This window comes from Cololabis saira, chromosome 10, assembly GCF_033807715.1.
Source record: "Cololabis saira isolate AMF1-May2022 chromosome 10, fColSai1.1, whole genome shotgun sequence".
Lineage (NCBI taxonomy): Eukaryota > Metazoa > Chordata > Actinopteri > Beloniformes > Belonidae > Cololabis > Cololabis saira.
Genome location: NC_084596.1, coordinates 35,700,428 through 35,931,750, shown reverse-complemented (window position 1 = coordinate 35,931,750; position 231,323 = coordinate 35,700,428). Strand labels below are relative to the sequence as shown.

The 231,323-nt window shown below is 40.5% G+C and overlaps 3 protein-coding genes across 4 annotated transcripts; 1 reads left to right on the top strand and 2 right to left on the bottom strand.

Annotated features, from left to right (window-relative positions):
- The first annotated feature begins 13,156 nt into the window (after window positions 1-13,156).
- On the top strand, window positions 13,157-23,099 carry LOC133452050 (nucleolar protein 9). Its single transcript, XM_061731245.1, has 12 exons — window positions 13,157-13,201; window positions 13,724-14,003; window positions 15,703-15,927; window positions 16,034-16,222; window positions 17,961-18,068; window positions 19,467-19,608; window positions 19,720-19,912; window positions 19,991-20,131; window positions 21,253-21,372; window positions 21,457-21,669; window positions 22,485-22,590; window positions 22,671-23,099. The coding sequence occupies exons 2-12, from the start codon at window positions 13,796-13,798 to the stop codon at window positions 22,823-22,825; spliced, it is 1,800 nt and encodes a 599-aa protein (XP_061587229.1). The 5' UTR covers window positions 13,157-13,201; window positions 13,724-13,795; the 3' UTR covers window positions 22,826-23,099.
- Window positions 23,100-31,544: 8,445 nt separating this feature from the next.
- rem2 (RAS (RAD and GEM)-like GTP binding 2) lies at window positions 31,545-81,701 on the bottom strand. Its single transcript, XM_061732792.1, has 5 exons — window positions 81,271-81,701; window positions 77,144-77,480; window positions 69,867-69,940; window positions 52,423-52,600; window positions 31,545-33,427 (listed from the first exon to the last, which is right to left on the bottom strand). Exons 1-5 carry the CDS (start codon window positions 81,280-81,282, stop codon window positions 33,105-33,107), a joined length of 924 nt encoding a protein of 307 aa, XP_061588776.1. The 5' UTR covers window positions 81,283-81,701; the 3' UTR covers window positions 31,545-33,104.
- Window positions 81,702-106,264: 24,563 nt separating this feature from the next.
- carmil3 (capping protein regulator and myosin 1 linker 3) lies at window positions 106,265-230,783 on the bottom strand. 2 transcript variants are annotated; one of them, XM_061732790.1, is made up of 40 exons: window positions 230,513-230,783; window positions 227,849-227,943; window positions 205,087-205,137; window positions 203,441-203,500; window positions 203,241-203,362; window positions 198,991-199,085; window positions 198,538-198,608; window positions 197,589-197,662; window positions 188,553-188,628; window positions 186,345-186,433; window positions 179,653-179,747; window positions 178,395-178,481; window positions 175,104-175,213; window positions 171,341-171,418; window positions 163,713-163,789; window positions 159,598-159,702; window positions 150,590-150,659; window positions 150,416-150,497; window positions 147,467-147,563; window positions 147,324-147,378; window positions 146,067-146,239; window positions 145,467-145,535; window positions 145,090-145,183; window positions 133,750-133,848; window positions 133,475-133,594; window positions 127,055-127,168; window positions 126,094-126,269; window positions 125,914-126,001; window positions 122,663-122,788; window positions 121,179-121,245; window positions 120,631-120,818; window positions 119,845-119,924; window positions 117,788-117,907; window positions 116,781-116,949; window positions 115,122-115,488; window positions 114,150-114,253; window positions 113,817-114,039; window positions 113,399-113,470; window positions 112,968-113,087; window positions 106,265-106,991 (listed from the first exon to the last, which is right to left on the bottom strand). In XM_061732790.1, exons 1-40 carry the CDS (start codon window positions 230,568-230,570, stop codon window positions 106,951-106,953), a joined length of 4,257 nt encoding a protein of 1,418 aa, XP_061588774.1. In that variant the 5' UTR covers window positions 230,571-230,783; the 3' UTR covers window positions 106,265-106,950. The 2 variants fall into 2 exon arrangements, with proteins under 2 accessions (XP_061588774.1, XP_061588775.1); XM_061732791.1 differs by lacking the exon at window positions 112,968-113,087.
- Window positions 230,784-231,323: the final 540 nt, after the last annotated feature.

Sequence of the window (231,323 nt, the reverse complement as noted above, 5' to 3'; positions counted from 1 at the left end):
TCAGATTCTGGCAGGCAATATTTTTTTTTTTTTTTTTTGGGGGGGGGGGGGTGCAGTAAGTAAAAGAAAACCGAAACAGTAGTTTTTGGGAGCTAAGAGCAACTGCTGAATGGATACAGGAGGTGTTGATGTTCTAGTTTGTGTATCTGCATTGAAGCACGTATGCAATCAGGAAAACCCCCCCTTCCAAACATCCACTGTGTTTTATATGTTTCAAAATATGTATCTGCCCTTTCAGTGAAAGGCTTTCACTTCTCCTATTGTGGTTAGTCAAGAGCAAAAAAACCCAACAAAAGTCAAAAGTATCCCTGGCCAAAGGTCACGGTTGCAGACCTAAAGTGAGGAGATTATGAAATGTTAGCCTACTGTTTCAATGCCAAGTGTCTGTGAAGATACCAACAACTCTGTGAAAACCAAAATGAAGTCATCTGAGTGTCAGTGACCAGAAAAAAATTCTTATGAAAACCATGCCCTCCTCTGACACAATACACTAAAATGTTGGCTTGCGTAATAAACAGTGACAGAGGGACCAGGAGCTGCAATACCTCCTCCCCGGAGCATAGGCTGCTTGAATACCATCGTCTCTTAACACTGTCATTGCTTATTGGCTTGACAAGACAAAAGCTCAGGTTGATGGTCATTTGAGTGGTTTTGCAAGTAATCATCCACAAATCTACAAATCTAATGAGGCTCCATCACATTGCTGCCAACATATTCTCCCAAAACTGAAAAAGAAAGTCTATAACTTCATAAATGTGACCACATGTCACTGCTACAATCCCACAAGTGTCTGTTTAAATGAAAAATCACAAAAAGCGAAACGTTGCACAAGAGGAACAAAACATCAAGTGACTATTCTTAGTCAAGGACAGGAGGCCTGTTTCCTGACCAAGTACCTTATTTGAACATCTTCTCTGAACCAGAAAGGGGAGTTGACTTTTTCATCTATCAAGCCACTTGTTATTGTCTCCTGTGGCTAAATATTGTGCTGCTTATAATTCACTAGAATAAACGCGGCGGTGAGCGCTGAGTTTATAGGTCAAAGTGTGCTTAGAATGCTGGATGGCAGAAAATCAGCAATCTGTCAACCAGAGAAAATGTGGCACGGACCATATTTTTCAGTCTGCACATGAAAATTAGTTTTGCAATTTGTCTTAGGTTCTGTGTGATGAAATGATTAATTAAAATATCCAATCACCCTCAATAAATCACTGTCAGGCGCTTAAATGACATTTAGATATATGTCAGAGGGGGGCATGTGCACCTGTGCTTTCTCTGAGATTTGATGTTGGAAGCCTACTGGCAGAAGAGCCGGCTTCGAAACACAACTCATAAATTAACATAATGACCTTGTGTAGCTGACTCAAACATTTTTTGATTGGAATGGTTTTTAAAAAGTATATGCTATAATTTTGTCATGGCAATTTGTATTTTGAGAAATGCTGACCGTTTAGCAGTCTTAATGTTGATGCTGCTGGCTCGGCGCTGGCTCTATAAGTGGTGAGGACAATAGTTGCAGATTGTGCAGGGCGGTGGGCGTGAGAGGAAACATGCAGGCGACCCCGGAGCGCCGAGGGTCTGACTGTAACAGATGGGACCGGGTCCTGGATCCCACACCAGGGAACCCACACCCACGTGGGAAATCCAACAGCTAGCACCAGGTAAACATTAAAGAAGAAAAGGAAAATGCCATTAATATTAAAAAAAAATGTATTAGTACTATTATGATTTATCTTTATGAATACAGTGATTGGGTCTGAGTTAAAGGGGACCTATTATGGCATCTAATACCTATTTTAAACAGGCCTTGAATGTCTTAAAAACAAGCTTTTGATTGTTTTTGCTAAATAAATTAGAAATTCAGCCTCTGAGCCATGTCTTTAGCATCCCATTCTCTAACCTCATTATCTATGCGGGATTCTGAGTGGGCGGGGCTATGATAATGAAGCACTGTGCTGATTGGCTGCCTGAATGACGCCATACACAGAGCAGTGGATAAAACAGAGTGGCGACAACTTTTGTTCTCGCCGCCAGAGCGGTCACGTGGTTCATGTCAGCCCTGCAAGTTCCAAAACAAAGCCGCGCTGTCATGTTAGTCTATGGGACAGACAGTAGTGAGCTCGCTTTTGAACGGTAAATATTAAAATAATCCGTACACAGATACATTTACAGCTGATATTGAATCACTGTGAATACATCAATGTCAGTTACGTGTATTGAATGGCTGGATGACAAATAAAAGCGTAATTTGACAAGCTTTTGTGTTATTTTGGGGGGAGACAAACTTTGCTTCATGGATTGCAGATAAATTAGCAACTGAACTGTAATCTGGTGCAATGCATCTCTTGTGTAGCTACATGAGATTAATGTAAGCGGACTCCCTTACATTGGACAATGATAAATTATGGTTTTCAGTTATATTTTATGATCCAGATCTATTGATATCTGTAGTATGATGCTGCAGATGTTTATCAGTCTGTGGTCAGTGTGTTTTATGCTGCAGTCTGCTGGGGAGGCAGCATCAGACACAAATACAATCTGATGTATCTAAATGATGAATGTGACAATAAGAGCAAGTGTCTGTCTGTGAGAACAAGTAAAATAATTAAAAGACAATGTACGAAGGCTCTTACATCACAGAAAAATATGTTTGGCATACGATTTTATTAGAATACTCTGAAAGGTGCCTGACGCCACGTCCTGCTAAGGGGCAGGACAGACCCTTAAACCTTTAATATTTCATCACTGTAGTGTTTGACCTACTATGACTTCTCCAAAGAGGAACAATTAAAAAAAAAGAGGCGTATCTGGTGTAAACGTTGGCTTTATTACAATACGCTCTAGAAATATCATCTGTGCACATCAACCAAACCTGTGGGAAACAGAAAGAAGAGTGAGGAAAAAGTAATCTAGCATCCGAGCATCCACTATCTTAATGTCTATATATTCATCAAAGGCAACAAAATAAAAGTGTCAATTAAATATACACACCACAAAGTATTATTCTACACTGTGTGCACAATTTATTAGGCTAGTTGTATTTTTGAAGTTTAATTTTATTATTTAACAACTGCAGTGCTCTCAGTCAATCTGAAATGTTAATAATAATCAAGGTGAGGTCTGATAAACGGTATGATGATGACTAGTTGTGTTAGTGGAGCAGGAAAATAAATTATAATTCTATCTGCAGATCAAGGCTGAGAGGGAGCAGGATCCTCGTCTTTCCAAGGAATATCTGCGGAAACTGACATTTAAATAATCTGTTGTTTTTTTTTTTTACTGTTCAAATAAATTGAATTGAATTGAAATGACTAGAAATCTTGGACTGGAGAACCTGGGACCTGTGAGGGAGAAACACACATTCAAATACATCCACTGTACTCTGATAAAAGAAAAGCAAGACAAGCAGATGATGACATATGCTTTTAAATCAAAAAGTGACTCAGAAAAGGTTGGTCACTTTGTTCCCATTCCTGGACGTGGAGAAGGCATTGCTTTAGGAACAGCAAACCCTGTAGTGTGTACAAATAAGTAAATATGAAGCAAATAAATGAGTATAACAAAGTCCATATATATATTCATTTTCTCTGCTTTTTAAATCTATTTAAAGGGTTAGATTTAATTTGCTGAAAAGCTTTTTGTTGGCTATTAAATAGTTAAAAAAGTTGCATAAAGACTAGCACTGGTAGAAAATCTTAAAATAGCCAAGTGAGCAATATATTTACAAATATGAATAAATCCCAAATATATGAAGAAAGTTCATATCTGATCTCCTGAACTTAAGAGTTCAGCAGTTCCTGGATGATTCACGCTGACGTTTGGCCTCTGACATCAGGAGGAGTGTGTGACTGCAACAGTGTGATGAAATGCGCGTCTGTGACTCCTCAGGTTTTTTTCAGCGAGCCATTTGCAGGGCAGGAGCTGATTCATGCGCCGCTGCAGTTGCTCTGGAGATGAACGCAAACACACAAAGCCAACGAACGGGAGCTCTGCTGGTGGACAAATGATTTATCTGTTTCAGTGCCTCTCTGCTCCCAACACCCTGTTCTTGCTGTTACAAAACAGTGTGAGCGCGGAAGATTCTCCACTGCTTTCTGACAGGATCACTTTTCTTATGGAAGCTAAAGTCATTTCCTTGGGAACAGACCTGAATACATTTTTTTTTTTATTCCCAGCAGCATATCATCAAATATATTTTTCATAACTTCAGAACATTTGTTAACGTTTTGGAGATATGTTTTATTTATTTTTTTAATCAAGAGTCTGGGGATACTCTGAAGCAGAAAAAGGGAGACTTGTCTGCAAAGATAAATGTGACTTGACATCGCACTATGCAAAGCATTTTAACTGTCTCATGCTGCAGTGTTTTTCTTTCCTCCCCCAATCATACACACAATCACACTCTGATTAAAACCTCAGGGGCGTGGTGCTGGGGTTCAGTGTCTTGGCAGATGATGCGTTGACGTCACTGCAGAGCCTAGACTTAAAGATTGGCAAATAACTGCGCTGCCTCTTGAATCACGACGTAGAACAACAATGTGGTGTTTATACATCATTTCAAAATGACGAAATAAAAAAAAGAACAAAGCTGTTACTTGGAATCCGCAAGCTTGGTGTAGACATGTACAGACACGATGACGTTACAGTTTCCATGATGAAATGATATCCGACATGGAAAATGTGTATGTAGTTATGGGAAGCAAACATTTCTCATTTAGCAGTTTTGGCACCTCAACAGCTTCCTGCTTCTTCACATCTTGTCTTGCACGTCTTGCATAATCAATTCTCCAATTGTAGAACTGCAATAAATCACAATTGGAAATCATCGTTTGATAGCCACAAGAGACATTCGGGAGTTCTTTATTACTAATGTATGATTTCTGGCTATTTGTTGCAAATCCCTACTACAAGAGTCCACTGGAGCTGTGTCAAGATTGTGATGATAGGATGATGTGAAGTTTGACTTGTGCGCTGTCATTGGAAAGTACATTTCAGAGTTACCTAGATATGTGCACAATACTCCAGCTTAAGGGAGATATATGTGCTTTTGTTTTTTGATTTTTTTTTTTCTTTTAAGTTGGCACAGTTATCTGGATTAATGATGTCTGGTCGATGATCATCCAATCATCTGGTCAACACAGAGATTTGTTACACTGCAAAAACTAATTTCTAAGAAAGAAAAAAATTATTGTTTCAAGAGAATTAGAAGACTATTTTACCAGTATTAAGAAATGTAGTCAATTAAGCTTTTTCCCTCCTTTGGCAAAGATATTTTTTCTTCAAATAAGTCATTTTGTCTAGATTTATTGATTATTCAACTTTCTTTTACAGGGGCTGGATTTGCAGATTAACAAAAACCCTCTTTGGAATCGTGTCTTCCAGTCTACACATTAGCTGGTTTTAGGGGGCGGGGTCATCTTGTGATTTATTTGCATTCAAAACTCACTTTGGGATTTTTTTTGTTTCTCCAAAGGTGAAAATTCCCAAATGTCACAAGTCCAACGCATCAACTCTAACAAACTCAGAGGGAGGAGTTCAGCGAACATGGTGGATGCTCAGAGGATCGACTCAGTGGTTGATGCTGTAGCTACATTTTTGTGTGTATGTGAGGTCTTTCTTCCCACCTGTGTCTTTTTTGTATCAGATTTTGTGAGCCACATACACAGTACTTTCTCAGTGCCGTGCTGTTACGTTGCTGTAATGTGTGAAAATAAGTTTCTTAAGTTTTTAACAAAAGTTGATGCTGCCCTGAATCCCAAGTTCTGACTGTTAACTAGATGCAGCATTCGTCACTTTACTCAGCTCATCGTCCTTCTTCCAGAAGGTGTCCCTCTTGTGAAATTGGACTTTTCGAGTTTTGCATTCTGAAGAAGAGCAAATGCACAACGACAGAACAAATTCATGTCATGGCTTCCTCTACCCTCATCTGAGTCTGTGACATCACAGCTCTTGGCTAGTCTGAATCAAAAGTGTGATTATCAAATCTGGTCTTGGTGTTCCTCCACTTGCCCCCTGTGTGACTCTGAATGGATTTTGAGATTTCTTATTTATCAGATCTCGACACAATCACACCCTCATACGAGCACTGTGGTCAACCAGCAGTTGCTCTGAGATGTTCAAAATTAAATCACAGATCCAGCAGACTTCCGGCATGGATTGGATATATGGCGGCGCCTTTGTCGGCCATCTTGCCTGCAGTCAGGTACTCTTGACCTCTCTTCCCCCTCCTCCATTATTGTTTGTGTCGCCGGGCTGTCGCAACCTGACTTGTCGCAACCTGACTTGTCGAATAGTTATGAACTTTAAGGCGTGGCTGTGTTTGTGTGTGTGTGTCTGTGTGTGTGTGACGTAGTGGGTGCAGAGGAGGTGAGAGAGAGACGAGATGGCGGTGTGAGCGTGTGGAAGACCGTTACAAGTTTTCAGTTACTTTCAGTGTCCACCGTTAGTATTAAGTTGTCGGCCCTCAAGTATTTTGTTCTGCTCTTTGCTGAGATTTAATAAATGTGCCGTGTTGCATGGACAGTATTTTTCCTTCGTCCCTTTTCCTTCACTTTTCCCGGAGCTCTCCCAACTACGGTTCAGAGATAGAGACGCAAGAAGAAAGCAAATATATATTTTTTACTATTGATGACTATTAATGTTGTTGGTTGATGTTCCGGTTGTGCTTCTGGTGCCACTCTGTACGGGACTGCTTTCCTCCACCGGCCCTTCTGCCTCCTACATCCCGTCAGCTGTGTTGGATCCTTCTGCTCTGTGGTTTAGACCTGGCTTTTGGTTCCTAGTGTCTGACCTGCGGTTGCAGTGCACTGTTGCTGCTGACCCCTTGCTGTACACCTCATCTTCCCTTGGTGGATTCGCAGACCCCTGTGAGTTGTCACCTTCTCCCACCCACACCTGCATTTCCTTATTATTCTTAACTCTTTGTTCGTTTCCGTTCCAGTCGTTGCCGTGGGGTCTGTCCGTTTTGGCCTTTCTTCCACCCCGCCTCTCGGAGGGCTGCCGGGTTGTCTTTCTTTATTTCACTTCATAGTAGGGTAGGGTGTCCTTTGCAGAACTAGTGGGTAGGGTAACTAGCCCCCCGCTCCCGGTGCAGACTTTCCTGTGGTCATCCAGTCTTTCCTGGTTGTCTTTCAGTCTTTCCTGAACGCCAACTGCTCTTTCACAGTAGTCACTGGACCCTGTCCAGGAAAATCTGATTAGGAATACAAGAGATATACCCAGCAAGCCATCTACTGAAGGGTTACGAGGTTCTTGAGAAGTAAAATTTCCTCATACAGAAGAATCTTGATTTGGTGTTTCCAAATTTGACAGTAGCCCTCAGAATATTCCTGACCGGCCTCTGACGGTTGTATCTGCTGAGAGATCCTTCAGTAAGCTGAAACTTATCAAAACATACCTTCGTTCGAGTATAAGCAATGATCGCTTGACCCAGTTAGCAGTGATCTCTATTGAAAACAGTGTGGAACAGTCTATTTCATTTGATGACATTCTTGACAAATGGCCGAGTGCCAAGGCACGACATGTTACAATTTAGTGGTAACATTGTTACATAGGGTACAAACTGTTGTTTAGGTGTCTTAGTTTCTTTTTAGTTTGTGATTGAGCTGATCATTCTGCTGTTGTATGTAACTTGAAATAAAAGACTGGAATGCAAATCCATGAATGAATAAGATTTATACACAGAAACATAAACAAGAAATCAGGCTGGCAGGCTGGCGAGGAGGGGGCGCGCTTGTAACGTCTTTGCATACCCCTCAAAAAGTAGGTAGTTGCACCCCTGTGTGTATGTATGTGTGGTGATTAGTGGATTAACTTGTCATGTAGAGTGAACAATGAGCACTGTTGAATCACAAAGCCCTCCCACCCTTTGGCACTGCTGAGCGTGAGCTGAGTGGGTCCAAAGGCTGGATTATGGTTCTGCGTTAAATCGACGCCGAGCGTGCGCCGCAGGTTGTGCCCCCAATGAGCACCCCACAGCGCACGCCACGCCGTGCCTGACGTGCACCTCCCAAAAATTGTAACTACGCATCGAGGCCACGCAGACCCAACGCAGACCCAACGCAGACCCAACGCAGACCCAACGCAGACGAGAGGGCTGTGATTGGTTTGCTTGGTAGCAATGCATTTCCGGTTCCGGTTCGTGAAGCAGTCGTGAACTTTCAGCGCTCTTTTCTTGTGTGTGTGATTTTTTTTTTTGTTTTGGTTTTTTGCACAATAGTTGTCCTTATCTCTTTAATTCACTGTGACCGGAAAAGTCGGATAAACCATTCAGGAAAAGATTGCACCCCCCTAGCGCTCTGGGGGGTATTGCACCGCGACAAAATGGAGTGACAGAGAAGTCCGAAGGGTTCACGGGTTCGCGTTGGTGTACACAGAACCATAATCCAGACTTTAGTAGTAGTGTTGTCAGCTCTGCGTTTTTGTCGCTATATTTAGCGACTTTTCAGACCCCCCTAGCGACTCTTTTTCAAAAAAGCGACTAGCGACAATTCAAGCGACTTTATCTGGTGTCATTGGAAACTTTTGGAGACTCTGACATGAAAGCACATATCATTCTTACTCTTCTCAATAAACAGCGGACACTCCCGTGGCCTCTCCCCGTCCTAAAGCACACACAGTCAGCTCAGTCCCCGGGCAGCAGTCCCTCCCAGCGGGAACACGTTAACCCCTCGGCGCCAGGGTGCAAATGAACTGCGCATGTGCCAAAGCGCTGCTCGCAGATAAGGGCGGGATGTTAATGTAAAATTGTCTTTGTCTAAAGTAAATAAATCACTGCATTCGAATAAATAACTACCGTACATTTGACTCACAGAACCTCAGTGGTTCAGACAGTGCTTAGTCCTGCTGTTCATTCATTGCTCGCTTGCCTCGCCTTCGGAGTTTCAGTCACGTCAGCGATCTCTATTTGCCTTAGCTCTAACGACCTTCACCTACCTTTCCCACCTGCGGACTATTCATCATTCATCTCAGTCTAATTTCTACTTTTTGTCTACATCTGTGTGTCCTCCGTTGTGTGTTGTGCTACGTGTTAGCAAGACAGCTAGCTAGCGTCTACCTGCTGTTGGCCAGCCCATTGGGGTTATATCGTATTTCCTGGACTATAAGCCGCACCTGCATATAAGCTGCATCCGCTCCATTTTTAAGAAAATAATAAAAAAAAAGATATAGCCTACAAGCCGCACCTGCATACAAGCCGCATCCGCTCTATTTAAAAAGATATGCAAGCCGCAGATATTTATGTTGTTAGATTAGATATTTACTACATGTACAGAACAATTTTGAACTGTAAATGATGTACATGTTTGTACCTAAATAGATCCTTTCCTAACAGTGTCTTTTAACACGGCAGCAACTTTGCTGATTAAAACAGGACAGAACCAAGAGAAAATAACCGGTATATATTTATCTGTTTGAAATCTGCTTCTACCTACTTCTAAGTAGCGTATTCTTCTTTGCATTTATTTTGTCTTAGTTTTGATTCTAATTCCGGTTAGAACGCACCGAGCGGTGGAAAAAAAATCCACAGAATAACCGCACCTTTGTATAAGCCGCATGGTTCAAAACCTATGAAAAAAGTAGCGGCTTATAGTCCAGAAAATACGGTAATTATATAAACCTAGTCACATAAGCACTATATAGTGAGAGAGAGATGCATAGGTGGCTCATAAAGAAGCTGATAATAAGATTGCAGAGAAGAACATAAGATAATAAGCATATACCCTGAAACCTAACCTGTTGCTTTATTACCTGCACATCTCATTGTGTTCTAAGTTCTACCTTTGTGTCGTTACCTTCTCTATCACCTTAAAAAAAAAAAAAAAAATGTTATTGCCTGCATGTTCATATGTTCAGTTATGGATTTAATTGAGAGAGGAGAAAACAAAACATGTTTTAAGGTGCAGTAGGCCTACGCTGGATTTTGCGCTAATTGAGCATTTTTTTTGCCCCCCCGGGTAAGACTAATGCCCACCCACACCTGGGATCCTGGTAACACCGCTGTTTAGATGAAAAAGCTGGGCCACAAAAGCAAAGAATGACTCTCCAGCTGAGCATTTAAAGTGTCACTGTAGACCATTGTAAAGTTGTTGAGATACTCTTCTTGGATATGGTGGACATGGGGCAGTGGGTGCAGTCGGTCTCCCGACAACCAGAAGGTTGTCAGATTCAAGCCCTGTCATATCATGTGCCAAAGTGCCCATGGGCACCGACCCCCCCCTCGACCCATCCAGTCACAGGGCCGCTGCCAAGCAGAGCAGAGGTGTTTCAGGAAGGCCATCTGATGTAAAACCTAAACCAATAAGCCTGATCAACGTGGGGAACACACCTGATACACTGTGGCCAATCCTAGAAAGGAAAATACCAGGGAGAAGTGGCTTTTTTAGCAGCTGTCAGTAAGTTTACAGACTACTGCTTTCACCCCTAAATCCTTTTCACTGGCATGATTAAAACATCAAACGTTCTATGATCTTCGTCTCGTGTCTTCTCTTCTCTGCATATTTTAATGGTAACTCTGTCAATCTAACAGATTTACACTCCTCCCTGTGATATAGAGAGATAACTCTTTTTTTGTAAATTTTGACATTCAGAGTTTTTCATCTTCCTGTCTGCCCCCTGTTACTGTGGAAAGTAGGCGACGCCTGACTCTAATTAGAAATTACGACATCTCATTTGCCTCACCCTTGATTCATTCATGTTCACACCCAAACATTTACAGCACAAAAGGATGCGTGTCTTTATAGAGGAAGCATGCTGATGCTGACTTAGTCATTGTTTTAGCATGTCGCTCAAGTCCCGACAGAGAACCTCAGAATGAATAGGAATGCTTTTTTTCCTGCTAAATGCCTATTTACTTTGTGCGTGGCGACTTTGAAATTGTTGGTTTGCAGGCCTTTTTTACCTCTTCCTCTTGAGTGAATCACCGGTCCACGCCTTTAATGGCCCTGTGATGTTGCTACACTCATTTATATACTTGTGTGGGCTTCAGTCATGAATCATTGTGCAGGAGAGGGTCAGTATGCTGCCCTCTGCTGGTTCCTGCTAACAACCACAGGACATCATAGTGGAAGGCTGCAAGTTTTTCCCACTTCATTCATTCATACAGAAAGCTGCAGATTAGGCTGAGTAAGCTGAGGAAGTTGTCTCCTGTTATAGCAACATAACAATCATATCTTTATCCAGTTAGTCTTGAGATAATTTAGCAAAAAAGCTGATGCCTTTATAAAAGCGAGTATATCCAAGCCAAGATTACACGTTGTGTCAGAATTATAAGAATATCTTTCTCAAACAATGAGAGTCTTCCATTTTAACATCAGAATAAATACAATGAACGGGAAAATAACTTTACAGTATCTTATTAATGTGTCAAATTTTAGTTCCTTAACAGTTGAGCTGAAACTGAATCAAAGGTTTACAGTTGCAGCATATATGTTATCAGCACCAATTTATGGCAAACAGTTTACGCTTCCTGTGAAAAATGTTTTTAGTCTTGATTTTCGGTTTGTACAAATAGGTCATTATAAGTCAAAAGATCTGGAAATTACTTGTGGAGTGCCACAGGGGTCGGTATTGGGTCCAAAATTGTTTATATACATCAACGACATATGCAGGGTATCAAAAACACTGAGATTTGTTTTATTTGCAGACAATACAAATATTTTCTGTTCTGGGGAGAGTCTGCAGCAGATTTTGAACATAATTATAACAGAAATACACAAACTAAAATTATGGTTTGATAGAAACAAACTGTTAGTAAATCTGAGCAAAACTAAGATTATGTTGTTTGGAAAACATAAAACAGAATCTCATATAGATCTAATAATAGATAATACACAAATAGAAAAAGTAAATGAAATTACATTTCTTGGTGTAATCCTGGACCACAAAATCTGCTGGAGACCACACGTAAGCCACGTGAGAGCAAAGCTGGCAAAGTGCACTGCAATTCTTGGGAAAATAAGACACATTCTGGATCATAAATCATTACATACTCTATACTGTTCACTGTTCTTACCATATCTATGTTACTGCGTAGAGGTCTGGGGAAACACCTACAGAAGCATCTACAGCCGATATGCACACTTCAGAAAAGAGCCATAAGGACAATAAACAATGCAGGATACAGAGAACACACAAACCCACTGTTTATAAAATCACACACACTGAAATTTATGGATCTGGTTAAATACAAAACAGCGCAAATAATGTTCAAAGCAAGGAATAATCTACTTCCAAAAAATATCAGAGGAATGTTCACAGAGAGAGAAAGGGGCTATAATCTAAGGGGAGAACTAAATTTAAGAAAACATAAAGTACGAACAACAATGAAAAGCATGAGCATATCGAACTGTGGAGTGACTCTGTGGAACAGTTTGGAGCAGGAAATGAAACAAAGTAATAACATAAATCTGTTTAAAAAGAAATACAAAAAAATATTTATAAACAGGTATATGGAAGAGGAAATGGGTTGACGGGGAGTGTGAGAAACAAATAAGGTGGGGAAAAATGGTATATTATACTTGCTTAAGATATGTTTAGATATTTATGTAGTATATATTATCTGTTGAGAGGGATAGTTGAAATTATGTAATGTATTTTATATATTTATTGGGTATGTAGCACATATACATTTATAGGGATATTTATGTAGTTTATATAGTGTATATTCATATTTATATAGATGTATATAATAGTTGTATTTTCTAGATATTGATATAATATTTATGTAATATTTATATTGTCTATATACTTATATGGATAATTATGTAATAATAGGCATGTTTACGGAGTATTTATATAGATTATATTTATATGGATATTGTGTAGATATAATAATAGCAATAATGTAAATCCATGGTGTTATAAAGGGGTAGGAACTAGGAAAAAGTGTACACTTCTTCCTACTCCTTTTTTTCGAACATATGTTAATATGAAGATGTAAATGTTTATCTTTTTATTATTATTTTTTACTTTCATTTTATATACATGTTCGAAATAAAAATTCATTCATTCATTCATTCATTCATTCATTCATTTCATGTTTTTTTAAAGCCAGCCAGACATGTTACCTTGAATTCTTAAAAAGTTAAAAATGAGATAAAATGAATAAAATGTCATATAAAAAAAAAGCTGACGTTTGTGCTACGTCATCACAGCGCGACAATAACAGCTCCGCCTCCGCCAGCACCGCGATCTCACACGTGAGGTAAACTATTGCTTTTAAACTCTCCGTTTATCAGTGTATGCTTTTTAACACAAGAACAAATAACATCCCTGTCTATTTTAAAAGTGTTTCGTTTACTTTCACAAGAAAAAAAATCTATTTCTTCCCGTTATGGTTTTAATGCGAGCTGCTCGCGCCGAAGAGATCAGAATTATTCTTATTGATAACGATATTGACCTCCTAAGTCAACATTTATGGGTTTATATGAAAAACTGGCATCTAGCTGTACATTTGGCTTAAACTGATCTCACATATGACAAATAATTAATCATTTTTTAATCTGTCTTCTACTGTTCAGTTAAATCATAAGGCAGCATGTGTTGTCTTTTAGTTTATATGTGTATTGCATAAACAAGATAATCTGTTAATAACTCTTTCCATCAGTGATGCTCATGTTTATTAGAAACATATCTGCCCTGACATTAAAGAACGTAGTTGAATAAAAAACCTGTTGAATGATATACTGTAGATCACTTCATATTATTTCCGTTTTATTTCTGTTAGTTTTAAACCCAGTGTCATATTCAAGACCAAGACATCTTGCTTGTAAACCTAGCGTGTGTTCAAGTTAAAAACATGCCTGCAAAAGAAGAGGGAAAGAAGCTGCAGAAAGGAGGAATAAAGAAGAGGAAGCAACCTGATGAAGACCGAGGAGGAGAGACAAAGAAACAGAGAGGACAGAATGGAGACGGAGGCAAGAAGCACCTGGATGCTCAGAGTGTGGGATACTTCCGCCGAGTCGGGGAGAGACTCGCTGAAGGATTCCAAGATGAAGAGGAAAGAGGTGAGATTGATTTCCTGGGCTAAAGGACCCACTGCAAACACTTGTGGCTGAAGGCTGCGGCGCACTGGAACTGTAATGTAGTGAAAACCACGAGTTGATTGGTTTCCACTGAATCTGCTTTGTTACTCATCAGGATCAATACTCGGGCTGCAACTCCTCCGAGACAGATTAGTCAATTAATTATTTTCTCAGGAGATTGAACAGTCCAGAAAATGTTAAAACAGCAATTTACACGTGTCCAGAATATAAGTGATCTTTCTTTGAGTGTCTTCACCAAATAAAGAGGGACAGTCCTCTGAATATTAATGGGTCAATGACGTGACGCCTATATTTTCTGAAAAACAGACTTTTTTTCAATTCAAAAAATGTTTAAATGGATAAAAAAAAAACCCAGATATATGAACTACCTGTCCCACATATGGACTCACTTGCACCACATGACTTTTTTTAAGGCAATTCACCTTGACAAAAAACTCTGAAATCACTTAATTTAAAATTTTTATATGAATTTATGTGTACACAACATTCTTAATGTTTGAACTACTGCAATAGATATTCTTTTTTTTATTATTTTAAAATTGACCTGTTGAAAATCCTTATTCGTCATTGACCCTAATGCTGTTAGTCTGATCCTGACAGTATCGTCGCTGCAGGTTTCCTGAACCAAACTTTACTTTTACACAGTCACATGATTCACAAGAACCCACAAGTGAGTTTGATTATGTAGGTAACAAAGTGGCAATAAATTCCTGTTGGTTCAAAAATGCTGTACCTGATCACTGGTCTGTGTAACGGTCTGACTGGCTGACTGTGTTATTTTTAACTGAAAAACTTCATACACACAGACGCCCTCCGTCTGTCAGGGGGGGGAAACTGAGCGTGACGGATTCTCGTTCCTTTTCTTTTGCTGTCAGTGTGAACGGCTCCGCTCTGCCAGTGCTTTAATGGGGGCCGTTCTCGTGAGCACAGCACATAAATTAATCTGCTGCTGGATTCACCTCTGGCTTTCAAAGTGCGTATTTTATTTATGATTCTTTTATATAGCTGTGTATGTGATGAAAAAAATACAGACACTACTCAAAGAGAACATACTGTATTTATTATGGAGAGAAAAAAACAACCCCCTTTTCTGTTCTTGAGATTATTTATTTGGGTTTTTGGAAGAGTTCTCAGTCTGAAAGCAAGTCATTCAGTGAGCAGTGAGTATTGTAACATCAGAGTAGAGTTATCCACATTCCTCATGTTTAACTCCATCTAACTTCCCATCTTTAGGCTTTTGCTCCGCCTTGGAAGCGACACAAAACTAACAGCAAATGTCAAAAGAGATGCACAGAGGAAGGTTGAGTGAGGTCAAGTGGCTAAATCTCTCAGTGCTGGAGATTTGTGGTATTGTGAGCAAATCATGACACCAACATTTCATCAATACCTCAGGAAGTTGTGAACCTTCTTTCTTTTTGAAAAAATAAAATCTCGTTTAAATGAAATGAGGTGATTTATACATTTTCTATGACTTCCTCACAAATTCTGCTACTCCATCCTCTATGGCCCAATTATTTTTTTAATGATCTTGCACAGACATTTATCATTATTCTGCAGTCTGTTTCCAGCATTTTACCTTGAATACCACACACAAGTCTTGCTGGCCTTGTCTGCTCAACTGCCCCGTCATCTCTGCTGTCACTGTCAACATTTCCTCCAGAGATGTTTGTGGAGAACGTCCTGGCAGAAGTGAAAGGTAAAGCGATGGTGGTGGCGATGGACTGCACAGGAAGCGTCACCCTGCAGCGGCTGCTCCCGCTCTGCAGGCTGGAGCAGGTGGGGGAGGTGATGGCCGAGCTGAGCGGGGACTTTAAGGCGGTTTCCTGTGACCGCTGCGGGGGCCACGTCGTGGAGAGCGCACTCAGACAGATGTCCAGGTGGACGGGTAGGACGCCTAGTTTGTTTTATGGGTGTACTCCCTGCTTCTCACTCTGAAAGAACACCTTTTTCCAGTTTTAGTTAGATAAACTCTGTGTGTTTCTGCGCTGTAGAGTCTTCCACAGAAGAAGAAGAAGAGGAGGTCACGGGCGTGTTGGAGGCCCAGGTGTTGTCTTTCGGTCAGGTGGTGAGAGACAACAGCGGCGAGTTCATCAAGGACGCTCACGGCTCACATGTGGTCCGCACACTTCTGCACGTGCTGGCAGGTTGTGTCGGACCTCCTCGCAGCGACGCCCGTCCAGGTACACACACACACACACACACACACACACACACACACACACACACACACACACACACACACACACACACACACACACACACACACACACACACACACACACACACTAGGGCTGGGCGATATGGACCAAAGTCATATCTCGATATTTTCTAGCTGAATGGCGATACTCGATATATATCAATATTTTTTCTGTGACATAATTGGGGTTTCCCCCAAAGCATTATAGCATAGCATCTCTGTTAGCTTCATTTTTTTCTGAGGCGAACCCTTAAAAAAACAGTCAGTTTTAATACAAAGCCTCGTGCCAAATGTCACACAGGTGCCTTTATTAACAGAGGTCTGCACAATATCAAAATGTATAAAACAAATGAAATAAAAATAAACTGCCTGCATATATAGAATAAAAAAACGCTTCTTGAATAAAATAAAACAAATATCCCTTTCCTGCATAACAATTAAATTAAAATACACTTTTCAATTAATACAATGTACACAGTAACAGGCAGACTTTTCCACTGAGGTTGACAGTTGTGCAAATAACAAAACATTTGTGCAAATCTCAAATAAAACATTCAAGTCAATTTGTCACAAAATAAGCTATATCAAAATCATACTTTTTTTTTTTTTTAAATCGATATAAACGATATTGTCTCGTACCATATCGCGTTTGAAAATATATCGATATATATTACAATCTCGATATATCGCCCAGCCCTAACACACACACACACAGAGACACTCGGGCTTTTCCTAACTCATGAGTCTTTAATCATTGTGGTTGTGACTAAACCTGCCTCAGTCCAGTTTGGAGAAATCAGTAGAAAGTTGTTTCCTCCAAAAAGCGTCAAAATGTTCGGCAGCTTCATTCGGTCAAATTGAAGAAAGGATACGGGCTGGTGTGAAGGTGTGGACACTCGTGGTGGTCATGTGGAGCCGGCAGGTTGAATCAGTCGGGCCGAACACGTCTCAGCCAACATTAGAGCAGCAGTTAAAGAGTTTAACAGCGAGTTGAAGCAGAAGTAACACAGAAACACAGCAGGAATAAGCAGAAAATCATCAATACAGGAATCATTTAATGCACCTCCATCAGTATTCCTTCATGCTTGTTCCTGCTGGTAAATCTGTCACGTGTGTTATGATGAGTATTCATGACAAAAGACAAGTTGTTTAAACGTGGGAGCAGAACGCAGCTTTCTGAGGGCTGGAATAAGCCCCACATTCAGGCAGCTGGAAGAGGAACAGGAGCAAAACGAAGCTGACGAAGCGCTCAGTCATCAGCAGGAATGTGACATCATTGGCAAATTAAATGGATGAGCTTGGAGCACTGATGAGGGAGATGTTGGGATGCAGTTTCACCAAGAAGTAGCTGCAGGGATATTTTCCCAGACGACACAAGTGACCGAAGCCTCAGACGGAGTGGTGAGAGTAAAGGATAAGGGAATGCAGTTTGATTGGAAAAACAACAGAGGGTGAAATCCTGGACATGTTACTGTAAAGAAACATCTCCACATCCCGGATATTGAACTCCTGGGCTGTGAGTTTGTGTCTATGTTGCCTGCCAACGGAGTCCACTTACCTGTGGATGTGACATCAGCTCGGCCATAAACACAACAATCCAAAGAATCACAGTGATCTCCTCTGATTTCAGAGGAAAGATTACAAATAAGAGGAAGGGTTGTCAGTTTAGGTTTCACGTCTGCGTCTTTGTCTCACTTTTGATTCTCTTTGTTTTTAACAAGGTGCTAAAGAACGAAACGTTGCTCCCCAGCTGACAGATTTCGAGATCCCCACCTCGTTCTGGTACGAGATGAAGAGCCTCACGGAGACCTTGATGGAAAACATTAAGCGTGAGTCTTCTGCCGTCACCATCCATCGCTGTCTGTACTTTACCTGAGGGAACATGAGCTTTTACGTCAGCTGGCAGTCTATCTGTACACTCAGATAGACCATTCTTGTTTATATCGATCATTAAGGATTTGAATTATTATCCATTAACTCAGGATGTAGATAAAGTGTAAAACTGTGTCCAGGATTTTCTACCACGTGTTGTCAGCTGTTTGCAGACATTTTTCCTGCAATCTGAAAACCATTAAAGTCGGCTGTAGGGAAGCCTCGCAGCAGAGGGGAGTGCTTCTGAAAATTGCATTTAAATTGTTTTAACATTTATATGTTAGATCCAACCTTTCTGTTTTATTAGCAAAATCCAATTAAGATTGTGGATGAATAACCTCAGGGCAGGTACAAACCCCGGAGAGGATTGTAAATGATTTTAGCCGAGCTCTTTGACAGAAAGAACCCATGTTCTCTTTGTTTCTGTCCGTTTACGACATTTAAAGTGTCGGATTTTAACTGCACAAGTCTGGTGGGGAGGCACAGGAATCTGTTACAGCAGCAGCTGCCAAATCTAATCCTGGCAGGCATCCTTAAAGGGAATTTGATTAAAACGATGAAGGACTCGGATGTTGAAAAAAAAAAAAAATATCAGAGAATATTCTAATTCTGACTTTTAGAGGCGTGTGAACATAACAAATCAAGGATTCAGTCATTTTTCATTCAAACATAAACAACATAAAACAAACATTTGGTTGTAAGGCAGCTTTAAACAAATCATTTACACTTTCAAATCTAGATAATTTAAAATAGCCGTATAATAGTTTGAGAAGTTGAAAGACTATTTCACCGAGTGACAACATCAAACTTCATAATGAAAGAGTGAAGAGAATCTCTCCACATCCATCCCTCACACAAAATAACAGCACCTCACATTAAGAGTTTAAGAGAATTACTTTGGACATTAAACCAGGACTGAGTCCCTGAACTTGAGTTAAAGATCACTAGTTTTTCCCTCCGTGTCTGCTACTGATGTGATGTTGATGATTTACCCAGAATTCAAAGCAAACCCTCAAGTGTGCAAATGAATCATAACCTCTGTCTGCTCCCTTTTTCTCTATTACAATGGAACAATGTCAATCTAGTTATTTATTGACCTTTTTTATGACGCATCATTGACTTTTAGCAGGTTTCCTGCTCTTCCACTTGTGCACAGTAGGTGGCAGTAATGCACCAGAGAACAAGAAGGTTATTATCAGGGGCTTAAAACAAAGAATTCTTTGCAGAATAAAGAGAACGGATTCATTTAAGTTTGTTAAATTGCAAGTAAGGATGTATGAATTTGAGCAGGTTTAGTTTTTCTTTGCACACGACCCTTTTAAGTTGTCAGAAATGATGAACTGCTCTCTCTGCAGTGAGTGTTGCCGACGCTGTTGCCAGCGCAGTCTTCCAGACCATGCTGACCGTGTGTCACAGAAAACGGCCCAAACTCTGCAAGCAGCTCCTGACACGCACCATGCAGTACCTGACGAGTCGCAGCGCCGCCCCGGGAGTGAGGTGCGAGACCAAGCATTTGCTTTGCTTTTCATCTGAAAGTGTCTGAATTTGATTTGGAAGAATGTCAACATGTCTATCAAGTTCTTTCATTGCTCGTACTTTTCCCGGCAGTCCGCTCCTGGTGTTTCTGAAGGACCAGGCCTCCAGCCGTCTCATAGAGACGGTCATACTGCTGTCCCACAAGTCTCTCCTTGGTGACTTGTACAAGAACCACCTGAAGGGCCACGTGGTGGACCTCGCCCTCCACCCCATCGCCAACTTCCCCGTACAGCGGCTCACTGCAGCCTCGGCCAAGTGTAAACTGGTAGGTAACATTGTGAGACGGAGCAGAGGGGAAAAGAGTTGATCAGTTCTTAGAAGTTCTTCTTCTTTGTTTGTGCAGTTCCCGCGGTTGTTTGACGAGCTGGTCCAGGGCGTAGAGGCAATCTTGGCGACGGGGCACATGGGTGTGATAGTCCAGCTGGCACAAAGCTGTGCTGAGAGCGGAGAGAAGCAGGACGAGATGATGCAGTGCCTCCTGCGCGTAAGCTCGGAAAAGATTTTTCCCACTTAAATTCTGAAGTTTTAATGGCAGTTCTTATTTTGGATAGAAAAGAAAAGAAATATAAAGACATAGTTTATTTGAGGTATAAAAATGAAGACTGTATTTAAAGATCATCAGCTGTGTGTGGTTTGCTATTTCGTCATGTTGTCTTTGTATGTTTGTATAGATATACGTATTATATTTATATCATAGTTATATTTATGTCATAGTCATATTATATTTACCGTATTTTCTGGACTATAAGCCGCTACTTTTTTCATAGGTTTTGAACCATGCAGTTTATACAAAGGTGCAGCTATTCTGTGGATTTTTCTTCCACCGCTCGGGCGCTCTAACCAGAATTAGAATAAAAACTAAGACAAAATAAATGCAAAGAAGAATACGCTACTTCTTCTTTAGCAGATAGAAGTAGGTAGAAGCAGATTTCAAACAGATAAATAGATAAATAAATACTGGTTATTTTCTCTTGGTTCTGTCCCGTTTTAATCAGCGAAGTTGCTGCCGTGTTAAAAGACACTGTTAGGAAAGGATCTATTTAGGTACAAACATGTACATCATTTACAGTTCAAAATGGTTCTGTACATGTGGTAAATATCTAATAACATAAATATCTGCGGCTTGTATATCTTTTTTTTATAGTTTTTTTTACAAATAGAGCGGAATGCGGCTTATATACAGGTGCGGCTTATAGTCCAGAAAATACGGTATATCATAGTTATATTTATGATAGAGCTTACATTTGGTTTTAAACAGGTTATTTTTGTAAAAATGATATATATTTATTTATTTATACAACTTAGTGTATAGTATAAAACGTAAATACAGGCATATCATTTATGTTTAGTTGTGGAAAGGGGGGGGGATTAAATACATTTATACTTCCTCCCACTCCTTTTCGAACACGTAACTGAAATGTTTTTTTATGTGTTTTTTTTTTCTTTATGTGGTGGAATGCCCACCTGTATTTGTTTCTCTTATCTTTTTTCTTTTTTTTTTTATATACATATATATACGAACGATAATTGAGCAGCTTTGTTCTGATTTTTATGCAATTGCTTGATCGATCTGTTTAACAAAAGCCTCCTTCGTGCTGCCCTTAGGCTTTCCACTGCTTTGAACCTGGTTCACGACATGCCAGCTGCCTCCCTCTCTTCATGTCTCTGCTCACCTACGAGGTGTATTACCACTCTGAAACAGCAGAGGGCAGCATACAGACAGAGGTAAATATCATCTGAGACTGGTTCCTAACTGGATCTCAAGCATTTCTCCTGATTTCACAGCCCAGTGCTGATTTATGTCTCCAGGTACCACTGACCTCCATCTGTTATCACGGCTCCCGGTTGGTCCAGGCGTTGGCTAAGTTTAAGGAGCGCTCACACCTGCTCAGCAGCCTGCGATCTCTGAGCCCTGCTGACCTCCTCACTCTGGCTTCAGACCCTGCTGGCAGCCACGTCCTCCAAGCTCTCATCACCACATCCAGCGACAAAGGCAGGGGCAAAATCCTCAAGAGACTGGAGGTACATGATGTTTACATTTTTCATTTCATTTCATTTCAATTTTATTTATTCCGTATCATGGAAATGGTAGTTCACATACATTCCATTCCATGATCGAAAAGGGGGGCAAGAAGAATAAAGCCTTATATTACAAGCCCCTTTCTCAAAAAAATAAACTGTCCGTCTGTTCAACAGTCACTGCATATATAGTAGCAAAAAAAAAAAAAAATGAACAAAACAAAACAAAAAATAAGAAAACATACACAATAACTCACCAACAACACCAAAAACAAAAAAACAACAAAATATATTTTACCCGTTAACTTCATATTGTCTGATTATGTTGTCTTTATACAATTTCTTGAACTGGTGAATATTTTTACAATCCTTTAAATCAATTGTTAAGGAGTTCCATAATTTTACACCACATACTGAAATACACATTTGTTTTAAAGTAGTTCGTGCAAACGGATGTTTAAAATCAAATTTCCTCCTATGGTCCTTATTTTCTGAACTAAACACAAAAAAACGTTGTATATTTTCAGGCAATATTCTGCCTTTTGCCTTGAACATAACTAATAAAGTCTGTAACTCAACAATATCTTAAAGTTTAATTAATCCTGCATTGATAAAGAGTCCATTGGTGTGTTCTCTTGCCTCCTTTTTATGTCTGATCCGTACTGCTCTCTTCTGTAAAATAAACAAAGGCATGATATTTGTTGTGTATGTATTCCCCCAAACTTCGACACAATAACTAAAATAATTCTTTAAATCCCAAAAATTCACAATTCACAAAAAAAGTAACAGACCATTTGATTTTTTTTTTTCCCCTCCAGGGCCAATTTATTAAAATGGCCTGTTCAAGGTTGGGCAGTCGTGTGCTTGAAGCCGTGTGGAACAGCGCTTCAGTCAACCAGAGGCAAAGCATCGCACAGGAATTAGGTAAGATACTCCCAGCTGCCAGTCATCTCTGCACGTTTCCATCGCTTCTCCACTCATACCTCCCCCTCTTCCTCTTCCAGTGCCGAGTGAAAGCCAGCTGAGGTCCGATCAGTTTGCTCGTCACGTGTGGGCCAAGTTTGCACTCTCCCACTTTGTACACAGGAGAGCACACTGGCAGGAAATACAGACTGGCGAGTCCAAGAAGCGGAAGCTTTTCAGCGACATGTTTGACTGATAACTTTATGTTTGTATAATTATGTTACTTTGCTTCAATTTAATAAAAACAAATAAAATAACAAAACACGCAAGTAAATTACTTCAAAATCATTTGCTGTTGAAAAATGAATTCAATAACCGTGGTGGCCTGTAGGGGGCAGTAATGTAACATTTATGATCCGAGGCTTGTCCAGCAGGGGTCTGACTGCTGACCTATAAACATAAATAATACTACTCCCATTCATTTTTATATTATATTTCTTACTCTAACCCTGTTTATTGCACTGCTCCTGTGAAATATAAATTCATGTGTTGGGCATTTTTAACACGAGTGGAGTTTTTTTTTCTTTCTAAAGTCCATGTTTAGAGTCTACACAGGTAAAAGCACATATTTGTGGAAGTATACAGCAGTGAGGTGTTAATCTTAGATTATAAATAGAGTTTAATCACAGGAGACCTTTGCTTTCCCTTCAGAGGGGACCATGAGATGGAGTGGCCATCATGCTGGACCGTGTGTCATGTTGTCAGTGCGGAAGCAACAGCAAAGTACTAAACCCCAAGGAAATAAAACGGTGTATTTATAGGCTAGAGTTTTGCTGGGCCATGTGTAAACCACTTCTTGTGCTTATTTTATGTTTGGATAAAACACACTAGATTAAAAAGTCATGTTCAGTAAGTACAAATAATGGTTATTAAATCCATGGTACCAAGAACAAAGCATCACTAAAAAACTGGCCCATATTTTTGAGGGTTTTTTTTGTTTCTTTTTGGCAGCAGAGCATTGAATGCATCATTTTCTATAATTTATACACACATACATTATACATTTTGTTTTTTTTATTGGGATCGGACACATTTTTGGCTGAGTGAGGGTTTTTTATCCTCACAACAATATAAGGTGATTTAAGTTTAATTTGCTGCGTTTTAAGATAAAGCTACGTATGCAAAAACCTGAGGCTGATGCTCAAGTCTCTAAAGAAAGTGTGTTGTTCTTCAGTGAGTCCTGATCTGTCCTCTTACACAATAAGTGCTGTCAGCTGTGCACATTTTATGTTTTAAAATCTCAGGGTCAGATTACCTTAAATGTTCAGAACATATCCATGATTGTTGATATAGTGATCAAATGCTCTTTTTCCATGTTGTGCATTTTAATGATGTGAGTTCACACAAACATAACTCAGTTTGATCGTACAAAAAAATGAAGCTGCAGCTCCATTTGCATGTGAATATATTGCACACAGTGTCCAGTCACTGACAAATGTTTACTTCACCAACAGACACTTGGTAATATCAACAATATTGTTATTCCAAAACTATATATGTGTATGTAGGTGTGCAGGGAGCACAAAGAAGAGGAAAAGAAACTATTCATCAAAAACATCTAAAGCCAGTTTAGAAAGGCAGCTTGTGACCTGACTCAGGAGAAAATATAAGAGCCCATGCCCTTCTATCTTCAGCTGAGTCACAGTAGACAAACAATGTGCTGAAACAGAGAATCAATTCTAATTTATTTATGGCTGTATCAAACACATCCAGTAAACCCTGGGTTGGAGTAAGTGAAGCCATAAAGTGATGACTTCTACAAAGCCAGCTGAAGTCAGTAGTTTGAACACCTGGAGTCCAATTAATAAAATGAGCTTGGAGATGTGGACTGGACCTACTGTGATTGATAAAAGGCAAGCACTTTAAAGGGGACCTATTATGAAAAACACGTTTTTTCTTGCTTTAACATATATAAAGTGGTCTCCCCTCAGCCTGCCAACTCAGAGAAGGAGGAAAGCAACCAAATTCTGCAGTGTCTGTACAGCCGCCCGGATGAGCCGTCCAGTGTGATGTGGATCTACGAACCGTTCAGATTCTGCGCATTTTCGTTACGTAACCAAAATGCAAAGCACGCCCACACCTATAAAAGCGTGTAACTGCATGCGAGCGTCCGACTATCGCGTCGCACTGCGTGACATCGTCTCTCTGTCCATCTCCCTCCAGCAGCTGCCACTTTATTGAGGTTTTTGTAGTGAAATGAGGAGGTATCATATAGATAACTTCTCATTTCAACTAACTGGATCAGCCGTTCCTCATCCATGACTGTTTCCTACAGCGCTTTCAACCGTCTTTCAACGCGAGCGACAGGAAGAAAATAGAAGCAGGGCGTCCGACAAATGTTCAGCTCAAAACGGTGCTGTGTCGCTCGCGGCCAGTTAGGACAGTCCAATAGAAGATAAAGCAATGGAATTGATTTTGTCGCTGACGCTCGCTCGCATTGCATGCAGTTAGGACACGGCGGTGTAAGGACACGGTAACTCTGCCGGCCGGAGCTTCCGCCATTTTTTCGTAGCGGTGTATCGCGTCATTCAGGCAGCCAATCAGCACAGTGCCTCATTATCATAGCCCCGCCCACTCAGAATCCTGCATAGAGAAGGAGGTTAGAGAATTAGATGATAAAGACATGGCTCAGAGGCTGAATTTCTAATTTATTTAGCAAAAACAATCAAAAGCTTGTTTTTAAGACATTCAAGGCCTGTTTAAAATAGGTATTAGATTCTATAATAGGTCCCCTTTAAATGTGGTGTCCGCTGATGTGAACGATGCTTCACAAGGTCTAGAGGATATGCCAAAGAGAGCAAGTGAAATTGTTCAGGAAGATTACTCAGCATGATGTAGCTGCAGAGGGGGTGCAGATGGTCAACATGGAATCATCACCTAAATCCTGCATGGTGGAGGGAGCATCATGATTTGGGCTTGTTTCGCTCCCTCAGGGCCTCGAGCACCTGCCATCATCAAAGGGGGATATTAATTCCCTAGTCTATTAAAATATCCGGCGGGATTTTCCCAGGTGGCTGTGTGCCAGGTGAGGCTTAGCTGAAGTTGGATGATGCAGCAGGACGGTGACCCTAGGCATCAAAGTAAATCCAGCTCACTCAGACTCCTTGAGTCTGGGCTCTGGGCTACGGAGACACACCGGAGAATTATCTCCACAGAGCCGTTCACACCAGAGATCAGAGACCAGAGGTCTGAGCCCAACACTTTTTTCTTTATATGGCAAATTAATCCCAATTAACACTGTTTCCTGCCCTCTTTGATAGTAAAGTTACAAGTATAGTTTCTAAATCATTTTTGTTTCTATCCTTGTTGACAGCTCAAAGTGCTTGTAGATTAGCTTATGTTAAGATAACTTCCAACTTTAAAAATGTATCAATCCAATTTTACCTTCAGTGTTTCTCCTGCATCTCTGAAGCCCAGCAAGCTTCTTTAAAATGAAGACAAACTGAATAAAGGACTCTTACGAGTCATCATTTCACAAACAAACTCCACAAAAGTCACTTATGCTTCACAATTTATCAGTATATACTTTTGTATATTTTTCAGATTCAGATTTATTAATCCCTTTGGGAGCTTCCCTTGGGGAAATTGACATCTCCATCTCACTCACTCAGCACTGTCATATACAAATAAAAAATATATATATAACATATATATAAAAGATAAAAAGTGCAGTGCAATAAATAGAATGATATGAATAGAAAAGAAATACATGTTATGAAATATTGCACAAAGTTATTGCACTGTCCTGGTATATATATATATATATATATATATATATATATATATATATATATATATATATATATATATATATATATATATATATTTGTCAGAATGTTGAAATATGTCTTTAAATAATACAGTTGCATCAATAGAGGATTGAGTTCTGTTTTGCAGATGTAAAACAAGCGGCTTGAGGCCAGACATAAGCCGCTCATTTTACATCATCAATACTAATCTCCTGTTGGCATTTTGTCATTGCAATGCTATATTTTACTGAACATATGGCTTTGCTGTCAACTTTCGACCTGCTATTAATCCACATTAGTGTAGACGCGGCATGAGGCCTCCAGCCTTAAACGAGGTTGATTTGCGCTGTGTGTTATTTTCAACCCGTCATCACAATCACCTGGCCTCAGGCTGCACTGCCATCCTCATCACCGGATCCCCGCGTGGGTAATATCCCGGCAATGGTCTGGCTCATTCTCGGTCCCTTTCGCTGTTTGTTTATTGAAGCTCTTTGCATGAATAGGTGCTCCTCTGCGCTCGTTGGATAAAGCAGCGGAACGGTGACCTTTGAGCTGCAGAGAGACGTTACTTCTTGAAACAAATCAAATCGATTCTCCTGAGATTCACTGATGCGTCATTCCAGGGTCACCCACTGATCTCTGCATCCTACACATCCGGGTGTATCCCAGGTTAGCCGTCTCGCCTCTGTGCGTACTTCCCTTCACCCATACCTAAAGAAAATATGCATCTCATTAGTTATGCAAAGTGCTTTCTGAAAATAGTGTTCATTCCCTGCGAAGTGGGGAGGGTGTTTGACAAGGTTTCACTGGCATAAAGTGGGTGTTTTCTTTTTTCTTCTTTGTCTTTTAAGCTCCGTCTGTCTTCGCTGCTCCAAAGAAGTGTCTTTTTGCTTGAGAATCTCAGAAAATGCCCACAGAATGAGTCAGCGACAGAAAAAATCGCAGAGAAGGAGGATATCTATAACACCCTGAGAAGCTGATGTGGTGACACAGAAACACATTCTCTTCTACAGTCACCAGTTCCCCCTTCTTTTTCCCTGTGGGTGACTGTGTGGCTGTCAAACGGCAGCTGTTATCCGACGGTTTTTGACCTGTTTAAGAGTGATAAAAACCTTTAAACGTTTATGTGTAATCTTCCGTTCTGCCAGGCCTGTGGTGTAAATCCCAGGATGGCGAGTCACACCCGTCTGTGTGAGCTGATCTCAATTTCTCATTCACCTCTCGGGAGAAAAAAAGTCAAGTTAAACAAAAAAAAATCCTCTTCCTTTTGAAAAATCACAATAAATATAGGACATTTGAGATGCCAAAGGACTCACCGTCTCCTTGACAACAGTCTCCAAGCAACCATTACTCCTCAAAGCATTCCTCCAACCCCGTCTCTCTGACTGATTCTCTCCCTCCCTTACACCCCTCTGTGTCTTTGCCAGCGTTCCTTCCTCTCAACTCCTTCAGCACATCCACTTCAGATAGTTAGTGCACCAGCAGCCGAGCCTGCAGCTTTCTGATGCCATCTCATGTGACGAGTTAGAGCTTCTGCCTTTTAGCCTGAAGTACCTGCACCTGCTAGGATGGAGCAGACGGGGAGAAGGCTGAGAGACGTTTTCATGGGTCGTTTATCATCATCATCATCATCATCATCATTCCTAATATTCCCAGAAACTCAAAATACTGAATTTCCACTTTGAACCTTGAAATGATGAGGACTTGCTTGTTTAAAGTGGAATCAGTGCATTGCATGCACCGAATGTAACGTAAAAAGAAAAGGGCAAGCTTCAATATAAAACTTCTGTTTCTCAGAAAACAAAGACACATAAATAATCCATCAAACAAACTTTTGTAACCTTTTCAGGTAAACAAACACTTATTTTTAGGTTATTTTTAGCTGTACCATGTAACATCTACAGGGAGGAAGTATGTACAGGACTGTCTCAGAAAATTTGAATATTGTGATAAAGTCCTTTATTTTCTGTAATGCAAAAATGTCATACATTTTGGATTCATTACAAATTAACTGAAATATTGCAAGCGTTTTATTATTTTAATATTGCTGATCATGGCTTACAGCTTAAGAAAACTCAAATATCCTATCTCAAAAAATTAGAATATTCTGGGAATTTTAATCTTAAACTGTAAGCCATAATCAGCAATATTAAAATAATAAAAGGCTTGCAATATTTCAGTTGATTTGTAATGAATCCAGAATGTATGACATTTTCGTTTTTTTAATTACATTACAGAAAATAAAGAACTTTATCACAATATTCAAATTTTCTGAGACAGTCCTGTATAACTAAGTAGATCCTAACAGTGTTTTTAATCTTTAGACCACAATTTGAAACATTTTATCATATTTTTGAGGTTAAAGGTTTCTAAACTGTCACAATCTTCTTGATTCCAATGATACGTTTGGATAAATTCGGTACTACAACGTTAAGCTTCTAATATAGACAATGTCAGTGTACTCGTGATATTTAAAGTTGATCTCATAATTAAAGTGTCTCCTTGCTCCTGGAATCAGTCTCATTAGGCGGCAGCAGCACACTTCCATTCCTTCATTAGCGATGCTCATGACTGTCATTCCAGAAAGGCCTCCTGCGAAAAGTCTGCAGTGATCCAACTTAATCCCCCTCTCCTCGTGTTTCCCGGAATGACTCTGCTGGATCAAATGTTATTCGTTCTGAAAAGAACAACTCATTAACAGAGCAAATGGGGTTTTGTGGACACATATTTGATTCCAGCCCTAATTACAGAATAGGTCAGAGTCGGCCTGTAATGTCTGCTCATCCCACGGATGTGCATCGTGAGGAACGATGATGGCTTCGCCACAGCGAGAGGAGAATGAACATGATGTCATGGAAAGGTTTAATATATTATTATCATCAGGACCATCAGCTGATCCAGAGGAGGAAAATTAAAAATATAAAAGAAAAAAAGAGGTTGCCTCTGGATTTTTAAAGAAGAAAACTTCAGCAAAAGTCTTCTCAGAGTCCAGAAAACACATGTGAGCCGGTGTTCTGCCATTTTTTGCTGCTTTGCCAAAAAATGCTACCTAATGGTTTTCTACCTTTGTAGAGCTACAATTTTACTGTGTTTTACTCCCTAAACCACTTCCACTTTCCCCCAAGTGGTCATTGTCTCTTGCCAGGCCGTCATTGTAAATAAGAATGTTTTTAATGACCTGCCTGGTTAAATAAAGGCCAATTACTGAATGAATACCAAATAAAGCGCTAGAATTGTTTTTTTTTCTCTTTATCGTATAATGTTCACAAAGTGTAATGCAATTCATGTCAATGGGTCGTGTATTTTGAAGGATCAAATACTCAACATCCCATATTATCCATTTTACATCGTGCAAGAAATGATGGACGTGGCAATCAAACTTTGAAAATCCACTGTGCGCATGTGCAGAACCAAAAAGTAGCATTTCTCGGCAGGTAGCAAGGATTGGCAGAACACAGACGGGTCCGCAGCTCAGGCAGAGCTCTAAAGCACACTAAAGCTCTGTTTCATGCGTGGGAGGGAAGGCCTTTCATGTTAACATGTTCCTCAAAGCGCTCTTTCTAAAAGCTCACAATATCACTAGTACAGGTCAGTATGTCAAATCCCTTGCTAAACCCTCAAACTTAAGGTGGCGTATCTACTTCCAGTCTTAAACACTTGAACTTCTTTCCTGAACCTCTTTGACACAATCTGATAGTTGATCTCCAAAAATCTTCTACTTCAGAGTTTGCTCTGGCTGCCTGCGGCTATCTTTTTTGTTTCCTTTGTGTGCGTGTGTGCTGTTGTATATAAAACAAATCCAACCAGACAGTGAAGACTCCTCCTTCAATAGATGACCATCCCCGGTGGTCGGGCTGCAGGCTCTGTTGCACCAACAAGCCTCGGGCTACTGTCACGTACAAATGCAAATATGTGAGTGCAAATTAGTGAAGCTGAAACTCTGAAATGAAGTGGAAGTTGATTGGAATAATAACGGAAATGTCAAAAAAAGAGATGAGGTGATGAAATTGACAAATCTTGATGTCTAAGCACTAAAAATTATAATCTATAAAAGTAACAGGAGTCTAGTAACAAAAAGTAGCTCTGGTAAGCTTGAAAGAATTAGATAAAAATAAAAACACATGGAAACATATCCATCTCAAATAATTATGAAGTAATATTATTTTACCAGAAAGTGACAGTTCTGAAATAGCTCAAGAAACTTGTCAACAGGTGATGTGAATGATACTTTTTTTTTTTAAATTTTCTTCCCTTGTCTGCACACATATTAATGATTGATACCATGACAGTAGAAACGAAAAGTATATATATGTGCATTATTACTATATTTACCAAACTCCAAAAACTAGAGAGCCAGCATGCAGGTGAACAAGCCAGTGTGTATGTCTATGTGTGTGTGTGTGTATGTATATGATCATGCGTGCAGAGCCGTCTGGGAGATTTGCGAGGCCCTGTGCGAAATGGCCAGGGGGGGGCCCTCGCGCGTGAGCGTAGCGAGCGCGTGCGAAATTTTTGTTTTTTTCGGGTCGGATCGGGTGTCTATATGCGCAAATTTAACTCTCCAATTAGCAAAATACTGCAGTTGTTCCAACTCCAACCGTCTGGATCAGAGCAGCTTGTGTCTGCGCTTGGTCTGATCAGTTGTATTGAACAACAGACACGCGCATCATTGCACATATATTTATTGATATGCACAGACTAGTACACATTTAGTTCTGTAATGGAACGTGACTGTTGATATTTATATATTTATAAGGGAAAAAAGAAAAAAGAACCAAAAAAAAAAATAAAAAATCTTTTTTTTTTTTTTCAAAAACGGCCCATAGCGCGAGGCCCCTTGGGGCGCGAGGCCCCGTGCGGTCGCACGGTTCGCACACCCCTTGCGGCGGCCCTGCATGCGTGTGTGTGTGTGTGTGTGTGTGTGTGTATGCATGTGACTAAGTGACTATGTGTGTGTGTGTGTGTGTGTGTGTGTGTGTGTGTGTGTGTAATAAACCAAACAAAGCTCCACCTGAAGTGTATCTATAGTGGGGGAGGGGGGGGTGATACTTTCAACTAAAAGACTACAAATTAACAGCTAAAATAATGGATACCAAATGATATAGATGAAAATAAAGGACAAACTGGAAGCTTTATTTAACTTGACCAAAACTGTTTTAATATCAACTTGGCCAATAAGGGACAGAACACGTGCCTGTTAAAATTATTGTGACTGCGTCCACTTTAAAATCAACATTATAACAACCAGTTCAAATTTGCTGGAATAAATGCATTTAGGTCATTGATGGATATATAGTTCATCATAACGTCCCGTGTGCCGTGAAGAGGATCTGCTGGGAGCACACATCTACTGAAATACACACGGTTGGTGTTCCCCTGATGCCGTCTTTCATCCCCAGATTGACGCGGGGCTACACAGTGCTGACGCGGCGTGGATTTTGCAGCTCGAGTGTCCTGAGAGGCCCCTGTGAGTCACGACTGATCGCATATCACGCCATCCCTCAACCTGGTAAACGCTTTCATTTTATAGTGTTGTTTTCCAAAAAAGATGACAAAGTACTCATAAAGATGTCAAACAAAAAAAAAACCCAACAGATTTATTGTCGGTGGGTGAAGATGAGAGTGCTCGGTTGGACGGTGACAAACGAGTCGGGGTGCGTCAGTGACGCCAGCACGCGTGACGGGACATGGGAACAACGTTTTCCAGTACGTTCTCTCTCGGGTCACCGGTGTGGCCAGCCCTCCACAGAGTTCAGTTCAAACACACGATAAATCCACCGGCTCGGGAGAAAGAGAGGGGAAGAAAAAGGAAAGGACACATCAAACAGCCACAGGTAGATAAGGTTTTTCTCTTGTTCGTCCTCCTTGCGCTTCGAGAGCGTCGCTGTGGTCTGTGACTCAGCTGCGTCTGAAGAGGAGTTCAGTCTTGCCTTCTACGCCGTACGTCGTCTTTTTTTATCCTTTGCTTCACGTCCTGCAGTAAAGGGTTCATGCTGCGATTGCTCGCCGTGCATTCAGCAAAAATATGGCTTGGATGCTGATACTTTAACCGTATGAATGAAAGTTAAGGATAAGTCTACATTGTACGTTATAATTGGTATTATCAAACAATCCTTTAATTCAGAATAGGACGTAAACAGTGGATTCATTGTCGAGACATTTTAAAAACGTATGGTCTGGCCTTTTGAGATGTAAGTGCTCGTAACGTTAGCAAGACTTTGCATTAGCTATCGGCCACTGAGGTACTGCAAATCAGGGATCGTCTTACTATAAAACCTACAGGGTCGTGTCTCAGATCATCTACTCTGCATGCTATAAAACAGGTATACATTAAATTGCTCTCTACAGTCTCTACATTATCAGTGCGCTACTGTGTTTTTTTGTGACTCCATCTTCCTCTTATAAAGAATCAAAAGAGGATCTTGATGCGACTGCTGATTTTCTTTCTCCTTATGTCGGGGCAACATGTGCCCGCAGATTGAGCCGGTCAGGCACAACTTATCTGTTTTGCTGCCCGTGTTTCAGGCTCGCCGCCACTCGTGGGTTCAGTGGGGATCCAGTCTTTTTCTGCCACGGCGAAATGGACCTCCTTCCTCCCTCTAATGTTGTACTTTCATGTATGTGATGTCTCTGCACTGATGTCCCTCCAGCCCATGTATTTCAGTTTGGTGTTTGTGTCGATGTGGAGTGTGTTTCTTTCCCTGCGTCTAACGGATGTCTGCAGCGTCACAGTGCGCTGAGGTCGTGGCAGGAGCGGGACTTCTGCCGGAGGATCCTGCTGCCCCGCTGGCGGCTCATTTCCCTGTAGCGGCATCGATCCCGGTCTCGGCCGTACGACCGCGGCACCAGCCCCGCCAGGAAGCGCTTGGCGCGGCTCGTCAGGCTCTCCCTGCGTGCCGAGCCCGGGTCGCCGTCCATCCAACCCGGACCCACGCAGTCTCCCCTCGCCGTCCTCACCGCCGCCTCCAGCAGCTCGTTGGTGCCGTGGTCCAGGGAGGCCGACAGCTCCAGGTAGAGGCAGTCGAACATCGTGGCACTGGATTGGGCCTCTGGTGAGAAAAAAAGGGGAAACAAATCTTTTCTTAGGAGCAGGTTTGGAAACAGCCTGCTCTTTGAGAAGCCGCTGCAGACGCCAATTAGAGGCAGCAGTTTGAAATTGACAGACATTAGATCATGAAGGCAGCAAATAGCAACCCAGCAGCTACATGATGTATATCACCATGAGATAATAACTTCAGCATGGAGAGCTCGGGCGCTGCTGTTTGAGGGACTCTATTAGCCTCTGAAGCCTTTGTCATTCCTGTCACATCAGATTTCTGCAAACTGAGCCAGTTTATTGCCTGTCACCAGAGGAACTCTTCACTGTTTACTGCACAACTTCATTCTTGCTCAAAGGCTCTGACAGAAAAATATGAATATTCATTATAGAGGTGGGTGCAATTCATCGATGTGTCGATGCATAGTCCAGATTCCAGACTGAATAAGCTGCTGAATCATTTCATTTTCAAGAATGCACATTTCTTATTGTTCACTTGAAATATGGCAGATATGTTTACACTAAATAAATTTGATGGAAGTACATATCTTGTTTACTTGGATTAATGAACTCATTAAATCCAGGGCTTGACCGTTTTCAGTGTTTTCCGCCAATAGAGGGGGCTCTCATGCAAGTGCAGCTTTCCCTGGTCAAAGTTAAGTAAGTCAAAGAGCAAATGTTTACATAGTCATAAAATTAATTATTTTGTGTCTTTGAAAAATACATGTCAAATGTTCCAAAAACCTTGTTATTTACTTAATGAGTGTTGTTAGAGGAACTGAGTTAATTGATTGGCTATTTATTTACAAATGTAGCCACAGATGAAGACAAAATCAATCTTGTATGGAAAAAAGCATTAAAAATCACAATAATCGAAGAATCGTGGCACCAATAATCGAATCGAATCCACAATCGTTATAATCGAAGAATCGAAGAATCGAAGCTCCAATAATCGAAATCGAATTGAATCGTGAGGTACCCTTGTTTGCACACCCCTAATTCATTAAGGAACATACTTTTCTTCTTAGCATTGTCATATATTACTTTAGGCCTTTGAATTACAAAACTACAACCCAATTCTGAAATAGAAATACTTAAATACTGTAAAAACAGTAAGTGAGACCTTTTTAACGTTTCCTGAAAAATCTTTGAAAGCGGCAACACATCTCAAAATAGTTGGAACATAAATCAACAAAATTCTGTAAAAGTAAATGGTGGTAAAAAAGATACATGAAGGCTGCGTATGGATGCGAGAACGAGATCAAAGTGAGTCAAAGGGAACCTAACATGGATTGAAGCAAAGTTCTGTGGTGAAACATATCCAAATTGAAAGTCTCTTTGAAAACCATGGGTGTTGCCTCTTTTGGATTAAAGAAGAGAGGGAGCACCCAGCATCAGCGCTGAGCTCCAAAACCTACATCTCTCAGGGTATGGGGGTACATTTGTGCCTTTGAAATGGGCAGCTTTCACATCTGGGAAGGAGGCATCGATGCTGCAAGGTTCATACAGGTTTCAGAGCAACATAAGCCCCCATCCATGCAAGACAACGCTATAATACATACTGCATCCTTTACAAAAAGCATGGTTTTGTGGTGGAAGAGTAGACGAGTGCTACTGTAAACTATCCTGCTTCCAGTCCAAATGTTCACCAGTTGAAAACATTTGAGATATAATGAAGCAAAAACAGAGAAAAAGATCCGAAACTGAAGAATGGAACAATATCTTCTCGCAAAAAACTGCAGCAACTGGTGTCCTCGGCTCCCAGAGTTACTTTTTTCATTTAGAGATGTAAAAGTGTAATAAGTATAATAATTCTTCCGATTTAGCTAGATTGCAAAGGTTTTAGATCTTATTACATGCCTCTGAGCAACTTCCATCCACTAATTAAGGAAATATGACATTGTTAAAAGTAGATATCTAAATTCAAAGTAAGCATACAGTCTGAACTCATACATAGAAATAGTAAGAGAATGAGAAGAAATAAGCGTTAAGTGAGTTAGCATGTTAAATAACTAGCTTTGTTCCGTCCAGTCTCGTCCTAGTTTGTGCCATGTGGTGGTAGCGAGCAACACAGCGGCCTCAGTACAACACAATGGCACAAAGAAGTTGCATGATTTGTGGACATACTTGAACTTGTTGCCAGTCATTGAGGTACCCCCCCCCCCCAAGTTACCATTTAGGATAGATGAACAGAAACACTAAGGATGGCTGAAGCTCTGAAGAAGAGAGCTTTGCCCACCGCTGCTGCTTCCACCTGTCTGTGTGGATGTCTGCTGTGTGGGTGCTGGAGGTTGTGGAGGTTCCCCTTATGAGCCAGGTCCTGGTCCAGGTTTCTTCCCTCCTAAAGGTTTTTCTTGCCACTGTTTGGCTTAAGGTTTTTCTCCCACTAGGGGAGTTTCTACATGCCATTGTTTATGTAATAACTGCTCGGGGGTTTATGTTCTGGGTCTCTGGAAAGCGCCTAGAGACAACTTCTGTTGTAATAGACGCTATATAAATAAAATTGAATTTAATTGAATTGACCACCACAACCACCCGGTACAGGGAAAAAGCCTCGCTCACAAGCGAAAAAAAAAGCAGATAAAAACGGGACTAAAACTAGAGTAAATACCTGCAGTATTTTTCTTCATTAAAGACAGCTTGTGGGCAATGAAGAAATGAAGTTTGATGCAGAACTTGCAACGTTTCCTCTAGATTGGTGAGTTAACCACTATTGATTTTTTTTTTCACTGAACCATTTTTGATGGTGGAGTAAGTCACATTACTTTGGCATCAATTCAACATCACATTTACTCGACAAATGTCTCAAATATGTCCCGCCGGCCTGCAGTAGATGGATGGAAAACAAAAAAGCACAACTGAGAAAGAAGGCTTGGTTAGAGAAATGATGGCGAAAAAAGAAAAGTGTAACTCAGAAAAATGACAACACTCTTGGAAAGAGATTTTGATTTACCGGTTACAGATTCTGTGTTTTGATGATCAGATTTTTGATTTATGCCTGGTTTGGGATTTACAAAACATTTGGCGCTGAATTGATGCCACAGTGGAATATGAAAAAAAAATCGTTAATATGATCAAATAAGCGCTACTGAAACAAACAGTAAAAGGAAAATTTAATTATACTGCCCTAAATAACTTACACAACCTTTGGAAGATATTATTCAGTTATATTTATCATTCGCACAGCCTTAATTATCCAATAATTGCTGGCTTCTACATCAAAAAGGACTGATTGTTTCAAGTTTTTATTCAGTTCTATTTCTACTTTTTAACTATTTATTGCTAATGATGAGAAAGAATCAGAAATACTACTATTAAAAAGAAGACACACATTGAGACTGCCAAGCTTGGTGCACGACATCTAAAGACCATCTGGTACAATCTGACGAGGTGCCATCAGCCCATAACACATGCTGCACGTCCACTCCGCTGGAACTTCACAAGTGCGGGCCAAATACAACCACTTTGGAAAGATAGGAACGTCAGAGCAAGACTAATGATTTAAGAACATCCACATAAACAAACCCCGTCTGCCGGAGATATTTTATAGACAAAGGGAACCAAAGCTGAGCTCTTTGGAAAAGAGGGATGCTCCGACTACAGTGAGACATGGAGGTGGTTTTATCATGCTGTGGGACAGAGTTGCTGCTTGGTAGAGGAGGCACTGAGTCTGTCAAAGGAATAATCAAAAATAATTAAAAAAGAACATACACTTTTCCCTTCCTTTTAATCTTCTACACCAGGGGTCAGCAACCCAAAATGTTGAAAGAACCGTATTGGACCCAAAACACAAAAAAACAAATATGTCTGGAGCCGCAAAAAATGAAGTGTCTTGTATCAGCCTTAGAATGAAGGCAACACATGCTGCATGTATCTATATTAGCTATAACTGGGGGGGAGATTTTTTTTTTCATTATGCACTTTGAGAAAAAAGTGGAAATGTCGAGAAAAAAGTGGAAATGTCGAGAAAAAAGTGGAAATTTCAAGATAAAAGTCGAAATATCGAGAAAAAAGTCAAAATGTCGAGATTAATGTTGAAGTACAATTTTGAGAAACAAGTCGAAATGTCGAGAAAAAAGTCGAAATGTCGAGAAAAAAGTCAAAATGTTGAGAAAAAAGTTGAAATTTCGTGAAAAAAGTCGAAATGTTGAGATTAATGTTGAAGTACAATCTCGAGAAAAAAGTCAAAATGTCAAGAAAAAAAGTCAAAATTTCGAGAAAAATTTTGAGATTAAAAAAGGAAAAAGGAAGAAAAAAGAGAAAAAAAGGAAAAAAAGAGGGAAAAAAAGAAGAAAAGGATAAAAAGAAAAGAAAAAAAGAAGAAAAAATGGAGAAAAAAAAAGGTCAAACATTTCTGAAAAAGCTCCAGGAGCCACTAGGGCGGCGCTGAAGAGCCGCATGCGGCTCTAGAGCCGCGGGTTGCCCACCCCTGTTCTACACAATACCCAACATGAACAAAAAACAACAACATAATTAGAGGGAGCTCATTAGTATCAGTATGCTTTTCAAATAAATCAGCAGTCACACGTTAATATGAATAGAGAAACAATTGTGATCAGTACAGAACAGAACAGAATGATGCCTGTAGCTGTGTTGTATAAATGTACATCTCTGTGCTGCAGCTCAAACCAGGGAATGGTTTCCACCTCAGTGGGAGTTACTGTCAGGTGACTGAGCATGTTGGGGACAATGCTCGGTATCTTGCCTCAAAGTGGCTCTTTGTGCCTGGTCAAACAAGGCAGGATGATAAGAAAAGCTGACAGATAGATATCATTCTGCCACAAATCCACATCATTGCCCTCTCAAATAGCATTTCTCTTGCAACTGCGCTTCAGCTTTTACTCGCCCATCGCAGTGCACAGAGACAATATCTGAACGCTACTATATGCTAATGTCTTTAAGGTTATTATGTGGAGTTTATACAGTCTGTATGAGAATGGGAATTTAAAACTAGTGCAAAATGTTGGCAGAAAAGAAATGGGTTGAATATAAAATGTACTTAAAAAAACTGTTAAGAATACGAGGAGGAGAAAAACACACAAAAGAAAAGTAAACTAAATAAGATATGCAAGGGAAAGCTTTAATAACGAGGACCTGAATGGGGAAAAAAATACACAATTCTAAGTTTAAACTGAGCGTGTGAGACATCGGGTTTTCTAATAAGTGCCTATAACTGTTCACTCTTATTGTGTTATCATTTTCTGCTGGCAGGAGAATAGACGCTTCACAGTTGCTTTTTCCTCAGAGAAAAGAATAATCACATATATTGTAGACTTTGTCTGCTTGGTATTGTGAAATTCTTATTGTCAGCTTTAGTGCTTTGTCAGTGAGTGGGCTTTATTTTGCTTTATTCTAACTAGGAAATGTGCAAAATAGCCAAGACAATGGATCTAAAGAAAAGGATGTAATATGACTCAGAACAATGGCTAGTAATTGGACTTGACCATTATGAATATTTCGGTGCACGGGAGGAAAAAAAACATATTTAAAACCAGATCAACAGCGGGATACCAGTATACCTAATACCAGTAACAACTGATTGACCAATCAGTTAAAAGTGTTTGGGAAACTGGGGGGGGGGGGGGGAAGAAATGAGAGGGGAAAAAGGGAAGAGGAGAAGTGAAGACATCTGGAGAGGAAAAGAAAAAACGAGGACAGGGGATAAAAAAAAGTTTAGATAGTGCAAGAGGGAAAAGATGATGAGGCAGAAACAAGGAAAACAAGGCCATGTGGGGATGAAAAAAGAGGACAACAAACTAGCAGGAGAGGCAAAAAGGAGCGGGAAGAAAAGAGCGGTAAGGAGACGAGAGAACAAAAGAGGAGAGGACACACTGTATGGTGTGAGGATGAGGAGATGAGAAGAGACGTGAGATACGGTCTCTACTTTTATGCTGACAGACGAAAAAGAAACAAGGGATGGAGAAAAAGACAGACCATGAGAGAAGCGACAGAGACAATGAGATGAACAGGAGAAAACATGCGAGTCAAAGGGAGAGAGAGGAGCTGCTAGATAGAAGAAGGTGACAGGTGAGATAGCAGAAATGAACATGGAGGAGGGAAGGAAAAGAGACAGGAGGACAGAGGGGGAGACAGACAGGAGGAACACTGACTATGCAAACAGAGCCAGAGTGCATATGAATCAAAGCTGCATGGAGCAGGGCCACACCTCCACTATACTGAGCACATGATGAATATGTTCCAGCGTGACAGCGTGTGTGTCAGTGTGTGTGGTGAGGATGGAGAAGACAGGCAGAGGGTGAGAGATAGCAGAAATGAGGTGTCACTGTACATGCCGTAAATATACTTTATGACTTCACGACTCTCAGCCGGGCTCCAAGTTTTTCATGGAGCCGGGTGGGCAAGTCAGCGTCCTCTGTCAAGCCTCGCACATCAGGAGAAATAAATGTGGTCTGTCTAAGGAGAGCGTTAGAACATTCTTGTCAGGCGCCCCCGGGAACATGGATGGAGGATTTCCATATCACTGACCACATTGATGCTTCTCAGTTGTTGATTTATGAAGAGAGAATATGCTGAGTACAGCCAACTCCCATTATTCATTTCTCGCCTCCCTCCCCACTTGGTCTTTCCGCCCTAATCAAGTGCACATCAGAGCTGTGACTGGGCAAATCAGAAGACGCATGAGCGGATCCCGCTGATTAAAGTGGCTTTAAGCTTAAAACCAAACCATAAACAAGAATCTCATTAGAAAGGCAATTTTTATAAAGTAATAGGATGCTGTAGGGTAGCACTTACTTAACAATAAAGATCTCTCAAATGAAAAAGAAAAGTACAACTTAGTATCGACAAATAAAAATACAAGGCTACTTAGTAAGCCCTGCTCAGTCAGCACAAGAACAAGCCTAAGGCAGACAAGATTTAAACACAACGTTTCAAAGAGTGCCAGAGGGCACAATCCACAATCAAAATGGCAAGTTACTCAAAACAAAACCTAGCTGTGCTTGACTCCCAAAGAGCTGGGTTTAAGTAGGAAGCCAACTTCAAGGATTGGTAGGGCAGGATGAAGAGAGGGCCAAGCAGAATTTAATGAGATACCTGGAGGGCTAGAGGAAAGAGGGCCATACAGCCAACGGGGTACCAGGGGAGCTGATGAAGACAGGCCATGAAGCTAATCCTGGATGAGGAAAGGCTCAGATGCAACCAGGAAGTTAGCAACCTACACAGACTTAAAACACTGCAAACTAAAAGGGCAGGCCATGGGCCATGACATTTTCCCAATAAAAGAAAACCAGAGAAAGCATCTGTTCTTTCACATAATGCAACTTGAACACAAACATCCTCCAGACTAATCCCAGGAAACCAGTTGTCTTGCTTCTCTAACCACCGACACAGTCAACATCTGGCATTATAGGGCTTTAAAAATAAATCGCCTTAACGAGTTCAAAATCAGCAAGTTTCTAATTTTTCAATGGAATCAGAAAATAACATCAGTAGAACCTCATTTATTAATATTTTTCATCTCATTGATAGCCTTCTTTGTCAAGAAAGTGGTGAGCTCAACAGCCAGAAACCCCCCTGCACTGAGGATCAGCAATACAGCTGTAAGCAATTACCCCGTGATCATGATGGAAAAAACCCAGGTGTCTCCTCAAGTATTTCCTTAACACATTGGTGGTCTAAACAACCAAGTGAGGATGGATTTTTGGGTCCCTAGTTCTGGCTCTTCTCTTCCACTGGCTGCCATTGCTTTGCCCTGCTGGGCAAAACTGACCAATTAAATCACATGGAGACAATGAAGGCATTCAGGGTGTCCCAGATATGGCTTCTATTAGGGCTGGGCGATATGGACCAAAAGTCATATCTCGATATTTTCTAGCTGAATGGCGATACTCGATATATATCGATATTTTTTCTGTGCCATAATTGGGGTTTCCCCCAAAGCATTATAGCATAGCATCTCTGTTAGCTTCATTTTTTTCTGAGGCAAACCCTTAAAAAAGCAGTCAGTTTTAATACAATGCCTCGTGCCAAATGTCACACAGGTTCCTTTATTAACAGAGGTCTGCACAATATCAAAATGTATAAAACTAATGAAATAAAAATAAACTGCCTGCATATATAGAATAAAAATGCTTCTTGAATAAAATAAAACAAATATCCCTTTCCTGCATAACAATTAAATTAAAATACACTGTGCAATTAATACGATGTAGACAGTAACAGGCAGACTTTTCCACTGAGGTTGACAGTTGTGCAAATAACAAAACAATAGCAAATCTCAAATAAAACATTCAAGTCAATTTGTCACAAAATAAGCTATATCAAAATCATAAAAAAATATATATATTTTTTTTTAATCGATATAAACGATATTGTCTCGTACCATATCGCATTTGAAAATATATCGATATATATTAAAATCTCGATATATCGCCCAGCCCTAGCTTCTATAGAGCATGCTCTGCATAGCTCTCCTGGAGCATGTCTGGCATCTTTCAAGCATATCAATGCGCCTCCTGATCTGGCTGCAGCACTGCTATCAGGTCTAAACTTGGCCACTGACCACAAACAAGGCCTGAGCAGATATGCCTAATCTTCTACTTCAAGATGCAAATCTAATGCAGCAACCAAATATGACGTGTCCCCATCTAGAAGGAGGTTATGGTCCTGCCTCTTACTCATGTTTATCTCTTTATTTGCTTAACTTGGACGATAAGGTCTGCTGTATTTCAGAACCTTGTCCAGATCCTCCCTCTTCCAGCTTCTCAGTCAACTCTTTCTAGTACAATATTAGACTATTCCCTTTTTTTCCAGATGTGCTTGGATGGTTGTAGCTCTGTGTATGCTAGTGAATATGGTATTTTGGGCTTTAGTGTTTCTGTTTGAGTTATGTCAGCTCAACTTCTTAAAGAAAGAGCTTGGACAGAGACACCAAGGTCCAGACTGATCTATGGGCAGCAATCGTCCATAGTCAATCCTATCCCTGAGCGCACCAAAATTGTCCATGGATGTGCTTCATATGGTTTGACTTGATTTTAGCACCATCTCCTCTAAGTTAGGAAACAAAGGTATCATGGGACTGCAACAAGAAAACAAAGTAACAATAACTGCAAGTTGACTGGAAAAGCCCATGCTGAAAGCTTCCATGCTCCCTACACTATGTCCAGTGGACACAAAAACAATCCAGACAGAAGCAAAAAGAAAACAGTCCTCCCTTTTACTAGGTAAGGGGACCAAACCCAAACACATAAACTCAAAAGAAAAGCCAACTGGACTTGTAAAACTCTAGGAATCAGAGAGGTCGTGCACAAGACTCCAGTTGCATCTGACATTTCAAAAGGGATTATCAATGATAATTAGTACCGGTAGATTATTTCTGAAAGAGTAAAAAGTCTGTTTTTTTTTTTTTTTTGGTTTTTCCACTAGCAAGTGGAGTGGGAACTGGCTATGTAGGCAATTTTGATAGAAGTCATACTTAAGGTTCCATTGTGAAGAAAAGTTAATTCCTGTTTACATGTGTGACTGCTGTTTAGTGATAAATACTCAGCAGCATCAGCAGCATTTGGCAAAACCAGTGTATAAATGTAATGCTACCTAAAGTTCTAAACTGCTCAGTTTGATGTTCAGGAGCTCGCTGTGGTTCCTTCAAGGACAGCAGAATTAGGTCCTCTATCCCTCAGTACACAATTCCACAGTGCATCTAAGCATCTGCACCAAAAGGGGTTCTGATTAATGTTTTTTTTTCTGTGTCACTCCTCCTCTTCTCATTCCCTTTTTCACAGGCGATGCTTTCAAACAGTGAAGAGTATGGACAGAAATGAGGGGTTTCCTTGTCAGCACATCTGATGTGTTTATGTAAATGCTCCCATTTGTGTCCATATGGTGAATACAAACACACATAAAGATAGCAAAAGCACCACTGATGTCCTGCTGCAGGGAGATAATGCAAACAGAGATGTGCCATTTAAGACAAAAAAAAATAAAAAATGAAGTAGAAAACAAGCAGAGGGGGAAAAAGATATATTTGCATTCTTAAAATCCAATAAGACTGCAGATATTACAAAAACAAGTTTTAGGAGAAGAAAGCAAAGAAATCAAAACAAAACAACAACAGAATAAAGTGAGGTTAAACCATGTAGCTTCTGATAGTTTCCACAGGATTTAAGAGGGATATGTTGGAGTCAGGTCCTGTAAGTCATCAGTCCTTAATGACTTGATCATCAGCACATGCACAGACCAAGCAGCAGATGTTTAGGCAGTTTATTGGTCGAGAGCAGTCAGGGAAAGCCATAAGTTTTTACTGTAGGACAAGCAATTGTTGCTGCACACCATTCTAGAAAGGGTTACAAAGCCATTTCCAAAGAATATAGAGTTGAATGTTCTAAAAGAGAATGGCTGAAGAAAGATTATTCACAGGTATAAAGCACTCAAGAAGACAACTGCCAATCTTCACAGGAGCGGACGACCCAGCTCCACTCCACTCCAGGGTTATTCTGTTCAATCCTCGGAGAAATACAAAAGAAAACCAGCTACATCTTAGACCTGACAAGCCTCACTGAGAAAGTTAGATGTTAAAATTGATGACAGCACAATTAGAAGAAAACTAGATACATAAAGGGCGTTTGGATCCAAGCATGACTGAGGTGCATCATCAGGAGCATAATCATTTTTGAAACCAGGTTCCAGCGTGGCAAGATTTTAAGATGCCTTTTACATGGCTCCATTGTTACTGCTTTCTGCAGCTTTTCTTTAATGCTTGAGTCATACACGTCACTCGTACTTCTTTGTTTACAGATTTCTACAATTTCTACAATTTCTTCAAGTGCGCTTGCCCAATGTTTTGCCGCCTGTTTTCACTTGTTTCCGTCATAGTGCCTGGCATGTAATTTACAGCGTTTTTCAGGCCTATTGAGTACATTCATGTGAACGCACACATTCACTGACACATCTCCGTTATTACGAAGAACATTTTTGAAACTATAAGCGTTTCGTCTTCATGTGGCTATAGCCTCAAACTTCTCCACTTGAGGCCACTCCTCATCCCAAACCCAAAGAGGGCATTCTACCCTTTTTGCTACGGGCAGGTAGCATCTCTTCAGACCCCTCACACCCAGGACACAGTCTGTTTGAACTCCTGCCCTCTGGACGGCGCTACAGAACCTCCAGACACAAGGACAGTTTCTTCCCCCAAGCTGTTGCTCTGATGAACTCTCACAATTAATATGTCAATGTCAATGTCAATGTCAATTTTATTTATAAAGCACATTTAAAAACGACCGAGGTCGACCAAAGTGCTGTACAGCATACAAGAGAATAAAACAATACCAAAAGAAAAACACAGTACCCAGTGTAGAAACAATAAAATCACTAACATACTAAAATGATCAATAAAATAGTAATAAAATACAATAAAAAACAATCACTTCATACAGATGTGGGGAACTAAGTTGTCACACACTAAAAGCCAAAGAAAATAAATAAGTTTTCAAAGAAGACTTAAAAACCACGCGGGTCTGGGCAGATCTAACATTTAGTGGCAAACTATTCCACAGCTTAGGGCCGGCCACCGCAAAAGCTCGGTCACCTCTAGTTTTGAGCCTAGATTTCGGGATGTCTAAAAGCAACTGACTTGACGACCTCAGAGCTCTGGCTGGTGTGTGAGAGTGGAGAAGTTCATTAAGGTATTGGGGAGCCAAGCCATTCAGTGATTTAAAAACAAGCAGCAGAATCTTAAAATCAATTCTGTAATGAACAGGAAGCCAGTGCAGGGAGGCCAGAACCGGGGTAATGTGGTCACGCTTTCTAGTTCCAGTCAGGAGTCGTGCAGCAGCATTCTGCACCAGCTGCAGGCGTCGCACAGAACGCTGGTCTAAGCCCACGTACAAGGAGTTGCAATAGTCTAGCCGTGATGAAATAAAAGCGTGAATGACCCTCTCCAAGTCTTTAGGAGATAGGTAGGGCTTTAATAGAGTCTCAGAGAAACCAATCACGTGCAATAACAATAATAGCAGTAATTATAATCACATGCTGTAACAATGCACCTTCCGGCAATAATCATGTCTGCCTCATTCTGCGGCACCTCTCACTTAAAAAAAAAAAAAAAAAAAAATGTATATATGTTATTTTATTCAGAGCTGTCATTTTTCTACCTCATGGGGCTGCACCTTCAGTTCTTCAATTGTATATAAGTGCCACATTTGTTTATTTACTGTCTGATATTTTTAAATCTAAAGAGCGAAATAACCGGAGTCAAATTCCTTGTTGGACAATGTTCGAACCTGGCCAATAAAGACGATTCTGAGCCAATGTCTCAGATCTGTAGGTGCTACTGTAACTCTGCTGCTTCGCACTCAGCTGCAAGTCACTCTATAGTACCATGGACATTGTGACTTGATGAAGCCAACAGGACCACATCATCTGCAAAAGCAGATGTAACTCTGAGGTCACCAAACTGTTATCAACAAAATCAACAAAATTGTTGTCAAGGTGCAGCACTGATGGGGTCCCACTCACTATGGAAATAAATCATACTTCCCATGAACCACATGCAAATGTAAACCAAACATTCACTCCATTTGTACATGCACTGAATGGCCCAAAGCAACAGACCCAATGCCCCGTACTCCTGGTGCTCCCCCGTACTCCTAGAGGAGTACAGGGGATTCACAATACTAATGATTCAGGATCACCTGACTGACTCTGTTCCATTTGTGATTATAATAATGACTAATATGAATATAAGCTACTTCCAAACAAAATATGGAAGCTTCTATAAAGATCTCAAATCTTATGAAAAAGAACTGTAATATCTATCTATAATGTTCTGTAAGCCTAATACCTCTACAACCTCATACCTTTCCTACAGTATCAAAGCAGTGTACTTCTGTAGTATGTCCCAAAAACTAAAGATTCCCATAGTAACCAATAATATATTTTGTAATAGAAGCATGAATACAGCTAAATTAACAACACCAAGTACTTACAGCTGTAGCTACTTTTGTCTCAACTAACTGTCAGCTGTTAAATCCCCCAACCTAAAATAACATCCATTCACTGGTTGATGTTGAAACCGAATACTGGATGGTGGTGTCATGAAATATTATCTGTTTTAGCTAACCAGACCATCTAAATAACAGTGACCTATTGACAAGGGGGCAGACTTGGTTCTGACATTAGGGGACATAACCACCCCCCACCCCATTTGACAGAATCATTTACTTCTTGTTACATTGTAAAGCATCTTAAACTGGTTTATGTTAATAATAACAATGCTACTTACATGTGTTTTAGTCTTTAGACTATAATGATGTATAGGTTCATGTAGCGTCATGCAAATGACTGATAACACATCTGTAGATATAATAAAACAACATTATATCCCCACCTGAAAATTTTTTTCCCACAATATGGAGAATACAAATGTTAAGATCTGTGTGTTTAAATATTCATGCTATGCAGACGCACTGGCTCTCCGTAGCTACTAGGATTATAAGGTCAGCCTCCATATACAGTAATTGGAGGGAAATAAAATGATCTCTCTATCTTTAGCTACCTAAATAAGAATACTTAAGTACTTGGCTGTGAAGTTTTTCAGTTTGACTCACATAAGATACAATAAGGACTGTGTTGCAATCTGAAAGGATTTTCTTTTATAAACTTTATAAAAGAGTTTATTTTGCTCTTTAACTTTTACCTCCCCTGGCAACGCCTTGTGGCACGTTTGACCTCAACCTAAAAATAATACGGTGGCAGGATCTAGAGAGTGATCTATAATGTCATTCAGGAAACAACTACTACAAGTTATTATTGGTAAAGGTTGATCTTCAACCTACTGAATCACCGAGGTACTTAGCATTGCACACTTTGATGAAATGCAGATAAAAGGGGGGGCCTGATGGTGCTTGATACAAATTCACCCATAGAGTTCACAATTGTAACATCAGTGTGGTCTGAGATCTATTCAGAGGACTCAGTAGGGTTCAGTTGGATTTGTTTCTGTGTATCATAGTCACACTGGGTGCAATCATTTCATTCAGCGAGCCCTTAATGACATGATAATGTGTAACATTGTTATGTGTGGCACAAAATATAGCTGGGAATATCCCTTGACAGCAATAGGCCTGACACAATTAACTATTCACAATCAACTGTCTATTAAACTTCATAGCCGTGACAGCTCAGAGACAGCAAAAGAATAAAAGTCAGCGGATCGAAAGAGCCACTGACAGCTCCACCAACCATTGCTCACAGAAGAGCATATGTTAACTTGCTGGTGCATCTGTGCGAGTCAGACATCATCGGAGTCATTATGATTTATTACTATGGTACAGAAATACATGATGCACGTTCTTTTTCAATATTAAATAAATGAAGGTAATGAAATGCCCCTCTTTAAGACTGATGAAAGCAAACCAAAGTCATTCCGTCAGTACCTTTGCAAAGCGCATTATCACGGTTTGTTTTTTGGAGAATGTGTCTGTGTTTCAGTTTCAGGCTTTTGCACACGCCTATTCATTATAAACAGCAGCAAACTAGATAACTATAATTACAATACATTTTTCACTCAAGGCTTTCCATTTGGAGAGCAGCTAACATTGAAGGTAATACAAAGAGACAAAGGGTGCTTTCAGGTTTTTCTTTTGTGTTTTTTAATCTTGAATCAATCACTCAGAAACACAGGGTTTCTTAAAACCTGCTGGTGTTTGGGCAGACTCAAACTCACTGCTTGCTACTACCTTACCCCGAGTAACAGCTGCTGAACCTGTTCAACGGATGCCATGAAGCATGTATTTTATGCTGTCTGTGATAATAACAGCAGTAGATTTTTTTTAGACATTAATTTATAAAACAATGGGTTCAATTTTAGACAATACACTCAGGGCCTGATTTACTAAAGGTTTGCGTGCGTAAAAATGTGTGCAAACTTGACATCACGCGCACTAACAGCGTGCAAAGAGGACTGCGCCTCTCAAATGAGCAAAATAGCACACGCTATTCATTTAGTACAGGGGTAGGCAATTCCGGTCCTCGAGGGCCGGCGTCCTGCATGTCTTAGATGTTACCCTGCTTCAGCACACCGTGATAAAAGTACCTGTGTCATTAACAGAATTGTGCAGCCCTGGATGACAAGCTGATGACGATGATTAATTAGAATCAGGTGTGTTAAAGCAGGGAAACATCTAAAACATGCAGGACACCGGCCCTCGAGGACCGGAATCGCCTACCCCTGATTTAGTACCTTTGCCCTGATGAATAATCAATATGGGGCGTACCCGGCAGAAAAGGCTAAATACTGGGAGGGGAAAATGCAAATATGTTCATTTAGCACAGGCAATGAGATTTACCAAGCCTGAAAGTTTTTGCGGGGATTGTGATTGCGTCTGTATTTAATACGTTCGAAAGGAAGGTGCTAATCTACCCAGCATTACGCAGGGATTATGGGGGTATTATTGTTCCAATATTATTTGTGTATGCGTATCTCAATCTGTGTGTGCGTAAAAAGATTTGTGTGTCTGTACTCAGATTTGTGTGTGCGTAAAAAGATTTGTGTGTCTGTATTCAGATCTGTGTGTGCGAAAAAAGATTCGTGTGTCTGTATTCAGATTTGCTGTGCGTAAAAAAAGATTTGTGTGTCCGTATTCACATTTGTGTGTGTAAAAAGATTTGTGTGTCTGTATTCAGATTTGTGTGTGCGCAAAAATCAGCCGGTAGCTCTCGATTGGCTGTCTTTGCACACGTGGATTTTGACACACTTCTGCCGCGGCAAATCTGTAAAAAGATCTGTGTGTAAAACGATTTGTCCGTAACTTTTGCTTTGCCCTGAGCTCGGACTCACAGGCTCACGCCAGGCTACAGTAGCAATACAGCCTTCACCACTAGTCGGCGCGTAGCACTCAGTCAGTACGTTTACCTGCAGCAGTTCCATCGGGGTTTTGAACATATTATTAGACATCGTTTAGACTTTTATACTGCATGCAAACACCTGAACCCCATCTACTTCGGACCTATGTCGGACATTTAGTAATCGGGTTGCATATGGAGTAAGATAACTTCCAAAAAGATGTGTCCATGTTATAACTATTCGTATTCGTAATGATAAACATTTGTATGTAAATAAAAACATACTCAAAATGCTGCTGTCACGCACATGAGTCTGATAAATTATTAGGTTAAGAGTAAGAAATTAGGTAAGAAATTGACCTTTTACGTCTCATTTATTCATTCACACACGCACTAATATAGTAATATATTTGGGAAACAGTTAGGCACCAAATATAATATATTTAATTTTCTCAGAGGGCAAAAATAAGAACTTTATTGATCCCACATACTGTAGGAGTAATTCATGTCATATTAGAGAACAAGGTAGTGCCGAAAAACAATATATAGCCTATCCCCCCTCACAAAAATAAGAAAAATATATTTTCTTATCAACAAAGCATATTTTACAGGGGGGGGTGCTTTTCACGGCAGGGGTGCTGAATACGGCACAACAATTTGCCTCTTCCACTAATATCTCTAACTCCAACTCGTCAAATTTCATGTTGCGCTTGCGACTATATCCTGCTTTCCATCCAGACTCTCCATGGCGCAAAGTTTGCGCCGCAAACCGTAAGACCTCATCTAAATACTGCTGTTTGCACCTGTTATCAATTGCGCACGCAATCTTAGTTGATCACCCGCAAAACACACAACAACAGCACGCGCAAACTTTTTCAGTGCACACGCAATTTAGTACTCTTTATTTAGGATCTTAGTAAATCGGGCCCTCAGAGTATAGCAGCTAGTACTCAGGGGCCTCATCTATAAAGCTTGCTTGCGCAGAAAAAGCGCCTGAAAGTTGCGGAAGCCGCCATCTACGCAAAGCCTCGGATCTAAAAAGAAAAAAGTAACCGAAAAATCTGCTTTTCTTTACGGCAACTCGGACCCTCCCGTAAGAATTTACTTAAGACACGGGGAACTGGCGACGCAGGCTGTGAGGTGGTGAAATGAAGCCAGATTCATGTCATACTCTTAATAATGTCATCACATATCACAACATATATCAGACTTATAATAAAATAGCGCTGATCGTGTTCCTCTTTGTGTGAAGCTCAGTGTCAGTCAGGACTCTGCTGCTGCTGCAGCTGCAGCCGCGGTGACACGCCGGGAACCTCCTCACACCCACCGCTTTAGGACAGAACAAATGAGGGGCTGCGTTTAGGGAGCCCCACGGAGCCCCTAAAGGGACTCAGATTTTGATTTCTGTGATTCATAAAGCAACATTGCGTGCAAGTCTGCGTGCACATGGTTTTATTGATCCGGATTTTTTTTTGCGCCCGGCATTTTCGGCTTTTGAGTGTACGTGCACTTTTAGTATGACTCCTACGCAGTCCATTTTAAATGAGGCCCCAGATGAGTACCTTGTGATAGGCTGTTATAATACATTGTCGGACAACTAATAACACTGCCATGGCTTCTTATAAATAGTATTTATTCTTTAACCCTACAGGTCATATAACATCCACAGACACCAACACTGCACCCTACACTAACTCAACTCTATGACCATGAACAACTGTAACGGACACTTGCTGACTTACTAACCTATTAAATGTAAAAATAAAAATAAATCAAAAATATTTCTGTTGTTTTAAAAAAATGAATAACATGTGACTGTAGCGTCATGGACCAAACCAATAACTATAGCTCAACCTGCATTTGTGCTGAAGTCAGTTGCCCCAATTACTATCATTTTTCCTGCAAATGCATATTCTGTTCCCTCTCAAGGCCGCTTCGATTTGGGCCATTTTGGGCCCTAACAGCGTTGACTCTCCTTATGCTGCGTTGTTCTCTTCTTCTGCTTTAGCGGCCTTGGACTCCTGCACTGATGTCCCTCCCGGGCCATTTTGGACATTACTGTCACTTTCTGCACTTTCAGTCTCCATGTCTGAATTTTGTTATTTTTCCTATGTTAGTTGTCATTTTAATGTTTTTTGTTTTTTTTTCTGTCCATGTTAAGACTACTTCTGGATTGAGGCTCATGCAGAACTAAAATTTGTTGCAGTTCCTCGACTGACTGATAGAGCTGGCTCTAAAAGAGAGTCAGTCTCCAATGACTCCTGTGTCAGAACGTTCAACTTTAGAGCAGAAATGAAAATATTTACAGCCTGGTTCAAAAAAAATCATTTTGGTCTTAATTGTTTGATTTTATATCCACGGCAATCTGAGGGGCATGACTTGTTTTGTACCACGTCATGAGAGTGCATGTAAAGCAATAATTATATTTCTAATATGATTGATAGAAAGTCGGCTCAGCCAATCACTAGAAATGATCATTTCCCCATCTGTAATTGTCATGCTACCTTGCTTAGCGAAGCAACTGGCTGTTTGTACCAACCCAGCGTCGGCTAAACACATCAATACAGAATGATTTTTGGCACAGTCATCATTAGAAATGAAATATTCTTCCCGGGACCCATGGTTGTTGCTCAGTACGAAGAAAAACAGACGTCAAAACTGTTCTTCAGAAACCCAAGGGTCACGTGACTAATGCTTTTTTCATTCATTTTTACAGGTTTTGTGCAATGTACATGCAGTCGTTGCTTAAGGTAAGATTAGAAGTGCTTCTAATTTAGGTTGCAGTGTGTAGTTATCTGTTTTGTGAATATATCTGCTATTTTTGCACATTTTATTACCCTCAGCCAATAGTTTTTTGTTTTTTTTCCAAAGCTGACCCCTTTACTTGTTTTTTCTTCCATGACTAATTGCTTTTGAAGGCAGAACACCCTGTTCTGGAGTAAAACCTCCCTCACTTGAATTTTACACGTTCCACTTTCACACCTTCAGGGAATCATTGGAGCATCTCCATCTATCTATTTTCTGGACCTGTTTTAACCTATTCAGGGTCAGGAGGGTCAGCTAAGGCCTGTCTCAGCCGCCACAGGGCAAGGTTCCCTGGATTTCCTGAAAATATGATCTTTTTCAAGAATATTCATTGATTGAATTAGTATCAGATAATGAATATCAGAAGGGGTAAGTAGATGAACATTACAGCAGTCTTGTACTTACCCTCGGAACTGATTTCACGGGAACGGACAAGGTCGCTCTTGTTGCCCACCAAGATGATTGGCATGTTTGGCTGGGACTCCCTGAGAAGGAGGCGGAGCTGGGCGGTGCGGTGGAAGCTCCGTCTGTCCGTCACCGAAAAGACGAGGATGCACACGTCACACTGCAGAGTGGACAGGTCCTGCAGATCACAAACACATGTATAATGCATTCAACCCATTAGGAAAGTAGATCAGTATTCACGTAGCAGATCCAGTGACAGCATGGGTTGGTGTGGGATATCAGGGAGACAGGATACACACAAGATCCCTCACATCCCATTAACTAATTGATCATTTGTCCCTGAACATTTTTCAATCCCTTTTAAGTTCCTGTTAGTGTGACATTGAAAGGACATCAGAGCTAATGTCAAACGGGCGCCAGTCAATTTTTTTTCTATCATGGTCCCGTGACAGGACGTGGAGGAGGCTTTGGTCAACTTGACTGTACGTCACGCTTCACTTTGGATCTCCTGACCCTCTTAACAATAACGGCTAACAGCCCGTCGGGGCTTCCTGTCACAGAGGCTCAATTAGCTCGAGTGTCTCCAGCAGAAGCAGCCGCTTGCGAGTGCCTGTGAGCATCTCTGTCCTCTCTCGTTCCCTCTCCCTGGTTCAGTCAGCCGCAATTTTTACATCGGACTGAAAGGGGTTTATATTTGCAAATTGGGTCATGACAAGTTTTCAACTTCTTTGCCGTTTGCTTTTGAAAGTTCTGTGTTTCCTTTGGGTTTGTTGATTTAAACGAAGGGAAAATATTGTGTTGAAAGTCTGGAAGCAAACTCCAGGGATCATCTCGAAGGCAATCTCTTGTTGACCCATTTGTTCACTACAGTCCCATGTAATGTCTTCTTAATCTCATAGTCCAAAATCTAATATGTGGTGAATTTGGTAGTTACCATAGGATTAAGGATTTGTTTGGAACTGAATTCCCTGTCGTCGTGAGCAAAATCCAATTCATTTGTGGATTAAACGTTCACCTGCTGATGACGCACACTTGTCATTCGTTTAAGATTTAACGTAGGATAGAAAATAAACTGGGAGCACAACAACTTCAGTGACGAGCAAATGGAACCCAAAGCCCTTAAATTACTCTGTTTATTTCTCTTTCTTGAGAAATGTGGAGTTTGGCCTTTTCAGTCTCTTAATGAGAGGCTTTATTGCTGTAGAATGTGGAGGAAAATCTTGTTTACCCGCTCTGCACTACACGACATGGAGTCACGCCATAATGTGGATGAACCACAGGACAGACTGCAACAAAATAGTGTCTTAAATAGGATTAAAACACACACACACAGAGGAAGAGCGTCTGCAGTCTCTGGATGGTTTAATGCCTCTATGTCCTTAAGATGATTATATCATCCTTTAAGCTTCAACATTTCTGATATTTACACTTTCATTTATGTATTTATTTTTTTGTTTTCTGGCCTCAGAGAAACAATATAATGAGACAGTTATATTGTTGTGTTGAACTGCTCTAAAAGCACCAAAGAAGTAAAAGATGTAACAAGACAGTATTTGAACAGTCCACGCTCTGCAGTAAGTTAACTACTAAAATGACAGACAGCAGTACTACATACCCATTTCCAACAACCCGCCTCCATGCAATGCAAACTACATATATAACACAGTACGCACTGTGTACTGGGTCTGTTGTTTACACGTGGTATGTCACTCTAAACCTCATACTATATGCTACTAAATTGGACTAATTTTGCCAAAAATATAGAATGCAGAATATGAAAAATTACACATTCTGCAGTGAGACAAAAAAATACCTGAATAGTGTGCTAATTCCAGAAAGAAAAATTCAAATATGCAACAGACCAATTATCTTGCAAGCAGAAACACAGCAGTCAGGACCCAGTGAAATACACAACAGTAACCCATGCTCTTATCAACTCATCCTTTCCAAAACTGGAAACTGGCAACTAGTGAGGTCCAGAAGTATTTGAACAATGAGTTTTTAGGATTTTGCCTCTTTACACCACCACAATTTGAAATAAAACAATCAAGATGTGCCCGAAGTGTAGACTGTCAGCTTTGAATGAAAAGGTTTTACACAAATATGGCCTTATTATTATTTTTTATGATTTAAAGACATTTTCATTTAAATACTTCAGGATCTCAAAAGTATTCAGGAAAAGAAGTTCATTGGAAAAGTTAGGTCCATTCAGTGGTTACTTCAAGACAAACTAAGCAGCTGAAAGGTTTGGAGTTCATATGGGCTATTCAGTGTTCATTTGGCGGCTGCTTGACTGGAGATACCAATAAAAAGTCCAGAGAGATCTCAAAACTAGTGACAGAGGCCATCATGAGTCTAAAAAAATCACAAACAACATAAATAGATAGCAATGACCTTAGGTGTCTCCAAATCAACAGTTTGGTACACGCCTAAAAAGACAGCAAGCGCCGGTGAGCTCAACAACATCAAATGAGGATCACAGACGACATCTAAAGTTGATGATTACGGAATCCTTTCCTTGGTGGGGAAAAAAAACAACAAAAAACACTTCACAGCCTCAACAAAGAATCGAGAATACTGTGGAGAAAGTAGGTGTAACATTGTTAAAATCTACTATCAAGAGACTTTATGAATACACAACACATAAGGACACACAGGAGATACAGTATGGAAAATCAGCCTTGCAAAATGGAATAATTTGGTAGCCTATATGAGGAACCAGGTTAGCCGTTTTCATTCTGAAAAAGCATCTGCACCCTCAAGGATCAAAGTTATTCAGAGAAGACTTAATGAGAGACTGTCAGTGTTGCCGAAGTAAGACAACCTTGAAATCTGAGGCGTCTTTAAAGCTATGCCATCTATGGCCTCATTCAGTTGTAGAGAATAAACCTTCATCATCCTACTGTAGAATAACACATTTTACCATTTTTAAACTATGTTGAAAAACCGCCAGAAAAGATGTAAATAACGGTGGATGATATTAACATTGGGAAAAGAGCTCATCTATGGACAAACCTTTAAATAACTGCGACCCACATAAGCTCAGTTCTGCAGTGCATTTCACCTTGTGTCCATAATTAGCAAGAGCTCACAGCAAAAAAGCTCTGAAAACTAAACCCCACTGCTGCTCTGAATGCAGAACTAAAACTAAACCACACCGCTGCTCTGAATGCAGAACTAAAACTAAACCACACCGCTGCTCTGAAAGCAGAAATAAAACTAAATAAATACGACAATGGAATTTGTGGCGGTAGAAAAAAACCCACATGCATAGTAAGTTTGACGTTGCAGAGAAAAATGCTGTTAGGTTCAAAAGGGTTGTGGATAAGCACAACCCAGCATCATCACATGTTTTCTGCAATTATTGCAATGAATGTATCGCAAAACACATCCACCACCCCATAAACACCTCAGCCAGTCACTGATGATGCTTTCCAGATGGAGCTTAAAGAACTTTCATCTTCAGCATCCTTCTACCAATGTGTTCACCATCCCTCCTCTTTATTAACCATCTCAAAGTGGCCTCTCTTTCTTTATCTCCAAAAGTCAAGGCAACACAAAATGTCTTAATTTGTGTTTGGTATATTTGTAATGGTATTTCGGTAGGGGTAGCCATTGCAGGTGTAGTTTAACATGTTTTAAGCATTTTTCTCAGGGACTTCAAATGTAATAATGTAAATGTTGGTTGAAAAAGAAAGTTGAGACCAACTCCAGGTCTCCAAATCTCAAAGCTTTATGAAAACAGATTATTTACATTAAAATACACAGTGAAGGCTACAGTATAAGATCTAAATAGATTTGGTGTAGTAAAGCAGAAGGGCCCGATTTACTAAGATCCTAAATAAAGAGTACTAAATTGCGTGTGCACTGAAAAAGTTTGCACGTGCTGTTGTTGTGTGTTTTGCGGGTGATCAACTAAGATTGCATGCGCAATTGATAACAGGTGCAAACAGCAGTATTTAAATGAGGTGTTGCGCGTCTTACGGTTTGCGAGCGCAAAATGAAATTTGACGAGTTGGAGTTAGAGATATTAGGAAGAGGCAAATTGTTGTGCCGTATTCAGCACCCCTGCCGTGAAAAGCACCCCCTCGTATATTCAATGATAAGTAGACCAAGAAAAAAAACAACACACTGACACTTCAATATATTTATATATACACACTCACACAAACACATACTTAGGAGTTTATATTATATATATTTACAAATATTATGGAAGAAAACACAGTAAGCAGGCTATTAATTAATGACATCAATAACCATTTACCCGATTTTTGTTATCTGTGACTGTGATTGTGGGAAAGTATGACTATTGTGGAATCCATGAGCGCATTTAAACATGAATCATTAACACAAAACTGGACCCTAAACAGAACGTGACACGGAATGAGAATATCATTTTTGTCAGACGAGGGGGTGCTTTTCACGGCAGGGGTGCTGAATACTGCACAACACCGGGGTATGACAACTGCGGAACAAGTATAGGCGCACAATAAGAAACACTTTTTTCTCCATGAAAACACTTGATTTATTTATTATCACAAATAAAAAAATGAATGTGCCTCCTGTGGCAACCTTTTGCTGAATAATACTCGATTTAACATTCAAATAAAATATTTCTCCTTTTGCATGTGGAGAATCCCCACCCCAGTCCTCAAATCAGGCACCAACAAGCATCCCTGCGTAATGCTGGGCAGATTAGCACCTTCCTTTCGAACGTATTAAATACAGACGCAATCACAATCCACGCAAAAACTTTCAGGCTTGGTAAATCTCATTGCGTTTGGTAAATGGACATATTTGCATTTTCCCCTCCCAGTATTTAGCGATTTCTGGCGGGTACGCCCCATATTGATTATTCATCAGGGCAAAAGTACTAAATGAACAGCGTGTGCTATTTTGCTCATTTGAGAGGCGCAGTCCTCTTTGCACGCTGTTAGTAGATCAGCTTGCACATTGGTTTGCGGGTGATGTCAAGTTTGCACACGTTTTTACGCACGCAAACCTTTAGTAAATCAGGCCCTATATGTATAGTCTTAAAACATAATCCAATTTGCTTCTGAGCAGTTTATTTTAGCTTTAAGAAAAGGAAATATACATATTTAAATATTAGATTTTTATATTGACATTATTATTGTGGCAGGGTGGAGGAGCAGCCACTCAGCCGATTGGGCACACCTGTGCCCAACCAACCTCTCCACCCTGCCTGGCTACATAAGAAGTGGCTGCACACCAGCAAGAGGGCTGCTGGGAGAAGGTTCTGCTGGTGCACGTGTGGCGGTGTGATTGAGACCCCGTCCACACGTAGCCGGGTATTTTTAAAAACGAATATTTCCCCCCTCCGTTTATAAAAAAAATTGCATCCACACGTAACCGAAGATCTGCGTTTTCGACCACATTCATAAGCATTCTAACCTGTAGATCATCTGCGGCTCCCGGGGAAGCTCCGCGGGCTCCGCCGCTCCGCCGCTCCGGGGCTCCGGGGCTCCGGGGGGCTCGGCGGGGCTCCGCGGAGGTTCAGCCTCCGCGGCTCCGCGGAGCCCTCTGTGTCAGTGTAACGCAGTAAGCGGCCGGTCAAGAGCAGAGACCATTTATTTAATAAATGGCTTGGAGAACAGATGCTGGATCATCTGTATTTCTATAGTAAACAAAACTCGCACGTCAGAGCAGATTTGTTGTTGTTTTGGCGCATAATGTGACGTTCGAAAACGCAAAACTCCGGTTGTGTGTGTCTACACGCATCTACATAAACGGAGTTTTCAAAAATCTTCACTTTGCCCGGAGTTTTTTTAAACCTTCGTTTATTTGCGTTTTCGTGTGGATGACAGGTCAAAACGTAGGAAAATATCTTCGGTTTAGCAGATATCTGCAGATATCCGGCTACGTGTGGACGGGGTCTGAATAAAGGAGTTCCTGCACTAAACCCTGTGTCCTCTGTCCTGTCGGTTGGCCCCAGTGGCAACGAGCTTGCTACAATTATCGAGTATGGGAATTTCAGTTAAGCTTTACGCTCAGCATATGACCTTTTATAAACACAAATGCCTACCTATACAGACACCAAGGCATTCAAGTGGCAGTTTAACTGGAAATAAGACTTAAACCATAAGTGCATCAATATAGGAACATGTTGGTTCGCTAGGATCCCCAAAGTGCCTGCTTGCTGTGGAGAGAGAGAGAGAGAGAGAGAGAGAGAAAAGGGAACTTTTCTGGGGTTTAAACTTGGGAGCCAATTACACTACTGCTTAGTGGTAACCAAACCAAATTCATTACAGCAGCAGCATGTCCTCATAAATACAGAAAAAAAGACAAGTATTGTGTGTGTGTGTGTGTGTGTGTGTGTGTGTGTGTGTGTGTGTGTGTGTGTGTGTGTGTGTGTGTGTGTGTGTGTGTGTGTGTGTGTGTGTGTGTGTGTGTGTGTGTGTGTGTCCATACATGTGAGTTTGTGTTGAACGCATGAATGCCTTGTCCTACATCCGCAGCCCTGGAGCTACTGTAAATTCCTGTCCTCCAGAGAGGTTCAGACGCCTGAAAAATTCACAACATCTCTCGTGGCCAAGAACCGTCGGATCAGACCCCGGAGCAGGAAACTCACAGAGAGAGCCTCTGTCTGTTTGATGGAGCGCAGGAAAAGGCAGGAAGGGGAGAAGAGAGGAGGGGATGGATCCGCTGGCCACCTGTCACCGTATGATAGAGGGATAAGGAAGACGAATGAAAGTAAGAACTCATGGAAAGAACACCAGAGTGATGGAGACACTGGTCTTTGTAGGCAAACACGTCCAAACTTAGAAGGGACATTGATCAGGAGCATGATGGAGCACTCTGGGAGAAAAACTCCCACCGAATAAACGTTCTTCTCCATCAAACACAGGCAGCTCAACCCAGGACAGTGCCAACTCCTGCTCCCCCTCCTTTTTTTTTCCCTGTCTCCATTAAGCTGCTCTTCTCTGCTCACGGAGAGCAGGCCATCTGTCAATATCTCCTCATCCCGTACACGTACTCACAGCGCTGACACACAAATACAAGATCTGGGCCCACACACAAATGTTTAAATTATCTGCAAATGCACACAGTGAGCATTCAAGGGAATATTACTAAAATCCTCCACAACAAAAGACCCATCTGGCTCACACATTCGCTCCTTGCCTTGCTATACTAATTGGCAAATTAACTGATTGAGCGGGATATACTTCGCTGCTCTTATAGTCTGGGGTTGTTTTACTTGGTTTGAGCTAAGGCTTCTTAGTACATGCCAGGAGAGTGCCAGCAGATTTCCATATATATATATATTGGGTACCGACTCCTCGTGTGAGATGTGTACAGGTGCCGCATCAGCACCACAACGAAGGTTAAGCTGACATGGGGCTACAACATGACCACGGCGGTCATTCCTGGAGGTCTGATACAACTCTTTTTCCATGACTCGTATCATGTTCCACGACTGTTACGCTTGTGAAGTATCAAGTATCTACAACTTTAACCTCTAGCTTTTTTCTCCCTCCACCATGCAACCTCGCACGCTTGCTGTTTTTCCCGTAGCTAACTGTTGGAGTTTTGCTGTCCGCACTGAATTCTCTGGCTGCTTCTCCTCCGCTATTTTGCTTTGCACATTGAACTACATTTAACTTAAATTGAACATGGAAATCTGTGATGCTGGCCATGGTGCTGGAATGTGTTCCTTTTTCTTTGATACACAAGCCTCCATAACAAGTCATCAGTGAGGTCCCTCAAAAATGAAATAGTCACACCCTGGTGGTTGGTCAGTTCGTGCTCGGTCAGTTTACTCAAGGCATCAACAACTGTGGTGGGAAAATAAAATAAACCATAAAATAACCAAGCAATTTTTGACATTTCACAAATGAGATTGTATCCTGGGTCTGTTAATTTACCAGATATTTTACATGAGACAGGGCAGATAGTAGGAACTATCAGGTATAGATGATGGATGGATGGATGGATGGATGGATGGATGGATGAAAAAAGTGTAAATTATAGAATAATGGTAAATTCTTGGACTTGCTGATGTATGACAAGACATAAATATTTTCTCTGATCTTGATTCTGAGGCCATAAACACAATCACAAATTTGTAGCTGAAGAACTTGTGATGGGTTTGTTCATACTCTAAGAAATATATGCTTTAATGGAAAGTTCACACCAGAATTAGACAGCTATGTCTCTTGTAAAAGCACTCTCAAACCAGGCTTTCTGGGACTTAATCTTTCATCGTTTCCTGTTACTGGCACAGATGCACTGCAGACAAGAAAATGCCAGCCATTAAAATCTGACAAAAAGCACATGTGTCTTTTTCTAGAGCAACAGACATACATTTTTCATTTTAAAAACAACTTTGCTTGGAAAAAACGTTTACTTCCTGGACTGATATCAACTGTGAGGGCCTGCTCACCAGCTATATTCTCTGTGTTTCATGTCTATGCTGCAGCTTTGCTGAGACAAGTCCAGACTCCAGGAGGGACTGAAACACGTGGGCTTAGTCTTCCCTCTTGTATGAAAACGCTTTTTACTTTCATGTTTTAGTTTGTGCTCATCACTGCTGTTCACTCATCCATACATCAACATCTTCACCACTGATCATACGGACTTAACTCGTAGTTTTCTTTTCTTTATTTTGCATTAAAGTCTTTCATTATGATAAACTAATCTGTTATTGGTCTACTCTGTGTAGCCTCCCCTTTTTTCATGACTTTTGAACCATGTTAACCAAAGCAAAGACTGGCCTCTGTGCTGCACCTGTTCTGGCGGTCCTATGTTTTAATCCAACCATGTGGGGGTGGCAGCCCATCAATCTGGGAGGGGTAATAATGCCAAATCATTTGAAGCCAGTGAGAAAGCTTAATCACTAGAAAAACTTTGAAATTTCCTGAGGCAAGGACATCCCGGAAAGTGGAGCCCATGGTCAAACAGTGCAATTATTAGAGAAACAAAAAGTCCAAGAGCTGCATCTCAGCCTCTACAGGCTTCAAGGGAGCTCTATTAGAAAAAAAAATTGAACAAGGTAGGCTTATTTCCTCAACCCAATTACGATGCTGTGGCGAGAACAGGGAATTCCTGCAAACCTCAACAAACTAATGGAGAAAAACTTTCTTTTGCAGCATTGTGAAAGACTGATAATGTCACAGAGGAAATCATTTCTTCTCTATTCTGTGATTAAGGTATCGCAGGCTGTTTTACAATGAGGTGTATTTCACACATCATTTTTTTTATTCAATACACAGCAACCTGGTATAATTATGTCAGATATTGCCTTTTCTTGTTTTCACATAGCTGTAAGTAAAGACCAGGCATACATACCATCTCAAACACAAGCACAAAAGGTGGGATCTATAATGACAAAGTTGATAAGTAAGTAAATGATGGGAGAATATTTTCTTTCAGACATCTCTCATAAACAAGGCCGACGTGGTTATCTGAATCCAGTAGTTGTAGAAATTCGATTTTTCAGCATTTCGAACATTTATTTTTGTTTTATACCATGTGAAAACTGGTTATAGAAGACAGAAGGCAACACTAATCACAATCAAATTTCACTCAATATTTCAACAGTGCCATCTCTACATGGTAGTCTCCGCCTCTAGAGCGAAGCCGACGCTTGGCTGTAGCTCAGCTTTCAAAACTGCTCAGCCGTGGGGTGCAGTGTAGCTGTAGAAAATACTAAATCCCTTTCACCTCAAACACGTCAATAGCAGGCTTACTGATTAAATGAGCATCATCAATTGCAGAGCATAAAATAGCACGAAATATTGGCAGGGCAGGTTACTGGACAGTGCAGGATGTGGACCACTGAATTCAGACTGGAAAGACGCCTTTTAGTGACAGTCAGTGTGCACAACCTGAAAATAATGACTTTAAAATAAGTCTGGAAATAAAGCCAGTGACAGCTTATGCTCATCATTACACTAAATCATAATGTAGATGACATTCTAGGTAGATTACATGGACAGAATGAAATGTGTTCGCTTGTGAAACTGTTATTTTGATAAGGATGGTGAAACTGAATTTAAGTGACTGTGACAATCATTTCTGTGAAGCTGTTGGTCGAATTGATGTAAATTATAAATCCTCTGCATATTGCTGCATGATTGATGCAATACCACTTCTAAAGAGCAATGTGGGATAAAAAAAAAGACCAAGAAGGAGGGTGTGTTTGGGAACTCCAAACGCATCAGTAGCCAGTAGTCTTCCTTTCTTCCACTCCACTGTCACCACATTTCATTTTTAAAAGCCTCTGATCCTCTGATAACTAGGCTTATTTCTATGGATCGGAGTTCACAAGATGCTTTCAGTGCTCATCCATGGTTCACTGAAGACAGCTTATTTTTATTTATTCATGCCTTTTTTTGCATCTTATATATGCACACCTATAAACAGTATAATGAGCATTTTCCTCTTTCAAATGATCCTAGGCTACTACCCCTGGCAAGGGCAGGATCTTATGATAAGACAAAATGCAATGGTTTGGGGCTCGCTGCTCTGTATCATGAACTGAATTCACTGCAGTCACTGATGAAACTATGAGTATCACATCATATAAGGAGTTTGAGGACACCATTTGGACAAAAAGTAGCTTCTGAGAACAGTTTTCACTTTTTTGAGCAATATCATATCCTCTCCATGGCATATTGATTTTTCTTTTGAACAAATTAATGAACAAAACAAAAAAGAACAAAAGAGTAATTTTCCTTATGGTTGTGTTTACTTTAATTGCTTCGTTTATAAATCAAAAAGGTTAAAATGTTTGACTGTTCAAAAGTATTAGAAAGAAAAGGTGTTTATTAATCTATTTTATAATTTTTTTTCCCCACATCACATACATTAGCAGGCACTCTGAAAATCCCTTACTTGCTCAAGCCTCGCATTCATCAGCAGCCATTAACAGACAGACCCATGGATCACTTATCATGATTTGCATAATGAGCCGTGCCCGTGCTAGCACTCAAACTATTATCATTTTTAGGTTGTCGAAAAAAGGCACAAAAAGCCATTTGACCCTTTTAGAAAGTCAGCCTGAGCCTGCATGTACTGTACGTTGTACGCCATTATGTCACATACTCCTCACTGCCTGGGATACAAACCATAAACGATTATCTATTTGCTCCTTCTGTAAGTTGTTTGCTTTGCAAAACAAGATATATGAGCAAAGCCTCCCTGAGCCCTCACGTGGAAACAAAAGGTCAAGCGCATACCCACCTACCTGTGCAAACATGTACTCACATGCACTAATAAATACATAGCATTTGGTTTTTTATCAAAAGCAAACACATGATGCAGTTCCTAAACATCTGTCTCTTTGGTTTGTGTTTTGACAGCAGACTGAAAGATCAGGCATATCAGTAAATATGCAGAGTAAAGAAGGCCAGAAAGTAGGGAGATAGGGAGGAAAAGAGTCTTGCTTTGTCAAATGGTCTGCTTTTTAACTTGGTTCAACAAGCTTTTTTTTTTTTTTTCTCAGTGTGTTTCTTGTTCACCCATTCACACACACGTCTTTTTACCTAAACATGCACTCTATCAACAGTGTGCAGCATGTTTCCTCTTTACCCACTGGATACATGGCTACCACCTCTGGCAAGGGCAAAATCTTACAGCATGACAAAGCTTTGTGCGAATTGAATGCTGAGCTGGTAAGTTTGCTCGCACATGGTCACTTTTCTACTGCAAAAATGCTTCCCTGAGGAAATAGTTTCCTGAGGTCACCCAGCCTGCACTGCAAAACACACATCACACCAGGAATGACCGCAGCACCGCTGCACAACACAGTACACCTTACTTCCCGCAAACCATGTTGGCCAGCCATCCCACAAGCACATGCACACACCACATACATAAAAGCATGTCAAATGTGCATGTGTGACCCAGATTTGAGCTTTAATATGCCGACATGTGGAGCCTCCAGCATGTCCATTAGCAAATCCCTGTATCCCTTAGCATTTCATGGATGGATCTTCTGAGGGTGACCTCTGGTCTCCAATAGAAGGAATATAAAAAAGATGATTTCCCTTTTGGATAAAGAATGAATTTTGATTACTTTTAATCTGTGAGTTTGATATAATTTAGATTTAAATAATTCTAGCTTTACTGCATTCAGTTTAAAGGTCTTCAGCTAAAAATATCAGTGGAGTTTAGTTTACTGTTGCTGCATGAAACTATTTAGAAACTTTATAAAATAGTGTTTTACCATGACACTAGCAATTATAATGGACATTGTGTTTGTAAATGTTAAATGCAATGCTTATTACAGATGTAATTCTATATTATCAGACACAAAATTTAAGTTTTTTCACATCAGGACATATTTTAAGAAAACTCTTGTCCTGAAAAGGTCATGGCATTTTTGAAATTAAGTAAATGCAACCTCTGATGAACAATAACACATGACGTATGACATCGTGCCAATCATGGAATAATTTGAGTTTTTAACAAAAACCATGCCAAAGAAGTACCAGGTGGAAAAAATTATGTGATGCCACATTCCAAAAGTTTATGAAAAACAAATACAGGGAATAACGTGACAATGACATAAGATAACGTTCCAGGTAAAACAGTGTCAACAGCTCAGCTCTGAAAACAAACATGGACCCCTGCGGAGCGCTGCTGTTGTGATCACTCAGTTAGAAAAATAGACAATAACAAAGCAATTTTGCCACTTCAGTTGATCCAGACTTTTCATTATTGTTTGTATTACTTCTGACTATTATACAAGTCTGAGATGTTAGTAGCTGCGAGGTAGATGGCTAATTGTGTTATTGTTTGCAAATTATAACACACTTTCTGTATGCTGCACTCATAAAAAACAAAGAATATTTCTGCACAGAGAGGTTTAAGCGTACAGCCATGTCCACCTCATGCAATGGCATAGATAATAAGTGGGTATTAATAAAATATATACGTAAAAGTGAAACAATTTTCACAAATGCACCTGTTAGTCAACGCAGCAGTGACTTGAAGTAATTCTTTTTTGTAATTAAATGTTTAGTTTTTTTTTAGTCTAGGAAGGCTTAGCCCAAACCTCACCCACATTTGGAGGTTCTTTTGTTTGTTTTGGGTTTTTTTTTTCCTTTTGCCCCTCTTTGGCCTCGGCTCAGGGACAGTGTAGCTGCCTAAATTCGGCCGCATATTCACCATATGCAGCCTACGGCGAATCTTTTGGTTACTATAATTACTATTTTGGTATTTGAAAATGTCAGGTCTTTAAAAGTCTCGCTGTGACCCATGTTAACACTGACCTGTCACTTTTGGGCCACGTCGCGGGCATACAACGCATGCTATCATCCATGTCTGACACCAGCCCTTTGGGCCAAATCTAAACCACATAACACTTTGTCATAAAACGTGCCTGTTGAAGCCGTTTTGGAGGATTGTTTGTAAATGAGCCCATGAGTCTTCCCAGCCCAACATGCAGCAGCAGCTGCTCCTCTAAGATTACTGTTGATGTCTTCCCTCCTTGGCATTGTGTCAACACGCACCTGAATGCTCCTGACGTGCAAACTCTAAGACCTTTTGCTTTCATAGAGGCTGTCACACCTGCTAACAATCAATTAATCAAGTAAGCAACACTTAATAAGCAGCACCTGGCTGCTGTGTTCTCCTTCACTCCTGTGGAATGTGCAGGAAGGACGTTCTTACTTTCCACGTGCTTTTACCATTCTGTTACATAAATAATGAGACCTTGTAATAGAATGTTATGGTTTTGGTTATCTGTGGTAGTATTTCCTTTATTTTAAGGCCCCGTTTACACGGAGCAAAAACGGTGGTGTTTTCATGCGTTTTGGCCATTCGTTTACACGAAAACGAAGCTCGAAGTCACCAAAAACTATCATTTCTGAAAACTTGGGCCAAAGTGGAGATTTTCAAAAACTCTGTTTTCACGTTCGCTTGTAAATGGAGGGAAACGGAGATTTAGGCTTCAGAACGTACCATTATGCAGCATCATTTGTGCGACCTGTGTTTGCAATTTGTTTGGCCACCGTCAATATTTTCTTGTATTGTACTTGTTTTATATTCTAAAGTCACACTTAAAAGTAACTCCACTTCTCTGTCACTCCAAACGAAAGACTCTCGTTCCGTCTTAGAAGTAAATGCCAGTCAAGGCTGATTTATGGTTCCACGTTACACCAACGCAGAGCCTACGGCGTAGGGTATGCGGCGACGCGCACCGTACGTAGGCTACGCCGTCGATTTAACGCAGAACCATAATATTCAGGCTTCACACGTGTCATTTGTTGACGTTTTTTTCCAGGATTCTGATTGGCTAGCATGACTTTACGCTTCTCGTTACACTGCCCCCTGCAGGTTTGGATGCTCATAGCACCTTAACAGCGTATTTATCTGGGTTTTTGTAAACAAGGATATTTTTCAAAACGTAGAGGGGGAAATATCCGTTTTTGTAAATACCCGGCTATGTGTAAACATGGCCTAAGACAGATAATTTTTTTAAATACATTTTTTCACTTTATTCTTTACATCTGTGTACATGGTACATCATCTGCTTGCATTTGCTGATGCTGCACTTGTTCTGTGTCTCTATCATAATTAATTTACTTAAAGCCATCAATTAATAATGGAAAGTCCTTGAATGACTGAAGCAACACTGAAGCGTACAAATACACTACAGAGAATGGCCCACTTGTCCCCATTCACACAGAAGTCAGCTGGATGTGTAAGACATTCAGTTAACAACCTATGTCATTTTAAGCAGAGGGCAAACCAGGCTTGCTAGGTCAAGGCCAAGTATGTCAGTGTTTCTATTCTGGTCATATGAATGACTTATTTAAACCATCCTGCCACTTGTGACACCCACAGCACTCTTGACGGCTGGGCGTCTGGCTGAGCAGACTCTGCCTTGTTCCCCGCATGCACACAGTATGCTGCTATCTTTGACATGAATAAGCAAGGGTTTGTCAGCACAGTCTGTAAATATGACATTTACAGCATCTCGCCCTCACAGTAACCTCCACCTGTGGTTTGTTTTTGTTTTACACCGCTCCCTGCACAGCGGTAGCGATAATTGCTGGTCTAGCTAGACCTCCTTGTGTCAGTCAGCTGCAGGTCACAGGAAGAATGGTAAACAGTCTGCACTTATATTGCAATTTTTTTTAGCCTCGTCTGGGTTCCAAAAAACTGCTTCACAATGGCTCTCTCGTTCAGATGCTCACACAGCACATCTTTATAGATGTAGAGACAGTTGTTGACGGGTGCTCCTTCAAACTGCTGAATGGTATTGTTACAGTTTTTCAACATTTCTTTTAACAGTTTTTACAGCAGGGTAATGTGCTGATGGTGCTGGTCAGAGATGGATGCAGCCTCACAGCCAGCACTGCTGGGTGCTCACTGTTCTGCTATGATCTTATGCATGAATGAGTGATTAATTCAGCAATCTGTGTGCATGTCTCTGGGTGTGTCTGTGCACGTTGCTATGGTAACTTGGGTGTACGGTGGGCTGCCCCATGGAGAACACACACAGCTTGCTACAAGGCCAGATGCACTGGCTCATGGGACAGTAAATGCTGTGCCAGGCAGCTGGATAACATCTGCCACCACACCAGACTACGGTCATTGCCTCTTAAAAAAAAAAAAGAAAGAAAAATAGCACAAAAACATAGAGTAAACATGGATTGCAGAATGGGACCCTGTGCAGCCCTGTTTTTCGGCCCCAACACAAATGCCAACGGTATTGGAGTCTTTCCAAACATCCCACTGGACAGCGTCTTTTGCGTCAGACTTAATGCCTGCCTTGCATTAGCACACACAGAGTAACAAATGTGATTAAATTTCAGTGAGATTTTACCAGAGGAAAGACGCACGGAAGCAAGCACAGTCACTGAGTGACTGGATGGTGGAGATTTGAAAGTGATGACAGCTGCAGGAAGGAAGGGCAGCAAAATTGCTGCTGTGAAATGAGCATGTTTTCTGTGGAGTACTTCAGCGTTAAATGTAGATCCATGTGAATAATTAAACCTTAAAAAAAGTGGGCATCTTGAACAGGATGATCCATGCCACAGAGCAAATTAAGTCCTCTCCTGTGGCATCAAACTAGTAATATCCGTGTACAGCAGCATGCTGGTTGGATTCTGCATAATGAGCTCAGTGTCACAAGATGCATTTTGGACAAGCTCCAACTGCTCTGCACCACTGCCTGTTGTGGGTCAAGCTTTTACAGCTGCAAAATGAAATGTGATTGACTGATTAAACAGTAAAGAATGAAATGGAATATAACTGAACTGAATCATAATTAATTTTACATTACTTAACTTGTTTTCTGTGTAAAGTGCATTGAGATTACTGTTATGAATTTAAGCTTTAAAACAAAAAGTTGATTAAAATTAAAAAATCTATTTTCTGTGTTAAACTGAAATAATGAGGGTTTATAAAGAAGTGAAGGAGATAATTTCAAGAGTGTGACTACAGTGAGTGAAGGGTTAGGGTTGCAGAATACGCATAAGCTCATCCACATAAAGAACCAAACATTATAATTCAGTCATCACAGTGTTTGAACAAGTAGGTTTTTTCTTTTACAGGAAATGTGTGTTTACATCAGAAGTATTTTGGATAGCTTCAGTTGTTTGCAAGTCTGACATCATCTGCATAGCATTTAACAAAGAACTACTACTTCATGGTTTGTTTGATGTAACAAATTAGCAACCAGCAATATTTTTATGTTAGGTTTACGATTCATTTTCTTATTTTTTTAAAGGGCTGTTTATTATAAAAAAAAAGTGCTTGAATGCATTAATCTGGGTGTCTGCAGTGACAAATGAATCGAAAGATCTGCTACAGGCTTGATATTTTGTTTCAGGAGAATTATCTAATTCAGTGAGTGCTTAGATATGCTAAATTCACTAATTTAGAAGACAAGACTGCAAATCATCAAACAAAAAACAACAAAACAAAGTCACAAAGCATATACATTCACAAATTAATCTTCTGTAATTTCAGTGAGTTTATCACAGAGCAAACAGTTACTGTGTTAAAACTGAGAGCTCAGCAGAGGGATACAGATCACTCAAAACCTTAAATCTTTATGAATTTTGATCTTAGATTCTTATCTTTTCCTTTTTTTTCTTACATAACTGGAAAGTGAGATCATCCAAAGTTGATAAAGTCATAAGATTCATAAAAGGTGATACATTTAAACTAAGAAAAGTAAAGAGAATTGTGACACCTCACAGGGTTCATTGCATCATGGTGGGGCGACTGGTCAGCAGCATACTGGGAACTGCATCCACCTCTATCCTCTGTGCATCTTCAGTATCTGCTACTTCAACACTTACTAATTGTATTATACTTTGGGCCCAAAAGAGCATTGTAGCCCTTAAATAGGACTTTTACAACTAAAGGCATCACAGAAAAAGCAGTAGCCTGAATATAAGAAGAAATGCAATCAGGGTAAAGAATAAGAAATAAACCAGATATAAATGTTGACTGCCACTCACCAGCTTCCAGTTGTCAAAAACGATAAGTTTGCTGTCCTCATCGTCAACCGTCACCGTGCACTCGTAGCCCTCACCTGCAACCCAATAAGCAAGCAGCATGCATTAGCACTCAGTGAGTACCTCACACAGCACAGCAATTATGACATTACTAAGGATGCAACAGTGTGAAAACTAAAAAAGTTACAAAAATGTGACGTGGAATATTATTGAAATATTATCTAAAGTGTGTGCAGTGACAGGTGCTGCCCCAGAATGTTAAGAAGCAAATCTGAAACCTTAACATATCCTTGAACTTCTCCCTCGTCTTAACTTGGTGTCTCTTAGATGGTTTAATGCAAACATGCGCATGCATACTTTTAAAGGATAAAGCTGCTATATGTTGTTTGGCTTTGCTAGCATGAAGAGCGTTTACACATTTTAGCTTATTCTTCGGTCTTTTCCAGCTGCCTTATCAACAACTTAAACAGGCTTGTTTTCTCCGAAGGAATGAATCTCTGACGTCAATGCAAATATTTATCTATAGGTGAAATTTATTTCTTTAACTTCTTGTGAAATGTAGATTATACACAATATTGCTAGAGATTAGATATTTAAGTAGAAGGAGTCATTTTCCTTTCCTACTTGATGACGTAACATCATCAAGAAGGGGAGGTTTTGATTCATATATCTGCTTTCTTCATGACTAAATTAGGTGTAGAATATTTTTTATAGCTTTCTCTCCATAGCTTTCATATCATAATTTTAAGAGCTTCCCTTTCTGTATGTCTATATCAAAAAGAAAAAGGATATTAACCAAGTGGTGAAAGTTTAGTAAACTACTACCCCAAACACCCAAAAAGTCGAGACACTGTGTAAAATGTAACTAAAAAGAAAACACAGATTTGCAAATCCCATAAACCCATATTTCATTACATAAACAACGTATCAGATCTTAAAAATGACATTTCATGGAGAATATTAGCTAATTAGCTAATTTTGAATCTCATGGCACAAACTGATTTAAAAAGGTTGATGGGATTAAAAAAAAGTCTGGAAATGTAATTGGCCCAAATCAAAAGCAAGTGGAGGGGCATCTGACAACTAATTAGGTTAGCTGTAACTGCCAACAGGCCAGTAACACGACTGAGTGTAAAAGAAGCATCTTTGGGAAAGAGAGCCTCTCAGTTGCACAGATGGGCAGAGATTCACAAATCATCATCAAAAAAATTGTGGGAAATTCAAGAAAAAATGTTTAACGTAAATGCCACCATTTCTTTGGACCAAAGCTAATTTAATATGGCCTGAGACCAAAAGGAAAGTAGTTCTGTGGTCAGATGAATCAAACTTTTAAATTAATTTTGGACTCTATGGATGCAATGTCCTGCCATATCTAGAATAGCACCATCAATGTGGAAAAGTACATAGAGGTTTTACAGCAACATATATTCCTATCCAGAAAATGTCTCCTCCAGCAAGGCCTTGTATATTTCAGCAAGACAGTCCTAAACCATGTACTGCATCCATCACAATAGCATGGCTTTGCAGGAAAAGAGTCTGGGTGCTGAACTGGTCTGCCAGACCTGACCTTTCACCAACAGAGAACATTTGGTGCATCATGAAACTAAAACTAAGGCAACTGAGACCCAGGACTGTTGAGCAGCTAGAATCCTGTATCAACATTCCTCTCCTTAAATTCCAGCTCTCCTCACTTCCCAGAGGTTTACAGAAAGTTGTTAAAAGGAGCTTGAGGCTCCTTTTAAGAAATGAGACTCTCTAGCGCCACCCTTCACCACGACGGCCGTCGGGGGTACTGCAGCCAACAGCGAAGCCGGCACGGGAGAACGGGGAGAACGCGCATGCAGCGTCATATGACGTCACATCCGCAGCCCAGCGCGGGAAATTTGGGCCCGAATTGCAGCACATTTTGCAGCACACAGTCTGTTCAAGGCAACGGAGAGATACACTAGAGGGCTCATTCTTTTGGGTTTGGAACGCTTCATCTGACATTATTACTAGAAAACTTTAAACGTATAGGAATTTTTTTTCATAAATCCTGCCTCATGCTCCTTTAAGAGAAGAGGGGATGCTACACAATGGTAAACTTCACACTGTTCCAACTTTTTGAGATGTGTTGCAGCCATCAGATTCATAATGAGCTAAGATTTTCCATGAAATGGAAACATGTCTCAATTTCAGCATCTGATATGCCATTTGTATTCTTTTGTGAATAAAATATGGGCTTGTAAGATTAAAAAAATCATGTTTTTTGTTTGTTTATTTATTTATTTATTTTTTACATTTAGTGTCCCAGCTTTTTTGGAACCAGGGTCATAAATAATCTGTGTCAGAGCCACAGTATAATTACATTCAAAATATTTCTAAATGTGTTAAAAGCATTGTAGGTGTAAAACACTCGACCTTTGTATTAATAATGTTTTCATATTTCTAAACCATTAGTACTACTTTAATAAAAATTCAAACCAAAAAAGGTTGACTGAACATACTGTACTATGCTGAATTAAACAGCTGAATTACACATTTTTAAAATTCTACATGTAGCTCATTAATTTGATACAATACTTCAGTTCTCAGTCAAACTCTAATAACAGCAGCAGTTTGGAAATGCGCTTAATCTTGTGAAGAAAGTGCCTCTTTCTATCCCTTTATGAGTAGAACATGGGCAGTAATTAACTTGGCCTGATATAGGAGCACGTCGCGTCACTGATTTAGACCTGGCAGCCATTGCCTGATGACAAAGACAGATCAACTGGCTGGCTGAAGGGTGGAGCGTCAGACTTAATCATCGTTGGTGTTACAGTGATCTATGTGACATGCAGACCTGCTCACTGACAGAGGCCACACGGGAGGGGAAAGGAGAACTGTTTTCATGTATCCTCCGTGTGCACTCCAAGGGGAAATAGAATTCAAAAATGACCACCCGTTATGCTGCCATTAATCTCCTTAGCTTGTTGAAATTGGAACCCCATAATGAGTAGGCTCTATTAATTAACATGTCAACATTGTGAAATCAGAGGAGAAACAATTAGAGTGGTATTTCCCACCATGTTTACCCTCCATTAAACCACTTCCACACTACAGGACTTTCAGCCCAATTTGCAAGTTGCCAAGCTCACTCACAAAAACCCCTTGATCAAGGGTAAGTCAGACAGATTGGTAAACTACTCAAAGAAGCACTGAGATATTGCCAAGCCTTTTCCGATGCCAGACACAGATGGTTTGGATATTTTGCACAGTAAATATCTGGAGCTGTTGGTGACACTATATCAAAGCTGCAAGTAATGACAGAGGAAAGCGCAGGGTGAGGTCCTCATGAGGAAAACCTGCAAAGTAAACGGGGAGACGTTGTACAACATCCAACAAAGAGATGTTAAGAAGAGGCAGCGACAAGATAAAATATCATAAAAACATGTTTTTATGATATTTTTTATTATATATACACCGTGTACTGTTCTTTTCTTCAAATAATCTATTTTCAAATAAATAACTTCTGTTTTGCATCCTTTGTGTGTGATTTTTATCGACAGAATATTTGGAGACCAGACAATCACTGGCAGATCAAGCTTTTGTTAGATTGTGTAGTGTGACATGCTGCTAACCTGTCAGTTACAAGAGAGCAAGTCATGTAGTCTGAACACTAGGGCTGGGCGATATATCGAGGTTTTAATATATATCGATATATTTTCAAACGTGATATGGTACGAGACAATATCGTTTATATCGATTTAAAAAAAATAAATAAATAAAAAGATATTTTTTTTTTCATGATTTTGATATAGCTTATTTTGTGACAAATTGACTTGAATGTTTTATTTGAGATTTGCACAAATGTTTTGTTATTTGCACAACTGTCAACCTCAGTGGAAAAGTCTGCCTGTTACTGTCTACATTGTATTAATTGCACAGTGTATTTTAATTTAATTGTTATGCAGGAAAGGGATATTTGTTTTATTTTATTCAAGAAGCATTTTTATTCTATATATGCAGGCAGTTTATTTTTATTTCATTTGTTTTATACATTTTGATATTGTGCAGACCTCTGTTAATAAAGGAACCTGTGTGACATTTGGCACGAGGCTTTGTATTAAAACTGACTGTTTTTTTAAGGGTTTGCCTCAGAAAAAAATGAAGCTAACAGAGATGCTATGCTATAATGCTTTGGGGGAAACCCCAATTATGGCACAGAAAAAATATCGATATATATCGAGTATCGCCATTCAGCTAGAAAATATTGAGATACGACTTTTGGTCCATATCGCCCAGCCCTGCTGAACACCACAATAATATGTTACTTACTGCTATACTTAGTTTGTAGTCATCTTAACACACTCACATTGGGCTCTGTGACTATCTCCAAGTCCCTACACCTCCAACCCCCACCCTTCACATTTGTACCTGACTAACAAACAGGGAAGCCCAAAAAATCTCAATAATCCTCTTGTATTAAAAAAAAGGTAAGACAAAACCACCAAGTCGAGTTATTTGCCCCCTTAGATTTCATCTGTTTTTGCTTTAATGCCACAATTGTATGTTTCAGATGATCAAGAAAATGTTAATATCTGACAACAATAACCTTAGTACATTTTTTAAATGAAAAGTTCCTTAATGAAAGGAAAAAAATCTATCCAAACCGCTCTGGCTCTGTGAAAAAGGAATGGCCCCCTGAACTTGATAACTGGTTGAATCACTGTTGGCGGCAACCACTGCAGTCAGGTGTTTGTGATAACTCACAATCAATCTTTCATATAACTGTGGAGGAATTTTGTCTCACTCTTATTTGGAGAATTGTTTTCATTCAGATCCAGACCAGCACACTAGCACCCCCATGTTTAACTGGTTATATGATGTTCTTTTTCTGACATACTATGTTAGCTTTATGCCAAACGTAATGTGATGCACATCTTCCACAAAGTTCCACTTTTGCCTAATCAGTCCACAGAATACTCTCCTAAAAGTGTTGGGGATCATTAAGATTTTTCAGCAAGGTTTTTTGGGAAATGTGAGATGGTCCTTCATGTTCTTTTTGGTCACCAAGGATTTTAGCCTTGAAACTCTCCCATGGATACAAATTTTGCTCAGTTTCTTTCTTATTGTTGAACAATGAGCACTCCCCACACCTCCTGGATGAGTCGTCAATGTGCTCTTGGGGTAATTTTGGTAGGCCAGCCACTCCTGGGAATGTTCAGCATTCCATATTTTCTCCATTGATGGATAATGGCTCTCACTATGGTTCGCTGGAGTCACAAAGTCTGATAAATGGTTTTGTAACCCTTTCCAAACTGATTTTTTTTCTCACCAGTTCTTGAATGTCCTTTAAATTGGGGGCATGATGTGCTTCCTTCAGATCTTTTAGCCTACTTCCTGTTGTCAGACAGGTTCTATGTGAATGATGTACAGGTCAGACACTAATCAGAATTGGTTGTGGCTAGTAAAATTGAACTCAGCTTTCAAAAAAGGTGGTTAATCACCGTTATTTTATGATTTACCAAAGGGGGCATCACTTTTTCACACAAGACCAAGATAGCTTTTTTCTCAAATAAATAAAATCATCATTTATAAACTGCATTTTGTATTCACAGTGGTTGAATTTAGAATTGATGTAAGGATCTGAAACATGCAAGTGTGACAAAAAAGTAAAAAAACAATACTTTTTCACAGCACTGTAATACATGAGTTAGCTATTCATGCCAACTGGACACTTTACCTTGACATGAATAAATATCTTGGATTTCTGTGAAAGTTTTCCAAGAAACCCAAGAACAATCTAGCTGTCTGGCCTGCTCTGTAAGGTGGAGGTTGCATGGTTCCAGTCTATAGTGGAGCTCCACAACTCCACAGTCTGCAGAACTTTCTCCAAATTTGTGCAGACCAATCTCACACCCCAATATGATAACACCATTCCCCTACTGTAGCCACCTGCCCCCGCAGAGCATCATAAAGATAAAAATATTATTTTAAGAAATGCTCAAAGAGCACAAAATCGACATGTTCACTTAGTTCTCAAAAATCCACTGATAATCTCAACCTGCAACATAATCCACAGGGTTCACTATAAATTTAGCTACACCCAAGTATCAGACACTCCTATATACCCTCAGATGTTCTTTGTCCAGACCCTGACTGGTCAGAGGTCTATTAAGTAGATGATCATACGTCACTGTTTTGTTTTTTCAAATCTTGCACAATAGTGGGACGTTGACATTGTGTTAAAAGGGTAGACAAAATAAGCTTTGGCTTCAGTCTACACCTTTTGGTCCTTGCTTGATCTACATGCAAAAAACTTTGTATTGACTACTGACTTTTACAACGTGACCAAATAAACATATCAATTCAAATCATAATTGAGGATGAAGAATGGAAGGATGTATGGAGTCATGCTAAATTAATTTCAGTTTGCAATCACGCTCAAGCAATACAGTTAAAAATTATACACAGAATGCACATATCCCCCAACCGTAGACATCACTTCAATCCTACCCTCTCACCCATGTGCCTAAAATGCAAGATAGAAATTGGTACCCTAACTAACTCATTGTTTTTTGGTCATGTTGTAAACGGCAAATGTATTGGTCTAATGTGCTATCTGAAATAGAAAAGATATTGGACTTAAAACTGGAGATGGACCCCGTATCTCTCGTATTGGGCCTCCCAAGACAACACTTAACGTAAAAACATAATTGAAGGCTGTATTGTATTCTTACTTATGCAGCGAGGAAGAATATTTTATTGCAGTGGATCAATGAAAAAGTACCAACTGTTAATGCTGGCAAAGATTGGTGTTTGATCTAGTGCCATTAAGTACCTTACATGTACATTACATTCAAAAACAGACCAATTCTATAAAGTTTGGGAGCCCTACTTGAACTATGTACAGCCTGATGTCTCTAGTATCATGTTGCATTGATTTTCTTGACTGGTCAGACTGTGCATTTTTACTGTAACCCAGGATATTATTTATATGGATCTGAGCTGGTGTTTTGTTTCGTTTTTTTTTTTTTTGTTCTGTTTGTTTGTTTGCCTGTTTTGCTTGTTATTTCAGTGGATCATATTATGTATCCATTCTTTACTTGTAAAAGTGAAAAATTTATAAAAATATTGTTTAAAAAAAATGTTGTCCTAGTTAGGATATACTACAGATGAGCAAATTAGCAGTTTGGGAGAACCTGTTTTAAGACTAAGTAAAGAATGCATTGATCTCACAGAGATGTGTTCTCTACAATCAACCTTCCATATAAAACTGTGAAGCTTAAAAATGTCCCCAACCCCTGTTTGGTCATTACCACAAGCTTGTGTCTCAGAGTCTATAGAGAGAGATCTGTCCGACTGTCCTGCCAGGGATAAGGCAAGTGACGACTTGCCCACGCCGTTCTGTCCCAGTAGGACTATCTTCAGTGCCCCGCCATGGCTTTGGTAAGCTGGTTGTGCTGCTGCCAAATGGCCGAATGATTCGTCCCGAGGCAATCCTGTATCACTGATAGGCAACGTGGTTGGCTCCTCCAAGCCTGGGATCCAGTCACAGTCCTCCGATACGGCCTCTTCCCTCCGCAGCTGGTGTTTCACCGGCACGGGGGTGCTCCCTCGGCGGAGGGGCGGCGCCGTAGTGAGAAACATACTGTACTGTAGAATTAAATTGAGACAGATAGGAAAAAAAGACTTAAGTGTACACGTCTAGAATTGAACCCTTGGGTGTGACAAACTATGGCTTTAAAATGCGTTACAAACAGGCTGTGTATCTACCTGTCTGGCAGATATACTGTCTGTTCTAGTAAATGTTATCACTCGCAAATGGTGGCAGGGATGTCTCTACTGTCACTGTGTGTAAAGAAGGAGGCGATAACAATGGAAGTGAGACAGATGAGGTAGCAGTGTGTGTGCGAGACAGAGAGAGAAAGATGCTGATGAAAAAGCAGGAGGTCAAAGGGAAGAAAGGGAGGAGAGAGAAGGTAGTGGTGTGGGGTTGTGGGGTAATGAGATGAGGGAGACACACAGGCAGGGAGAGCCACTGAAGGCTTTAAGAGACAGCAGTCTGGCAAGGACTTGTAGCAAATGAGGAGAGATGAGACAAAGAGGAGGTCGTAGGATTATGTGAAACACGAGGGAGTGGAAGGAGAGATGCTACAATTTCAGGTAATATGGGCTGCAAGCTGTACTGAACATTGTGCGAAGTGAGTGCAGCAAAAATTCACATGAAAACAGGTCAAAATATTTAAACAATAAAATTGCTATTTCAAATGCTTTGGGAAATTGATACTGAGGGTTACAGGAACTTCTCCATCACAAGACAAATAGTTTGGCTGAGAAAACTGTGCATGTGCTTCAGTGCATGTGTGTGCATTTTGCTATAGCAGCAGGTCAACCATAGATGACCCTCATCAATATTAATACTGCAATTAATGGAGCTCCAGCAGTCCTGCTGGGCATCTGTGGCTCCGTGTCTGCCTGAGGCAAAGCTAACTGCTCTATTGGCACTTAATTAGAGGAGAGTGATGCAAACAGAACAGCCGCACACTCTAATACAACAGTAGCTCAGCGTTAGTATATAAAAGGAAATTCTCCCAATTTACTTTAAGCCCAACACCTTTGACTAGGAGATTGACATGATCCTACAAACTAGATACTTTAAGCGCTATACACTCAAATTAGGCTTTGCTGCATTGATGCTGCCTTGGGCTTGTTTAGAAATGACTGACTGCACAGGTGCAACTGAAATAGGAAAATTGGTTTCACATCATGAGTTTGTCTTTCTTTAGCATAGTAGATGGCAGCTCCAGCATTAATTTAGTCACATTTGTAAATCTATTTGCAATAACATCATTAGATACTTTAAAATAAAGGCTACACACCATGTCACCATCATAGTTCATATCATAATACAGTAATAAATCATGTGGCATAGTTAAGTGTCTGTAACAGTGTAATGTGTTGTTTGTCAGAATTGTATTGTAAGACTTACATGACTGTGGTCTTCTGTGCTTTATTACAACATAGGAATTGACACTATACATTTTTAACTATATCTATACATCCTCTGTTGTTGTGAAACACAGAAAAAAGAAAAACGGGTAAAGTGTGAAGCTGTGAAGTGTTGTTTTGAAGGCTGTGTATGGTACAGAGACAGATTGACACACCTAATCAATGTATTGATTCACTTAAATAAAATATGGGCACAGTTTACCAGTAATCCATATTATCTAGTTAAAAAGCAAAACACCTTCAAATTAAGGCTTGTTTTTTGAACGTTTGAATGACAGTAGATTCTTAATTGTTTCCGATTTTTTGATGCTTGACTGCTTTTGAAAAATTTGCTCCCTGGAAATTAGGTTGGAGGAAGTTTTATAGGACTTTTTCCTTCTTTCCACATCCATGAGCAGGTTTCCGTTAGTAGGGGTCCGTGTTAAAACCTCGGACATGAAAAGTATAACAGCTCACCTCTACCTCCATCCTTTTAAGCTGCTGTGTCTCCATTACGTGACACAACAATCCATCAATGTACCTGTTCTGTAACATTTTCAACGCAAAATCAACATAAACAACAAATAAGATGGAGGGAGCTGAGATGGTTGGGTTCCTTTTTTCTGTGTTTGCACATCAGGGATGGTGGTGATTAATGAGAAGAGAGCTCAAACATGAAGGGGACATCAGGAGAGGGTTGAATGTTGTTTCCCTGCCTGAGGCATACCCAAACAGCCCTGAGCTAACAACACGCCCTGTACAGCTTTCTTTCATAGCAGTGCTGAAGTTCCCCATGGCAGTGATTTCAGCCCCAGAGAAGTCCCCCAAATTTCTAATTGGATGATTCCTTGTAACTAAGACACAACAATCGATGTCCAGTAAATTTACCCCGGATGCCTACTACTGGAAACCCTCCTTTTGACAAGTTTATAAAAATTGTCTTGATGTACTATGTACACAGCAGCAATCTCTTGGCACATCAGGCATACTTCTGTTAAACTGATAGGCCCACTTACAACAGAATAGGTTCAAATTGGATCACTCTGAGTCAACTCCTCTCTTTGCTGAAGCAATCATCTCAACTCAGATATTGCCATCAAAACTGCAGACCTTACTGACCCGTCACTGGTGGAAAGTTTTTTAGATCCAATTTCAACATACAAAGCCCTTCTCTGCTGAAGAAATGGGAGTTCAGTTTAAAGTGTTTACACTTACTTCAATAACCTTTACAAAATCAGATCTGTCATTTATTGTTCTCTCCTCTTTTGCTTTCCTTGCATGACAGCTGTGTTCTGATGGTCCGGGTATCATACTGTGTCATTATACTGTAGTATGGTGTAGTATATTGTTGTTGTGTATAACTGTAATACTGTGGAATCCATTGTTATACAATGTAAGACTCTGGAGTATAGTGCTATGGTATTATAAGAAATGACCCACTGCACAAGTGTAGCGTTTATAAATAGTTTGGTGTGGTTTAACATAGTAGTAAAACAGTGTATCTTATCTGTGGTGGGTTTTAGTCCACGCATCGATTCAACACTATACTGTTCTGTACATTATTTCATAGTAGGCTTTTGTATAGTTAAATATCACTTTGTGCTGTGCAGTGTATTGTTGTAGAACGTGTTATTGTAATATGGCATGACTGAGGCGTGGTCGCTGTGACACCTATGTATGTTTAAACACACTCACACGCTCTTGCACACACACACAGACAAAAGCTCCACATAGGATCAACGAGGGAGCTCAGATAGGGCAGCCTGATTGGAGTTAATCAATTAAGCATGCATTAACAGTCTGATATCTACTTGCAGAGATGGGAAACCGGGCTCTGCGGGCTGAGCCGGTGTGTCAGGGGTTAATCCCTCTCTCGCCAGGAGAAACTGGGGCAAACACGGCGCACAATACAAAATTAATACTACAAGCGCTGTCTTTTTCATTCTTTTACTTCTACAACCCGACCCTGCTGCTTCCTTCAGAGCCGTACTTCGGTCATTGGCTGCTATATTTCACACCACGCGGTCATTATTTTTTAAGATATAAATAAGTTATTTATGAATTCATTGAGAAGAGGAAAAAAAAAAAAGCTCTTGAACAACACCATGAATAATTGATGGTTTGAGCGCCCTTACGATTTTAAACCTGACAAATGATTTAGGTCACCTGAACACAGAAATATCACAGCGATCCTTGAGGTCAGAAATAATGCAGAAATCCGACACAGTGAGTAAAAAAATGTGAACATAACGGTTAGTTTACAGCCGCTTTTCTGTTGCAGAGACAGTCTGAAAGTCCATTCATTTAAGAGTAATAAATGCCCCACGTTCTTAACTGAGGTAAAAAAGTGTGGTGGGATAATAGATCTGTGCTGCCCATGCGTGTGTGCGTGTGCGTGTTTTTGGGTATTGTGCAGAACGCACAAGGTGGATTGAAGAAAATTGCGTCGTCTTACCTGATCAGCCATGGTTATTATCAATAGGACTGTTCTTTATGGCCGGGGTGCTGCGAGCTTCAGGTCATCTGAGCGGTCCGTAAAGCCGGCATCACGTTCACAACAGCGGAGCGCCGCGGCGCACAAAGGAGACGCACCGGGATTCATCCACCGCGAGCTTCTTCTCCCCACTCAGGCGCGTAAACATACCTTCCTGTGCGTGAGAGGGAGGGGGCGAGGCTGTGGTGTGTGTGGAAATGAGAGATGGAGAGTAGTAGTAGGCTGGAGGTGAGTAAAGAGGCTACACCTGCGACCGCCTCCTCGAGGCAGAGCAGGAAAGAAAGTCGTCAGTACCACAGCACATCCTGCCCGTGTTGTCGGTGTCTCAGCGGACAGCAGTCCCTGCTGCTCCAGCTCTCCCCCACCTCCACTTCATCCACTTCATACCTGCATCTCTCTCTTTGGAGAGAAGTGTGTGTTGGGAGGCGCGTCCTTGAGGGAGAAGAGGGATCGTCCTAGTAGGATGGGGTTGGAGCTGTAGGGAGGGGGGATGATCAGTGGCGCAGAACAAGTCTTCCAGAGCAAGTATCCATGAGCCCAGACGCACCAAGGTGCACAGGTTCCCGGGGGGGCTTTTATTAATTAACAGCAGGTAAGGAGCTTTTAATTTGGGAGATAATTGGAGCGACCACCAGAGGGAGGCAGAGGGGGGAGTCCCGGGCCGGTGAAGGAGCTGTTGGTCGAGACAGGGGTGTCCAAAGTTGGTCCTCGAGGGCCGGTGTCCTGCGTGTTTTAGACATGTCCCTTTTTTATCAAACCGTGATACATACAAGGAGCTTGGTCATCAACATAACTATCCAGTCTTTGATGACAAGTTGGTGACGACCGTTAATTAGAATCAGGTGTGTTGATGCAGGGAAACAACTAAAACATGCAGGACTGCGGCCCTCGAGGACCGACTTTGGACACCCCTGCTAGAACCTACTCGGCTCTACTCATCTCAGCTCATCTCAACTCAACTCGGCCTGGTTTCTTTTCCATAACAATTCAGCACCTGGAGCAGAAGTAGGCGAGTGGGAGAGAAGCTGCTGTGACATATTTGATTGTGTGATCTAAACCAGGGGTCTCAGACTCCAGTCCTCGAGGGCCGCAGTCCTGCATGTTTTAGGTGTCTCCTTGTATCAACACACCTGATTCTAATTAATGGTCGTCACCAGCTTGTCAACAAGGTCTGGAGAACTCCGTTGTTGACACAGCTCCTTGTATCACGGTGTGCTGAAGCAGGGTAACATCTAAAACATGCAGGGATGCAGCGCTCGAGGACTGGAGTCCGAGACCCCTGATCTAAACGAAGAAGACAACACTAAAGATGTGGCTTGTGTTCGATATCAAGTTAAAAATTGAGAGTGAGAGAAGCTTCAAGCGGGGACGCTTTTTAATTTTTCTTAGATCTTGTCGTTCCTTATCGCCCATCTAGATCCCTTTTTAATTCTCTCCTCAGCCACCAGGTTTATGAACATCTGCACCTCAGAGTTGGATCACCAAACAGACTTTTGCACTGTCATTGCCTGTCGAATACAATGAACAAGAAGCCGCCGCCAGAGTCGCTCATTCGCCGATTTCCGCCTCCTAACTCAGACGTCTAACTCCCAACCCCCTGACCAATCGGTGGCCTGTAGTGTGATGATGTCAGATACAGCCGACTCAGCCCAACTCAGCCCACTTAGAACCTCGGCAGAGTAGATACAAAAAGTATCTACTCGGCACGGTTAGACCCCTAGTGGGAAAGCGCCAAACCGAGTGGAGGCAAGCCGAGTCGGGCTGAGTAGGAACTAGTGGAAAAGCCCTTTGGTTTCAAACAAATGCCTTCCCTGAAAGAGTAACGTTTATACTACCTACCGCATGCATCAATCTCATGCTCCTCTTCCCCTAATCTTGCACAACACCCTGAGATACTTGAACTCTTTCACTTCAAGTGGACAATCCAACTTTTTCCAGCTGAGTACTGGGGTTTCCAAATTGGAGATGCTAAATGTCTGCCCAGCTGCCCCCAGTGTCATTCACCATTTTTAATCAGTGTAGGTTATTAAAAAAAAGAAAAACACTGTGAAAGAAATATTAGGCTTCAAGGATATGTACTGTACATATATCTATCAGTCGGACTTAATTTAGGTCAGTGTATTTGTACAATGCCAGTTCACAATAAAAGTAATATCAAGGCATCTCACAGAATTTAGAGTCTAAATCTCTAACCTAACCTCTTGTACAGTTGTTATCACACTTGCAAGTCTTTTTTATTTTATTTTTTTAATATGATGGAAGCTCAGATTAGTATTTCTCATCAATAGAGTATTTCATATTCTGAAAATAAGAGATGACTCACCCTGTAAAGGTTGTCTGTTAAATACCAGGCCCAACATACTAACTCTGAAAGTCTGCAGACAGTAATCTTAAAATTAAAATTCAAACATAAACACCCCAGCCATTTTCTGCTCAAGACTTCTTTTTTTGAGCAGTCTGATGGCGGTACTACTTTGCTGTGAAGACTATTAACATAATGCGTCTGACAAAACACGCCACCCTGACTGTTTTTAGCTGACATTTTCACAGAAAAATAAATAAATAAATCACTAATTTCATTGATTTACAAAAGCCCCTGTGGACCATTCACATCTGATTATACCACTGACAATAAAAAAGATTTGAGAAAATAAAATCAGCTGCTAACCCTGAGTTGAGGCTGAGATTATTTATTCTTTTTTTTTACAGACATCTTAAAGTGATTATAATGAACTGAAAAAGACAGACAAAAAAGACTACATCTATATTTCATGTGTTACTTAAGGCTTTATGAGGTAGCATGGGTGTTACCTCATCTAACAAAAACAATGAATAAACAGTGAGTCCTTTCTAGAGCATATTTGTTTTTATTTTAATTTTTTACCAGTTTCCATACCCATAAACACCACATATTTTCGTGCTTTCAGCTGCCCTCTGTCATCGCTTTCTGTGTTATCAAAGTTTTTCATCTTTTCCCCCAAATCTTTCCTGGCTGTCGTGCCACAGAGTACACATCATGTTGGGATAAAGAGGCAGGAATTTGTGGCCAATTCCAGTGCCATCTGGGAGCTGATCTGACTCATATCCACCATCTTTAATATAAAAAGAAACCCTGCATGGATGAGAGGGCTCGGCTAATTCCCCCTTCTGGATAAAAGATTGGAGTACAATTTAAAAGGCCATGGGTAATGAAATGCTGGGTAAAAAAATGTTGTTTTGTCCTTTTAAATTTTTTAACCTCTATACGTGCGTGGCATTATTACTGCTTCTGATGAGTTGCTGTGTAATATAATGCCTTGAATACATTTGACATCCAATTCCCGGGATAATGCAATTAATCAATGAATTAAGCAAATTGGAGCTACTTTTCAAAACTCTGCCTTTAGCAGACATTAGTCTGGTGGCGTGAGTACTTTAGAGAAAATGTATTTGCCTGTGAGCATCAGCATTAATAACAGTAGACTAACTCAAAAGTAGTTAAATACAAAGGAAAGTCGAGTGAATAATCAGTTATTAAACCTCAGTGGTTTAAGAACACAGCTAGTCAATATATGTTTAAATTCCTTAAAACAACAACAGGAATGTTGGCAGTAGGGATCGTGATGGGGATGGACCTCTCTCTGCCGTCATGGAAGTATTCGCAAGTCAATTAAAAATGTGTATTATGAGTCAATGCTGATCCCCTCTCTTTTTCTTTACTTATTTATCTTCCTTCCTCATGTTTATGTCTCTTATCTGTTGCATGTTCTTGATGTGGAGGGTGTGGTGACGGTCCAGCAGAATTACCAAACAAGTTACAGCACATTAGCTGTCTTTTGATAAATTAGTGTTTTCCTGGAGGCCTTCTCAAAAGAAATGGACTTGTTGTGCTGAAGGTTGAGCTGTCCTGTTTCTCTCTCTTTAATCATCCACACAATCTCTTCTGGGAGCCCTCCTCTTGAATCACCATGTGTTTTGTTCTGTGCTTGGAGCCATTGTTGGACGAAGTTTGTTTGTTGTCAGGATTGTTTCTGATTTGTTGGTGATTTTAGGTTTTGTGATAATGTTCTTGCATTTGGCCCGGGTTTTTTTTCTTCTTTATTTTCATCTGTGTCATCCCTTCTGCTATAAATCCTTTCCCCTTTGGACCTTAGCTGTGAACCTGCATATGGGTTCTTTGACTGGATATAAGGTTGTTTTCGTGAGCATAAGCAATTTATAAAAAACACTTATTCATACAACAGTTAAAACCTATACAAGTAGCATTTGCTACATATTTTTTATGTTATATGTAAATGGAGAGTGTGGCCATGAACATGAGAGAGCAGTTACGACTGTGAGACTCTCTAGTGCCACACCTGAGAGCCCATCGACCTTCGGTGTTCAACCGTCTACCTAAGGCACACGTGTGTTTTCTTAAGCTTGAATTATGGTTCTGCATCAAACCAACGCCGTGCACACGCCGTCGCTGTGACGCCGTCTTGAACCCTTCGGACTTCTCCGTCACTCCATTTCGCCGCGGTGCAGTACCCCCCGTGACTGCTAATTCGCTATCTTTTCCTGAATGGTTTATCCAACTTTTTCCAGTCACAGTAAATCAAAGAGATAAGGACAATTATTGTGCAAAAAAAAACAAAACAAAAAAAATCACACATACACGAAGAAAAGAGCGCTGAAAGTTCACAACTACTTCAAACCGGAAACCGGAAATGCGTTGCTTCCAAGCAAACCAATCACAGCCCTCTCGGTCTGCGTGTGGTCTGCGTCGCCTCGACGCGTAGTTACAATTTTCGGGAGGTGCACGTCAGTGACGGCGTCAGTGACGGCGTGTGGTACACGTCGACGCTTACCACACGCCGTAGGCACGGCGTCGCTTTGACGCAGAACCATAACTCAAGCTTTAGGCTGTGTCCCTCAGGGTCGTTGTTAAGGCCCACTATGTCTTGGTTACAGTTCGTATATGTTGGCCGACAGGTTCGTCATGTTTATTGTGGTTCTGTCATGTCCAGGGTGTGACCCAGCTTCTCGCTCGCTTGCCAGTGCAAACCTGTTATTTTACAGCAACAGTTACTACTACTGTCAATTAACTTTTATCCAAAGCGACTTCCATCTGAGAGAACAACACAAGTAAGAAATCACATACAAGGGTACAGCATGGATAATATAATTCAATTTTATTAATATAGCGTCTATTACAACATAAGTTGTCCCTAGGTGCTTTCCAGAGGGATGAGTGCTGGTCAGACTGCTGAGAGTCCAGTTGGACACAGATGCTACTGCTAAGGTTTGTTTCTTTTTTTGTCCCTTTATACAGGAAAACTACGTCTTAAAAGACACCATCATATGATCAGCTCACAAACCTTATTGACACCTGATATTCATTCTTGTAAAATTGATTTACAATGTTATCCATATCCATGTCTCAGGTTGAAACAAAATTCGTAAACGTTGTACAGCATACAACATGATGGAATTATATAGATTTATTTCTCAGCCCCCTCAAATGTCACAGATTTTGCGTCCATGCATAACAACTTAAGTCTCTACCTCCATTCTGCCAGCAGTCCTACACCAAAGAGTCATTATAAGAAAACGTTGGGTCTGGCAGTTTTCTGTAGAGGAGGATTAAAGGATGATCATTTATTCCTTTAGAAGCTGGGTGGTATGGTGGACTCATGATAAGAGCTGGTAGGTGAGCCCACAGCTAGTCATAATAGGGACATCAAAAGAATGAATGTTTTACCACCGTAAAAACTCAAACTTCAAATATTTTACAAGCAATTGTTCTCCTGTGAATTCTTACACATCAATTTTGCATCACATTTATACTTGTATGAATTTATACTATACTTGTTACATTTCCTTAAGATCTGTATTGCTATATAGACCATGTTGCAACATAGTTGCTCTTTGCTCATCCATCCATCGCCCCTTCTTCTTGTTCCGGTTCATGAGAGTCTGATGACACATACCCCTGATGTCGTTGGGTAAAGTTCAGGGTACACCGTGGAAAGATCACCACTCCACTGGAGGGCACATGTAGAATCCTTAAATTATAAATGAGCAAAAACTTGAGATTATGGCTGAACTGTGTGCAGTTGTTGGACTGGAATTGATATAATAGATAGGCCTAAGAGAAACAATGGAAATTGAACATTCTGCAGAAGCAATTAGTCTATTGGCATAGTAAAATCTAAGAAGACAAATTAAAAGCAAAAACAATAAAAAAAAAATTTAATTTTCAAGTTTCATTATCACTTAAACTAATTCAGATTTAAGTTAACTCTTTATTAACTATTAAAAAGCAAACAACTGAAATTATTTTGATATTCAACAACCAACTGTAACACAAGGAAATCCTCAAAGGAACTAATAGAAGTTCAGTGATTTATTTTGTCTCATGAAAGAAAACATCAATGCCACATTTCACATGCAGCCAAACTGAAGTCATGATCATAAAATTCAGAATGTAAATATCAAAACCTTATAAATATATATTTTTCCTTGTATCCATGGTATTAACCTTTGAATATTCCCACAGAGTAAGAATTAACATTTTGCTAAACATTGATCGTGCTGTGGGGCTCTGATGGCCTATCAAGGCACGAGTTATTTCTTCTTTACCTCTTTATTTTAAACAAATGCTCCCCATGGGATTTTGAAAAAAAACCCCACACTTAATGACAATTATTGAACCTGGCATCCGTTTCAGGATATTAGCTGTTTAAGCTTGCTGTCAAACATAAAATCAATCTTTCTTTTAAGTACCTATTTAGTTGATGGAAAGCCGCTTCTTTTATAACGACTATCCCCAGATCCCTTTGCATATTAATCTTCTTTCAGCTAGACTTTGCAGCTCATTATACCTTGTATTTCCATTCAAAGGGCCTACAGAAGTCTCAGGTCTTTGGTAAATACGCTAAATAGAAATGGCTAGGATCTTCTCAGTGAGCCTGCTGAGCACGACCTACAGTATATCACAAGCTTTCACTAATCTGTCGTCTTAATTAAGTCTCATCGGCACATTGGAGCTCGCAGCCTTGAAAAGCATGAGAGGATCACAGGGCAGATAGACGACAAAGATAAATGTGTTCATTAGCCACTAAAAGTGTATTGCAGAAGAAAAAGAAGAAAAAAAGACAGAAGACTGCCCACACCCCAGTTATATACCGGTACATAATCACTCCAGTTCAGTTCTGTCTATCTAAAGTATCCTAAACAAATGTCATGTCACAGATCAGCATCAGGTTTTATTTTGAATCAAACAATACGAGGAGATTTCTGGATGCGGTGAAGGAGGATATGTGGTTATTGTGATGAAGGAAAATCTATAAAACACTGCAAGATGAAAACAAATCATCCACTGTGACGACCACTAACACAACGCACCAAAAAAAAAACCAAAGAAAAGACTACAAACTGACTGACAAAAGGTTTCTACATTTCTGCCAAAAAGAGTTGAATGTTTTCAGATTTGCTAGTCCCTCTAGACACTTCCTGTTAAGTACTCATGGTTAGCAGACAAACTCAGACACCAGCTGGTGAATATGCAGCAGCGGAGGAGCCTTATATTTCCCACAGGAGACACGATCGCTGCTGAAACAGAAACAGAACGCTTGACTGAGTGTTGTTGATATTCTAGTTTAATTCACAGCAAGAAAGCGAAGAAACATAATTTCAAACCGTCTTGACTGCTGAAGTCAAGTAGGCTTTATTTCCACAACATTATCATAATTTAAACACAGATTTTAGACTTTATTGGGGTATTTTCAGATAACTAGCATCCCGTGTGTTGTTGCTTCACCAGACAGCTCAGTAATGGGGTTACAAGGTTGTGATGTACTAAACGCTCTATAACAACGCCCGACAGAAGCTTCTGAAAGCAGAGCAAAGCTTATATTGTACTAAGCCCTTTCCATTTATCATACTTAATCAGAGGATTTATTTTTTTTATAAATTCTTTTTTTCTATTGCAGTTAGATTCGTTTTAAAGCTCTATAATTTATTTATTTTTATGAGGAGATTGGTGCATATTTGCTTGGATGGGTTTTATCAGTCAGCGTGGACCCAGATGTCCTTCGGATCCCGTAAAAAGGCTGTTATATTGTAGTTTCAGGTCCCATATGCAGCTCAGAGACATATCTTAAAGTTCAGTGACCTGGATTTATAAATTATGACATGAGCTTTGGTATAAAAGGATATTTCTACGGTTTGACTTTCAATTTTTTTGATTAGATTCTCCTCTGCCAGCTGGCTGTTCCCTGCATCCACGTTTCTAAGACACCCTGGCATTGCAATGAGGGTTATAACCCTTTTCTATTTATGGCCTAAAATGTATTCTGTTTATGATGCGCCGTCATCTGTCCGAGAATCTAGCAGTGTGTTGCCAAGAGCAGTGCATGTATGCGGTACGTATGGCACAAACTAAGATGTACTGTACAAAGCTTGCTGTGAATCACCTACTCTTGGAAGGATGTTAACAGCATCTGATGGGGATGTGTGAGTGAGCACAGCTGTGTGACTTTTATTGAGTCGGTCTGTGACTCAGGGTGTGAGCGAACGATTGTGCTGCAGGAGCATCAGGCGACGGCAAACAAGGGGGAGGAGCAGGAGCGATGCGCCAGCGCTGTGCAGGCTTCTTCCCCAACTTCTCTTGAAAGAAAGACGGCAGAAGAGCCCTCAGCTGACGCACTGCCGGACGTGACAGCAGGAAGTACAGCGGCGGATTCCAGCATGGCGCCAGGCACACCAATAAAATGGCTGTGAGGGATGATATTTCCCACAGCAGGGTCACCCGAGTCGGCCTTTGGTCACTCGGACCGGAACGGGTGGCCGACAAATACAAAGGAGACCAAGTGGAAGCCGGCTCAAGCCCAAATCTGCCAGTGGGAGAAGCTGCTGAACTAACATACGGGGACATTACATTGACAAACTCAAGTGCATAGTAGGGCAGCCAGCTGATGGCAAAAACCAGTGTTGAACCAATGAGCAAGGCGGTAGCTTTCTTGTTGCGTCTGTTTGCAACCAGCGTGCCCCTGCAGCTGTGCAGGTGAGAGATGATGAGGCCACAGTTGACAGCAATACACAGGAGAGGAGCCACGTAGTAAATCAGGAAGGCAGGAACCAGGAAGAACAGCCACTCTTCTCGGCCAACCTCCCACGTGCATCCACCGTCAAAGATGATGTAGGTGACTTTCGGCAATGCCATGGTTACCGAAACCACCCAGATGGCTACCACAGCAAATAACCTGCGGGAGGCAAAGCATAGTTTGTTTTTGTGTGTGTGTCTGTGTCAGACAACATAACTGTAATAAATTTTATCTGATGGGACATGATTTGATCCTGGATCTGCAACATAACAGTGTCAAGCAATCTGCTTTATCCATATATTTTAACCAGTCATACAGTATTATCTCTAAGGTGTTTTAACATGCAGACCCCATCCAGGACATATTTTATTTGACATAATAATTTATTTTATTATTTCATTTACTGAATTTATGGTCTGAGAAAAGCAACTGTCACCGTGCCAATTTAGATAAATCAATGTACCTTCCAGGCCTAACCTCAATAACATGAGTTATCCGCCTAATTAATTCAGCTTCAGTAATGACCTTTTACAATGTCTGTGGCTGAGAACCACATGGTTTTATTATCAGGCAAAACTACATTGAAAACCAAGCTGACACTCTTCACTAAAGCTGCAGATGACAGTAACAACCCTCACATTTTCTATCCTACTTGGAAGCCTATTCAATTAAAACAAACCCCCCAATTAATAAGCTGTATCGCCTTGGAAACTTGTTACCCTCTCCTACAAATGTGGTGTTAAAAACCCATTAAATGTTTTAGCAACTTCAAAAGTCTCCAGTTTGTCACATTTTGGAGTACAATTAGGATTTTTCAGAACTGATTCAGAAAAAGCTGGTGCTGCTTTTGCTTGTATTATGAAAGCTATATGAATAGATTCTCACTATATTCTCATCAAGTCCCTTTTTACCATAGAAATAAACTTGAAACAGCAATTCTACACTACATAAGTGCTGTTTCAGTGTTATGGTTTGCATGGGATCTAGGCAAATGTTTTTAGTATATATTTCCACACAAACCCTGAGCTCCAACTAGTAATTAACACTTAGTTTCCCAAAGATCCCTCAGTTGCTGTTTTTTCCTTAATGCTTCAGCATAAAGAAAAATGGGCAAAAGAATGAATAAAAGAACTTCACTCTGCAAAATCACATCTGTAGTCATCCATCATTCAGGGTCACGGGGCTAATAAGCCACATAATAACTTTTATTTAGCATTTATATAGCGCTTTTCACAGAACCCAAAGTCACTTTGCAATTGTCGTATATTATTCATTCACTTCATTCATACTTGGTGATGGTAAGTTACATATGTAACCTGGGGCAGACTGACGGAAACATGGGAGCCAATCCGTGCCAACAGCCCCTCCGACCACCACTGAAACATTCATACATGTTCACTCACCAGCCATGCCCTCACTGGAGGCAAAGTGTCTTGCACAAGGACACAAAAAACAGATGACTGGGGGCACAAGGGTTCGAACCGCCGACCCTTCGATAATTGGACCACCTGCTCTACAGAGGTGTCTTCAGTATTCACATTCATTACTCAGGTAGAAGTATAGATACTAGAGTTTAAAAATACTCCTGTAGAAGTTGAAGTATCAACTCAAGTTTTTTACTCAAGTAAAAGTATAAAAGTACTGGTTTCAAAACTACTTAAAGTATAAAAGTAAAAGTAATGTAAGGGGGGAAAAGCCATTAAGGACAAAAGCCATTGAAAATGAATGCATCTTAGTATAATGCAAATATGTTAAAGAACCATATATGTGTACTATTGAGCATTAACATGTGTTTCAGAGAGCAGGAGATATGATGACTAGTTGCCTATAAGTATTGTAATGGTGCAAAAAGTCAAACTTCAGAGGCATGTTATCATTTATCCTAACCTTTATTGGAATGTACATCCAAGTTTAGTTGCAGGAATCTGAGGGAACGGATGTAAGAACAAAACTGGACAAGAACATCTGAAACAACCACAACCAAATTCACTCTATCCGGATGGAGCAATTTAACTGGATAGTTTTTTTTTAAAGGCCGAAATTAAATAGAGTAACGAGGCTGTTTTTAAAATGTAAGGAGTAAAAAGTACAGATAATTGCGTGAAAATGTAAGGAGTAAAAGTAAAAAGTCGTCTGAAAAATAATTACTCCAGTGAAGTATAGGTAACCAACATTTCTACTTAAGTAAGGTAACGAAGTATTTGTACTTCGTTACTTGACACCTCTGCTGCTCTATCACCTGAGCCACTGCCCACATATAAGATGAGTTTCCTCTCACTTATTAAATCGATAGCGGTTGTAATCGTTTCAGAAAAGTTCTCTACTTGATGTATTATACTCACACTTGTGTCAGACTGGCAGGAGGTCTCGTATGTGGGGAAACAATACGATACCTCAACACCGACAGTGTTGCCAGGCTGAAGATCTCCACTCCAACCGTCACCGAGGTCATGAATCCCAGGAGGACACAGGTCCCACCACCGAGCTGCCAGTTCTGGAAACCAGCGCCCAGGAGCACGCAGGGCAGGGTGAGCAGGGCGCCCAGGTCTGCCAGGCTCAGATTGAGGAGCAGGATGGAGCTGGGCTTGCAGCGAGTGCGGGGGTTCTTCATCAGCACCAGCCACAGCAGCAGGTGACCCCCCACTCCCACCAGAAGAGAGACCAGGCTCACCATCGGTAGCACCACCGTGAAGGAGATGGTGGTGTTGGTAGACACCGCATTAAACAGGAGGTTGACAATTGCAGGCATGGTTCCCAACAATCTGACAATACAGAACTGTGAAAAGACGTAGTTGTAGGATAGTTGAGCTGAAGGGGAGAGGAGGAAAAGCTGGAACATTTGCACTTTCAAAGCAAAACTCGTGTAATTATTTTAAACAAGATTCAGGAGGATTTAGTGTTAGAAGTGTTCATAAAGCAAAGGGAGTATTGCGGAAAAGGCCAAAGCCAATAACTGTGACCTCAACGTAACAAAATTTGAAATTTAGATGGATGCAAAGTAACAATTTTTGAGAACTCATCTTAATAATTGACTGCCTCTAATGTATTATTCATATTCATAATAAATGCGTCTCCATGATTCCCAATTCTCTTGCTAAATTAAAGCTCACTAGGCCCTTCAGTGACTGGCAGGCCTGATGATTCAGATAAGACGATGTGTCTCTCAGGAGATTTAGGCAGCAGACACCCAGAGAGACCCAGCAGCAAGTCAGCTGTATCACGGCACAAACAAGATACAACTCGGAGCGCTCAGACAGACGTGGTATGCAGAGGGAGGAGCCTTGATTGTGTTTCAGAGTGCAGCCAAAACATATACGTCACGGGGGAGAAGCTGCAGGTTCTGGTGACGAGCACACAGATAAAGATAAATGTGTCAAACAAGTAAAAAAAAAAAAGAAGCTGCCCCAGTAAATCCCCGGTAAAGTAAAGTACTTGATGCTTATGTTCATTTTTTGATCTATATGTTTATTATAGGACTCTGGAACAGTAGCTTTGGCTATTCCACAGGGGATTAAAAAAAAAAATTTACCTGTCCCTTTAGTGCATCTCCTTTGTGCATTCCCTGAGTTAATTCAATATCCGAGAAAGGTCCTGTCACTTTAAGGCTTCACTTCCTGAAAGCATATTCATTTTTATTGGCAGGTTTGGTTTTAGGCTGTGTTCATTGTGGGAATACTTTATCCTCTTAACAGTGTGTACATCTGCTAAGTAAAAAGGTAAAAGCATATAAAAATACATTTCTCAGAAGATTTTTATATATATATATATATATATATATATATATATATATATATATATATATGTGTGTGTGTGTGTGTGTGTGTGTGTGTGTGTGTGTGTGTGTGTGTGTGTGTGTGTGTGTGTGTGTGTGTGTGTGTGTGTGAATACATGTGTGTGCCTGTGCATGGCTGCTTAAAACTGTTGAAAATATGTAACATACATACATACATACATACATACATACATACATACATACATACATACATACATACATACATACATACATACATACATACATACATACATACATACATACATACATACATACATACATACATACATACATACATACATACATACATACATACATACATACATACATACATACATACATACATACATACATATGTATGTGCTATGTTGCTTGTTAGGAAGCAAGTTAATTACAGTTTAAGAAATACAATCATGCTAGGTAAACTATTAAACAATTTGCAGTAACCTTTTGCTGATATTAGACCTGAAACTGTCAGGACCCATGAAACAATCTTGTAATCTGACATCTAAGGTGTTTCAGACATTAAATGCTCTCATTTTTACATCAGCAGTTAGACGTCAGTGTTTTATGTGCTTGAATCATCATCCAGTACACAAAAACACCTGGTTTCATGTATTCAGAAGTACAGCAAAGTTATGAGATGATTACATTACATTAAATATGCCTACTGACCTGATTTATTATATCCTGTATGCAGTCTTTATTTTAATGTTTTTATTTAAAAAACATTTAACATTTATCAATTTGTTCAGTTGCTGGTTTACACTTATGCTCAGTTAAGTTATTACCCGCCGAAGTTCAAACCGATCAGAATGACTTGTGAATGTCACATGGTTGTGGGTGCCAGAAGGGCTGATATGAAGAGCTACTTCAGGAATGCTAGGATATTTTCTGGTCAAGCATCTCTAAGGTTTACAGAGAATTAACTGATACAGAGAAAATACTGAGTGAATGATAGTGTTTGGGGGTAAAAATGCTAATGTTAGTCTCTCTGCCACAATTCCAACTTTTCAACAGTCGACTAATTTATAATTTATTCATTATTTCTTTCCTAAATAATGTAATAAACAATATTAATAACAATACATTTTGGGGTTAAAATGACATTTTTAAATTAGTTCAATTACTCTTATTTTTGTCCAAATCTGATCATCAGTGTTAATGATGGTCTGTTTGAGCAACACAGCCAAACTAAATCATTTAATCCATTCTTTCATGCATCTACAGCTTTTACGCAGTCTCCCTCAACCACAGCATCCCCATCCAAATTATATTATTAGAGGCGGCACATTATTGTAAAAACTGTTAATGCTCCTTAAATGGGGGTAATTATAGAGCAAACATTTGCAATCTTTGAAGGGAGACAACATATCGGCAGCCTGCGTCAAGCCTTACTAATTTTTATGCCACACATTATGGCCTAATTTTTTGGTTTTTAGTTTCTGTGTGGTTTTATTATCACAGCAGCAACTGAGCGAGGAGAGCAGAGCAGAAAATGTGAGAAGGGAGATGAAAAGAGGAAAACAGTGCCTGCTTTAACAAGATAGATGAGGAGAGACAGCCAAGCACTGGGGAGTGATGAGAGCAGAAACTTGAAATGCAAAACACAAAGAGGAGTTTTATTTGAAAGACATATCTGAACTGGTTTATATGCTCTAACTGCCTCCAAGACACTGTCAGCACATATGTCTCTGTATCGTATAAATTGATAAATTAAACAAATGGAGGAAAGCAAGATGAAGTTATGAAGGGATATTTAAAATCTGGCTGTATCTGACCCTCTTTTTGCTCCTCTCTGCCCGAGTGAACTGGGTTCCAGCTGCTGAGGGCAGCTTTTGTTCCCAGGTTGGCCTGGCATGCCCTTGTTTTATGAAAATGATTACAATTAGTCACAGCAGAACACAAAAAAACTGAAACGTGGACAACATAAAGCAAAGAAAAGGAAACAGTACAGTGAAACCCTATGTGGGTCTGATATGGAGCCGAGTTTTCACAGCGACGAGTTCCCGACCCCGGTGTTGACCGGCGGCAGCAGGATGTAAAACAAAGTTAAGTGATGTGAAATGTGGAACAAAAGTGCAGGACAATATAAAGACAATGTCAAATGTGTTTCACTTACAGTGACTGGAAACCTGCTCCTGGACAAAAGCCTTCCAGCTGCTGAATAAACAGGAGAAATAGAGGGCACTCACCTGCACGATTCCCTCTCCCCCTCTTTACTGTCCGCGCTATCCTTTGGCCGTGCACACGTGGATGGGAACACACTTAAAGCTGGAGGGAGACTGAACTCATTTCTTTTCTTTGTCCGTAAGGGGTCATGATAATAAGAAAAATGTTCCAAGCAGGTGAGCTGCCAACCTATATGAAATGAGATAATGAGATAATGAGATATGAGATATGAGATAATGAACAAATTCAGTTGTGTATCTCCTCTGGCAGCCTCATGAGACCAATCTCATCTTTTTTTTTTTTGTTCTCAGCCACTTTTCATGATTTGAACTCCAGAGGCAATAAAAGAAAGATTAAACCTGGAATGGACGGACACATTTTGAAAATTACTACTGTCCTGGACTCACTCGAAGAATGTCAAAGGTGGCAGTAATAAACTTATTTATCCATATATGTAAAGATATCATGTTTTCTTCCAAGTTTGCCATGTTTTTATTTCATTTTGGCTCACATATGTCCTTGAAGTCCAACAAACATCTGGAATGTGCTTCCTCAGATATTCTTTTTCATAAAACCTGTGTTGTTTACATTGTGCTTAGGTCCCCTGCCAGCCAACAAACTTTTTTCAGTTCCTAGACATGTACTGTATCATTTCATATTTTGAATTTAATTCAAAGAAGATTACATTTGTATTCATGCTTATCTTTAGACGACTTTGCAAAGTTAATGGTTGTAGTTTTGAACATTTAATACTAAACAAACTGCTCACGCCTGGCAGCACCCGTCTAGACAGCACACAATTACCACAGGTATCACGCACCATCTGACCTCACAGGTCATGCTATGTACTCAACGTACTCAGTCAACTTATGAATTGGCTGCTCTGGCAAACTGTAGCCCGGGGTAAAAATGGGATGGCAGGTACGAAATGTGCTATTCATACTAGAATTTTCCAGTGTACGTGCTTCTTTCAAGATTCTTTATTAGATACTGAGCCAGCCTCTCGACAATAACATTTCACTGCACCACAGCTCGTCCACAGAAAAAAAAAAACAAAAAAAACAAACATCATAAGACATGGGTGGACAGATGCCTGAGGCTGCAGTTCTGGTTAGGCTGGTGAGAAAAAAGAGACCACGAGAAAAGAGGAGGGAAAAAAAAACATCTTCACACTAGGTGAAAAAGTGTGACTGTGCAAAAAACCCCACAGAGCAAAAAAAAGCAACATACTCGGACAACATCATGAGAAAAACAAACTTGAGACTTGCATATGTGGAGGGGGTGAGGGTGGAGGGGGAAGTTCCCGGCACAGGCCAGCTAAGTGATCGCTGCAGCCTCCAGGCGCAGCGCATCCACCTGGTTTGCTGTATAGGAGGGATCACCCGTGACCATCTGTCTGCCTTAAAGTCTCTCTGGTTTATCTCAATGGCGACCCAAACAGACAATTTCCACCAAGCCGAGCTTGCAACTTCTCCAAGGTCTTTTCCATCCTGCCAATGAGCTCCAAAACCACACCTAGCCTACGATTGTGTTGGAGAATCACATCCAGTTTGCAATTTTGTTTACACAGCGTCTGAGTCAGAGTGTTGATAGTATAAAATATTCCATCACTTGGCCAGCCGGGCTTGAAATTGCCAGAATAGCTGTCAACATTCTCTGATTTTGTCAATATGTCAGGTAAACGCCAGCTCCAAAAAGCAGAAGTCCTGTTATCAGAAATCCAATTATGTACACATCTTCAACATCCTTGACAGACAGTATGGACAGACACACGACTCTCCACTTCTGCCAGGAGTCCATCGTGTATCCAGTTGCAAAGGTCCCGTAGAGGTAAGAGGGCTCCCCTCTGCCCTGTCTTCTTTTGGTCAATTGCGATGAGAGACCAGTTAACCAATTCCATGATTTAAAAAAAGTTTGGAGGCTATGCAAGGAAATAGATTGACGAGACAGCACAAGACAGATTGGAGCAGCAGGGACAGAGAGGGAGGGAGTGGGAGAAGAAAAGCATCGGCCTTCGCAGAAGCAGGAAGAGAATTCTTCATGAATGAGCCAACAACATCTTTCAGAGACTGTGTTTGCCACCAATATTAACAATGCATAATGCAGATAAAGTAGACGTGATATTCAGCTTAAGCAAGGGCGAAACTTTAGTTTCAGTAGTGGGGGGGACACAAGTAGGAACGGTAAATTTGTGCGTGTAGCTGTAGCTTTGATGTGCAGTGTGGCTTTGTAAGACTATGTGTGTGTGAATGTGAACAATCAAACAATTTTAATATGCATTTTCTGTTTTAGACACTTTTTAACTTTTTTTTCCTGATATGGAAACCGTTTTTGGGAAAATGCTGGATCTGCATTCTTGGCCAGGCTTGTTTTTCATTTTCAAAAGCTTGGGCACAGAAAAAACATAGGATTCCATTGACTCCTTGTTTATAATGGAGCCAAGGAAATTCACAGCACCACTTCTCTTGATCTTAAGGTTTTGTTGCTGTTCTACAATCACTTTTGGGGCTAACATGGTTGGGTTCCTGCCTGCCTGCCGGCACTTCTTCACTTGCGCCTGTCTCCACATATTTCTCCTATGAAATATGAAAATAGATCATGTTCATTCCTTCCTTTCCTTATAAACAAACTAAAAGCGGGGCCGCCGTGCCGTCAGTACCTTCGCACAGGGTGTCTTGATGATTTGCAATCACAGGCTGAGCCTACCGTTAGTTTTTAAACTGTAAAAAGTGGGGGGGACAAAAACATGATTTTGAAAAGTGAGGGGGACATGTCCCCCCCGTCCCCAGTGGAAATTGCGCCCTTGAGCTTAAGTAATTACCTGAAGTGAATGACTTGCAAGACTAGGAATTTAGAAATAGGTCATTAAAAATATTATTACATATACTAATGTCATCTTCTGAAAGTATCAGTATGGCAGGGTTGGGCAGTTGCCAACAGATGCTTGAAGGTGCCTCTGTAAAGGGTAGTCCAATTAAACATTCGTTAGGAAATAGCTGATTCACAACACAATTGAAGCCAAGGAAACACAAAAGTATTGAAAGCGAGCCCCGAAATTAAGAGTGAGGGAAACCAAAAGATTTAATGAGGTGACACAAAAGTATTGTGAAGGAACACAAGAACACACAAGCATAAATCCCCTCCAACCCTAGGAAGGTTGTGTATAAATCTTAAATAATGATGTTGAAAAGTTCCATAGTTTGCACGCAACTCGCTGATATTTGGCAAATTGGTTTTCAGATGCTCACTGTGATTATTTCCATATAGTAATATGCTAACATTCCCTAAGTAGGATGATAAATAGCACAAGTATTCAAGGTCACTGGTCACTGGTTCAAGTTCCGGCCCGATAGCGTGTCTAAAGGTGGATTCATGTTAACACTAATCAGCCTGCATCAGCCTCACTGCACGCTCAAAGCAGGGGTTTGTGATCGCCCGGTGGGGTGGGGTTGATTTTACTAGTAGGTAAGATATACATTTTTTTTTTTTCATATACAAGAGAACATTTCATTTAATTCAATTAAGTTGTGTCTTGGCAGCTTGGTAGCTTGTTGTAGCACAACAAGCTACAAGAACAATTGAGGACAATTAGTTATTAAGCAGAAGTATCTCATCACCCTGAGGATTGAAGAAAAGAGAGAGAGGAAGAGGAGAGAAGAAGGGGTGATGGGCACCGCTCAGTGGATCATGTTGGTGTACCCCTGCAGCGTAGCTGTATAGCAGCATATCTATAACGAAGCTATGTTTGAGACAAACTATTATAGTCTTGTTCTACAGTATATCTACTGCAGTTATGATTACTGGCTCTAAACACTAACTAGAGTTTGCACTAACTAGAGGTTTACTTACACTAACTAGAGGTTTTACTAAACACTAACGTTTTAAATTTGGTTTTATAGGTGGAGGTGGTGTCAGCTTCCTTAACCCAGATTGGAAGTTGGTTCCATAGTAACGGTGCCTGATAGCAGAAGACCGTCCTCCAAATCTACATTTGGATCTTCTACTACTGTACCTGCACTCTGAGAACGGAGAGCTCTGTTAGGATAAGGTACTATAAGGTCTCGCAAATATCCCGGACCTAGACCATTTTGGACTTTATACGGAAGTACTAAAATGTTGAATTGGATTCAGGATTTTACGGAGACCAATGAAGGGAGGCTAACACTGGAGAGACGTGGTCTCTTTTGTTAATTCCTGTCAGCACTCGCTGCTGCATTTTGGATCAGCTGGAGGATATTCAGAGATTTACTTGGACATCCTGCTAATAACACATTACAGTAATCTAGCCTAGAAGATACAAACAGGATTTATATTTTCAGCATCACTCCGGGAGAGGATGATCTCAATCTTTGTGATATTATGAAGATGGAACAACGCTGTCTTACAAACCTGATTAATATGCTGTTTAAACGACAAATCCAAATATAACACAGTGTTTCTGGAGACCATCGCAACATCATCTAATCCCTTCCTAAGGTGTTCGGGACGAAAACAATAACCTTTGTTCTATCAGAATTTAGAAGCAAAAGCATTTAGAAGAAAGTTAAAATATTTTCTCAGAAAACATCCACCTGTAATTAAACATCCATGTCTAAATTAGTTGATGTTACCATGAAAACCAATAATGCTTCAAGAACTGTAAAAATCTAGCAATGTTTGTTCAAAGTCATTTTAGTTTTGGTTTCAGGGTTTTATTCTTGGGTTTCTTGAGTTCCAAGTCTGGTCTTCTTGTCTGGCTCAAACTGCTGTTTCCCTGTTTTTTGTTAGTCGGTAAACTTCCTGTTTTATGTTCGAGTCTTATTCCACGTGTGATAAGTTTTGTGCAAAGTCTTTTCATCTTTGCTCTACTGATTTAGGAAAGTATGAGTTGTTTTTCAGGGAAACGCGCGGTTATGCGAGAGGGATGAAGCAGGTGAGGGTGGAGGAGCATTGAGAGTAAAGCAGATGTCTGGGTGAAGGAGGTGGGGAGGGAGGATGAAAGAGTGCTTCTACTGCGAGGCACATGGAAAGTGTCAAACACACCTTCTCGAATTGTAAAGACGGAGTCAGTGTGAATAGAAACCTTTTATGAGCCTGAGAGGAGAAAAACAGCAACAGCTGCTGGCAGGAGACGTCTCGGTTGTTAGAGGTGAGGATGGAGCCGGAGGAATCTGTCGAGTTCAGAGATATAAGCTAGGTAGAGTTTGTCAAGTCATCCATTTTAAATCAGGTCTGTAAGGATTCAAAAGGGTGTGAAAGTGAGATATGGTAGTGAAACAGAAGAGATTAAGTATATGCCCTTACTGAATGAAAAGGAAATGACAGTGGATGTGGTTAAAGGAATTAATTAACCCACCAGACCTCCTGTGCTCCAGGGAGAAGTGGGTGAGTTAAAAATCATTTTTGACAGAGTAGTTACCTTCCCACATTCTGGGATGATCAGAGGTGTCAAAAGTATTCACATTCATTACTCAGGTAAAAGTATAGATACTAGAGTTTAAAAATACTCCTGTAGAAGTTGAAGTATCAACTCAAGTCTTTTACTCAAGTAAAAGTATAAAAGTACTGGTTTCAAAACTACTTAAAGTATAAAAGTAAATGTAATGTAAGGGGGAAAAAAGCCATTAAGGAGAAAAGCCATTGAAAATGAATGCAAATATATTAAAGAACCATATATGTGTACTATTGAGCATTAACATGTGTTTCAGAGAGCAGGAGATATGATGACTAGTTGTCTATAAGTATTGTAATGGTGCAAAAAGTCAAACTTCAGAGGCCTGTTATCATTTATCCTAACCTTTATTGGAATGTACATCCAAGTTTAGTTGCAGGAATCTGAGGGCAACGGATGTAAGAACAAAACTGGACAAGAACATCTGAAACAACCACAACCAAATTCACTCTATCCGGATGGAGCAACTTAACTGGATAGTTTTTTTTTAAAGGCCGAAATGAAATAGAGTAACGAGGCTGTTTTTAAAATGTAAGGAGTAAAAAGTACAGATAATTGTGTGAAAATGTAAGGAGTAAAAAGTAAAAAGTCGTCTGAAAAATAATTACTCCAGTGAAGTATAGACAATCAAAATTTCTACTTAAGTAAGGTAACAAAGTATTTGTACTTTGTTACTTGACACATCTGGGGATGATACATTAAGTTTGTGGCATATTCTCCAGGTTCCCTTCCTGATAAGCCACACATGGGCTAAATATGGCCCACAGGGTCCAACGCGTCCCATGAACCATCTCAATCTAGCAGGAACGTGATACAACACAAACATTTCTTTAAGGAAGAAAATGGCATTTTAGTAAAGATTCTTTGGGTGATTGAAAACAAAGTGCAAATATATTACGATTTAATTTGACTCCAGGAAACAGTGTTTTCTGTATCCATACTGGGCTAATAACTCCCTCAGTACTGCAGCAGCTTCGATGGCAGAATCCTTAAATGAATGCGTCACCTAAGAAAAAAAAAAAAACTTCACACAGAATGTAGCAAAATGTATACCCTACTTTACTAAAACATCAAGCAAGCCTTCATCTGACTGACTTTAGAGAAGAACGGGTAACCTGAACCTGTGTTTTGATTTAGTCGTCTGTTGTGCAGCCTCTTGTTTACTCCAAATGTGGGAAAATGGCCCTACAGTATATGGGAGGGAAAAAAAGCCAACTGGCATACGCCCATTCCTTGTTCTCTCACTGGCTCCAGCTTGAGTCAGGATTCCCTGATGGTTCCAGATATTTGGCATGCAAAAGGCGGCACTTTTTTGAGCATTGTGCACACATACGTAACGGTTAGCGTTGATGGACGACCACGGATTTGTCCCCAACCCGTCTGTGAGGCTAAACTCAACTACAGTATCTATCCAGTCTATACGTTTAACATGATTGGCACGTGAGTATAATACCCCCCATGCCAGAATAACTTCCTCTCCTTCATTTCAGTGTATGAAGGTAGATCAGATGCCACAATATTTTAAACCACTTCCAGTGGGACAAAGTGGAATCGCAAAGCTTGCCGGGGGCCATTTCCACTCCTCAGCATGGTATTTTCATTGGCTTTATCCTCAACACAACAAATCTACATGTTTAAAATGGTATCTTTGATATTCTTACATTCATTCAGTTTTTCAAATATTTGACAATGTAAATCTTACAGCCTGCAGCTCTAAATTGCCACTTTCCTGTCTATATTTCACGTGTTTTAATCCTGTAAAGCACTTTGTGTTGCAGAAGTTTAAAAAGTCAGATACAAATAAAATTAAAGTTATACCTTATTTAAATATTTTTCCTACATCAAAACCTTTTTTTCTAAACTGAAACCCAAAAAACAGCAAAAAAGACCTCAGCTCATAGTCAGCGTGATTTGAATTTGAAGGGGAGAAGAAGAAGCTGGGGATTTCTACTCTGAACTGCATCGATGAAGTCACAATATGGGTCGTACCATGCTCAATTTCTGACTTGGTAGTCTCTTGAGACAGCCAGATATCTGGTTTAATGCACAATGTGTTGTTTATGACGACACTCCAAAGGCTTAGACATCAACCTGAAGTCTGTCAGGTAATACGTTACCAAACATCGTCAGCTAACAAGATCTAAAACGCTTTGACATCATGCATTGAGGGAAACATCTCATTACTCAGGCCGTGTTACCTATTTTTGTGGTGCTCAGCAGGGGCACGGTAAAACCTGCTGGCTCACATAAACTCATTACCAGGCTTCCACTGTTGATGCAATGAGTCAAACGGCTTGCCGCTGACCCATCTGCTGGAGCTGCACACGTGCAACACTCGCCTCGTTACAGACGACATGTAGACGAGGTAACAGAAACGCTGATTAAAGTGTGAACCTTACACCCTTTGATGCGCACCAAAATGAATTGTTTATGCATGTGTGGACTGTATAGGTTTACATTACACATTGACAAAACAGTGGACTGAACATATGGTCAGTGGAGCACGCACCACATGGCTGTTTACAGGGAGACAAAGAGGGATTTAAACAAGCTTATCTGAAGACACCTAGACTGTGAATGCTGTACCCCTGGCTGTCATCTGTGCAGGCAGGGGGAGTGATCAGGGGACTAAGGAGGGAAACAAAAGCTTCTGAATGTCACGATACAAACAGAGGCGCCATTGTCAGGAAATATCTGATGAACCGTCCAAGTCTGAGCTCACTCGTATACAGAGGGGACAGGCAATACCTGGTAATCTGGTACCGACATGTTAAAGACATAGTAAAAGGAAGATATGTTTGTTATCAATGACATGCAGGTGTTTTACTGGCAAGTATAACATATTTGCAAAATTTAGTGCAATACTGTATGATTGTGTTTACTCCTCCCTCATTAACAGCGACTGCTGCCAGGACCCGTGGTTACGATGGTTAATCAGGACTTGGTAGCAGCATCTCAGTGGAACTGAGAGGAGGTGAGTGTCAGGCTGGAAGTGCAGTCTCTGCTGCCACCTGCAGCAAAGAAACAGCAGCAACACCGATAGGACACATACTGGGGATCATCTGTACTACAGGACACGTCTGAGCTCTGCATTAACAGTGTTGAATACTACATTACCCATGAGGCAACCAGTGTCAAAGACCTGATATTTTGGGGAAATAAAGCAATCTGCATAATTGCAGAGTAAAGATATGACAATATATCTGAGCTTGTCTTACATTGATGACAAAAAGTTGTTTGTTTTTAAACAGTAATAATATGGCCATAATTGTTTTTACAAAATACATGAATAAATAAAACCCATCACCTTTACTAAAGCGTTACCCTGGAAGTGTAAGCCTTGTGCATGTCCCCTCCTCTGCTGGGAAGAGTTGAAGGACAGGGAAGGTCCTGGAAGTTGCACTGATGTATTGGTAAATCAAAAAAGAGCAACTATAAAATGAATTAAAGCTGCAAGACCGATGGGGGCCCTCGCGCGTGCAATTTGCACCAATTAAGGTCAAGGACTCAAAACTAAGTCCGATGACACCACCCACAACTCTATATGTCAAACCATTCAAAAATTATGGCAGAAAATAGAAACTATCAAATATCGACCAATCAGAAGAGGGGGCGGTGCTAATTCACACCAATTATGGTCAAGGGATTCAAAACCATGTCCGATGACACCACCCACGACTCTTTATGTCAAACCATTCAAAAGTTATGGCCGAAAATAGTCCGATGACACCACCCCTGACTATGTCAAACCATTCAAAAGGTCACGGTAACGCTTTTGACCGAGAAAAGTAATGCGCGTCGTCGCAGGATGGAGACATATTTTGATGTATAACACACCTGGGTGCACGTTACGGTTCGGGCCGTATTAACTGCCGAAGGAATGGCATAAATTGTGCCAAAAATACACGATTAATTCAAAATGGCCGACTTCCTGTTAGGTTTCGGCCATGGCGCCAAGAGACAGGATGGACACGCACATTTTGATGTATAACACACTTGCACATTACGGTTCGGGCCGTATTAACTGCCGAAGGAATGGCATAAATTGCGCCAAAATGACACGATTAATTCAAAATGGCCGACTTCCTATTCAGTTTCAGCCATGGCGCTAAGGGACTTTTCTTTAAGTTGTGACATGATACAGGTGTGTACCGATTTTCGTGCATGCACGTCAAACCGTATTGTGGGGCTTGAGGCACAAAGTTTTCTACGGGGGGCTGTTGAGCCATTTTGCCACGCCCATTAATGCAAACCATTAAATATCAAATTTTTCGCCAGGCCTGGCTTGCGTGCAAAATTTGGTGACTTTTGGGGCACGTTTAGGGGGACAAAAGGCCCTCCTTTCGTCAGAAGAAAGATACAATAGGTACAATAGGGCCTTCGCACTGTAAGTGCTCGGGCACTCAAAATTAAAAGATAACAAAAAATTAGCATTCGTTAGAAAAAAAATACAATTAGTTGTTAAGCACGATAGATGGAACCATCAACAATCCACTGCCTTCTGCAAATTCAGCTTTATTTATTCTGATTCAAAGAAGCATCTTTAGAAAATATACTCATTTCCTGGTCCAGAAACTCAGATTAAAACAAGCCACTGACCAATTTTAATACTGTTGAAGAGATGGGAGAGCTAAGTTCATGGTATCACATTTCTCAGTCATCAACGTACACCAAAAGCATACTTACAAACACAGTTATATCAAATATCATAAATAAAAACATGACCGTTAACTGGTGGCTTTACCACAATGGTTAGTGCAGGTTTTGATTCATTATCTACATTCAAATAAATAAAAAGTACAAACTCACTTTCAATAGTAACAGATTGTCAATAAAACAGGGACGGAACAAAAAAACATTTCAACATTGAATGATTTGCACGAGTGCATAAAACAACTGTTCATAAACATACTGAAGAGACACAAAACTACAGTTAGTTTTTATGAGCCTTAGGGCTTCCCCTGATGCATGACGAAACCATTTTAAGTGCAAGCAGTTAAAATAATAATCATTTTAAAAAAAGTATACAGAATTCTGCAGTCCATGCATCTTTCAGCACAAAATGGATTAAAAGAAGAAGAAACTCCTGGTGAGTCCCAATTGGCCAAGTTCACACAGTTTTAAAAACTTGTCTCGCTCCAGTCCTCCGTGTTCCAGTGTTTAGTCTCCAGCAGACTCCTCCCGCTCCTCAGTGGACGTCATAATCCTTCTCTGTTACCGAGCCGGGGGCTTTCATAACCTGCAGAAGCAAATGTAATGTATAAGCTCATCCTATTAAAAGTTAAACAAATAAAATACCATCAACAAATCCTCTATTCATGTGTAATACAAGCGCAGATGTGTGAATACATAAATAGAAACCAATTGATATATTGAGTATGGGTTGAAGGGAGAGATCCTTGTTTCAGAAGTTTGGGTCGCATTCTTTTAAGTGTGAACTCGACGCATCTTGGTCCATGAAGGACGACTAAAGGACGCCCTCTGAAAACGACCTCTCCTCTGTAGGCGAAATACTAATTTGCCAGACAAACTTGAAAACAGTGTCATATTCAGGAGCAAAACAACGAGCAGGAGCCATGACAACACAGCCGTACCATCTGTGTTTAGATTTTCAGTTGCTTTCAAGTTGCTGCTTTTTATTTGATTTTTTCCATTTTCAGTTGACAGAAAAGGTCTACTTGAGTGTGGTTTAGTGTAGAGCATTGCTGCCCCCTGCAGATAAAACAACAGAATTGGTGCTGGATTAACAACCTCATTTCCTGCAAATCTGTGTTCTCCACGTCAAAATATATTAAAAAAAAAAAAGTGTCTGGAAGAAAATTATGAAGTCATTTTTTGTTTTTTTCTTCAAATGTCGACTCATTTAGATAGTATCGTTTTATGAAGTGATTTTGATGTACACACAGATAAGAGAGAGAACTCGTGACATTTCAAACAGCACATCACTGGAACCACATAAAAGGTTACACATTTAACCTTATCTTTCCTAAAGGTCTTCTTATTAGTGTCAGAGATGGTTTAAATGTTACCATCTCCCTTCACAACCAATTTGTTTTTAAGAAATGTGCCTCAGTCCACACAAACATCAGTAGATTAATTATGAAGCAAAGTAAAGTCGGTATCGCATTCTCAAAACACACTACTGATTTTATCCCTATTTGATGGCATTGTGGTCTCGTTTTTAAATGCCAGATGTCGGGTCACTGAGTTGCTGCAGTCAAAAGAGTCAACAAATCTGGTCAACCTTTCAGGAACAATGAAAGTATAAGAAAGAAAAACTAAATGATGAGATCTATAAAGCATAGTTACAAGAATAAGACAAATATCTGCTACATTTTCCATCTGATTAACAATAACCAGAGCAACTTCCCCCCGGAGTGATTAATCTATTCAGATTAATCAGCCTGCAAATTTCTCTCTACAATAAAATATTACAATTTTGCTGCTTTATTCCAAGAATAAACCAAACCTATTTCAAACATCTTCCAACAATGTGTTTGATTTGGTCTCACCCCATGTCAAACAGCCTGGAATCTCAGAAAACTGGAAAACGCTTCACATTCAGTATTTTTCATACAAAGCACAATAGTTGAATTATATAGCCAATCACAGCACAAAGACTAAAGTAATCACAGAGTTCAAGATAAACACTGATTCAGTTTCAGTTTTGGTTCTGCTTGAGTTTATTTGAGTTTTAATATAGTAGCAGAGAGTTTTAAACATTAAAATAAAACCTAGTTTTTCATAGGACTAATTGTTGTGTACAACATTCTTTGAATTATGCATGCTCCCATTTGGTATCATCATGAAAAGCACAATATGTTCTACCACTCTCATTCAATTATAAAGAGTTCCACATTTCTCTTGATCTGATCTCAGCTCCAAATGCAAGTTATCAAACTTAATTATTAATATTATCTTCCGGATGTTGGGAAGCTTTTTAGAGTCGAACAAACAAAATATACAATCCAAAGTAGCTGCGGCTCTAAACAGAAAATTAGTTTGACTCTTTCGACCAGCACGCCTGAAATCTGGGACGTACTTTAGACACTAATCTATTACCAACATCACAGGGTTGCTTTCCACCACTTAAAAATATATTACAAGTAGAGGCGTTTTTACATATGGCCTTTTATAAATAAGCTCAACTCAATCCTCAAACTAGGCCAAAAATTGAGGAAAATAAAAACAAGAAAAAAGTTCCCTATTCCTTTTATTTTCACACTTTAGGTTAATTTGTAACATAATTCAGTTTTTCTAGTCCAGTCCTGTTGAAGTCTCTGTCCTCTTTCTGTTCACACAATGGGCTTCAGACCAGTGGACGTCATTCACCACCTATAAAAACCTCACACAGTGACACATCCCTCTGGTTAACTCAAAGTACATTTTCTCGTGCATCTTTACCAGTGTTGGGGCCTCTATAGGAGAGACATAGATGAATGCTAAACTGCTAAACAACTTTTCACCATTTTGAAAACACACCGTTCCTTCCAGCTGGATGTAAACAGGCAAGTGAGCTGCACAGGTGGACACATTTATTGGTTCTCTTGCAAAGAAAGGAAAACTCAAAACGGTCACAAAAATAATAATTGAACATCTACTAATCAAAATCAGTCTTTGAATTGTGGTTCAACAAAAAGAAAATAATAAAACTGGCCTTGAGAAATTAGTTGGTACCCTCATGTTAAAAAGTCGTTGCAGAATTTCTGAGGCAAATTACTACAATCAAGGGGTTTCTGGAACTCTCAATGAGACTTCTGTACCCGTAGACGGGTAAGTTTGTCCACTCCTCATGAGGAAACTGCTCCAGATGTCTCTGGTTTCTTCTCCAGACTGCATGTTTCAGATATTTCCACCGTTGTTCAATGGGATTTAGATGCGGGATCGTAGAAAGATACTTGAAAGTAGTTCAATGTTTTGTTCTTGGCCATTCCTGGGTGTTTTTAATTGTGTGTTTTGGGTCATTATCCTGTCGGAGGATTCATGACCTGTGACTGAGACCAAGCTTTTTTGACACTGGGCAGGACATTTCACTCCAGAATGCTTTAATAGTCTTGAGGTTTCATTGTACCTGCACAGATTCAAGACACCCTGAGCAGACGCAGTAATGAGGTACGCACCATTGTACCAGACAGCAGAGTGATGACTCTTCACTCATTAAAAATACTGACTGACTGCAAGATAGAACAGGTCAGTTTCATTCATTTGCTTTTTAAATGATTCTGTTGAACCACAATTCCAAAGTGATGTCTGATTTTCATTAGTAAGTTTGCACATAATTATTATTTTTCAATGCTTGTGGCTTGTTTCTTCCTAAAATGGAAGGATGTCACTTGTCCAAGTCTGCAATTCCACAACAGAGAACACAAATTTAAGCTTTTCTGCAACTTCAGCACATAAAATCAACAGTTTTGCTGCATTTACTCATTGTACAGTACCAGCAAAACACTATTTAAACCTTAAATAAGGAGAGACATATGAGAAGAAACTGTATGACTTTAAACCTGTGAAAACTATTAAAATATGTATTGTTGAAATATTAAAAAGTCTTGCGTTGTGGGCCTGTGCCTCGGCGAGAACAACATATCCCCCCGCTGGCAGAGGTTGATTTTAAATTCACATGTTCACAGGATGCTTTTCCAGAAGTCATCTGACTTTTAAAGATGTTTTTTTGGAGAGGGGTCTGCCTTTGTATTTGTTCTCATTAAATTTTCTCTTTAAAAATAGACTTTGATAATAATATGCATTCTGCTTGGAGATTGTTTTTCATTCATTTTATCATTGAAAGGACTGCTTAACATTACCCAGCTCTGCTGCGTTCTGAGGATGTTTAGGTCTTTTCATGATGTTTTATTTTGCACTCAGAAGTCCACTACTGATGCAGTTTCTCCCATTTTAACCTTCTATCGAAAAGTTTTGTAAAACAGTTAAAATACGAGAAACGCTGTCAGTGTCAAAAATACTTAGATATTTGAAATATGTCATTTTTTTTCCTATTGCAGCAGGGGGCAAACCGGGTTTTCAAAACTGGGGTCGAAAATAAAAATACTTAAAAGTGCCAGTTCTTGAATGAGCACTGGTGCCCAGTTGCAGAGGAGGGTTCATTTTCAATATCAGTATTTAACTTTGCAGCAGGAACAGACATATTTACAGCTGAAACAGAAAAACAACAACAACAACAACTCAATATTGGTCTCAATATCTACATTTGCTGTAATTAGATTAATTGCTGGTCATTGTGTCAAACAGCCCCCTGTCATCACTTTAGCTGCTCAGCGCTTTTGGTGAACGTGACTTCTGTGTTAAATGCAATTTCTTCTGAATATTTCTTACTGACCTCAGTGAGAAGACACAAGGTTCCTTTATGCAAACATAATCTCCCCTTCATTGCCTCATCAATCAAATCCAATGAGCAATTAGCGTGGGGGAACAAAAAGATTAGTGTAACTGATGATGGTGAGATTATATATATATATATATATATATATATATATATATATATATATATATATATATATATATATATATATATGTGTGTGTGTGTGTATGTGTGTGTGTGTGTTCATGGATGTACTGTATGTATTTATGCATGTTCTTTATGCAATTTTATTACATATTCTCAGGACTGTACATTTCACACATTTTACATCTATTTATTATATGATTTGAACTTTTATTGCACTGCCTTCACAGGAGACTAATAAATAAACTTTAAACTTTGAGTTGTTTTTTTTTTTTTAAAACAACATCTAACAAAGTATAGTCAGTCTTATTTCAAAAAGAATATGGATTGAACTTGGCCAGAACTCCAGCTGGAGCCGGGGGTGGAGATGTGGTCGGAGCTCTGGCTGGAACTGGCAGCCCATATTTTAGCCTCGTCGGTCCTCATTTCAGACGTAACAATCAAACAACATATGATATAAGGACCATCAACATCTACAAAGAAGATGGATGGATGTATGGATGGGCAAGATTGGAATGGCTAGTTGTATGGTATAGTTGTATTGGTAATAATAGTTGAGATGATAAGTTATAATAAACTCATGAGCTAATCCAAGCTAAAACAGAGCCATTGCAGTGGTGAGGTGGGATTAACCCCATCAATTGCTAGGTTTGTTCATATCATCCATTCATTTGGATTAACGACGGGTTGGACAGTCTGCTCCCATGACTATGACAATGTGATCCTCCCACAGTCTTGTGTGAGGTCACAGAAGGGTTTGTTCACTTCTCTTTATACTGGATAATGTCTGTTGGCCTCCAGTGATCGCTAAGCTTATTAAAAATACAAGTATGATAAATAAAAGTTTTGATGAATTTAGATCAGGAATTCCAAACAAGCTTCTCACCACCTCAATATCAAATGCTGATGACTTTCTTAAGGAGTGGTAATGTGCAACATGTTGCTCAACTACAGCCAAAAACAGTCTCTCCAATGATCTCTGCAGCTCTGACATTGAGATTTTAACACACGCAGAACACACAAGTGAGACTTTCCAATTATAGTCTGAGTCAAACAAATTCAACTGAGCAGCTCACACAAAGCCGCCAAGACAAGATATGATCCATATAACCGACATTTATGTCATCTTTTGGCTTGTGAAGCCCCCCCATCCCCCCAGATCACGGTGCAAGTTCCTTGCAGCTGCTTTTACAAGTTTTGTGTTAGAGTTAATTGGCAATGGTTTTGTCATGTCATTAGCAGCCCTTGAATCCCACTGCCCCAGGGTTTTCTTTATTGCCAGAGTGGAAAATGATGATGAATCAGCCGAAACTGGCTGATAATTAGCATAATAAATGATAAAAAAAAGGAACCAACTCACATTAAAGCATGGGTGATAAAAGGTGGTAATTTCAAAAATAGTGAGGTTATCATCTAAGAGCACTCTCTTGCAGGGAGTGTCAGGCCCAGTTGCCAGCAGCAATGAGATATACCTAGAAAATCGTTGAATTATGCATTTAAATGATATCTTGTGATCTCCATTTGATCAAGCATTTATCAGGTGGCAGCAGACGCATGCGTTCAATATGTAGGGTATGACTCATCCATGAACAGTATCATGAAAAAAGAGTTAAAAGGAAACAAATTATGTAAAACCTCAAGTGTAAACACATTCAGCACATGCAAACTACTACATTTTGAATGATTTTGTACGACTCTAGTTTCTTTGCTGTCATACCACACATATCAGGAAGAAGTGAAACAGATACATACACCCGGTCCCAGCAGGGTAGTCCAGAGATCTGTTTCTATACTGGGGGAAACAGGGCTTTTTCACAGGGAATCTGCGATCTGAGGACCTCTCCAGATCGTAAGGGATGTCCTGTCCCATGCCTATGAGGAAACGGCATGAGACACACACATGGTGGGGTGTGGGAACTCAAAATAGGACAAAGCAGTAACATGGTGCACAGCCAGCACACTATACAGGCTGGGGAACACAAACAAAGACAAAAACTCACTGATTTCACATGATTATAAAAACAAAACATCAAAAGGCACCACACCACGAATAACGAACAAACTCAGCAAGATGTGCATTCATAGCCATAAGCATGACTGCATGCTTACTGTCTGCTCTACAGTACAGATAGAGAAAAACACCACAAGGGTTGGGAAAACAAGGAACGTTAGATTCTCATTACCTGTGTCAAACGAGTTGGACTTCCTGGTGTGATGTGATGCTGCTGGAAATCCATTGCGGGCTCCGTCCTCATCTGTGGTTGTTGGTGGAACAATCAATTATTTATCTGCTTCTGCACACATGGCTTATCTAGTATCACTAGCAGCATGTGCTGCAGGACAAACATTTGGTTGTTTATCTTTTTTTTTGTTTTTCTGTTTTTCCCCCCAATGTATAAATATCAGTTTCAATTTTATTTGAATAAACATTTATTTCATGGGAAAGTCATCTTGATCTTTTGGCATCCTCTCTCTAGTATTTTCAGTTACTTAGCACTCATCCTGGTCATCTCTTGCGTATAACCTTACGGCACCATGTCGCATGACTGTATCTGTCACATCACAACTTCCCACTGCAATCATATGAAAATGATGATGCACCGTGACTGACGACTGCAGGATCTGCTGACTCCATGACAGGCTTCATGGATGATGATGATGGACTCTTCCTCTCAGTGGTTTCCTCGTCTTCACTGATGGGCTGACTAGGAGGCAAACTCCTCTGACTATCCATATCTTCTCCTCCTGGAGAGCCAGGTGACGTTTTAGGCATGGCCTTGGTCTTTTCCGGAGAGGTCCTATCTCTGGAGAGGTCTATGGTGGACTGGTGGAGCAACACAGTATTTAGTTATGTGGTGCATTGCAGCCTGCGGCAGGAATGACGACAGAAAAATTGTTTTCTTCTTTACTTTTGTTACACCCGGGTAAACAAACCTTTTTGGGAATGAGAGGACGCTGGCCCTCCGGACCTCTCGCTCTCTGCTTCTCCTCTTGTATTTTTTCACTTTGGTCTCCTCCCTCCAGCCTACCTGCCTCCTCTGGTAACACAAAAACACAACAAGCACATTTCGCTTGATAATCCGTCAATGCTCGCTTCAGAATTTTTTAAAAGCCACGAAACAGGAATGCTAAAAAGAAGCAGGAGCCCACAAAACAGATCGGATTGCCCAGTAAACTGAATGAGGAAAAACAAGATTTATGGACTGGTCTGCAGTTCTGTCTGTATGTTAACAGATCCCTGCAACTTTACAGAAAATAAATAAATAAATGTATTGTGCTTGCAGAAAATTGATGATTTATATGCATATTTATGCCGTGTAAACACTTGAATGAAAGCAGACGGTACCATTCTGTAACTGTGGCAGGAATTTCTATCAAAAGCTTGTTTTTCTCCCTTTCATCCACATTTAATATCAATCTCTAGATTTAACACTTGTTTTTTCTCCTTTGGAAAGAATCCGTTCTGGCATTTGTCTAGGGTAAAGATCTATTAATTTTCTTTCGAGTCTGGCAGTAGTCTAAATCACTGTGGAGGATTTTCTTATTAAAAAGTTCAGACTTGAAATGAACAACGGCCCTTAACAAATGCTCTTTGTGAATCTCCGCCCCCTCAGATGGAGTAGCGTACAGCTGAAGCTAATACCATCAAATCATGACCAAATCTTAAATTAGATCTCGACTGAGATTCACTGAAAGGTTTTTCTCAATTACTTTTAAAATGCCAAGTCAGTGATCCGAAAAGACAAAGGTGTTATTGGCAGGCAGATGTACATGTAGCAACAGTCATGACTTTGACCATTAGAAACGATGCCCTAGACATATTTATACAGATACATGCAAATATAAGACATTTGTGTGAGATAAATATTCCACTTGACATAACTAATATGAGTGTAATTGCAGTACCTAGGCTCTCCTGCAGGTGTCTCTGCCTCATCGCGGCCAGGCTGGGCTTGCTGCTCTGTGAAGGTGGCTTTGGCCTCAGTCCACTCGGGTCCACAGCATCACTGCCGCAACTTTGCGCGTCCTCCTCCATCTCGCTTCGTGACTTTGTCAGAGGCACAATCCTCTCCTGCCTGAGCGTCTCCATCTGTCTGTCCGCCTGCTGCTTGGAGGACAGCACATGTCCGTTGCTACGACTGTCCGCCGGGGCATCCGTGATCGATCTGTCCACATCGTAGTCTGATGCTCGGCAGTCACTCGTGCTGCTGCCATCAGAGTCCTCGATTTCTGCTCCAATACAGCTGTACACCATGCTGACCAGATCGGTGGACTGAATGGGGACAAAAGTCAGAGGATCAATCAATCAATCAATCAAACAAACAAAAAAAAGATTGAAAACATGTGTAACAATTTCACTTTCACCACAATTAGAACATCTCTCATTTTATCAGGCAGCCAAATCCCCCTGATGATCGCTGATGGTTTAAGGGGATCTTTGTCGAGAGCTGGAATAGCCATGACCAAATTGGTTCACTGAGTGTTTGAGCAAAGATTTAAAATAGACCTTTGAGCCCACCGTTACAAAACTGCACAAGTCAAAGATGGAGAGAGGCTGGGAACAGCATGTGGCGAGCACAGCGACATCACCGCCGGGGTCTGGTTAAACAGTCAAAGAAATTACTTCCTACTGTCTTTACCCCGAGCACTTTCCTTGATCTCATTGGAAAATGTCACGAGGAAAAGATGACAAGAGAAATTTGTTAGGACTTCAGAAGATACGCCTGCAATAAGATTCGGGTCATCCAGTGATGAGGGTGTGTGTTAGTGTAATGCATGCTCCAGTGTTTCCCAGATTAGAGATCGTATTCCTCAGTACTGCGACTGTGATGTCACGAAACACGGACATTTTTGATAGCTCACAAAACATTTTCAGATCTAGGCCACTCCCAAAAATAAAAGTAGCTGTGTGATGTCAGAGTTATTGAGTAGTGACTAAAATATATAGTTAAAGACTGATACAGTGAAAACATCTTAGAAGTGGATGTAATATTCAACCGGGGGATTATTGGCCATTTTTTAATTATCAGCATCAGCTGATAAAACATCCATCTTAAGTCAGCTTCAAGATAACATGCACACAAAATAAATGACATCATGTGCAAAACTAAATTACTCTACAAGAAACAGTTGGTATTAAATGTGACCTCACTCAGAACTGGTAAATTAATGTCATTTACAACATCCTGTTGTGTAAATTACATTAATTGGGATTCAATTCTGTTTAGCTTGAAGCAAGTCAGTTTTATGCGTTTTCTGTTTGTATCTTTCAGAGCCCTTAAAATAAAAATCACTACAATTTTGATAGAACAAGATTAAAAGACTTTTACGCAGTAATATATAATGTCCCATATCAAATCAATCATGCATTTCAGTTTTGGGGGAAATTATATTCTATTTGATTCCTTTGCTTTTAAGGGTCCTCAGCCAAGCTGGTGAATTCCCACCATGTCCAGGGTGACTGCTGGATGGATTTCTGTCACTACTTGCCCTGATGAAGTTGAAATATCAAGCTTTGAAGTGTGATAGTGTCCATATAGATTCACTTTTTCTACTTGAACGTACTTGTCTTTGGATGAGACAGGGAGGGCTGGCGGTCCTCATTCCACGAACAGATGCACCCTGAGTTTGTCGAGGTGAAGGCATGGACCCGTTGGCTCCGGAAACAGCGCTCTCAGGCCTCACAATGTCTTTAGGGTGCTGGATCATTGAGTAGACATTCTCTGAAGCCCCGCTGGAGCAAAGAAAACCCACAACGTCAATGCACAAGACAGGTAAAATACATCAGCCAGGTGATCAGGGGGACTTTCATAAACACGAGATTATTAACAATTATTTCTATTAAGATCACAATAGGACATGTTTTCTACGCTTGGAAACATTTTAGGTCAAGAAATTATGGCTACACCAATTTCATTCAAACTTCCTACACACTGTGCTCTCGTTATAAGACAAAAGCAGATAAAAAAGGAGAGTACAGCTCTGTGAAAACAGCAACAGAGAAAGCTTGGACGACTCAGAATCAATGTGCAGGTGAACATTATAAAACAAGGCCAACGGTTTTTAAAAAGCCTCTAGATGAGTCATCTGTAAAATTCGACCTGCATGTAATGCTGCAGCACAGCACGGCTGTAAGCCGGTAGCGGCAGACCTGCCGTTTTTTTTTTTTTTTAGCACACCTTTGAGCTGAGAAAAACTGCAGCTCTCACTGACGTCGTTCTCCATTTCATTCAGTCGTTCCATCTAATAGTCAAGTTTCCAAAGTTTGCTTTTTCAATGCCGGCCTCTCTCCTCCTCTCTATGATATGGGACTGCACATTTAAACTAAACTAAATGGCATTATTAAATTTATATAACAGCAGCTTCAAAATGTGCAGTGCCATGAATTCAGAGCAAAGAAAAACAGCTGGAGATGAGAAAATATATTCTACCAGTAAAATATTTATGAATCTGAAGTGGCATCAATGCCCAGCACTGAATTAATTCAACGGCACATCTTATCCTTCAGCTCTGCTCTCTTAAGTGTTACTTATGTTTCTTCCTTCGCTCAGCCTCCTGTGCTGGATTCTTACTCAGAGTCCTGATTAGAGATGGTGGAGTTGCGGTTCTTGCGGAAGCCGGAGAAGATGGACAGAACGCTGCGCCTCTTCTTCCTCCTCAGGGACTGGGCCTGATGTAGGGATGACAACTGACTGAAGGGGAGAAGATGAGAAGGGAAATGAAGAGAAGCGGCGGGGTCATTGGGCACAAATGTAAGACTGAAGTACGGTAAGATGAAAGAAAAATGTTTTCATTCTAGTCAAGGCTTTTATTATCATGACAATTTGGACAAAAAAAAAAGAAAAGTCCATTACCAAGTTTTAAAATTAAAATGAGTACATCCTGAGAACAACAACAACACGTGACATCTTTCTCTCCCTCTCTCTGCATATTTAAAGCTCAGCTAAAATTTAATTTGGTCCTAATTCATTTATTCAAATTAAACAATTAATGTTTAATTGTTTTGTTGTGGAGTCAGTCTGGAGAAACTCGTTATTCCTTTTTTTACGGGTTTTAAATGATGGCATACTGATGTTATCCAAATAAATACGTCTCGCAAAGCTGGAGTTTGTTGACACTCAGAAAGAAAACTTAATAAGACATTTCCCCCAATGTAATAAACTGATCTGCTCTAATAGGACCAAGTTAGTAGAGGGAATAACTTCACATTTACACGTGATTGCTGGTTTCTTTTAACTCCTGAAGATGTGACCCCCCCCCCCCCCCCGCCATACGCTGCTAAATACTGAACTGTGTTCAAATGTTGGTGCTACATCTATGTTCATGTAATTTTATAAGGTAGTGTGAAGCAAACTTTAAAAGCTGTTTAACAAAATCTCTAAATAATTGAAATCTGTAGGAATACAAAGCCAGAAATGCTAAATAGGAAATTGTAAAACGCTAACGTGCTCCGTAGTGCTAAAGGGATCTCCCAGAGTTCTTACTTTCCAATACAAACGGTTAGCCTATATGAATTTAAAATACGAGTCGACGTCCCAACAGATATATTCATCAGCAGGAATGTTGTCATACTTGTGTTGTGTTAAAGCAGCATAAAGGAACTGTTGTCATTGATGATGTCAAACGATAAGCAGTTGCTGCAAGAATCCACTGGGGTGGAAATCCAAATTTACTGTGGGTGGTTTTTGATAACAGTAGGGACAGGAGATGTAAGAGCAAGACAGTGCTTTATAAAAAGGATCGTATAGCTAGTCCATTGAATTTAAACTCTCTTAAATTAAATGGACTGGCTTTAATAGCAAATATCACAGTTACTGTAAATGAGTTTATCATACTGAAGCTTCTTGATCACACACATGCAGATTTACCTATTAGTTCTCCAGGAACAACAACTTTCTCTCTCTGAGGTATATTTCTGTTTATTTCAATTTATCGACTCTATACTGTTGAAATTTTCACGAGCAGTTGGTTGGCACTGATATACTGTGTTTAATAACAGTTATAAATAACTGCTGTAAAGTTTGGAAGAAATCTGGCCATTAAGGAAAATAAATTAAATAATCAGACAGTGACTGTAAAGATGATTGAATGGAGACAATATATCCTGTAATATGTTTAAATTATTGAATTAACACAGTTTCAAATGATCATCCTTGTCAATGAAAGTGTAAGTTCTGTGATCAAGTGATTTAAGAGGATGAAAGTTCATCAACGATCACTATGGCAACGGATCATATGCATAGTAAACCAGGAGATAAAACAACTCATGGAGCCCTGTAGCAACTATGAGGAATATAGCGTCTTTGGTCGTCTCATGGTCCATTTCTATAAGTCGCAAGCGTCTGTTTTTAATCTTCAGGCTCCATGTGTCTGACGATAAGGCCCATCTTTCTGACACAAGTAGACTATTTATGTGATGTGTATTAAAGAGCAACAGATTAATATCAGTCATCCCTGCTTAGGTTTGAAAAGAAAAAGAAAAAGAAAAAAGTACATGATTCTTCTCAGTCGTTTGTCGTTCTTAATTAATTAAGTATAAGGCTTTTCCCTTAATGTGTCGGATATGTGTCTGCTTGAGGGGTATGATCGTGTTATAGTCACACAAAACAGAAGTGATTTGGGATTTCACCTGTCGGGTAGGACTCTCTTGCTGTAGAAGTCGGGCAGTCCATCCTCCAGAATACTGACTCCTCCGTTCTCGGAGCAGTGCTGCAGACAACAGGGACGAGAGCAGCCATCTATCCACAACAGAACTGAAAGGCTGACAAAAGGCATTGTCATTTCAAATGGCTGGCTGGGAAACCTGAATCGTCTGCCAACTTTAATCTGTTTGCAACTTCTTATCACGCTGCCCTAACTGAATTTGTACAGATTTAGAAATAAGCTTTTTCCAAAGTCTATAAACAAACAAGCTGCCGGGTTCGCCGGCGCCCCCACGGCCCCCTGGGGGGCCCTGGGGGGCGGCAGCACGTGATTCACATGTGAGTCGCAGACATGTGACAGCTTTTCACCTTTAAAGAAACAGATTTTTCGGAAAGAGCCTCTGGCAACGAACACCGGATGAATAACAGAAGTTCACAAAAATAAGTCAAGCTATTAAAAAGAGAATCCCTCAGAGCTAAACATGTTGGGTTTATATTACCTCCATCCCCTCCTCGGCACTTCTGAAGCAAATGGATTGAATTTGAAGCCGTGGAGTTCAAAGGGGCCAATGTATATGAATGTGTAAGTAAATATATATATATATATATATATATATATATATATATATATATATATATATATATATACATACATACATACATACATACACACACACACACACACATACACAGACACATCTCCACACCCAAAAGTCAATAAAAACATGATTCCTAAAGGTGGTAAAAAATGAAAACCCCGTTGCAGCACTTACAGACTCAGGGGGGATGTTGGCAGCTCTGTGTCTCCGCGGCGGCCGCGGCCTGACGTGGGTCACGTGTCGCAAGGGCGAGCCGTTGGTGGGGAGGGTGGACAGACACTCCCATGATGCAGAGTGTGCTAGGGAGGCAGAATGTGGAGGTGCCGAGGGTGTAGGGGAGGGACTGGCCTCATCACCTAAACCTACAAGAGAGAAGTAGCGAGAAAAATAGCAGGTCACATTTTTCTTGCAGCTCACTTACTGTTAAGTTGCAATTATTTATGAAATGGCAATTTGTTTAATCAAATATGAAAACTTTTTACTAAGATTAAAATATTGTCCTTGGTCTGCAGTCATCTATTGAAATACTATTAATATCCGCTTTAAATTGACATAAAACAGTCAGGCACGATAAAATGTTGAACAACCTGATCGATCATGTTGTTCAATATTTGCATGCATGTCACACACTGATAGAGTCAATAAAACAACAACATTCTCATTGAAATAGAAAGTCCAGAGTCTAGATTGATGGTGTATCAGATGTGAGTCGAGGAACTCACTCATTCTGGTGGAGACGGGACGAATTCTTCTCGTTCTCGCGCTCCGCTTCTTGATAGCCATGGTATCCTTTTTGTTAGAGGAGATACTTGTAAACTGCTTTTGTATGCTTGACCATCCAGACATGTACTAGGGTTGCACGATATTAGAAACTCCCGCTATACGTAGCAGCATTGCAATGACCAGGGGTTCTGAACTGGTCTGGCTTCGGGGGCCACCATCAGCTCTTAATGACGAGCTGTGTGGACATTTTTCAACTCATCCAACTTGTTCAATAAAAAGATGGTACAGTTTAATCCTCAAATGGTAAATAATTAATAGGGGTTTCATGCACAAAGATGAACTGCAGAAAGTGCAACAACTGAGAAGTAGTACCAAAAAATATGCCATTTTCATTCAGACAAAGTCCCAGGACTCACTGAAAACAGGTCCGTGACCCACTTTTAGGTCCCGACCCACCAGTTGAGTCATTGGGCTGAGCAACTTAAGTACATGTGGTTAGTCTCTGTCTCGTCTTGATCCCAACAGATCCCAGATCGTACGCATCTGCTGGAGCCTAACGTTTGATTATACATGCACTGAAAAAGGAAATCCAGTACTTCTACTGTATAACAAACAGGATTTTATTGAGGAAAAAAAGTTGTAATAATCATACTAATAACCACATTTGGCAAAGAGCCTTCTCTGTTGTAGGGGAATACAGTCTCGTGATCATTTTAACAGAACAAATCAATACTCCCCATTATATGTTTTCTGCTACCCCAAAGCGGAAGAAAATACTTTTTACAGCTCAGATTGTTTTTAAAATGAGTAAGTAATATCAAAATTAGTTCAATAATTTAAATGAAATATAAAAAATTAAAAAAATTATTCAGCTACAGCATCTCTTTGGTGTTTTTCCCCCAGATGGGCTACAAAGATATTGAAGTATTGATGCACTGCAAAAGATCAAGGTGAATTCAACTAGAAGGAAAAGCAATTGCCAAAGTCTACACCAAAGAAGTTAAACTCAAACAGAAATACAGCTTATAAATACAAGCTCTGGGCTGATGCACATTGTAGAGCAACATGCAATAAAATATAGTGTGTGTCTGTACGTGCATGCTGTTCTTTTAGCTGAAAGTTCTTGTTTGAACATATTGTCCTCGCACTTTTTCCCCTGCTGTCATCATGTCATAACACTCTTCGTCTGTTCTGGCTTCTACATTAGAGGCCAACACGTCAGGGAGTGTGCGCCAATTGAACTGGCCAAATACTTTGAAATTCAGAGGCAGGCAGCACTGCGGTCCGGGAATGTTGACACCGTGCAGCCTTAAAATACAATATCACACTGCAGAGAAAGAATATGTTATCACATTCTAGTCGCTGGAACGAGCAACATTCAACCATCCCGCAAAGATGCACTATTTTAGTGAGAGGAACTCGTGCTTCACAAACAGTAGTTAGGCTTCCCATCTTCCAATCACTGCATGTCTCAAACACTTACTATTCCCAGGCTGACCCCAAAGTCCTCATCAGGGAATTCCAGAGAATCGACTAATCTCGACTGTCTGACAGTTCGTCTGCCAGTCCCGACGTCGTCCCAGCGCTTCGCCTGAGACACCTGCCGCAACTGATCCAACAAACACAAACATTGAAAAACCTCAACACTGCATACAAATTCTCATGAAAATCAAATTACTATCCTTGGATAAAAACTCAGAAGAGAAGAGTATTCATGATACCTGTAAAGTTCACAAACACAGGAACAGTAGTGGGTAGTCTTTAAATCTTTTTCCTTGTTTTTTTGAAGTTTTAAAAGGCCAACATTAAAGTTAACTAAATAAGATTTCAAGAACAAGCACAGAGAGAGACAGTGCCGAGACCACAGTGGCACTGCAGCAGGACTGGGAGGACAATGAGACGTAGAGGCAGAGGGAGTGAATGGCGTGCAAAACGCAGCAAGGCAGGAAGGCTTATTGCCCATTTTCTATTTTTGTCTTCCGCTTTCCACCGTCTTTACCTTAAACAATTACAATACATGAAAAGAAGAACTTTCAGGGTCAAATTATAGTCTTAATGGCCTCAAATTGAGTTGGAATATCGTCCACATGGACAATATTGCTCTTCAAAATAGGCTGTTCTTTAATAAACCCCCATTTGGATCCAGACAATCATGAAAACTAGAGTTTTCAAATAATTCCTCATAAAAAAACTCTGTTCAACCATGTTTGTCTGCAAAGGAAAACTTCAACAAAATAGAGTTATTCTATTTTGATTGATCAATATACATTTTAGAGGTGACACTGAATAGATCTCATCTCAACATTCATACAGGGACACAGTCACTAAATAAATAAAGGATAAAACATGGACACGACGGCAGTTCTCATCCTTCCATCAGGGAAAATATAAAGTCATCGAGCACAGAACTAACACATTAAAAAAAAGACATTTATCCCCCCACATGCACTACAATATTTACAGTATTTCCAACATACACACAAACACTAGTCAGTCTCTGCTCTGTTCTCTGCAGAGATTATGTTCAGTTTCTGTGCCTCTTATGTTGCCTATTATTCACTAAAGAACTTCCAAACAGAATGTGTTGCATTTTTCTTCATTCCCGGTTACGGCGCACCGGTTGAAAATATCGACTGCCAATCTGCTCAATCTGACTGGCATTCCCAGATCTGCATTATGATATTAATGTATTATGATTTATATACAGGCAGCACGGTCTGTAGGAATAAAAAAAAAAAAGAAAGTCAGATGAAATGAAGTGTGAGGCCGCGTGAGCACGTCAAATGTTCGAGCGTGGATCAAGATAAATTACTCTTTCAGCTGGTTAAACTCGCCACTTTATCATATTTTTTTTATTTCTATCAAAAATGACATTCACGTTGATCAAATTGAGCTACTAATTTGACATTTATTGAAAATAAGTGCGTTCATCTTTTTCCAGAGTTTGATGCCATGTGCTTGGCTCGAGGTCTCAAGGAAGTCCTCACGCTAAGGTTGTCTCAAATTCTCATTAAGGTTTATAAGGAATGTGCCAAGTGATTGGCTGGTGAATTGCTCATGAGAAGAGACATTTGTCATGATTATTACTTCATGAGAAAACTATACGATGCCAAGAAACAGCTGTACCTAGAATTACATGACAATTAGCCACAGCTGACAGCTCAAATTAACACATTTCTGGCACTAGGCATCCAGGTTACCCCGTTTCTCTTTGAAAACATGGTACTCATCCTTTTGGTGGGGGGACATCCTGAAGAGCATCTGACTGAGCGCTGGTGGGAAAGCAGGGCTCTGCACTCGGCTGGAACCATGCGACCTTCACTTTTGGATGTTTAAGGTTGGGGCAACGCATCAGAGAAAAACCCTCCTTTGAGTGGAGGTCACATGCTTCCACTCAAAAGGGGAAAATTATATATATATATATATATATATATATATATATATATATATATATATATATATATATATATATATATATATATATATATATATATATATATATATACTGAAAAGTTGAATGTCAAGTATGAAATGAACCTTTGAAATTAAAAAAGAAAATGCTGAATTTCAACAAGTTCAATAAAACTGGTCGACTGTCCTGATGTCATGACAAACTTATAACAGCACGTTGCCAAAATAGTTTAAAGGCATTCTCCTTGATTCTCCTTGAGCTAGCAATAATTTTGAAAGAGGCACTTCTAAGCCCCCCCCATTCGGTCCGAATGATACGGATTGGTCCAGGTCCAGGAAGGGAAAGAACCAATCAGATGTCTTCATTTTAAAGTCCACCCCCCCCGCCCTGTCCCATGCGCGCACTCGCTTCCAGCCCCCGTGTCCACTTCCCACGGGTCCTCCTGGGCTCACAGTGTCCCAATGTAACCCCCTCCCTCCCTCCCTTCTGCCACGGACCCCAGTATGTAGTTATTATGTAGTTATATCCAGAGCAGCTCGGTCCCGCTGTGTGTGACCGGGAAGCGGGAGCCGTTAGTCCGCTGCTGCTGCGTCCCGCGGGGACACGTGAAGAGCCGCAGCCGTGAAAAGCCGCAGGAGCTCTGGCTCGGAAGCTGTATGGGGTCCGTGGGGATGTAGGCATCTCCATCACGGCGAGAGCGGAGAGCGCCGGTGAACGGCACGGCAGCGCGCTGCCGCGTCTACGCCGTAGCCGTGGCTTTAGAGCCTGCAGCGCACCGCAGCGCTGCCGTGCCGTGCACCGGCGCTCTCCGCTCTCGCCGTGAGACGCCGGTGGGCACGATGCACGTTTGGGTGGGCACAGCCCCCCCCTGCCCACCCTAAAACCGGCCTCGCTTACAGGTGAATGAGACATGGGGTAGTTTTGCTGTAAATGTGCTGTCCAAAATGTTTAATAATAGTATGCGCGTTCGTGTTTGTGGGGGCGTGGCTTTGGAAGGATCGCTCGTGGGTGGGGGCGGGGGGGGGGCGGGGCTTAGAGGAAGCGCCACTTTCAAATCTTGCTAGCTCTAGGAAGTTGCATAGAATAACTTTAACGTTCTCATTTGGTAATCATGTAATCATAAATAACCTTCTGATCCAACTCTTTCACTCAAGAATCAAACCAATCCAAGGAAAATATGCAAATACAAAAAAATTATAAAAATGCATTTGCATAAGTTAGAACTTTTTGATGGCTAATGCCCGACTTCAGATTTCAACAACAATAAACATTTTGTCCGCTAGTCTACAAGAAGTCATGCATTAAAGGGCTATTACCAGTACCAGGGTTTTATGAGTGTTATAGAGCTCCTGCAGAATCTGATCCACAATGGAGTTGGTCAGATACGAGACCACAGACAGCTTCACCTCCCTGAAACAAGGGGGAAAAAAGAAGAGAATATAAATTCAGTCAGCACTTTCATCTACGTGCTGCCCGAGTTAAAATGTTGTTTTTCCCCTTACTCCACAGCTTTGTTGATGTCCTCAGCTGCTCTTTCCATCAGGGCGTTGCGTATGGCGGAACGAGGGATAGAAACTTGCTCGGAGATGGAAGAGAGAGGCGGACTGAGTCTCTCCGCAGCCAAGCACGACATGGGACATAACTCGCGGCACAGAGACACCATGGAGTCCACCACCACCTGGAGAGAAACCAAACACATGAAGTGATGCATGTCTGAGCAGTTCTTCCAGTGTACAGAAACGTGGGAAAATCAGCTACAGTACATGATCTATGCTGACATCTTTGACGTTTAAGGATTTTTTAAGCGATTAAAGCAACATAAATGCATCAGGGGATGAAAAACAACTTAAAAAAGTATATAAAACATTAAAAATAAACTTTAAATGACTTCTGTGGCAATAGTTATTATATCCCCACATTTATTACTACTTGCAGCACCCAGGGTGAGATTTTATTGTCTTGTATTAATACCTATAAGAACATTTTTATATAATATTTTGAGGATGTTTGTGTCTTTTAAGCCTCAAAGCTTCATTGTGGTTTGTGCAACCTCCAATCAGATAAACGCTTCATTGCTTGATATCCTCAAAGCCAGAATGCCGTCTTTTCTTTTTCACAAAGTTTCTAAACTATAAAGGCATCCGTATGAAGAATTGAGAAGCAAAAATTTAATTTTACTCAAGTCCAATATAAAGTTTTCTAGATTTCACCTCGGGGTGAGTGCTGCTTTAATTTCAGCGGGATCAAAATGGAATAACAACAAACGAATACAAAAAAAAAATGTTAAACAGTTGCTTCCTTCTGAATTTAAGTTGGATAATTTCTTTTGAAGTCAGCATACCTGCACTGCACCCACAATCACATGCTGCTAATTTGAATAAGTAAGGCCATTTAAGTGCAACTAACGTTTGAAATACAAATGCAGTCCAACACTGGCAGAAACGGCTCAGCCCTCACGCCTACCTGCAGCTCTTTGTCGGCAGCTTTGGCCAGCTCCCCAGCCAGAGTGTCCAGGCGCTGTTTGACCGGACCGTCCACCGACAGCACGTGGGCCAACTCGCACAGGGACGGATACAGCTGATGGAGACAGAGGCCTTTGTTTCAGCTACATGCTACTTTTCCACAGTAAAACATGATTCCATTACAAACACAAGTGAATGAACTTTAAGGACAGAAAATACGTGATTTTTATGCACGAGGCAGCATAGCGATGCCGCGGCAAGTCAGCATAAAGCAAATGGTGAGTGGATTATATCTCTTGGTGCCATCACAGCAACATCACTTTATATGTTAAACATTTCATCTGTGCCGTCTTTGTCTAAGTCCTGTTAGTCCTGCAGCTCTTTCCTACGTAGCATCTGCAGAGAATTTAACATTAAAACAATAAAAATGCCATTATTTTGCTAAAAATCAAGGAAAGTCAGTTGCAGTTTGGGTTTCCTGTAATCAGTGACTTCAGTCTAGTTGCAACCCATATACAGTACATTATATAGGTTATAACAATGTTGGACTATTACTGGTTAAACATGCAGGATTATTTATGCACACCAGAGCTTTGCATCAGAACTGGTTAGAAAACTAACTGAGTTTTAAGAGGTGTGGCTTTGTAGCTGATACTCGTGTGTCACCAGTATATAAAGCATTTGTCGCCAGCAGCAAAAAGCATTTGCGAGCCCATGGTGCAATGTGGAACATTTTCCCCCCCTTTGGACTTGTATGCAAATGTTGGGGTTATTAATACAACATCATGACTTCAAACAGACTCCTCATTTGCTTTCATTTATTGATGCTGCTCTGCAGTGTTTGAAAGTAAGAAAAAAAATAAAGAGAAACTGAAATTCAAGTGTTGTTCTTTATGTCTGAAGAAAGAAATCTCAGTGTCAGATTTAATAAGTTCATGTTTAGATCTTTTCTCTTAGACTCCAAAGTCATCTAATGCACTTTCAAATTCCTTCCTGTCAGTTTCAAAGCATTCAGACTGCTTTTCCTGGAAGGGTGAAGAATTATTAGATAACTGGGTGAGGAATCATGAGTGACAGCAAAAAAGAGGAGGGTGAGGGGACTTGTTAGTGCAACCTTTTCTCTCTCTTTTTATTTGTTACACCTCCTGTATACTGTAGGATCGGTTGGAAAAATTACATGTCCATAGCAACTTAGTGGTAAAAAGTACTTGTACTCCAAAACTGTACTTAGTACAAGTATGCCATTTTATTAAGTTCTGAAGGAAATAGTGCTCTTACTGCACTGCTACGTTTATTTGACAGCTTTAGCTGTTACTTTTAAAGACAGGCTCTCCATAAGGTATACAACTGTATTACAAGCCTTTAAAATAATAACACAATGTTGACGATCAATCCAAAGACTTTCCAAGCGTTCCCTGGCCTCTGATGTTTTACAGAAAGCGCCGGTAGTTCAATTGCATTTCAGATCTTTATAAAAAATATAAATTGTCAACAGTTCCCACGAAGTGGCCACTCTTTTTTCTGAATTTATAAAGTTTCATTGTGTTGGCAAAAGTCTAAATGATCCTATAGTCACCATGAATCAAACACCTACTGATAATCTGCAGGTCCCTTCAGAAGGGTCAGAGAGGGCACTACAAAGCTGCTTCTACACACCCATCTTTCTTGGAGAGAGCTGGCCGGAGAAACACTAAAGCCGCAATCAGAGATTTTCAGGGCTCGGACAGTAATCAAAGTGAATTTCTTTTTTTAGCCCCGGCTTACTGCTTCTGGCGAGAAGTAAAAAAGGTCAAGCTCAAATACTGTCAAAAAGAAAGAAAGAAGAAAAAAGAGCATGTTTGGTGTAATTCTGTGCAATCTATTTTAGCCACGGGAACCAGATGTGTATCGTGGAGGGCAGAGACACTTAAACCACTGATAAATGCTAAGAGCAACACCATAGCAGTACATCGAGTTAAAACGAGTGAATTCATGAGTACATTTACTTATTTCATCTCTCAGCTCTCGTTGCTGCCAGTATTCGTAGACTGTCTTCTGACAAAGTCAATCTGCCTGATTTAAATGTGAACTCAAGTGTTGCCTTCAGCTTCAAATGTACTGCGTTATGCATAACAATACAGCTCTCGTGTCTTTAAACTGTTTTCTGTCTACTACTTCAGAGTATTACAAATATGAAAAATCCTCCCAAAATAACCATAACATATTGAACTATTTCAAATTTTAGCTGTGTTTATTCTGAAGTAAGACTATTTACTCCGTAATTGCTTTTCTAACAGCCGCGGCGGTGCTACAATCAAATGTGGGAACGGATTAAGATGAAGCACAATAAAAAAAGCTGTTCATAGCTGCTGTTTATTTATTATTTATGCAAGATGTGTAAAATCTGAAGTGGCACTAACTGAGGCACGCAGGAAAGACAAAGAGAAAAGGCTGGTGGGAGGAAGGCCAGGATCTCCTGATTTCACAGCTCCAGGGAGTCAATTTAAGACACATTTGTGAAAATGAGCTGCTCATGACGAGGTAAACATTGCAGCATGAATGCCTTGGTGATAAAAGGTATAAAGAGAGCCATGTCCTCACTAACCCACCTGTCTTGTCTTGTTATATACTCATGTGGTGTCCCTGGAAGTAAAACTTAAAGTAGTTCAAACAAGCTCCACTAAAAGGTGCTTGACTACAATCTAAAGTGACATGTATGATATCTGTCTCGGGGACCAAACCGGGGGCCCCGGTACTAACGGTGGGTACACGTTCCACGCACATGTCGGGATGTACTAAAATCAACTTTGCTTGGGTTTGTGTGAATCGCTGCACAAATTCTGTCAGTTGACAGCCCAACTATACTCATTTATAAACCGATAGATGTTCCTCTAAATGTAAATGTACTTTATTTGTATAGCACCTTACATCAACCTAGAGGTGAACCAAAGTGCTTTACATAACATACAACAAAATAAAACAAGAATGAAACATAAGAACATATAAAAACATCAAGTATAAAAAAAGTGTCGCCACACTACTGGGTATTAAAAGCCACCCTGAATAAATACGTTTTAATTTTAGATTTAAAAAGGCCAAGGTCAGAGATGGTGCGTAACTCACAGGGGAGTTTATTCCAGAGCCTGGGGCCGGCAACTGAAAAGGCTCGGTCACCCCAGTGCTTCTGCTTTGACCTGGGCACTTCCAACAAACGTTGGTTGGAGGACCTCAGAGCTCTACCAGGCTCACGCACCGTTAAAATCTCTGATAAATAAGGAGGGGCAAGGCCGTTAAGAGCTTTAAAAACAAACATTAAAAGTTTAAAATCAACTCCAAAACGAACAGGCAGCCAGTGAAGGGAATAGAGGACCGGGGTGATGTGCTCTCGTCTGGGTGTGTTCGTTAAAAGACGGGCTGCTGCATTTTGTACCAGCTGAAGACGGCTAAAAGAGGATTGGGCAATGCCAACATAAAGTGCATTACAGTAGTCCAATCTGGAGCTGACTAGAGCGTGGACAGCTCTCTCCATGTCGTGACGGCTCAACAATGTTTTTACTTTGGCAAAAAAACGCAACTGATAAAAACTTGTCTTCACAACATTGTCCACTTGTCGGTCAAATTTTAAAAAGCTATCAAAAATAACTCCCAGGTTCCTAACTTTGGGACTAAAAGATCTGGACAAAGCGCCAAAGTCAGCCGTAACGGTGTCACCAAACAAAATGCACTCCGTTTTGTCCTCATTTAAATGTAAAAAATTGTCAAGTCAAGAGGGATTTAAAACCTATGTTCACATTATTAAGCAATTGTGATTGACACCTGAATAACAAATAAAAACAACATGTAACATAATTTTCCCACATATATAATGCCCTAAAATGATTGCCACAACCTAAATCCAAATGAAGCTGATAAGGTTTTGTCTGATTGTTACATACAGATGTTAACGCTCATCAATGAGCGCTCGGTTGCCAAGGGCACAGACATCTATCATGTGAAATGAAATGCTCTGTTGTTCTCAGGGAGAAGAAAACAGTGTCGGATATTTGTATTAATTAACAAGTCACAAGTCACAGGAGATTAGCTCTAAAAATCAACAAAACAAGAAAATTATATTAATTTCCCATAAATGGCTCCATGAAGTCCTGTGATTGCGCAACTATACCACAGAACTAGAAGACGTTAGCAAAAGGAGGGAGGGGTCCACGCTGACCTGCAGGCCCAGGATGATGAAAAGGCCTTCTGCAGATTTAGGTTAAGGAGAGAAATCCTTCTGGATCTCTGCGCTGAGCTGGTCGTGGCCTAACAGAGGTGACTGGGAGAAGTCCTCAGTGTGCTCGGCTCCGGGGCAACAGGAGCCTCTCAGCCGGAGCTGGCTGAAAGGTCGGGCATTTCTCAGTCCTCCCTGAGTGGGACGCAGTAACCCGGATGACACCCAGATATACAACGTTTCCTGCACTGTGGCTGATCAGGAAACGTTCAAAGGCAATTTACAGCGAAGAGCTGATTCCCTAATGTTCTGTTTAGTATGAACCCAACATGTCACTAAAGGTTTGGTCGGAACTAATTGATGTGACTGAGGAATATCTAAATAATGATTTTCTTTAATGTACTTTTTGATCATTTCTGAGTCTAGAGTTTGACATCGTTATTTGGACAAAAGATGATCATTTGCCATTAATGTGGGGAGACAAGGCTGTCCAAGAGGCACGTGCAGAAACGTGCCTCCTGCAGGGCTCATATCCATGTCAGTCGGGAGGTATCAAGGAAAACGTGCACAGGGACAGGCGTACACATGGATTCAAACACCTAAATGTCTGTGTGCACAAACCACCTCCAAACCTGAGACCTAACTTCCCAACTGGAAACAGGTGGAACTAGGGCTGGGCGATATATCGAGATTTTAATATATATCGATATATTTTCAAACGTGATATGGTACGAGACAATATCGTTTATATCTATAAAAAAATTTTAAATATGATTTTGATATAGCTTATTTGTGACAAATTGACTTGAATGTTTTATTTGAGATTTTCACAAATGTTTTGTTATTTACACAACTGTCAACCTCAGTGGAAAAGTCTGCCTGTTACTGTCTACATTGTATTAATTGCACAGTGTATTTTGATTTAATTGTTATGCAGGAAAGGGATATTTGTTTTATTTTATTCAAGAAGCATTTTTATTCTATATATGCAGGCAGTTTATTTTTATTTCATTAGTTTTATACATTTTGATATTGTGCAGACCTCTGTTAATAAAGGAACCTGTGTGACATTTGGCACGAGACATTGTATTGACGGAGCTGCTGCCTAATTCCATTGTAGAAATATAATGATAATAAAGGCTTTCTATTTCTATTTCTATTTCTAAAACTTTTTAAGGGTTTGCTTCAGAAAAAAATGAAGCTAACAGAGATGCTATGCTATAATGCTTTGGGGGAAACCCCAATTATGTCACAGAAAAAATATCGATATATATCGAGTATCGCCATTCAGCTAGAAAATATCGAGATACGACTTTTGGTCCATATCGCCCAGCCCTAGGTGGAACTCTCTGCGTCGGGAGGGAGGTGCTGCCTCAAGAGGAGGAGTTCAGGTATCTCAGGGTATGGATCAGTCTAGCATCGGTACTAGTACCCATCTGTTGTGGTGACAAGGCTCTCTGTTCAGCAGTTGATCTATGTTTCTACCCTCACTGATGGCCACAAATTGTGGGTACTGACCGAATGACTGAAATCACAAACACAAGTGGCTGAAATGCGTTTCCTCCACAGCGTTGCTTGACAAACCCTCAGAGATGGTGGGAGACGTTTCGTCATGTGGGAGAGTGGAGCCGCTGCACCTCCACATGGAGAAGAGTCAGCTGAGGTGGTCCAGTATCTGGGTGGGATTGCTTTTGATCACCTCCCTGGGGAGCTGTGTTGGATATTCTCAACCGGAGGAAGCCCCTGAGGCCGTCCCAGACAGCTGGGCCGGCCTGGGAACGCCTGGTTCTCCTCCGGGAGGAGGTGGAGGAGGACGCTGGGGAGAGGGAGGTCTGCTGCACAGGACGAGCTGCAGTTAATGGATCAACCGCATTGCCTTGCATATATTTATGCAATTTAGTGGGAATATCTAGCAAGCAATTTTGCTCATATATAGGAGCTTATACTGTAAGCAGAGAAATTTGTGATCCCAGAGCCAACCGGCCCTTTTGTTTAATCAGCAAGTATTTATGACTCACTTTAATATTCACACCAAACATCAGGGCCGTTTCTCTGTTCCCACTTTGGCTGATTCTTTAACTGAACTGTTTAGATTTGATATGTGCTGTTTCAAACTGGTTGTTCAAAACGATTCCATTCAGTTAAGTGTAATTTATTAAGATCGCTCAGAAGATGTAAATAAATAAGTATGAAAAGGACATTGAAGAGAAACGGAGATAGAGAGAGTCCACTCACAGCTCTGGAGTTCCTGGCCTCTTTGAGGATTTGTCTGGCTGTCTGGACGTCCTCGCCTTCCTCGCTGCCTTTCAGGACACAAACCTGCTGCTGCACCCGCACACACAGGCGCTCCATCACCTACACGCACACACACGTGCACACAAACACACACACACACACACACACACACACACACACGCAAGAACGAATGCACACCGTTAGTTTACAAACACAAATCATTCTGCCATGCGAACGAAACCCATTCATCTTCATGGGCACGCGCCGACACACACCTGTTCAGCAGTGCTGGTGACGAGGCCTTGGTGCAGCCGCAGAGCCTGTTTCTGAGAGAATCGCTGAGTCTGGTTGTTCCGGAGAAGGGCGCGCTGGATCTGTCTCGCACACGGATAACAAGAGGGGAGGACGAGCAGAAGCGATGACAGGTGTGTTTACAAAGTGCAGTGAGCAGGAGACAAGTCCATTTGCATGGTAATAAGAGCCCGGGGGAAGATTCACAGCCCTAAAATAAAGCTAGGATGACATGGACTTATTTTTCCTCTACTCACCAGGTAAAAAAATTCCCTGAATCATCATTATTGTAGATAAAATAAAGCATTATTTAAGAAACTATGATATTCTGAAAATACTTTTTTCTCAAAACCTTTCTGCACTACGAGTAAAGAGACTGATTAGTAACCAGAGAATTATCAGAGATGGTGCTTCAACAGCTCTGTTCAGAACTGACTCGTGCAGACAGATACTGGCGATGTGTTATCTTTCTGACACCTGAGCCATCAGAGAAATGGAGTTTGAGCCACGTAAACAGTCCACTGTGTCGACTGCAGTTTACAAGCTCTTCAGGGATAAGTGGCATTTAACTAGCATCATCACTGAGGGAACACGACTGCAACATCCAGCAACTAAGTTACAGGTATGACTGAAGCCATTTCATCCGTCTAGAAAAGTTAGGTGACATATCTTCCGTCTCAAATATTTTTGACAGCAGACACCTCAACACCTGGAGAGAGGCTGCGGTTCAAAAGCTAATGAACGCCGTCTGGGTACAATGTGTCGCTCTTGTGTCTTCGTCCGACCTTTCTACAGCCAGCTAAAAACATATGCTGTCTGCGATGAAAACTGGTCTTGACACGTGACAAACAGGAAGATACATTAACTGACCAGGCTGATCAGCCCGATTAAAGCATGAAAACACACAAATCTCATTTTTTTTGGGTATTATGTAAAAGGAACAGACAAAACTAAAGTGAGTACATCATTGCAGAGAAGTGCCAAGCACAAGTACGTGGGCAGTAATAACGATGCTTGTTGATTAGACTTTCTGAAATAACAGGAAGGAACAAAGGGAGGGACATGACGGCTATACACTGGTCCTTTTCCCCCTGGTTCAAATATATAATCAAGACTGCACTGAGTGAAAATAAGAGTATTATTGGTTTCTTTGTCCATGTCCAAGGGTATATTCGTATTTTTGCCACGTTCATTCCCTTTCTTTGTGGACTACAAGAGTCTTAAGAAGTCATGCAGTCATTTCTTTTGACACAATTCATTTGAAGTGAAAAGGCCTCTGTGATACAGTGGTGGGCTGCACATATCGATATCTACACCAGTGTTGGCATTGATATTGATCAATGGTAGTGTAATAAGACTGATTATTTAGTGTCAGCTTCTCTCCGGCATGCACTGCTGCGATCCCATCAACGAGGTGACCTGGCTGTCTGTGTCACTGCTGCTTCTTTCAAGTGGCTGCTGTCACGGAGCACGCAGCAGCACGGAGTAGACCCCCCCCCCTCAAGCCAGAGGTCACTGGCAGAGGACTTTTCAGTCGAGCAGAGAAGATCCACGTAGATAATAGTGGGGAAAGTAATATTTGAGTCATCTACTGGACACACACACACACACACACATGTTGTATATATATATACATGTTGTATATATATATATATATATATATATATATATGTGTGTGTCCAGTATACACACACACACACTCTATACAGTATATGACTCAGATTTGATTAAATATAATTCCCCTTTTGTGTCAAGTGTGAAAGGGATACTGTATGATTACTGTTTTAAAATATTCAATCATTTCACTTATTTGTCTGAAGTTTGGTTAATTTTGTGCACTTTATATAAAAACACTAAAATCCAGACATGACAATGAATATAAAAAATGTAATTATTTGATGAATACCTATTGGTATCATATCGGCGCTATTGATCATGTATTTACTTGTATCTTGCTGTATTGCACACCAATATTGTAATAAGTTCTTCTGTAGTTACTTAAAGCAACATAAAGTAACCAATGCAGTTTTTAGCTCAGAGGGTCCCCCTGTAGGTGTGGAGGTTAAGTTGCTTTTAAGACACAGACGGACAATTGCTTAGCCTCTTAGTCATTCACTTGGACTTCTGTCCAGTGTCTCTAAGTCACAATGATATTACACTAAACATCTGTCAGATACCTCCATCATTGTTGGGAGTTAACAAAAACTGATCACGAGAGACAGCTACGATTGGAGTCCAAAGTCCCGAAGTTCTTTTTGTTGATAGTAAGCACAGGAAACTGCACGAGTTAAACAGTTCCTAAAGATAATCAAATATTTATTCAAATGAAAAAAACAAATATTTCATCATATAAAAAAAATAAAAAGATATGTTGTTAGGTTGAATTAGATATTTAAAATGTAAAACCACCAATAATGAGTGTTTATGTGGACAATCATAGTGATATTCATCCAATTATGGACATATTATAATGTGAAACGAGCATGCAAGCAACTGAATAATTGAAGCAAGCAATGGCATTCAGACTTCTCATTAGTGAAGAGATGTGATCACAACATCATCATCAAAACATTATGTCCTGATGGAGTTTTTGAGACATTTCTGCAACACCAAATAGCTTCCACATACAGCTTTAGCAAGTGCTAAAAAATAAATAGCACTAAAATTAAGAAATGTTTTGCAATGCCCCTCTGCATCTGTGCTGGCTACACAAGACCAAGGCCATATGGCATTACCCACAATACACTGAGACGACAAAGAAGAACGCTGACTCCAAGGCATTGCAACTGGCCATAATACATTTACTATAATGGAAATTTTCCGTTCCTCTGTGGGGTCATTATGATTCCACTCAGGTCAGACCAGTATTGTGTCTGTGCAGTTTGGGTTTAGCTGTCTCACACAGCTGCAAAGATGTGTTTTGTCTAAAGAGCACCGATATCTGTTCTGTAAAACGGCTGTACTGATGACTCTCTGGGTCACTCCCGCACAGAAACTAGAGATGTACTTTTAATTAAATAATTCACCATATTTACTTGAACTTTATAGCCAAGTGTTTATTTTAAAGTGCTATTATATTATTTCAGGCTTAAAGGAGCCGTCTGTAAGAAATGTCCAAAACTGGTACTGCAGTCACTTTCAAAATATTGTTGAGCGGCGTGTACCCTCCCCCTCCTCCCCCCTCCCCCCGACCAGAGGTTGCCAGGTAGGCTGCAGAATGCAGCAGGAACGTAGGCTGCCATGGCTGCGATAATTAGAGCCGAGCTGGCAACCCGGATGCCGAAACAATACTGACTTGGTGATTGGGAGATAGGTGGAGGGTGGAGCTTCAGAAACAATACTGACTTGGTGATTGGGAGATAGGTGGAGGGTGGAGCTTCAGAAACAATACTGACTTGGTGATTGGGAGATAGGTGGAGGGTGGAGCTTCAGAAACAATACTGACTTGGTGATTGGGAGATAGGTGGAGGGTGGAGCTTCAGAAACAATACTGACTTGGTGATTGGGAGATAGGTGGAGGGTGGAGCTTCAGAAACAATACTGACTTGGTGATTGGGAGATAGGTGGAGGGTGGAGCTTCAGAAACAATACTGACTTGGTGATTGGGAGATAGGTGGAGGGTGGAGCTTCAGGCCAAAACAAAAAATGACAACATAAACATCAGTTGAGGGCTGCAACTCCTCTTTTTAAACGGGAATATCCTGGCTTGAGTGCTGTTGTCAGTGACATAAGTATTTGAAATGAACAGGATTTTTAAATGTCTGTTGACATATCGGGGTCATTTTATGATTCGTTTTATTATTGCTCTTACATACAGCTCCTTTAATCAGGTAATGCAGTCATTAAGCTGATAAAATGTGTTTATAGGGAGGTATTAGATATGTTTTCCACAACAATTTTGTGGACCACGAAGGGACATGGTTGCAGAGTGTACGTCCCTGCGAGACGACCTGCCAGCCTCACCCTAGATAGGATTTGAAGGGATGTGGTTTAATGTCAGCCTGGAGCTGGGGAAGGTGCACTACCGATATCTATTAGAAGAACCTTGAGCCCCGTTTTCAGTACGGTCTGGATTGTGTGTGTTTCCATTATAAAACAGTCCCTTTGACCCGAACCATACCGTACCGTTTCAGGTCCCGTTGTTTGTAGCTCCACAGAAAATGGCGCAGTACGGTATGGGCGGAACTACTGGCATCACACGATACCATTTCTTGATTGGAGGACAGAAAACATTACAACCCACGACAAAAGCAAGAGCGAAACCAACATTTGTAAACACTCTCTGCGGCCCGCAATCTTCTCTCAAACAACGTGGCAATGATTGTACATACGAGGTACCAAAAGCCAAGCGCAACAGAAATAAGCTGCTGGATGACTCCATTGTCACTGTTAGTAGCTTTGCTTTTGTTGTCGTCGCACTACTATGACGCCACGCTAGGGATTTGGTCTACGCCCCGCGTGGGCCGTGGCGGTCCGACTTGCAGTGGAAACGCCCACCTGAATTGACTGGACCATTCTAAACTGTACTGGACCGTACCGAACCGCTCAGTAGGGCATTGGGGGCCTTTCCGGAGCAAGGATTTAAAAAAATGTTTTTCTTTTACACAAATAAATAAAATAAAATAGGATACGGACTGTTAAATGGCTGTGAATTTTGTGGTGTTTTGTGAAGGGGATGTGTGTTTATGTTTACTGTTGTCGACGTGACTTTCATCGTATTTCTGGGAGTGTGGCTGTGTTTGAGGCCTTGTGTCTAGTGACGGAGGTGTGCGGTTTGTGGTTGCTTGCGAGTTGGAGCATTTAGAGCCTAATTTACTGAACGTTTTCTGATCTTTTTCTTACAACATTTTGTTTGGCCCCTGCTTGGTGCCATGACCCAGTTGGACTGGGGGTGAAATAATTGGTAGACTTGGTAGATCCACACGCGTAGGACCAATGATCAGGAAACAAGAGAAGGAAAAAACCAAAGCGATGTTTTAGTAATTTCAATTAAAGGAGCTTGAGGCTCCTTTTAAGAAATGAGACTCTCTAGCGCCACCCTTCACCACGACGGTCGTTGGGGGTACTGCAGCCAACAGTGAAGCCGGCACGGGAGAACGGGGAGAACGCACATGCAGCGTCATGTGACGTCACATCTGCAGCCCAGCGCGGGAAATTTGGGCTCGAATTGCAGCACATTTTGCAGCACACAGCCTGTTCAAGGCAACGGAGAGATACACTAGAGGGCTCATTCTTTTGGGTTTGGAACGCTTCATCTGACATTATTACTAGAAAACGTAAAACGTATACAAATTTTTTTTATAAATCCTGCCTTAATCCGGCCTCAAGCTCCTTTAATTAATGAAGGAAAACTTTTACGTGCCCAGGAGTGGCTTGTAGTTGTGAAAATATGATGCCTGGAAGATTCCTCCGGTTGATCTGACCAGGGCGCTGCGGGAGCAGCTATTGGCAGAGCTGTCTGTCAATCAAGTGCATGAGCCTGAACTCCTGACGCAGATGAGGCATCTTCATGAGCTGACATCTGCGCCTACATGCCGGACTATTTACATCCTTTTACAAAAAGATGTTGAAGTGATGGTTCGGGCCTGTTATGGAAATGATATTGAACAATAAAGGCTTTTTTTCCCCCTCTCCCTAATGCTCTGTCTCTGAGCTAGTGGGCGTTTGTCTGATGAGCAGTTGTTTAGAGCTGCAAACAGGGAGGGCAATTCACATTTAGAGACTGGCTTTAAGTTAATAGAGTTTGATTAGAGGTTACATTTCCCCGAACATAAACAAACTATTTAATGATGTGTTTGTGCCACAGGAAGTTACGATTGTATAATAAAACTTAAGTCATTACGTGAGACAAAATTATCATTGATCATTTGGATAATTGATCATAGTCAAATCTGTGAGTTGATAAAAATAATGATATAAAAAGAGACAATCAGAGATACTACACTACAAAAAGATTGTGAATACAACATGTATCACTGAATAAATCAGTAATAAAATGTGACCGCAGTAATATTCTTTATAATTATACACTTATTCTTTGATCTTTGATTGAACTGTGGAGCTATGAATGAAAATCAAGTAACATCAGGGAGGATAGATAATAATTATAATAATAAAAGAGTAAAGTTTGAGGCTTTTATTCTCTATTGATTATTTCACACGGATCATTTTGGGATGAAAAAGAAAAACATTCTTATGATAACATCACTTAATATTTTGCCCTACGAATGACAGGAAGAGAGAGAGTGAGAGAGAGCGAGAGAGCCAGATAACAACCCAAAAGTCTCCTACATGTAGTCAGTTTTCTTTCTAACGTGTCTAATTTTTCTTTCTAATGCGTCTAATTTTTCACCAGAGGTGTTTTATGTGCTGTGGTGATGCTCTGCCTTGAAGGGGTGACTCCCACTGACATCCACGCTGGCACGAGAGTCGTGTTTAAACTCCAACTATTTGAAACCCTGCAGAGACCTGAACACATTTCTGGTGTCATATTGGAGTACATCTGACACTTGGTTGAAATACCTGGTTGATCAAATACGGGCCTGATGGAACTGAATTTAATCTGTTTTGATCTGTGCTGTGGAGGACAGTGATTATGGACTGTCCAGCGAGAGCTGATCTGGAGAAACCGAAGGACACTTTCTCCACAGAGACTGACGTTATTGATGTGTTTCCATTCACCAGACTGAGGATGTGCTGTTGCAGGGAGGCAGCAGTGGTGCTGGTCCTGTGGGGGGGGCGTGGAAATCTCCACCAGCCACACCAGGACTTGGATTGTATCGTATTGTAAAGAGCGGCCAAGATCACCTGACCTCTCCCTGCAACGTGGGGTTAAATATGGTCTTCATGACTTATAAACATTAAAATAAGATTAACTTGAATTCCTTAAAAGAAACTGAATTACATTAAAGCTTAAGTGAAGTTAAATGGAATTCAAATGAGTTAAAGTTTCTAAATGAGTTAAAGTTTAAGACTCTTCAACTGACACAATTAACACTAAAGTTAAAATTATCTGATGTAATTACTTACACCGGCAAAATTGTAGACTGAATTATAATTCTGGATAAAGCAAAAATCAGACCAACGCAAAAGTATTAAATTATACAAATCTATTGACAAAATAGGATCTGAGCATGGCTCTGCAGAAAAGAGACACGAGTAAAGTCCCATCAAAAAGACTTTAGATTTTGCTACTTTGACCTGAACATCTAATGAGTCATAAACTCTACAAAATATCAATAAACCTTCATGATTTTCTAAAAAAGTTTAATATAAATGGAGAAAAAAAAAAGATGAATAAGTCATTCAGGTTAGGATTCAGGACTCAAGTTGGTGTTTTTCAGGTTTAGGCTACTAGAATAGACATACAATAAGAGCTAAATGTTTGAAGGGCATAAGTCAAAGACTTTAGGGATGTAAAATGTCAGGATGTTGTTAAAATGATCAGGTTCACATTACAAATGAGACACCGGTGATCTGATCCCAACCTTTCAGGTTGAGGAGCCACTCGAACTTTGAGCAGTTTAATGAGGTTTATTTGTTGTTTTGATGATTTAGTGATTGGTTGGGCGCTAATATTGATTAGTCTCTCTCTCCTTAGTGGTGCTGTTTGGGTGGATGATTGCTTCTAAATTAATAGTGACTGTTTCATTAACAATCGAGGCCATGTGTGCTTCAGATGCAAGAGGAAACGGTGATCAAATTATCCCAGAGACAAGTTTCTGTTGAGGACGGACAACAAACATCCAGTCTAAGCGTGCGGAGTAAGTTGTCTGACAGTTAATGACATGGAGATGATGAATCAGCGGCTGTCATTAGAGATACACGCTGCTTAGTGATCGATTGGTTTGGCTGTTGATTTTGAAGCCACTCCAATTAAATATTTAAAAGTCAGGAACATGTTTAGATTCTGTTATCAGATTTTAATCAGTTAATCCCTTGATGCCTGAAATATGACACACAACATTTGAGTTTTGATTTAAATAGTTTAATTTAGTGTTTCATTGAGTACACCACTAGTTTTGTCTTTTTCCCCATTTCCTTTTTTGTTATGTTGTTATGATTTGCTGTCAACACTGACCTATTGCATACTAACTCACCTAACTCGGCATGAAATGCTTCTGGGTCGACCCATGCTAGCATCACCTTAAAGGGGGTCTTGAGAGGAAGATCACCTCAGTAATTGCAGAGAGAGTTGACACAAGTGTCAGACTAACACCAACAGTACTGCTTCAGGTCCTGCAGCAAATCTGCAAGCGATTAACTGCTCTTTTGATCTTCACAGAGACGGCTGACAGAGGATTTTAGGAATCGTTTGCGTCATAGAGCTAACCTGTTTCTAGATTCTTTAGCAGGTTTCACCCAATGGGGGGTCCACCTGAAGCCGGCATCATTTCATCAGCCGAGTCGTGAGGATGTGCTACGTGCCTGTGTGTGTAAGTGAGTGAGTCTGTGTTTGAGAACTATGTGTACAGGTGAGCCTGTCCAGCCGTGCTCCTTCAACATCCCGCCATGTGGCTGGGTTCTGGTACTGGTTCCAGAGTATCCTGAATTCTGCGGACTTTTGGGATTTTGTCCCTATAACAAAACTCAGAATGGATTGTGATGCCTTCGAAAGCTGTTTGAATGTTTGACCATTTTGGATAATAAAGACTGATACAGACACACACGCCCAATCCAGCCGTTCAAGAAAGGAAAGTGACGGCCAGCAAGCTCTGGTGTCACCAACATTTGGATCGTCACTAGAACACGCAAGACCTGTGTTTTAACTTAACTGAAGACCTATATATATAGGGGTGTAACGATACACTAATCTCACGATACGGTACGATACACGATATTGAGGTCACGATAACGATATGATACGATATTATAGCAGTATTTTTTTAACAACCTTGCATGAGGAACATATGACTTTTATTTGAAAGACACAAAATACAAAACAATGCTGTGCATTTGCCCTATTGTTACAGTTTGTAATGCTTTATAACTGTTTAAGTTTTAAAGAGAAAGCCAGGCCAACCATTTTCCACAAACTGAACTAAAAGTAAATGTCAGGTTTGCATTATGCATCTTCAGTTTCATACAAGTACAAATATTTTGCCACAAACTGAATAGTTTCTCTCATGTATGATTTGACTTTTTTCTTTTCCAGAAATGTAACAACTAAAATTAAATAAATAAAAGTAAATAAATACATACAATTTTACATCATAAAAAAGATTGATTCATGCTCACCTTATAAGTGTAAGAGTAAAACTGTATTTTAAGTTTCATGTCATCAGTATTTCCTGCTAAGACTAATCTCACTGGTTATTTTTGTTTTGTTCAGGTCTGCTAAAGATGTGAATCATTTGTTCAATTGCACAGAATTCCATGGAACAAAGCTGGTACCGTAATCTATTCATGTTGTGTGTCCGCTCCACTCGCTCCTCTAGCCTCACGGGACCTGAGACTCTGGGAGTCTTGTTGGTGTTTACGACGGACATTCAGGACACCTGTCTGCATGATGCAGGTCATTTACAGGTGCATATTCATCTCAAGTGCACATGGGTAACGTTGGTTTTTGTTTGTTTTCCACAGCAGTGTGGACCACAGGGACAATCCCAGGGACTCGGCATCTGTGACCTCACCAGGGTCGCTGCTTGTGGTGTCACAGACCATCTGTTCTGATTCAATGATTTGTCCGTTTTGACCCTATAAGATAACCCTCAACTTTTCTTTTCAAATTCAGTATGATTCAGTACTACTTGAATAGCATTTACCCTATTACAATGTTAAGTGTCCCTAGGGGTTCCTCAGATGTCCAAACCGACATCCCCTGAGTAAATATTAGAAGAAAATAACAAGAAAGAAAGAAAATCATGCCGTTAGAGCTCTGATCACACTCTTGTCCCAGAGTTCTCCCCACAGAGGGGTCTAGACTCCCCTCCCATTCAACTGGGACTATAACTAGAATGTAAAAATATATATAAAACCGCATGTTGTCGGCTTGAGGCGCCCTTTGTTGATTATCATACAAGTAGAGATGCAAACTGCACTTATGTTGAGTCCAGCTGCTGGAATCCTGCCATTGAAAGAGTTTACTTCAAGGGTGTATAGAGGTGTTACTGAAGGAGTTCTGATTATTTAGTGTTGCTGAGAGATTCCTTGTTTATAGTGGGAGCTGCCCCGATGTCAACTGTCTTTATAATCTTCTGACTCGGGTTCTGAAACACAACTGTTTTACTTCCTTATTTTCTTTGTTTCGTAGTCAGTGTTTCTAGTAAGTGTAGGTAGAACCAGGAAGTCTTTTACTGGCTCCTGGACTTGTGTGGCTTGATGTTTGGCTTCTGGTGGCCGCAGAGGTAAACTGGACTCTTTGGTTAGCTCCTTGGCTTGTGTCTTGTGGGCATTTTCTGAGCACAATATACCAGCATATATACATATCATCAGTTTCTAAACCGTTTCATTATTCCATTAATGATTGATGTCACTCACTGGATGTTCATTACTCATTATGACATTCATCGATCTATTCTGTACATGTTAATTGATGTTGGTTGCAGAAACCTTTTTAGTTACAGGAAAAGGTGGGGAATTGTGATGGGAATGTCTTCACTCAGTGAGGTCATTGTGAGTCCACTCAGGTCAGACCATTATTGTGTCTGTGCACCTTGGGGTGAGCTGTCCTACACAGCTGCTGAGATGTAGTATTGAGAACTGCAGGTTATTTTGTCTAAAGAGCCCTGAGTTCTGTTCTGTAAAACTGTTGCACTGGCAGCTCTCTCTCTGGGTCACTCCTGCATTGAAGCTTGAGATGCACGTTTTAACCCTTTCACATGCAAAAGATATTTAAATAATTCACTGATTCAAGCCATATTGCCAAATCTTTATTCTAAAGTGCTATTATATTATTTCAGTCTTATTGCACTCACCTTGAGTGGTTAAAATATGTTTATACAGAACTATTACATGTGTTTTTTTTCCCCCACACTTAATAGAATATAAACAGCATACTGACATTGACTACATCAACCAAACTAGCCTTCTCATACCAATGATCCATCTCCATTTCATGTTTCTGACAAAACTGACCTCCACTTTATCCAAAACTTGCAAAATCCTTCTTTATAGGAAACTAGATAAAGTTTTAACCCTTCTTAGCTTTGGGTAGCTAATTACTCAAACTAACGTCTTCATGTGATTTAAGTCCAATTACTGTAAAAGAAACGTAGTTAAGGAGACTTTTCCACATTGTCTAACGTGAAACAGACTGAAATGTATGGCCATCATGAATATGTATAAGAGGGTGCAACTAATTCAAAAAAATGAGCATCTCTCACCTTTGCCACTGCCTGGTCAGTCTTCTCTGGCGCGCCGCGGTATGCCTGACTTATATCACCAAGGGGCAGGGGCATGTACTGGAGGGTAAAGTTGCTTTTTGTTGGGGAGACAAGGAAGAGAACGAGGCAGGAGAGGGGAATATTATTTTTGCAATAATAAGCAAAAAACAAAAATAAATAAAACGTATATGACGCTAACCAGAAGAAACAAGAAACGCCCAGGGCATGTACAATAGTTGTCTCCAAATCCCAACACCCACACATCCTTGCACACAGACAGGAGTAGAAACTTTCATACCCACGCATCTGTGACTGGCACACACGTCAGAGGACTGATGAAACCCTTTGAAACGATCTGTGTGTTGTGTTTGACTTACTGTTCCAGCGCCCTCGCCACATCTTGGAAGCCCATTGCAGTGGTGTTGTTTCGATCCCATGTGACACTTCTGAGCGGGATCAAACCGGCAGGAAATCAGTTAAGACACGACAGAGATGCAGAGGAAAAGGATGGCTTGCTTTCTGAAGCTCCTCGCACAGACATGGACACGTGCTGGTGATCACCACTGCTGCAGCACATCTGGGCCCGTGCAAATGGACAAACACTTCCCCGGCAACCTCACTGCCAAAGAGGGCTTTTTCTTACCCCAACCCTTCAAGATATCTCTCTTTCTAGTCCCTATTCAGAATTTCTCCATCCTAACCCTCCCTCAACCTTCATACTTTAATACGGACGGTTTTATTTATTTATTTTTCCACCTTTTCACCAACTGTTTCACATTAAGTTTTAAGCCAAGCCTTTGAATCCCCTCCCCATGTATCTTTGAAACCTTGCTCTGCTCCTCAGCTCTTCAGCTTCCTCTCCAGAGCCTGAATCAACATCTTCATTCCACTTTTTGAAAGCTGTCTTTTTTTTTAAACATATTTTCCCACATACTTTTCTTCTTCTATGAGGAAAAAGTGCCCACGCTTGCACACACCTGAGTGTTGTGTTGATCTGCAAAGCTTTGCTGAGCATCTTGGCTCCGGAGTCCTCCAGGAGGTTGCCACTCAGGTCGACCTTCCGCAGGCAGGCGTTGGAGCCCAGGGCGTTGACCAGCACCGTGCCCCGCTGCCGAAGCCTCGACTCAGCCAAGGAGAGAGACTGCAAGGCCTGCAGCGTGGTAGAAAACTACACATTTATCTCTCCTTATCAATTTCTACCAATGGCTTGCAAGTATTAAAATATTTTCAAGATAAATGGGATGGAAAAATGACGTTGATGCGTAAAAGCATTAAGTACCCCATAGACGTCCAAATAGAATTAATACTCAAAGTAAACGACAGAAAAAAAACTGTTTATTATAATCAAGTTTGTTATTATTCAAATAGTTTAGGTTTTAAATACTATTTCCATAACAAACCCACTTTCTTGCCTTGAGTTAAATGTGAAGAATAACAATACATTCATATCTGAATAAAAATGAGGACCTGACTGGAAGTTAAGTGCTCAGGTAAAATAGCATCTGCATTCAAGAGGCATAAAAAAAATAAATAAAATTAAAAAAAATAAATAAATCAGGTCCTTCGCAAAACGGCGAGCTATTTGTAAAAAAAAAAAAAAAACAAGCAATTTCCAATTGTTTTCATTGAGCTGCTTGGGTATATAAACACAAGCTTTGACTCGCGTACTTGAGAAATGAAGAAAAAAAAAATACAATCTTCAGGGAGCACTCAGATCATTTTGAAGTCTGTGTTTTCATCACTTAGTGTGCAAGACAGTCGGCCAACATCTGACAAACTAGCTACGCTCCTTTAAATGTTCATTTACTCCCATCAGTGTCAGTGTGCAAGCACACGCGCTTCAGTTTGTACTTTGCGAAAGAGCATCCTTGTGAGCCATCATCATCATCATCATCATCACTGGTAAATAATTGAGTAAGCGACTTGTCACGCTGGATTTGCAGAGAAGAGTAAAGAGAGAGCCTCGGGAGTCTTGCAAATGAACGGAGAAAAGAATCATTTGCCGGGCTCAGAGTCGACATGAGTTGTGGGCATGTTTGCCCGTGTGTGTGGCAGGTGAGAGTGTGCTTAAACAGCCACAAATGGGGACGAGGCTTCAAAAGTGGCGACAAGTGGGTGTTTGTGTGAGTAGTAGAAGTGTGTGAGGCGACAGATCTGTGATCTATGTGTAGGCAAGCATCTGTGCATGACGCCACGGCGAGTGTGTGCACAATACGTTACATAATCAAACTCACACACTCTTCTTCTTGGATCAAATGAACTACTTTCTGCAGAATTTCATCCAGCACCCTGAGGAGGCAGAAAGGGGAGGGAAAACATCCGTCATGTGCTTCACTTCCACAACCATCTGCACAGGCTGTTCCCGCCTGGTCCGTACCTGCCCTTGAGGTTGAAGTTCTTCCCCAGCATCAGATGTTTGAGGGAAGGGTGGCGGGAGAACGCCGGGATGACGGACAGCATGTCAACATCCAGACCTGATCCCAACACAAAGCACAGACCGACGCGTACATTACTGGAGCACGAGTGCAACCCCAGCAGTACTTTGCTCTTGGGAGCCTTTATGAAATCTGCTTCAAGGTAGATGTTTAATTAAATCCTTATAAGTACCTATAAAATATGAGTATGGGCATTAAACCTTCAAAAGACAAGATATTAACAGATACAGTATATTAAATAGAAAGAGTCATATTTCTAACCGTTCTAATTGACAATTTCTGGGCTGTAGACCAGTTCTGGGCTACATACCAGTTACAGTGGTGACTCATCTCTCAATCTGCCAGGTTTGAACATTTCTGGCTCTCAAAGCTCCGTTTCTTTCCCTCCCTCCATAGTCCATTTTGGAAGAAAAATATCACTTCCCACTGAAACTCCAAAATATTCCCAATTAACCCCCATGCTCGCCCACTCGCCTTTACAAAAAGCTACAGGATGCAGAATGCTGCAAAGAGAAACTGGTAAATATGGCAAAATGTGTCTGCCATCAGACAAAAAATAAAATGGGATAAAACAAGCTCTAATGCTTTAAGATGTTTTAAAATCTTGATTTATGATACAGAGCAGGAGGGCGCAAGATTCATAGGTCCTGCTCAAATTACAGTTTGTCCATTTGGCCTTGCTAACGTCTGGTAAGAGCAACATCATCTTACATCTTCCTGTGTAGAACACGAATTCAACCAGGATGCAAGTTTTTCACATGACTGCAGGGCCGATACCACAAAACCAAACCTGTGAGGTGACAGAGATCCCTCAGCCTGGCACACCTCCTGAAATGATTAGCTTTTGTTGTGGATGATTCAGCTAAGATTATAATTACACGTGTTGATCAGGGGAGTATTAGCTCTCCCATCACCATTCGCGTGGCAGCCGTATTCTTCTCCATCCTCAGAGAACAGATGGCTTGGCCTTTAAATTCTTTCTCCAGGCAAAAACACCAATTAAACCCCTATGTAACTCATCTCCTTTCATTAATATTACATAATGAGACTTTTTTTTCCTCCACGAAAATCCCTTTTGACTCCAAATGCCTGAGCTGTATTTTTGGACTAAATATGTAAATTATCCTCATCATTCTTGTGTGCCACTTGCTCCTTGTTCTCAATTATTTGGTTGCTATTCCTTTACAGTTAGTTGGGGGATATTTCTGTACGCTGACTGACCTGGCCACTAATGCTTTTCCACTAAAAGTCCAGATCACGCCTTCAGCCAATAATATTTTTGTGTGATTTCTGAGCCAATCAGCCCTTGTTCTTTCAGTACCCTCATATTTGCTCAAACTGCCTTTCGTGCGGCTTTCCCCCATCTGCTCCTCGTATGTTTCTCCAGGACATATCCACTGCATCAGCCATCTCCTAACATCTCACCAAGGTCTTCAGAGATGTGGACAAATTTGTTGCTACCATTCCATTAATGAAAGAAAAACCCAAAAAACATAATTTCATCTTTATTCTGCATAATATACCAGTATATGGCACGCTGCACATGTCTAACAAGTTATGGCCTACTCTCTGGACTTTTCTGTGAAAATAAAGAATGTAATAAGACTGTCAAAGATTAAAAAAGTCAGGCAAACAGCAAGAGGGCCACATACCTCGTAGTTCACATCATATCATGGGTTTTGAATCTGACTGTTTTTCAGATCCGTTAAGCTTCAAAATGAAAACGGGGAGTCATATTGTTTGGCTTTCTGTTTTCCAGTGATAACTATGGTAAGCACACTTACAGCAATATTCAACAGTTGTTTGAATAATCTTACAAGAAAATTATGCCAAAAAGGTGTCGGGGATAAAATGCATTAAAATTTGAACACATTTATAATGAAGAATTTATCTATCTTCTTTCAATAAAAAAAAAATAGTAAGACTCTTCAAAAAAAGTACAATAAATCAAAAGTGCGATAAAAGAGACATGATATCCTTTTTTCCTTACCATTAGACCTACTTAATTAAAATTCTGAAATTAATTCAGATACCAACATCAAAAACTAATGTAAGTGGTGTCTTAGATTAGATTACATCTTTATTGTCATTGTTTTATAACAACGAAATTAAAAGTACCATCAGTCAGTGCTAAAAAAAATAAAATACTATAGTATCTAAAACATTTACACACAAAAGAATGAAATAACTGATTAAAACCAATATCCTCAGTGATGAAGTGGGATGCTGCGATACATTTCACAGTTATTTATGCTTTATTTATCACAAGGTGATTTACGCTTCCATATTGAACTGATGAAGTATGTCAGCCACAGCTGGACAAAGCATGGCCAAACTTATTTTATTCAGTAAGAAGAAATAGTTCACGAGCCATAGATTGCGAATGTTCGATGCTACATACAGTCAGTCCGGAAAGTATTCAGAACGCTTCACTTTTCCCACATTCTTTTATGTTACAGCGCTATTGATAATAGGAATAAATTCATTTTTTTACTCAGAATTCTACACAAAACACCCCATAATGACAACATGAAAGAAGTTTTTAATGCGACTTTTGTAAATTTATTAAAAATAAAAAACTACAAATATCACCTGTGCATAAGTATTCAGAACGTTTGCCATGAAGCTCAAAATTGAGCTCTGGTTCATTCTGTTTCCACTGATCTCTCGCAAGTTGTTTCTACAGCTTTTAATCGGAGTCCACCTGTGGTGGACTCTGTGGTTTGACTTGAAGTTTGGCTTGAAGTAGGTAAGACGTTAATTAGTTTAAATTTCAACCTAAACATCAACTTATTGTTGAGTTTTGGACACCACTGGCAGAAATGTGAAAAACTGATGTCTTGTTTTTTTTTTCAGGCTTACGACTTGGAAGAGTTGCCATGGTTTCTTACCATTATCAGAGATGTCTAAAGTCCCCACACATGAAACCCGCGGGAAAAGCTCCTGAATCACTCCCGCACCGGCTGACCTCAGCTGTGAGAGGAAGACAAGAAGGGAGTGGAGCATGATGGGATAAACCACGAGTGTTAATCTGTGGAGACGATGAGTGAGCGTAACTGGAGTACCTCACAGCTGCTGATGTCCAGGTGTAAGTCGGAGATATGGGGGTTATTGGACAGGCCCAGGAACAGAGCCCTGGAGGGAAACACAAGCAGGTTAGGTGGAGAAAGGGAGTCTGTCCAGGGAGGGTGAAGGCTATCAGAAAACAAAAAGATACAGGAAGAATGGTGAGAATAGTGATGGATACATGAAGAAATTTGGGCAAACAGGTCAATCAAGGGGCAGACAAGTGAGACTTGTGATAGAAAACTGATCCTTCTCCTACAAAACTGCTTCTCTTCCTCCCTCTAAGAACTTGAATGGGATCAAATATCCCATCCCCACCGGCTCATTCTGTTCCACATTCTCATGTGTACACCTAAAAGTTTTAGAGCCATCTTAAAGGATTAGGGAAAAGTAGCTTACAAAGAAGATTCATAGCTCACCAACTCCCCAACACAAATCACCTCAAAAGCGTTCAATATTTATTCAGAAGAAGCAGCCAATTGTGCCGTGCACGCGCCCACACACAGGTTTGTGTAGGAAGAGCAGTGCATCCGCACACTGAGACCCAGCTGGGTGTCTTTCCAGAGTAACAAATACAGACTTGAAAGTTATGCACCGGGACGACGTAATCAGGAAAAGTGCTAAGTGGGGAGTCCACTCAATCTATTTTGGCTGGGATCCATCACGAAGCACGCTCAAATCTCAATTGCTGGTTTTATTTTCATGGGTATTGATTGAGTTTGTTTGGGGTTTTTTTTTTGGCTGTAGGTAGTTAACAGCAGGCCGTACACCTAACAGATGAACCGTGAAAACAATGTCATTTGTTTAGTTTAGTTTAGTTTTATTTAGCACATAACATAAAAAAAATAACATTACACAAATAAGTTCAGTTAAAAGAAACTGTGCAGGGAGGAGCGAGCAAGCCAGTAGGCTTATGAGGAGCCCCCACCTAATAACATTTAACAAAATACTTATGAGTCTACAAAATCATAAAAATAAATCATAAAAATTGCATGTAGAACATGAATGAAAATAAAATAATTAAAAAAAAGATAAAAAAATTACTGTACACATGATCATGAAAATATGAGTATTATGCTGAACAAATGGCAACACAGAATATGAAGATTGAACATTAAGAGCTTTCTTGACTACATTGTTGAATTAAATGCTCTCTTGAGCGACTTTTGAAAATGGATAGGGACCTACAATTGTTTGCAATATGGTACCAACTATTCCAGACTTTGACACCTCTAAATCTAAACAAAAATTGGCTTCTTGATTCCAGACATTTAGGCGGATGTAGGGCTAGGGCCTGCCGAGTTGAGTAGGAATGAAATTGATAGTTAGTGGCAAAGTATGACCTAAAGTGCTCAGGAACATTTCCTTCTGAGGAAAATATTTTGTAAAGAAAAATGCATATTTGGTAACTGTTGATGTCATAAATAGTAAGGATCTGTAGATTTTTAAATAAAGGAGCAGCAGTAGCATCCCAGACAGATCGAGATGCAAATCTTACAAAACGGTTCTGGAGAATTAAGATTTTATGGAGAGTAGTTGTAAATGTACTCCCCCAAACAATATTGCAATATGAAAGGTGAGGATAGATTAAACTGTAATAAAAAGTAAGTAGACACTGCTTAGAGACAAGGTGTCTAACTTTCCTTATTATGCCAATAGATTTGTTTATTTTCTTACTCACAAAATAAACCTGTTCTCTCCAACACAAACGCTCATCAATAATTATTCCTAGAAATCTTGTAGATGATACTTTTGTGCATGTAGGGAAACTCAATTTTTCTCCTTTTGTGACTCAAGAGTTGCCTTTAACAACAGATCTCCTGGATCTAGCAAGAAAACAGTCCTGCACAGACACCTCAGCACGGTGGAAGCTGTGTGATCGAAGGCCGGGCTGCAAACACAACGTAAAAAAAAGTTTGAAACCTAACGTGCACCTTTGCTGATTAGTTTTCACTGATGGTTTGGATGCCTTCTACGCTCCAGAAGGTACAGGCTATTTTGTATTGAAACCCAAGGCAAACAAAAACAACACGTTGTGCACAGAGTGGTTCTCCCCAAAGCCTGCTGGATTACAGCCTTATCCCCCTAAGGCCATTGTTCATCAACTATGCATTAGGCTTCAGAGTACAGGCCAGAGCCAGCGGGGTATTACATTTAAAGGCCTTCAACATGAACCCTCAGCTATTGCATCATGGCTGGATATACATTTGACACAACAAGCTCAGAGTTTGAAATATTAAACTTTTTATCAGGCGCAAATTCTTGCTAAAAAGAAAGAAAAAAGATGGCATTAGTCAAAAAAGCTGTTAACACTCAAAGGGGTTGGTGGTGAGTTGTCATGAGCTGTCTTCAAACCCATTTAAATTAAATCATGTACTATCATGAATCCCGAGATCTAAACGGTGCCTCAACATTGTCATTTGAGGAAAAAAAAAGAAAACAATATCTAAACCCGACGTTACTGGTCCAATCTACCAGTTTGAATAAGTTTCAGCTTGATGCAGTTGGACAGACGGACAACCCTTCGTGGCAATGGCACTTCTCTGCAGACTTATAATAAACCTGCCACGTGTTAGATGCTCCAACATTTACTATTTTCTAGTATTAGTAGCTCAGTAGATGCTTCACAAGGGCAGAGATTCAGTTACCAATCAGCTGTTGCAGGCGCTGCAACAGTAGTAGGAAATACACAGTCAGCAGGATACTCGGAAGGGAAATAGCCACAAAAGGAACACGACTCTTCAGGATGTTACGTCTGCACAACACGAATAACAGGGGAAGTGCTTGCGATAGACAAATTAAGGCACTGGCACTAATCCGCTGTTCTGTTTATCCTATTATAACATGTGTGAATATCGGTACGTGCAAACCCCTCAAATAATGCATGCACTGCACGATTTTACCAATATTTCTGTCTCTGATGGAACTCACACTGTATGGCAGGGTTGCCCGGAACCGATGCACAGGAACGGGAGTTGGACAACCCTGCTGTACAGTACAACAAAACGCAAAAGGATCACGATTTGTGTGCTCAAACTGTACGGCTCGACCGTTGGCCGCATTTCGGCAGCTAAAACTTCCTGGTTATTCTATGAACCAGGAAGGCCCCTCAGATCCTCTGGCTCTTCCTTTCTAGCTGTTCCACAGAGTAGAACTAAAAGATTTGGTGATGCTGCTTTTAGCCACTATGCTCCAAAACTGTGGAACAGCCTGCCGGAGGATCTGAGAGGAGCTGGAAATGTGGACATTTTTAAACGTAGACTAAAAACTCATCTCTTTGGTCTGGCTTTTATGTAGCATCAAATTTTATAGTTTTATTCTGTTTAACATTTTTTAAAGGTATTTGTTTTATTTATTTATATATTTCTTGTAATGTTTTTATTATTATATTTTATTGCTGTGGACTTATTATTTTTTAGCCTTAATCCTTGAACTTTTATCATTTTTTCATTTTAATTAACTATATTGTATGTCAGTGTGCATTGGTCTCCCAGTTTTTATTTTTTTGGTCTCCCAGTTTTTATTTTTTTTGTTTATTACGCTTATTTTTTAGGCCCTCCAGAAAAACGCGATTACGCGATCGCATAATTCATTGCATAATCAGCCAAATGGCGCAGATTACGCGGGGATAGATTTATTCCTAAAAGGGCGCATATTTGCTGCGATAATTGCATATGTCCGGGCGAAATATGCGATTATGCAGGGATTATGCGGGGCTCGCTTGATTTCACAATATTCACAACATTTTCGTATAAAGTTTGGAAAAGGGGGAAGTGTTGTGAGTGACATGTCGGGACGCCCGATCGCGACGTGCGGGACCCGCCCGGGTACCTCCGCACCCCTCGCAGAAACCGCCACCTCCCCAAACAGCAGCTCTCACCCGCGGGGGTGAGAGGTACAGGGAGTGCCGTCCCCGCCGATCCCCCCCGCGCAAGCGCGGCTGCCGGTGGACTCATGCGCACGCTCCCATCCACTTGGGGACCTTGGCGGACGCGTGGGGTGACGAAGCTCTGGGTCGTCCCCTCACCGCGCCGGTGCGCCCGGCAATCACCCGAGCACCGAGCCGCGGGCTGGGGGGGGAGAGACCAGGCGGGGACCGGCCTCCGGGCAGCCACCCCCCCCTCTCCACCTGCGCTCTCCTTTTTTTTTTCGTCTACGACCTCAGATCAGACGAGACAACCCGCTGAATTAAGCATATTACTAAGCGGAGGACAATAAACTAACAAGGATTCTCTCAGAACAATCAGCATTCTTTTAATCTGTGTTCTTATGTATTGAGTGTTGTATGTTTTTATCATGGATAGTAGGGTTATTAGTCAGACTCGAGGTCCAGGACCTCGAGTCTGGATGATGATGATGATGATGATGATGATGATGATGATGATGATGATGATGATGATGATGATGATGATGATGATGATGATGATGATGATGATGATGATGATGATGATGATGATGATGATGATGATGATGATGATGATGATGATGATGATGATGATGATGATGATGATGATGATGATGATGATGATGATGATGATGATGATGATGATGATGATGATGATGATGATGATGATGATGATGATGAGTAGCGGCGAGCGAAGAGGGAAGAGCTCAGCGCCGAATCCGCAACTTCCTGCATATTTTGCAACTTTCCGCATATTCCACGACTTCCCGCATATTCCGCAACTTCCAGCATATTCCGCTATTTCACTGCATAAAAAACCTGCACATTTAATCGCATAATAAATGATTTTAGCCCGCAGAATCAAGGATTTTTGCCCGCGTTTTTCTGGAGGGTCTAATTTTTCAATCAAAATGTCAAAGCACTTTGTATTTCATGTACCTGGATGAAAGGTGCTATATAAATAAAATTTGATTGATTGATTGATTCATTGATTGATTGATAAAACTGGACTTGTCGGATGAATATACCAGACAACCCTGGAAGTGCTGCCTTCAGAAGGAAAAGAGAAAAGACCTCCTGGGAGAAACACTCTGCCACATACATTTGCACATGTGATCAGAGCAAAGTCTCGCAGGTGGACACAAACGTGGCTCAGGAGTGGGCATTGATTATGGATCAGCCATACTATCCAATAGGAACTGGAGGTAAGCAACAGTTTGCTAAACTAAGGTGAAAATCTAACTTTTCAAAGCCTCCTTTCCTTCCATCCTTCTCATTGATTTCATATTTCACCTAACCATCATCCTCCTCTCCATCCACTATCATAACTAAGAAGCTGGATTTGTTAAACCAGATGTTTTGAAAATGATAGGTAAAATCTCCAACTCCTAGTCTAAACTCGTTCATTAACTGGTGGAGAAAGAAAAGAAAATCCAGTTTCTCAGAAACTAAACAGCATTAAGCTGAAGGATCATGACTTGGTTGATCACTATGCCTCCATCTTACTTATTTATTTACAGACACTAGCAACTGAGTCTGGTGACAAGTGGCACTTCCCACAGCTGTAGGAGCTGTTGATGGTAAAAACATTTTAATTTAAATCCCCACAGCAGCGGAAGCATGTTTTACTACACATCCAGGTTTATTTATGCATGTACGGGACCTCAGGGCGGAGTGTTTGGATGCTAGAGTGTTTTCCCAGTTGGACGTGAGAGCTGCTATAAAGCACTTCCACTGATACACTGCCCAACAGCAATGTTGTGACGCCCTACACCAGGACTGTCCAGTTCTGGTCCTGCAGGGTTTAAATGTTTCTCTGCTTCGACACACCTGGTCTCATAGAATGGATCATCATCAGCTTCTCATCAGGGTCTGAACATGTTCATCGGTGGTGATGCTTTCAACGGATGTCTAATGAAACCCTATCCTTTTTAAAATTTTGAGCCAACGCACCTTTGACTACCATCTTCTCAGGTCTAAACAAAGTTGGGAGCATCGTCTTAGTGCATCTGCTATGTAGACTCTGAGACGTTAACCACCAGCTTAGTGAAGAGGACCTGAAGGAAAGAGGAAGCACTCCAGTCTTTATCCATGGAAAGAGCAAGAAACCCCTCTGTGCAACCCCAGAAGCAGGAGACGCACTTTGCAAACACCTGCAGGCAGCGTATCAAGGCAAGAGGATATGGTGTAAAGGTTTTAGTAGGCAATGAAATGCACCATTTCTAAAAGCAACTTAAGTTACTCATCTTTCTATTACAAAATAAATTGCATACATGAAGAGATACTTTGCACTGAAAAAATGTGAATTCATGTAGTAAGTCCAATTCTCTTGAAATCGATACATGAAAACATGAAGTCCACTTCCAAACTTGAAGCCTCACACATACGTTGCCACTTTGTCTGGCCCTCTGAGGGTTCAGGTTGCCCTCGTATATCTGATGTTGGCACAGCTGTCTAAGGCCTCGTCTGAGATGAACAGGACCTGCTTCTACTGTGTTATTTTTGCCATCTCAGTACTGGTGTCAGATGACTTAGGTTTAGTTCTGCCTACCCGGGGTATTTTACCACGCATTGTGACATCTATGTGAGTGTTCCCTTCTAATGCAGGAGACTGACTACAAATTACAGCAGACATTTCAGACCACTGCTTCTTGTTGATCATCATCTGATTGGGTGTCCTGTGTCACTCCAGTATCTTCTAAGGCCCCGTTTACACGGGGCAAAAACGGAGGCGTTTTCATGCGTTTTGGCCGTTCGTTTACACGGAAACGCAGCTCAAAGCCCCCAAAAACGATCATTTCTGAAAACTCCGGCCAAAGTGGAGATTTTCAAAAACTCCGTTTTCACGTTTGCGTCTAAACGGAGGAAAACGGAGGAAAACGGAGATTTAAGCTTCAGAACGTCACATTATGCACCAGAAACTCACCAGCGTCATGTGTGCGACCTGTGTTTACAATTAGTTTGGCCACCGTCAATATTGTCTTGTATTTTACCTGTTTTATATTCTAAAGTCACACTCAAAAGTAACTCCCCCCCCCCCGTCCAGCCTCCTGCTCATTCAAGCCTGTGAGCGCGTCAGCCAGCAGCATGAAGCCTGAATTATGGTTCCGCGTTAAATCGACGGCGTAGGGTACGCGGCGACGCGCATCCTACGTGCGCGTCGCCGCGTACCCTACGCCGTAGGCTCTGCGTTGGTGTAACGCGGAACCATAAATCAGCCTTAACTGGAAGTTACACACGTGTCATTTGTTGATGTTTTTCCGGGATTCTGATTGGCTGGCATGACGTTAACAGCGTTTTCATGCGGGTCCGTGTAAACGAGGATTTTTTTGAAAACGTAGAGGGGAAAATATCCGTTTTTGTAAATACCCGGCTACGTGTAAACGTGGCCTAAGTCAGAGTCAAGTTGAAGGTAAAGACAAAGGGACGATGACTAACGAGAAGTTTAGCCTTCATTTCTTCAGTCCATGACAAACAATGCTTTTGATTGTTTTGGCACAAGCGCAATCACAGCTGAAACCACAGCTTAGACCTGCTCGTACCTCTGCTTCAACTGATACTCTGATTAGTCAAAATTCCAGTCATGTCAGAAATTCTTTCGATCATTTGATTACAGACGGGGAGCAAACAGTAGCCCCTTGTAAACGGCAACACGGATGATGCACGAGAAAGCCACGCAAAGACATTCACACAACTGAAAATTCAGGTCAAAATCAGAGGAAAATTTCAATGTCTGCCCACCTTAGCTCATGCTTCAGCCTACACCTTTTTTGGTCACATCTATTTGAGCCATCTCTGCAGTGCCTCTCTGGTTTTGCTGTTTTCCCCATGTGTGCTGTATGATGATGGTTGCACCGATGTAACAACATTGTTTTTTGAATGACCAAAATAAACAAACAAAACCTTAAATTGCATAAAAGCAGATTACGAAATACCTGGATTTAAAGGCAGAGTATGCGTTTCTACGTAATTTCACAGGGCGGGTTCACACTGGGGGAGGGTGGGAAGAGGCTTGTGGGAGTTCATGACAGGCTGTTTTCTCCAAGAGCACTAAAGAGTACAGTCCAAAAAAGTTGAGACAATAAAGCTTTTAACACTGTCATGTTTTCATTCCAACTCAAATTACTTAAAAAATATTCTGACATTACTGATACCAAGGGATAAAATGCTTATGTTTTTATTTTGTCCCATTCTTCCCACCCACATGCTTTAAGGTGCTTAAGAGCATGTTGCATCATTGCATTTGTTCTTTTAAAATACACTGCATATTTGCTGGGGACAGGTCAGAACGGTTTAGCTGCCTGACCTTCTCCTGGCCCACTCACATCTTTGTCATGTGTGCAGAATGGGGTTTTGCTGACTCGTTGAAAAATGCATGGACATCACTGAAAAGACATGGAGCTGAATGTGGCATATGTTGCACTAAAGTCTCCGTGTACTTTTCCACATCAATGCCACCATCACAGATGAGTACTATAAATGCCCTCCTCGAGGGAATCTGCTGTGGTCTTTGTGTTTAGTCTGTAGTCCAGCAGCCATGTCTTTTCTTCCATAAAAAGATCTGGTATACTGACTATAAGGTTGTTTTTTTGTTTTGGGTCATAGATCCAGAATACATTTGCATTTGTTAAGTGGGTCTACACCTGATGACTGCATAGTAGAGCACGAACAGCAGGCTGCACAGCTGAATGTGTGTCTGACATGTTGGCTTGGCGTTCAGTGGGGCTCTGCTACCTTCATTACAATCGTGTCTGGCACTGCTATCGATTTATGCGTCAGCTGAGAAAAGATAGACTTCCTTTTTCACAGGTCACTCCATCTGTCACAGCTGGCCTTAAAAACAAAAACAAAGTATCTGCAATTCACCTCCAAAAGGCTGTTTTGGTGTGCTTCTTTATTGGCATCTTGGTTCACGTTATATATGTGTTTAATATCTGGAGGTGTTTTGTGACACCCCCCAAAAGGTGATGCATTATATAAGATTATATGGCACATTCTCTTTCAGTTGAAACTGTACAAGTCATTTGCATGTAAGATGTGCTGGCAGATTTTTTTTAGACTTTCAAAGGTCTTCTTAAATCCTTATCCGTCAGAGTGACTCACCTCAGCGAATCAGGCGGGACCTTCATAGAGGACAGACTGACATGGGCCAAGCTGAATGCCGAGCTGAAAAACTGGCGGAAAGTTGGCAGGGAGTCTCTTGCTTTCCTGGGAAAATGCAACACAGAATAAAAAAAAACAAACCAGAAATGACATCCAGGTCAACAGCACAGCAAACAGACACACTGAAATGGTGAAGCTGGCATTCATTACTGCCATCACTTAAAAGGTAACACTAACCCATCATCCAACCATCTGCCTTGGAAATATGCTAAATGAGCCTCTCACAGAGAGAAGAACACACTATTTCTGCATGTTTGTGCAATATTTATCTCAGCTGAAGGCAGAGACAACCGTACATTTACTGGATGGATTTGGCACACTGGTTCTGGTCTGCTGAGTGTTTTCCAAAAGCAGCCAGTCTCCCACTTCAGAACCTATGGTACAAATTATTCCCCACTCCAGTCCTCATTCCTGGTCCTCGAGAGCCGCTGTCCTGCATGTTTTTGATGTTTCCCTGCATCAACACACCTGATTCTAATTAGTGGTCATCACCAATGTTTCCTCCAGGTCTGCACAGTTCTGTTGGTGACACAGTCATCGGTATCAGGGTTTACTGGAGCAGGGAAACATCTAAGATATGCAGGACAGCGGCTCTCGAGGACCTGGAATGAAGACCACTGCCCCACACTGATCAGGAATCATTAGTAAAAGGAGTCTGAAGAAATGAGGATAAAGCAATGAATGGCAGGATGAGTTAAGGGGGGAGGATGAATTCATCTTGAGGAAAGATGAGGTGTGTTTTTCTAGGAAATGACCTGTGACCTCCCTTCAGGAAATTGATATGTTGTTTACTTGCACAAGCTATTTTTTTATTTTCATTATCTTGTGCAGCATAAAAGCCTTTTCACCATTGCATCTTTATCATTCTGCTGATGATACTGATAAACAATGAGCTTATAATAACAAGGAAGCGGCATTGCCTGCCTTTAAGCAAAAGATCCGTAACGCTACCTGAGCCTCTGAGACGGATCATTATAGTGAAGGTTGCTCTGCACTCTTCTTCCTCTGATTTCTTCTTCCCCCCACGTGCCCATGTGTCTGGCACAGCTGTTTCATAGATATGAGAGCAGTAATGCACCCATTTGGGAGCATAATGACAAATCACTCAGCCTTCCCAACTTTAGCTCCAACTTCATAATCCGTTTGCTCTGTCAACACAGAGCCCGTGCCGTCCTTGTTTGCATGAGTCATGCTTTGGTGTATGTTATATCTGCAGGGTTAAAATTAGCTCTATCAGAACTTGATCCCTTGCCAAGCATGCTTCAATAGACAACATATAAGATTTCAAGCCCTGATGCATTTCTAGTGGATATTTATTTCAAACCGCACATACATTGTGTGCGTGCAAACGCAGAGATTCCAGGATAAAGAATCACTGTACTTATGTCACTTTTAAAAAGGAGACATATCTAACTTTTTTCCCTAAATGCTGAGACAGTTTCCTGAAGTCTTAAAATGCTTTTGTCAAAATAGTAAATGGATGCATACGTAAACTTTTCATCAGTGCCTTTTCTGCTGTTTTGAAACTGCGTGGTTTTCTGGTAGAGGTGGGGTCAGCTGCTAACACGACTCCACCACATTTCTATGTGGGAGGTTTCTCTTTTTAAGTATGGCTTACAGGTTTGTGCTGCAGATTTTTGATACACAGAAAGCATAGAAAGACCTGAACGTGGCTAAAGTTAAAGATGGGAACACTATCATGTTCGGCTGATCTGGATTTGTGATGCAAATTTAAGGCACTCGTGGTCATATTTTGGCTTCACAAAAAGTGTCGGCTGAGTTTTTCGATTTTGCAGTCACTTCGGGGGGGAAAAAAAAAAAAAAAAAAAGGGGGGCGAAAAAAAACGCCAAACAATTCCTGCTACGTCCCTTTTAAGAATCATCCAACGGTGATTCTGCACAGATAAAATTGAATAGGAGCATGTGTAATGGGGATTTAGCAGAGTAATTTAAGTCATAAAGAGTAAAAATGGAAGTAGTAAGAAAATGGAAAAGGTCAAGAAAAAGAAAAAAAAAAGATGAAGACATTAAGATAATAGTGAGAGAGAACCTGGCAGCTGCATCAGTAGCCCCCTTCACTGCCAAAGTGATAACCTCACGGTGTGTGCAGCACCAGATCTCCTCCGGCCCCATTTGTAATGATTAGCATACAGAACAGCCTGACGGAGTAGGCCTTCTGTCGCTCAAGAACAGATATGGCGCCACCATCTCACATAACCCCCTCCAGGAAGCGGCGTCAGAAACTTGTTAACACGCAGACGTGAGTGTAACACTACGGACTAGGGCTGTTCGATTAATCGATTTTAAATCGTAATCGCGATTATGTAATTAGAACGATGTTAAAACGTGAAACTCGTAAAATCGATTTTTCACTTCTTTTTTTTTTACCTTGTCTGCACACATATTAATGATTGATACCATATTAATGATTGATGGAAATACCTCTCAATACCTGCGACAAGTGCCCCATCGGAGAGGCTCTTTAGTGTAGGAGGGGGCGTTGTAACATGCCACCGGGCATCTCTCAAGCCAGATGCGCTAGACCGGCTCGTGTTCCTTGCAAAAAACTTGCAAATGTGAATAGCAAATGTAATGACTGACATTACACACCTCTACCTCCTTCATGGGTTGCATTATTATTTAGCATGCAAAGACCCAGTTTAGTTTAATTAGAAAATGTCTTGTTTTATTTAATTGGAAATATAACTTACTGTATGTTTGCAAGTGCTGATTTGCTGATTTTTTTTTTCCAGAGATAAAACTTTATATTTTATTATATTTTTTAAAACTTTTTTTCAACTTATTTTACAGAGTTTTGCACTTTATTAATTAATTTTTGGTTTAATAAGAGCAAAGTTTGCACTTAAAGCCCAATGGGGCAAATGTTCAATAAAAAAACAGCATATTTGAAATCATTTCTTTGCCTTTTGTCAATTCACAAAATAATCGTAATCAAAAATCGGATTTTGAGAGAAAAAAATCGAGATTTTATTTTTGGGCAAAATCGAACAGCCCTACTACGGACTGGTCGTTGTTTCTTTTTCAAGGTGTTTTTCCATACGGCGGGTGGAGAAACGGGCTGAAGCAGTCCATTTTATGTCCACGAGCAGCAGTCGAGCTGTTCTTATCGGCTCGATTCAGCTTTGTGGCTCTGTGTTGTCACCGCAACACCACAGCCATCTGACCGGCATCACTGAGTCAGCGTGTGTTTAATACCAGAGGACTGGCAGGAGGTGGGACGCACTGTGAGAAGAGTGGAGGGGAAGGTGGAAGATGTAAGGAGAAAAGAGCTGTGGCTAAAGGCAGAGGATGCATAGAGATGGGTAAAGTGATGAAAGTTCACGAGTGGGAGCGAGAAATACAGACAGAAATAAGAGCCATAGAAAGGGGCGAGATAAAAACCCAACATGAGATGGAGACAGGAGGTACTGGCAAAAATGGGAAGGAAGATAATATACAAAGAAATGGAGCAAGTGCAGAAATGCAGGCGCAGGAGCCTGGGGATTAGAACAATAATTCCCAGCTAAAATTAGACCCATTTTTCACCAACTTCTCTCTCTCACTAATTCTGTAATGTAATGTTGAGCAGGGAGGCTCCTAGGCTCCTGCGGGACACGGTGTGATGCGAGCTGGAACCACTCTTGCCTTCTAGCTAGGTAAACACAGACGCACACATTCAGCCGACACACACATCCAACACCCGAAAGAAAGAGAAAAATGGCTTACGGACACGCAAACAAGCTCTTAACAGGCAGAAAACTTGTTAGCAAACAGTGACATATGCACATGGAAAGCTTATAAACACATTCTGCACACACATATGCAGCGAGGCAGAACAAATGAGGGATATGAGGCGAGTGAGTATGCTAATTCTGTCAGCAAGGTCCAGGGCAGAACACTAATCTCCAATAGAAAACAAATGATGATGATCTCCTCCGAGCCCCTCCGGCAGGATTCCTCCAGAGCTGTTCAGCTGAGTCATAAAAAAAAAAAAGCACAACCAAAAAGGCGTTTCTAAATAAAAACTGGGAGTTACACTTGAGGTGAGTGCCCACCTGTGAGAAAAGGAGTTCTTGGACAGATTCAGGTAGGAGAGGTCGGCACAGCAGCCTCGCAGCAGAGCCCCGAACAGCTGCCAGAGACGGAGAGAAAAGCACGCAGGATTTCATTCAGCACAGCCTCTGTGATCATGTTGTATAACAATCTGCACAAATTTGTATAGCACAGATACAAGCTGGCAGACGCACAATGCAGACAAAAAAAAAAGGGGAGAGGATGAGATGTTACTGCTCATCAAATCAAAACAAAGTAGTCTTTTAAATTCACTCTAATGTTAATTTCATCTTCTATGTCCATTATGGAAATACTAGAATCCCTTAACATTTCAGCCTCTACAACCATCTGACCTACAAGAAATAAAGATTAAGCTGCATAAAACCAGATATAGTGATCATTATGTTAAAAATATTGGCAATACAGTAGAAATTTTACTGGAGATGATAGAAAGATTCATCAATGATTCATAAACTTTAATTCCAAACTCCCTCGAGTCATCATGGACTTACTTCCTTTATTCATACCTGGTCATTTTCAGAATCATCCCTAAGCTCGCTTTTGTCCAAATACGATAATATCCTCCTCATGAAACAATATTGGCCAGTTTGTAAAGCATTTGGTGATGCAACAGAGGGTTTCTATTGCTTAGGTGCTCTATCTTAATGGAAGAGGCACAGATCATCAGCTGATCGTTCCCAGACTGGTGGGGGATGTTGCTTTTGGAGGATTCTAATTTAGAAAAAAATAGATTGCAGACGAAAAGGTGAATCCCACCATGAGTCCAGTATTATGCAACAAATGAAACTTAGGGAAACAGGCCATGTTTGAGGTTGCTTCTCATCTAAGGGAGACACTGCTATAAATAAAGAATGGTGTCAAAATGTTCTTCAAGAGCAACTTCTACCAACAATTCAGGAGCAGTTTAGATGATCCGTGCATATTCCAGGATGATGGACAGCCGTGTTACAAGGCAAAAGGGATGAAGTTATTTGGAGAAGCCAGTGCTGATATTCTGGATCTATTGCCAAGAAAATCCTGTGGAGAACCCTCAAAAAAACAACAGGTGGACGGGTACAGAATAACAAATTAATGATCAGCTAAGGGCACTGCTGGATCTTCGTCAGTCATGATTGGGCTCAGACACTGAAATCCAGCATGCCAGAGTTTTGAAGATCAAAGATCAACATCACAAGTAAACATATAGCTCTGAATACATCTTTGAATTAATCTGTATTTGTCTTTGCAATCTCTGTGTACTTGTCAATCAAAGTCTTTGCAACTTCTGAATTTGTTATCAATTCTCTTCAGTATTCCATAGAAAGTTAATGAAAAAACAAAAATCTAAAAATGTTTGCAAATGAACAAAAACAGTAAAGAAACCAAAATGTATATCATTGCCAAAACATTTGGCCAAGATAGCGATCATCTTTAAAAAGCAGCTGCTTTTTGCAGTTACAACAGTTTGATTATTTTTAATGCAACTTTTATTGCCCTCATTTGACAGCTTCAGTTAAGTTATTTTTCAGATTATCTACCCAAAGACTTTTGTACAAAAAAAAAAAACACACTGTTTAATAAACCAAGGGTCCACAGAAAAGCAAGGATATATTTAACACGACACACAGAGAAAATTATTCAGTGTATTGTAAAAATTGGATTGCAAAAAAAAATAAAAAAACTGTAAATTTATGTTTTGATTTTCTGAAGGTTTTAACTCTTGTGAAATGGATATAAAGCAGCTGTAATTTAGTAGGTTTAAATAGACCAAAAAGAACACAAACACTGGAGGAAGGCCTGGTCACACTCCACTGGTTCACCAAGAGCGGTGCTGAAGCCTCTTTTCCTTCATCAGCTCATAGAAATGTTGATCAGGAACAGGAACAGACTCCCCATATGTCAAGCTGTGGCTACCAGCTGCTTCCCGCCAAAATCACTACAAAGCTGCCGGCAGGTGTTTACAGTGGAATATCCAGTTTCACATGTTGATTCAATAGCATAATCAAAAATCACTGCTGCATTTAGTGGACACTGAGTAGGTACAAGCTGCAGGTTGCTTTTGGGAGCCCGGTAGCATGACGAGTACAGATAAGGAGGTGATAGTGGCCATTGGCTGAGCCAACTGTCAGTCATATTAGAAATAAATGTTTTGCTTTAACATTCTCCTGATGTGGAGAACTGCAACAGATCTTGGTTCTGCACAAGGGCGTAGGTTTGCATAAGGACGGTAGGGACATAGCACTACCAACTTTTCAGGAGGCTCAAATTGTCCCCACTAACTTTTAAGCAACCTTATTTGCATTATATAATGAGTTCAGATATATAGGTAATTTAAATTGTCTTCCCAAATGTAAGGATAGAATTGACCCTAGCATTATTAAGTGAATTATTTTCATTATGTTCAGACTTACATTTACCCCTTTTCACTTGCTGAATTTGCCGGTCCATTTTTTTCCTCAAACGCACGTTTGATTGGCTGATGACTTTATTTTAGTTTTTTAAGTTATATTTAATTTATTTATTAGACAATGTTGAGTGGTCTTAAGACAAATGTTTATTTTTTTGCATTCTGGATAGTTAAGAGATAATTAATAAGTACACTTAATACATTTATTGTGTATATTAATATAATTTAAGTTATGTTCAAATATTTCAATTTAAATTGCTAATAAAATCCTGGAATATTCCGGAAGTTTTCAAAATGTTTCTTTAGTAGTTTTTGAAAACAAAGGTTTGAATCGAACCGTGTATCAGGTAAACCAATACACATGAAAGTTAGTTTAAGTCAATACAGATTTATTTTGCATTGATCATTTAGCCTATCAATTAATTAGGTTCATGTTCGTGACAAATGTAGCCCTGACCCCCGTTCACCCAATCTGTTTGGTCTTATTAATGTCCCGTCCCCAGCAAAAAGTACATGCAGGTTATGCTGTTATATCGTCCCTATCAATGTTGAGACCAAACCTACGCCCTTGGTTCTGCATGAGACCCGGCATGAGGAAGATGGTTGGTTCAAAAGCAAAAACATCAGCCATCTACTCGTTCAGATACATCAGTCATTTGTTAATACATCTACATCATCATTTCTTTTGACTTTTCCTTGTATTTTGTTGTTCAGTTTGGTTCTTGGATCAGAGTTTTCTATAGTTCTGGCAGTCTAACTTGAAATGTCTGAATCTTCTGAGATAGACTGCGTTAATAAACGTTCCGAGGACCAACAGTATAGGTATACCTTCTTAATGGTGAGAAAATCAAGTGGACCTGAAGCAGAAACACTCATTTGGGATTTAATTGTCAGTGAAGAATTTTTACCATTACCTGTTACCTGTTACCTATCCACTTCTCGCCTTGTGGCACATAAGGCCTCAACAGAGCTCCTCCACTTCTGACGGTCGGCTGCTGCAGTCCTCACTTCCAGCCATGATTTTTACCATTAAGAAATATTAAAAAGTCTGAATAGAGTCTAACGCAAAACCATTTTAACATTAAAAAAAAGTTCCTGCTCATTTTAACTGCACCCATAATTCAGATCCTCATCCTAAATGGGCCACTGCTCAAGTGAAGGACACATTGTCGAACAGTTGAAGAAGAACAATTACTTATATTTCTTAGTAATTGCCATGCTCTGGTCCATTTAAGGGTTAATGGCTTCTGGCTCCAGCAGCCAGTTTCTCTACCAATCTCTCTGAGTATGTACGGTAAGTGCTCATCTGTCAGAGAAGACTACTAATTCCCGATAGCAGGACCAAATGAGCAATAAGAGGTGTAATTGTATTGCATTAAATCAAAGTCGAGCTGAACCCATAGAAGGAAAAAAAAAAAAATATTACAGTTTTTCAATTTTTTTAACTGCATATACATCATTTGTCAAGTTTTACTCAACGAATATAAAATGAATAAAACATCAGAACTTTAAATCAAGTATGCAAAACCACATACACCTTCCATGTTTGTATGATAAATGTAACGTGATGCAACATCTACCATCCGTGTACCGGCATTTCAAATCCTCTGATGAGGATATTGCGGGCTTTCATTATAAAAGACCTATGAGGAATAATAAAACATGTATAGAGACTCAATTACTCCTGAAAGAATACAAATGTGTTTGTTTGAGAGGAGACGTTGACCAGCATCAAACTTGGACGCTTTGCGGCAAAGCATCACCTACCAGAGGTTAAACTGTTGGATTCAACTATTTCTGTTTTCCTGACACTGTCATCCATCACACAAATTGACTAATCGACCGCTCTCTGACCATCAGCTCGGATTAAAAACAAAAACGTATTAATAATTCAATCCAACAAGCTAACGGTAAAAAAAAAAACACACACACAAAAAACACCAGAGTCGCTCTCAGACTATTCCACTCTAAAGGGATAAATGACAATTTATACGAATCCCAGAGAGAAGTCCATCTGAAGAGGAGTGCATTTGCAAAAAGCAGAACAGATGCACTGCGTTTCCTCACATGCACACAATTTAACACAAAATTCCCCCTCTTGACAAGTTCCCTGCCTGAGGATGTTTAAACTGCTCAGGGGACGTGGACTCCAGCGAGGGGCAAACATGCACCAATCACAAAAGTGGAAATCACAGTAGCTCAAACAAAACCGCGAAACAGCAAGCAACGCTTTTTGAACATTTGAAACAAAATAAAAGACATTATTAGGCAAAGTTTCTTATTACCCATAAGAAGCGCTGAATTTATATTTGAAATCTGGTATAAAACTTTTTCGTTTTATGTTATCACATCCTAATGAACATGTTAGAGGGCAATGCCACTTTAAGACATTTTGACAATCAATTCAATAGTACTTCATTAATCTCTGAAGGGAATTATATAATTCAGCTGGGCTGAGTGCTAAATGCTGCTGGCCAAAAACTCAGTTTGGGCAGATTCTTTGGCCAACAACAATCTTTGAATCCCTGCAGCTCAGCGAAGAATTAAAAAGAATTACAGAAAAAAAAGATCAAAGCTCAGACAGAGGGGGAAAGTCTTAACTATGTTTTTTATATTTTGTTGTACTTTTGAGGTCTTACTATATTCGTTTCTTTACAATGTGATATTTGTTGTATATTGAAAATGTGATTTAAAAAAAAAAAACTTTTAGTGACTCATAAAGACCAACACATGTTAGAGACATCTGTTTATGTTTTGTGTTTCTGGAAGAAAACATATCTATAAATCTATATATAGATATATATATATATATATATATATATACACATACATATATATATATATACATATATATATATATATATATATATATATATATATATATATCAGCTGATGTAAAGGAATATCTAAAAAAATAAATCTAAAAATCATCACAGAAGCTTATCAGAACGATGCCGCAGTGAATGTGTGCCATAATCAAAGCTGAAAGCGATCCATACTAATGTGGGACAGGCTGTGTATGTCTACTTTAACATAGCTGCAAATGGCAAAACAGCTGCACATGAATCAATAAATATGACCTCGCTATTCTTCCTGCATGTTTCACAACAAGCACATCTTTCAGAAGAGCAGATCGTGCTGGATGTGTGAGGTGTTCCCGACACGGAGGCTGTCAGAATCCTATTTGCACATATTTGGACACAAATTACAGCATGTTCAATGGATTATCCAAAGTCTACGCGAGGATAAAATATATAGAAGCACGTTGCTTGTTGCTTGAGATAGAATTTTTAAGAGCATGCATCCACAACTCTGTACAAATAGATGCAACTTTTTTTTCTTTTTTTCAAATAAAACTGAATGCCTCGGGGATAGTTTCACTTTCAAAAGCCCAACAAGCAGAGGCAGGGTTTAAAGTCAAGCATCATGCAGGGTAAAGACCCTTTTTAATGGGTAAACTAGGGGCACAGAATTGGAAAAATGTCAAACAGGGAGCCACAACAATTTCACTGACAGAGTAAACAAAAACGGGGACAGGTGAACATGATCCAGGAGGAAATTCATTTTTATTACTCTGATCCCGACCAGTACTCGAGTTGAGTGGGGATGAGGGGGGATGGCATCCCCCCCTGAAATAAAAATGGTCAAAATCATCCCCCCTTTCCATCCCTTATGTCATTTCATCAATGAATGTGGTTTTACTGCTATTTCAACATTTAGAGTCATCACCAGAAAAATAACACCAGAAAAATAACTTATTTGACCATTTTCACCTGTTTCAAGTAAATTTTCACTTGAAATAAGTAGGAAAAATCTGCAAATGGGACAAGATTTATCTTCTCATTACAAGCAATAAAATCTTGTTCCACATGCAGATTTTTCTACTTATTTTAAGTGACCATCTACTTGAAACAGGTGAAAATTGTTTTTTTTTCCAGTGATGAGTCTTGTTTTAAGTGTAATGAGATTTTTTACAAAAATGAGACATTTTAACTAGAAATAGGACAAATATTCCTGTTAAGATTTTGAGTTTTTGCAGTGATCCATTTTACTTATCCTGTGAAGGACAGAGGCATATTGATAAGTTCAGAAAACTGTTTTTTATTGTTGTGTTTTGATGTATTTGATGTAAACCCAGTGGATATTTAAAGCTTACAGAAGGCTGCATTTAACTGCTGCTATGTCATTCCTGCAGTATTTCTGCAGGTGTTTTGCTCAGTGCTATTATTTGTAATATATTATATCATTTGTAATCAGCACAAATTATCTATTTTTACAACTCGAGTACTGATCCCGACACACGCTTTTTTAAAAGGAATCAAATGTTGGACTGCTGTATTTCCACAGCTCAGGTGTGGAGAGGAGCATGCTCACTTTCAGAGTGATTCGATGTCCAAGAAATATTTCAGGTACAGAAAGCTTAAAACATTTTTGAAAAGGGCCAAGTGTTGTGGTCAGGCTTCTGAAACAGTCGGTCTGAATATGTTCTCTCAAACAATGTCTCTGTTGTTCACAGCTTGCAGTCTAAGAAACAAGCACCTGTAAAAAGACTGTTGCAAGCGTCACAGCTGAGATGTCATCCTTGGACAGACGTGTTCAAACTCAAGGTGACCGTGTGACTGATTGTTCCTGAAAGGGCTGCCGAGAAAGAAAATAAAACACTAGACGGGGTACTAAAAGCACCCCAAGTACACTCGTATTCTTCCCCGAGTCTTGTGTATTCACAGCGAAGCAACAAGAAAGACCATGTCAGCAGGAACCACCGGGGGGCAAACAAAATGACCTGCAGACACTGAACGTGTCTCAGAGAGAACGCCGTGACACCCTGTCAGCTGTTCACCTGTCTGCTTATGCGGCACGACTCCTTTTTATCATACCGGCACACATTCTCACTAAATTTAGACAAGGAAATGATATAAGACAGTCACTTCTCTGTAGTGACGAAGAACACACAAAACAAATACTTGATGCTTTACAGAGTAGACGTCTGTATAATTCATAAGAGGCTATATATTTCTTTTGTAGAGCCTCCAGAGACCTTTCAACATGACTCAAAGCATCGCGCAAAGAAACGCTCCAAGACACAGTCAGCTGAAAGTTTTGCATGATGAGCAATTTGCATTCAGGACACGAGCTCTTTCGGTTTCTTGGCCTGAATTCTATGCTGGAGATGAGATCAGAAAGCGATGGATAGTGACTATAAACTAGACAGTGAATACCAACCGAGTCCACGGTGCAGTCTGTCCCAGACAAGTCCAAATGGACCAGGCAGTTGGGCTGGGCCAAAAACAGGTACAGGTTCTGCATAAAAAACAAAAACAGAGAAAGAAGATCTGTAACAAGTGCAAGTGACATAAATCCTCCTAAAACATACACCACTTAAAAAAGGACCACACTCTTTGAAGCTATTTGTCAGTTTGATGCATTAAATCAAAGTAGATGTAACTGATTCCAAGGGTCTGACTGATTGCAGGTCCCAAAACCTGCACACAAGGAGAGCAACTTTGACTATATTAAAGCTCCCACGAGCCACTTTTATTTAAATGAGTGCTAAGATTATTTACATTGATAATCTCTAATCAGGCAAGTTGAACGTAATTTTATAGAAGAAAAACACGTTATGACCTCTGTGCCTGTTCATAAGCCACAGTACCAAACAGAGGTGTCAAAAGTATTCCCATTCATTACTCAGGTAGAAGTATAGATACTAGAGTTTAAAAATACTCCTGTTGAAGTTGAAGTATCAACTCAAGTTTTTTACTCAAGTATAAAAGTACTGGTTTCAAAACTACTTAAAGTATAAAAGTAAAAGTAATGTAAGGGGGAAAAAAGCCATTAAGGCCAAAAGCCAAAATGAATGCATCTTAGTATAATGCAAATATATTAAAGAACCATATATGTGTACTATTGAGCATTAACATGTGTTTCAGAGAGCAGGAGATATGATGACTAGTTGTCTATAAGTATTGTAATGGTGCAAAAAGTCAAACTTCAGAGGCATGTTATCATTTATCCTAACCTTTATTGGAATGTACATCCAAGTTTAGTTGCAGGAATCTGAGGGAACGGATGTAAGAACAAAACTGGACAAGAACATCTGAAACAACCACAACCAAATTCACTCTATCTGGATGGAGCAATTTAACTGGATAGTTTTTTTTTTTAAAGGCCGAAATGAAATAGAGTAACCAGGCTGTTTTTAAAATGTAAGGAGTAAAAAGTACAGATAATTGTGTGAAAATGTAAGGAGTAAAAGTAAAAAGTCGTCTGAAAAATAATTACTCCAGTGAAGTATAGATAACCAAAATTTCTACTTAAGTAAGGTAACGAAGTATTTGTACTTTGTTACTTGACACCTCTGGTACCAAATAACCTGTCTTCCTGCACGTGCGTGATGTACTCAGCGTTTGCTGCTGTCCGTGAGACGACCATGACCAGAGTTCAGATGGAGTGCATTCACTTAGCTTAACTCTTTTGAAATCATCTCCATCCCTCCGTCTTGATAGACAAAGTTTTACAGTAAGAAACGCTCTCTATTCTCCAGCACCACATACTGAGAGTGCTGTTTTGCCATGTGTGCAATAATCTCTACTGAAGGCCATGTTATATACCTCCTCCTTGTAAAATGATTTGCTGACTTGACAGCTCTCAAATGTAACGTTTCAAAATTGCTGCACATTATTCCTGCTCCCTCGCATTTAATGAGAGTGGAACGTTTCGGCGGAAATGTAATCCAATGTAGACTCACTGACGGTGGGGGGAAGAGGGGGTGGGCATGTGGCAGGATGTCACCACTCGTGGGATGCCATTTTTCCAAATACACCTTTTATGTCAGAGCCTCTCCAGAAACCGGGAGCGTGAAATAAAAACCTTTTGAGAGGTTTAACCTCAAGCTTCCACTGAAAAATTCTGATTTGTTAACATGCCCTTATTTGACATTGGTCAACTGAGAAGAACCAATGACGTTGCCATAGTAACTAATCTCTTGAAAGGCCTCTGAGTTCATTACAGACCAAACATGCACGGCATCGTTATTTATATCAGCGACATTTATTTCAACATCTAAATAACTGCTGCTAAAGCTGAACACCACCGTCATTAGAGCAACATTAGCGTAAGAGATTATAAATATAACTGTAAAGTTAAATGATTGGTTAGTCAGCACCTTGGCAATGTTTCTCTAGCCAACACTAAAATGTTCCAGGAAAGCAAAAGTGAGGGGGCACACCTACTATGAAATCTACTGAGTGTCCCCTGGAGTGTTGCTCGGAGTATCTGCTGGAGTGCAGTTAAATCAGTCCGTATGATTGAAGAGAATATCATGACTAGATGAGTTAAAAGTGGACCGGTAAGGGGGGGGGACATCAAGGGACCTTAGGCAACTTTGAAGCAGTTGCTGTTGCGGACGAATCCAAAGAGCTGCTTCACCTTTCAGGGTTTTATGGGAGAGTGGCAAGGATAAGGACTCAGCTCTCAGGCAAGAATTAGCCAGAAGGCGCGAGGAAGGAGCTGCAAGGAGCCCCGACAACAAAAAAAGAGCTTTTCGGACAGATTCAGAGGTTGGATTTTAAAAAAATTCAACACTACGACGGACATGTACTTTTAATTATTCATTTTTTTCCTTTTTATAGCCTATTCTACAATCAGTTCCCATCAAGTCTAGAATAACCCAGAAGCAAATTATAAGTATGCCATTTATGCTTTACCATTTTCTAACGGGGCCCATCTTTATTAGATTCTCTCTCAAAAAATACATGTCTAATTTCAAACTAAAGCATCTCAGCAACAACAAACTGTATCTGAATAAATGTGGTATAAAGAAAGAGCATGTAAGATAACAAGAAAACATTAAATAGACATGCCATCAGGTAAGAGTAAATAAAGATGGACACAATTAAAAAAAGAAGAAAAAAATGATTTAAATCTGACATAATTACACTTTTATGGTGTTTTTCCTTTGCAATCATGCAGTGAAAACCAATATAATAACCTATATATAAGTGTGTGTGTATGTGTATGTATGTATATATATATATATATATATATATATATATATATATATATATATATAGAAAAAAAGCGTTTTTAAAACATATGTTTTGATCAACCTTCCAGATGAGCCATTTTAGTATATTCCAACATCCTGCTCCATCAACATTTTAAAAAAAGGTACCAAATAATAGGATCTTTTTTTATTTGATATCTGTATATATAAATAAAGTATGAATCCCTTTCAAATATAACCATTTGGGGCTTGTCTGAATCAGGCGACCTCTTCAGTATGAGCACCGCGTCCCCCGCCAAGTTAAGTCACTTCACTTCAGGTTTTACCCAAGAATCATTTTTAGGTTCGTTGGAGACGACGGATAACATTAATTAAGTTTTGCTCTCGAGTTTGATCCATGATGGTCAAGAGATTGGTGTTGGCTGAAGGCGGTGTTTTTGTCTCAGAGTGGTCATCCTTACACAGTTTCAATCTGTGGCGTCTTGGCTTCAAACCGACAACAGCCCAGGGTGGTCAGCACGGAGCAGCTGGTCGCTGGTTCTGTTATTTGGGGGCACGTCACTTTCTTGTCATTTGTAATGTGTCATCTCAGACAGCTGGTGTTGGAATTGTGTTTTAATCAAGTGGAAATATTCTTTAGAGGATGAGTGTTCCCCACTCCTTTGGTGTGTTTATATATTTCATCGTGCTTCGTGTGATTAAAAATGGCTAGTGTGATCTGTGACTCATCCGCCTGCAGAGTAGTTTGATTCAACTTCAGAAAAATCCAGAATAAAAAGCTGTGGACTTTAAAGTCACGTCTACATCATGTTTTATGGACCAAATCTGTGTCTGTTGTGTCTGGAGTTTCAGCAGCTTCAAAAACTATCAATAATTTAATTTTCTTTTTTTATATTACTATTCAATAATTTTCTAATATGCAATATAGATGAAAATCGCAGTAAACAATAATCCCCACTAACGGAACTGAGTGTCACTCACTGTGGCATCCTCTCCAGACAGAACTCCGGGGTTTTTACTGAGGTCCAGATGCAGCAGAGAGTTGGAGTAGTCGTCACTTGAGCAGAGAGCCTGGGACAAAGAAACAACACCTAATGGGGAGAAGGAGGAGGTAATAAATCAAAAGGAGGATGGGGATTACATCCTTGAGCCATCTAATCAAGTGATAATCCAAACTTTCTCTTTTAGGGGAATAAGTCAAATCACACAACCTTTTAGCGAGTATCCTGATTAAAACTGGAGAGAGGGAGAGGGATAGCAAAAGTTGTGACGAGGAAAAAAAAAAAGAGGAAGCTTTGGTTCAGACGTCTAATCTCACGTCTGGGTTGCTTTAAAAGAACTCAAAGAAAGTGGGGAAAAGAAATGGCCGTCATCAAAGTTTGTTTCCGAGCGTACCCCAAAACACAAACAAGAACTGCTCTCATATCAGATCCCTCCACTCCACCCACATCCTGATGGAGCCTCTCATTAAAATCTTCCCTCTGCAACACTGATGCAAAACACGGCACGCCTCAGTGAGTGGAGGATTAAAAATAAAGACAGTTAAGACAACGGAGGAGATATGCAGCGGTGGCAACAAACAGAGGTTATCATTAGTCTGCGTCCTGCTCACTGGCCAAGGAGTCGGGGATAATAATCAGCACATGCAGGAAGCGAGTTCTGGATGTTTTGCTGCTCTGGAGAGCATGTGCAGAAGGAGCCAGCCTCTGCAATTGGTACTCAGAAGCTGACAAGCCAGTAAACTCTTCATCCCTAATTTGTGGCGATTAAAAGGGAAATGAGGGGAAGTGGGGACAGGGTGTCTAATCCCCCCCTCCATCTATCCATCATCTGCTTGCTTTCTCCACAAGGAAAACACTTGAGACATCCTCTGGTCTGCGTGGGTCCTCTAAATACGTTTCTGGAACGACATAAGTGTGCGTATATGTTTGTGTTTGTAATGGTTTAAGGAACAAGAGGAGAGAGATGTAGAAATATTCAATAAAAGGTGATCGGTCTCTGCAAAGTCAAGGTCAGGACCGTCGCTGCATTCCCGCCAAATCCCTCTAACACACCACCATTTCTTGTTTTGTTGTTTTTGTTAAAAAGACACTTTCCATTCATAAAAGGCACAACCAGGAGATACAAGTCATTGTCTGGGACATAGTTTATGCCGTGTGTTACACTGTTAGCCTTATAGATTCAGAATGTTTAAACTGCCACAAAGTCTGCAAGAGAAGAAATAAAATAAAGGGTAACTTATTTTGTTATCTAAAAATGAAGGCAGTGCAGTTTCTCTGTATAATATTGAGAAATGCGTCAGTTATAAAAGTGATTACAGAGGTCACGTCTTGTGCATAGTCATAAGATTATATATTCACTTTGATACCACTGATTTCATCTCAGTCTTCGGGAGGCTGTGAGCTGAAAAACATCTCTGTGATTAAAGACATGTTTGACTTCAGGAAACAGATGAGGTTTAAAAATAAACGTCGTAACCAGTATGACTGACTCAACCTGAGGGACATATGTTGTGAGGAACCTATTAGTCGTGACTGATGCACTAAGATGCGTGGTAGCTCCCCTGCCTGAGAAATGGAAAAGTACATGGCATCATGTACAGTACAAATGATTTCCTGATGGCTCCAGTCTGCGTATCGATCATCTATCTTTAAAAGCATTCACAAGGTTCCTGCTGTTATGCCGACGTGCACAAAGACAACTCTCTCTCCTTGGAGACCTTCAGATGGTTGATGTTGCTGCAGATGTTTCACAAACTCACAGGGGAAACGATAGTTGGAGCAGCTCCATGCAACGATGTAATCTCAGCATTAATGTTGTGAAAACGTAATTAGACTTTACTTTGTGTGCAGTGATGTGTGTTTTTAAATGGACAAAAGAAAATTGTGGAGCCAAATATAAGGGACCGAACTGGAGTGAAGTGCGTGTGTATTTTGTTTGTTTGTATTTTATTTATTTTTTTTTTAAATAAGTACTTTGAGGCTTCCTTTTGCAGGTATTTACTAAAAACTTTCTTTACCGAGGATAAGAGCCAGAGATGAAGCATTAATGCTGATCTTTCACGGAGCACATGATGGTTAAAGTCTGACTGTAGACTGGGAGAAAAGTGGGATTTGCTTTAATGCTCAACTCTTTAAAATCCATCCCTCTCTCATTTTACGTGTGTCACTCTCAGAAAGTAGCATCTACGTGTGCTCATTCTCAGCAGGGGGGGATTAGGGTTTAGGAGGCAGATGGGGGTTTCCTGCATAACCTGCTAACCTGCAGGCGGAAGACGGAGGTGCTGCAGTCAGAGCAGCACAAAAAGTTAAAAATGGGAAAAGAAAGAAAAAAACCATGGCGATGGGTTTGTTTTGCTATTAACCTTTTATCAGTAATTATGCAGTCAATTCACTAAAGAAAAAGGAGTAGAAAGCATAAATGCCAAATTTAAGAGTTTCTGATCAGGTAATCCAGCCTCATTTCCTTTGATTACCAAGAGGCGAAAATAAAACATTAATCCCAGTTAAAACTGAATTCTGCCTAATTAGCCAAGTTTAAAGTTTATTTATTTAGAGCCAAATTATGTTTCAATTCACGAAAGGTTTTTCCTTCTCGACTGCCATATCGTTTTCTTTTACGAAATATTAAAAACTCTTCTCAAATATGGAGCTGCTGTTGTGTTGCAGCTAAGCAGCAAGTATTTATGTGCACCTTCACACAAATAACTAACTGATTAACCTTAACCCTAAAAACTGTTTTTTTTATTAATCTTTATTCATCCCACAAGGGGAAATTAGGCCTCTGCTTTTAACCCATCACTAGTTAGACTAATAGCAGATATGCTATTATGATTAAAAAAAGAAGAGTTGAGATATTTAGACTTGAGTCCTGATCAATATAATCCTGTTAAACCCACAGCAGCAACAGTGGATGCTTGTATGGGATGAAAGTAATGCAACTGGGACACTACACTAATGCTTACAGGGGATTATATGCACAAAAAAAAGAAAAAACACAGATAAACTACTTACAATCCTGACCTGGTTATCATTTGTGGATGGATCACACAGCACTTTCATCGCTCTGTTTATCTGAGAGAGAAGTTGGCTCTGCATGTGGGGCAGCACCGTTGGGTTCAAAGCTACCGCTTCATCTACCATATCACAGAATATATGAATTGTGCAGTTCTCTCTCAAGGAAATGAATGTGCCTTTAATAATAAAAACGCATCTTTGTGAACAAGGTCAGCCTCGAGGTTTATTTATCTGTGCTTCAGAAAAGTATACGTACCCTTAGAGGAGAGGGTGGTCTTGGAGAGATTGAGGAGGCGCAGGCCCTTGTTGAGGCGGCAGACCTGCTGGATCAGGTTGGAGACTCCTGCGAGAGGAGAGAGACGTTGCAATTTATTGAAAAAGAAGGACCACAACCTTTGAAAGCAAAAATTTAAGTTTTGCTGCTATATTGTTTTTACATCCTGTGGTCATGTTCTGTTATATATTAATACAAACAGTGAATTCAAGAAAAAACAAAGAAAGAAAGACGTCACGCCAACACATATTTCAATCTTACTTTGTCTCTCTCCCGCAAACAAACACACAGATAAGACGGACCCATATGAACATGTGAAGCCAAGCAAAGCTGCTTGAAACAAGGTTTCACTTCAGTCATTTTATTCAGCACACTGCTGCCATGATAAGATGAAAAGCTGTGCTTTATTAAAAAAAATTACTTTATGGCTCCGTCTAATAATGCCCAAACCTCGTTTCTTGGTCCCTGCATCTCTCTGGCATTCTCATTTCTGGGTAACATGTGGATGAACGCACTACTTACTCAACATCGTGATGGTAAAAGCTGAAGCTTTTTTGTAAACAACAAAAAGAATCTGTGCCCTGTCAATACACACTCATGCGCGCACACGCACGCACGCACGCGATAAGTGCGAGATCAAATAATCCACTGAGGCAAGTAAAAGTGACAAGTGGCTGACACGACGACACAAATTAGCTAATGAGTGATGCTGGTGTGCCTGCAAAGCCTGACCCCGGCTCACCCATGCACACCCGTCTCAGCCACTTTCTTTTCCACACGCACACACGCACACGCACACGCACACGCACACACACACGCACACACACACACACACACACACACACACACACATAAAGAGAACTAAGCGATTGAAATATAGCACCAACTAAAGAGGACACAATGGAAATGTTTCCCTCAGCTGTATTAGCACACAAAGATGTTCAAAAGATTAAAGTTGTTAGGGGGGGGAAAAAAAGCAATGATGCACACATACATGTACTGGATTAGGTATAGCAGATGTATCTGATAAAGTGGCCACTGCGTGCAGCTTAAAAGACAGATCAGAAAGAGATGAAGAGAAAATAAAAAAAACTGAGAACAAAAGTGCTGCAAGGACACTGGTTGATATGAAACTCTTTGAAAGCAAACAAAAGGCGTGGTAAAGCAACAGCAACTGCACAATGAGAGGCACCCAGAGCGAGGAAGCAGTGGGAGGGAGAAGAGTTCACAGAGGCGCTACCTTGGTTGTCAAGTGTGTTATGAGCCAGGTTGAGAGAGTGAATCACAGAGGCCGGGTTCTCCGACAACGCTGACGCCATCTTCTGTGGAAAATCCCTGTGGACCATATTGAAAAGGGAAATTGAGTTATCTGTAAAACTTTGAATGTTATGCAAGTATCAAAGACTAATCTGCATCTGCAAATTTAGACTGAAGTAGACTGAAAATGAAAGGTACGGAAAATGTATCCAAAATCTACATGCTGCAAAAAAGCTAACAAAACCCCACCTATGTAATCAATATTGTATGACTGTCACTTCCTGTTATTCCTTTCAGGAGGATGTGTTTATTTATATGTTTTTTTGTGTATAAAAAGTTGGTTAAAACAATGCAAAGATTTATTTTTGCAGCTTTAACATTTGACTCAATTAACTTTGCACGGCCGATTCTTTGCATACAAGTTAATAGTCCATTTTGCTCGTACTGACACACCTGCAGAAAATGATTACCCGGCTGATTTGCAATGTCTCTCCTCTTCAGGAAACGAACACTATTTAAAGTAGCGAACTGGCTGGCTCACTTTCACTGTTCTCATAAACCCCTTTTTCAGGCATGGAAATAATTTGGAGGGAAAAAAAAAAAGAAACTGCCAACACTCAAAGCTAGCTACAAAACACAAGCTTAAGAATCAAATATTATTCACAGAATAAAAGGAAAGAGAATATTGGACTTTTGTCTGCTGGCCAAAGACGCAACTCAGAAGGAATACTAATGTTCATGCACGTCTGCTGTTTGCCAACACTTTTGTAAAGATTGTTCATTCACAAGTGGCAGAACAAATCAATTATACAATAATCACTCTAAAGAACCCCTTCAGGCATCTCCAAAAATATAAAGATGCTCTTCTTGGAACAACATTTATTTTGAGTGTATTGAACAATAAAAATCAGTCTCAATATAAATATATATATATATATATATATATATATATATATATACACACACACATACATACATACACACACACACACACACACACACAGTATACACACACATACATACATAGATACACACTTCTTTTTAATTTATCCAGTTTTTAAACGTGGAAGAAGTCATCACAGGAGATATTCAAAGCCAATTCTAATTTGTATCATGTAGACTAAAACTTTAACGTAATGCTGTTTTCTCAAACGTCTCATGTACAGTTAGATAATTTGACATGTTAGGTTAACTGAAGAAAAGTAACCCCAGCACATTGTTGTGGTGAGGTTTAGGGATGACCCAAATGCATGAGGAAGGGGAGACATCCAGAACTATACTCTTAACTGAACCAAGAAAATGCTGCCCTAGAGCTGGAAGTACAAAATACATGGGTGAAGTGAACAAGTAACACAGGGACTATAACAGGTACCAAACTAATTGCCCCAGCACGAAATTATTAAAGCAGAACTAAACTAAACCAAACAAGCTCAGACTCAAAATCCTAAGAACATGACATCATTTTTCCCTTTCAGAAGAGCCAAGAACCGTACAAAGGCAGACTGTCAAAAATCATGTTGAGAAATTCCATTTTATTTTACAAAGCTTTCTGTGATTTCTACCACTGTAGAAATCACTATACACACATGGTTTTTTTTGTTCACCGTTTGTGGTCAAAGAATCTGATGGGCTCACAAATAGGATTTAACAGCCTCTACTCAGCTGCAGAACAATCCTGTAAATCAGAAGCCGTTTTACAGTGGTTATGTTGTAAAACAGAAACAAACACGTCCACACGCCGCCAGGGTAAGCTGTTGAATTGGTAGATTCCGTGTCCTTGTTTCACCGAGGAAACCTTAAAAGTATGCACGCGTGTATGAGTCTATATGGGGGTGTGATGCAGACATGCATGCAGACAGATCGAGCTGCATCAGATTAATAAGAAACTGATTGACACTTTTTTTATCCCTATTTACAGTTGGTATCTAACAAAGTTCATGCTGCTGACATTTTTTTTTCTTTTTCCTAATTACAGTTGATATCTACTCATCAATTTGCTGAAATGTATCCTAACAAAGTTTCAGCTGCAGTTCAAACAGAAGAAATGGAAATTCATGCAAAGGGATGTTACCCTGCAGAAAAATGCACCACCACACACTTAGGAGAGATAAGAGGGGAATTGGATTAAAATGAAAATTGCTAAAACTCTACTTTTAACCAGTCATGAACATTTACAGTTATTGAATATGCACTTCTCAAGACAAAAACGCTCTAAATCAGAAGGTAACATCAAGTCAGTGAAACCTTTTGGAATATTGATCTGGTCAGTTAAGTAGCAGAAGGGGCTGTTAATCAGTTTTAGCTGCGTTGGTGTTAATTAAATAAACAATAGGTGCACCAGACGTGCAACAATGAGACGACCCCCAAAACGGATGGGAGCCAGTGACATTTTCCCCATTCTTGTCTTTTATCACCGTTTTTCACTAGTTTTCCATTTGGCTAGTGTCAGTGCCACAACCGGTAGCATGAGGTGATACCTGGACCCGGCAGAGGTTGCAGAGGAACATCAACATCAATATGAGCCATTCACGGGAGGTTTGCTGTGTCTCTCAACACAGTCAAAGGCAAGGACGAGATTCCAGGAGACAGGCACTTAGGGTGCGTCCCAATACTCCCCCTCGCCCTCCTTTTCTTCCCTAACCCTAACTTTTGCGCGTTCCCGTGAAGGTAGTGGTGTCCCAATTCCTCTTTTCACCTAGGGGGAGGGGGCATAACGAGGGCTAGGGGCTGAGAATAGCCCCTTCAAATCGAGGGATTTCAGATGCTGACTTGGCGAGCGAGGGGGTATGAAAAAAAGAGGCTCTGCGTCGATTTGACTCGCCGACCGAAGGCAAACAGGCAGACTGGTCTCAGAGAAATAGAGAGAAATAATCCTGTGACTCGTCAGATTTGTTTTGGATGTTTCTGATATAATAGTCTTCAGAAACCACAAAGTAATCCAGCTGTTATCTGGGTAATTTACACACTTTCAGATAAAGTTGCGGAAGATCACGCCAGAATAAAGGGATTTATGGTTCCGCGTTACACCAACGCAGATCCTACGGCGGAGGTTACGCAACCTACGCCGTAGGCTCTGCGTCGATTTAACGCGGACCCAAGCTCCGGACCCGGCAGACAGAAATCTCTAAATTTCGGAGCAAATTTCTTAACAGGCGTAGCTACAACTGTTAGATTTAATCTATTAAACCAACATATTCCTAAATGATTTATTTCAGCCGGCGTGATTCTCAACAGAGCTGCGTCCCGGGAGAGAGTGTCTCTCCCGGGGCTGACGGAGCAGCCTGAGCCGGCGGACACGTCTGTTCTCGGGCTGTGAGCTGAGGCTGCTCCCCGGGGCCGGCGGCTCTTCTCATCTCCGAAAACATCGGGTCAAATTTCTTAACAGGCGTTATTTGGATAAACTGAGCCCCGGTTGGGGATCTTAAGGTTACCTTTATACCTGAAAAAATATTAAAACTTAAGTGCCATATTAACAGCGCTACAGCTGAAATTAAAACAGCTTTTGGCTCTCAGCTTCCTGATCAGGGAAGGGATGAAAACGAGGGGTAGGGGGAGAATTGGGACAGGCACCTGGGCCAAGTGCCCTAGATCTCAAGTGCCCTAAAATCTCCCCCTTCTTTTTTAGGGCTTAGGGAAGAAAAGAAGTGCGAGTGGAGAAAAGAAGGGCGAGTGAAGGAGAATTGGGATTGGGCCTTACTCTAGGAGAGCTAGACAAAGTCCTTAACCCATCAGCAGGACAAGTATCTGGTCTTTCGTAGGAGCAACAGGATGAGCACTGTCACAGGCCAAAAAAAGGATCTCCAACAAGCCACTAGTGTCAAAAACATTTAAAATCCGAAAGTCTTTATGAGGCTGGCCTGAATTCAAATGTAAAAATACTTAATTCCCTGTGCAGTCATGATTTCAGTCTCTTCTTTGGGCAGGACGGATCTCCTGTAGCGATCTGTGTTGCAGCGGATCTGAAGAAGCCGCTGGGTGAAGATGCTCTGTCACTGAATCAAGAGGATGCAGATCAGGGTTGTCCATGATCTTTATTTTATGAGTAATCCTCCTTTGCTCAAACCAGTTCCAGACCAGGGCCAGACTTCTTTACATCAGTTTTCCCAATGCTGCTCCCCAAACAGATGACTGCAGATATAATATTGCTCTTGTAGATTATACGCAGCATCTTGCTAGGATCTAATCTTCCTCAAGAAGTCTGTTCTGTCCTTTATTATAAACAGCATCAGTGCTGCATTTCCAGTCCAGTCTGTTGTCCAGGTGAACACTGAAATATTTATACTCCTCCACCGTCTCCCGTTCCCCCATGATGGAATATCTATTCGACTTAATCCTGGCTCTCCTAAAACCCACAACCATCTGCGTTGTCTTGTTGACACTCAAGATGAGATGATTGTTTTCACACCATGCAACTAAAAACGGTCCACCAGTTCCCTATATTTATTCTCTTGTCCGTCGCTGGAACACCCCACAACTGCAGAGTCATCCGAGTATTTCTGCAGATGACTCCAACTTGTACTGAAGTCTGAGGTGGACAGTGTGAAGATGAGTGGTGAGAGTACAGTGCCCTGTGGTGCTCCTGTGCTGCTGACCACCTGGTCAGACATACAACCATTCAGTCTCACAAACTGTGCTCCGTTTTTCAGGTAGTCAGTAATCCAGAGGCATCCACCCGTGTCTTTCTGGAGTTTCTTGCGTCGTATCGCAGGCTGGCTGCTGTTAAATGCACTGGAGAAATCAAAGAACATGGTCCACAGTGCTACCTGCTTTGTTCAGATGACTGTGGGTTTGTTGAAGCAGGTGTATGATGACATCTTCAACTCCAACCGTACAAGTGAAGGCCCTATGTCCTCTAATGGTGCCTGTGCCAACTTCCTGGCACCATTGAGCGCAACTGGGATTTACCATAGAACACTGGCAGACTGGCAGAACTCCCCCTGGCGCCGTCTTCACAAAAAGATACCAGGTTCACTCTGAGCACAAGTGACCATGTGAAATGGTCTGGAGAGCTGTTGAGAATGTTATACTGCTGTATGGTTTGTTTGGTGGTGGATCAGTGATGATCTGGAGGAGGTATAGCCATGGAAGAATGCACAGACCTTTACAAGTCAGAAACGGTACCCCAACTGTCATTAGTATCTGGAAGAAATCATTGGACCCATTGTCAGACCCTATGCTGGTGCATGGCTCCTGGCCTTGGGTTCACCCTGTTGCACGTGGTGACGATAGTATGCAAGCAGTTCCTGAAGGATGACAGAATTGATACCATTGACTGCTCCCTCATGGTCTCCTGACCTAAATCTAATATAACACCTCTGGGATATAATGTTTCGCTCCATCCAAGGTTGCTGGGCTGCACCTCAGACTGTCCAACGGTTATGTGATGTCCTTGTCCACATCTGGGAGGAAACACCCCAGGACACCACCGTTGGTTTCATTAAGAGCATGCCTTGATGTTGTCTAGCATGCACACAATCACATGGGGTTGTGCAACTACTGAGTACCACTTTGAGTTGTTGCAATGACATTTGAGGAAAAATTGACTAGACTAACACATAATTGTTCCACTTTGATTAATAGTGTCTTTTAATTACACACTCAGTAAGTTGATCGAACGATGTGGCATTCTTTCACTGCCAACACATTACCCGGTCCATATCAGTACAGATATCCGACATGACTTTTTTATCCTCCATTGGATCTAATCCATTTTCCATTAATTTTTTGTAGCTGCAGTGGGCTTTATTTGAAAGTAGCTTGGAGAGGAAATGGGCCAGAGAGAGAGGGCAGGCATGCATCAGGGTCACAGGGCATGAGTCAAACCAGCGCCAGCTGCACAAGGACTGCGTATATGGGGCGTTGGCTCAAACAAGTGAACTATCCAGCACCTTGACTCAGTTAAAATTAGTCCTATGTCTTTTCTGATAAAGATAACTGTTAATATCAAGTTCTTTATGTCCATTTTGTTTGTTGTTTGATAATCCTTTCGAATTATATATCAAGTGACATTTGGGGTTTTAAGTTCAGTTATGTGATTTAATAAATTCCCTTTGAGTGCAGTCTTTTTCTCTTTTAAATAGTGGGCAGTGCTTTTGGAGCTTTGCTAAAAGTGAGCTTCGAACAAAAATTCCCTTCTCAATTGAAGTGCTGTACTACGAGGAAAGCATAAAAACTTCACCATTACAGTAAGCAGCAGTAAATCATTTTGCCCCGAGGCAGCAAATTCATCTCAATTAATGCTAAATAAAGAAAATGCTCTCCTAAATGATACTCGCCATTGAAGGTGAAGCCCAGAATTTCCCTGATGTTTCACTGCCTACACACTACAGTAGCATCATCAGACGTGGGGGAGGCTTTATTGGAGGTTAAGAGAGGTGAGCGTTGGAGGAAAAGGAGGAGAGACAGGTTTGGAAAGGTCAAGACAGCAGAGGAAGGGTGAGAAAAAGGTGCAGAAGTGAGGTGAACAAAGGAGAGTGGGTGAGATGAGAGTGGAAGAGATAAGATAGAAATGAAAGTTCGGAGGAGGGAGGGGGGGGGGGGGGGGGGATTTGACTGAAAGGACAAAATAGGAGAGGTGAAGAACCATTTGAAGGGTGAGGGTGCAAGGAGAAAAAAATAAGGAGAGGAAATTAGATTCAACTCAGCAAGGTGACAAGCAGAGCTGATGAAACCTACGATTTGAGTCCTGCATTCTCCAGCGTGAGCTCCTCCAGGCTGTTAGACTTGCTGATTGTGTGGAGGACCTGGTCCACCACCTCCAACCCCTGACGGAAAACACATAACACGTACATTTGTGACGGGGGGAGTTACAGTTTAAATGGATGGGAAATGGGAGAGTGAACGTCAAACAAGAAAGGCTCCAGAAAAATATTTAAACTAAATAATTGTTTGTCATGTAAAATAAAATGCTGGTGTAACAAGCAGACATCTCCAGGGGAATGGACTTGAACTGGAATTGCAGTTGCCTTGTTTCATGGAAACAAAGCTAATTTCTTTCCTAAGGACCATAGTGGCCTATGCTTTTTTCTTTTCTTTTTCATCTAAAGCTTGAAAATCAAAAGTTTCAGTGACATATTCCTCAAAGAGTGCAAAGTAGCACATCTTTAAAGAGAATCCGAGAAGAAGAAGCATCTCGCACTGTACATTAAAAACAAATGTGAAATTAAACTTATAAAGACAGTAGTTCATTACCTCATTAGTCAACTACAGACTTTATATGCATTTTCATAAAATCAGCAACATTAATGCTTTTGTGCAGGTAAAAAAAAAGAAAAATAACTTTAAATAATATATTAGAAAAAAGTGGAATAAACTTTAATGTACTTTGAGTTTTTCTTGAGATCTGTAGTAAATGGAACATTTTTAAGTAAATCTTCGGAGATTCTATTAATCAGGGTGTTTTCAAAATACTGAAGTAAAATTATATGCAGATGTGGGCGGTGGTTTAAGAAGAGCATGAAGCATAAAACTAAGTTCCAAGTGTGTGGGATCATCCTCTCCATTCATGCATGGTTAAATTAAACACTTATAAGGAGATGAATGACACATTCGGGGAAAACAACTTAATAGACTGGAATAAGTGAATGCAACTACCTGTAATCAAATACACACCTAAACGAGAAAAACTGAGATAGCTGCACTTAAATCTGCAATGATATAAAAAAAAAAAAACTCTACAGCCTTACAGCTTTATATAGTTACTTTTCATTATAGAGTTTGATGTGTACAATGTTTAATCTTAACAAATATTAACTGAAAGAAGAAAGAAATTGAGATGAATGTTTGGATCAATGTCACCTAATCACATTCTTTGATAATTGCTGAGTTGTAAAAATACCACCAATCTACATTTTACACAAATGTGTGAATTGCTTCTCTTTGGTTTTAATTTGGACAAAGCTAATAGTATGATGGGGTCTGTGACTTTCCGAGGCAATGCCCTGGGGAAATAATGAGCAAATTATTGAAAACTACCATGAATTAGAATGTGACATGCTAAACTCCACCTCCCTATTTGCAGTCTTCAAATACTTCTGAATACTTCTTTGACAAATGACGATTTAAAGTTTTCATCAATCGTGGCACTGATCTGATGAACTCATGCAGCAGGAGACTTTCCTCATCTGCTAATTAACTCCAAAAAAACACATTCCTTACAGCTAAAACAGTGTGCTGATGCAAGATCCTGCTGGTAAAATTGATGCGTGCAGAGTAACAGAATTTATGAAATCCGACATTCGGTGCCACAATCTCTCCATTTTTAAATGTGCAGTGTAGGAAGGCAGAACTTTTATTCTTAGCAAACAAAGAAACTTTTCAACAAAACGTGCCACTTAATGCAGCTTTATTGCAAGTTCATCTGAGAGATATGCAGATATGAAATATGCAACACTTTGCACACGCTTCTGATGTTTTTTTCTAATAAAAAGTGCGACTCACCACCACAAACTTTTAGAACTCAAAGCTGTGAACAAGTAAGGCATTAAGTCAAGAATCCTCTTCTATTCACTACATATTACACTTAAAGAAAGCATCCTGCCATCTGATTTTATGACCTATAGAAAAATTGCAAAAGTTCAAGCTTTTTAGTACAACGCTTCAGCTCTGATGAGCAAATGCAGCCGTGGTGTTTTCAGTTCAAATAATGATAATGCATGAATGAAATGTGATTGAGTTTTGTGAACATTTTGTAGGAGTCATCCAAATCAGCAGACACAGGATCTGACTCAATACTCCTATAATAGACCAGGTGGCAGGGGTGATGTGAGCATAAATTAAAGCTTGAACCCATTGGTAGTCTGCATCTGGTATCAATGTTTATAAGTGACAGAGAAATCTTTAGCAAGACAAAAGAAAAAAGAAAAAGCAAGGAAAATGTATTACTATGCGCAAGTCTTTGCAGTACAGCTTGGTGAACCAGGTGTTGTACGCAATGGATGCCACGATCACTGCCAAGTCCCTGGAAAGAAGAAACACACACAGACAGACATATTATGTATTTTATATGAATCTTTAGGTCAGCAAAGTCCACCTATTAAAAATAATTTGATGCTATTGATCTAGAAAACCCCATTATCTTATGTCAAACTTTTTGTTTGCTCCCTTTTAGGCAAAAAGCTGTTTGTCATTGTGGAAGGGAGGACACCGTGGGCAGGGCTGCCTTCCAGAAGATGAGTGATACTGCAGCCCCACTGTGGAGAGGAAGGGAATGAAAGAGAGAGGGAGAGCAAGAGAGAAAAAGAGAGAGAGAGGGAGAGAGAGATAAGGAGATCGATGGCTGGGTCAGTGGATTATTCAATAAAGCCACAGTTTGATTCCAGCTACAGACCTCAAACACTGCTATATCCAGAGCTGCAGTGTTGTGGACAGAGACGGAGCCCGCACATTTGTGTATTTAAAAGGGAAAAAGAGAGAGGAGAGCTTTTCAGAATCCTCCAAGGTCCTGCTGAAGCCATACTGCTGCTACACCTGCTATACATCATCTGACAAACAAGCAGCCACGCAGAGAAAGTGGAGGCAGAGAGAAAGGAACCCGGAGAGGGAGAGAAAGAAAAGGATGACACAGAGGGCAGAGTGGAAAGAAGAAAAAAAGGGGAAGAAACAAGGTAATCTAGCCAGGGAGCGTCCTGTTGCCAGTAACCACAGTATCAAGGACATAACAGTTTATCTGAGGAAGAAAATGACTTTGGGCTATAGAGCTGCCTCATTACTAACGCCAGACGTTAGTCCGCTGTGACGAATGCAGCCCAGTCTGTGTGGGTCAACATATGATGCACATGTCAAGACTCATCAACACCCATTCATATTTGACAGCAGAACATGTTATTGACCTCTATGCAATCCCAGTCAGTCTCGGGGTGTGACTTAGTTTGTGTCAGTTTGCAATCGTACAGTACAAGCTGAAAGACATTGCAGTGAGAGGAAAAAGCTAAAGAGGAAGAGAGGTTGGTTTCAGTAACTGATTAATAGCCTTTAATACATCTAATCTGTACGGCTAAGGCTTGAAGAGGTATGAGCTGAAGGTTGTGGCAGAACCGCAACAGTCCCGTGATGGACAGAAGAGGTGCGACCGCCAGACAACCCATGAATCTAAGTGAACAAGTATGCTTTTGGAGGATAAGACATTAAAAATAAATATCTAAAAATGTTGAAAGGCTCTTAGCTGGTATACAGACCGTGTTTACAAGCTGTGATACTTGCTGAGAGGGGGTGTTAGTCAGTACATGGGTGTCAAAACCATTACCACTTTTTACCATTTGCCATGCCACTACTATGGAAAGATAGATACACAAAGCATCTTGCTTCAAGTATTACAGAAATATGACTTCATTTAAAGTAATTTAATTCTATTAATTTCTCAGTCAGTCAAAAATATTTATTGGGTATTTTGCACAAATATTGCATTTTCCAGTTTCATCCTGTCTGCATACATATTTTAAGTCAACAAAATGTTACCTAGTGCAAATAAAATTAATGGTTTGGGATACTGGGACATGAGATCAATTATGCCTTTTCCTGAGAGTTGATGAGAATTCTCATAACAAGCAGCAGCCTGTTAGTTTAACTTTTCACAAGGTCTCTGACCTAAATGAATGTTGTCATGTGCAGAAGTGAGTACCCAGTTTGATATATTTATATTAGTTAGTCTTGGGTAAATACTACTCCAGACAGACATCACCATACATTTACACCCCCCCCCCCCACACACACACACACACACACACACACACATTATTCAACAAATACAAAAAAAAGAACAACTATTTTTAAAAGTGAGGGCAATACTAAGTTGGCCTAACACCTTTCTGCTTTCAAAAGAATGATCAGGGTGAGCTCCGGCCAGTTGCTGCTATGCAGCAGTGCAGCGATCTAAAAACTGCACCAGCAAATCTACGTCGGAATGGCTGAACAAATGAAAGAACCAAGGTTTTGGAGTGAAATGTTGTGGTGGGATATTAGGACAGCTGTGCACAAATAATCACAGAAAAACTGTCGAACTGAAGCAATCTTGTAAAGAATAGTTGTTAAAAATTCCTCCACGACGAGGTGAGAGACTGATAGTCAGGAAGGAAATGACTACTAGTTGTTGCTGCTACAATTGGATCTATGGGCTACTGAACCAAGGAGGGAATCTAGTGTTCATTTTTTTCAACTTTTTTCTTGATCAAATTACCGTACTTTCCAGACTGTAAACCGTTATTTTTTTTTTTTTTTTTAACCCTGCAGCTTTAACAACGATGGGGCTAATTTATGGATTTTTACGGGCTAACGAGCTTAATGCTGCTGATACATTTAGCCTCGCGGACACCTGCGGTTATATACAGGTGCGCTCAATAGTCCGGATATTACGGTGAGTAGGCTACTGTATGTATAAATGAATGAATAACTGACTGACTGACTGCTAAGACCCACTATCAGAGGATTTTTATCATCGTCACATAAAGAAAAAAAATATCACAAGAACTTGGCATTTAAAAATGTGGTTCAAGTTTGGCACCTGCCTAGTTAACGTGGTTCCATCCAAAAAAATAATAAATAAATAAATAAATAAAAAATGTAAATTCTTACCAACATCCGAGTTCTCAGAAATCCATACAAAAACCATCAGTTTAGGAAAGAAATATGTTGTGGTCTTCTAAAAAGGTTAATCGTTATCTCCAAAGGGACTTAACTACCTTAAAACAGCAATGCCACGCATGTGCCATTTCAATAAGATAAGCTAATACAAGTAGACGCATCTTTTTGTGCAGTCAAAAATTAAAGCAAAGTCAGTCCTCTCCTTGAATTGTCAAGCTCTTCCTCTGAGCTCAAAGTGCACCATTCGCATGTAGCCGAAACGTTCGGGGTGACAAAGCTTTCATCACCTGTGCATGCATGTTTAAAATTTATAACCATCTGGACTGTATTTTAATTGGGCATAAAAAAAGATCAGAGGGAGTGCCTGCTGTCCACATTAAAAAGGTCCACCGTCGACTTGAACAGTAAATCAACAGTCATTAATAGTTAAACCCAACTTCATTTGGATGTGTCCTGGGGTGGTTTTGGAGGAAAAGTCCTGAGGGTCGGTCGAATAGCAACAAGCCAAGATAATTAGTTACAACAGAATGTGTAACATTGTGGAAATTGAGTCAACACGGTGAAAGTGTTTCGTTTTCTGTGGCGCAAAGATATTTTTGGTAAATGTCAGAGCTATCCATCTGCAAAAGTGTATCTGAAGTGACGGGCAAAAAAGGTCAGCTGGTGTCATTGAAAGCATTTTACATATTTATAATAAACCAATCCCGCTCTCCAGCTAGGAGACAGTTATATTTGAAGCATATGAATGTGCTTTAGCACAGCAATAAATCAATGCAGTGGTCTTGCATGAAAAACACGATTCAGGTCCTGCACTGTTGACAAATTACACGGGAGGTTGCACCGCCTCCGTAACAGGAAAAATGAAACCTTGAAGTCCAAAAACAGCTGTCAACTGCTTAGATACTAATGTGTATTAGCATGTAGGTATGTAAGATTTTCCGTCATGCCAATAGGTGCCAAAACAGTTTTTTTAGCAAGAAAAGCACACAATTTTTACAAAACACATGCAGATAGTACAAACAAATGAATGCATGCGTAAAAATAGATTTAGAGTCACATAATTTCCGCCTCTGCAACATGTTGTCGACCTGCAGAGCTCACAGTGACAGGCAACGTCTGTGAGCGACTCAGTGGGGGAAAGTAAATGAGGAGAATATTCAGGAAGAGGATAACAAAAAAGGATGAGTCGGGGCTGCAGCAAGTGGTGTTCGCTCGCAGCCGACGGGAACGTGTTCCAACAGACAACAGTCAGCAAAAAAAGGCATCAACTTGTCACTCATTACCATTCCCTCCATCTCGACAGGAGATGGGGGGGAATGGAAATGTGGAAGTGTGAGAAATAGAAGAAGAGGGTAACGCACAACAAATAGCCCGGGGCATGTGATCAAGGAAGAAAAATAAAAATTAAAAGTCAAGGACTTTCCCTGCATATTGCCTGGTGACAGACACTTGGGATTGTGGTCTCAAGGGAAGAATATGTTTAAGTCAGATCTTAAAAAGAAGTCACAGGCATACTGGAACAAAAATGAAAGGTGATAAGCCGCTTGCCTCACAGTATGCAGCATATCAATATATAGGCATGAAGACATATCAATATATAGTCACACCTCACTGCTGGATTGTGTTCTTATGGACATGTTTAATACTCATCATTGGGGCAATACTTTGCACCGAGGACATACATTCAAGCGTGAATCCTCATCTATTGATCAAGGCTCAATGTTTTACTTTGAGTTTCCCTTTTGCAGGTCATGTGGTGATTTTTTTGTTTTTGAGTGGCTTCTCTTTGGTCACACGAGCTGCCTGAATGAGAAACGAAGCAAAAGACTTCAAGAAGCTGAGAGGTATAAAAGCAAACATGTGCTGGCATCTTACAGCTGTTTCCGAGCCCCTGATTATTCCTTTGACAATCATATCCGTTCCCTACTGTGCAATTTCTCCAATCTTCAAAAGCCAACAGAAGCACGAGACAGAAAGGCTGAGCAGACAACTGATGCACTTCAGATTTTACCCAGAAAAGGGTCTCGTTAAAGACAAAAAACACTTCACTGTCAAGAAGAGTGACGGCTGATGACATGAGCATTACTGTGTGGGAAACATTTTTGAAAACCAGACAGAAAAAGAAAAAGTCTTCTAAAACTGAAGTTCAGTCAGAAAGTCAGGACAAATATGTTTGGTTCTCCTTTTATCTGTAGTATTTTGAGTATTTACTCCAGGGTAATGTAATCCAAACAAAACCATAATTTAAGTTGAAGCGCTGGAATTCACAATTGATACATTTGTCCCGTTTCACAGAATAAAATGTCCGGGATTGTAAGTGTCATGATCAAATACATGGATTTAGTCACATTATTATAAAATACTGATTAGATGATCAAATACACTGCTTTTCTGTTAAATTTGTGTTGGATTTCTTCAATTAATCAGATTAATTTCTTCAATCAATCAGGCTATGAAAGGTCGTTTGCAATTCTTTCAAAGCTGTTAATGTTCTGAGGTTTGTACGACATTTCTGTGACGGGTTAAAACAGGGCAGAGATGGTTTTATGCCTTTGAGCCAAACAGTTTTAGGAGGTGGAGGCAGACACTTGACTGAGGGACATGCCCCTTTAAAATGTGTTTTACAGCTTTGTGGTTCCCAGCCTGAAGAGCTGTGGATGCTGCTTGATGTGTAGTTACATGGATATGAAGACGGGGGGCGGGTTCAGTCTACTCTTATATGGATCTGTGATTGCCCAGTAGCCTGAAATCAGTCATTCACAGAACACACATCTTTCAGACTCTTACAACAACAAATGGTTGTGCTATACTGAGTTTTGAGTCGGATGGCACTTCAGACACTCAAATAGATGCTCTAAATTGCATTCATCCCACCTGTTCCCTTTTAATGAAAGCTTTTTTGTGCAATGCCTATACAAAAAACAGTTTCCACAAAAAGTCTGGATTTTGAGCAGCTTAGCAGAGAAGATGGAATTTTAAGGATAATTTATTATGTTTCCGTCTTTAAAATAAGCAGTAAATTGTTATTTACAAACCACAAAAACGTGGGAGAGGCTTTTAATCATTTCATTCTTGTGATTATTGGCAGTTTTAAAACACATTTTGGTGGATATAAATGATAAAATCTCTGCATTGCAGAATCTTAAGTGGCAGTGTTTAGTGTCTGCTGGGGTGGATGGAACAAAAAGATACATTTTCTGGCCAAAAGACGTGGTCTTCCACCATTAAGAGATAATTTACAAACTCCAAGGACACACCGTCAACAGTTTTACTATTTTTCCTCACTGTGCAGTTTTTTGTGCACAAGTCAGATATGTGGAAATTTTAGTTTATATTTCATTGACAAACCCTTTGAGACAAAAAGGTAGCATTTTGTGATTTCTGCAAGGATAAATGTTGAGAAATGCCACCATTAACTTCAGGAATATTGACAAGCCTGTGAACAGATCAAACACGGATGGATGCAGTTTTTAATACCAGTATATTAGTGCCTACACAGTGATGTGGATGAAGATGATTAGCCTGTTAGCAATGCTCAGTATATTATGTTAATAATGCAGCACAAAACTCTAGGCATGCATGCAGAACATCTGTTTCTGCAGAAAAACGCATATAGTGAACTGGAAATGAATTGCTACTCGTTAAAGACTCAAACCACGACTAAAGTAATGTGAGCAATAAAATATTCCTGCCTTCAATTCAAATGTTTCACATATCAGGACATAATGAAAAATAGCCTCCTTATCAGGTCTGAAGATTAAATGACTACAGCCTCAGATTAACAATGACGGCACATGACAGTTTATGCAGCACCTTAAATTATTTAAGAAAAACTAAGCCAAACTGTTGGAGAAGTGTGTGAAGAACAAAGCACCCTCGTACCGCATTTATAGGAATTAAGAGGCTAAGTATCAGTCAGGTGCAGCTGATTTAATGCATCTGATTTAGTAAACATGAGGGACTGTAAGCTCCCTCATAAAAGCAGAGGTTTTGGCAGTTTGCAGGTTTTGGAGCATTCAGATGTGCCTCAGAAAAGATGATCAACATGAAAGAACCCTGATACTTTGATCACAGGTACAAAACAGTAGTCCATCATTGGGCATTAAGAAAAAGGTTCAAAGACAGCCGTTGTAAAAAGATCTCGCAACTAAAAATAGCTAGCGGCAAATCTGTAACTGGCTCAGAAATGCATCCTACACCTACAACCCAACTCACAGAAATAAAAGCATCTGATGGGGTTCTGATCAGCCACCGCACTGAGGCTTCTGTGTGAAAACCAGAACGAACCTCAGCAGTATACAGTAAACAGGAACCAGAGAAAAGATGCAGAGAAAGAAGAGAATCTGGTAGAAGCGTGGCGGCTGGAGCCTCGTTTGTATGCATCCTGCACTGCTTGTCATGACCGTGCCAGAAGGACACAGCATGGAAAGAACAGGGAAGGAATTGTCACTTTTGGGTGGGTGGCAAATCGGTGTCGCAAATGTTTGTGCTTATTTCAACTCACTTTGGAGCTTTCTACATCGCAGCACATATCATAAACACCAATCTGTCTGCATACATCAAACACGATGCAGCAGCCAACGTGTCTAGATTCCTGTTATACAGTCAGTCTTAAAGAGAACTTATCAGACGTTTAAAAATCTGAGTGTGAAGCCTCCTATAAATTATATAAGTGTTGCCACATATCGATAAGGGAAGGGTTATGATGCTACTTCCAAACAAAAGTCTTCACAGGAGTGGACATCTCAGCAGGTTCACATCAAGATCAGAGCAGAAAATGTGACAGCATGGGTTAGGTTTACAATGTTACACCCAAAAAAAGACTAACGTCCTTCAGATAGATGAGATCGAAGTGCAGATGTTTGGCCGTAATAGCAGCACTTAGTTAAGAAACATATTAAGCTGCCCTCACAAGCAGTACTGGAGTTGAGGGGGGATGAGGGGGGATGGCATCCCCCCTGAAATAAAAACAGTCAAAATCATCCCCCCTGTAAAACTGCCATCCCCCCTTTCCATCTCATATGTAATTTCATCAATGAATGTGGTTTTACTGCTATTTCAACATTTAGAGTCATCACCAGAAAAATAACACCAGAAAAATAACTTATTTGACAATTTTCACCTGTTTCAAGTAAATTTTCACTTAAAATAAGTAGGAAAATTTGCCAGTGGGACAATATTTATCTTTTATTACAAGCAAAAAAAATCTTGTTCCACTGGTAGATTTTTCTACTTATTACAAGTGAAAATCTACTTGAAACAGGTGAAAATTGTTGTTTTTTCCAGTGATGAGTCTTGTTTTAAGTGTAATGAGATTTCTTTTTACTAAATTGAGACATTTTAACTTGAAATAAGACAAATATTCTTGTTAAGATTTTGAGTTTTTGCAGTGATCCATTTTACTTATCCTGTGAAGGACAGAGGCATATTGATAAGTTCAGAAAACTGTTTTTTATTGTTGTGTTTTGATGTATTTGATGTAAGCCCAGTGGATATTTAAAGCTTACAGAAGGCTGCATTTAACTGCTGCTATGTCATTCCTGCAGTATTTCTGCAGGTGTTTTGGTCAGTGCTATTATTTGTAATATATTATATTATTTGTAATCAGCACAAATTATCTGTCCCCATATGATAAAATCCACCATCCCCCCTGATTCTTTTTACAACACGAGTACTGCCCACAAGTAAGGAGGAGACTTGAGCTCAGTGCAGGGCCCTCAGGGCTGGTGGAGGGAGAGCAATGCCCCGGACTGACTGGGTGATAAAGTGGGAAAAAAAATCTGGGATAAAAATATAAATTAAAAGAAACATATTAAGGTCTTAACTGTAAAGGTTTGTAAAGGACAATTGTTCGCAAATCTATAACTATCAGTGACTAAGATAAGGTTATTACATATACTGTAAATTTAACTATTCAATTAAAGCTTCCTGACTAGAGAAGACATGCAGACTAATAGCTAGTAGTTTTGGCAACAAGATTGAAGAGGGGGAAAAAAATCCTGACAAAGGCTGCAGTACACTTCTGGCAGACAAGTGCAAAGGACGATGCCAAATATCTGACGGATGTGCATAACCCGCAAACACCAGCCAGATATTGACTGTAACAAAGCTGACAAGGATCACATTTTTGGCTAATTTTGTTCCAGTATTTTCTGTCCCTTCAATGCCCCCTGATGCAGACGTAAACACACACAAATTAATCAGCACATGTCAGATCCAGCGTGCGTGAGAACGGAGCCAACACTGGCTGGACCGCACGCTGCTGCAGTCAAAGTCTGGCAAAAGTTACTGTGTGTTTCTGAATGACACCGCTGCTGTTAAGATGTCAGGAAACTGTGTCACCTGCTGTCAAGATGGCTGAAATCCAGCAAGTTGAACTCCCTGTTGTCCTGGGAGTGGTAGATTGTGTCAACATCCTGGAAAACGGAAAAGTACAAGAGAAGGAAACTAAACTGAGTAAGTGGAAAAAAAGATATGAGACAAAAGCAGAAATATGTTCTTTTCCAAATGTACTAATTAGGGCTGTTCGATTTTGCCCAAAAATAAAATCTTGATTATTTTCTCTCAAAATCCGATTTTCGATTACGATTATTTTGTGAATTGACAAAAGGCAAAGAAATGATTTCAAATATGCTGTTTTTTATTGAACATTTGCCCCATTGGGCTTTAAGTGCAAACTTTGCTCTTATTAAACCAAAAATGACTGAATAAAGTGCAAAACTCTGTAAAATAAGTTGAAAAAAAGTTTTAAAAAATATAATAAAATATAAAATTTTATCTCTTAAAAAAAAAAAAATAAATCAGCAAATCAGCACTTGCAAACATACAGTAAGTTATATTTCCAATTAAATAAAACAAGACATTTTCTAATTAAACTAAACTGGGTCTTTGCATGCTAAATAATAATGCAACCCATGAAGGAGGTAGAGGTGTGTAATGTCAGTCATTACATTTGCTGTTCACATTTGCAAGTTTTTTGCAAGGAACACGAGCCGGTCTACGGCATCTGGCTTGAGGGATGCCCGGTGGCATGTTACAACGCCCCCTCCTACACTAAAGAGCCTCTCCCATGGGGCACTTGTCGCAGGTATTGAGAGGTATTTCCATCAATCATTAATATGGTATCAATCATTAATATGTGTGCAGACAAGGTAAGAAAAAAAAAAAAAAAAGTGAAAAATCTAATTACATAATCGCGATTACGATTTAAAATCGATTAATCGAACAGCCCTAGTACTAATAGATACTCAGAATTAAAAACACGTTTGTACCGTCAGTATAATCCTCTTACCCATTGTACTTCTTCTTTACAGCCAATTCCATTGTAGTCGCAGAGAGCAGCATAAGTCTCAGAGAAACCACCTGAAATAGGAAGAAAACGCCCAAATTACTCAGAACCTGCCAAACTTGACCAAAGAAAACGAAGTAGACATCAAATGAAAAGGGTGGAGGCCAAAGTTGAAAGAGGACATCAGAGCGCGATCTAGACGGGGAAGAGTCAGAAGGTATACCTGCGAACACTGAGCTGAGATGAAAGCAGAGAACGATACGATCAAAGAGCTCTCCTTGTAGATTAAGAGGATTACCATCAGAAAGTGAGTATCTAGCAAGTTTAGTCCTCTGGCCCACTTAAGAACACATCCCCAAAATGTTTGAGTCCATCAGAGAATCTACTGGAGTGTGTGGACTTCTCTCTGCACCCATTCATGTCTGAGGGATGCAAATGGAAGAGAAGCAGACTGACCACAGGTTTTTGGAGGCTCCAACGATGACTCAGAGCTCGGTGAAAACTTGTGACTCCCATCAGGCAGGTCTCCCTCTGCTCGACAAATTGGAGGACTGAGGGGAAGAAAACATGACAATCACTTCATTTTATTTGATCAAACATGCATTTTTCATCTGATTTTCCATCGTATGACAGCTGCTCTCAGATACCTGCCAGCGACTGGGTTTGAATACAGAACTACAGGCACTGAAATGTTCTTTTAAAAGAAATGTCGTTCTAGATTATCTTAAATAGCTTAGCCATCAAATCAATGCCCGCTCACAAGCATACGCTGGTGGCATTAGTCGTGACTCTTTCATAAACGCCACACAAACAGCAGCTGTCAAGCTTGTTAACCAGTGACAAGTCAAAATGCGAATGTTTTAACAGGGATTGTGGAATATGCTTCATCATTTCCCATCTGTGATATCCGTCAGCTTAACAGCAGCAGTGCACGGAAGTAGCTATTTCTATGTCTTCCAGTCCACTTATTATAAAAAAAGAGCCACAAACTACAAGAGATAACTGGAACAGGTGTCAAAAAACTATCATCAGGACTGTCCCAAGGCGACTTAGGAATGCCATCAACTCAATGTTTTAACAGGACATGTTGCAAACATCTCCATTTGACCCCAAGCAGCACTTACCTAACGTGCATGTGAAGGAGCAGCATCTCTGAGCCGCTCCCAGAGGACTGACCTAACCCTCCCCCTCAGCCAACACACCCGTAGAAGAAAGCTTTGTGACAGCAGGTTGTATTTGTGATCCCATGTTTTCAGTCACACGCCACAGTTCTTACATGCAAGGTTTCGTAAGAAAAGGCTGAACGGGGCTCAGTTCTCCCACCAGTTCTGCTGCCACTTGTGAACACGATCCAAAGATGCTTGAACTCGTTCACTTGAGATGTCAGCTCACTCCCAACTCTGAGTGAGCGTTCCACCCTCTTCCAACTGAGGACCTCACTGGAAGCCAGAAACCACCCTGAGGTCTATGCTTGGAAAAAAAAAAAAGCCAACAGGACGACGTCAACTGCAAGAAGATAAGATGTAATCCTGAGCCAACTGACCCGGAAGCTCTTCACCCCCTGGCCAAGTCTGTCTGTAAATGTTACCAGCACAAGCTATGATTATAGGGCAGCAAACGTCCAAACGGCACGGGGAGTGGGACTGACCTACTGGTGACATTGTGAACCAAGATCTTGAGTGAAGTTACTGAGGTATTTAATCAACTCTGCAGTAGCGAGGCCTCGGGCCTGGATGACATCGTGCTCCAACTACCGGGGAAAATCACACACCTCTCTGGGAAACTATGCCAGGGTGCTGGAGGATAGGCCTGTTGATGGCTGAACTTAAGAACCATCAGAAACAAATGTCTTGGTCGTGTAAAACTGGACCCGCTTACAAATACACTAGTGGGTGCATGGGAGTGAGCCCAACCAGTCTGTGGTTTGTGGACTTGGACCTACAACTGTGTACTTTGTGGCATCCGTGGGAGGAGCTTAGCAAACTTTGGTCACGAATTAGGCCCCGTTATAGGCCATTCGGCCCCATTTCTAAAACATGCAAAAAGTATTAAATGATTAGATTTAACAATTTTAGGCCACGTTTACACATAGCCGGGTATTTACAAAAACGGATATTTTCCCCTCTACGTTTTCAAAAATATCCTCGTTTACACGAACCCGCATGAATACGATGTTAAGGTGCTATGAGCAGCCAAACCTGCAGGGGGCAGTGTAACGAGAAGCATAAAGTCATGCTAGCCAATCGGAACAAATGACACGTGTGAAGCCTAAATAATATGGTTCCGCGTTAAATCGACGGCGTAGCCTACTGGACGTACGGTGCGCGTCACCGCGTACCCTACGCCGTAGGGTCTGCGTTGATGTAACGCAGAACCATAAATCAGCCTTGACTGCCAGTTACTTCCAAGACGGAACGAGAGTCTTTCGTTTGGAGTGACAGAGAAGTGGAGTTACTTTTAAGTGTGACCTTAGAATATAAAACAGGTAAAATAAAAGAAAATATTGACGGTGGCCAAACTAATTGTAAACACAGGTCGCACAAATGATGCTGGTGCTGGTTTCTGTTGCTGGTTTCTGTTGCATAATGTGACGTTCTGAGCCTAAATCTCCGTTTTCCTCCATTTTCCTCCGTTTACAAGCAAACGTGAAAACTGAGTTTTTGAAAATCTCCACTTTGGCCGGAGTTTTCAGAAATTATCGTTTTTGGTGACTTTGAGCTCCGTTTTCGTGTAAACGAACGGCCAAAACGCATGAAAACGCCACCGTTTTTGCTCCGTGTAAACGGGGCCTAAAACTTGTTTGCAAACCAATAAATACAATAATTAAGATATTTTCTCAAAAATACAAGAGAGTAAATAACGAGTGAGCGTTCTCAAAAATCAGCCACTGATACCTCTGATCATGATACACATGATATGACTGATACATGCCACGCTACTTAATTCTACCTTCTAAATTAAACGGCTATCCATCCCATAGTAGTCAACAGATTGTACTGAAATTAAATAGTGCCGCAAGCATGTGAAGGACTGCGGGAGCCGCAGGGTCTGCAGGCTTACATCTCTGAAAACCGGGTCTGCGATTTTGAAGACCTGTGATCTCAGTGACAGATCGAACAGAAGAGGCCCATGATTCTGTAAAACAGGTTCTTTCTTCCTAACTGAGAAGTGCCCTTGAACAAGGCAATCAAGTGCCTTTTTAAGTGCTGAGCTCAAGTGCACGCGGGAGTGCTAGAAGGCTGCTACCAAGCTCAAGTGCAACCCACCCATCTCTAAAAAGACATCATCATCATCATAATAATAATAATAATAATACATTCAGACATCTTTAAGTAAATAAAAAAAGACTACAAAATAACCAAAAGAAAGGTCAACTAAGACATCGTTATACTTCTTAGTGAAACACAGCTGGATAATGTTCCTCTAATTATAACGCTGTCTGATTTACACTGACAAAGACACTAATTTGCAACAGGCTAGTGTTTGTTGATCACAGCCGCTTCAGGCTGAGTTCAGACGTAACACAAGTGTAAAATTTGCTTTTGATATTGCTTTAGTTATACATAAAGCGGATCCCTCGAAAGCTGTTTTAAGCTCCATACTGCAAACGCACACCTCAGCTTAGTCATGTTGTTCCCTCCCAAAACTGTCTTTACAAAAAAAAAGACATCTCGGATGCAGATCAGCGTGAGGATTGGATTATAAAACATTAGCAAATACTGTGTTCAAGCATAATGCCATGTTGATGCTAAAGACTTTTCTTGTAAAAACTGAAAGCATGAGCTGTAGGCCCAGATAAAGAGTACGTATATCAGAGCGATACTATCAAATTTAACAAACATCCTTCATCTGGTTGGTCAACAAATCCCCCACAACACCTGACAAAATCTGTGACCTTAATCCCCCATTTTATCACCACATCCATTTCTACGCTACCTGCATCATGTACTTTAAACCAGCAACACCAATCAGGTCCGTGGCTGCACAAGCCGACCCACAACATCCCTCCCACTGTTATCTCTGTTCTTTTCATTCTTTCTAAATGTTCTCGCTGGAAGCCATCACACTCTCCCCTGCTTCCAAGACAAAATAGCTCTTCAAAAGCATGGTAAAGGGTGGAGATAGCCGTGTGCAGGTCAATATCCAAAGTAAAGAGAATCTTCATGCTTGTATAAATTGTTGATGAGACCCACAAGGGGGCGAAACCCTTCTTTTTCCTTGCATACTCATACAGCGGTATGATTAAGAGGGGGAAAAAATCCATGAGATTAACGTACCGCTGTCCAGGATCTTCTTCTGTGGTTGCTCACTGTGCTTTCCTTTTTTTTTAAAAAAAAGGGCAGAGGACATCAATTTCAGCTTTGTGCAAGATGCTTTTATACCTGGAGGGTTGAGTCTCGAGCTCGCTGCTTTTACTACCTCAACGGCTCTATAACATAAAAAGAACATAATGCTCGCAGCTAACAGCGCACTCAGCATCAGCAGGCCAGTTTAATTCAATTGATGCTGATTTTTAAGGTGCAAAATAAAAACAGAATTGCACTGGATGCAAATTGCAGAGAGACGAGAATGATTTTGACTGTTGAAGAGGAAAGGCGTGACGCTGCCAGCTTGTTCCCTCACACGGCAGCGTCTGCGGTGGAGAATGGGTTTAAACTCCTGTGAACACACAAACACCCAGAGACTCTCTCCTCGAAGGGGCTTACGCATAAATGGAGTTGTTGAAGACTCTGGAGAGGGCGTAGTTGATATGGCTGGCCACGTGCTCCAGCTGGTCCTGGCTCTGAAGTCTCAGCGAGTAGGTGGTCTTGTCTGTATCTATGACAACCTGTACAGGGACAGCATGATTTTTTAATTCCTGGAAACTCGTGTGATGCCGGAGAAGTACAGGATGTGTGTGTCTCACCTGGTGTTCTGGGTAGGTGTTCATTGCTCTGATTTCCAAGAAGTTGAACGTGACCTCCACCTGAAAAACAATGAACACATCTCAGTGGTCGTCACTGTCACACACGTTCTTGTCTTTTAGATAATCTTCTACGGTTAAGCACATCCTTGTAAAACTTGTTTTTTTAGTTTTTATGTTTTGAACCAAAACCTGACAGAAAATAAATTAATATTATTCTCCTCAACTAACCAACCAGTCATCCCTGACAGCATGCATGTTCTATTTATACTAAGTAAAGAGTGGGGCAGGCAGCAACCCAGGGAAGCTTCTTCAATTCAGATGTTTTTAATTCTTTAATGTTCTATTATCATTATTTTTAAAAAGGGGTCCATTCATCTGAAATTTGTGAGGGGTTCATTCCAAACATTTAAGAAAGAGTTCAGCAAACTAATGTCCTTATCAATGCTGCATCGTGGAGTATTGACACGTTTGTCAGAGATTATATTCCAACTACTAAAAAGAACTCTTTGCTATACTATAATAAAAATAAAGGGGAATCCATGCGTGTTGATTTGAACAAATAAACAAACAAATGGATAAAAGAATGCAGTGAAGCAGTGACATTTTCACTACTTTTTGTATTGTTTAGCCCCGACCAAACATATTAACTGTTGGGATACTGAAGAGATGGTTTTATTGTTTGGTCGAGGAGTACTGAGATATACAATTTTCCAAAATGCACATCATTATGACACAGTCACCAGGAAGCATATGAATGTGGAGGATTCCCACTGTGAACACTGAATACCCAAAGACAACAACGTGTAAGATGAGAATAACCTGTGGAGGAACGTCAATGTTAGTCCATTACCTTAAATACCATCATCCTGCTGATCATGTCCAAGTCTATAGTCTTCTAGACTTAAATAAAGCCTCTGCTGCTTTTTACTGTCTCATGATATTATTTCTAAGTAAACTGGAAACCGCAGGTCAGATCTTTAAGTAAATTGGAATCAGCCAGGAACACACTCACCTCTAGCAGCCAATTTGTCACTAAACTATATTAGATAAATTGGCTCAAATTTTAAAAGCAGAGACAAATTGAAACACGGCTTTGTTGAAACAACACCGGCCAGCTAACCGCATCTCTAAGAAACTCTACACAGGGTGCACAAACTAGTGTTAATGTGTGTAAACACCCAGGATGATGAGGAGGATGGGTCAGCAACATCCTTTAACCTTGTTCTAGGAAATTACTAAAATATGATTTAAAATACCTCCAAAATTAATTTTTTTGTCTTTGCTGGGCTTATGCTGTCATTAAGCGTATAAATAGCACAAAGCACTTAAACATTGATGTCCTAAGGAATTCAGAATATGAATGTGGGATTGCTCTTGTGCAACTCTTTCCAAGAAGGCTAATAAAGATATCCCACAAAATGTCTACTACCTCTCTAGTGTTACGCCACTTATCATTTTTATTGTCATCATCATTCATCGTTGCAGTCTTTCTATAACATTATCACCACAGTCAATGTTATCTTCTTTCTCCTACTCTGAAAAGTTTGTTTTTTCCTTTTTCTCCCCCCTTCTCAACTATCAAATTAGCATGAGATCAAGGCTGGCAAGTGAAAGTCATAAAATCCCACCGAGAGGGGAACATTTACCTTGGTGGGCACTTTGACAGCAAAGAGATACAGTCTCCATGTTGCCAGGACCTGAGGGGAGAACACATTTATTTTTCTGTCAGTGCAAAGGAAATGCAAAATGCAAATCAAAGCAAAATATAGCAGAGCAAAAACATCCCATAAAGAGAGCAAATCACCTCTGAAGTTCATCCAAATGGCACATAAGTCATACAAAGTACTCTACACATTAGCAAGCTAATGATAGCATGCTTAAAAGTGTTCGTGAAATATGACGCAGAGATTGTAAGTCACGGCAGAGGCCAATTTATTGCAGAGGACTTTTGAGAATGTGTTAATAAAGATACTTTTTAAATAAGTAGCACTTATTTAATAAATGCCTCAAGATACCAGAGAGAAAACTGTTAAGGTGAAAAAAGGGGGGGATTTCTGTTTTTAGGTGTCTGGGGTAGAGTAAGAAAAGCAAAATTGGATTATATTCACATGTCCCTGTACAATTAATCTAATTCATAATTCAAAAATCCCTAATTAGGATAGCCCATGCATGCATTGTGCATCTCTTACCCCTCAGCTTCTTTAACACTTGGCCATACTTTTTTTTTTTTTTTTTTTAAATGAGCATGATATCAAATTCCCTTCCCGCTTTGTTCATAATTCTCTCCCCTGCATCGCGTCATTCCGCTAAGTGCTCTCTTCATCTTCATGTTCATTTTCACTTTCCATATCTTCTGCCTTAATTCTTCAAACCTCCCATCTTCCTGTGCGACACTGTGTCTCGTCTGGTTTGCACTTGTCCCAACACCTCACTCCAACCCCTCTTGCACTCGTCCCTCCCGCCCACCCCTTCACACAACTCCCCTGCCTCCTTTCCCAATTCAGTTTTTCTATTCTTTTTCTGCTCCGTCGCTTTCAATTCCTCAAGGCCTCTCTGTGCTGAATGGCTAATGGCGCCCTGCTGGGAAGAAGTGAGAGGAAGCGAGAAAATGAAACATACAAAAGGGAAGAAGGAGAGATAGGAGGCGACTGAAGGACTAGGACACTAGATTTCCCTGCCGATAATAGAGTCTTCAGATTCACTTGTGCTACAGTACAGCGGCTCCCAGAAAAGCTGGCCCCACAGATCAGCCCAGTGTCTTAACTATATAGACATCCATGAGAGACTCCCACAGAGGAGAAGAACAAAGAACTGGCTGGAAAGGAGGACACAAAATAATAAGCCTCCACAAAGAAGAAAAAAAAATACAAATCTTCCCTGGGCGATGTGAGGTGCTTATACTGGAGATTACTGCTCCAATCAAACCTCAGTGAGGACAGTTACAAATCCAAGCAGTAACGTAGGACCTAATGGCACGCAGATATAAGACGCAAACAATTCATCGTAGTGGAAGATGGAAGCCTGCAGAAGCCCCGTTTCCTGAGAGAGTCTCACGTAAACAAAAGGTATCAATAATTCAACTTATCCAACGCTAAAAACAAGCTTTTTGTCATGACTTCCTTCTATTTTATTGCTTCATTAGCAGCTTTTTGAGGTATAGCAAGTAATGATCAATATTAGTTGTTTTTTTTCTTAATTGGATATGTTAGGTGGAGCAGTCAATGGATGATATTTATTAAAAAAAAGAGCCCAAATATATCAGTATGAACAAAAAGGTGTCGCAGACATGTTTGGCCATGCCACTATTCCGTTTCTAAGAACTAAAAAGCTTTACTTTACTACCAACTGGTTGTACCAGTGCCTCATCAGAAATGTGTGTCCGGATTACTGCTGATACAGAAGATTTAGAAAGACGGCGGACCCTCTGCTGCGGACCGCTTTGGGAGCCACAACACAGCAATCTTTTTAGCAGCATAGCCAACAAATGATCAACACAAATTAGTCCCAATATTATGCTATTTTGATTTTATCTATGCTGATAAAGTACTGCAATTAACTAGTTAGATGTGGAGTGTTCTTTTGTAGTTGTTTGCTTTTATCATCATTAAAAGACCATCCAGATTCTGCTTTTTCCAACCCACAGCCACCCATGATGGATGCAAGGTCGGTGAAAGAGTAATACATTTTGGACTCTAAATCCGGTCCAGTGGTGTGGCTGTGCCTACGAAGAAAAAAAAAAGAAAGTGTAAAAGCTTGTGTTTTGAGCACTGAGAAACATTTATTTTATATGTCTTGTAGCACCTATGATACAGCTAGAAAAAGGATGCATATAAAAGATGATATAAATCATTTCAAACCATTTAAAGTCAGGGCAACATAGGCGTGTTCTCCTTTGCTGCAATAAGCGGCAGAACAAAAGACTGTGTTGCTGCCGGATACCGGTTGAGCAGTAGACCGTCGCTGATGTTCAAATGTTTGCTCCGATATTCAAAATCACATCAATATTTCAGTCACTTCTAGATATTCTTAAGTCACTTTAAGAGTTGAGCAACCACCTTTCCTGCCCAAATCCTTGTTTTTGCAGATGGACTAAGATAAGACGCCAACTGATTTAGCAGACCTGAAATCTTCCACCACAATCAGTCCAGTCCACAACGTTTTGACTACGCAGATGAGAAGTAAAATTACATTGATATATCTTGCATAAAGTAACTCTTTTAAAGCAATGAAGCAGAGCAAATAATCGTGTTCCACACATGCAAGTACTACATGCATGTGGGTAATATACCTTGCATGTAGGTTGTTGGAAAATAGCTTGTAAATTTGTGATATTTCAAGAAACAAAAGAATGTACAAATAAATGACTGGTATTAAAACATAATCTTCTTCCTTCACAAACAATGCTGCTATTTGTAATTATGCACCATTAATTCATTCTAACAGAGCATGTCATTTGAAAATATTATGTCCAAATGATGGCAAAGATGCGAGTATTGAGAGGTTATACTATGTAAGGCATCACAGATCAATCAAAAATGTCTTAACTGCAGCCACAGCTTAGAGCAAAAATGGTTGTTTCAGTAAAGTCACTCCAACTTCATCTTCAGCCAGCAGGAATCGTGTAACTGAAAACAGGATTGTCTGGGCCTTGTCATATTAAAGTAAACATTGTTAGCGCTATAGACCGAGTCTGCTGGCCTTGAGCACACGGAAAATACTGATTTGGAGCTCTTCTTGCTTATAAATAATGTCAGACAGCGGTGATTAGGAGCCTCTGTTTAGCAGAAGTCAGACACAAAAAACTCATTTCACACCCCAAGACAAAGGGGGAAATAGTTAGTTAGGAAAAAATGAAAATTCTTCCGAGGAGCATTGTACAGTAAAACTATAGGTTTTACAAAAATTATTACAAACCAGATGCATGTGTCAGGGACAGCTAGGGGTTTTCAGAGGTTTAATAAAGGATGGTTTATTGTATAGTTCAGTGCATGCATAAAGAGCAGAGCCACACATTTGCCCTTTTCAGACATGAGAAACAACACAGTAACAGCTTCATCAATGTGTCAAATCAATCGCATTCAGCCATTCAGACATTGGTCACATTAATGTTAATCTTCCTCACGCTCTATTCAGGCTGTGAAAGTGACAGAGAGGCACAGTGCCCACGCTAGATTGCACAGTAAATCAAGTGAGGCCTGATAGCAAAGTCCTAACAGAATGTATGTTTCCTCATAGCAATGTGTCCTACCACCATAACAATTATAGGACGAGTGTACAACATTATTGTAAAACGCAGTTTCACTGGATGGATACAACAGTTTTTTTAGCAACTTTTCGTCATGATTAAGCTCATTTTAATTAAATTCCTATGAACCACTATGGTGCGTCAAATTAAGCGACCACTGTTGTGCCTCCGCGCCTGATCACGTGACTGCTGAAGATCAGACTTTTACACATAACTAGGTCCATTGAATGACTGAATTCACATATTTACTGATGTACATTTTAGAATATGTTGAAAACCAAATTCTATGGGCAGTGGAAACCACATGATCATTCACTCACAATCAGAGTAATATCCAGAAGCTTAGCTGACTTGATATTTAACAATAAAGATTGAATGTTCCTTAATTTTTTGGGGGGCAATATAGTTAAACTGTGCCAGAAAATGCTACGGGAAGGAACGAGTGGCTCTTACAATCATGACTTCAACAGGTTCAGCTGCCATTTGTAGTGTGCTGCAGGTTTACAAATGTTTTCCAGTGTAAGGCAAAGATATGACTTTCTAGTTGCTTTCACAGGACAGGTTGGCACAGATTGCATACTGATGCTCACTTCTTGATGTCAAGCTTCAGGAGATAAGCGACAATGCAAAAATGATATTGACCTATTTATGGGCGAGTTTAATATGGAAAAGAACACAGTGTTTATCCTTAGCTGGATAGGCAGCCTACTTCTCACCATGATGTCACCATTTTTGGAAACAGGCATCAAAAAAATAAAAAAATCTCTCCGTACATAAATAAACGAAAATAAAATAAACACAGTAACTGAAAATTGTTAGATCAGAGATCATAAGGCATCATCAGACGGTTTGTTCAAACAGGAGCTGTCATGCACTCATGAACTTTTCAAAGTCATCAGACTCCACTGTCGAAAACAGTAACTTCCAGAACTGTTTTCCATTATAAACACATCAGTTAAATTCCAAAACAAAGTTGCGGAGAGGGTGCGAGTTCAGAATAGGTACAGCATCTTAAGACGGCATAAAAATAAATAAGTACAATTTTAAAAAAAGGCATACACCATCATATCTTGGAGCATTTTTAGTTCTTTAGCTTTGTTGAAATATATTTCACTTTTTAGGGTTGCCATTGTCTCAGTGGGTTGACTGTCATTGGGTAGTTGTCCTCCATCTAGATGGTTGGTACCTCATCACATGTGAAAAACTGTGCCTGGACATCAACAAAACAGGCAGCTGTTATAAGCAGAATCCCTGAACTCAATGAAAGTGTCAACTTGCTTGGACTTATGACAAAACCACAGTAACTAGATGGAGATGTCGGGATGTCCTTTTTACACACTTCTTGTATGCAAACAAATGTATAAATTACCTTGGTCTGTCTGTGGGGACCTTGTCCACACTATCTGAAATTACATCTTTGAGTCTCGTCAGTCATACAGTAGCAATTTATTTTGATTCAACTCGTTTTCCCATGTGCAAATATTTAGTTCTATTTTGCAGCAAACACATTCTCTATTCAAATTCAAAACTGCTTTGATTCATATTGTTTTGTTCCTTTACCAAAGTTTACACCCTTTACCATCTAATAACAGACCCTAAGGTTGTTTTAACTCTGTAGATTTCCTTTAATGGGGCAGTGCGCTGTCCCCAGGTCAGTTTGGCTGTGTGATTCCACTATACTGTACCATAGTAATGCCATGGATACAATTTTTATTTTTTATTTTTTGCAAAATATTGTCTGAAGCTATTGCAGAAGATGGAGATAAGCAGAGACTTCACGTTGAATCAACTCTGGTGTCATATTGATGTTTTGAAACAATTTTGGCAGCACTTATACTGGTATCACTTCATATCAGCGTCCAATATCAATGTGTGGTCAGATGCATGAAGACACAGAGATGCAACAGAGAGCAGTGAGTTTACCAGGATATAGATTTAAAAACGTGGCGTGTTTTAGTAATACCATCATTGCAGTTTGTTTCTGTCATAACGAAGAACAAATAACAAGAACAGCTTGTGCTGTACCTTCATATTTTGCACCAATTCATGGACGTAGTATTAGGGCTGGGCGATATATCGAGATTTTAATATATATCGATATATTTTCAAACGCGATATGGTACCAGACAATATAGTTTGTATCGATTTATTAAAAAAAAAAAAAAAAAAAAAGGTATGATTTTGATATAGCTTATTTTGTGACAAATTGACTTGAATGTTTTATTTGAAGTTTGCACAAATGTTTTGTTATTTGCACAACTGTCAACCTCAGTGGAAAAGTCTGCCTGTTACTGTCTACATTGTATTAACTGCACAGTGTATTTGAATTTAATTGTTATGCAGGAAAGGGATATTTGTTTTATTTTATTCAAGAAGCATTTTTATTCTATATATGCAGGCAGTTTATTTTTATTTCATTTGTTTTATACATTTTGATATTGTGCAGACCTCTGTTAATAAATGTACCTGTGTGACATTTGGCACGAGGCTTTGTATTAAAACTGACTGTTTTTTTAATGGTTTGCCTCAGAAAAAAATGAAGCTAACAGAGATGCTATGCTATAATGCTTTGGGGGAAACCCCAATTATGGCACAGAAAAAATATCGATATATATCGAGTATCGCCATTCAGCTAGAAAATATCGAGATATGACTTTTGGTCCATATCGCCCAGCCCTACGTAGTATGAATAAAGTCAATAGGGAGTGTTTGCATGGTTATCAGTAAAATTCTAATGGCTATGCCGAGGAACAAGGCACAAGGAAGATGTGATCATCTTTAGCTCCTGCAAAGACCAGATTTAAAGAGTAGTTGAGAGCAAAATTATCAGCAAATTGACAATTCATTAAAATAATTATTAGTCACAACCAATAAATGTACTAGTTTCCTCTAAATTATACTAATTTTTGTTTAACCCTGAATATGAACCATAATAAATTGAAATGAAAAACTACATTTTAAAGCAGCACAAAGGAACTTTGGCATTTATAGCTGAGTAGATCCCCCTAAAAGCGTGGACGTTAAGTTGTTTTAATGATGCCGTACGATTTGTGTCATCTGTGGTTTGGTCCTTTTCATATCATCTTTCATCAATACTTTCCTGAGTCTTAGTCATCTCTGCCATGATGTCCACTGTAACTCTGTGAGCTAGTTGCACACTCTTGTTGCAAGAGACAATTAGGTCAGTAGTCCAAATTTTCATCAGCTATTTTATTTATTTAACTTTACCAAGAAAGGATATTTAAATTATTTTTTTTTTAAAGATCTCTAGATAACACTTATTCCTTCAACTAAAATTGATATTTTAGCATGAATGAAAGTATTTTGTGCCACTTTAAAAGTGCCTACTGTTTTGCTATTTTTCAGTGAAGAAACTCAAAATTGAAATGCAATGCAGTTTTTTCATTGAAAATTGATGGAACAGAAGAATTAGTTATACATTGTTGTTTTTTATTTAATTGTAGCATTCAGAAGGTGGTAAATGCTTATACTGAGCAGGTACCCAAGAAAAGTATTACTGGTGCCTTGTCTAACTCACATATATTGATCATCATCAGTTTAAAAAAAATGAATAAATACATAAATAAACTAAATCTTTATTCATCAAGTCACAATGATTAATATGCAGCTACCGGTATTCGATTATTTAACACAAACAGCGAGGGCTCAAGTCAAGTCCCACTAGTTTGAAGCAGAATATTTGGCTTCTGGTGGCACTTTCAACATGTTCCTGGAGAGATCAGCCAAAAAAAAATAAATAAAAATTCTTCTAAATTAACTGGTTAACTTTTTTTTAATTTGTCAGCCAAGTGATCAGCAGGTGGCCATCTGAAAAAGTGATGAAAAAGTGACGATAGAAAAGGAGTGAAACGTGGAGATGATGGGATGAGGGTTGCATAGGTGTCCTCGCAGTGATGGCACAGTGTCAGACGCTCCAGTTCAAAGTGCCAGCCAGGCAGCCGGCCCCCCGACGCAAGACGCCCAGAGCTGGGTGGAAGTGGTGTGTCATTCCGAGGAGCGCATGCACAAAACAACACACTTATCCCCGTCTACACGTGTGTGTTTGCATGCTCACGCAGCAGAGAGGGTAGAGGACTTTTATTAAGCATAAGCTGTCAGGCTGTGGGTTTTAAACTTCAAACAAGATAGTGCACATCCAAATGTGTCTCTGGGTCGTGTGTGTGTGTGTGTGTGTGTGTGTGTGTGCGTGCGCACACACTGCAGCGTTGCCTCTGAAGGAACATGCAGAAGATCAGTGCCAGGCTCTGTGCCCCCGCAGGACTTTTAGCTTGGCCACAAGGGCATTTGAAAAACCACACATGCAAAAAACACCATCACAAAAATCAGAGACGCTGTAATGGAGAAAGAAAAAGCCAGCATTCAAGTACCGTAAACACACACAAAGATAAATGCACAACAGCTCACTAAGCTGGCTTTAGACTACACTTTCTAGTGTCTCTCTCTCTCTCACACACACAGTCAGCAACCATCACTGCAGTGACAATCCTGCCATCGGTCAGACGACGTTCATGTGAGTCATGTGGTGACATGGGGGGATAGTCAGAGTAGCAATGCCGGGGGTTCCACTTCACGAGTGGACTTCAAGAATGGTGAAACAAGACAGAGAGGGAGAGAAAGAAGGAGTCAAATATGAAGGAAGAAATGCAAAGCTCCAAAACACAAAGTATTCAAGAGATTCTGCCACTCTTAAATTAAAGATGCCAAACAAGCACTGTGAAATCCAACTTCTGAAACCGAGATAGAGAGACGGATAATGAGGACGTTTTGCAGTTGAAGCGTGTCTGGTGTAAGACTGACGCAAGGAATATTAGGGACTGGAGGGTGGCGGGGAATAAATGACTGAGCCAAGAGACAGGGAAATAAAGAAAAAAAGTGAGTAAATAAAAATGTAGTAGGAGATAAAGATGAGCAGTGAGTGAAGTCAAATGGATGAGAATGGAAGGGAGGGGAAGGAGTGGCAGATGCTGAAGGATCATGTCGATGGAGGTGAAAAGGAGACAAAAGAAGAGGAGGCACACAAAAGAGGCTGAGATACCCCCAAGATGCGTGCACATGTTTACTCACAGTTTCACAGAAGGATAGAGAAGGTCAGCATTCACACTTCACAGCCTCTCCGCTTAAGGCTACCGACATGCTTTGATAATCAAACGAGAGCTAAGTCCTAATTACAGCACGGAGCACTTGCCATGCACTGTGAGATGGGGAATCTAGATGCTTGCAGAGAACACGACTCCATAGTGACAACCTTGCAGGGGAAAACACTTCAAAAGAAACTCATAAATGAAGCAGGGGTGAACTATTATACAAGCACATTTGTGCTGGTGAGAGGCCGAGAGAATGCACGCTCCAGCCGCAAGCGCTGCTTTCCTGCTTTGTATGCAGCTTTCTATCAAAGCCCGACACAGCTGGAGAGCGTGGACTGTATGAGCCACTGACTCATCTGCAAAGTCCTCTATCGCCTTTTTAAATTATGCAGTCCAGTCAGAGTCTGTAGCAAATCACAGCCTCTGACAAACAAACAAGTAATTCAACAAAAAGGCACCTTCTTTTTTTTCCCAGCCTGATTTTCTACCTGCCTCTGAAAATTCAAGCTATGCATGCATAACTTATGGAACTTGTTGCCAATCAGTTAAGTGATGTGAAACAAGAGGATCTGTTTGGGATATAAACTGTCAATTTTGTATTTTTTATTCAAGAACCTTGTCTTTTTGATTGGAGAGCTGCCTCCTTGTTTAGACCAGATACTGTTCTGCTCTTTCACTTAAAAACTCCTTGCTTGCCACACATCTCCTCAGCCTCGCTCAATTCCAGCTTCTCCTCCTGGAGTTTTAATCTTTTCTTTCTTGGATCCCAGTGAAACAAGTATTATCAAGCATCTCAGCTAATAGAATGCCAGATTTGGCACCTAAGTTACCTCCTGCGTGAGGGTGTTTGATTTCATAGCACATCCTCCAGATGATGTTTAGTGAAGTTCCAGCTCTCATCAGTCCACCCTCACATCTCTTTGTCCTGCCAGCAGCAGCTGGATATGTGATCTAAGAGTCTCATTTTACTTGCAAGTAAGACTGAAATCAAGACAGATATGTTAACTGTGATCTTATCAGAGCTTGCACAGTTAAAATGTGTAACTGCTGGTTAAAGTGTAGTTGAACCCGACATTATTTCAGCTGCTTTTCTCGAACTCACTGCACAGTTTGATAAGAGAAATTCAATTTATTTGTATAATGGCAGTTTGCTGTAAAGAGTGACCTCAGATAATTTTATGTAGATAGCACACAAGTTCAACGCAGGTTCAGTTGTAATCCAGGCACATACCAGTTCTATCCAATGTGTCAATATCCGGTTAATTATAACTGAATTTACAGTACATGTCAATTCTATTTTTAAAAAGCCGCCTTTTAACAATGAAACTAACACACTGCATTGAATCTTGATTTGAATTTGATCCCCCGATTCTGTGCGTGCATGAGGTGACACGGAAAGGGAAAATTCCCTTTTAACAGGAAGAAATATCCAGGGGAACCAGGCTTGTGAAGAAGGGCCATCTGCCTGAATCGGCTGGGGAGTGAGAGGACAGGACAAAGAAACAAACAAAGGGACGCATCCAGGGATATGCAGTATGATACAAAACAAAGAAAGTAAAAAAAGATAAATATGATCAAAGCATACATGGACAGTAAAAATAGCAAAATGATTATATTTCTCAGAGCATCATGAAATGTCCCCCAGGGACGGCTCAGCCATTTGCTCCAACTTCAACTATACACACATTTTTTAAGCCAAATCTTTAACAGAGCGGGTTTCTGGATCTCGAACAGTAACTGGTACCGATCCATATGAGAAGCCGTCTCGCCTCTCATTCTACTTCTACCTCTGGGAACCACAGGTAAGCCTGGGATCTGAGAGCTAAGCATTCTGTTGGGATAATAAAGACCTGCTAAGTCTTTGAAATAAAAGAGAAACTTAATCGAAAATCAGCTCTTTTAAATGCGATCCATGCATCGCAGAGGTTAACTACTGACACCGGTTAACACCTAGTCCGAGTGACTTTATCAGCACTATAATAAACATCCATCTAAAAAAAATAATAATAAAAAGACTAATTCCCCGACTTAGCAAAAGCTTTAGAAAGATGTTCAAACAGCTAACAGGCAGTATTTTACCCTCTAACATCTATAGACTATAAACTAGATTTGATAACAGACAAGAGTTCACAAAGAGTGGGAATCTTGTAGGAGTCACTTCATGACTACAACCAGCCAACAATGCTTCAACTGGTTGTCAGTGAAAATAAAACCTAATTTCCATTAGACAAGAATAAAGAATTACTATAATATTAAACATGTCAGATTTTATTGCCATCCAAGACACAAAATACTGCATCCGACTGCCATTTTACATCAAACAACTGTGATTGCAGGAGCATGCTCCATGTCAAGCAAGCCTTTTCATGGTTTCCTTCCTACCGTGGGACTTTGTAAGGTATTCACACACCGTTAGGGGTGTAATAGCACACAAAAATCACTGTTCATTTTCGGTAGAGTAAGGGAAAAAAAATTAAAAAAAAAAAAAATAATCCACAAAAAATTTAATATTGCTTTTTGTTTAATTAATTTGAACTATATTTTCTTATTAAAATGAAACATTAAAAAATATATATGTACACATAGGAATAAAAAAATAGAATACTGCTTAAATCTATTACCAAGTCCTGCAATAAATAAAATATTCTCAAATTAAACAAAATATAAAAAACGTGTTTAAAACCTGTGTTCTCGACAACTGAGTATGGTCCAGATCCAGAGCTATAAAAACACCAATGACAGTTATAGCTTTAGCCCGATCTGAATTACTGGCAAAAGCCTGTTTAAATGCCAAAGGTAGCTGCATTGAGACGGTGCCGGCTTCCTTTCTTGCAGCAGTGATATTCACATGGTGCCGTTTCAAATGCATTATGAGGTTTAACGTGTTGGCAGAAACATGACCAATTGCTGGTGAAAAACGTCGGCACACTGCTCTCGTCTGCTCTACTTCTTTGTCCGTTGTTGCTTTTCCCCGGGAAACCAAAGTGTTCCCAAACAGGAGACCTTAAAGATAAGGGAGTGTCTTCAAGTTCCCTGTTAAACATTGTATCTCTGCACCATGCCGACAGCCCTGTACCAAACGGTTCAGTATCGTTACACCCCTCAACATCATGATGGGTTTTTTTCCATGCTTTATGCTTCTCTCTGACTAGAACTTCCATACAAGCCATGTTTTTATGAAGTCTGAGAAATACCAATGTTTCCTAAACTTAACATCCTTGTTCAAAAAGCAGGCTGGTTATTGAAAATCTGCAGTCTCCATGTACCATGTAAGATGATCCTGTTACTTCCAGAGCCACAGGAGACACTGGACTGCTATACAAATCAATGGGGTGCCACTTGAATGCCTTTGAGCTGAGAGGGAGTGTTCCACCTGCACAAGCCTAGATTTTCCACCACTGAACTACTTCAAAGTCTTCAACACAAGTCAGTGGTGTAGTTTGCAGAGGAACTGAAGAATTTAGGAGTGGAGCTGGAACAGAGGCTATTCAGCAACTTCAAAGAGGAATAAAATGTGATAATTAAAAACACACAGCACAAATATAAAAAAAATCTAAATGATACTGAAAAACAAGTCTGTGAAGGTAAATTAAAAATTTATAAAAGCTGATTGTCAGATTCAAAGAAAAAAAAATAATGAATTGCAAAGAAATGTTTGGATAAATAAGATAAGCCAGGGCCACCCGTGATAAAACTGGGGATGAAACTGAATTTAATTTTAATACGAGGCCCCCCCCAGAGCCTTAAAACGAAAAACATGTCTTATCGCAACAATTACAACCGATACAATAAATAAACATAAAAGTCAGTGCACAAGCTAACAAATTATTTCAACAAAAGCTCCTTTCATTTGAAAATGAAATCCTAAACAGATAAATACATCTAAAATAAATGTGTCACGTAGTAGGTTATAATTTTATAAAATATTTCAACACAATTTCATTTAAAAAGTACAAATATAAAAAAAGAAAGGAATCATAGCAGCCACATCCTTGTATGTTTGGCAAATGCAGTCAGATGCATAACTCTTTCTGGATGCACAATGTCATAGGGCCAATTCTGAATTGATATTTATAATACTAAGGTGACTTAAGTGTCCTTGTGGCACTAACTCAGTAAAATGTTTTAAACAAGATATTTTTTTGTTGGTGGGGAGTTTTGTTTTTTAGTTTGAGTCAGCAACAACTAACTGGAGGAGTTATTGCAATACTGTGTGGATAGACTGTTTAAAACAATGGCTGAAGCATACAGTCACGTGACCCATTGGTTGCATTTTCTGAAAAGGATTTTTAGGAGAAGTTATATTACCAGAGCAAATGTTTGTGGTTACAGTTATTCTCCAATTCAAAAGATTACTATCTGCTTCTGATGGTCAACTGATTTCCTTAAAGGGGACCTATTATGGCATCTAATCCCTATTTTAAACAGGCCTTGAATGTCTTAAAAACAAGCTTTTGATTGTTTTAGCTAAATAAATTAGAAATTCAGCCTCTAGACCTTGTATTTATCATCCCATTCTCTAACCTCCTTATCTATGAGGGATTCTGAGTGGGCGGGGCTATGATAATGAGGCTCTGTGCTCATTGGCTGCCTGAATGACGCGATACACCGCTACAAAAAAAATGGCGGAAACTCCGGCCAGCAGAGTTAGTTGTGGGCGTGGTTTCACGCATCGGAGGCCAACCAATGTAAATTGCATTTTGTTTACGTAACGAAAGGGAGCAGAATCTGAACGGCTCGTAGAAGCCACATTACACTGGAAGGGTCATCCGGGCGGCTGTACAGATACTGCAGAATCTGGTTGCTTTACTCCTTCTCTGAGTTGGCAGGCTGAGGGGAGACCACTTTATATATGTTAAAGGGAAAGTTCGGTTTTTTACAACCTGGACCTTATTTCTGGCATTTTTTATGGTCGTATACTCACCCAGGCAAGTTTGGTGTCATTTGGAGTCCTTCGGAAGATATTAGGAGCGCATGAGGGCACCGCCGGACACAGACGATGCAGCGTCTAAATAACACATGATTGCCGCGAAACTCTTCATTTCTTTTATGAATCACTAAATCTGCTTCCAGGACCTGTTGTAACATTGCGGGGCTGTCTGTGTAATAAATAAATCCGTTTGTAAACAAGACCTCTGAACTCATGACGTCATCTCTGTGCGCGCACTCTGTACCCGTTCAGTGAGCTCTTCAGCCGTATACTCTGGCTCAAAACGGTAAGGACGTCCATCATATTCAAAATCGTCGTCCACAACCTCAGAACTTGACAAATATTCAGACATGTTTCAAATAACTAACAGTAAACTAACAGTAGCGAACTCCAGCTGTACACAGAGCTGTGTCTGCGATGCGCGCACAGAGATGACGTCATGAGTTCAGAGGTCTTGTTTACAAACGGATTTATTTATTACACACAAAGCCCCGGATGTAAACAACAGGTCCTGGAAGCAGATCTAGTGATTCATAAAAGAAATGAAGAGTTTCGCGGCAATCATGTGTTATTTAGACGCTGCATCGTCTGTGTCCGGCGGTGCCCTCATGCGCTTCCGTTATATGGAGAAGCGGCTCGCAAAAAACTCCTAATATCTTCCGAAGGACTCCAAATGACACCAAACACCTCTGGGTGAGTATACAACCATAAAAAATGCCAGAAATAAGGTCCAGGTTGTAAAAAAAACGAACTTTCCCTTTAAAGCAAGAAAAAACTTGTTTTTCATAATAGGTCCCCTTTAAGTAACTTTGAACACACTCCAGCTCTTCCAAAATGCTGCAATGAGAGTTCTGATGAGCAGGAAAGGTAAGATTTCCTCCAGTTGCGTTGATGCCAAAATATTCATCATGGATGCTGTACAGAGATAGCTGGAACTACCAAACTCCTTGGCCAGACTAGAGACAGATTTCTCCTCCGCATTCAATACCCTTCAGCCTCACATCCTGGCCAACAAACTCTTCTCCCGCTTTAACCTGGACAACCAGCTCATCCTGTGGTTACTGGACTTATGCTTCACCTCCACTGGCTCTGTCAGGGCTGTGCCCCCCCCCGCTCATCATCCTCTACACCAATGACTTCAGAGCTACACAACCTAACTCTTACCTGGTGAAATATGCTGATGACAGTTCTGTCCCTGCTGTCAGGCATTTCAACAACAACATGGATCAGCTCTCCAGGGGTTTGTGGATTGGTGTGACAGCTATTGTCTGGAGCTGAACATCAACAAGACCAAGAACATGGTGGTGACCTTTTCAAACCAGCAGAGGGCGCTGGCCACAGGGGTCACCACCAATATCCATGGACAGCCTATTGAGCTTGAAGATGGGTACAAATACCTGGGTACCATTTTTGACAGTCTGCTGAAATTCTCTGCCAACATGGAGAAGATTCTCAGAAAATGTCACCAGAGACAGTATCACATCCGGAAGCTCAACTCCTTTGGAGTAAGTAAGATCATTCTTTGGACATTTTACCACTCCTTCATCGAGAGCATCATCACTTTCTCCATAACCTGCCGGTTCCACTCTAGCAGCTTCCAAATCAGATACCACCTGCAGAGAACTGCCACAGTCTGTTCCACAATTATCGGATTACCTCTCACGACTCGGCTGTTTATGAACATTTAACGCGCAGGTTAGCGAACCAGATCATACAGGACCCGTCACACGCCCTCTTCTCAGACCCTACCTCTACCTTTAAGATTATGTTTGAAACTTCCTGGTTTGATAAAGCTTACAGTATGGGATAGTTTCAGTCATGACATATGCATACTACTCTCGTGTCATTGTTTCTAGATCATGTCATCTCAGACCCCCAACCAGTCAAGGCAGATGGCCGAGTGTGGCTCTGTTGGAGGTTCTTTAGCCCCGTCAACCAGGACACTTCCTCTCCTCTCTGCTAAATTGAAGATCTGATGCAATGTGTTGGGCTCCTTAGACTATTTTCCATGAATTGGCATTACATGAAATCTGAATTTTGGACTTAAAAATCCAAATAACTTTGATTATGAACTGGTATGAGTTCTGTAATGCATTTATCATTAGGACTTGGCCAAAGTCCAAAGTGCTTTTCCATGTGAAGTGCTTTTCCATGTGAAGTGCCTTGAGATGGCTTTGTTGTGAACTGGTGCTATACAAGTGAACTGAATTTACAGTAACCTACCTGAATTGATTGAATGTCCCCCAGCCTATGCAGGGAGACTGGACTTTCTTAATGCAATAAACTGCATTTGAAGTGCATATGTATGCATATATGATCAAGTTTTTACTGCATTTGAAAGCGTAGACCATAATATATGCAGCCTTCAAGTAAAGTTTAATCATCTCCTCATTTTATCTTTTCCTTTTATCTGCATCCGATTCAAAGCGGCTTTTACCTACCATCTCTTTACCTGCGGCAGTGCTCTGGTCTGAGCTGTGATTGGTCAGGCATTACCTGTCAATCTTAGCAATTCTCAGAGCACGTAGTATTGTCAGAGAGACACGAGATCTCCCGTTTCTCCTCTCCTATTATAACTGATTTGAATTGACACGTGAGGATATTGAAAGCAACAGCTGGAGGGCCTCTCCACTGTTTAAGGCAGTGATGAATAAAAGTCCTCCATTTTCCCAAAAAGTGATGCCTATATCATGTCATGAGACCCTAAAGTACATCATGGGTGTACTTTAGCGAGAGGTGGGCCTAAGATGAAACTACAAAGATGAAGATATGGCTCGAAATAACATATATCACATAAGATAATTTTATATTACAGAACTAAAATGTGAGTTGGTTTCAGAGAGACCCTCAGACATCCCTTTGTTAAGTGCAGACTTTGTGAGGAAGAAGCATATGTAAGCCATGTTTTTCTTTTCACACACACACAATCAATCAATTCATGTTAGAGACATTTTAAATATCTCCTAAATGTATGATATACAAGACATTATGCAGTACTAAAAAAAAAAACAGAACTCTAGGCTGAAACCATTTAAGACATCAGGGCAACCTAGAAACACAACCACATTTTTGTCATCGTCATCATCATCATCAAGTAAAATTCAGCGTGTGAGAATGCGAGAGGACAGTAAATAAATATATAATTATAACATTGGCAGGTAGAAAATGGGCGGACCTTCACTGATCAGAAATCAGTAATCACCTTAAAAGCTTGCTTCGTTCAGCTCTTCTGACAACTGGTTCCTTTTTCAAATAAAACAAGAATTCGGACCTTCCTGTGATACCACAGTCGACATTTCTGATGACAATGAGATTTGGATTTAGTGGGTGATCTAAGTTTCAAAAAAGTAAGAAACTCTGTCCTTACGACAGGAAACTCACATAATGAAAACAGATTATCTAGAAATCAGCATGTATGTTGCATGTAATCAGCATGTAATTCTGTGTTACTTAAAATTTGACCCAAAAAAAATGTGTTTGCTGACTGGACCACATACTTGAAATGACACATTTGTAAATTAAAACAAGACCACAACAGATAAAACACACTGGAGCCGATGCACCTGTGGACTGCAGCAGCATCGTCATTTTAAAAATCAGGATTAACTAATAAGGATGAATGATTAACTGTATTTGAATTATCACTATGTGATATATAACGATATGGACATGTGATTACGTTCTGGTGGTATGACAAGCACTTGGCTTCAGAAAGAGCACCACCAAGCAACACCTTGGCATAGTGACCTGTTGTAAGAAGACCTCAGTCCTAACAGAAGCTGCCACTGCAGCAACATTACTGCCAAAATGAACAACTGCAACAGTTGTGTGAAATCTTACAAAGCAAGATGTTGCACGGTGCCAGGTACTGTGCAAAACCTGTCTCATGAGAAAACAACACTTTCCCTGCCTGTCAGACAGAACAAGTCCTTTGAGTGCAACGTCTTCAAGAACCAAGGAACAGTTGCTTTCTTTTCAAGCATATTAGGATGGTCTTGACCTTAAAGAACTACAATTTACACCAGCATACTCAGCCAATAACAGTTTTCAGAGAGAGAGAAATGCCACTTCTCACATAGTATCGTAGCATATTTCAGCTATCATTTATCTGAGCAAGCCACACGGCGAGGCCCGTCACTCTTCTGGTGAAAGAATTCCACTGCAAAGTTTGCTGGCTTCAAACTGCCTACTTCCCAGATGACCATAAGGAGAAAAGAAAAATGTTGCGGTCAGAGAGAGAAGCTTGTCAGCTCAGATCTCATCTCTGCATAACAATGGACAACGCATCAAATATGTTGATGGAAGAGAAGCTTAATGGATGGACCGGGATCCTGTGTCAGTCATATCAAACCATCCATCTGCATCCAAACATACAGGCCCGGCTCCCGAGAACCAACAGTCTGGGTATATAATGTCATTGTAGAAGTAAGCTAAGGTTGGTTATGTTCGTAAAAAAATGCAAAACACAAGAAACCTTAAAAAAAAAAAAAAAAAAAAAAATCATATTGGTTTGCTACATTTTGATTTTAAGAAAATGCAAATGCACCACAAGTGGCCAGAATTTAGCCCCTCTCCCCAAAATGTGTCTGGAGCGAGTGGATCGGATCTTTATGCAAATAAAACATGGACATTTTTGCTTTGCAAACAGTAAATGCACTATTTTAACTCACCAAAGGAAGCAGCTAGAAAGAAGTAGACGTATACAGAAAAAAAAGCAGTTATATGATAAGTGTATATGATATACATTGACCGGCCACTTTATTAACACCCACCAGATGTAAACAGTGTGTTTCACTCTGGGGAATATTAGCTGAATATGAAAACATAAAATTGATATACTTTCACTATAAATAATATTTTTTATTGTTTTTTTTTCCGGCTGGAATTACACAGAGGATATATTTTCACCAATAAATGATTCCTACCCAAGCATGCAACTTTAAGCAATTGAAGACCATAAATTATTACATTCTCCATCAGTTTAGAAAAAAAATTAATGACATTCCTGCTGTCAATAGCGATGTCTACAGAGTCACTAAGCATGAAAGCACAACCGAATCCTTAGAAGTAGCACTAACTTGACCTCATGAGCGGGTCCACAATGCAACTGTGAAACTGAAGCGGGAAGGAGCACCCAAGTGTGCTCACGACTGTCAGACAGCAGCACTCCGAGCCAGTAATGGGACCATTATTGGTAAAGTACGCAAGTCAGAGGACGAAAACAGCGCAGCCGATCAAAATAAATAAGTGGCGGACGAGCCGAATCGGCAACTGGGACATCATAACAGAGAATCCCTCCCCCCTCTCTCCCTTCACTCCAACCTTCATGCCATTTCCTCTTGTGGGATGCCCTCCCTTCTTCTTCCATCAGATTCACCCACATCCCTCTCACCCTCCTTCCATCTCTCACTCCCCCCCCTCAGCCTTTGAAGATGCTCTGTTTTCCAACTTGGCTCTAATCTTCAAATATGGTGATCTAATAATGGCTGCAAGAGTGTATGTGTGAGCAAGTTCCGATGCACTGAGCCATGTATGGCTGCAAATATGCCTCCTGCACATTTCAAACTGCACGCCGTGTGCGTGTGTCGGCGTTTGCATGAGTGTTTGAGCATGTCGATGCTCCACAACACATGGCCCTGGGTGCTGTTTGGATGTCATGCCAAGCCCTCCCAGTGTCTGTCGGAGAAGGGTGGTGTACGAGACAGCCCTGCGTGTGTGTCACAGCGTGATGGCTGGTACAGTCACACACACAGACAGATATCAGCAGTTTCCTCAGGGAAAAAAAATGGGGTAAAAAGAAAGACCAAAATGTGGGAACAAAGACTTCACAGTAAATATTAACCTGATGCGCAATGCTATAAAAACCTTTTCATTCCAGAAACCACAGAAATCAAGATCAAAGCTATGATCCTTGCACAGATTTGACCTGCTCAATCTGTTTCGGGAAGGAGAGATCAACATGCAAAGGAAAGATGAAGGTAAAAGACGGCCTAGCCTAATCTTCCAGGCTTAGAGAAATTATTTGAGACCAAATTCTTCACCTAAGATGGCATGAAAGACACTCTTCTCATTCCAGCTTCCTCCATGTCTGACATTTACATAGCAGTTGGAGTTCATATTTTGTGCACAACCTGGAGAGATTGAGAAAGCGTATTTACAAATCCATCTTCTTATCCTTTACACATGCAGATGAATGCATTCATTAGAGTAAAAAGATTACCGTTTGAAAAGGCGAGGACCTTGACAACAAACTAGAATGAATGCAGATATATCTATATCCAGCCCCCCACCCCACACACACCACCCATCCACCCCCTCCCCTTGAAAGAATCTGGAGCAGTTGCAGATGAGACCGAGGTCCATTTGGATAGTTAAAAAAAAAAAAAAAAAAAAATCTTGTAAGGCAAAAACCTAATTGAATTGCTTCTGATGGAAAGAGGAGCTCAATACCCTTTTTAAAGGCATGAGTGAAGATGAAGGGAAGAGGGGAAGGGCATAAAGGGGAGAGGCAATGAAAGTGAGAGGCAACCGGCGGGATGGTGGGGGGGTGTAGTGGGTGATGACAGGGAGAAGAATAATCGAGGTGGACAGTTAAGGAGGGAGGGTGAGAGAGTGGAAACAAAGAGGAGATGACAAAAATATAGGGGGAGGGGGGTTGGTAATGATGGCGATAGATGAAAGAAAGAATGGCAAAGACGGTAAGCAGACAGGTCTGCATGTGGCCCTGTGATGGACCGGCGACCCGGCCGGGGTGAACTCCTGCCTCTTGCCCGAAAAAAAGAGCTGGAAGAGGCTCCAGCAGACCCCTGTGACCCTAAACCCAGGAATAAGTGGCTACACATTACAGAGGCACGGATGGATGGATGGAAAACAGAGAAAAGTAGAAACCAATAGTTCTGATTATCAGAGTGTCGCCCTTGTCTTTGGGGGAGAAAAAGGGCTTGTTCTTACACTTAGTGAGTAACCAATAGGTCACTGATGTGGCTGACTAATTGACAATTTCTCAATAACAGCGATGGCCTTGGCTCGCATGAGCTCCTGCAACACATCGCGGATTCGCGGGCAGCCTACACACCCTCTGGCATGCAATCATGCACACAGAACGCGTGCACACACACACACGGGCTTATTGTGCTGTAAAAATATATAAATAAATAAAATAAATGCCCTGCGTGTACACCGAGTTAGGATTTACACACACAGCGCACTGTCGCCTGTGGCATTAAGGCCATCCTGCCACATCTAATAAACTCTGAGGATGGACTCAGTAGGCCGTGGCCTGGTGGCCACTTGGCTCTTTTTAGACAGCATCTGTCCTAAGCCCGATTTACAACGCGTCTGTTGTACGTCTCGCAAAGTGTAATCTCTGACTTCTTATGACCATTTCAATTTGTTCCGATTTAAGGTCGATTTTATCTGTAACAAGCTCGCTCACCTCCACGCTGAACATCTTACACTTCAGCCGTGTTCCAGACACGAGATATATAGTCGGAGTATGCAATGCAGAAGTCTTTAGAGGTGCATTATTTCTCACACCAAAATGCCTTTTCAGCCTCCATATTGGTTCTGAATATTAGTATCCATGGTGGTTTACTAGTGACAGCCTGTTACACCAGCTCGGTTCATACTGGGTCCGTTGTTTTGGTTGTTTTTTTCCTTTAAATCTGCAACAACAAATAACCATGACAACAGGAAAGTTGTTTTCATTAAAAAGCATCACATTTAGCTTTTCAAAAAGCACAAGTGCTGCCCAGAAAAATATGATTTGAAGAGGATGGTGCAAATGCGCGAGGAGCACAGAGGATAAAGTTTAAACCATGTCTGCCCTCGATCATCATCATCACGGGAATGTGATATTGAAGCCAAATTAAACGGATGAGCTTGGAGGGCTGACAAGGACACGGTAGAAATATTGGGAATGCATTTTTTGTCACGTGGCTACAGGACTATATACGTTGGACTCCGACACATGTCTACCTGGACTTCAGACGATACAAGCGGAAAAAGACGCTGCAGACGGAGACAGAGCAGCAGGCGTATAATGGAGGGGGGTACTGCAGCGCTTGTTAACAACACATGGTGCAGTCCTGGACGCCTTGCTGTGAATGAGCATCTCTGCACCCCAGAGAGGGAAGTGCTGGCTTTGCGTTTCTGTCCAGGTTTGTCTGCTCAGAGAGGTCACCTGTGTTACCTGCCTCTGCTGCACTCGGTGTCATCGGCTCCGTTGTTGCCATGCTGCAACACACAACATCCCATTTCATGGCAGTCTTTAGATTTAACCTCTCTCTCTTTCTCTCTCTCTGCTAAACTGTAAATAGTTTGGCAATGGATGCAATTTTGCCCCCCCCCCACACACGCACATTTAAAGTATTCTTCATTTCAATTCAATCTTAGCAGTCCAGCAATGTAGCAATGGCTTAGAACGCAGTGGGGGCGTGAAGCAGCTGAAAAGATCCTTTTTCGAAATGTTTGCGAACACTGAACTGTATGTATAATTTAAAAAAAAAAATTGGTTTGGCAATAAGCTCTTATTGTGCTGCAGTAAGAGCGTAGCTGCTATAAACTCAAGACAGATGCAATCTATTCCTAAACCCCAAAGCAACCTCTCCACCAGCACTTGTGTTTAACAGATGAGAACTTCAAGAAGCTCAACACAAAACTATGCAAGTCCTTCTAGAGTTAAAGCCTAATTAGCAGTTTAAACTGTGATAAAAGGACAGTGCAAATAAAACAACAGAGGAGGAACATTTATCTATTACTTTAAAATAAGCAATATGCCAGAATGGATGATAATATGCTTAAATAACCTCTCTACTGTGTGTGTGCGTGTGTTTGTGTGTCAGTGAAGGTGACTGCAGCAGTTTAGAGCTGAAAGTGATGCATATACAGCATGTCACTAGGTTCAATGTAGTCAGATTGCCATCTCAAAACGTTACTTAAAAGCACCTGCAGGGTCATTCAGACATGGCCGATATGTCCAGTTACCACTAGATTAATGGAAAGCCGTGCACATCTGAAAGGGGTAATAAAGCTGTGTTCACTCCAACCATCAATATCACTCCCACTCTGGCGTGACAGCTCAGTAATGAGTGGGGTTGCCGTGGACAGAAGTTTTCAGCCGCTCTCACCAGAATCCTGTCCTCCGATTTGCCGCTCCTGGTTTCCTGCTTGATGGCTCGCACAAACTTAATGGCCTGTTTATCCAACACCTTCCTGATGCTCTCTGGTGAGAAAGTGGAAAACAACATAGGAGACAGTTAATTATAGGGTGGAAGCACATTACAGAAGCTGCCTTGTGATGCACACACTCCAAAGTGGGAGGAAATGTAAGGATATGCATCCTGGTGAAAACTTGAGAGCAAAAACCTGACAAAGTAAGGAGAAACATAAGGGACAGTTTCTGCTATCTGGCATTATAAAATCTCCCTACATGTATGTAGTATGGAGATATAACTACGCAGCACTTCTTAACTAACTGAAAAATGTCCCAAGCCCAAAACAACAAATGACAAAAACTGATAAAAAGAGGCTTTCAAAGTTGCAAAGCCTCAAATCTTCACTGAATAGCACAGTCGATATCAATAAAAGAGTATTTTGTACAATGTGCTGCTTTAATACTCAGAACTCTGTCAGTGTAGTGTTAAAGTGAAATCAGTGAAATACAGCAAGTGAAAATCCTCTTTTTTTTCCCCCTTTGCCGTAGCAGACTCCTTTTAATAAAAGTCAACATTTGACATGAGAAGCTCGTCTGTAAGTCTGCTTCACAGATTGCTTCAGAAGCTTTGAGCTCAATCTCTTTATCGACAGGAAACTTTTGAAATAAGGCTTAACAATCAAGCGAGAAGCAGTCAATGTCCACGTGAGTTGATCAAATGTGGAAGTGAAATGTGTAAAGTCAATCTGTGGGCCATTAAAAAAGCACAAATTCCATTATTCATCTGATCTGTGTATATTTTCCACCATTCCCGACCATGTGTGATGCTGCAGATATCTGCACTGTGATGGAGGAGGATGCAGAGTATTCATTGTTGCACTCTGGACACCAGCAGGTGGAAACAAGCCCCACAAAAACCAAGCAGGGAACCTGTCTCCTTGGAGTTTTTCTTAGACATTTTACATTTTGCAAATGTTACACTCCTGCTTCTCCTACTTGCATGTAGATGCCAATCAGAAAACAGGCCCATATTCCCGGAAAGACACCATAACCAAAGCGATTTCACTCCAATTTTGAGCCCAGGGAGCGACAGATGGATTATTGCTTTAAAGAGGGCTGCGCGGGGATAAACAGTCAGAGACAAGTCGACAGCTATAAAGACACTAACATAAGGACAATCAGACACATGCGCAACTTCTGGCTGAGGAGGACTCATAACGGAGCTATTTTTAGCCTTGTGAGAAAGAAAAAGCAGCCCCGGCCCTTCTGAGTGGAACCAAACACATCTTTCAGAGCTGCAGCATTTAGGGGACCCACACTCCAGCGTGCTGTGCCACCCTGTTGAAACTCAGTGAAATGTGCCGGAGGCATCCTCCATTTACATCCCCCTCACAGCAACCGCCACAACAGGACCTGCCGTTCCAAGGACCCCACAGGCCTCTGCTCTGACTGCAAATAGGCACATGTGCCTGCCTTCGAGCTGTGCCCACACTTCAAATGATTCCCACCCCTGCATCGTATGCACTCATGGAGCTTATAGCAGATGGAGACACAGCGAGTCCTGCTGTGTCATGACACGAGTGTGTCAAACTCCTAACTCTCACTATATTGTTGCATCTCTCCATCCAGCATCATCCAGAAAGTTGCTCATCGCAGCTGACGGAGCAGATGCTGAAAGGATGAGGTGTGTGGTGGCTCAGAGAGCATGTTGGTGGATCAGCCCCGAAGACAAACATGGAGTTACTGACAGTAAGCTGGGTAAAACCCAATCACTTAAACCTTTTAACTTACTATGCAGCACCCAAATGCCTCCTACTGTGACCTCAACATCTGCTCCAAAACGCAGGGGAGATGAAAGAGTAGGAGGATGGATCAGCAGGCCAGGTTCCCTACCCTACCCTCATGTTTGCATATCCTCCCTGACTTTTTGGCACGTTGATGCGTCTGCTCTCCCATCTTAGCTCACCTCTCTCCACACTGCGCTTCACTGGCAGGTGTGTTAATTAGCCTAATGCCTATGGTGCTTATCGCCAGGCCGGACAGAAGGGGCTCGACAAGCCTGAGCGGGTAAACAGCGGGGCTTAACGCGCCGCATCAGGATAATTAACAGTGAGGGACACACCTTTTCTTTGACATCTCAACAGTTCCAACATCCTGATGCGTCTGTGCGCCGTCCAATGTCTCCGGCAGCCATCAGGAGCGGAGGAGCGGAGGAGCGGAGCAGCTCCGCCTGCGCGCACTGGTAAACCCACGCTGCCTTCTCTTCTGCACGCACAGCGCTCCGGTCACATAATAACTCCCCCGCGCACACGCGCAAACAACAAGAAATGGATGAAAAACTAACCAAATCAATGCGAGCGGAAGCACGCACCGTCAAATAACGAGGAATAACTCCCCTACGACGCGGATTGAAGCGACCCAAGTGCTGCATCAGAGTCACAAGTGAACATTTGCTGTGATTAAACTCCTTTTGGAATCAAATGTGGTTGTTTCCAGAGCAGCTGAGTAAGAGGAAAAACAAAACACTCCCGAATATCTTCTTCTTAACTCTTAAGACTTTTTTTTTTTTTTTTTTTTTTTTTAAAAGGTAAAAAAAATCCACTTTGCGCCCCCCCCAAAAAAGTCATGCGAAACTCACCTGTGATTTCTTTGCTCACGCTGACGAAGCCCGCAGCTGTGCTCTCCTTTGAGGCCATGGTGCGCTCCTTTCCGCCCTTCCCTGTCGCTTCTCCTTCCTTTTTCCTCTCTTAAATATGAAAATGTTTTCGCAGACCGACGCTGCCCAGCTCGTTGGCCCCCCTCTCTTCTCTCTCCTACAACCCCGTGCGCATGCAGGAGCCGCGGCCGCTCGGAGCTTCCGTCGGTGCAGGCTTGAAGCGACGCAGCAGTTGCGCACTGGCAGAATCCAACGAGCGCCTCCGACTTCAGCACTCAGTCAGAGAGGAGGGAGAGGAGGGAGAGGGGGGAGGGACGCTGAAAGGGCTCTGAGACGGTGTTTATCATCGTGATTAATCAATTTGATTTCCTGGGAATTATTTGAGATTCATTTTCATGGCGGCGGGAACTGAAGGACACAAAAGAAAGGAGGTCCCAACAGTGAGTCGAGAAGGACAGGCACGGGAGTAAAAGGGCCAAATGCACAAACCGGGGGGCCTTTAGGGGCTAAAGCCTGAATTATGGTTCCGCGTTAAATCGACGCAGAGACTACGCCGTAGGGTACGGTGATTCCTTTTAGCTGGAGCAGCTGTTCCGCTGTGACTGAGGATCCTTGAAAGAAGATAGGCCCTCTGATTCACAGATTTCTCACTGTCTCCTGACTTCACAAAGAGTTAATCCGTCTAAACTTTTAAACAGAATTTTTCCAGAGGTTAAAAGGATGAAGTAACTTCATAAATATATTGAATGAAGTGTGTTTGATGGAGATGCAACTGTCAAATAGACTGAAATTT

Excerpts from the sequence above, each read along its gene's own strand:
- carmil3 (XM_061732790.1), bottom strand. The coding sequence starts at position 230,570 with ATGGCCTCAAAGGAGAGCACAGCTGCGGGCTTCGTCAGCGTGAGCAAA. Across the intron at positions 116,950-117,787 it reads ATCTCTAATCAGGACTCTGA|CGGGGCTTCAGAGAATGTCT; the intron begins GTAAGAATCCAG and ends TCTTTGCTCCAG. Across the intron at positions 113,471-113,816 it reads TCCTGCAGTCGTCAGTCACG|ATGAGGACGGAGCCCGCAAT; the intron begins GTGCATCATCAT and ends CAACAACCACAG.
- rem2 (XM_061732792.1), bottom strand. Across the intron at positions 52,601-69,866 it reads TTTTTGACAACTGGAAGCTG|GACCTGTCCACTCTGCAGTG; the intron begins GTGAGTGGCAGT and ends TGTGATCTGCAG. Across the intron at positions 33,428-52,422 it reads CCGTGAAATCAGTTCCGAGG|AGGCCCAATCCAGTGCCACG; the intron begins GTAAGTACAAGA and ends TTTTCTCACCAG.
- LOC133452050 (XM_061731245.1), top strand. The coding sequence starts at position 13,796 with ATGCCTGCAAAAGAAGAGGGAAAGAAGCTGCAGAAAGGAGGAATAAAG. Across the intron at positions 15,928-16,033 it reads ACAGATGTCCAGGTGGACGG|AGTCTTCCACAGAAGAAGAA; the intron begins GTAGGACGCCTA and ends TCTGCGCTGTAG. Across the intron at positions 18,069-19,466 it reads CTTGATGGAAAACATTAAGC|TGAGTGTTGCCGACGCTGTT; the intron begins GTGAGTCTTCTG and ends CTCTCTCTGCAG.